We start from the raw sequence: 243,793 nt of genomic DNA on the forward strand, positions 1-243,793 counted from the left end.
TTTGTGGATCAGAGATAGAAATTTCAATGTAACTGTATATATAGCAATTATTAAGGTTGAACAATGGGAAAATAGATGGGGTTTTATCTTTCAGTAGTTAAAACACACGTTACATGTTTTACAAAAAGGATCAATAGATCTGCAGTTAATTTGAAATTATATGGTCAAACTCTTGAAGAAGTGTCAGTGGTAAGATTTCTTGGCACGTGACTGGATAATAAGCTGACATGGAAGCACCATATTGGTAAAATAATTGATAAATGTAAAGCGGTATTAAATATTCTTAGGTGTCTACATGGGTATTCTTGGGGTGCTACACGAAAATCTCCGTAAACATGCATATGTTTAATTAGATCTGTACTTGATTTTGGCTGTGTGGCTTATGGATCAGCTTCATCTCATCTTCAAATTTAAAATGTTTGGATGTGATGCACGCACAGGCTTTAAGACTGTGTTGTGCTGCAGGAAGGTCATTTTGTGTTTCGGTTTTACTGGTTGAAATGGGCCAACTGCCCCTTACAGTTGTGGAGGTTGAGGTTGTTGTTAACAAACTGGATTACTTAGAGGGGGAAGAGTAACGATCACCATGTTAAAAGTCTGTTTTGAACTTCACAAGAAGAGTGTTTTTAGTTTTAGGTGGCTGGGTTCTTATCAAGCTAGGAATATTGTTTTGCTGGATTATGCAATATGTCCCACTGTAACTTTTTCAGTAACCCCATCGTGTTTTTTCCTCAATGACTTTAGTTCATTTTAGGTTACCTGATTTAATGAAGTCCAAGGATCCTGATATGCCTGATAGTCGATGATTCATTAATATGTTAAAAATTATTATGATACGCTAACCATCTTTACTGATGGGTCAAAAGATAATTTAACTGGGAATATAACAAGCAGCAGTAAACCAAGGCAACTGGACTTGCTGTGTTGTTTAGAAGACATTTCACCACTCATCCAAGAGGCTTCTTCAGTTCTGATACCTGGTGGGTAGTTTCCTGGCCTTTAAACTCGGAGTTGTTTAAAGGTACAGCGATCACGCGGAGGGCCGTTAAAAGTCAGAGAGGTAATGAGAGGGTCATTAGTCTTATCTTTGCATGAATAGAGACGGAGGTGCGGACTGTTGTGGGAGTGTCAGGGTAGAGATGTTAGGACTATATTGTAAGTACCACCACCCCACCCCACCCCCACACACAGATCAGTACCTACAGTTCCACTCTCATCACCCATTAGAAGATAAGTCGGGAGTTATCAGAACACTATATCACCGTGCCGAGATTGTGTCCACCAACGTTACAGCTAAAGAAAAGGAGGACAAATATTTGAGAGAAACCTTGAAAGCTTGCGGCTGCCCTGACTGGGCCTTCATTAAGACAGCATCAGAAACCAGCAGGGACATCGGCCCAACAGAGGGAGGTAAGGCACAAAGCAGACGGAAAAACATAGTCTTCCCATACGCAGCTGGAGTTTCAGAGAAACTCGTAATGATTTTCAACAAACACCAAGTCCCTGTGTTTTTCAAACCTACAAGCATACTTGGACAGAAACTCATCCTACATCCAAACATAAACAGAGCAATATTGTATATGCTATCCAATGCAGTGAGAACTGCACAGATGTATATATCGACCAAACAACCACTTCACAAATGGATGGCCTAACATAGGAGGACAGGACTTGATGTATATCTACACCTAAAGAACAAGGGACACCCTTTTGATGACAACAATGTGCATATTTTGGATAGTGAAGACAGGTGGTTTGAAAGAGGGTTTAAAGAAGACATCTTTGTCATCGTAGAAAACTCATTGCTGAACAGAGGGATGTATCAGTATATACTGCAGAATCGGTTGCCATCATTTTGGGCTTACTGTGGATGGAGGAAATTTGTCCTTGCAAGATCGTAATTTGTTCAGATTCTTTTTTTGGTTTTGACTAGTCTCACAACAGGTCAACCTAGCAGTAGGTCAGATTTACTGCTGGAAGATTTTCAAACTTTATTTCATATTCAAAATATTGGTTTACACGTGTTTTTCTTATGCGTCCTACACATAGAGGTGCTGAGGTGAATGAGTAGGTTGATTGATTGGCCAAAAAAGCCATTAAAAGTTTGATTCCGGATATAGACCTTCCACTTAGCAAATCAGAAGCTAATGGATTGGTGGGGTTAAGAATTAGGGGATTTTGGCAAGACTTGAGGAATAATGGGCATAAGTGGGGAATACATAAAACTGTTGAATTGATGGGACAAGGGGATAAAAACAGAAGGGAATTATATTGACTCAACTTAGAATTGGGCATACTATGCTTAATTATCCCTTATATCTTGTTGGGAAACATCACTCTGGCACGTGTAGGTGTTATCATTATGAAACAATTGAACACATTCTTTTACAAAGTGAAGCATCTGTAGATGTGAACTTCACATTATTCAGGACATTTACAAAGACAGGTGTGTAAAAAGGCCCCGAAGGATCAGTGGGGACCCGAGTCACCCCAACAAACAAACTGTTCCGGCAACACACACAAAAGGCCGGTGGAACGTGGCAGGCCAGGCAGCATCTATAGGAAGAAGTACAGTCGATGTCTCGGCCCGAAATGTCGACTGTACCTCTTCCTATAAATGCTGTCTGGCCTGCTGCGTTCCACCAGCATTTTGAGTTTGTTGCCTGAATTTCCAGCATCTGCAGATTTTCTCGTGTTTGCATTTTTAAACAAACTGTTCCAGCTGCTTCCATCCGGGAAACAGTACCACAGTATAAAAGCCAGGACCAACAGGCTCCGGGACAGCTTCTTCCACCAGGCTATCAGACTGATTAACTCACGCTGTAACAATTGTAATTTTATGTTATATTGACTGTCCTGTTGTACATAATATTTATAAATTACGAATTGCACATTTAGACAGAGACATAAAGATTTTTACTCATGTATATGAAGGATGTAAGTAATAAAGTCAAGTCAATACAAGGTTGAAAGAAAGCAAATGAAGGCTATACTACTTGCTTTGGGGTTGATAGTTTTCATTTAAAAACTCTACGAAGTTATGGAAATGACTAATTTAATTCACAGTATTGACTTTCATTGTTTACAATCTATAGGGCTTTTTGGGGTAATTTAGTTTTATTTGATGAAGAGCTAATAGGGGTTTTATTTCCCAACTCTCTACACCACACTCCAGTCCAGTTGGTGGCAGTAATGCACCTTTAAATTGGATTGCCAACCACCATTAAAAGTCAGAGGAAGAGGAATCTGATAGAGTTAGCCACAGGAAAAAGGGAAGGACGAGGGGCATTGGGTTAGACAAGTGAGAAAAGAAGAGATAATGGAGAGCCAAAGTGGGAAATTGAAGAAGAGGGAAGAGTGAGGGGATTAAATTACCAGAAGCTGGAGAAATCAATGTTCATGCCATCAGGTTGGGGACTACCAAGAGAGAATACGAAGTGTTGTTCCTCCAAACTGAGAGTCCCTCATCATGCCAGTAGAAAAGGCCATGGACTGACATGTCGGAATGGGAAACAGGGATTGGAATTGAAATTGTTGGTCCAGGAGAAATCCTGCTTTTTGCAGATGGAGCGAAGTTGCTTGACAAAGAGGTCCCCCAGTCTATATTTGGTCTCACCAATGTAGAGGAGGCCACATTGGGACCACTGGATTCAGTAGACGATCCTGGCAGATTCACAGTTGAAATGTTGCTTCACCTGAAAGGACTCTTTGGGGCCCTGAATGGAGGTGAGTGGGCAGGTGTAGCACTTCTGCTTATAGGGATAAGTGCCAGGAGGGAGATTAGTGGGAAGGGACAAGGGAATCACAGAGGGAGCAATCCCTACAACCGGAAACATCAATAATGTATTCATTTCCATAGATGCTGCCTGACCTGCTATGTTCCTCCAGCATTCGATGTGTGTTTCTCTGGATTTCCAGCATCTGCAGAATCTCTTGTGTTTATGAGCACTGATTAGAGCTAGGTTATAAATGATTTGATGCTGCAGAGCAGGGAAAATACTCCCACTCCTTGTTCTATAACAATCAATATGAATTTTATAATAATATACAAATTCAGAAGTTTAACCATTCTTGCATGCACAAAACTTTCACTAATAATAAATGCACAAGACACTCTGGCATTTGGTTCAATTGAAATAGCTTCACAAGGAGAATTCATCACACAGGTTTCAGTTGTTAGCATTTACAGAGTATAGATTTCTACCCCATTAAAAATAATTAAATGTAAGGGGGTGGAGTTACAGAATCAAACCAATTTGGCTCTTTTGACAACATCCCTCAAAGTACAGGCCAAGTCACTTCTTTCAAACGAGGCAAGGTTAATAACAGAGGAAAAGGATGGTGTCAAGAACAAAAGTACTCCCGGAAAGAATACACCAATCTCTCAATTTTATAAGGATCAATATCGGAAGAAAAACTTCAGAAAAACATGCAGTCTCTAAGAGTTATATGTTTTTAAATTATATACATCAGTAATCTTTGAGGAAAGTTTTCACTTCTCCCTAGTCTGCATCCTTGTTAGTATCAGTTCTGTTAGTATCCTTGTTAGTATCAGTTAGCATATTCACTTATGCCCAATTCCTCATCTGTGAAAGGACTTGATATTTCATATGTATAAATGCTTTTTAAATGCAAGCATGTCCATTCAAATAAACAGAACAATATCCATGTAACACACATTGCTATAATCACATTTAATTATTTTATTCAGTGACAAGAAAACACAATTTTACCAAGTTATTTAAAAGCTGTATCATCAATTTTGGAAAGGGAAATCAAATCTTGCTTCAACTTATTAGAAGCAAATAACCTGTAATCGGAAGATGGTTGAATTACGCAGTGTTCATGCTGAAAAATTTCATGCAATAATCTGTTCCATAAAATGTTAGGCCAATGCTTACAACCAAAAACAATTGAGGATCACCTTTATTTTCTCTACAGTTATGTCAATTCTAGCATTATAAATAATGGTCGAAGCATGATGTGATTTACCCATACTAAGAACACGATCAAATAACGGACTGGAATTTCACTCCCACAATTGTTTTTTGTTCCTAAACATTTGTGTCAGCAGTAATAAACCTGAAGAAAATCTACTTCATTAAAGTGTGACATAATTAACGAGTTGGAAAAAAAACATGCCTTATCGATGGTGTGACTGTTTCCCCCCTAAGACTGAGCAGCAGTCAAACAGTTAATCCTTTATCCAGCTAAAGTTACAGAGACACCAGTTTTCTGGGATATATGAAATTCTTCCATAACCAGTAGGAGATTGCTAAAGGAAGCATCACTTCCATAGATCTTAAAAATACAACTTAAAACTCCCTCTACCACATGCATAAAGCCTTTTTCAAGTGCAGAATACCCCCATATTTTATATCAGTTGACCAGCCACTCAAAAGTTTCAAGCTCAAAGACTCTACGAGCTCTCCCTCTATCAAACTGTTAAAAGCCTATGTTCAAAGGGTGCCTCCCAAAGTTTCTCAACACTACCTTTTCAATAAAAGGTCTAATTAATTATTATCCTATGCAAACTGATTGAAATCCCTCCAAATGGACCAACTCAGTGTTGCAAGAATAAGTGATGCCCAGCCTCAATGCTTGTGAGCACAATTGTTCGGCTTGATACAATTAAAGGCAAATTCCTTTTATGAGAAACATGTGACAAATCATTGCAGGGGCAACACAAACATCTCCATCTGCAATTAAAAGTTCATGTCTGGAGAATTCTAACACCATGGCATTAAAGATGTTGTCTCCGTCTCTAGGTACAGGTCTCTTGGTTCAATATTCAAGTCAAGAATTTCCTACGAAAAGAAAGATTAAATCATTTAAATAGATGAAATATGATGAATGTTTTGAATGAATCAGTTACATCAACACTAAATGATACCAAACTATTTTATTGATAACTAAAATGATAAAAGACAAAGACAGAACAGGAAAGCAATTGGAACCATCAAAACATATGGCCTCTGCTAGGAATATTAATGCAGGAAAGGATTGAGCTTCCACGTCAACCTTTCAGAAATAAGGAGCAATTGCAAAATGAATCACTTGTAGATTATTCACAGATTCACAAGTCTCTGTGGTGAACAGCAGTAAGACAAGGCAGGCAAAGACACAACAGGAAACATGGAAAACATTAGATCCTTAGGACTATAAGCTCTACAGATTTGAACTCATGGTATGCCTATATGTGGTAGATAGGTTCAGTGAACACCACGTGCAAGTTATCACAACAATTTCAAAGAGGTGGCAACAGCAAAAGCCCAGCTCAAACAGGAAAGGGAGCATCCTTAGAGAGGAATAAAGTGCTGGTGTTTCAGTCCAAGACCTTTCATCAGCAATGATGTCCTAATGAAGGGTCTCAGACTGGAACATCAACTGTTAATTCCTCTCTATAGATGCTGCCTGACACACTGAGCTCCCCCAGTATGTGTGCGTGTCGCTTTGGATTTACAGCATCTGCAGAATCTTTTAAGTCAAACAAGAAGATGGGAACAATATACTGGGCTGTGAGGTAAAGGAAAGAGGCAAAAAAAAAGGTGGAAGAGTGACTAGCATCATCATCACAAGATTATGTATTTGATAGTTCTTGATAGAATATTAAATATTATTTATACAAACATACAATACCCCCTCTGCACCTAATGAAGTGTCACGATATTGGCAGATAGGACATACAGTAGCCAATTTCTGTTTCTTACTGTCCTAAATGTTAATGATAAAAGATTCAATATTAAATTTTTAAAAGCTAATTAGATAAGAATTTGAAGGCAAGTACTTGTAGAACAATGAAGATGGGCACATCAGATTATTTTCAAAAAGTTGACACGCACAAAGGGCTGAATTGTTTCCCTCTATCCCATACGACTCCGACTGCTGACAATTATTGACATTTAAAACATACCAGTTCTGCCTTAGTCTAAGATGGCAGCAAAATCTCGATGAAGAGATGGCTGGGTTATACTCTGCAACAACTGGACTGTGGAATGTGGTAGAATCTTTTGTAATTTGGCCTTGCCTTTGAACAGAAACAGGACAATTAGTTTATTAAAATGTAATCAAGAAAAGATTTTATTCTCAGGATTTTTTTAATACACATCATAGTACTGTAAAAGCATAGTGAAAAGACTGCATCCCAGGAAAACAACACAGAAAGCACAACATCTGAGGAAGTTATACTGGATGTAAGAAGTAGGTCAAAGGACTTCATTTTTAACCCTCTTCATCCCAATAACTTAATCCCCATTGTCCAGCTCAAATTTAAGCTCCTCCAGCAGATTGCTTAATGTTCCATTGGCCAGAAAGCTCAATACATTCACATCGCTGCCTGTACCTTCATCACTGTCAACCCAAAACTAAGTCGCTGTACGCCAGTGGTTCCCAAATCTTTTTTGGCCCCCAAACCATATCCCAGGGCCACCCTCTCCCTTTCCAGACATTACATTAAAAACTATAAAGAATTTTGATTTAAGATGCCCAGTGAAAGAAAAATAGGAATTGCAAATTCAAAGCAGTGACCATTAATGGCAAAAATGATTTAAATCTGTAAATAAAATGTCTTTAATAACAGTAAAAATAACTTTCAGCAACAGTTTTAGAGTGCACATGAATAGTCCAGCTATTCATTGCTTTTAGTCCTTTCAATGAGACGGATGGGCTTGGTGCAGTGATATCAGCTGCTCAACGTCAGGTGAATATCACTCTGCAGGAGTCTCAGATACCCATGTTCAGTAATTTGCAGTCTGCTTCTATGATGTGAAAGGAGCTGGGTGATGGCACTGTAACTTCACTCCACTAAATATGATGTTGGAAAGGCAACAAAGAACACTTCGACCCTTTTCCACAGTGCAGGATTGCATATGGCATTTCTTTCTGCAAGCAAAAGTCTTGATAGGACTTTTTTTTGGAACCTCAGCTTCAGCTCAAGGTCATTTTGTAGCTAGATCAGTTCTTCTTCCATCCTTCCTGTAATTCCTCATTAGAAGTATTCTGGAATTGATTTATTACCCATTCTGGAATTTAGATTGAGAGAAAATCCTGAAATCTATCTAACATGTCTTTATGCAGCTCACCTAGGTGGGCTCAGTATACTTTAAGATTACCACCTGGTATTCCTTCTTCCTCTTCCAACTCAGAGAGGTTTGGAAATTGGAAAAGGTCGTGATGGCCAATGTTGCACTTAAATAGGGTTAACTTGATCAGATTCACATTTCCTTGCAATTTTCAATTGATTTCATTAAACTTTGCAAATCATTCTGACAAATAAACTATGTCATGCCTGATATTCTTGAGCTGATTACTGAATGAAACATTTGAGTCTTCAAAGAATTTTATCATGGTTTCAAAAAAGTGCATTGAAGTGTGTCAGGCTGTTTCCTTTTGAAAGCCATCTGACTTCTGTGTGCAACAGCAAGCGTTCAAACTGTTCATCACTCTCAGTGCAAAGTTCTCAAAATAGTTAAGAATTGGAAGTATGGCACTTGATTTTATTTACCACTGTAATAACAGTACTTAATGATTGGTGCAGCCAATCACTTACATTCTTTTTTGTGACAAGATGTCTGTGAATTATATAGTAAATGCTAAGTATGTTAGGTATGGCTTTTTTTAAAAAAGTAATAACTTCATAGTGGTGTCCTAGCATTAATGGTGCCCTGTCTGTTACACAAGCAGGAATGTTGGTGAGCAGAATATCCTTCTCTTTCAAAAACTGCTCAACAACCCAAAATATCGGGGGGAAAGCTTGGAAAAATAGAGGGCTATGCACTAGGGAAATCCTAGGCAGTTTCTAGAGTAGGTTACATGGTCAGCACAACATTGTGGGCCAAAGGGTCTGTAATGTGCTGTAGATTTCTATGATTCTATTGACCTCCCTTCCCATCAATCTCTAGTCCCCTTACAAATAACAACTCTTGAACCATGGTTTCATCTTTTATGAAGTGAACATAACCAAGGAGCAAAGATTCATTGCCTGGCAAAGTTGACTCATCCAACTGCAGGGCAAATTCTGTTATCCAAAGAATGGTGCACAATGTGTGTTCCACATTCTCAGACATTTCATCTGTTTGTCTCTGAACAGAGATATCGCTGAGTGGAATTGCTTGAATTATTTGCTTTGGGAACATATACAAAACCATACTCAGAACCTCCCTTACACCTGGCAGAATCAGTTCTTCTTCAATTGTATGGGGCTTTCCAGATTTAGCAATTAGTATGAAGCACGGAAACCATTACTGTTTTGTCGTGAAGTGCCGACAAACATGTTTTTAAGTATTTTCCATTTCTGAAAGTTTTCATGAAGTGACTGAAAATAAGACAAGTTCTTAATTGCTTCATCAGAGTGTATTTTCTTTTAGTGTTCAAGGAGCCTGGACCACTTCATTGCCTCATTTGAAAAAATGTTTTCCACACAACAGACACATTGGTTGCTTGGTACATCCATATTTCAGATACTCCACACTATACTGTCTACACTTGTTCTTTTTGTTTGATCTGTTTCTGCCCTTTTCATTATGCATTAACAACCATGGTTAAACACCTGTTGTCTAAGTCCACTCTCAAGCACTGTGATCGATAAAGGGGAAGCCAGTTATGACATCATCATAGCTCTGCCTGAAGGTACATGAAGTGGGCTACAGAAATGTGGTCAAGACCATTCTAAAGGGCAGATTCTGAACTTTACCCCATTGAACACCACACAGGAATTGTGTCAGTGTGATTAGAGTATGGGAATTGTACTACAATAGTGAATGGCAATAATGCGTGGGCCAGGCATGGGTTTCTTCAGTCCGGATTTTTCATGATATGCCAAATATAGAAGTATCACATTACTTTTCAACAACTTATAACATGCTCTGAGCAAAGTCCAAGAGAACGATGGTTTAGCAAGAGATGACGTGATTATGTGATCACTGTAATGAATTGAGGCACTGAGGATCAAATGCTTATAATAATCAATTCTTTTCTTAAATTAAGCCTATAATCCCTCAGCTGCTCTCCTTTGCTACCAACTGCCCCCTCATCGCCGCCTTTATCTTCATCATCACCTTAGAAACTCCCACTGTTCCCGGAGAGGTAATATCGGCAACGCTGGGAACCACTGCTATTAACCATAAACACAAGAAATTCTGCAGGTGCTGGAAATCTTGAGCACAACATACACGAAGTGCTGGAGGAACTCAACAGACCAGGCAGCACCTACAGAATAATCAGTCAATACTTCAGGCTGAGACCCTTCATCAGAACTGAAAAGGAAGGGAGAAGGTGCTAGAAACCTGGCGTCTTCTCCCTTCCTTTCTAATCCTGATGAAGGATGTTAACCTGAAACACCGACTGTTCATTTCCCTCTCTGTATGCCAGTCAGTATTATGCCACATAAATCTGCCTTCAAAGACATGTCCAGTTTCAATGCTACCAGTTACCACCTGACTCTAGCTTTCAGGGGCAAATGTTCTCCATCTCCAATTAATAACTAACCAATACACTCTTCACCTTCTGTAAATTTATCCATGAATCCACTCCTTACAGTTTTCAGAAGGCTTCTAATGAAGGAAGCAACAAAACATCATAGATATTAGTTAACATGTCATGATCTATCATCCCAGGAATCAACCTGCCTGCTCTTTATCTATTTGTACATTTTCTCCAGTCAGGATGAGTAAAGCAGCCTAATATGATGGTCCCAATTATTGTCTAATTGCCCCATTATTCTGGAGAGTATAATTAGTTTTTTGATGATTACACTCATCCTAAATGCAACATATCTTAATTATTAAAAAGTTATAGCAATAATTTATTACATTATTTAGAGCGCCTTTAACTGAACATTCACAAATTAACAAAACGGACCAAACTGAGATTGCCTGTTCAATGTTAAAACTTCATTCAAATCAAAATACCTCTCAGGAACACAATTTTAAAAATAGCTGAATTATTTTCATGGCAAGAAAGTATGGAGGAGATTAGAATTTCTCTATTTGTTACAACTAATGAGTGGGTGTCCCACGTACTAATTGGCTGTGGTATTGAGAAACTAAGTCCAGGGAATGCGGCTGCAATTTTAACTTCAGTCACCAATCAGCTGTTTCTTTGCTTATGGACTTATCAATGCATGATTCACTTGTGATTGATTCAGATTGATTATTTTAACACCACATAGTAAATACATCTGATGTTTATTTTGTTTTAAGAGATATGGTACAGTAACAGACCATTCTGGCCCTTAAGCCCACACAACCCAATTATATGGAAGTGACCAATTATCCTGCTGACCCATATGTCCTTGGACTGTGGGAGGACAGCAGAGCAGCTGAGGGAACCCCACACAGTCATGGAGAGAACAGACAAACTCCATGCAGCCAGCGGCGGGAATTAAACCCAGGCTGCTGGCTCTGTAATAGCATTATGGTATGCTAACTGCTGTGCTACTGTGCCACCCCAAATTTGGGGGGGAGGGGAGGAATTCACAAAATTTGGAAATGCTGGAAACCAAAGATAAAAATCAGAAAATGCTGGAAATATTCAGCATGTCAGGCTGTGCATATTGGCAGAGTTAAGACAATTTTCTATGAAATTGAGCAACACCATTCAGCAAGGAGTCTGTGGACCCCAGGTTGAGAATTTCTGAGTTACAATGTAATGTCTAAGACTGCCTTATCAGAGAAATTTTGCTTTTTTCCATTGCCTGTACTTTTACAATAGTGGAACACACTCCACTTGGTGCACAGAACAAATGTCAAAATGTCGAGAGCTAATTGACAAATTTCATTTCCCTTTACATTTATAAAAGTTAAAATACCCTTTGAAGGCTTCCATTGTGATACAGAGTGGATTCCAGTTAGTTGGGACACAGCGGGACCCAGTACATTTTGGCCCAATTAAACAGTTGTCCCAATTAACTGGAGTTTCATGGAAATTGTTAAAAAGGCATAAAACAACAAACTATTGTTTAACTGAATAACAAATTATGTATTTAAATGAAATACAGAACAAATCTGAACACTATCCATACTACAACAGTAGTACAAAATTATATAACAGCTCCTAATAATTATCAACGGAGGAACTCAGTGTATCAGGACATGTTCCTTTGATTAACTCTAAATTAACAAAATTAGCACAACTCGTGCAGACAATGGACTTCTTTCATACAACATTTTCAATGATTGCATCCTGCAAATCATCATTTTCAGTCTAACATTCAAGATGATTGTCCACACCTTCAAATTCTTCATGGTCCCTCACTTGTTAACAGTTTCATTTTCACTCCCAGCTGTTTCTGACATCCAAGCCTGAATGCTTGAAATCACAGTGAGTAGAACAGTTCGGAATTGTCCAAATAAACAAAAAATTATTTTCTCGATTAGTTTTTGTTCTTTAAAAGTTGTCCCAAATAACCAGCTCCCCTGATTAACCGATGGACAAATTAACCAGAATCCACTGTACTTTTACAAAAAATTATGTTGGAATTAGTTTAGCTCATGGGTACGTGCACTACTCAAACCCACATTCTGAATGAGCAGACTCAACTTACTGTGGCTGGTACTGAGCAGTGTCGTTCATTGACTTAAAAAGACTGGCCAGTCTGTTCTTTAATGCTGAGAGGCCCAGATACAGTGGACAGGCAATGAGAGTTAGGAGTATCTCTCTGAAAAGCACATGTCAGCTATAAGAACGTTAGGTGAATTCACCTGTCACTTTTCTTCCAGGTTATGTGAACTCTTTCTTCATCTCAAAGGATTGGAATACAGAATAAACATGCTGATGCCGCTCAAAGCAAGGGTAACACTGCATCTGATCTGGACCAGAACACAAAAAGGCTCAAATTCATCATAAACGTACAGAGGTTAAATCACATGGTAGGACGCAGAGATGAGAATGTCATCCCGAGAGTTGCTCAAACTAATTTTGACTGCTTCATCATTGATGCAAGGATTTGGTGCAAGCTAGCTTCTGCCGAGATATTACAGAATAGTTAGAATACTCAAAATTTGGCCACTGAGATATCCCAGAGTGTGTGTCTCTCTCTCTCCTCCACTTCCAATGTGAAGAAATGTAAGCAATGGCCTGGACTTAATGTGGTCCATGACAAAGGGAGAAAGTACAATAGTAGAAGTCTAGTTAAAGGCACAAAAGTGGACTGTGGAATGTGGATTAGTAATGGTGGGAAGAAGAAAATTACACAAAATAATGTCCTCAACTTTGTGGTTCATTATCTTGTCTTGTTTGTACTGTCAAGCAACACCACAAACCTAATTTCAATTATAATAAAAGCACAGAATGCGAAAAACACTCAACTCAGGCAGCGTGTGGAAACGACACAGTTAAGATGCTTTGTCAAAACCAGTTATTCTAATGTATCCATGTCAGACAGAAAGGTTTAGCAATTCAGATATTTCATAGATGGTTCAATGGGAGTGAAATGCAATATTTTTCCCCGCACAGGAGGGGTCATGAATTTGATTACATGAATACATTAAAGAATACATTAAAGGTGTTACAAAGCCTTTAACACACACAAAATGCTGGATGAACTCAGCAGGCCAAGTAGCATCTATGGAAAAGAGAACAGTCGACATTTCGGGCCAAGACCCTTCAGCAGGACAGGAGGGAAAAAAAGATGAGGACTCAGAGTTAGAAGGTGGAGGGAGGGGAGGAAGAAACACAAGGTGATAGGTAAAACTGGGAGGGGGAAGGGTGAAGTAACGAGCTGGGAAGTAGATTGGTGAAAGAGATACAGGGCTGGAGAAGGACGAATGTAATAGGACAGGACATAAGGCCATGGAAAAAAAAAGAGGGAGGAGCACCAGAGGGAGGTGATGGGCAGGCAAGGAGATAAGGTGAGAGAGGGAAAAGGAGATGGGGAATGGTGAAGGAGAAGGGGTGGGGCCATTACCAGAAATTCCACTCTACACTCATGACTGCGTGGTTAAGCATAGCACAAACCCCATCTATAAATTTGCCAATGACACCATTATTGTTGGTAAAATCTCAGATGGTGAAGAGGTGGCGTACAGGAGTGAGATAGATTGGATGATTGAGTGGTGTTGAAACAACCTTGCACACATCATCAGCAAGACTAAGGAAGTGAATGTAGACTTCAGGAAGGGTGACGCAGGAGAATATGCAACAAATCTAAATGAAGGTTTACAGGGGAGACATTGAGCAGCTTGAAGATCCTGGGCATCAGCATCTCAGAGGATCTATTCTGGACCCAACACTTTGATGCAATTATGAAGACACACCAGCAGCTCAAATTTACTAAGACTTTGCACTATTTATCTTTGTAATGCATAGTAATTTTGGTCTTTGCAGATAAAAAGCAAAGAAAAAGCATTTCAGGATGTACATTGTATACATTTTTCTGACATTACATTGGACCTATGAACATCCGTTGCCTTGCCTTCATCAACATTCCTGACAGCTTTCCTCAGAATACTCTCAGGCTGGTTAGACATGACCTGCCATGCACAAAGCCATGCTTACTAATCAGCTCCTGTCTATCCAAATGCTCATATCCAGTCCCTTACAATACCTCGCAATAACTTTCCCACTACTGATGTCAGGCTCACGGGCCTATAATCTCCTGGTTTATTATTGGAGCCTTTCTAAACAGTGGAATAGCACTGGCTATCCTTCAATCTTTCACCTGTAACCAAGGATGATTTAAATATCTCTGGTAGGGTCCCGGCAATTTCTGTAATTGCCTCCCACAGGCTCCGAGAGAACATCTTGTCAGGCCTGTGGATTTATGCACCCTAATTTGCCTCAAGGAATCAAACACCTCCTCTGTAATCTGCATAGGGCCCATGATCTCACTGCTGCTTTGCCTCACTTCTATAGACTGTGTGTTCATCTCCCGAGTAAATACAGATGCAAAATATCATTTAAGATCTTTCCCCATCTCTTTTGGCTCCATGCAATGCTTACAACTCTGATCTTCCAGAGGACCAATTTTGTCCCTTGCAATCCTTTTGCTCTGAACACATCTGTAGAATTCCTTAGGATTCTCCTTTGCCTTGTGTGCTAGGGCAGCCTCATGCCTTCCTTTAGCCCTTCTGATATCTTTCTTAAGTGTTCTCTTGCATTTCTTATACTCCATAAGTACCTCATTTGTTCCTACCTGCCTATATTTGTTATACAACTTTTTTCCCCCCCTTAAACCAGGGCCTCAATGTCTCTTGAAAACCAAGATTCTCTACACTGGTTATCTTTACCTTTTATTCTGACAGGCACATACAAGCTTTATACCCTCAAAATTTCACTTTTGAAGGCCTCTCACTTACCAAGTACACCTTTGCCAGAAAACAGCCTGTCCCAGTCCACACTTGCCAGATCATTTCTGATATCATCAAAATTGGCCTTTCTCCAATTTAGAATCTCAACCTATGGACCAGATCTATACTTTTTACATTAACTTTGAAACTAATGGATGCAAAGTGCTCCCCTACACAAACTTCTGTCACCTGCCCTGTCTCACTCCTTGATAGGAGATCCAGTATCACACACACTCTCTCATTGGGACTTCTAGACAGAGTAAGGAAACTTTCCTGAACACATTTGACAAACTCCAACTCATCTACTCCTTTTACTGTATGGGAGTCCCAGTCAACAAGTTAAAATCACCTGCTATAACAATTTATGTTTCTTGCAACAGTCTGCAATCTCTCCACAAATTTGTTCCTCTAAATCTATAATATTGACATGGTTATACTTTCTGACCTACATCTGTTTCTAACACTCGACTTAAAATTTGTCTCAGTTTACACCAACTTTCAGCAACTCTGCCATCATTCCTACTCTGAAATGTTTCTCCATTAAATCAGTTCTTACTCCAATGTCTGAAAACTGTAGAATTGCTGATATTTAGCCATTCATTTGCTCTTAAGTTAGCAACATAAATTTTTCCCGTGTTTAATTCTTCACCCTCTGACTTAGCTTTCACTCTTGGCTGGGTTCTCAGCTTTATCCAACTGTTTCTTTAGCAGGGAGGTAGACTGGGGGAATATTTGGATAGCACCAAGGAGAAGGGTTGTAATGTGCGAGAGCCCCTAACCCAGCTTCAACTCGAATGATTCTGCATATTACCACAGCCACCTGCTCTCTGAGTGGATCAGCCAGGTGTCAGCATTTCTTTAAGCTGGTCTTGAAGTGGAGCTGCATGGTGGCTGTAGTCGACGTACACAGATTACACAATAATCACTGACAATTGTCCTGCTCTGTTGTAGGAGATGATGGTACATACTTGGCCACAGTAAGAGATGAAAAGCAGTGGATGTGCATTCACCAACCCCGAAAGGCACGAGCATAACTATTATCTGCATGTTGTGACTAGCTGTAGAAACAACTGGGGAACTGATCTCATTGCATCCTCTTCAGCACACACCCTCTTCCACAGCTGGGCGAAGTCTGGTGCAGTACGGTTCTGAAAAGAACTTTTGACAGGGAAAAACCTGCGTTTGCACAAATGAACTCCTTTGCGTATTGGTAAGTCTCGCCACCAAGTTGACAGTGAATGAAGTCAATCAGTTCTGAGAAGTCCGCCAGAGAAAGCAGGATCTCCCAGTGGCCGGAACACCTATGCTCTGTCCGCCAGAGAAAGCAGGATCTCCCAGTGGCCACACATTTTAATTCCACATCCCATTCCCATTCTGACATGTCTATCCACGGCCTCCTCTACTGTAAAGATGAAGCCACACTCAGGTTGGAGGAACAACACCTTATATTCCGTCTGGGTAGCCTCCAACCTGATGGCATGAACATCGACTTCTCTAACTTCCGCTAATGCCCCATCTCCCCATCGTACCCCATCTGTTATTTATTTTTATACACACATTATTTCTCTCTCACTCTCCTTTTTCTCCCTCTGTCCCTCTGAATATACCCCTTGCCCATCCTCTGGGTCCCCCCCCCACCTTGTCTTTCTCCCTCGGCCTCCTGTCCCATGATCCTCTCGTATCCCTTTTGCCAATCACCTGTCCAGCTCTTGGCTCCATCCCTTCCCCTCCTGTCTTCTCCTATCATTTTGGATCTCCCCCTCCCCATCCCACTTTCAAATCTCTTACTCACTCTTCCTTCAGTTAGTTCTGACGAAGGGTCTTGCCCTGAAACATCGACTGTACCTCTTCCTAGAGATGCTGCCTGGCCTGCTGCGTTCACCAACAACTTTGATGTGTGTTGCTTGAATTTCCAACATCTGCAGAATTCCTGTTGTTTGTGTCATCTGCTCCTTTCCCCAGAAGCACCCTGACCGTTAACCACCTCGCCGACATCCCCGTCTGCCACCATTTCCAAATGCAATGCTGACATCGTGCAATCCACAGTGAGCCCTTGCAACGAACCGCAAGTTCGAGCATTTCCATCTCTGGTCCCACAATAAGAGCAGATCGGAAAAATGTATTACCGCATCAACCAACAGCCACTAGCAATGTCATCCTGGCCTTGCTCACAAGTTTTAATAGTGTGTCAAAGAGCTAGACCTCAGTGATAATGTCCACACAACGGCAGTCTCATGATAATTTGTTATAATTGCTCCATGAACTTTGTAACCAAATGTGGTTCCAGCACTCCTCTTCCCTCTACTTTCCATTCAATAGCTTATTTTAGCCACCTTGCTGCAATCTTTGAGAAAATCTCCTAACGTGCTGATGTCTGCCCGCACATCTCCCCCCAGACGCCGAAGGTCAGGACAAGGTCTTTCAAAACTTGCTCCACTCTGCGGAGCTTTATAGCTGGAAACAACTGAAAAAACACCAAAAACTTGAAAAGTCAGCTAAACAGCCAAGAGAAGTCATTCACCAACCATTGCCAATCCTGAACCCAGTCATCAACTAATAATCCACCCATAAATAAACAATCTAAGACAAATTGCAAGTTCATGGACCAAAACAAGGCATGAACGAATGAATCAACAAATCCATTCATACTTTGTAATGCTTACCTCTTTTTGCTTTTTATACTGTTATATCTTTGGTGCTTATTTACCTTATTCCATGACCTTTCTCAATTACTCTTTATCTGTTCCATCAGTTTTAAACAGGGGTGTCTAGAGTACATAAAATGGATTTCCAATGTTTGGGAGGCAATTTGTAAATAATACTGTACACACATACTCAGCTTTTACCCAGATTGTTTAATGTAATATGTAACGAGAGCATTTAGCCTTCATCCATCATATTTTCCAAATGAAATCAGAGACAGCAATACAAGATTAAATCACTGTTCAAGTGTTGGTGCAAAATTGCCATCAATATTTACTTACAGGTTTTCAGAGGTCCCAGGAGACACTTGTAAACAGCCTTGTGACTGGAGAGCTTGACAATGAAAGCACAGCAGCACAGCCACTGGGACGCTTCAAAAGGTAAAGGACCAGAAGCATCTTTGGAGCCTAAAGAAATCCCTGGAAAGAAGTTTGGTTTCTTTTTAAAACTAGAAATACTTAATGGAAATCAGACAATAAATCAGTTCTATTAATGTATGATCTCCACAACAATATTAATAATGACTGCGCCTGCATGTATTTTATTTCTTTTCAAATATTTATAGTGATTTGATGAAGTTTTTAAAATCATCCTGTGACCATTATGTAAAGTTCCAAAACTCACGCAAGGCTAACATCAAATAATAGCTTTTAAAAATTGATATATTAGCTTTTCTTTACTCTGGATAACATTTCCTATGTCTGGCGGGAACTGAGCATTATGAGCAGTCACAAAACAGTGTATCTGGGTGCCTTCCCCATCATTGCAGGGAATCTCAACCAGACCAGCTTGAAGTCGTTTCTGAACAATTACTTTCAACTCACCACCAGTGAAACCAGGGAAGACCACACATCTGATCAGTTATACCACCATCAGGAACTCTTACCGTGCCATCCCACGCCCACACTTTGGAAAGTCCAATCACCTGGCTGGACTCATATCCCAGCACGTAGGCAGAGGCTAAAGACCGCAGCGTCAGTGGTGAGGACCAGGATGGTCAAGGGAGGCACAGGAGCACTTACGGGACTGTGTTGAGTTGGTGGACTGGAAAATATTTAGGAATTCATCTTTGGATCTGAATGAATATGCCACAGTGGTCACCAATTTCATCAATGCGTGGATGAGTGTGTGCCTTGAAGAACATTCCGGACAAAAACAAACCAAAAGCAGAAAATAAACCAGGAGAATCATAGTCTGCTGAGGGCTACCTAGGAGGTATTGATCTGCTGAGGGCTAGATCGGAAGATCAGGAATACAGAACTATACAATGAGCCAAGGTACAACCCACAGAAGGTTATTTTAAGAGAGAAAAAAAATCAATTCCGATTGAAGTTAGGGACCGATTCGGTTGCACATCAGCTCTGGCAGGGTTTGCAGGCCATTACTTCCTACAAGGCAGAACCTATCGTCACAAATGACTGTGATGCTTTACAACCAGTTGAGCTCAATGTCTCCTAGGCATAAAACTACACTTTTGCAAATCCCTGCGTCATCTGTTGACACTGTGATCTGTCTTGGAGGCGATGTCAGAACATCTTTTAAGAGGGTAAACCCTAGCAATTGTGTACCTGGTAGGGCATTGAAAACCTGTGGCAACCAACTGGTGGGAGTGTTCAAGGACATCTTCAATCTCTCACTGCTACAGCTGGAGGATTCCACCTGCTTCAAAGGAGCGACAATCATACCAGTGCCCAAGTAAGCTGCCTCAATGATTACTGCCCAGATGCACCCACATTTACTGTAATGAAGTGCTCTGAGAGACTAATCATGGCCCGAATTAATTCCTGCCTAAACAAGGATCTGGGCCCACTGCAATTTGCAATTTGCCTATTGCCATAATAGGACTACAGTGGATGCAATCTCACTGGCTCTCCACTCGGTCTTCAATCACCTACACAATATAATACCTATATCAGGCTGCTGTTTATAGACTATAACTTTGTGTTCAACACAATCATACCCCTCAGTTCTAATCAACAAGCTCCAAAACCTGGGTCTCTGTACTTCCCTCTGCAACTGGATCCTTGACTTCCTTATCGTGAGATTTCAGACAGTGCGGATCAGAAATAATATCTTCTCATTGACAATCAGGATTGGTGCACCCCAAGGATGGTTGCTCAGCCCACTGCTCTGCTCTCTCTATACCGACTATGTGGCTCGGCAAAGCTCAAACACCATCCATAGATTTGCCCATGACACAACTACCGTTGGCAGAATTTCAGATGGTGACTCTGTTTCTCGTTTTAGACATTGTTAACCATTTCCATGAAACTTCAGCTAATTGGATCTTACATTTTATTGTGTTTAGGATCCTATGGTCGGTTCTGATTAATTGGGAGACATTCGGACCATGATATTTTGACCCAATTAAGTGCCTGCCCCAACTAGCTGAAGTTTCATGGAAATAATTTTAAAAGTATTAAAAAAAAAAGACCTCAACGTATCCGCCTCCGCCACTGTTGACGGCAGCCCATTCCCCACACACTCTCTGTGTAAAAACACTTATCCCTGACATCTCCTCTGTACCCAACTTATTGAAATAGTGAAATCATTTCCTTTTACTCCTGCTTCTGGCATCTCCAAGCCTGAATGCATTGAAAGTAGAGTAAGCAAAACAGTCCTCAATTGTCTCACTGCTTACTTCCTGCCAGTTGTCAGTGACAAAAATCACTTCCCTCTTTGAACACAAACAAGTGCAACAGATGCTAGTTAGAAACTTCGTCAACAATCTTCTGTCCTAACTAAATGGCACAGTGTGCCAAATAAATGAAGAGAATCCTGGCTATTTTCTCAATTAGTTTTTGTTCTTTGAGAGTTGACCCAAATAACTCCCTGCCTCAATTAACCGATGGACCAATGAACTGGAATCCCTATTTCGTACTGCAACTTATATTTTTTCATTACCTATTGCAATGTGACCCAACGGCAAACCACTGCTGTAACTTGCCTCGTACGCAGTTCCCCACTACGTCAGAGAGGCGTGGAGGGAAATCGTCCGCTAACCAGAGAAACTCCCGATGCAACATACCTTTCCTTTATTGCAACGTACTGCTGCCACAAAACAACAAATTTGACAACATATAACCTAACTCTGATTCTGAACACTGAACAAATTCAGTGAGACATCTATTCCCGGTTAATATCACGCTCATGAACTAAAAGTTGATGGGGTGCACTGACATCACTCACCTTGTTCCATGTGCCAAAATCCTTTATATTTTAAGAAAATTGTGGTTTCAGTAAAATTAAGTGGCATAAGCCATGTTCCACTCTTAATTGTTCCGTGACACTGGCCATTCTGGGGTGGTAGAATCACATCCTATTTCATGTAAGATGCCCAGCGATATAAATGTTGCAGAACTAAGCAGGGTAACATATCAATACTGCATTCAAACATTCTGTGGTACCTCAGTCTGTCCACTACCTCCCACAGCCCTGCATTATGGAAATTTAAAAATCTCACCTCGGTTTTTAGCTTTAAGAATGGTGTAACAACAAGTAACAATGTCAAAGATGACATCGAGGAAGAAAGAAGGATTGTCCTTTATTCTTTGTCCAAAAGGGAGCCGCAAAACACAAGCGTGGAATCTGATGGGGGGGAGGGGGAGAGAAGAAAAGTCAGATCAGTGGTACATCAAATTTATCCACTCAGTTCACAGCCACAGGAGGTGGGTCAATTACATTAAGAAAAAAAATAAACTGCATCCCATCTCTCTTCAAAAGTGGATGAAAATATCCTGCAGCATTAATTCAAAGAGCAGAATTCTAGCACACGACAGCAAAAATTACTACTTAACCATTTATCTCAGCATCATTTCAGTTATAGAGTCACAGAAAAGTACAGCACAGAAACAGGCCCTTGGGCCTATCTAGTCTGTGCTGAACCATTTAAACTGCCTACTCCCATCAATCTGCAATCTGCTCTTCACACCCCAACCAACCCTGCACAATTTGTACAGTGGTAAAACTAAATTCACATGCCAGCTACCTCTTCTATTATTATTAGACAATGGCATTTATGGTATTTGCCCAATATAGTCAACTGTGGCTAACTGTGATTGTTGCAAGTACAGGAGTACAAAAATCCATTTCTTTCTTTCTAGAAGTTTAAAAACAATGGGAAGAAGTCTTAAGAACCAGAGAACACAGTGTGTTACAATTAATTCTTACATAGCTTGGCTTTGAAAAGTTACCCATTAGAGGCATCACAGTGAAGATTTTGCCATTCTTGACTCAGTTGATTGAATGTCGAAGTATGAGCTGAATTGCAGTAGTGTCTTTATGCACCCCTCAAAATAAATGAGCAATACAAATTTCAACAACAAAGTACCCCCAGAAATGGATTTGGTATTTTAGTAGGATGTTAAGTTAAGCCCTTGGACTTCCAGTTCAGCTGCTTGCTTCAGTTTTGCGCTGGCTATCACAGGTCATTAGGGATTCTTGTAAAATCCTCCCTCAACCAACCCCACCAAAACCACTCTCAGACTTTTACTCCTGTTTGTAGAACCTTGTACGTAACTCGGAAACAGAGAACTTCAGCAGGTCAGGCAACACTAATGGAAAGAAAAGAGTTTCAAATCAAAGACGCTAGTCAGAGCTCAGAAAGAGAGAATAAAATTACAGGGTAGATGGTCAGAGGGGTGAATAGAGCAAAGATAAAATGTGCTTTTATTTCATATTTTCAGTATCTGTAGTGCTTTTGATTTTCCCATGTGCAAACTAGCTTCTGTTTTGGTCTCAATAAGTCACCTGTTCCAAAACATCATAGAATACTCTAAAATCCTGATAGGCGGACACATTAACCTTAATTTGTTTTATTGTAGCAATGAGGGATCTGCAGATTTATTTACTCAGCCCAAGCACTGACAATTAAAGTGGTTTCAAAGACAGCTACAGGATAGTTTACAAGTCTGTACACTATAGAGAAAGCAGAGTTCCTCCCACAGTTTGTGTGTACTTTTATAGGGAAAGCTTGGTGTTTTATGGCACCTATCAGTGCCTCAAGTGATGCTTTACAGCTCAATTCACTACCTTTGACACACAGTCACAGTTGTAAACACAGCAGCTAGAAACAGCAATAAGGAAAGTCAGATTATCTGTGTGGTATGAGGAACCTGCATTACGTGGACGTGGCAAGGACCAACATGTACCTGGGGGTGCACCTGGATGCCAGCACCAACACAGAGGCTGTGTACAAGAAAGGCCAGAGTCACCTCTACTTCATGAGGAGACTGAGGTCCTTTGGAGTACGCAGGCTTCTTCTTCACGTTCTACCAGTCTGTTGTCACCAGTACGATCGTCTAGGCGATGGTGTGCTGGGGCAATGGCATCAACACCAGTGATGCCAACAGGCTCAATAAACGGACTAGAAAGGCTGGCTCTGTTATAGGAGTCAAACTGGGCACAGTGGAGACTGTGGCAGAACAAAGGACCCTATGGAAAATCCTGGAAATTCTGGACAATATTTCTCACCCTTTGCATGCCACCTTGGATGAACAGAGGAGCATTTTTAGTAATAGACTAATAGGCATTGTTCCAAAGAGCGCTATATGAGGTCATTCTTACCCTCAGCCATTAGGGCTCTATAATGATTCAGCCTATAGTCGGGGAAGTGATGACTCCTTCCTGTTAGACTGAAATAACTTTTTTAAAAATTCTTTCTTACTTCCCTTCTAATATTTGTATATCTGTGCACTTGTAATGCTTCTGCGACACTGTAATTTCCTTTGGGATCAATAAAATATCTATTTATCTACTCAGGTAATGAAGCAATCCCTCTGCTCTTCTTCAAACAGTGGCTACGGGATCTGCCTGAGAGAACAAATGGGGTCTCCCACAGGGCAAGTTTAGCTCTCTCTCCCCCCGCATCAGCACACTACATTAACATCAGTATCTTAGAGGGATACAACTTTCGGTTTTCATACGGAACATTACATTGAGTCCATGTCTAAAAAGGGAATGGAAAATAACAAGAGCATACCCAACAGACTCCAGTTTTGAGGTTTTTGAGCATCAGCTGTGAAGTGTATTCCTCTGGCTGGTAAATTCCCAACCCAAGACCGTTAGGCTGGGAGGGGGCTGAGGCAGCCCACAGGCTCGAGCCCAAGTGAAAGCAGGATGAGTGTACAACCCCCACACACAGGCAAGCCAAGATCAACAATGGAATCAGGCTTGCCCTGACATAACAGGCCTTTGAATTTAACCATCTGAGTAACTTGTAAATACTTCTGCCCATCCACACAGATGCTTCTGACAAAATGAAAACTTTACAGCCCACACCTTCTAGGACTAAGGTATGGTTGGGTACAGTTTTGATTCTTCAGCTCGACTGAAATGAATCACCACCTCTGGATTTCCCCACGTGGGCAGAGTGTAAAGGGTAACAGCCAATTTCAGACAGAGAAACAGAGGGGGAAAGTGAGTATTCATATCTTTGCATCAGGAACCACAGTAGAGTAGAAGGAAATGGGAACATGGGTAATATTCGCTAAAACAATGTTTTTAGTTTTTTTTAATATAAATGCTTAAAAAAGACATAACCTACATTTAAACGGTCCGTGATAGATTTCCACCACTTCTGCAAATGATCAATTTCTATTCCCTTCAATGGACAGGTCTTCAGTTGTGGAGGGAAGATTACATTACATTAACAAGGTTGTTAACTCAAAATCTTCATATCGAATCCACCAATAATTAAAAGTGATTGTTTTTTCCACCTGCATCAATAAAACCGATCCACAGCTACAGGGGCTACGACTTTTTGACTGGCTCATAAAAGGACACTTAGTCACTTTGACTTACTTAAATATGAGAGAACTGATAAAAAAAAGGAACTGATAGAGTCATAGAGAAGTACAGCACAGAAACAGGCACGTAGGCTTATCTAATTCATGCCGAAACCTTTTAAACTGCCTAATCTCATGGCCCTCCATACCCCTACCATCCATGTACGTATCCAAACTTCTTTTAAACACTGAAATCAAGCTCACATACACCGCTTGTGCTGGCAGGCTCCTTTCACACTCTTGCGACCCTCTGGGTGAAGAAGTTTCCCCTCATGTTTCCCTTAAATGTCTCACCTTTCACCCTTAAGCCATGACCTCTGGTTATAGTCCCACCCAACCACAGTGGAAAAAGCCTGCTTGCATTTACCCCTCATAATTTTGTACACCACTATCAAATATCCTCTCAATCTTCGATGTTTTAAAGAATACAGTCCATAAGATATAGGAGCAGAATTAAGCCATTTGGCCCATAGAGGCTGCTCCGTGTGACAAAGGCTCATCACTGACTACAGACAGCACATGGCGCACTCGGTAAAACACTCATCCCCAGCAGTAATAGTGACTGGGTCTGAACCAGAGCTGCTGTATGGAGCTGTCTCGTATAGAGGCAGCAGCAACCTGCACAGGTGTGCTGATGGTGGAGGATACCATCTTTAATTGGATAATTGAGTTAATTAGCTTTTGGTTGGTCTAGGGGGAAGGGCTTAGCAGTTATAAGCCTCAGGTTAGCAAGGCTTTGGGGTTTGTTTTCTTTTGTGTTTAGTCTGAGGGTGGCTATATATATTGTTTTTTTCCCCAGTTTTTGTCTTGTTTTGAGGTAAATAAAAGCACCTCAATTTAGTTTTGCGACTCAAGCCATCTTGTTATTTTTCCTAAACAATTGATCCACAGTTTTTTGTGACATTCCATCATGGCTGATCCAATTTTCCTCTCAGCCCCAGATCTCCTGCCTTCTCCCCCATACCCCCTCATGCCCTGACCAATCTATCATCCTCTGCCTTAAATATACATAAAGACTTAGCCTCTCACAGCTACCTGTGGCAAAAAATTCCACAAATTCACCATTCTCTAGCTAAAGAAATTCCTCCTCATCTCTGTTATAAAAGGATGCCTTTCTATTCTGAGATTGTGTCCTCTGATCTTAAACTCTCCCACTATAGGAGACATCCTCTCCACATCCACTCTATCGAGGCCTTTCATCATTCAATAGGTTTCATGAGATCACCCCCATTCTTCTAAATTCTAGTGAATACAGGCCCAAAACTATCAAATGCTCTTCATATAACGGGCCATTCAATCCTGGAATCATTTACATCAACCTCCTTTGAACATTCTCCAATCCTAACCTATTTAATTTTTCCTTATAACTCAGGTCCTCCAGACCCAGCAACATCCATGTAAATTTTCTCTGCATTCTTTCAACCTTGTTTACATCTCTTCTGTAGGTAGGTGACCAAAACTGCACACCGTACTCCAAATTAGGCTTCACCAATGCCTTATACAACTTCAACATAACATCCTATCTTCTATACTCAATACATTAATTTGGATCATTAGTGAGTGAGTGATGGGTTGCACATGTTAAGTACCAGTGGCACAAAGTAACACATGAAAAGACAACCATAAAAATGTAGTTCATGAAGCCTGGGTGTCTAATGCTTGTGGTATTATACAACAAAATGGACAGGGTCAAGGAAAGACAAGTTGATAATGGTGTAGGAAGGGGATTTAAAATGACATGTAAATTTAACAAGGCCAAGTAACCTTACTTTCTCAAAGACAGCTGACAGGAAGATAAAACATGCAAAAAGATAGCAGACCACAAGTGAACAAATAGACCACAAATGGAGAATTATGAGGTGTGTGCGATGTCATGAACTTCAATAGGTAGAATTAGAACATTTTTCACATTTAGTGAATGCTAGTGTCCAGAGAGATCTGGGCTTCTAAGTACATGAAGTACAGAGGGCTTGCGTGCAGATAGGAAAAATTAATTAGGAACGACCAATGGAACCTTTAGGTGACTTCACACATGGATATTGGCACACACTTTTTGCATCCCACCCCTTGCCACCCCCAACTAGGAAATTTAATGTTTAGATACGTAACCACAAACAGGCTCTAGTACAGTTCCTAAACTGGCACATTTAAAAGGATGTCCTTGGGTGTGCTATCACACAGAATATCTGAAATATTCAACTACAAATGGGACACGCTGTTGGAAGAGGAATGCACAAACATAACTGAATGCGAAGTCAAATTAACGCAATGATTAGATAGCAAACTTCAACATTAAAACAACCTTAAGGGCTTTTTATTTATTTTAATTTCAATGTCCTGAACTATGTATGTATCTTTCTGCATACTTCAATTTTAAGCAGAGAAATTAAACAAATCACACTTTCAAGAGTACCTGTAAGCCTGGAGAAGAAAAATCTTATAGACATTGATGGCAACTGTTCTCAGTGTATTAACCTGCAGAAAAAATTAAAGTATATTACAACTGGCCCATACATCCGTACATTTATTGGTAGGACAATGCAAAGAACATTCATTTACATCACTGTCTGGTATGGGGTGGGAGGGAGGCTGTTGCACAGGATGGAAAGAAGCTGCAGAGAGTTGTAAAGTTAGTCAGCTCCGTCATGGGCACTGGCCTCTGTAGTAGCCAGGGCATCTTCAAGGAGCGAAGCCTCAAAAAGGCAGCGACCATCATTAAGGACCCCCATCAGCCAGGTCATGCCTTATTCTCACTGCTACTGTCAGGGAGGAGGTACAGAAGCCTGAAGGCACGCACTCAATGATTCAGGACCAGCTTCTCTGCCGTCCGATTTCTGAATGGACAACAAACCCATGAACACTACCTCACTACTTTTTTTATTTCTATTTTTGCACTATTTAATATTTACTGTAATTCAGTTTTTTCTATTACTAAGTATTGCTTTGTACTGCTGACGCAAAGACAACAAGTTTCACAACACATGCTGGTACTATTATACCTGATTCTGGTGTTCAGGCGGTCAGAGTTCAGTCCCAGTGCTGTTGTGTACGGAGTCTCTGTACGTTCCCCCCCCAGATCCTCCACTTTCCTCCCACAGTCCAAAGACCTACAGGGTAGGTTGACTGGTCATTGTAAATTGTCCCGTGATTAGGTTAGGGTTAATCGGGTTTGTCAGGGGTTGCTGGGCTGGCATTGCAGAAGGGGCCTAAATAGATAAAATAAAGCTATTTGAGGGCAAGTCAAATCCCACCTCAAGATCCAAGAATATATGGTGACATTTCAGCTTCAGAACAGCCAGTAGTTTCCTCTTCATATTTTGTCCAGCGTTAGAACTACAGCTGAAAGTAAGACTTGATCTAATGGAGATATTTGCATAGCTAAATTAAAGAAAATAATCAAGTTATTGTATCATGGTAATGAAGTCTCCAAACTCAAATGTTTTGAAACAGTGATTGTTTTTAAAATCAGGTAGCAAATTCAGCTGTGTTTATCAATCTGGCCTTCTATAACCATCACAGAAAGGATGAAATATTTTCCTCATGCAGTTAAATTTTAACAACCAGAACTTATAGGAACACCATGTTCATCAGAGCAGTTAGTAAAGATAGCTTGCCTTTTCCACGAAATTAAGGAATATTATATTCACCTAACAGGATCAGCAGTTTAATAATTTAGTACATCTTAAATGGCAATCAAGTAAGGCTGATGAATCTAGAGTAACTTAATATTTTATGCTGATAAACTTCAAAGGATTCTACTCAAGTAAAAAAATGATACCCTCTTGTCACGAAGCAGACGCATTACCGGACAGATTGTTTTATCATCTTATCATCAACTTGAATCTATAAATGAACTTTTAACATTGTAAAATGCCTCAATATGCTTCCAAGGCAAGTTACTAAGCCAAATGCAACACCAATCTATTTAAGGAGGTACAAGGGCAGTGAAGATAAATTTTGGTCAACGTGTTCGGTTTTAGCACCTCTCACAGAAGGACCAGGGGTAGAGGTGAAGTGAAGTGGAGGTGGTTTCAGTATTTAGATCCTTTGTAGCAATTGCCAAGGGATAAAAATGAGTGGTTGAGGCACAATTAAACACAGCCATGTGGGGTCAAAGCTTACGGAGAGAGAAAATGGTGAAACCTGGAGGAGCACTGAGGCAAATCTTACATCTTAAGGCACGCTCATCCTGCTAACCCAGTCAGTTATATGTACTAGGAAACAGAGTAATCAGCAGCCTGAGAACACTGTCCTCCTCAGTCACGACACTGTTAGTGGGGATGGATGCAGGTTCAGACCGCAGGACATCACAGCAAAATCAGGCCATTCTGCCCATCTAGTCTGTTCTGCCATTTGATCATGGCTGATTGATTATCCCTCTCAACCCCATTCTCTGCCTTCTCACTGAAACCTTTGACAAATTTATGAATTAAGAAAAACTATATTGGTAACAAAGAACATAGACAGAGGAATAAAACACTGGCTGAACATCCTTATAAAATTAATTAACCCCCCCCCCCCATGAATCCTGCCCACTTGGGTGACTAAATCCAGTGATTTTTCATTTTATTCTTCAGAGATCAGTTACCTCCTGTCCACCCTCACCTCCCCATTCTGACTCGGAATCACCAAGCCCAGGATGATAAAACTGGATGGACTGCCCCACTATCCTATTCTAGGCTGCGAGTTAAAACTAATCCCTTTATCACATCGAGAAATGTACTTTCATTAATACACCACATCATTTTGACTTTCCGTACCTCAAGAATGCGAGCTTAGTCCACCACTCTGCCCTCCCTACACTCATGACTGTGTGACTAGGCACAATGCACAGGTCATCTATAAATTCACCGATGACACAACCCACAACTGTTGTTGGCAGAACCTTAGAAACTATACTCTCACCTTATAAAGTACAACAGAGCACTCAGAAGACCATGGTGCACATCCTTTAACGGAAATGAAGTTAACATATAACTATCTAATATATTTTTCAAGAAAGAGAAGTCAATTTATTGCCACATCCAGAAAAGGTGGAAGTTATAAAGCAAATTTCATAAACAGTAGAAGATTAAATAAAGTTCTGGGAAGAGAGGGGCTTGGTGCCAATTTAAATGACACAGCTGCCCATTCCATGTAATTTGGTAACACAGATCAGCTGATGCACTGAGAGCAAGTCCATCCTCTCTAAAGTCAAGTTAAAAAATTCCAGTGGAACTTCCAAAGAGAAACAGAGCTCCCTCTAGTGTCAAGGTCAATACTTACACCTCAATTTCTAATCTAGAAAAATAAATCAGAGATCGGGTCTGTATTCCCTGCACTGTAACTACATTTTAAAAAGCCTCAATAGACTGAGAAGTGATTGGAGCATCCAAGATTGCTCAATGTAAACACAACCCCCCACCCCACCTGTCTTTACTGACTAGGTAGGAATTCCCAACCTTTTTTTTAATGGCATGGACCAATACCACTAAACAAGGGATCCGTGGATCCCGGTTGGGAATACCTGGTCTAGGGCATCTCCTGTGATGGCAACAATGAGCAAGATGTTAAGTGTCATACAGCCATTAAGTTTGCATCTCAGTCATTCAGTAGCCACAGCCAACTTCATGTGAATATTAATCCCAGAATGCGATATACAAAATGGAACATACTAACTCACTCTCAGCCTGTTATGACATTTTAACCCATAAGACCATAAGACAAAGGAGCAGAAGTAGGCCATTCGGCCCATCGAGTCTGCTCCATTTTATCATGAGCTGATCCATTTTATCCCATTTAGTCCCACTGCCCCGCCTTCTCACCATAACCTTTGATGCCCTGGCTACTCAGATACCTACCAATCTCTGCCTTAAATACACCCAATGACTTGGCCTCCACCGCTGCCCGTGGCAACAAATTCCATAGATTCACCACTCTCTGACTAAAAAATTTTTTTCGCATTTCTGTTCTGAAAGGGCTCCCTTCAATCCTGAAGTCATGCCCTCTCGTACTAGACTCCCCCATCATGGGAAACAACTTTGCCACATCCACTCTGTCCATGCCTTTTAACATTCGAAATGTTTCTATGAGGTCTCCCCTCATTCTTCTAAACTCCAAGGAATACAGTCCAAGAGTGGACAAACGTTCCTCATATGTTAACCCGCTCATTCCCGGAATCATTCTAGTGAATCTTCTCTGTACCCTCTCCAACGTCAGCACATCCTTTCTTAAATAAGGAGACCAAAACTGCCCACAGTACTCCAAGTGAGGTCTCACCAGCGCATTATAGAGCCTCAACATCACATCCCTGCTCCTATACTCTATTCCTCTAGAAATGAATGCCAACATTGCATTCACCTTCTTCACTACCGACTCAACCTGGAGGTTAACTTTAAGGGAATCCTGTACGAGGACTCCCAAGTCCCGTTGCATCTCAGAACTTCGAATTCTTTCCCTATTTAAATAATAGTCTGCCCGTTTATTTTTTCTGCCAAAGTGCATAACCATACACTTTCCAACATTGTACTTCATTTGCCACTTCTCTGCCCATTCTTCCAATCTATCCAAGTCTCTCTGCAGACTCTCCGTTTCCTCAGCACTACCGGCCCTTCCACCTATCTTCGTATCGTCAGCAAACTTAGCCACAAAGCCATCTATTCCATAATCCAAATCGTTGATGTACAATGTAAAAAGAAGCGGCCCCAACACTGATCCCTGTGGAACACCACTGGTAACCGGCAGCCAACCAGAATAGGATCGCTTTATTCCCACTCTCTGTTTCCTGCCAATCAGCCAACGCTCTATCCACGTATGTAACTTTCCTGTAATTCCATGGGCTCTTAGCTTGTTAAGCAGCCTCATGTGTGGCACCTTGTCAAAGGCCTTCTGAAAATCCAAATATACAACATCCACTGCATCTCCCTTGTCTAGCCTACTGGTAATTTCCTCAAAAAATTGTAATAGGTTTGTCAGGCAGGATTTTCCTTTAAGGAATCCATGCTGAGTTCTGCCTATCTTGTCATATGCCTCCAGGTACTCTGTAACCTCATCCTTGACAATCGACTCCAACAACTTCCCAACCACTGACGTCAAGCTAACAGATGTATAATTTCCTTTTTGCTTCCTTGCCCCCTTCCTAAATAGCGGAGTGACATTTGCAATCTTCCAGTCTTCCGGAACCATGCCAGGATCTATCGACTTTTGAAAGATCATCGCTAATGCCTCCGCAATCTCCACAGCTACTTCCTTCAGAACACGAGGGTGCATTCCATCTGGTCCAGATTTATCGACCTTTAGCCTATTCAGCTTCCTGAGTACTTTCTCTGTCGTAACTGTGACTGCGCACACTTCTCTTCCCTGCCACCCTTGAGTGTCCGGTATCCTGCTGTCTTCCTCAGTGAAGACTGATGCAAAATACTTGTTCAGTTCCTCTGCCATCTCCTCATTTCCCATTACAATTTCTCCAGTATCATTTTCTATCGGTCCTATTACCTACTCTCACCTGTCTTTTACTCTTTATATACTTGAAAAAGCTTTTAGTATCCTCTTTGATATTATTTGCTAGTTTCCTTTCATAGTTAATCTTTTCTCTCTTAATGACCTTCTTGGTTTCCTTTTGTAAGGTTTTAAAAGACTTCCCAATCCTCTGTCTTCCCACTAATTTTTGCTTCCTTGTATGCCCTCTCCTTAGCTTTAACTTTGGCTTTGACTTCTCTTGTCAACCACGGTTGCATCCTTTTTCCACTCGAAAATTTCTTCCTTTTTTGGAATATACCTGTCTTACACATCCCTCATTTCTTGCATAAACTCCAGCCACTGCTGCTCTGCCATCTTTCCCGCCAGTGTCTCTTTCCAGTCAACTTTGGCCAGTTCCTCTCTCATGCCACTGTAGTTTCCTTTACTCCACTGAAACACCGACATATCAGATTTCGGCTTCTCTTTTTCTAATTCCACAGTGAACTCAATCATGTTATGATCACTGCCTCCTAAGGGTTCCTTCACCTCAATCTCTCCAATCACCTCCGGTTCATTACACAATACCCAATCCAGTACAGCCGATCCCCTAGTGGGCTCAACAACAAGCTGTTCTAAAAAGCCATCTCGCAGACATTCTACAAATTCTCTCTCTTGAGATCCAGTGCCGACCTGATTTTTCCAATCTACTCGCATGTTAAAATCCCCCACAATTATCATAACACTGCCCTTCTGACAAGCCTTTTCTATTTCCAGTTGTAATTTGTAGTCCACATCCCTGCAGCTGTTTGGAGGCCTATAAATAACTGCCATCAGGGTCCTTTTACCCCTGCTATTCCTTAGCTCAACCCATAAAGATTCTGCACCTTCCGATCCTATATCACCTCTTTCTAATGATTTAATATCATTTCTTACCAATAAAGCCATGCCTCCCCCTCTGCCTACTTTCCTATCCTTCCAATACACCGTGTATCCTTGGACGTTCAGCTCCCAGAGACATGCATCCTTTAGCCAGGTCTCAGTGATGGCCACAATATCATACCTGCCAATCTGTAGCTGTACGACAAGATCATCCACCTTATATCTTATGCTGCGTGCATTTAAGTACAACACCTTAAGACCAGTATTTGATACTTTTTGCTTTGATTTCACTGCAACTTTATTGCACTGTAACTCATCCCAATGGCTACACATTTGCCCCATCACCTGCCTGTCTTTCCTGACATCTTTACTGCTCACTATCATCACCCAACTTTGTGCACATCATCTTCTTATGTCAATCTTTATGTAGTAGATTTCTTAATTTCCCCCAGAGTAATTTAGCACTCAGATTTAAACGTTTAAATGGATTAAATGTAACAGTTATTTTTACTGGGATCTAAAAGACCGAAGAGTAGAATAACAATGCAATGTGACAGAATGTTTAAAAAAAGTCAATTAAAACATTACAAAGACTCAACCACTTCAGCAATCAGCTCAGTGTACAAATACACTCAATACACTAACAGTGTATCTTTCCTCTTAGTTATGAGATCCAGCAAGGTAGAATTTTTTTTAAATTCATCTGTTATGATTTAAATTAGATTAACAAAAAACTAATGCAAGTTCTAAAATGAAAAACCATGATTGATACTGACATACTTCAATTCTACAATTTAAAATTCACTGTTTTATCATGGGTTTTGAAATTAAATGCTGCTGTCTTTTTGTCTTCACTATGTGACAAGTGAAAATGTCAATCCCTGCTTTACAATTTCAAAGACAATGCTGCATGTCTGGAAATACAGTAAAGACCCAAGGATTGTTGAAGCTACATTGAAAGACAAAATGAAGTTGATCACAAGGCTCTGAATGGTCAGAAAATTAATCTATCGCAGTGCATCCTACAAAATTTTACTCTTTTTAAAATGTAACCTCAACTCCCCTTTTCATTTAAGAGGGGATTCAAGAAACACCATCAATTTTTCTGATAACTTCAAGATATCCCATTTAATAACCAACACTGGTGTGTATCAGCAGTCTTCGTTTAAAAGGATTCCTCCCAAATACTCTTTTTTCCCTCCAATTGCAAATCCCATATTGTCAAACTGCTTCAAGATCTGAACCTTGGTGAAGAACCCTGCTACGACAAACCTCCTACCTGGAATAGTCACAGTAGATCTCCAGTGTCTGTGTATCGAACAGCAGACCACACCATGGAAAAAGACTGTGCCCTGGCAATGTTCTGGCCATTTTGCAGCCCGGAATATCCTCATCGGCAGGAAAGTTGACGACAGTTTTATGCGGACTTATGAAGCAGCCATATTCTGGAATCCCTGCAGCCAGAGTTCTTGATCATTCAGGAAAATAAACAAATAATGATTCAGTAAGATGTTTTATCTGAACTAGAAGTATCAGTTCATTTTGATAAAAAAAAACTGTCACCAAGAATTATTCTTCACAATGAATTCTGGAATAGGTAATAATAACATAGCTGCCCATCAGTTTTTTTTGTATTGATTAACATCACAGACATTGCAAAACAATTTAAATTGAAACGCCACACACTGGATAGTTATTGTGTTATAATAAACATTCCAACAGAAACAGTATTTGGCTGGCATTAACTATAGAGTGAGTATTGTTCTGTATTCATCAAGAGCATTGTTTTTCACTCTCCGTTGTGCAAGATCAACCACTGTCTACCTTAGTGAGCCATAGTGTTGCGGCTCCGTGGAAACAAACATCCTTTGGGCCTGCTGTCAAAGGCTTGAATGTACCTTTCATAATGAGAGACATGTAAAAGCAGTATGTGTATGTACATATAGAGTGGGTTCCAGTGAATTGGGATCAGTACATTTTGGCCCAATGAAGCAGATGCCCCAATTAGCCAAGTTTCCTGGAAATAGTTAAAAAGGTATTTTAAAAAAAAGATAAACTATCATTTAACTGAATAACAAATTATGTATTTAACTAAAATACAGAACAAATTAGAACATTGCCTATAGTACTACAGCACTGTAACACTGTGCAATGGTCTCTACTAGTTATCGGAGGAATTCATCCAGTGTACACTTTTGATTGACTGTAAGTGAAGACAATCAGTACGGACACTTAGCACAGGTAATGGACTGCCTTCATTTAATGCTGTCAACAATTACATCCTCAAAATCTTCATTTCCATTGCAACATTCAAAATGATTGTTACCACCTTCAAATTTTTCATAACAGATGAATTTAAAAGTAGAGAAATCCCTTCATTTTCATTCCCGGCCATTTCTGGCACCTCCAATGCTTGAAATTGCAGTGAGGGAAGCAGTCCTGAATGGTCTTGCTGCTTATTTCTAGTTATCATGAGAAATATCACTGCTTTTTTAATTTAAAAAAACACAAGCACACACAATTGACACTATTTAAAAACTGTTCATTCTAAGCACAGTGCAGTATCTAACTGCTACACAAGTACAGGTGTCTGACACTAGCTAGAAACTGTTGAGCAGCAGTGTCCTGCCCAAATTAAGCAGCAGAGTGTCCCAAATACAGGAGGGGAATCCCAGCTATTTTCCTAATTAGTGTTTGTTATTTAAGAGTTGTAAGTGGCTGCCATGATTAATTGAAGGCCCAAATAACTGGAATGGTGTGTGTGTATATATATAAATAGATGAGCAACATTCAGTGGCTTTGAAACTGACACGGGAAATGTTCCCAGCTTTCTGCACTACATAATGAACAGAGTGTAAGGGTGTTCTGTCAACTCCAACATATTGATACACCACTGAAGACAATGTTAAGGTAATATGGAATTGAAATTCCAATCCACTCTTCTATTGCACATGCACAACAGATCTTTCAGCTCTCAGTTGCCTGCTCTATCTGACTTACCTTAGAAACCTTTTAGCATGTGACAAGTGCGGTGTAACTAGCAAAAAGTCATCAATCAGTCGCATCATCAACCTATGATAAATAAATATTTTAGCAATCATTGGAAAAGCGAAATTAATGCCAATATTCAAAACCAGAAGTGATTTCTCTCAGTAATAGATTAATTGGCAACTTGGTTTGTTATTGTCAAATGTCCCAAGGCACAGTGAAAAACTTGACTTGCACACTGTTCACATAAGTCAATTAATTACAACAGTGCATTGATCTAGTACTAAACAATAACAGAATGCAGAAGCAAGAGAAAAAAATCTGCAGATACTGGAAATCAAAGCAACACACACAAAATGCTGGAGGAACTCAGCAGGCCAGGCAGCATCTATGGAAAAAAAAGTACAGTCAACATTTCGGGCCGAGACTCTTCGACAGAATGCAGAATAAAGTCTTACAGAGAAAGTAATGTGCAGGTAGACATTAGGTTGCAAGCTCATAACAAGGTAGGCTGTGAGGTCACGTGTCCATCTTATCACACCTAGATAATGTTTAATTGTCTTATAACAACAAGATAGAAAGTGGTGGTATGGGATTTTAGGCTTTGTTATCTTCTGCCTGATGAAAGGGGGTATAACAGAGAATGTGGGGTAGGTGAGGTCTTTGATTTTGTTGGCTGCTTTAACGAGGCAGCGAAAAGCAAACAGAGAGTGAATGAAAGGGAAGCTGGTTTCTGTGATGTGCTAAGCTATGTCCACAACACTCTGTAGTTTCTTGTGGTCACATGTAGGGCTGTTGGCATACTACACCGTGATCAATTTCTATGATGCATTGATAAAAAATTGGTGAGGTATCAAACGGGGCATGCCAAGTTTCTTTAGTCTCTTGAAAACGCAGAGGTATTGGTGTGCTTTCTTGGCTGTGGTGAAGTTTGGACCAGGACAGGCCTTTGGTGATGCTCACTCCTGGAAATTTACAGCTCTCAACTTTGACTTCAGCACTATTGATGAAAACAGGAGCATCTGAAACCCTCCTCGCCTTCCTGAAGGGAATGACCAGCTCTTTTGATTTGGTGACATTGAGGGAAAGCTTGTTGTCATGATGCCACGTCACTAGGCTCTCCATCTCCTGCCTGCACTTCTACCAATTCATTATCTGACGTACGGCTCACTATGGTGATATCATCTGCACAGACATCCCACCCTGCAAAAACTCATTTCAGGGAGGTCTCAACCTTATTTCGGGGAGGTCTCAACCTCATAGCAGTCTGTGTCAATGAATTTGTTAATTTTGCAAGACATCAGATTCACAGAGACAGCTGACCTCTGAATTCTGTCTTAATGTGCCGTGTTCACAATAGCTGTTGTCTTGGTTGATGAGCAGGCTTAGTTTTTTGCTATTTCTGAATCAGGAAACATATTCCTGAATCGCTTGCCTGTGTGCTTACACACCTGGAATGGCAGGTTATGCCTAACAATGAAAGATGTAAAGTACACCTCAGTTCTAGTGACCTTCTCTGTCAGACTTTGGTTTTCTGCTGAAAAGAACTGTGAAATACTTGAGCAGCCTTCCCTGCGCTTAGCCTCCCTAATATGTTGTTGTCCCTAAAAGAAATAAAAACATAAGGTGTATCCTTATTACAGGTGTGCGCCGCTTAACGTCCATTCGGACAACGTCCGATCGCATATACGTCCGTAGTCACACACACATATTGCCTGCAATAGTCGGGATCAGAACTTACTTTTTTACATGGAAATGGGGGATTTTAAATGAGTGATTTAGAAGTTCTGTATCTTCAAGTTCAAGTTGATTGTCATCTGGCTGATTGTTCACAAACAAAACCACCTCTGCCCGGACCACGGTGTAGCCACAATACATGTATCACGCACACCACATAAAACAATATATTGCCACATTATTTAATAAAGTGTAATTCAAAATGCATATAAAATGCGCAGCACAGGTAAATAGTTCACTGTCCTAATGACGAGACCTCGGTGGTGGCTGGGTATTTATTAAAATGGGTTTTTCTGCTGAAAACGGCTGCGCTGAAACCCAGCCCATCGCAGGCTTTGATGTACCTGTAAGTGGAAGTGTTTCAGGGAAAAAAAACCCCGAAGAATTTGCTTGCAGCGAGCGCGTTTTTAAAGATGTCTTTGCGGATAATTTTGGAATTTCGCTCCAATTTAAATCCCGCTCTAAACCCCTTTAAATCGACTGTAAAGCCCGCCTACAAAGAAAACTGATAGGTCTACTTAGCACAAAGACAGACCAATCAGGATGCTCTCTCTGTCACTCGCTCTCTCTGTGTCTCTGTCACTTGCGGTCTCTCTCCCTCCCTCCCCCTTTCAAAAAAAAAATTGACTTCCGGGAGATTGTATATAATTTGCGGATGTCAGGGAGCCACTGTCGATATGCGGGAGACTCTCGGAACTTCCGGGAGAGGTGGGATGTCTGTCTGCAAGCTTGCAGGTGGAATTAGAGCAGAATCTGATCATTCTGGCAAAGATGTCAGAAATATTCAGGTCCAGTTTTAAGCAAATCCAAAGCTAGAGAAAAGGAGCAGAGAACTTACCCATCCTCCTGAATTCCACTTAAGAGTTTGTTCTCCATGTCCCCATAACATAAGCTACAAAGCAAGGCTGAGACCAGAGAACCCTGTGGTATTCCACAGCACTGCACATAATACCTGATACAACAAAAAGAAGCTACTGAGACCAAACGGCACTCTATTTCAAATAGATTTATACAAAGTTTACTTATAATACAAAAACAAATTATTTTCATACATTTTAGATTTTAGTGCAAGTACTTTTGAGTTTCAAATTCGAGAAATGATTTAGCAGTTTTTGAAGAGTATTTATGGAGACATTTAATAAAACAAACAATAAATCAGCAACTCAAAGAAACCTCTGAACATTCCATCTAGTCTCAGATACAGGCAACATCAACCATGCACCACCCTTGATAAAAGATATCTGTAGATATATATATATATATACACACTTCATTGACTTTTGCAAGAGAAATTTTAATTGAGTGTCAAAACTAAGCTTTTAACTTCATAGCAAAACACTTTTTATTGCTTGAGGTAAGCTAGCATAATGCCAATTTAATCACTGAACTAGAAAAGACCATTGGTTTTATCTGGCTCTGCAGAAAATAACCATTTAGTACTGAAAATTGAGAATGTTTGTTTTTTGCAGCAGCAGGTTATCCAATAGACGTACCAGTTAGTAGGTTAATTGGTCATTATAAATTGTCCCATGATTAGGATAGCATTAAATCAGGGGATTGCGGGGTGATGCGGCTCTAAAGGCCGGAAGGGCCTATTTCCTGAAGCATCACAAATAAACAAACAAACCAGAAAATTCACTTATCCACTTCAAAACAAAGGCTGAGTTTTATTTAAACTTGATCCGGCCTCTTTCACAGATGAATTAATCAATTAACCAATTAATTTGTTTGTCTGGCTGTCTGTCAGGAGACAATTGACAATGACCAATTAACTTACCAACTGGTGCGCCTTTGGACTGTGGGAGGAATCCAGAGCACCCGGAGGAAACCCATGCGGTCACAGGGAGAATGTACAAATTCCTTACAGGTAGTGATGAGAATTGAACCTGTGTCGCTGGTACTGTACATCAGCGGTCCCCAACCACCGGGCTGCAAAGCATGTGCTACCGGGCCGTGAGGAAACAATATGAGTCAGCTGCACCTTTCCTCATTCCCTGTCACACACTGTTGAGCTTGAACATAGGGTTGCCCACTGTCCCATATTTGCCGGGACATCCCCTATATTGGGCTAAATTGGTTTGTCCCATATGGGACCACCCTTGTTCCATATTTCCCCCACTAAGGTAGAGCGTTCCTATGAAACCTTTCGTGCCGAAATGGCATAAAGCAAAGAAGCAATTACCATTAATTTATATGGGAAAAATTTTTGAGCGTTCCCAGACCAAAAAAAACCTACCAAATCATACCAAATAACACATAAAACCTAAAATAACTCTAACATATAGTAAAAGTAGGAATGATAAATACACAGCCTATATAAAGTAGAAATAATGTACGTACAGTGTAATCTGGAAGATTAAGCCAAAACCGATATGTGGGAAAAAAAATCGGCACATATGCGCATGCGCACGTCACACATGCGCATACAGGTGCCCGTGCAAGGCTTCATGGTCATGGTAGTCTTTCTCGGAGTAAACACAAGAGTCCCGTCAACACACAAAAAAAGTGCTGGCGGGACGCAGCAGGCCAGGCAGCACCTATAGGAAGAGGTACAGTCGACATTTCAGGCGGGACCCTTCGTCAGGATTTGACTGCTACTTTTGTCCCTTATTTGGGAGTGAGAAAGTTGGCAACACTAACTGTAAAAGACATGTTGAGGTGAGTTTAACCCTACTTGAACCCCGGGTCAGCCGGACCGCAAGAATATTGTCAATATTAAACCAGTCCGCAGTGCAAAAAAGGTTGGGGACCCCTGCCGTACATCATTGTGTTAATTACTACACTGCCGTTAGGCAGAATTAGTATTCCAGCATCTGCAGAATCTCATGTTTAGAATTAATATCACCTGCCTCATTCTTCTGCACAATCTGGATGTATTCCTCATTGAATGCTCCTTAAGGTCCTTGCTCCAAGCTAATTAAAAATGCAGTTTCTATTGGCTATACTTGCTCCCACACTTGTGGGAATCTCTTGGAAATAATGGGAACTTGCTTCTGAGCAAGGAAATGAGGGGGACATTTCCCGTTCTAAGTGATGGGAATGCCTTATGGTGCTGTGGAGTTGTAACATCAGAATAAATTCATCGAGCTGGTTTAGCGCATTTACAAGTGTAAATTGTAGTTTTGAGTACAAGGTGAATGCAGTAATTTTTCTACAAAGGGAATAACCTCGATTGAAGGTTATGCCTTTGTAGAAAACCCACTGCATTCACCTTGGTGGCAGTCTGTATTTCTGGTATTCAATACTGCAGTCTCAATTAACAGAATGTAACAGAATCAGAATCAGGTTTATTATCTTTGTGAACTTAATTTGTGAATTTAGGAGCAGTAGTTCAATGCAATACATGATAATACAGAAGAAAAAAATAAAAATAATAAGTAAATCATTATCTTGACCATCATTTGTTAAGCTAAGGATACCACCTGTCAGCAAACTTAAGTGTATTCAATGCAGATTGATCTCTCTGCAAAGCTACACCTCATGAAATGGTGAATCTGGCCGCCAGTCAAATACTTTGAGAGCATTTTACTTACTTGCCCCCAATACTGATAACGTTGCTTTCGATCATTTGCTTGAAGTAGGTGGACACGTCTTCAGAGTTCTGATTTAGTGTTAAACCCTGCATAAGAGAACATCTCTGAGATAAAGGCCGAGTTCACCAGTCATGCATCTGCACACTTCAAATTGCACAAGGCAGGTAACAACAGGATGGTTTAAGTTGATAAATTGCAAGAAAAGCCAAGTTGTTATTCAGTGTTTTTACATACACTGTGCACTCGTGAAGAACAAAAGGTTACAATGCCTAAGAATGCTTCTGAACAAATAAGAGTTGTTTGTATATTGAAAAGGTGGACATAAGCAAAGCTTCCTTACCTGGTTTACCAGTATAGTGTTTTGCAGACAGTCTTTCTGTTGTAGATGTGACACAAATTCCTTCATGGTTGGCATTAGATCCATCAAAGTGGAAACCTGAATATATTAATACAAGTCAGAAGGGCAAAAGTTACATTATTATTTGAAAATGTAAAGAGATACAACAGTGTGAGGTAACTGTAATGAACTAATATCCTTACATAATGGATAGCCAGAAACTAGTAAGCAAAAAGACAAGGAAATCAGTAAATAACGATGAAGTGACATTAAAATTGGATTATATATTTCTAATCGTTCAAGTAAGCACATAATTTTTAAAAAGTCACCAATATCTAGTTGAACATTTTTATGATTGAAAATGTTAAATTATTCTGCGGTTTTCAGTTGGAAAACTGAAAAAAAGAGGAAATGTTGGTCAGGCAGCATTGGCACAGGGAGAAACATAGTTCTCCTTTCAGGTCAATGCCTTTTCATCAGAACCAGTCAAAGTTGGAAGAAAGTTATTAATTATGATTGATTTTTCTCAGGTGAGATGAAAATCAATGACCTCTATTTCTCTCTCTACAAGTAACGCTTAATATGCTGAGTATTTCCGGTGTTTTGCTGTTTTTAAAAAAAATCATCAGGAAGAAGCAACTTTCTTTGCGAAAGTAACAGCAGGAATGCAATAGAGTTCACATCAGAAAAAACAACCAAATCAGGAACAGTCTGAAAAAAGTTTAAATACTGTGTTCATCACCTCAAACAACTTCTCCCCAAAGTGCAGTGTGGTTTCTATCTATCTGGCGACAATGAACATGATCTTCACAGGACAAAAACTACAAGGGAAATGCAGAGAGCAGCATCAACCACTAAACATGGCATTTATTTGAAAAGCAGCAAAATTTATATAAAATGGTTCCTGATTATATGATTTCCTGACTGAAGGCTAAGTTGGTTCACTTTGAACAAGTCCCAAGTGAAATATCAAGAAGCAGGGTTTGCAGGAAAATCTTCCAGCCACTACTTTTGGAAGTTACAGCAAGGAGGGCAGTGCAATTTGCAAAGGATGGTGCGTGACTGTGTGGCCTAATGGACAGAGCTCAGAGTGTTGTGCTATGTTCATTCCACACTATTATACGGAAGCGACTGTTGGACAATATCAAAGCAAGATCAGGGAGGCCTCAAAGCTGCAGAAATGTGTTTTCTTGAGAAGTAGTATTGCAAAAAGCCGGAATAAGAAGAGAGCTGATATCAGCTATCAGGAAACGGCAGCTGGAATTTCTGGGACATATACCGAGGAAGGAGAAGCCTGAACATCTTGCAGTGATGGGAAAAATTGATGGAAGAAAAAGTCGCAGTCAACAGCGCATAACATTCATAAGTTACATCAAGGTATGGACAGACAAAGGTTTTGAAGCGCTCATTATACCTTCTCAGATTAAAGACAGATGGAAGACCATGATCATCCACATCATTCGACGTGGTACATGACGATGATTGTAAAAGTGCAAGGACACAAACAGCATGAGTAGAGCTACACAATTTTTACAGGAAAGAATATGGAGATTCAAACACAAGTAGATTCATAGGCAGCCTAGGGCCTATCACTGCGTATGCAAATCATTCACATCTAACAAGCAGACTAATGTATTTTTTTGTGACCAGTAATATCCTTGTGCTGGAAGACATTGGAGAAAGTGCTTGGGCACTGCATGGGGCAGTGAGGGAATAAGAAAACAGTATTATTTCTGGAAACTGTCTCTGAGGTGTATCATACAGTCAGTATCATAGGGGCTCCACAGAAAGCTACAATTACCTCATTGCATGAGGGAATTCTGGCTCCAAGAATGTGCCAGCCCACATGGTTTGAAGAAAACAGAGTGATGAATTTAGTTCATCAACCATGCATCATGACACTAAGATATTGCAACTTGGGAAAGCTTTCAGATCATGTACTTTGCCACAATATTTTTCTCTGGCTTGAGAAGACAGACAGCAATTGAAACTGTTAGATATGAAATCTTTACATTTGATTTTATATGCAGTGTCGTGACTTCCTCAGAGATGACAGAGGAGAGTAAAAGTAAGTTCTGTCAAGTGCCAGTGAAAGATGTACATTAGGTCAAAGATCAACAAACAAAAGTCAAATTCAGAAACAAGGGCAACATGACTGTAAGCAGCCTGGGACACTGTTACAGATGTATCAGCTGTCATTCCACATGCAACCTATATCCTCAAAGAGTCAAAGCATTACTCATGTCAGAATAATAGACATACAACAAGAGTTTGTAAAAGACAAATGATGGGAGTCTAGTCTCCAATGCAACATCAGCACACAGAGATCTCCACAATCACCATCAGCACAGATGCACCACAAGGCTGTTTACTTAACCCTCAGCTCTACTCACTTTATGCCTATGAGTGCGTAGCAAAGTACAGCTTCAATGCCATAGTTGAGTTTGCTGACAACTGTTGAAGGTTGATTCAAAGTGGTGACAAATACGTGGCATATAGGAGGGAGGTTACTGACTACCAGACGAAGTCGCCCAAGGTCCATGAGCCGGTCCTCATTCGAGGGTGATGAATCTCAAGGTAGCGTACAGTGACTTAGTTTTATTTTGATAATAAATTTAATTTTATCTTTGAGAGAAATTTCTCATAAGAATTCACAAATGAGAATCTAGAGTATTACAATGCTGTAGATAACAGTATTTATTTTATATGGTATCTACACTGCAGTGAAGTAGATCTGATTAATGGTAAGTCATGAGAAATGTAGACTGACACTGCAACAGACAGTTTCATTATGAAGAAGAACACATTTGACAAGCAGTTCAATTATCTACCTTCAGAACTTATTCAGGATGAATTTTTAAATTCTTGGCATTGATTCAATGGAAGGCATGGTTCAGTGGTTAAAGTACTGAGATAACCGTGGTTGGAGTGGAATTCACTGGAATGAATTAGCAAATAATGCTAAAGAAATGCAACTAAGTCTAGAAATTGAGTAGACAGGTGTACACTGCTTGGGCTGACGGAGCATCCAGATTACCACATGAACGTCTGATATTGGTAGTGAAAGTTCATTTTCACTTTTTAAACCAAGGACAAAGACTTTTCAGTGACAAGCACTGATGTTGTTAAGGCGGAACATTTTGGGCAAGGGTCCTTCAGAAGTTTTATGATCATCCTCCAATCATGGGATTTGGATTAACAACATGTCCCTAATGGGGATATCATGCAGTCATTTCAAATCTTATCAAGGAAAAAGTTATATCTGAGCAACAAATGCACTGGAATCATCAGAGCTGTGGAGGCAGAGTTTGTGTTTTGGGCAACTATAGATTTGGAGCAAGTAGTGCCCACATGTACAGGTTGTGAGTAATGCAAAAGAATACCACTTATGACACTATTACAATGACAGAATTATTCCAGTGAGTCCACACTGCTTTTCATCTAAAGGACAGATTATTCTATTGCATTCTTCAAAATTGATTTAGGATAGTAATGTAGATACTCTACATATATGACAATAAAAGATCTATTTCAAGAAATGAGTTGCACCTTTTCTGTGTATGGAACAAAAAAAATATCAATGGATTTATATTGATTTCACTGTTTCATTCAGCGTACCGTGGGCAGGTGAATGATCCATACATGTACACAAAGGAGGCTTATAACAACAAATTTTTTCAAATTGAAGGCAAGTCAGCTATTGATCAACTTCTTGTTAAAATACTGTATGACATCATACCCTTCTACTGGTCTTACTCCAGCAAAGCCATTAATTTATCTGCCTTTCCAGAAGACTGGGTATAATACAGGCCATCTTAAGAGTGCCAGGGTGGAGATACATCTCTACCAAAGGAGGTAGAAAGCACTCTTTCCCTCCACTAGCCTGCAGGTCCCTGGTGTAGCACCTGCTTAGCTCCCTGATCAGGCTCACATGAAGCTATAGGAGCAGGCAGTAGGTGGTCACATGAGTAGCTAGTGCATGTCAGAAGCCCTGATTATTTAACCACTGACACCAGGCAGACGATATCTGAAGAGTACTGATAATGGGGTCACCTGTCTTGTAAAGACACTGCCCAGAGGGCGACAATGGCAAACTACTTCTGTAGAAAAATTTGCCAAGAACAATTATAGTTATAAAGATGATTCCCCACGTCATACAGCACTGCACAGAATGATGATAATGTTTGAAGCAATTAGATCACTGGTCCTCAGTTAACACCCATACACACAACATTGAGTCTTTACCTGTCTTTTAAACGTCTTTCTAACTTGTCCAGCAGCATCCACCCAGATTTTTGCATAGCGCCGTATACAATAGTTCTCTGGTACTTTGAGATCCAGTATGCCTGAAATGACTTCCATCAACTTGGCATGTGGAATAGCATCATAGGCACCAGTAACATCTGCCTGCAAGAAGAACGGCTTGAAACTTAACTCTCCAGCACAATATAGCCTCCTCATACAATTTACAACAGAATTGGTTAAATGACTATTTGCAATTTGTGTGCAACTCAGCTAATGGTAACCAGCTTCATAATAATGTAGCACAAATTTCCTCAATAATTATGAAAAAAAAAAAATCACCATTGAGCAGTGAAGCTAATACTGATGGTCTGGTTTGGCCCTGGGACAACACAACAGACGGAATATGACAGTAACATCAAGGAAGGTACATAGATACAATGCTCTTTGTATTCTCCAGATTGCGCTAGTATCTGATACTGACAAGCAGATACTTTTGCTTTATTAGAATGGTACAATACCGCTGACATATGACAGGTTAGAGATGCCCAACTCTTCAGCACAATATACTCTGCAGCTTTCAAACTAGCCATTTCGGTTTGGTTCACTGTAAAAACCTTGTCTCAAGAGTTAGAACATCAATACAAGTACATAATATTTAAAGCTGCATTACTAAGTGGTAATTATCATATTCTCAAATGTATTATACCTTTCAGAAGGTATAGGCCTGCCAACAAAACCCAGGCCAATAATTCAGAAACTAATGCCTTGGATTTTGTTGGCAGACCTATGAGGAATCTCTCAGCACAAGTACTGATAGGATTCAAGAATATCATGTGAATGCAGAAGGTCCACAAATTTCTGGTTACTTTTATTGTTCGTTAAGTTGAAGCTTTAATTACTTGGGCTTGGTTTAATGCTTTTAATTATAGAAAAATATTTAAAATATATTGCTAGAGGATACTATGTTTTTAATAAATACTATATTTGCTTATTTTATTTTTAATAATCTTTGTTTACAAATGTGAGCGATATTCAGAAATACTGATGAACCTTGGCAGTTTTCATAGATGTCAAAACAAAACTGCAGATGTTAAGAATCTGAAGTCATAACAGAAAATGCTGGATACAGACAGCAGGTCAGGCAGCGTCTGTGGAAAGAGAAACAGTTAATATTTCAGGTCCAAGACCCTTCCTCAGAGCCAAAATTCTCTTATTTCTGTTCCTCTTTCCAATGACGCTGAGCTAGCTGAGCATTTTTTGCTAATATATGGTAGTTCTGGGAGACGAGGAACTTTGCCATCAGCTAAAGGCTTCCGGAAAACATCATTGGGACAGCTTACTTTGGCCCATCTCGGAGGCTCTGTTGTTTTTGAGGGCAATTAATGGGCAATGCTGCTTAGCTCAAACGTCATCTGGTAAGTTGGTTTGAAACTGTCACGTGTACCAAGGTACAGTAATATAAGACAACTTGTCTTGCATGCCATCCAACAGACCCAATTCATTACCACGGTGTACTGAGGTAGTCCAAGTTTAAATAACAGAGGCGAGAACAGAAAGTGTAGTGCAGGTAGACAGCAACATGCAAGGTGACAACCAGATCAGTATTCTGAATCTAGAGAAAGGAAATTCTATGCAAAAGTAAGTGATGAGCCCACTCAGGATAATCTGAGCTAATGCTTCCCCAGTACGTTAACGATGCAGAAGGACATTATCCATTAAATCACCAGATCACTATTGCAACAAAGTAAACATCATTTAGTCCAATGTAATGGGAGGTCTTTGAACTCACTTTGACAAAATAATAAGGATGCCCCCTGCCCACTTTTTCAGCTTTCAAATTCTGTAACACAAACTCCCTCCATGCTTTATAAATGTCATCAAGTCCATACACAGAGCAGCTCTTTAGGGACGGTTTCTGTTGACATTCGTAATTCAGGACGTCAAAAAGGACTTTCAGCTGAGTCTGTTGGCACAAAAAAAAACAACAATTTTAAGAACACTTAATGCTTACAAATACAAGTAACAGCTATACATTCTGAAACAACTGGCTGCCATTAGCTAGAATATAATGTAATACATAATATAAAAATAGGAAACAAATATAAATGATGAGAAGTTTGCAATATCGCCCTAAAAGAATCCAGTGATTTCATAGAGAAAGATTAAAATTTGAAAGGAAAAAAAATCAAAATAAAAATTGTTGTGGCATGTATCTTGTCTGTTCAGTAAGTAATAGGTTGTACAGTTAAATACAGGTTGAGTACCACTTATCCAAAAGTCCAAAATCCAAAAACCTCCAAAACTTTTTTGTGCGCTGACATGACATCACAAATGGAGAAATCGACAAGGAGCTGGGAAGGTTCCCTGACAAAACACAGGTCTTTGCTCACTACAGACAGTTCTGAGAAGTGACCTAACATATGTAAATGACAGAAGTCATTGAAAAATAGAAAATCACTGATAAAGCGAGAAATAAAGATCTCGACTGTGTATTGAAAGAGTGGATTTGTCAGCATCAGAGTGAAGATATGCTGCTTAACGGTATGCTGGTCATGAAACATGCAAAGATCTATCACGATGAATTGAAAATTGAAAGTATTTGTGAACATTCAGCAGGATGGTTGCAGAAATTCTAAAAAAAGGCACAGCATTAATTTTTTTTTTTTTTTTTTTTTTTTTTTTTTAAGTGTCTGCTGCATTACTAAGGCCTAGTGAGTGAGACAGCTCATGCCTAGGGACACTAGACTAATCCCCAATGATCAACACCTCTGCACAAGCAGCGATACTGTATTCAATAATTCTTACACAAGTCTAATTTTCATACAAATCCCACTGGCCTGCTAACGTTAGGGGGGAATTTTAGCCACCCCTCAACAGTCTGACGTTTCAATCCCACAATGCCCTAGCAATACATTCACATAAAAACAATTTCTTTAAAAGATAGCAAACTTATTGACCAGATCACTTAAAGATTATTACAAAAGTACTGCTGTGTGGTGTGTGATGATGTACCAAAATGTGGAAGCCTGAGAAACGCAGATAAAGCTGGAGAAACTAAGCAAGTCAGGCAGCATCCACGGAGGGGAAAAAACAATCGATGTTTTGGGTTGAGAACCTTCAACTAGACTGAAAGATAGAGGGGAGATACCCAATATAAAGAGTATGAGGTGGGGGGGGGGGGGTCAAGAGCTAGCAAGGAATAATTAGCTCCAGGTTAGAAGTCATAGGCAGATGGGAGAAGGCAGAGTGGAAATAGCAACTAAAGTTGGCAATGGTGCAAGGTTGTGCGAGGTAAACAGCTCCAATGCACAGTCGCCATTTATTTAAGGAGTAACATGTTATTTATAAAGGGCAAGGATATACTGGCAGCTGTACATGTCAATGCTATAACTGTTGTACATAAACATTCTATAGACAAAAATCATAACTAATCCATGTCTAGGCTTGGGCCTTGTAAATAAAATGTTTCTACTTGTTCCTGGCACCATCACACTGAGAAAAAAATATGTACAGTCCTGACCGTGGACACCCCGCAACATTTTACAGCTAATCAAGCAACTCAAAAGTGTGTCGCAGTTGAAATGCAAAAAGTTTTGCAAGAATTTTCTGTACAGTGAGACCCTACAACCTCAATGACACAGCAACAAAGTACTCTGTGTTAGTAGTGTTGGTTAACGGATAACACTGGCCGCTACAATGCACTCCTTCAGTTAGTATCATAGGAGCTTTAGACTCTATCTAGAAGGTGGAATAAGCTTCAGGTTTAATATCCCAGGCTGAACAGACACATCCGGAAACGTCATTCTAAACACAGAGACATAATGTTATATGTTCAATGGGTAATGATGAACTAAGTTTGGCAGCAGACTTAAAAGATTATTTGGCAGCTATGCGATATTTCATACTAATGTTCAGCAGAGCCAACACAAGGACAAGAGATGGTGCTTACCCAGTTGAGATTTCGGCCTTTCCCAGAAGACTTTGATCCTGCTATATTTCGCATTTTCACAATTGGCCGCAAGCCATTTTTCTTCGGAATAAACCGTAAACTGGAAGGGGGTGCTGTGCTCTTCTGCTGGAGTTTCTGTTCCACATCCTTGTATGAAATTGGCTGTAGTTGTACTTTTGCTAGATGATTTCTGCAGGTGCATGCAAAAGCAAACAATCACTTTTCTAATACATTATCATCAGTACATTATATGCATGTAAAATTAATGCTTTAGTGTGACAGGATAAGTGACTTAGAAATGAGACTTTGTATACATTGCTGTATCACACTACAATCACCAGTCTCAATTCTGGATTGCAGCCTTAATACACTGCCATTTGAAAACTTAATCTTATTCTTTGGGACAAACCATCATCCATGTATAAAGGCACTGGTCATTTAAATATATAGAGTGTGAATACTTATGGAAGGCTTCACTATGAGCCAGTCAGCCAATTTCTGCTAGTGTGTTTTAATACCACCCTGGGATTAGCAATTCAACCGCCAACAAAGTTTCGATATAAAGTAAAAGGGACTGACATTGGCATTCACCCTCAGCATGATAACAGGAAGATTAATCAGATCAGAATCCATCTCAACCAATCAGCAGTATAAATGCATCCCCAAATACTCCCCAAACCTTTAGTGACGAGATTGAATTTTAGTAAATAATTCTGGAATACTTAGCTCATTGTCATCTGCCTCTCCATATTGGAAAAGCCTTCTCAAATGGATACAATCTCTCCACAGATAAAATTTTACCTAGTTCCAATTACAGGCCAATCCATAGAGTAACCTGGAGTAACAAAGCTTTCTCATGAGATGAAAGCTGTTATTAGAATGTTGTGCGGCTTAGTAACTTTAATCCTGGGTTTTCTGGGAGGCGTCAGTACTTGCAGAAGGCATCTGGAAATGTATAATGTTTACAAGGAACAGCCAAGTATGTAGCAATATTTGTAAGGGGGCCACCATTGTGAAATTCCACTCAACCACATAAATCTGCTCATGTGAAACAACTGCAGGGCCTTGGTTAACTTCTAGCAAGATGACAGGAAGACTGGAATCCTTCTCAATAGATCTAACTAGGTGCGGTAAACCAGGCAAGCGAACAAATCAGAACATAAAGTGAAGCACCGAGCATCAAAGGGAAAGGCAAAGAGGAAAGCAGGGGATCTTGCCAGCTGCTCCCCCCCCTCCACCCCATCATAGATTAGGACTCATTCATCATACCTCTACAGTCGCTAAACTGAATGTCTCCTGGCTAGAAAACATGAGATTAGAAATCACATGAGAACAACATCTCTTCCAAATTGTGGAAATGGATCAAAAACTTCTGAAGTTTGGATCAAGCAACAAATTTTAAGTTGCTAATCTGCTGTTGGAATCCACACAATCAAGGACCATCAGCCTTCCTGTGCAAAAGTTACATCAGCATTTCAGCATGGAATATAGTGCAGGAAAAAAGGCCCTTCAGCTCTCAGTATCTGTGCCAACCACGATGCCAATTTAAACTAATCCCATCTGCCTACATGCATACGTCTCCTTTAAACTTATTCCACCGCACCACTTGAAAGTTCTGCCCTCTAGTGTTTGCCATTTCCACCCTGGAAAGGATGAACATGATTGAAAAGCAGTTAAATGACAAGATGCACTGTCTCTGAAACAGATGTGAATTCATGGCCTTCCTGCAAATGGAGGTCTGCATTCAAAGTAGAAGCTCACATATTTTGGGTTGCGGAGGGAAATCAGCAAAAACAAACTGCGACTGATGTATGCAAGTGTTCAACCTGATATTGTTCTATTCTGCAGTCCTTAGCCAAGACGTCCTACTACTAATACTTCTATTTCTTTTTGACTCGGTTCTTTGAGGCCAATAAAAAAAGTTCCAGAGGTAATTGCAAATCAGGAAAGAGGACAAAACAAAAATCTAAAATCAAATGTGATTTTGGATCGATTTGTCAAGTTTAAAGCAGTTACCGTATGTGTGATTTTAGTAGAAATTTTATTTTTCTCTTGGAGGCATTAGCGGGGGCTTTGCAGCTCAATGAAGGCACCTGGTGGCAGAAGATGGAACTACATCACCATGGAGGTTTGAAGTACAGGTATTGGAAGTTAATCTGACACTAATCTACCTTGACCCTGCTTCTTCCTGTGTCACATATAATTCCTCCAGTGCTCTCAATTGTGCAAACAATTCCATGCACAACAAATTTCAAGACCCAAGGAGAAGATTATTGACCTCAGAGATCCACGAGCCAGTTCTCATCAGGGGATCAGAGGCAGAGAGGGTCAGCAACTTAAAATTCCTCGGCGTTATAATTTCAGAAGACCTGGGTCCAGCATGCAAGTGCAACTATGAAGAAAGCACAACATTGCCTCTAATTCCTTAGGAACTTGCAAAGATTCGGTTTGACATCCAAAACTCTGACAAACTTCTACAGATGTGTGGTGGAGAGTGCATCACAGCCTGGTATGGGAACACCAAGGTCCTTGAACGGAAAATCCTACAAAAAGTAGTAGAGAGAGCTCAGTCTATCATGGGTAAAGCCCTCCCCACCGTTGAGCACATTAACAGGGGGCGTTGTTGTAGGAAAGCTATCTCCATCACCAGGGGTCCCCTACCACCCAGCTCATGCTGTCTTCTCACTGCTGTCATCAGGGAGAAGGTACAAGAGCCTCAGGACTCACACACCAGGTTCAGGAACAGTTATTTCCCACCCCAACCACCAGGCTCTTGAAACAGAGGGGAAATCTTCACTCAGTTTCATTTGTCCCATCACTAATCTGTTCCCACAACCTATGGATTCACTTTCAAGGACTCATCTCATCTTTCAATATTTATTGCTTATTTATTATTATATTTCTTTAGTTTTGTATTTGGACAGTTTATTTTCTTTTGCACACTGGTTATTTATTCACCCTGTTGCTGCAGTCTTTCCTTGATTCTATCATGGTTATTGGATTTATTGAGCATTTCAGTAAGAAAAAGAATCTTTGGGCTGTACATGGAGACATACAGGTCCTTTGATCATAAATTTCAAATTTCAAAGTAAAATTTATTATCACGGTACATTTATATCACTATGTACAACCCTGAGATTCATTTTCCTGCAGGCATACTCAGGAAATCTATAGAATAGTAACTATAAGAGGATTACACTCAACTCTCCCTCCCACGTTTGGATGTCACTGTGGATCTTTGTACCGAGGGGTGGAGTGACTTTGAGTTTCACAGTCTTATAGCTCAGTAGCAAGGGTGGTGCCCAACAATTAAGACTAATGGAGAAGATTAGTGGGTGCATGTTTGGAATACTTAACAGAACAACAAGGCACTAAAGTCTCCCACTTATTTATATAGACAACTATGGCTCCATGTAATATGACTGGAAAGAGTATAGGGTCTAATTTTTGCAAAACATTAATAAGTATGACTACTTTTCCTTACCGCATACCAATCCTCTGCACTTCCTTCCAAACACGTTTCCTATAGTAGAAAAGTGTGTTTTTCATGAACGTTGTCTCCGTAATGTAGAAGAACGACTTGAGTAGATGTACCACGTAAACGTCCATTAGCCAAAACAGGAACCGGCACAGGATATCTTCACGTAACCGGTGTTCTGACGCAGGGACAAAGTGCTGGGCTGGCAAATAACACATTCCTTTATTCTTCAGTTAGGGAAAGAGATTTAAAAGGTTTTAGCATTACTGAAGGGGCTTAAATAACATGACAGGGGAAAAACCACTATTTACCCGGATATCAATGAAATCAGCAGATTAAATCAACAATCACTAATACAGCATGGAGGGAAGATTAGGAGAAACTTTGTGATAGATACCAACATGCTTATGGAAGAGTTGCATCTTGCCAGCATTTAGAGCATCTTCTGCAATCTCCTGAATGCTTGGTTTTCCTCAACCATATGTAACAATGAAAGTGTTTTACGCACTTACTTTAAGATGAAGTTTCCAAATTTGAGCTTATTCAAGGATATTTTGTTCAAACAGAAACATTAATGTGCAATTAACTAATTATTTGAAACACGCTATAGTGAAAAATCAGTAGATTGCAGATATCTTTTTTTAATTTAGTGACAGTACAGTAGAAGGCTCTACCAACCAATAACATGCACTTGAGCAATTAACCCAGCGGTCCCCAACCAGCGGGCCACACAGCATGTGCTACCGGGCCACGAGGAAACCATACGAGTCAGCTGCACCTTTCCTCATTCCCTGTCACGCACTGTTGAACTTGAACATAGGGTTGCCAACTGACCTGTATTTGCCGGGACATCCCGTATATTGGACTAAATTGGTTTGTCCCATACGGGATCACCCTTGTCCCGTATTACCCCCGCTAAGGTAGAGCGTTCCTATGAAACCTTCCGTGCCGAGATGGCGTGAAGCAAAAAAGCAATTACTATTAATTTATACGGGAAAAATTTTTGAGCGTTCCCAGACCCAAAAAATAACCTACCAAATAACACATAAAACCTAAAATAACATTAACATATAGTAAAAGCGGGAATGATATGATAAATACACAGCCTATATAAAGTAGAAATAATGTATGTACAGCGTAGTTGGGAAGATGAAGGCAAAACCGATTTGTGGAAAAAAATCCACACGTACGCACGTGCACACATCACATATGCGCATGTCATGCATGCGCACACAGGTGCCCGCGCAAGGCTTCATGGTCATGGTAGTCTTTCCTGGGGTAAAGACAAGTGTCCTGGGATTTAACTGCTACTTTTGTCCCTTATTTGGGAGTGAGAAAGTTGGCAACCCTAACTGTAAAAAGACATGTTGGGGTGAGTTTAACCCCCCCCCCCCGGGGTCGGCCGGTCCGCAAGAATATTGTCAATATTAAACCGGTCTGCAGTGCAGAAATGGTTGGGGACCCCTGAATTAACCTACTAACCCGTACATCATCGGGACTTGGAAGGAAATCCAAGCGCCCGAGGAAACCCTTGAGGTCATGGGCAGAACATACAAAGTTGTACAAACTCATTACAGTCAGGGACAGGAAATGAACCCAGGTTACTGGCACAGTAAAGCCTAGCGCTAACCACCACACTATCATGCCACCTCAATTTGTTTATATTTTCCTGAACACTTATGAAATTAATAATAACATCCAGCATTAGGGTTTAATTACAGCAAAAATAATCTTTCAAGAAGAGCAAGACTTCTCATGACCTCTTCAGTTTTAAAATATCAATCTAAATGAACACAGCATCATAAAGACAAGTGACCCACCTTTGTTCAGTTGAAGCCATACACAGTCATTCACTCTCATTTTCCACATCAGTTCGCTGCAAGAGAATTTATCAAATTTCCCCAAAGAAATAAACTTCTTCACATTCTTCAGGAAACGGCATTTGTTGTGATTTGATCCCCAAAGCTCATCCGATATAACCCTGATCAAACACTCCCTCACAAACCGGTAGACCTGAAGTGGACTGCTGTACTGCTTAAGCAAAAGTAGCATATCCTTGTCCGAGCCACACGATCCCTCATTACGCTCAACGTCTGCAGATGCTCTGATCTCTTCGTGTGTTTTCAGTTCCGCTGCTGGATCTTCAGGAGGACGACTCTGCTCAGGACACTCCGAAGATCTCCAAGAATGTACGCACTCTTCCAAGCGTCTTCTCGGTGTTAAGTTGTGGCCAGGAAGATCATTGCTCACTGAAACATGACCTGCTAAACTTTCGTTCAATATCTGTTGTTGTTTTTCAATTTGGTGGCCACTTGAAGAAATAGGAGTATTAGGTTTAAAGCCTGCAGCTCTGCTGATGGGAGGCCCTAAAGCCTTCTCTGTAACAGAAGACGAGTTTGGCTCATTATTTGACTCAGCATGTGAAGCCTTATTGACCTTTCCTCCTTTCTGAATGCTAACTTGGCAATTTCTGGATAATATTTGCAGATACGGACAACGTTTATGATTTCTTAACAATCGATGGAAAATATTTCTCATTTGCCAGTAGCGCTTTGGAAACCTTTTCCTTCTCCAGTGATCGCTACACTGCACTTGGGTCACCTTCGCCCCTGACACATTTCTGCTCAAGAATATGGCTTCGACAAGTCTCTGGCCGCCTGTGCTGAATTCTTGCAACTGATTTAATATAAATGTCTTTGGCAAACATTCAGAATTAGTATTGCAGTACATTATACTTCCTCTTTCAATATAAATTTCATTCCAGGATTTTTTCTTTATTGAAGGAGCATCTTTAGATGGATGCAGTGACATCCCAGAGTATTTAGGCTTTACTATTGCACCAAACTCTGTGTGACAATGTCCATTTTTACCGGCAGCATCCCAGTAAGTGTTCTCTCCACTGGTGGACATGCTGCTGAGCGCAGTGCTTGGATTTCCACTCATTTCCCTGCCACCTTGTTTGTACTTTTTCACTCTTGCACATTCCATTTCCGTACATTCACTCTGTTCACCAGATTCTGCAGCAGAGAAGTTATCAAAACCCTTTCCACGTTCGTAGTGCATCACCGTGCCTTTAGCCTTAAGTCTTGTGAACAGTGTACCCTGCTCTTCAGCTACAGGGGACAGGACACCTTTGTCAGAAGAAACAATGTCTATACCATACATGACACACCCACTTGTTTTTCCTCCAGCAGGCTCCTGTGCCCTGGCATCAGTCCGTGTACCCTGCCTTTTAGAGACAACACTGATACTTTTGTCCACTCTGCTCCTCAGTGAAGTGAATTTGGGATATTTCGATTTACATTCAGTGATATTACTAGCTTCAGTCCATTCCACAGTTCCTTTATCCGACAGATCACTTATACTGCCAGACTGCTCAGCAGACTCAGGGGATTCACGCGACTCATTTTCCACAAGCAACCTTTCACATTCCGTCACTTTATTTTCCACCAGTACTGACAGCTCACTTCCCCTTGACCTCTTTGCAGGAGCCTCCATTCTGTCCTCGCCCAGAGATCGTTTTAGTGACCTTCCAGCTTTGGCGGCCATGTCCTCTGATGCCCATCTTCCAATATCGGCTTTGAGTCTTGCCCGGTTCACAGATTTGGCCCGAGCAGCACGTGGTGGTCCTCCGAATTTCTGCTTGTGGGGGTCTGTACTGAGAGGTCCTTTTGCCAATAGATTTCCACCTCCTGATATTCCTTCCTTCCATTTCCTCCTCCTTGAAAGGAACTCTTTATAGAAGTTAACTTTCTTCCGAGCATGACTCAGCGCAAGGCTGGACTGATATTGCACTGGCCTCTGCCTAAGCCAGGCAGACTGGAGTTGCGTACCACTTGAAAGGAGACTATAGATGGGAACTCCACATAACTGAAAGCAACAGCTTGGTGGGACTAGCCTAAAGAGAGAGCAATGCTCCAGCAAATACATCATAACATCATCGCCAATCCTGCTCACCAGCGTTTTCCACAGCACACTGGTCTTGATAACAGCCGTGGTGGTATTTATTTGGTAACTTTGTACGTTGGGGGTAGATCTAACAGGGATGAAACTGGTTTCCTTCGCATTGCTGTAACCAAACGTTAGCACGTTTCTCTTCCTTTTTTCACAAATCCTTTGAATGACTCGCATAACCACTTCGCTCTGTGTAGATAGCTGAAAAGAAACAAGACAAATCTCTTTGTTCTGTAGTAGTAAACCACGACCAGCGTTTAAACTATGAGCAGCTTCCAGTATTTCTGGGTTGACAGTCATTCCAAGTTCTGGCTAGTTAGTGGGAGATCGAGGAAGGTATTGAAAGACCCCCGTTTCGCCAAAGAATAATGTGACCTGAATATTGCTGGAATGGAGCATCTGACCACCCCACCTCCCCTCCACCCCCCAAGTTCTGTGAGCCAGGTGCCTCTGCACTGCCCAATCCTCCACCAGCAAATGCAGGCCGCAATTTGGCGGGGAATTCATTTGAGTACACACTCACAAGTACTGTATTGGATGCAGCAATACAAATCCAGAGTGACTGAGATTGTGTCACTTTCACTAATAGTCATTTAGGAATATCCAGATTACCACTTTAGCTACGTTGAACGCCTGTCTATTTTAAAAACATAATCAGCGGTATAAATGCTGTCATCCTCACCTCTAAACATAGTAAAGAGATAACTTTCATGTTATTAATTGTTAAGTTTACAACTGTAGGATATCGCTTTGCCGATATGACATGAAAGGTTAATATAATTTCCACTTATTTAACAAACATTGAATGATATTAAAAATAGATAGAAATTTCTCCAAATCCTAATCACAATACCAATTCTTAGTCCTTTGGCAATCATAGGGCTTTGCAGAGAATGTGGAATGAGCTGCAGAGGAAGTGATTATGGCAGATACAAATTACAATACTTGAAAGACATGGACAGGTACAATGGTTGGGAAAGGCTTAGTGGCATGCAAGCAAATAGGACCAGCCTGGATAGGCAACTTGTTCAGTATGGATCAGATGGGCTGAAGGCCCCATTTCCATTCACTGTTTCCTGCAACGACTGAATTGTTCAATCATTGGAAGTCACAGGAAAACACTAAGATGGTTAATCTTTTAAGGACCAAAGACGATCTTAACATTTCATGGGTTTCTCCAAAATTTTAAAAAGGTTAATATAATCATTAAATTTCCAATAACAAGGTTATTATTAACAGAACACTTTAAATTTAAATTCATTAGGAAAAGGACCCTGGGTGTCATGAGCTTTTTTCCCTCCTAAAGTAATACTGCTGCGATGTGGAATGTGCTTTGGGGAAATGGTATACAGCAGTGAACAGGGAAAGATTTAGAAGGCTCTGGGGAGAGTGCTGGGAAGGTCTAATTGGACCCCTCAAGCAGTTAATACACACGTCAAGCAGCGAATAACTTCTTCCTGTGCTCCATCTTGTCGGTTAAGGAAGCAGAATGCCATTCCAGACGTGAGGAATGTCCCTCAGGTCTTGTCGGTCTAACTGCAGATACTCCCAGCAAATTGCAGGGAAAACAAAACTCTGCAGGGCACAGAACGGTAAACTCGTGCCGCATAACAAGCTATTTTGCTGCAGTAATTTCCAGAACAAGAATTCCATAAAACCAAAGGTGGGTCGCGTTCTGGGCTGTTCAGGAAGGTGTTGCAGCGTGACCTAAATTTAAACTAAACACGGTTATAATGTCCAGGAACGTCATGGTACAATTTTATAGGAAACTCCGGAGACAATAATTATGACCGAGATTGAGTTTTACTGTCAACAATGCAAAGTAATATTTTACAATTCCTAACATTTTCTGCTTCACAGATCGGGAAGTTAATCAACCGATAAGATTTTTTATTCCTACTAACTTTTTAGATAGTAAGTATTTCGGGACTTCTGCAGTCGAAGTTACACTTCGTTGACTGTAGAAGGCACCAACGTTCATTTCTTGCACATTGCATTGCATGCTCCAAGAACATGACTTTAGTAAAATACAATGCATTTTGTTGCGAGTTCGACAGCCTTCCTACCTGCTGGAATGTGACCGGCCGCCACAGAGGTTTTGCCTCCCTGGGGACGCAGACGATGAGTTGAGAGATAAAGCGCTTGTAGTTATCGGTGTCAAATTCCTCCACCAAAACCGGCGGTGCAGCATTATCGATCTCTGAAATGAAGGTCTGTATCGAGGTTACGCGAGGATAGACAGCCGCCAGCAACTCGTGCAAGCCGCTATCAATCAGAGCCCGGTTCTCTGGCGATAGCGTCGCACTCGCGGTCCGTTCTGTTTGCATCCCGCCGTCATTCATAGCTGACCGCGGCGCGCTTTGCGGAGAAGGACGTCTCTCTCAGCCTGACATCCGCCGCTTCCCTCCTGTCAATCAAACTCCGGCTCTCCGCCCTCCGAACTCACAGGAATTCACAGCGCTGAAACGTAACGTTATGCTCTGCCAATACCACTGCCCAATCCTATCGATGTAAGGATCAATTTCTTTCATCCTCGCATTCATAGCCAATAGTCATTAAATACAACTCTTCCTCAACTTGTTCAGATTAACACTTTATTTTAAGTCACACCTGTGGTTACTCCAAACGTACTCTATACCTTACTAAATCACATGCAGTTACGTGACATCAAAACGGAAGGGCTGGAAATACTTAGCAGGCAGGGTCTGGTGAGAGTCATTGACTTAAAGTGTTAAAGCGTTTTCCCTCTCCAAAGCTGACTATTTCAAATTTCCAGCGCCTGCAGTTTCATCTTAATTTTCAATTGAAGTCACGTGATGATGAACTCCAATTTTTGCTCCCTGGCTGAAATAGCTTCTCCCCGTTATGATGGTAATTTTAATGTTAATACAGCTTTTCCAAAATAATACAAAGTACCGTGTAAAATTTTAGTTGCAGAGAGAAATCTAGACTTCTTATATTACAGAATGGCTCTAAAGATGAAGATTTTAATGCTTAGCTTTATTTGTAATGTACTTTGAAACATATAGTGAAGTGTATTGCTTGAATCAAATCAAATCAAATCACCAACAATTTGCTGGGGACAGCAGATATCCCACCCTGCAAAAACTCATTTCAGGGAGATAGCACCACCATCTCCCCCCACCCCACCCTGGTCGACCTCCAAGGTTGTATGTATACAGGACATTTGATTATAAAAGAACACAACAATTTATTTGATCACAAATTGAAACTATTTACACACACACATGTATTCCTCGTTGAGTATTTTGTTGGCAGTCTCAATGCTAATAGCTACATGCTAATGCAAATTCCATTCTAAAGCTTTTCTATTTCTTTTGCAAACTTTCCTTGTACTGTGATGTGGCTTGCTTGGCAGATTTGAGCATTTTGCCGGAAGTCTCAACCTCATAGCAGTCTGTGTCAATGAATTTGTTAATTTTGCAAGACATCAGATTCACAAGTGTTTTGTGAGACAACTGACTTCTGAATTCTGCCTTAATGTGATGCACCATGCTGAATGCCCTTTCTACATCACAATTAGAATTTGGCAGCACCAAAAGCAGCTTCATCAACTGGCAGAGCGCTTTGAATCTCAACTGCTCTGTGCTCATAAATTTTACTTTGGACAGCTTCCCCCGGAACTCATCAACTAGGTCTACTTAGCACAAAGAGAGACCAGTCAGGATGCTCTCTCTGTCACTCTCTCACTACATCTGTCTCTCACTCTCTCCCTCTCGCTCGCTCTTAAAAAAAATCGATTTCCGGGATATTGTGTGTAATTTGCGGGCATCAGGGAGCCGTTATCAATATGTGGGAGACTCCCTGAACTTCCGGGAGAGGTGGGATGTCTGGGACATCGCACAAGTGTTGCCATACTTCCTGCACCAGAATAGCATGCCCACAACTTACTAACCTGTACATCTTTTAAAACCTGGGAGGAAAACAGAACACACAGAAGAACGTACGAGTTGCCTGCAGACAGCAGGGGTAATTGAACCGATGATCTGTGATTGCTGGCTCTGTAAAGCAATAGCGCTAACCACTTGCTATGTACTGATGAGTAATTCCATCCTCCTTCTCTTCCACCAACCAACATCGCTATCATATCATCCTAAACCAAAAACAAAAGCTAATTTGAGGGAAAGGTAAGAATGATCATGAAGCAGGCTTATATTGGTCGGTACAACACCATGGGCCACGGAGCCATAGTGTGTTGTACTCTTCTGCTTTTAATCATTGCTGAGCCTCCTCCCTATACAGAGTTAGCTGGAGTTAAATAAGGTTCTCAGGACAGATGATAGAAACAAAGTTTTAAAATGTCCCTAGTTTTTATTTTTTAAAAAATCAATGTTGAAACATTCGATTTGGAGTAGCTGGCAGGTCACTTTCAAGGACTCTACAATTTACATTCTCTGTATTATTTATTTAGGTTTTTTTGTGCTTGCACAGTTTGTCTCCTTTTGCATGTTGGTTGTTTGTCAGTCTTTGTGTGTAGTTTTTCATTGACTCTATAGTAAGTAACTTTTTGTTCTACCATGAATGCCTGCAAAAAATTCATCTCAGGGTAGAAGTACTTTGATAATGAATTTGCTTTCAACTTTGTTATCTACATAGCAGTGACGCAAGGAGGATCGTGGGATACAAGTCCTTATCTTGCTGAAATTGGCAACACAATGGATAGGGAAGTATAGAAGCAACGTTCCCTCTAAGGTGTGCACGTGCATGCATCTTTTGCTCCTAGCGCACAAACGAAGTTAAACTGAGGACAAGAGGTTGTCACCCTCTACCTTGTTGGCATGTTAAGTATATTCCACGATTGTGCACAATCACATTTCCTTTTCCGGTTTCTGGTGCAGACGGTGTTGACAACGTGGAGATTGTGATGATTTGTCTGTAGATTTTAGAAATGGCTTATTTAAACTGTTTTTATTGAAGAAATTATTCAGTACGCACATGTTGTTCCCGCGGGATCAATAAAGTATGACTATTATTGTCACTGGACAAAAAAATTGCACAGCACAAGACTTTTGCACACATTGGTCACTACAAATTAGAGGGAACATTGTAAAGAAGGCATTTGGTGTGCTAGCTTTCATAGGTAGACATTGAATAGAAAATTTGGTGCATCATGTTGCAGCTGTGGTTAGTCCGCACTTGGAGTATTGCATACAGTTCCCATTGCCACACTGCAGAAAAGGTAAGGTAACAATAGAGATTTTGTGAAGGAGATTCACAAGTCATCTAGCTGAATGGTGCTGCAAAAGCAACCTCTCCCTCAATGTAAGCAAAATTAAAGAACCAATTGTTGACTTCAGGAAGGGAAAGGAGAGGAGAGTGAACAATCACAATCTCCTGTCTGCATTGGGGAATTGGTGGTGGACAAGTCAGCAGCTTTACCTTCCTGGGTGTCAACATATCAGATGTCCTGTCCTGGGCCCCAGGACACGTGTAGTCACAGGGAAAGTGCACCTGAGGAGGTTCGGCTTATCGGCAAACGTACCGTTGAAAGAATCCTGGCAAATTGCATCATGGTCTGGTACAGTGATTTGAATGCAAAGGATCACAGGAATCTGCAGAGTGTGGTGGACTCTGTGCAATACATCATAGGTACATCTCTCTCCACCACTGGGTCATATCTACAGAAGGTGCTGCCTGAGGAAGCCAACATCTATCATCACGGAGCCCCTCCATCTGGGCTGTGCCATCATTGTTGCAGCTGCCATCAGGCAGACAGAAGCCTAAATCCCATACCACCAAGTTTAAGAACAGCTCCTTCCCTTCAACTCTTCAGTTTGAGAACTGGGAAAACCCTAATCATTAAAGTTTAAAGCACCATGACCACTTTGCACTAAAATGGACTTTGATTTTTCACTGGTGCAATGGGGTTCTCTTGTAAGAGTGTGCATAATTTTTGTTTGTTTTTGTTTTGAACACTTTACGTGATGCTCTATGCATGTGTTGTTGCTGCAAGTACCAATGCACACATGTACTTGTGCCTATGACAAGAAATAACTTTTTGTTGTTGCCAGGAATAGAAGGCTGCAGTTTTAAAGAAAGATAAGATAGGCTTGGGTTATTCTCATTTGAACGAAGGATTAAATTATACAGGCAAAGGTGTTGTAGTTTGGATAGTAATTAGTGTGCAGTCATTTGGATAGTCATTTGGGGTGTATGGGGTGTCAGGGAGGGGTAGCACCTCTGGTGGGGGAACATGTCGCGTCCTTTTCAAGGTGGTTAGTCCACCTTTGGTCCCCACCTGGCACTCAGCTCTCACCTGTGGCTCCCCGTAGCTGTTTGCATGCGACAGCAGCCACACCCCGGGCAACGGCTTCAACAAACCGGCTAAACCAGGTGAGGGTAACTGACGGGTCTCAAACCCTTGGTGAGATAGAGAGTTGTCAATCCCAGCGTGTGAAGACGGACTCTGGTGGATTGAGCGGACGAGACCAATGGAAGGTCCAACGGTCAAGAAGGCGGTCTCTGCGAGTGTCGTGGAACGCGTAGAGCAGGACAAGACACAAAAGACTTCCTAGTCATCCACTGCGCCTAGTCCCATCTCCAGCCATCTCGACTGTTGTCTTGCCACTGAATCCAGATGGGAATTGGGAAGTGAGAGTGAGGCTGATACTGCACAACTCTCCCTCACTTAAATCCAAATCAAGCACTAGTCTCGACACCATCAAATGGTGTCGAGGTCTTCATCGACAATGACGATGGACGAACAACAAGAGTGCAGATAACATACTATCTACCTGGACCCATAACACCTCCTCACTAGTCAAGAAGGTGCAGCAGCATCCACACTTTCTGAGGAGATTGAGGTGTGCCGCCCCTGCCCCCATTCTAACAACATTTTACAGGAGTACCATCGAGTGTGTCCTGTCTGACTGCAACATTGTGTGGTACTATGGACTGCACGACCCGGTAACAGATAATAAAAACCACCAAGAGATCACCAGACACGAGGAATTCTGCAGATGCTGGAAATTCAAGCAACACACATCAAAGTTGCTGGTGAACACAGCAGGCCAGGCAGCATCTCTAGGAAGAGGGACAGTTGACGTTTCGGGCCGAGACCCTTCATCAGGACGAACTGAAAGAAGAGCTCGTAAGAGATTTGAAAGTGGGAGGGGGAGGGGGAGATCCAAAATGATAGGAGAAGACAGGAGGGGGAGGGATGGAGCCAGGAGCTGGACAGGTGATTGGCAAAAGGGATCTGAGAGGATCATGGGACAGGAGGCCCAGGGAGGAAATGGGGGGGGGCAGGAACCCAGAGGATGGGCAAGGGGTATAGTCAGAGGGACAGAGGGAGAATGTGTGTATATAAATAAATAACAGATGGGGTACGAGGGGGAGGTGGGGCATTAGCAGAAGTTAGAGAAGTCAATGTTCATGCCATCAGGTTGGAGGCTACCCAGACAGAATATAAGGTGTTGTTCCTCCAACCTGAGTGTGGCTTCATCTTTACAGTAGAGGAGGCCGTGGATAGACATATCAGAATGGGAATGGGATGTGGAATTAAAATGTATGGCCACTGGGAGATCCTGCTTTCTCTGGCGGATAGAGCATAGGTGTTCAGCAAAACGATCTCCCAGTCTGCGTTGGGTCTCGCCAATATATAGAAGGCCACATCGGGAGCACTGGGCGCAGTATATCACCCCAGCCGACTCACAGGTGAAGTGTCGCCTCACCTGGAAGGACTGTCTGGGGCCCTGAATGGTGGTAGGGGAGGAAGTGTAAGGGCATGTGTAGCACTTGTTCTGCTTACAAGGATAAGCGCCAGGAGGGAGATCAGTGGGGAGGGATGGGAAGGGACGAATGGAAAAGGGAGTCGCGTAGGGAGCGATCCCTGCGGAAAGCCGGCGGGGGGGGGGGGGGGGGGAGGGAAAGATGTGCTTAGTGGTGGAAGTTACGGAGAATAATATGTTGGACCCGGAGGCTGGTGGGGTGGTAGGTGAAGACAAGGGGAACCCTATTCCTAGTCGGGTGGCGGGAGGATGGAGTGAGAGCAGATGTGCGTGAAATGGGGGAGATACGGTTGAGAGCAGAGTTGATGGTGGAGGAAGGGAAGCCCCTTTCTTTTAAAAAAAGGACATCTCCCTTGTCCTGGAATGAAAAGCCTCATCCTGAGAGCAGATGCGGTGGAGACAGAGAAATTGCAAGAAGGGGATGGCCGCATCTGCCCATCCCCTGGGGTTCCCCCCCACCTTTCCTCCCTGGGCCTCCTGTCCCCTGATTCCTTTTGCCTTCTTTATAGCTGCATCAATATTTAGCTCCAGGTTAGGTCCTCAGAGATATCAACATCCAGGAACTTGAAATTGCTCACTCTCTCCACTTCTGATCCCTCTGAGGATTGGTTTGTGTTTCCCTCATCTTAGCCTTCCTGAAGTCCACAATCATATCTTTGGGCTTGCTGATATTGAATGCAAGGTTGTTGCTGCATCAACACTCAACTAACTGGTATATCTCGCTCCTGTACGCCTCTTCGTCACCACCTGAAATTCTGCCAACAATGGTTGTATCATCTGCAAATTTATACTGTTTGAGCTATGCCTAACCACATAGTCATGGGTATAGAGAGAGTAGAGCAGTGGGCTAAACACACATCCCGGTGGAGTGCCAGTGTTAATTGTCAGCAAGGTGTTAATTGCAGAGGGAGGTACAGAGACCCAGGTTCTGTAGCTTTTTGATCAGGACTGTAAGAATGATGCAGCCCTAATTCTTCATGAAATAATTTTGCGTTTTCCTTCACCATCTTGCCTAAGAGTTCTACATGTTCGCTGACAGGGAGTTTAAACCACTTTATGAGAACTGTTTCAAGTTGTGAACATCTTCCATCTTTCATTGTTTTCCTTATGAACATGTTTTATTTTTGATTCATTGTCAGCAAAGAAATGGAGCTTTTTTCTTGTTGTTTCTTTATATAATGAACTGTGGAAGAGGCAATATAATACAAGTCACATATGCTTTTCACAGACACAGCACTGTTGGGTTTTATCAAAACTTCCACCTTACCTCGTATAATGTATAGTGTTTGTGCTTTACACCATGAGAAGCACTTCCTTCATTCAGTGAAGATATGACTGGGACTAGACAGGTTATAAAATTAAACATACAATACCACAGGGGAACGACTTGCTCCTTTAAAGACCATGGCAACAGCTGACTCTGCTAATGGCACCACCAAAATAGTGGTGAGAGTTTGATGTGGCGATGTGGTAAATTTTAAATTAGACTGGGGGAACCAGCGCTGGAACTGGATCGCTGGATTCACGGTGGTTGACCTGTATTCTCAGCATCTGCATTTTTGTTTTAATTTTCTCTAATGCCCAAGAACTGTCTTGAAATGCAATATTTTACAAATGCAAAATCTGCTAGGTACATGCTGATGTTATGCCTTTATGACTTAGCATTGTCACCATAGATCCTTAGCACTATAACCAAAATATTGTGGCCACTCTTAAGTACTATCACTTCTGTTTATCATGAGGAATATAATGAATTAGCTGAAGACTCCACCATGGTAAAAAGGGAACTGATAAAAAGATCCTGAGGCCCCATGAATAACATTCATTGCAAATGTTTATTTTAATCTTTTACAAGTGTGCTGGGTTGTACCATGTTTGTGCATGGATTGCCTCTGGCTGTTCCCAGTTTCCCCCCCACATCACAAGGATGTGCCGGTTAATAGGTCCTTTTGAAGTGGCCCCAGTGCATAGGTGAGTGGTGAAATCTAAAAGGTGTTGAAGAGAATAAAAAAAAGGATAAATGCAGGATACTCTAAATGTCTTGATGGTCAGTGCAGACCCAAAAGGCCTGTTTTTGCCTGTATCCCTAATTTTCCAATTCTATACAAACAAAAAATGCAAGAGGTACATATGATGGGAGTGGAAAATAATTTTATAACTATTCATAGAAAAAGGAATGCAACCACAGTTGTGAGATCATTACATCTGTTCAGTAAAACAAATTTTACTTCAGGAAAAAAACGTTCTACTTTGAGCTGAGCCAATCAGACAAAAAAAATGCAAATTTTTAAGAATCAAGATTCAGCGTCACTATGAACTGAGAAGCAACCCAAATTCACAATCCTTCAGCTATGTTAGTACCCTTGAGGAATTTAAATTATTTTGACACTCACAGCACGCTTGGGGAACTCAGCAGGTCCGGCAGCATCCGTAGAAATGACCAGTCAACGTTTCGGGCCGGAACCCTTCGTCAGGACTGAAGAGGGAAGGGGCAGAGGCCCTATAAAGAAGGTGAGGGGAGGGCGAGAAGGAGAAGGCTGGTAGGTTCCAGGTGAAAAACCAGTAAGGGGAAAGATGAAGGGGTAGGGGAGAGGAAGCAGGGAGGTGATAGGCAGGAAAGGTGAAGAAAGAATAGGGGAAAACACAATGGGTAGTAGGAGGTGGAACCATGAGGGAGGTGGATAGGCAGCTGGGGGAGGGGCAGAGTGAAATAGAGATACGGGAAGGGAGGGGGAGGGAATTACTGGAAGTTGGAGAATTCTATGTTCATACCAAGGGGCTGGAGACTACCTAGACGGTATATGAGGTATTGCTCCTCCAACCTGAGTTTAGCCTCATCAGAGCAGTAGAGGAGGCCATGTATGGACATAACCGAATGGGAATGGGAAGCAGAGTTGAAGTGGGTGGCTACCAGGAGATTGCCGCCACAACAAACAGGATCTCCCGGTAGCCACCCACTTCAACTCTGCTTCCCATTCCCATTTGGATATGTCCATACATGGCCTCCTCTACTGTCATGATGAGACTAAACTCAGGTTGGAGGAACAACACCTCATATACCATCTAGGTAGTCTCCAGCCCCTTGGTATAAACATAGAATTCTCCAACTTCCGGTAATTCTCTCCCCCTCCCTTCCCGTATCTCTATTTCACTTTGCCCCCTCCCCCAGCTGCCTATCACCTCCCTCATGGTTCCACCTCCTTCTACTACCCATCGTGTTTTCCCCTATTCTTTCTTCACCTTTCCTGCCTATCACCTCCCTGCTTCCCCTCCCCCACCCCTTCATCTTTCCCCTTACTGGTTTTTCACCTGGAACCTACCAGCCTTCTCCTTCCCACCCTCCCCCCACCTTCTTTATAGGGCCTCTGCCCCTTCCCTCTTCAATCCTGACGAAGGGTTCCGGCCTGAAACGTTGACTGATCGTTTCCATGGATGCTGCCTGACCAGCTGAGTTCCTCCAGCGTGTTGTGAGTGTTGCTTTGACCCCAGCATCTGCAGATTATTTTGTATTTAAATTATTCTGTTGGAATTTACCATATTTGGCTGTGAAATTTTCTTCCTGTTATATAAATTTTTATGTTATTTGGCTTAAAATATTCTTTAAAAGAAACTTTGAATTTCAATGATATGAGAGAAAATCAGTTTGCTTCCAGTCAAACTGATTCATGCAAATTGTATCCCCTTTTAAACAATCTGAAAAAAAATTTCTTGGCTTCCACAAATTAATGATGTATGTTTAATATCTGATTTGAAAATGAATTTTTTTTGAAGAATACTTGAAACTTATCAGAATTAACATGGAGTGTGGAACTAATGTTCCTGTAATAACCACTGTTGCACAAAACCAAAGACACTGACTAAAGCTGCTAGATAAGCCATTCACATTTTAGATTTTGTACTCAAAAATAATTGTAGACAAGTAAACCGAAACCAAGCTGGGAAAAGTACAGCGAGTGGATGCCTGAATACTTCAGTCCTGGATGAAGTTGATCAACAGTGGCTGGCATTCTAATAGACTAACATCCCAGAACCTCCCTCTCAGTTTGATTAACCCTTGGAACAAACAGCAAATTACAAATCTGAATTCTGCTGTTAAACAGCAATGTTATAGTTTATATTTTCTACCTTCTTCGTAAGAGTAATACTGTTACAACTCCCGGAATTATACATCCAAAATGGTTGGCACTACTGGAGAATACTGCAGTCACAGGCAGAAAATATCAATGATGTAACTGTGCTGCAGACAGCAGTGCAATAAAGGTTGCTTGCAAATGAACAGAGGCTAGTTACAAAGGAAGTTCATTCTGAAATCAGTTTTTATGCAGCTTTCCTTTAGTCTCTTTTTCAACATATGATTCACCAAACTCATTTATCCTGGATTTATCCACCGGGTAAAGCCTGCAAGAAAAATCATATGGAATTTCAGAATCAAATTATAGTTCTGTTTTTGTTATATAACAATGAAAAGACAAATGTATTTGCAAAAGGAGGATTGGGATCCTACTGCTTTTAAACATTATTGAATAACTTTTCTGTGCATCGTGGTGAACAAAGCTTTTTCTCATCTTTTGTTTTCATTGTCAGTTTTCCTATTTTATATATGACTAACTCCCCATTCATCTGGGGGAAAAAAACTGGAGAGTGTAGCATTTCCGGCATTTATTTATTTAGAAATACAGTGAGGAACAGACCCTTCTGTCCCAATCAGCCGCGCCACCCAGCAACCCACCTATTTAACACTAGTCTAATCAAGGGACAATTCACAATGATCAATTATCCTACTAAATGGTACGTCTTTGGTTTGTGGAAAAAAACCGGAGCACTCGGAGGAAACCCGCATCGTCACAGGGAGAACATACAAACTCTTTAGAGATAGTGTTGGAATTGAACTCTGAACCCTGATCTGAAATGTATTCTAACCGCTACACTTGTACCGTTCGATTTTGTGCCTGAAGCAAATGGCCAACTTAAAGACAAATATATGTTTTGCAGAACGAATAAAACATACTTTTTTTTTTATTAAGCTGAGACATTCCTTGCCAATGAAATAAATTATTTTGGACTTTCTCCCAATTTAGGAAAAAAAGTGTTTTACCTTTTCATAGAAATTTTGCTTGATATAAATAAAAGTTTTAATCTTATTCAACTATATATATTGAAAACCCTTACCATCTCTGGTACAGGTAAACAAGGAATACTACATCGTCTCTGAAGCAAGCGAGTCTATGTGACGTTGGCATGGTGATGATGAAGGCAAAAACATCATCTATAAAGGTGTTGAATGCCTACAATCGAAAATAGATTGATAGTAAAAGAAACATTTTCCAATATTCTGATAAAATAATGAAATATTAAATATAGATCATATATAATATCAACAGAATAGATATGTTAATGATACAATGAAATCAATGTTTATAATTTTCCATATTTAGGCTGTAACAAGGGAATTAATGCGTTATCAAGTTTGTGTCGTAATTCACAAGTAGGAGAGGAGCAGTTGGAAAAGGGATGTGAACTTTTGCTTTAGATATCCACTGATTTTAAAGAAATGATTTTATTACATTCCTGCTGTACTGATGCAGCTTTTTCTTTACAATATTTCCAACAATAGCATTTTAACCTTTAACCATTTATACATATAACATTCCCCAAGGAATTTCCATGCTATTCAATGGAAATACAAATTAAATTTAATTTTAGATTGGGAACTTGTCTTTTGGCAGCACTTTAATTAACACTTAAGTTAATGAGCAATGTAGAACTAATCACTGAGAAGGGAAAACAAAAAAATTAATTCAGGAAGTAATAGTAACACTGCAGATATTTTTGTCAGCTCCACTGTGTGATTGTTTTTTAATACAAGAATTCTAGAGAGAAAAAGCCAAAACTGGATTGAAGTACTGGACTGGCCTTTTAAAGTAAATAGATGTTTTAAATCCTTCAGTTAGTCCTGACGAAGGGTCTCGGCCTGAAACGTCGACTGTACCTCTTCCTAGAGATGCTGCCTGGCCTGCTGCGTTCACCAGCAACTTTGATGTGTGTTGCTTGAATTTCCAGCATCTGCAGAATTCCTGTTGTAGATGTTTTAAAGTTGCTTTTATAAATGCAGTACTTCAAAGGTGGCCAACAAGCTAAATCTTGATGCTAACGAGAGAAAATATGCAGATGCTGGAAATCTAATCAACATGCACAAAATGCTGGTGGAACTCAGTAGGCCAGACAACATCTCTGGAAAAGAATACAGTCGAAGTTTTGGGCTGAGACCCTTCATCATCCATGTGAAAAATTAACTCGTGACGAAGCGTCTCGGCCCGAAAAGCCACCTGTACTCTTTTCCATAGACGCTGAGCTCCTCCAGCATTTTGTGTGTGGTTGCTTAAAGCTTGATGCTGTCTCCTTAAAGGTTGTATCTAATGTGTAGTTAGTGAACATCTTTCAACCACTACGTTAACAAACCAATAACTCATTTGTACATGTCTTTTCTCCCCCCAGTAATTCCACTGATGTCTTGCAGGACAGCACAAAACTTTCCAATCCCCGTTTTGATCTCCCAAATCTGTTTATTTGTGTTTGTAAATAAATAAAAACAACACACAATGACAAATGCTGAAGTTTATGCAAGTCATTACATTGACAAGTTGTAGGACACCAAATTCATACCCGTCACTAACATTCCCCCCCCACCCCCCGCCATTCATGACAACAATCAATTCCCCATCAAGTTTGCATTTTAAGATAGCTGAGTAGCATCCAGAATCCTATTGCAAAACGGGAAGAGGCCAGATGGCACACTGAGTCACTGTTGGCCCTTTTAAACAGCAATCCACACAGTTCAACAATCCACAATTTCCCAACTATTCATGAATCTGTAACCTCTACTTTTCAAACCTGCACTTACCAAATTGAGACCATTGTGTAAAAAAAATTACAATATCATGATAGGCTCTTTTGCTTATCAGCTTACATAGCCCAAGTCAAGACCCTCTATTCATTGGCCCCAGGCAAAAGTGTTTCTCTTTATAAACAAACCTATTTTTAGCCAATTCTTCTAAATCCTTCTTACATTTCCATACTGTATCTATTATGTAGTACTTCACAAATTCTTTTTTCAACATCCATGCATTCACACCATTACTACTTTCGTTAACCCCCTTTGCTACCTCAAACGACTCAAACTGTTTAATGTATCACAATTGGCCTATTAACAACTACATGCTTGCTATCCATTTTTAATTCTTGTATCTCAAAGTGAAAATTAATTTTGTCTATGATAAGAGAGTCCAGTAATTGTGTTACACTGACAGGTGCAAGTTAACACATTTATCCCTTTCCAACTTTCTCAAGCAAGGTTGTAACACTTTCATTTCTTCTCTGGGAAGACTCCAATAAGTCAGAACCATTGCAAAATTGTGCTCAGAGCCTCTGCTATTTTCAATCTTGCTTCTCTCACCAAGAAAGAGGCAAACCTGGTCACCAGGATGGCACCAGCAAAGGTCCAGGAGACCAGATGCTCAAATAGGAAATTGAATATAACCACACATACATATTCTTTTTAAAAGGTGCTTTGTAATTAACTTATCCAAGTTAATTCAGTAAAATCTCACTACTTACATTATGTGCCCTTGCTTTGAGGATACAAAAAAATTCTGAACTTAGATTGGATCATACAGTACATATATATCATGAGGATGCCCAAGACTTTTGCACAGTACTGTAGTAATTTTATGTATTGCACTATACTGGTGCCACTAAAAAAAAAATAATTTGATGACATATGAGAGTGACGATAAACCTGATTTTCATATGGGTGGACTGTGAGTAGGCAGGGGTGAGAGAGAGCGGAATCATGGCTAGGAAAAGGGGAAGGGAGAGGGAAGGAGTGGGAAGCACTAGAGAAACATTCTGTAATGATCAATAAAGTATTTGTATGGAATCAAATGACACTGCCTGGTGTCTCAAGGCTGGGTGTGTATGCCGTGTCAATCCCACCCTAGGACTCAGGCTCTGTCACCTGTCCCACACCCCTCCCGTGGTGCTCCACCCTTGCCATTCCCAACATCCTTTGCTCCCACCAAATTTACAAACTCATTCTCCAGTACTGTGCAAAAATCATAGACACCCTAGATACATATATGCCTGAGACTTTTGCACAGTACTGTAACCTTCGAGAGAAGTATATTTCTTTATGTAAGCTATCGGTTGTCACACCAATTGCAATCACTTGTGCTCAATTTATATAAAAGTGGCTGAAATGTTTTACAATATGGTGAATAGCAAATAAACATGCAAATATAATTAAAAATAGCTTACTTTATACATAAAAGCCTTCCATGGTAAATGTGCCACAGACTTTAACTGCAAACAAATGAAATTAAGTCCAAATATGCTCATTATTAAAATCACAATTTTCAAACTTTCACACATAACATCGAGTGTGCAACAAGGTGGCTGTCAGTAATTGCAGAACTTAAAACTCATTAAATGGAAGCTGGAGTATTTGTCACCTGGTTTACTAATTAACAAGAGTAGAACTAAGGACATTCCGCCCATTGAGTCTGCTCCACCGTTCCATTACGGCAAATTTATTATCTCTCTCAAATCCACAGAATTCTAAAATAATATATTCTGCAGAAAAGTCATTATGCAAATTTGTACAAATAACAAATACTGCGATGCCATTGTACTTAACATACTTGTTTAATGTGTCAAAAGAAAGCTTTATTGAGACTGGAAATGCTATCAAGCTGAATAGCATGTTATGGATGAACCTACCAAATTATTCACTCAAATTCAATTTTCATCTAACATTGCCAATATAATTCATATAATTGTTCATATAATTCTATTTAAAAAATTAAGAAACAACATTTTCTTATGATAAAAGCAGTTGTTATATCCAGAACCTGAGTACTCATTTTATCAAGTGTGTTGCTTATGGCTGTGGAATAACACATCGGAAAAGCGCAAAGCTTAAAGATCTTATGAAACTTTGAAATTTATATCTTTTAGCATCTCTTATTTATATGTACACTGATATTTCTTCAAACTAATATCTTACAAAATATATAATTTTTTTGTTCAATATGATCCCATTATTTTGTTAGCAGCAAATTACATCTTGGAATATGCTCAATATTCATATATTTTTCTAACATGAATTAATTATTGGGATCAATGGACTCTATTTACAGTTCTATATGCTGCAATATGGAAACCAAAAATTGGGGTGATTAAAGAAATAAAGGGGCTCAAGGTTACAGTTCACACTTCTAGCTACCAGCTTGTCAGCTCATGAAAGAAACAGCACAAATTTGAATCCATCACAACAAATATATACAAACCCCATTTCCAGAAAAGTTGGGATATTTTCCAAAATGCAATAAAAACAAAAATCTGTGATATGTTAATTCACATGACCCTTTATTTAACTGACAAAAGTACAAAGAAAAGATTTTCAATAGTTTTACTGACCAACAATCGTATTTTGTAAATATACACAACTTTAGAATTTGATGGCTGCAACACACTCAACAAAAGTTGGGACAGGGTTAAAATAAGATTGAGAAGTGCACAGAACATTCAAGTAACACTGGTTTGGAAGACTCCACATTAAGCAGGCTAATTGGTAGCAGGTGAGGTATCATGACTGGGTATAAAAGTAGCGTCCATCAAAGGCTCAGTCTTTGCAAGCAAGGATGGGTCGTGGCTCACCCCTTTGTGCCAAAATTTGTGAGAGAATTGTCAGTCAGTTCAAAAGGAACATTTCTCAACGCAAGATTGCAGAGAATTTAGGTCTTTCAACATCTACAGTACATAATACTGTGAACAGATTCAGAGAATTCAGAGACATCTCAGTGCGTAAAGGGCAAGGTCGGAAACCACTGTTGAATGTGCGTGATCTTCGAGCCCTCAGGTGGCACTGCCTAAGAAACCGTCATGCTACTGTGACAATTATAGCCACCTGGGCTCAGGAGTACTTCAGAAAACCATTGTCACTCAACACAGTCCGTCGCTGCATCCAGAAATGCAAGCTGAAACTGTATTACGCAAAGAGGAAGCCATACATCAACTCTATGCAGAAATGCCGGTGAGTTCTCTGGGCCCGAGCTCATCTCAGATGGACCGAAAAACTGTGGAACCGTGTGCTGTGGTCAGATGAGTCCACATTTCAGCTAGTTTTCGGAAAAAACAGGCGTCGAGTTCTCCGTGTCAAAGATGAAAACGACCATCCAGATTGTTATCAGCAAAAGGTGCAAAAGCCAGCATCTGTGATGGTATGGGGGTGCATTAGTGCCCACGGCATGGGTGAGTTGCATGTATGTGAAGGTACCATTGACTCTGAGGTGTATATTAGGATTTTAGAGAGACGTATGTTGCCATCAAGGCGACGTCTCTTCCCGGGACGTCCGTGCTTATTTCAGCAGGACAATGCCAGGCCACATTCTGCACGGGCTACAACAGCGTGGCTTTGTAGACACAGAGTGCGTGTGCTTGACTGGCCTGTTGCCAGTCCAGATCTATCTCCTATTGAAAATGTATGGCGCATCATGAAGAGGAGAATCAGACAACGGAGACCACAACTGTTGAGCAGCTGAAGTCTTATATCAAGCAAGAATGGACAAAATTTCCAATTGCAAATCTACTACAATTAGTATCCTCAGTTCCAAAACTATTAAAAAGTGTTATTAAAAGGAAAGGTGATGTAACACAATGGTAAACATGCCTCTGTCCCAACTTTTGTTGAGTGGGTTGCAGCCATCAAAGTCGAAATTTGTGTATGTTTACAAAATACAATTAAGTTGGTCAGTAAAACTATTGAAAATCTTTTCTTTGTACTTTTGTCAGTTAAATAAAGGTTCACGTGAATTAACATATCACAGATCTTTGTTTTTATTGCATTTTGGAAAATATCCCAACTTTTCTGGAAATGGGGTTTGTAATAATCAACACAGATGACCTGGTAAAACTGGGGTTACTAGAGAATAACCCACAAAATGGCATCTGGATAATTACGTTTTCAATTAAGACTTGTCAATTTCTCCTAAAATAGCTACAGCACAAGCTGAATAATTACCTATTCACTAACCTTATAATTAACAAACAGTTGAGGCAGCATAAATAGGAATCCAAAAGCATAGACACCTGCAACAACCACATAGGTATTTTAATGACTTTGCAACACAAAAAAAACCTAAGTTATTAATCACTGGATTTAAAACATTATGTTAGTACTTACCATTAACTAAACTGTTGATCAACCATGAGTACCAGCTGAAAATACATATATTGTGAATCTAATGCATTAGAAATAAATCTCTCATGATACAAAAGTAAATTAAATTCAATTCATGAAAAAATAATAATTACCTTTTGTACTTCATATTTAATAACGAATATACAGCTCCACCAAAACAAAGAGGATAAAGTATATAAGACAAATATTTCATTGCCTAGAGAAGACAAAATGTGTTTGATGAACAGGTAAGTTTAACAGAGATAATCATACCTGTAAAATATATATGGAAATGAACACACATTTGTTAAAAATGGCATATACCTATTAAAAAAATCAGTTTTTGTTTTGCTTCAATTCTTTTCAATGAATTGAAATCTCATGCTAGTATTGCATCTTAAATGTGACCAAATAGCCCGTGGGGCCCAAGTTCAATGGTTAATACAGGTTAAGTAACCCTTATCTGAAATTCCAAGATCCGAAATTTTTTGAGCACTAACATGACGTCACAAAATGGAAAACTCCACAAGGTGCTGGGAAGATTCCCAAGCAACGTGCAAGTCTGTGCTCACCACAGACAGTTCTGAGAAGTGACCTCACATATATAATGAAGAGAACTTAATAAAAAAATAGAAAAACACTACATAAAGCGAGAAATGAAGATCTTGTGTATTGAAAGAATGGATTTGTCAGCCGCGTGAACATATGCCGCTTTAACGGTTGCTGATCGTGAAATATGCAAAGATCTAACATGACAAACTGAAAATTGAAGGTAGCTGTGAATATTCAGCAGGCTGGTTGAGAAAGTTAAGAAAATGCAAGGCATTAAATTTTTAAAGATTTAAAAACTTTTAAAGATAAAGTGTCTGTTGATCATGAAGCAGCAGAGAAATTCTTTGCTGAGTTTATTACTGATGAAATTCTAACACCAGAACAAGTTTACGATGCTGATCGTTTTTATACCTTACATAAAATCTGAAAGTAAAATACAAACACAGTGTACTATAACTTTTTTAAACAAAACACAGCATCATAGGTGGAGAGTGAAAGCCTGACGTAGTTTGTTGTTGTTCAACAGCTAATTCAAGTACTCTCCCAGTGCTGCTGTGCTGTTTTTGTTACCTTGCACACATTGTATTTTCATTTTATTAATGGTATGTAATCACTTTTACAGTTAAATACATGTGTGATGAGCAAATGTAAGACAAAGACTGCTACTGGTAGCACATTGATTTACAGTCAGAAATGATGGCGATCCTAAGTTATCTCATTAGATATACCCAAAATTCAAAACACTTCCAGCCCCAAGCATCACAGATAAGGGGTTATGTACATGTTTCTTTCCTTGAACAATCATGTGAAGAATGGGAAAAACAGCACATAAAACAAGTCAAATACCTGAGTATCATATTCTTCCGTCTTTTTTTCAGATTCATCAAATGTTCCAAACTGCAAAAAAAAAAACCATTAAACCACTTTTATCATATAAAATTATATTTATTGAGGCATCTGAAAACACATTAAAGGGAATGAATCCATGAGACCAAATTCATATTGGATGGTGTGCAATGAGAGCTAAACAATGGTGCCCGAGGCTCAAGAGAAAAGACAGTGGAGATTACTAGTATACAGTACAGCTAATTCAGAGTTTTCCATGGAGAATCAGTTAAATTAGATTAGAATTTAAAATTCTTTTGACCAAGTACCACCATTCCCCTTCTTAACTCTCATCCCTACCCTGCTTGGATCATATTTCTCTGGTATGCTTCTACAATACTAATGACTATAATTAAAGAATTTTCCACTGCTTAGTTAAATATACGTTCCAGGTTGTTTTCGTCATACTTCACCTGAAATACTGGCTTTAATCCATGCCACTTCATGGTCATCTTAAAGGCTTTCTTAACTTTCCAGACCTGTGATGAACGTGTGCATGCAAACAGGTTAATTTACATTTACATGCAAACCAAAGACAAAGAGAAAAGTATCAATGAAAAACAAATTTAAATATCTTAAGTCCTTTTAAGGTTGATATGAATCTTGCACGTAATGGTATATTTTTACATTACCTCTATAACTGCACCAATGCCAGCCGGAATGAGTACTAATAAACTGGTCTGTTCATCCAAAAGGAAAAGAAATACCACAATCGTACTAAAGCACCGCCAAAGGACTGTAAAACAGGAAAAAAAAAATTACTAAATCTACAGTACTTACTATTCTACATTTTGGCTTCAAATTGAATTCTTTGCCAGTATCAACAGGTCACTGTTGCACAACTAAATTTAAGATGCAAGAAGGGTAAGGGAAGCAAAAACATGAGAACATCATCACCCCAACCACATACCAAACTGACTTGGAAATATCAATGCTGTTTTAGTAACTCTGGGTCAAAATGCCGGAACTCCCTCACAATACCCACGTGTCATTGACTGCTGTAGTTCGTCAAGGTTCACCACCTTCTGAAGTACAACTAGGGATTGGCAATTAAATGGTGGCTCAGCCTGCACAGCTCACATCTTTTGAACAAATGTTACAAGATATTAAGAAGACCAAGGCAAAGGTTTTGATGGTGAAAATAATTTTTCTGCAATGTTTGTCTTCTGAAGGCATTATATTTATCAGCATGCATGCATAGGTGGCAAGTCCAATACATACAAGCCCATGCTGATAACTACGTACTGGAGCAATTAGACATTTTTTCCCTTTAATCTCAGGCTTGCTAACTTGCTCTGAACCTCTGACCATCTTGGGCTGCATGCAAGATGCATTCTGTTACAACATTATAGACCCTGTGGGTGAGAGGTATAAAAGAAAGTTTGGCTTTAAATAAAACTGGGTACTTTGGAAAAGAGCTGAGAGTCTTTGCTGAGGTTGCAACATTTCAGTGATATCGGTACATTATTTGTGTAACATGTACTATTGTTCAGTGAGGTGCATTTAACACCTACCTGCTTTTGTTGACATGCCAACCATGTTTTTCTTCCGCCTCCAAAAGGTAATGTCATTTTTAAAAGCCAAGAAATCAAAAAGAAGCTGTAAAATAATAATATTTTAATTAATGTAACCATACAATAATTGAGACAGAATTGTACAGCATAGAAATGGGTCTTTTGGCAGACCATGACCATGTCAACCCATTTACCCATCCACACATGCACTAATTTCATGTCATTCTGTGCCATAGCTACAAGTGCCTGTCTAAATATGTGTTCAGCGTAGTGTCTGCATTTGACTCTACTGCCACCTCAGGCAGCCAGTTTCAGATATCAATCACTATCTATATATGAAAAAAAACTTTCCCCTCAAATCCCTTTTAAAATTTCTTCCTCTCACTTTAAACCTATGCCCTCTTGTTCTTGATACACCCACCATGGGAAAAAAGATTTGGGCTATCTACACTTTCAATGCCTCTAATAATCTTACATATTTCTATCAGTTCACCTCTTGTTCTCCTCACTCCATTGAAAACAAACACACCCTATTTAATCTCTCCCCATAAATTAAGTCGTGCAATCCACGCCACATCTTGGTGAATCTCCACTTCACTTTTCCGTGCAATCACTTATTTTCAAATCAAATCAAACCAGATTTGATTAGGGAGCTTAAGGTAAAGGAATCTTTAGGAGGCAGTGATCATAATATGATAGAATTCACCCTGCAGTTTGACAGGAAGAACAAAGTCAGATGTATCAGTAGTACAGTGGAGTAAAGGGAATTACAGAGGCATGAGAAAGGAGCTGGCCAAAACTGATTGGAAGAGAACAGTAGCAGGGATGACAGCAGAACAGCAATGGCTGGAGTTTCTGGAGGCAATTCGGCAGGTGTAGGATGGATACATCCCAAAGATGATGTAGTATTCTAAAGGGAGGATGAGGCAACCATGGCTGACAAGGGAAGTCAAAGACAATATAAAATGAAAAGAGGGGGCATATAATAAGGCAAGAATTATTGGGAAGGTAGAGGATTGGGAAGCTTTTAAAAACCAACAGAAGGCAACTAAAAAGACCAAAGGGAGAGAAAAGATTAAATATGAAGCTAGCCAATGGTATAAAAAAAAAAGGATAAAAGGAGCTTTTTTCAGATATCTAAAGAGTGAAAGAGAGGACAGAGTGGATATCAGACCATTGGAAAATGACAATGGAGAGGTAGTAATAAATAACTTAATAAATATTCTGCATCAGCCTTTACAGTAGGAGACAAGCAGAATGCCTGAAATTTGAGTGTCAAGGGGCAGAAGTGAATGTTGTTGCTATTAATAAGGTGCTTATCCAGCTGAAAGATCTAAAGGTAGATAAGACATCTGGACCAGATGGCCTACACCCCATTCTAAAAGAGGTAGCTGAAGAGATTGTGGAGGTACTAGTAATGATCTTTCAAAAATGACTTGACTCTGGAATAGTCTGGAGAACTGGAAAATTGCAAATGTCATTCCACATCTTAAGAAGGAAGGGAGGCAGAAGAAAGGAAATTATAGGCTAGTTAGTCTGACTTCAGTGATTTGAGAAGATGTTGGAGTCTATTACTAAGGATGAGATTTCGGGGTATTTTGAGGCACACGGTAAAATAGGTCAAAGTCAGCATGGTTTCCTTAAGGGAAAATCTTGCCTGACAAATCTGTTGGAGTTCTTTGAGGAAATAACAGGCAGGATAGACAAAGGAGAGTCAGAGTATATTATTTATTTGTATGTTCAGAAGGGCTTTGACAACATGCCGCACAAGAGGCTGATTAACAAGATAAGAGCCCATAATATTAAAGGAAAGATCCTAGCATGAATGGTAGATTGTCTGACTAGCAGGAGGCAAGGAGTAGGAATAAAGGTGGCCTTTTCTGACTGGCTGCTGGTGACTAGTGGTGTTCTACAGGGTTCAGTGTTGGGACCGCTTCTTTCCACATCATATATAAATGATATGGTTGAAGGAATTGATGACTTTGTGGCCAAGCTTGCAGACAGTATAAAGACAGGTGGAGGGGCAGGTAGTGTTGAGGAAGCAAGAAGTCAGCTGGACTTGGACAGATTGGGAGAATGGACACAGAAGAGGTGGAAGGAATAAAGGCATGGAAAATAAAGGGAGGAAGTTTCAAAAATCAGAAGTTCAAAGGGACATGGGAGTCCTTGTGCAGGGCTCCCTAAAGGTTAACTTGCAGGTTGAATCAGTGGTAAGGAAGGCAAATGTAATGTTAGCATTCATTTTGAGAGGACTAGAATACAAGAGCAAGGATGTAAGGCTGAGGCTCTATGAGGCATTTGTCAGACTGCACTTGGAGTTTTGTGAGCAGTTTTGTGACCCTTACCTAAGAAAGATGTGCTGGCATTGGAGAGGGTCCAGAGGAGGTTCACAAGAATGATTCTGAGAATGAAAGAGTTAATGTAGTGTTTGATGTTTCTGGCCTGTACTCACTAGAGTTTAGATGAATGAGGAGGATCCCTATCGAATATTGAAAGGTCTGAATAGAGTGGATGTGGGGAGGATGTTTCCTATAGAGGATGAATCTAGGACCAGAGGGGACAGCCTCATTAGAGGGACATCCATTTAGAACAGAGGTGAGAAGAAATTTCTTTAGCCAGGGAAAAGTAAATCTGTAGAATTCATTGCCACAGATGGCTGTGGAGGCAGTCATTGAGTATACTTAAAACAGAGGAAGGTAAGTTCTTCATTAGTCAGTGTATCAAAAGTTACAGGGATAAAGCAGGAGAATTGGATTGAGAGGGACAATGAATCAGCCATGACAGAATGGCAGAGCATGGGCCAAATGGCCTTAATTCTGCTTCTAAATGTATGGTCTTATTTTCTACAGCACGGAGACCAGAACGGCACACAATTCTTCAAGTGTGGTGTAATAAGATTTAGCAAAGTCTCACCTTTTATATTCTATGCACTGATCAATAAAGACTAGCAACACACATCAAAGTTGCAGGTGAACGCAGCAGGCCAGGCAGCATCTCTAGGAAGAGGTACAGTCGACGTTTCGGGTCCAGACCCTTCGTCAGGACTGCCATCTCTTCTACACTTGTTGCTACTTTGAGGGATCATTTGGATATGAATGCCAAGGTCCTCCATTAGCACACTACCAATGACTGAATATGTCCTGCCCTAATTGACTTCCCAAAGTGTGCCACCTCGCATTTGTCAGGATTAATCTGCCTGTTCGCCACTCAGTTTTACTTCTGATCTATATTCTGTAATCTTCGGCAACCTTCTTGATACTCATATTACCAGCAAGTACAAACATCTGCAAACATACTAGCCATATCTCTTGTATCCAAGATAGTAAATAAATATCACAAACAACAAGGGCTCCAGTACCAAACCTGTGATCCTGGTGTTGGTCACAGAATTCTAATCAGAGAAGCATATTCAGTACAGTGTTGCAAAATCTTTTACAACTGTTTTTGGATACCATAATTTAAAGAGAAATTCCTGGTCACACACAGTTTCAGCAATGTCTTAAGAAATCCAGGCAAGGTTATGATGAATCCCTTCTGCACCTCTCTGGAAAAATTACATACTTACAAAACTATATACAAAATGGTACCAACAGAATAAAGTTTGTATTTTATTTAAAACTTACGTGGAATGCCGCAACAAAGAATGTTAAAGCCAGAAAGTAGAGATTAGTATCTACAAAGATGCCTTTTACTTCATCAACGTCTTTTTCAGTGAAACCTAAAATGCACAAAAGTAGAAAACATGACAGAATTTGAAATGCTAAACACTTAACTTTGGGTGATATTAATTCCTATAATGACACTTCTGACACTAAGGAGTAAAAACAATACTTGCAACTAATACAAAATTCAAAGTAATTAGCACCCATACAACGCAAATAAAAAAATACAACAGCTGGGTCTCTTTTGCATAGCTGTGCACTGGGATTTATGTATTAGAGAAAGAAGTGCTCCTAGCAGGAAGAAGTAGTAAATAATAATTCTGTTATTTCAGAAAAACAAAACCAGAGGTGAATCTGCCATCTTCAATTCTCTATATTCATATTAAATAATCTAGAAACATCATCTGTTTCTCTTTCCAGCAATGCTGTCTGACTTACTGAATGTTTCCAGCATTTTATTCCATATTTACATTTTGATGTCATTCATATTTGATTAAGTACAGCATTAAACCCCCTTTAGTCAAGAGGAAACCTCTACAAGTAGAGAAATTCGTTCACTTCCCAGCTTCCAATTGGTAGGACTGACAGAATAAAACAGTTTTGCAGTGTGATGTGGAAATGTAAGCCCGATACAGTACAGGATATTCTTCTGAGACTTTTGCAATAATGTACTTTAAGACTACACTTCAAGTTCTACTCTGTGAAATACTCAGGCAAAATTACTGAATATTTACACAACCAACCAAAATGGAAGAGTTTCATTCTGAAGGACCTGCATTCCTCAATGAAATGGCATGAGGGACTATGATGGAAATATGAGGGGATAATTTTCAAGTGCACAAGCATACCAAACTGTTGCAGTGAATAGACGGCCTCTTGCATGTGTGTCCAAAACCGGAGCTTCCCCAGTGATATAGCATCATAACTGATTGTAAGTGGCAGTGTAACAGTCGTGGCATTTATTATCTGCAAGGAAAAAGTTTCTAAATATTAGATTTTAGAAAGAATATTCAACATTATTGCAAAGATGTTGAACTTATCAAGAGACCTGTAATTTTGCATTAAAATTTGCTGCCCGTTCCTTAACCCTAATGACATCGCGATGGAAAGCACTGCCATCAGCCAGAGGAAAAGCCCACACTAACAATGAGCATCCAAGAACGCTCTGACCAGAGGCGCCACCCCACATACTCACAAGCCACTCCAATCCCACACATTCACATTTCTAAGCCTCTGGTGTAATTGAACCCCAAACCCCACCTTGCACACATAAGCATAGGACAATACCTTACACACCCTCTCCTGCTCGTGAGAGAGATGGATTCGAAGAAAGGCAAGTAGTGTGGAACTAGGTGAATGAAAACATGTGCCATTCCAAAGTGGCAGGGTCTAGAGACACTGAATCTCCAGTAATGAGATCAATGAACACAAGAGGGAAAGTTTTCCCACTGCCCACATAATTACATCCTAACCCTATGCATAACCCTAACCTCTACACCCTTCTCACCCCCATCTGCAGACCCTACACCTCACTTCCACATCCCTTTCTCTTCTAGCCCCTCACCCCAACCTTAACCTCCACACCCTTCTCCCCCTCCAGCCCCTCACCTCCATCCCCAGACCCTACCCCTTAACTCCACATCCCCCCTCCTCTCCAGCACCTCACCTTCACTCTTGGACTCTATCCCTAAGCTCCACATCTCTCTCTCCTTTAGCTGTTCACCTCCATCCCTTCACCCCAACAACAACCTTTAGCCCCTCACTTCCATCTCCCTACAAAAATTTAAAATTCAGAAAAAAATAAAAATAAATAAATCACACAATGCAATTGTACAAAATTCAGCAGAATCCAGATGAATCCCATCACCATTTCCCCCTCTTCATTACCAATTATTATTGGTTATAATTTATGGGGTTCTAGACCACGGCACTATTTAGGTGATTATAACTTCCGTACCCTGTGGTTTGTCATGTATACAAAGAGTGACTCATTTACAATTATGCAAACAAAAATGGGTTAACTCTTGGAAATACACTATTTTGAGTAGTATATAGGACAAGTGTTTGCATCACAAATTTGCAAACAGAATTTATGTTTATGATTTAACTTCAAAATTACATAATTTGTATACATCAATGTGAAAGCTAGTGCTTGGTAAAAAGCATGAGGAATTCTCGGGCATATCTCATTCATAGGTCAAATATAATGGCAGAATATAGTACTAATGGCAAGACTCTTGGCAGTGTGGAGGATCAGAAGGATCCCGGGGTCTGAGTCCATAGGACACTCAAAGCAGCTGCGCAGGTTGACTCTGTGGTTGAGAGGGCATATGCTGCATTGGCCTTCATCAACCGTGGGACTGAGTTTAAGAGCCCAGAGGTAATGCTACAACTATATAGGACCCTGATCAGACCCCACTTGGAGTACTGTGCTCAGTTCTGGTCAGCTCACTACAGGAAGGATGCGGAAACTATAGAAAGGGCGCAGAGGAGACTTACCTGGATTGGCAAGCATGCCTTATGAAAATATGTTGAGTGAACTCGACTTTTTCTCCTTGGAGCAGCGGAGGATGAGAGGTGACCTGATAGAGGTGTATAAGATGATGAGAGGCATTGATTTGTGTGGATAGTCAGAGGCGTTTTCCCAGGGCTGAAATGGCTAACACGAGAGGGCACAGTTTTAAGGTGCTTGGAAGTAGGTACAGACGAGATGTCAGGAATAGTTTTTCTAAAATGCAGAGAGTGGTGAGTGGGAATGGGTGGTGGAGGCGGATACGATAGGGTCTTTTAAGAGACTCCTGGGTAGGTACATGGAGCCGAGAAAAATAGAGGGCTATGGGTAACCCTAGGTAAATTTCTAAAATAAGTACATGTTCAGCACAGAAGGGCCTGTATTGTGCTGTAGGTTTTCTATGTTTCTATCTCAGTAGACAGTTAGGGAGCAGTGTACAAACAATTGTCTACTTTCAGCAAACGTTGTGGAGAATGGAAGAACGGGGCACAGGAAGACAAACTGCATGAAGCTTTTAGAATATTGTCAAAACTGTAAATGAGTATGAAGTCAAGTTTAGATATAAAGTGCCATAACTTGAGTCTTCTCGCTGACAATAAAAAAAAAGCAACTCACTTTCAAATCTCTCACTCGGTTACTCAGCTCATCAACAAACAGTATAGGAAGGTACTGCAGAGTCTTTCCATGTTGCATGCTGAAATACCAATCACAAATGAAGCATTTAGAAGTAGCACATTGATGATATAGATCTTAACCAATTTTAAAACTGTACTATTCAGCACGTTGTCGCTCCTAATTCTTCCCTCCATAATGCACCACCTCCAATTTTATGCATTATATTTAATCTGCCTTCAAGTTGTCCAGCACGGTCTAAATTGCAAACTGGCATCTAGGGACAGCCCCAAAACTGAAAGAACTTATGCACAAAACATACCAATACATAAAGAAATCTTACCCTTCTGTTAACATGTAACTTCTGAATCACTGTTATTGGTAGTATACTGTCAAACCAGCAGAACACTCACATGGCAATGACTTATCAATTTAGAGACAAGGAGAAAAGGCCCTGAAGTCCTCAGCATTGAGTACTGTCTACACGATAACTCAGGGCATTAGGTCAGGCAAAGATTTACCACCTGCCAACCTTCCTCAGCTGAGAAGCAGAACCATGTGGTAGAACAACATGGCATGAAATGTGTTCTTAGTGGGAGAAGCTACCAATATTCATAGCCAGGAGCAGCTGGAAAGCTCCATAACAGATGACTTGTTAATTTAAAAAATATTGATAAAGCTGCAGAGCACTGGAAAATCGTGACCTGCAACTCAACAATTTCTATCTTCATTTTCCTTCATAATCCAGAATGAACTCCTGGCAATATCTACCATGCTAAATGCCAGCATCTGCAATACATCTACTTTTGTTTCATCCATCTAGTTACCTTCAAGATAGCGAGAGCTTTGGTAATGTTATTATCCTTGGCGGAAACTACTGCTGATGATTTATTTAGCATCTCAGCCATGCCTTCTACTTCTAATAAGTGATCTTTTTCACTGTGTTCTCCTGATCTGTCACCCACCTGTTACAATCCGACAATTGTTTTACCATTAAAATGCCTGGTTGATTTTATTCCTTTATATCTTTGATTGCATTTTATACTGCATTTTTGTCAAATGATTTTTTTTCATTTCTTGATTGTGCTTTTTTTAATATTCAGCCTCATTCCCCTTTATATTAAAAAGCTGCTATTTTAAAACAAAAACTTGAAAACAAATCAAGTTTACAACATGTAATAACTTCAAGTTCGTCAAATTTTATTTCACTAACTAAATGGGCATGTATAAATGCACTTAGCAAGACTTAGCTTTTGACAGCAAGATGTATATTTTTCAAGTCTACACTTACAGCTTTAAATATCTGTGTACATCAGGAGGAAGAGCTGAGCCATCAAAAGTAAAGTTGTCAGCCATGATATTGATGGTGAGTCTTGATCTCCAGTGTGCAACAGGTCGGTCTGGAACTTTAGCGTCAGCAGGAGTCACTGTTTCCTGATTCAATGAAGAAAAGGTCAGAACTGATTCTACAAAATATTGTTGGTCTTGCTCATTCAACACCTCAGCAGTAACCTACTGCAGACTACAAAAAATTCTATGAAGTTGAAACCCTTAACATTAGTTACAATGAACATTATTATCAGACTCAGTGCACAATATCAATAACTATAATAATTCTGTAACTTATTAGGGGTAACAAGGATGAACTACTACAGAACTATTATACTTTATTATGTGTGCAAAAGAACATAAGACTACTTTTCACTCCCCCTTATTATAGCTCTTTTTTAGGACAACCAAAATATAGCTGGTATTTCTTGTTCACACAAACTGATAACTATAGCAACATCCCAAGAGTTCTTATGCCAGACTTGCAGATTTATATAATTGTGGATTTTTAATGGACACTTAAACACATATCAGGAAATATCATTTCATTATTTCAAAAATAATGTTTAAGCCCAAAATTCAATCACTCCTCACACAAACATTGGAATAGAGACAAATAGTCACCCACTGAACCAAAAGGAGATTGCTGCAGATGCTGAAATGCAAATTTTTTTTTAAAATGCTAAAACTACCAAGGTCAAGCAGCAAGAGTGCGAAGAGAAATAGGATTCTCCACAGAAGTTCATCAACCTGAATACTTCCAGCATTTAAACCAAGATTGCTTATTGTAGCATGTATCTACTGTAACATAACAAAGCTCCCCATCATGACCAAAAGTACAGCAAAATCAAGACGTTTTTAGAAACATATCATGTGGCTTGATAAACCAAGTGTTAGACTGAGTGCACGATACCCATTAATATCAAGACTCAAAAGGCAGACAGAAGTTGAGAATGGAAAAGTGGGCGGGATCTTGTAAGGTACGTGAGAACAGATGGGGGAAGGGCAGTAGAAGATTAAAGCTAACGATCGACGCAGAGAAATTTAATGGCAAGAATAACAATGTTAAACTTAAATTGATATAAAATGTTTGCTAATGTTTAGTAAAACAATGAAGGTAGCAGAAGTGTTCTGGAAACATTATTACTTACTTATAAAGAAAAATTGTGAAACCAAAATTGGAGAACTGGAAAACTAGAGAAGTTTCAACAAAAAAAAGTTTTGAAATTGACAGCTGGTGTAGACTCAGGATGGGATACTTTCAATCCAAGAGGGCAGTACTAGTGATGGACAGAATCTGAGAATTAAAGCTTTAGCTGAGGTTGAATAAGACACATCTATATTGAATTTGAGCAGGCATTCAAAAAAAAACTTAATGGGAGCAAGGAATTAAATTGGCGTTTCTAGTGGAAGCAAAACAGGATAAGTCTTGCTTGGTTTGAAGAAAGCAAAAATTTCTATTTCACCCTCAATCTGCCAGGAAAATGCTCTATCCATCCCTTTTATACTCAGACACAAGAAATTTTGCAGATGCTGAGAATTTTGAGCACATACACAAAATGCTGAAGGGAAAAGGGAGCCCTGATGAAAGGTCCTAACCTGAAACCTGAACAGTTCACTTCCCTCTATAGATGCCGCCTGACCTGCTGAGTTTCTCCAGCATTTTGTAATGTGCTGCCCATTGTACTGAGCAGAAGTAATGAATCTTCTGGGCACTCAGGATAATAACTGCAAAAACTAAAAACAGACTTTTTTTTATATAACAGAAGATACTGCATTGCTTTGATTATTTTTCAGCACTATGAGATGTTAAGACCTTAGAAATTAGAACAATGCAAAACCATTCACATCAGCAGTTAAGAAATATACATTCTAGGGGGAGAACATATTCTTGGAATAATAAGGCTAAGCATGTGATACGGTACAGCCTGTTTTGAAAATTTTATTCCACAGACTACACTTAATGCTACATTGTGCATCTGAGCCTTATCTATTATGCTGCAGAATGATTCGGGCCACTATGAAGTCAGGAATTGCACTTACTGCCAATGACAGGGATGTTACCATCAACAATAATTGGAAACAAGGGATTACAATTACTTGTAATGAATGATCCTGCATCTTTAACTATTTCAGCTTCTCAGCCTATTAATTATAAAACAAAAATCACATTTCTTTCTCAATATGCACCAGTTCCAAATTCATAAACTTCAGTAGCTTTCGGTCAGTTTGCTATTTCAGACCAATCAATAGTTGTCAACTTGAATTTATCTTTATAAAACATAATCATACTAATTCCTTTCTATCATATTTAAAGCAACACATACTTGGCTATTGGTCTCTCCAGTAATTAAGTTGATTTCCTCAGGCTTAGGAATCATATATGTTGTCAGGCGTCCAACGGCATACACATGCTTGCTGTCGTGCCAAGGTGGCATCCCAACGTGGTGCAGAAACAAATGAGTGTACAGTGTCCCATTGCTACGGGTTTTCTTTGGTAGTGAAACATTGACATCCCTTGTAAAAAGATATATAACAGAAGTTAAGTTGAACAATTCAAAGAAACAGCATATAGAACAAAGTACAGTACAGGAACAAGCCCTTTCATCCATATACCAACTTAAACTGCACATCTGCCTGCATGTTGTCTACTTCCCTCAATTTGCCATGTTTTTATAAACCTATCCGAATGCCTCTTACATGTTTCCATATCTACTTCCAAGGTATGCCTATTTTCATGCACATATTCCAAGCATATTTCAAGAACACAAATAAAGTGACTACATCCATAATAAACCAAGGTTGAGTTTCAATAGAGAATTCAAAATAAATCCAGGATATTGCTACAAAATGAAACTAAATCTGAATGAATATTAATTCCCTCTTATTAACTCAAATGATATTGACAGCTATTGTTAAAAGTAAAAAGGTGAGCAACTACCAAGTAATCTTGCATTGTCACACACAGACATAATTCTTTGTGCAAAAACAAATATTGAAAGAGAATACAAGCAGCTGTGTTCTTTGATTGGGTTTCATTTACTTTTCAAAGAGAAAAATGTTTTCTGATTACCACAGTTTCAGTTAGCCCAGAACTTTTAGACATAAATAAAGATGCATGATGGCCCAAGTGAACCTTGGCGACGTTCTGCAGGCTATGTACGATAATTGTAAATATTCCGCTTCTGAATTACTCTCACTGCAGCACGTAATTTGCCCTTAAGCAATGTACTTATAAATCAACTTAATGATCTACAGATTTCACCATGTTCTGAAGAATCTGGGGTACCAAGCAGGTATAGCATCTTAAAGCCAATGAAGGTTTATCACCATGTCGCCATGGCTGGAAGTGAGGCGGGGTGGGGGGGGGGGGCAATTCCAAGCCAGGCTGAAACATAGAGGGATGAGGCCCCCCTCTACCCAGCCCCTTGTTAGCAAATGTGCAGTCGCTGGAGAACAAAATTGAGAACCTCAGGGCAAGATGCTTTATCACAGAGAAATGAGAGATTATTGTGTCCTATGTCTGAGTAAGACATAGCTTTCTTCTAGCACACCAGACACTGCAATCAAGCTGGAAGGCTTCTCGATTTACCGAACTACTGGTTTGGAAAAGGACGTGTGTTTCACGAAAATTCTCGGTGCTCCGATGCTGACATTTTGTCGAGCTCATGTTTTCTGACCTCGAACACCTAATGGTCAAATATTGTCTGTTCTACTTACCTTGGGAGATCTCCAGAGCCCTGACTGCAGTTTACATACCACCAGTGGCTGACTAAAATCAAGAGCTTGAGAAAATGCATGATGCCGTCTCCAAACAAGAAACAATTCATCCTGACACATTTCAAATCTTAGTTGGAGACTTCAGCCAGGCTTGTTTGAAGAATCCCCTGCCCAATTTCCATCAGCATATAAGTTGTAGCACCAGAGATCCCAAAACACTAGACCACTGTTATACCAAGATAAGGAATGCCTACTGTTCCATGCCCAGACCACATTTTGTTCAATCAGATCACTTGGCTGTCTTTCTCCTACCTGCATACAGGCAGAGGCTAAAGAGCAAAGCTCCAGAGAGCAAGACAACAAAGAGGGAGGCAGAGGAGCAGCAACAGGATTGCATCAAGTCAGTGGACTGGGCCACGTTCAAGGACTCATCTGTAGACCTGAATGAATACACCACCGTGGTCATGACTTTATTAAAACAATTGGAAACAGATCTCACAGGCAAAGTGGCAATTCTGGACTAAACTCTCACATCCCCTGATGTATCTATGATTTATGTCTCTGAAGCCGAGGTACAAGCAGCGTTCAAGGGGGTGAATCCACAAAAAGCACTAAACACCTGTGCTGTTCGGCTGTTTGGAGTGTTCCTGAGATCTTTAACTCTCACTTTGGCAGTCTGAGGTAGCCACCTGCTTCAAAGCGGTGCATAAGAAGAACGTGTAACCTGCCTCAACGGCTATCGTCCAGTAGTACTTGCAGTACATCCACAGTGATGAAGTGTTTTGAAAGGCCGGTAATGAAACATGTCAACTCCTGTGTGAGTGGCAACTTGGATCTGTTCCAATTTGTCCACCAGAGCAATCGATCCACAGCAAAGGTGCGTATATTAGGATGCTCTTTATAGACTACAGCTCAGCATTCAATACCATCACCCCCTCAAAAGTAATCAATAAGCTCTAAGACCTTGGCCTTAATGCCCCCTTATGCAATTGGATCCTTGATTTCCTTACTTGCAGACCCCAGTCAGTTTGGATTGACAACAATATCTCCTCCATGATCTCCATCAGCACAGGTGTACCACAAGGCAGTGTGCTTAGTCCCATGCTCTACTCGCTCGACACTTATGACTGGGCGGCTAAACACAGCTCCAATACCATATTTAAGTTTGCTGACAACACCATTGTCATAGGCCAAATCAAGGGCGGTGATGAATCAGTGTACAAGAGGGAGATTGAAAACCTGGCTGACTGGTGCCAGAACAACTCAATATCAGCAAGACCAAGCAGCTGATTATTGACTTCAGGAGAAGGAAACCAGAGATCCACGAGCCAGTCCTCACTGGTGGTTCAGAGGGGGAGGAATCCAGCAAACTTAAATTCCTCAATGTTGTTATTTCAGAGGATCTGTCCTGGGCCCAGTAAACAAGTGTAATTACAAAGAAAGCATGGCAGTGCTTCTGCTCCAGGTCCCCAACCTGTTCTGCACTGCAGACCGGTTTACTATTGACAATATTCTTGCGGACCAGCCAACCCCGGGGGGGGGGGGGGGTAGGGTTGCCAAGAGTAGCAGTCAAATATGTTGTTTACCCCGAGAAAGACTACAATGAACATGAAGCCTTGCGCGGGCACCAGTGTGCACATGCGTATACGTGCCAATTTTTTCCTACAAATCGTTTTTGGCTATTCTGTTCGGGGGGGGGCGGGGTGTTAATCATGACCAGAATATAGGTGATAAGTGGCTAATACACTCAATTTCATTTCTAAAAGGGTTTATTTAACGAATTTAATATTAAACACACAGCGCATATTTTCCTCGCATGAATATAGTGATAAGTCAATTATTGGGGAGGACAGGGGAGCTTGAAGTAAGTGTTGAACGAACTTCCAGTAGAAGTGGTAGAGGCAGGTTCGATATTATCATTTAAAGAAAAATTGGATAGGTATATGGACAGGAAAGGAATGGAGGGTTATGGGGTGAGTGCAGGTCAGTGGGACTTGGTAAGAGTAGCGTTCAGCACGGACTAGAAGGGCAGAGATGGCCTGTTTCCGTGCTGTAATTGTTATATGGTTATACAAGTCACTTATAAGTCAATAGCATCATAACATTTTAAGTAACGTTTGGATATTAAACAAATGGCACATATTTTCCCCGTATGAACATATAAAATCACTGCAACATACCAATATCGCTGAATCAGTGGGAGCCCTGGGCTTGTTTCCCTGCAACAAGACGGTCCTATCGAGAGGTGATGGGGGACAGCGATACTCGAAGGGGGTTCCTTATGTCTAGCCTATTCCTCAATTTAGTTTTCGTTGCATTCATTGCAGAGATATGTTGGAAATGGAAGCAACGTTTTCAGTGCTTTTGTGGCTATCTCAGGATACTTAGCCTTGACTTTGATCTGGAATGCCGGCAGAGATGTTATGTCAAACATACTTTTCAGCCCACCGTCATTTGCAAGGTCGAGGAGTTGATATCCTTCCTGCGCTGACATGGATGACGTGCGGGTAATGACCTCACATGCATAATGGCTCAACAGTGGGCATGACAGGGAACGAGGAAAGGTTTCCTCGCGGCCCGGTGGTTGGGGACCACTGTTCTACTCCCTTAGGAGTATGCGAAGATTCGGCATAACATCTACAACTTTGACAAACTTCTATAGATGTGTAGTGGAGAGTCATTGCAGCCTGGTATGGAAATAGCAATGCCCTTGCAAGGAAAATCCTACAAAAAGTAGCGGATGTGGCCCAGTCCATCACGGCTAAAGTTCTCCCCACCATTGAGCACACCTACATGAAATGCTGTCACAAGAAAGCAGCCTCCATCACCAGGGACCACCCTCACCCGGGACATGATCTCTTCTCACTGTTGCCATCAGAGAAAAAAAGGTAGGGGGGCCTCAGGACTCACACCACCAGGTTCAGAAACAGTTAGTACCCCTCAACCACCAGGCTATTGAACCAGTGGGGGTAAGTTCACTCATCTTTACTTGCCCCATTACTGGAATGTTCTCACAACCTACGGACTCTTCACCTCATGTTCTCGATATCTATTGCTTATTTAAGAACTATTACTTCTGTCTTTTTTGTATTTGCACAGGGTGTTGTCTTTTGACCACTGGTTGAACACCCAAGTTGGTGCAGTCCTTCATTGATTCCGTTACAGTTATTATTTTATTACGGATGTATTAAGTATGGCTGCATGAAAATGAATCTCAGGTTTGTCTATGGTGACATATATGTACTTTCATAATAAATTTACTTTGAACTTTGAAAAAACTAAGTCCCCAACTCCATCAAATGCTACACAGCTTCAATCACCCTCATTTTCCAATCTACTGGACTTTTGCTACTTAATTTAAACAACTGTCAAGCTACCATTGAAGAGGGATGAAGGGAAAGTCAAAGAACAGAAATAATTAGATTTCCTTGACAAAATGCACCAATTCTGTTGGGCACAAAGGATTAGGATCTCCAAAAAAAAACAAGTTTTGTTAGTTGAGTCAAAAAATACACTGAGAAATGCAAAGGAGATTCAAAAGAAGCCATGCCTGAACATAGTGTGTAATTAATGACTGATCAGAGTTAACATCTGGACATAAGCTGTAACTAGCTGTTAACAACAAAGAAACACTCGGTACTGATTACATAGGCTCTGCTCCTCATAACCTAGCAGCACATCAGTAGATATGCAGCAGAGTTCTGTGAAATAACTAGAAAAAAAATACTGAATTTCATTTTCTGATTTGCAGCAACTTACAGGAAAGACCAAGGGAGTGAGTTGGAGCACTACCTTCTACATGTTTTGCCAGCCAACGCCACGTCTGAAGTACTCACAGCAATTAAGGTGCACTTTACAGGTTTCAAATATATACTGAAAATCCTAAAACGCATAACAGAACTAAGCAAGGAGTTACCTCTCAAATTTAGAGTTGACATCAAAGTGTTCGATATTCAACATAAGGTTTAGATTGGCTCCATCGGTAACACTGCTTTTTGTTGAAGTATAAATGCTCAGCTAAAATACAATTTCAAGACCATTAGCAAACCTTACAAAAACAAGTATACAGTACTATTATTCCTTAAAGACTTCAAAGTTGTGTATGCTCCTGAAAAAAACTTTAATTTTAACAGAATTTCAATTAGTTTTAGAAGCAATGCAACATTTTATACACAGTGCAAACACAGAACGACATAACTCCCAGTGACAGAAAAATTAAAACAGTTTTAATCCCTGCCATCACCTCAGATAACAAAACCATACAATTTTAATTCTACCCCAAATTATTAAATATTGGATACTGTCAGTTATAAATGTACTGCCTATCAAGTTTTGGATTAAAGTTTGGCCTAGCTATCCAGCAGCCTGTCAATCTCGAGATATGAACTTAAAGGCAGCAGGGGAAATTAAATTGTGAATGAAGAAAAACTGAAACATCTGATCTCCTAGCATTCTTTAAGGACGATCTCTCTGTCTACAATGAATGAGCAAAGTATATAACTGGATTTTTAAAAGAAATTTGGCAAGGTAACATACAAAAACCAAGTGATCACAAGAACCAGTTAAAGAGAAGAAGGGGGATAAATCAAGTTTTTTTAAGTGACAGGCTATTATTACTGGGTGGAACAAAGATCAGCTCTATGTGCTCTGCCACTTATAATATCTACTAATGCATCGGACGTTTTAAAAAAAAACTGTGATCAAGTTTGCTGGCAGTAACAAACAAGAAAAAATCTGCAGATGCTGGAAATCCAAGTAACACACACAAAATGCTGGAGGAACTCAGCAGGCCAGGCAGGATCAACTGCTGAGTTCCTCCAGCACTTTGTGTGTGTTACTTGCTGACAGTAAGAAAGCTAGGTGGGAAAAATGAATGCTTACAATAAAGGAATTTGGACATATTACGTGAGAGGGCAAGGCAGCAGCAGATATAGTAAAACATCGGGCATGTGTGAGATCATTCACTATTAAGGAAAAATAAATACTAAAAGAACATTTTCTTGGCATTAAGAACTAAATCATCCTGTGGGGAAAACATGGCCTCACAAAATAAGATTGATCCAAAGACACAGCATGGAATTCAGCAGAGGAATAGTATGATAGTCTTTACTGCAGAGACACTGGATTAAAAAATAAAATCTTTCTACAAACACAGGGCTTTAGTGAGACCATTCAAGAATGCTGTGTGCAATTTTTGCTTTCTAGCTAAAGAAAGATATGTCTGGAGGCAGTACAACATAAATTCAGTAGAGTGATCCCGACGATGAGGGTATGTCCTGTGAGAAGACTGAGTAATAAAGGCTTTTGCTCAATTGGAATTCAGATGTAATATACAAGGTAGATAGTTTGCCTTTTAGGGGTTGAGGTGAGAGAGGATAATGTTGCTTTGACATTGAAATAAAAAGGAATATGGGGATGAGACAGAAAGACCATCATTGAAAGAAAAGTTAGCTCAACCAACTACAGTGCTTCCATTATTGTGTCATGTTCCTATGGCCCAATCAAATTTCTCCTACTTAAAAAACATTTCTTGTTTGTAATTGTTACATCTTGCAGTTCTGATGTTTTTTTTAAATATTTGATTTGAAATGCTCGATTCTTCGAAAAAAGAAACTTGCTGTTTGGAAAGTTTGTTTGAAGTCTCCTGTTTTGACAAAACTGGCCAAGATTCCCATCATAAAGCTGCAGCTGTTATGATCTTTAAATACTGTACCATGAGTTCACACTAGTTGTAGAATCTTTCATAGTAGACGCTCTGGTTCTTTTCACCAAGTGGCACCTGCAGCTCCAACTGAGACAAGTGCAAGAAACAGACTTTAGTCAAAGCCTCTTCCTCAAACATCGAATCACTGCTCCAGACTTTCTTCAATATTTGAAGTCACCCAGCAGCAGGAAAATAGTCAAAAATTTAACTAGTTGGTTGAAAAGGTATTTTACTAGATTGGAAAAGTGATCCTACCTGATTTTCTTCCTCACAAATGACGGATTAGTAAACTTAGCAACAAGTGACCGCGAATATAAGTACAGTATAGCAGTCAGCACAAGCTCCTCGGGGCAAAACAGTTGACACCAAACGGGAGTTGATACCGTCCCTCGCTATTTCAGTCAACTTGATGGCTAATTTTCCAACCATATGCTGCAAACAAAACTACTTGTTTTTTTTAACCACAATCCATTTGCACCCTAACTGAAGGAACACGTACAATTCATAATAAAGGCTTCTGGTCGATTGGTGAATGTGGCAAGAAGATCGATGTGGATGGGAAAGGAGAGACACTGACCTGTATTCTAGGGTTCCCAGCTAGATATGGCTTAATGCAGTTCTGTGCCTTGGGACTGGAGCAGGGTTTAGTGTAAACTATGCCATACATCACCCAGCATGTGTGCAACACGTAGGCGACGAAAGCCACCACGATTAAGGTGGTGAAGGAGCTCGCCTTGAACCCAAACATACCGCCGCAGCTCAGGCCGACAGCGACTGCTACAACATATTACAGCGGCACGGACGCGGGTACAGACACACAGAGCGGGTCGGGGCTCCGAGCCGCACCGACGATGATCAGCGACCGGTCCCCATCGCTGCCTCGGGGAACCTTTCCGCCTGGATGTGACATCAGCAGCCGCCGGAAATACCGCGTGGCGAGAGGGATCGTTACATTCAAATCCCAGCACGTGGGCCGCTCCTCCGTTGTGCATTCTGGGTATTGTAGTTCCCTCATCCCCCGATATACTCTCCTATTCCATTGTCCCTCACTATTCTCTTTCTCAATCGCTATGTGGAATAAACAAGCTCTGTAGTGTTGTGGGGCCATTATATAATTGTATTCTTCTTAAGCCGTTGCTGGTGCCCATGGATGATTTGTTTCCGCTCCAGTTTGGTGGCTTCTGAGATGATTGGAAAATCTGATCTGGGACCTACTGTCATTGGCACATATATGGCAAGATGAAATGTTTGACGTGGTGGTAGTTTGGGAATGGCATGCTCTTTCTATCGTTTTCAATGTCTGCTGCATGATCTTAATGAATAGATTGATGGTTCTCAAGGCAACCCCAGTGGGCATCTAAACATTAGTCATGGGTTAGGCATTCCCAGACAGATGTTACACTTCTTCAAGGAGGTTTGAGAACATCCAGCTGGTAACCTCTCACTGTGGCCAAACTCAAGAGTTGTTTGACTGTTTCTTTTCTGATATTGGGCATTGTCCATGATTTGGCATGCTTTGCAGAGACAAATGAGTCTTGTTGGGGCCTTAATGATGGGGGAGTTGACTTGGGAGACAACATAGACGTTGATTTGATTTTCCTGACAGTGGATTGAGGATTTTACAGTTAGTATTAGCCACACTTCTCCACTGTTCCAAAGTGTCTGCCATATGTCAGAAACAAGCAGGAGAAGTGGGATCATGGCTGTCCCAGAACCAGGAGCTACATGTCAGGTTTTGATAATCATTTTTTCCCTCACACAACCAAAGGCTTTGCCAACTGAAGGCCATGGTGAACTTCTTCAATGCCTGCCTTTGTTGAGAGGTGGCTTCCAAGATACGGGAAGCAGTAAGTAGTCCAAGCTTTCTGGCCCTTCACTGTGGGAAGGTGGTAATCTCCAGGGACAGATTGTCAGACTACCTTTGTTCCTCAGACTCTGAGACCCGTTTTCTTCTATAATTTAGTGAACAGGCCAACAATGACTTAGAGCTCACACATATTGAAAGCATCATTACTGAACATTGAGTGCTTAGCCTGAAAATAAAACCCAGATGTGAGAGTTCAGAGTGTAAGAGACAAAACTCCAGCTATGGTGAAAAGTCCTACTTTCTCCTCTTCTTCCCTGCTCCATCCCTTATACTGTCCTCTTCCTCCAGTCTATCTTTGCACTCTGAGACTCATCTGCTATCCAGATTCCAACTCTGTCCCATTCAACATCCCTTCCCCTCAACTGCCAACAATATCCTCTCTCCTTTCAACTCCCCCCCCCCGTTTTTATTTAACTTCCGGCTCCCTATCTCTTATCTACTCCCCACTTCCTATCGCCTATCCTTCCATATTGCTATCTTCCATCCAGTTCCTTCGATCTCTCCCGGTCGCCCCGCCCTCAGATCATCAACAATCATAGCCACAGAGCACCGAGACAGGCTCACTGGCCCAGCAACGCAAAACGCTGGAAGAACTCCGCAGGTCAGGCAGCATCTACGGAAAAGAGTAAACAGTTGACGTCTCGGGCCGAGACCCGTCTTCAGGCGACACGGCAGCGCAGTGGTTAGCGCAACGCTTGACCGTACCAGTGAAGTAGGTTAAGTTCCCGCCGCTGCCTGTAATGAGTTTGTACATTCTCCCCGTGAACGCGCGGATTTCCTCTGGTTTCCTCGTACCGTCCAAAGGCGTGCCAGTTGGTAGGTGAATGAGTCATTGTAAATTGCCCTGTGATTAGGCCAGGATTAGATTGGGGCATTGCTGGATGCTGTAGCTCGAAGAACCAGAAAGCCCACTCCGTGCAATGTGACAGTAAGCAGATACATTTCCACTATCCGCAGATTTCCCCGTCATTGGCCCACCATGTCTTGCCGCCTTTCTATCCACCTACACCAACTCCATGCAGCCACGTCGTTTTCTCCTTCACCCTGACAACGCCTCTTCACAATGTCCGGTCCACTGAAGATCACCCCACTCCCCTCGCTTCACCTCCAGCCGGATTCTGTCGCGCATTTCTTGGTTGGTTCCTGGTTCACCCTACCCGGCCCATCACCCTTTTAATTCGGTTTGCGCTGCACACCTGTACGTGCTCTATCTCCCATCCTGTCAGGCTAGGTGAAAGCTCCGTTTCATCCTGCTCGTTTTGCGCTTCTCCCTTGTCAGACTCTTCCTGCTTCCTCTTATCCGGTGAGCTGGCGTGTCACTCTGCGCTCTTTACTGTACATTCCTCGCATCACCAGTCGCCCCTTTCTCACTGCTGCTTCCTGCGACCGATTACTGTTTTAAGTTTATTGGGTCGTTGCTCTTTAACTAAAGCGTTTCTGCTCCTGGTCCATCCTACGGGGATGTCTTCTTCCTTTCAGATTCGCTTGAGCTGTGCTGTTCATTTCAGGTCCACGTTTTACCTTCAGATCCACATGCAGTCCGCCTGATCCACTGCTGCTACCTGTGTGCGCTACACACGGCTCGCCCGCCCGTCTCGACCTGGTAAGTCATCTTGGACATCCGCACATTGCCCGGTTTATTTCCAGTCACTCTGCGCTCCATGCTTGTTCTCTGCAGCCGATGACGCTTGCCGTATCGCTCCGGCCATCCCTGCTGCTAGTTCATTCCACACGACCCGCTAGGACATCACTCAGGTCAGTTTTCAGCTCCTGTGAGGTCGGCTTGTGTTCCTCCCTGCCTTCTCACCTTTCACTTCTGCAGCAGCTCTACCTCCCTGTCAGTTTTGCCCGAGCTCCAGACTGCTGGGTCTGCATCCATCCCGCCACCTCTGCACTTCTCCCGGTCGCCCGCTATCCCGTGCCGTACACGGATCGCCTCCTGTTACCCTGCGGCTCATTGCTTTTGCACGTTTGTTAATTATTGTCTCGCTTTCAGATCTGTATGTTCTCCTCTCCAGTTCCATGTCTTTCCACTAGGCGGCACCATTGTATTTTCTATTCCCAGCGCAAATCTTGGTTCACTGGGCAAACCCAATAGAACATTAAAATACACAAAGATCAGCCGCTGTAATTTAGTACTGTTTTTCGGCTCATTCGTATCACAGTGATGAGTTCTTGCAAATAGTCATAGAGTCATGTTTAATGTTCAATGGCTTTGTTGGTTACACACCTTTGGATCTGAATCACAGTAAAGGAGGAATTCCATTGTTATCAGTCTAGGACTAAGGTGCAGTATCTAAAAGCGACGCAGTTCAGGTTCACGGGCCTAAATTTGCAGTGCCAATAATAAAGGAATGCAATGCTCTGACAGAAATGACAAATTTGTCATTTTAAATTACATAACCTAGAACATAGACTAGTACAGCACAGTACAGGCCCTTCGGCCCACAATGTTGTGCCGACCCTTAAACCCTGCCTCCCAGATACCCCCCCCACCTTAAATTCCTCCATATACCTGTCTAGTAATCTCTTAAATTTCACTAGTGTATCTGCCTCCACCACTGACTCAGGCAGTGCATTCCACATACCAACCACTCTGAATAAAAAACCTTCCTCTAATATCCCCCTTGAACTTCCTACCCCTTACCTTAAAGCCATGTCCTCTTGTACTGAACAGTGGTGCCCTCGGGAAGAGGTGCTGGCTGTCCACTCTATCTATTCCTCTTAGTGTCTTGTATACCTCTATTGAAAGGCCTATATAGAGTGGGCATAGAGGAATGTTTCCTATAGTGGGCGACGGTAGAACCAGAGGGCACGGTCTCAGAATACAAGGACACCCCTTTAGAATGGAAATGAGGAGGAATTTCTTTAGTCATAGGGTGGTGAATCACAGATAGCTGTGGAGGCCAAATAATTGGGAATATTTAACATGGAGGTTGAGGGGTTCTTGATTAGTAAGTGTGCCAAATGTTACCTGAAGTAAGAACGGAGTTGAGATGGATGATAAATCGGCCATAATCAAATGGCAGAGCAGACTCAATGGGATGAATGGCCCAATTCTACTCCTGTGCCTAATGGTCATGGTATTCAGAACAAGATTTCCTGTTTCTGCCAATATTCATTCCTGGACAATGTATTTCTGGGGACATTTTAATCTAGTTCTTCCATAGTTTTCAGAAAGGGAGAAAGGCAGGATAGAGCACAAGTGGACTTGATAAGAGGACAGCAGAGTGGAACTCAAACACAAAGATCCTCACCATCCAGGCCAAGCACTTTTCTCGCTGCTGGCATCAGGTAGAAGGTACAAATGCCTCAGCACTGGCACGACCAGATTCAAGCACAGTTACTACCCCTCAACCAACAGTCTCTTGTACAAAATGGGACTACCACCCTCGTTCTACCTCTGTTGTTCCCACAACTGATGATCCCACTTTAAGGACTCTCTGTCTTGTTATTTCATGCTCTTGTTCTTTATTGCTAATTATTTATATTTGCATTTGCACAGCTTGTTGTTCATTGATCCTGTTTACAGTTACTGTTCTATAGATTTGCTGAATATACTGGCAAAAAGAGAATCTCAGAGTTGTATGTGGGGACATACATGTACTCTGATATTAAATTTCACTTTGAACTTTAAACAAGAGATTATGCAGATAATGCACAATCTCTTGTTATATCAGAGATGTCCTCTTTGTTCAAAGAACAGGGTTTCCCTTCCTCCACTATTGATGCTCCCCTCACCCACATATCCTTGAACATCCATGCTCACCCCATCTTCTTGCCACCTTAACAGCGATAGAGTTCCTCTTGTCGTAACCTACCACCCCATGAGCCTCCCCAATCAACACATCATTCTCTGCAACTACCACCTATCACCAAACACATCCTTACCTCCTCCTGACTCTCTGCATTCTACAGGGATCACTCCCTCCATTATTCCCTTGACCATTCACCCTTCCCACTAATCCCCCTCCCGGCACTTATCCCTGCAACCGGAAAGTGCTACACCTCCTCCCTCACCTCTATTCAGAGCCCCAGACAGCTCTTCGAGTGAGGCAACGCTTCACCTGCGGACCTACTGGGGTCGTCTATCGTATCCGGTGCTCCCAATGTGGCCTCTCCTACATTGGTGAGACCATTGTAAAATGGGGGAAATGCTTCGTCAAGCACCTTTCTTCATTCGCCAAAAGCAGAGCTTCCCAGTGGCTAAATATTTTTAATTCCAATTCCCATTCCCATTCTGACATGTGCTTATCAATGGCTTCCTCTTGTGCCACAATGAGGCCATCATCACGAGCAACACTTTATATTCCACCTGGGTAGCCTCCAACTTAATGGAATGAATATCAATTCCTTCTTCAGTTAAAAAAGTCCTTTCCCTCCCCTCTTCTTCTATTCCCACTCTGGTCTCTTACCTCTTCTCACCTGCCTATCACCTCCCTCCGGTGCCCCTCGTCCTTCCTTTTCTCTCACCGTTCACTCTCCTGTCCTTTCGGATTCCTTCCTCTCCAGCCCTTTTCCTTTCCCACCCACCTGGCTTCACCTATCACCTTCCAGCAATCCTCATTCCCTCCCCCCCCACCTTTTTATTTTGGTCTCTTGCCCCTTCCTTTCCAGTCCTGAAGAAGGGTCTCAGCCTAAGATGTCGACTGTTTATTCATTTCTATGGATGCTGCCTGACCTGACGAGTTCCTCCAGCATTTTGCGTGTGTTGCTTTGAATTTCAGCGTCTGCAGAACCTAAACACGAGAAATTCTGCATTTTGTGCATGTTATTGAGGGTGTAACTCAAGCTGACCTAAAAGAGAGAGAGTTTCGCGGACCATGTGGAACCAGGACTGGACAGAGCGAAAGGACCGATACAACAGAGACAGCAGAGACCCATACAATTTGGCACCAGCAGCCTCGCAGGAGCTGCCAGTCAGTATTAACTCCGCGAGGGACCTTAGGGACTCCAGCTTCGGATTTTTCCTTTTCCAGAAGTCTCCCCCAAGAGTGGATATAAAGACAAGGTAGCAGAGGTTGAGATTAGAGTTTTCCTTCTCCCAGATGAGCTGGCAATCATGGCTGACTAGCACCATTTCCCCGAAGCGACTAATTTTAAGGTGCCAGTAACTCACCTTTGCCCCTTCTCCTGTCAGTAGAAATAGATCAGCCAGGCTTAGTAGCTAATCCACACCTAAGGGCAGGAGTTGGTCTTGGTTGCCAAAGGATATCCGAGGCACACGCGGTTGGGAGCATTTACTAGGTAATGGGAGTTTATCTCCACTTTCACCTGGGCCATAACAACCTTAGGAACCATAGTGTACATACATTGATAATAAATGTACTTTGAACTTTGAAGCGGCTGACAAGGCAGAGCGAGGGGCACATGGTCAGTTAGTGACCACGGGAAGCACCGATGCATCAAGATGAAACCAAGCTGATTGGATACGGGCCTGGGCCGGCAGTATAGAGGTCAGGCGAGTCTGTAAGACCCGGCAGTATAGAGATCAGGCCAGTCTGTAAGACCCGGCAGTATAGAGATCAGGCGAGTCTGTAAGACCCGGCCGGCAGTACAGAGATCAGGCGAGTCTGTAAGACCCGGCAGTATAGAGATCAGGCGAGTCTGTAAGACCCGGCAGTATAGAGATCAGACGAGTCTGTAAGACCCGGCCGGCAGTACAGAGATCAGGCGAGTCTGTAAGACCCGGCAGTATAGAGATCAGGCGAGTCTGTAAGACCCGGCCAGCAGTACAGAGATCAGGCGAGTCTGTAAGACCCGGCAGTATAGAGATCAGGCGAGTCTGTAAGACCCGGCCGGCAGTACAGAGATCAGGCGAGTCTGTAAGACCCGGCAGTATAGAGATCAGGCGAGTCTGTAAGACCCAGCCGACAGTACAGAGATAAGGCGAGTCAGTAAGGGAGCTTGAGCAGACTTTAAAGGGTGAAGGCCCAGCAGACGTGGAGGGTGATCCAGGGGCAGCGATGGGCAGAGTGAAAGGGCAAATAACCCAAAAGTGTACATGTGCAATCGGTCGCCGGGCACCGCATGAAGAGGTGGGCGATTGGAAATGAACTGGGCAATGGCAGAGTGTGAAGGGTTACGAACCAGCGGTACATGTCGGGAGAAACGTAAAGAGGCGAGAAGGCAGAGCGAACCCTGTGTCGGGCACAGAGGCAGCGAGCTAGCGAAAGAAGTACAGCGGCAGCCGGATGAAAAGTAACGGATCGGGCTGACCTGATGTGAACCCGGCAGCGTAGAGCTCAGGCAGACCTGAACGGAAGACAGCACGGCGGTGTGCAAGCCGACCAAAGAGGGTAGTTAGTCTAGCGGACAGAGAAGGGTGAACCTGGCTCAGGGAGAGACAGGGCAAAAGGGGCAATTAACCAATAAAAGTGCGAGAGTAATCGGCCGAAGAGTGCAGCAGGGAGAGCAGGCGTTTGGAAACACGGGGTTAATGGGCAGCCAGGAAAAGTGCAGAAGGCGCTGGATAAAATGGTGTGGGTCTAGCCGGTAGTCCCCTCCATTGGCGGAGGGAACGGCCCACCCCCCGCTCTGCCTCATCGGGTGTTGGCGCAGCGCTGGTGTGTGGAGCCGTTCAGCCGGAGCTGCTCGTCGGTCACGGGCCCTCCCGGAATTTTATCTGAGTGCCGGTTCCGCACAATCTGAGCCACCTCGCGTCGCCCCATTCAGAGATGCAGGTAGGTTGTGCGTGTACGGTGCTTCCGCTCCACGCCCTCCACTTCCTAGCCCTCACTTGTGAGTGAGAGGGGTCGCAAGTGGGAAGTCCCTTTATGAGGGAGCCCATCCAATGTACGTCGGGGGAGCTGGAGTGAAGGCTGCCACATGAAGCTGTGCATTGTAACAAATGCATTAGTTTGAACGGGGATCGCCCAGCCGTGCGGACTGGACGGGACCGTATTCCATATGTACATGGAATGTGCGAGGCTGCAAGAGGAAATGCGAGTGTACCCGTCAGGAAGTCGGGAGGGTGGATACCTGTCACCTGGGACTAACCTTAGACCTTATTATGTCCTGGAAAACCATGTAGGGCGAACCTGAAACATGGATAGACAGAGAGTTGCCGGCAACTCACCTACATAAGAGTAGTCGGCTGCTGGATGCAACATGGAGAACAAAGTTATCAGGGCAGTCATCCTTCAAGGGGAAGTCGGAATGGGGAGAGGATGAATCCCGGTTCTTTATTTTGTGGGCAGACATCACACGCTAAGGCATATTCCTGGACATCTTTAGTCATGCCCGGCCACCAGTAACGTCTCTTGACGAACTCTCAAGTGTGAGCTCATCACCCCGCCCCGGATGTCCAGCCAGATTCGAAGCGAGTCCCCAGGTGAGATATTCCGAACGAACAGGTTCGGGAATAAAGATACATCCGAGAGGACCATTACCCGGGTCTGTCCCATGTTGCTCTGGGGCTCGGCGCACTATCAAGTCTACTTCCAGCGGATAGGCGCCATCGCTTCAGAACTGGTAATTATAGTTGAAGAGTTGTCTGTAATGGGACGGGTTGATCCGTCCCAAAAGACCCAAAGAATCCAGCGTCAACAACACAAACAACAGGAATTCAGCAGATGCTGGAAATTCAAGCAACACACATCAAAGTTGCTGGTGAACGCAGCAGGCCAGGCAGCATCTGTAGGAAGAGGTACAGTCGACGTTTCAGGCCGAGACCCTTCGTCAGGACTAACTGAAGGAAGAGTTAGTAAGAGATTTGAAAATTGGAGGGGGAGAGGGAGATCCAAAATGATAGGAGAAGACAGGAGGGGGAAGGATGGAGGCAACAACACATTCTCTTCCCCTGTAGGTGCTTTGAATTGTCGAGAGAGGGCGCTGCGCAGCAAGAAATAAGGAATTTGAATCTATTAAAATAGGAACTAACCTGCCTGCCTTCGATTCAGCCTTTTTTGTGGTCGGTCCATACCACAAACAGATGTTTGGACCCCCTCAGCCAGTGCCCCCGCCCCTCCAGTGCCAGTCAATTCCTGATTCCCAATGTCATAGTTTGCCAGGGATGCAGATTGAGGTCCGAGGCAGGTCATTGGGACAAAATGGCCCCACGTCCAACGCGGCGACCTCCGCCACTAAAGATAAGTACGGATTTCGTGGGACTAGGGGAGGTGCAGATGTGAACCTTTGTTCTAACTCCTGAAAAGCCGCCTCGGCCGCTGGGTCCATTTCTTGGTCAGTTGGTGAGCTGCATCACCACTGAATTGAAATTGCGGACGAACAGCCTGAAAAAGTTGGCAAAACCTAATAAAAGACTAACAACACACATCAAAGTTGCTGGTGAACGCAGCAACTTCGTCAGGGTCTCGGCCCGAAATGTCGACTGTACCTCTTCCTATAGATGCTGCCTGGCCTGCTGCGTTCACCAGCAACTTTGATGTGTGTTGCTTGAATTTCCAGCATCTGCAGAATCCCTCGTGTTTGCACTAAAAAAAAGACTACAGGATTTGTTTCACACAGGTTGGTTGCGGCCGAATCCGGATTGCCTGGGTCTAATCGGGGTCTATTTGAAGGCTGCCTTTAGATGTAACAAACCCATGGAAGTAAACTGTGGGCACATGGAATCTGCTCTTCTTGAGCTGAAGGAAAAGTTGATTATCGAGACGCTGTTGTCGAACCTGCTGGACAGCCTGGATGTGTTCCTGAGTGGACCAGGAGAAAATGAGTAGACAAAGCATTTTACAGAGCGTGTCATTTATGAAGGCTTGAAATGCCGCTGGAAAGGCATGACCCGGTAGTCATCGTGGCCCCTAGGTGTGTTGAATGCCGTTTTCCATTCGTCTCCTTCACAAATGCGGTTATAGGCGTTAATGAGGTTCACTTTTAGTAAATAATGTAGCTCCTTGGCCGTGTTCACGAGAGGGAGAGGTCAGCGGTTTTTAGCAGTGATCGCATTTAGCCCCTCACTTTGAACAGGCGGTTTGGTATGTTTTTGCACAGACTTTCGCAAGGTCAAATCTATAACCAAACCTGACTCCTATCCTCTTCCTCGGGTGCAAGGGTCAGCGATGTCTCGGAGAGGCTGCAGGGCATTCTGAAAGGGAAGGGTGAGCAGCCAGCTGTCATGGTGCATGTAGTTACTAACGATATAGGAAGAAAGCGGGATGAGGTCCGACAAGCTGAATTTAGGGAGCTAGGAGATAAATTAAAGAGTAGGACCTCAAAGGTAATCATCTCAGGATTATTACCAGTGCCGCGCGCTAGCCAGAGCTGGAATAGCAGGATGGCTAGAATGAATACGTGGCATGAGCAGTGGTGCAGGAGGGAGGGTTGGAACCGCTTCTGGGGGAGGTGAGACCAGTACTGTCCCGATGGTCTACATCTGGGCAGGGCCGGGATCAATGTCCTAGGGAGATTGTTTGCTAGTGCTGTTGGGGAGGTTTTAAACTAATATGGCAGGGAGATGGGAACCGACGCAGAAAAGAAGAGAGAAGTGGTGCAGAGACCAAAGCTAGAGTTAGTGAAGAAAAAAGTAAGAATAGAGTACATAAAAGTAAAAAGCAAAAATCGCATAGGTCACTAGATTCTAAAAGGACAATGAGTATAAGGGCACTTTATCTAAACGCTCGTAGTATTAGAAACAAAGTTAGAAAACTTGCAGCACAGATCAGTACCAAGGCATACGATTTAGTGGCCATTACAGAAACCTGGCTGCAAGGTGGAGATGACTGGGAATTAAATATCCAAGGGTATCAGGTAATACGGAAAGATAGGCTGGAAGGCAGAGGAGGTGGGGATTAGGGATGAGATCAGGGCGATTATGGGAGACTATATAAGATCTGCAGAGCAGAACGTTGAGTCCATCTGGGTAGAGATTAAGAATAGTAAAGGGAAAGAAAATCGCTGGTGGGAGTTGTCTATAGGCCGCCTAATAAAAATATTGTAGTGGCAGAGGCGATTACCCAAGAATTAACTGAGGCTTGTAAGAATGGAACAGCAGTTGTCATGGGGGATTTTAACTTCCACATAGATTGGGTGAATCAGGTTGGTCAAGGAAGTCTTGAGGAGGACTTCATCCATGATGGCTTTCTTGAGCAGCATGTTAGTGAACCTACAAGGAAAAATAGTATCTTAGATCTAGTCCTGTGCAATGAGGTGGGTAAGATTAACGATCTTGGAATCCTCTTGGAACGAGCGATTATAGTATGATTGAATTTCGCATTCAAATGGAGGATGAAATAGATCTAAAACTGGTGTTTTATGCTTGAACAAGGGAGACTACAATGGGATGAGGGAGGAGTTGACTAATGTGGATTGGGAGCACAGGCTATTTGGTAGGACAGTTGAGGAACAGTGGAATGCTTTCAAAGAGATTTTTCACAGTGCTCAACAAACGTATATTCCAGTCAAAAGTAAGGACAGTAAGTGTGGGGAGAGTCAGCCTTGGATAACTAAAGAAATAAAAGACAGTATCAAATTAAAAGCTCATGTGTACAAAGTCGCAAAGAGTAGTGGGAGACTGGAGGATTGGGAAAACTAAAAAGAAACAGAGGACAATTAAACAAGAAATAAGGAAAGGGAAGATAGAGTATGAAAGTAAATTAGCTCAAAATATGAAAACAGATAGCAAAAGTTTTTATGAATATATAGAGCAGAAAAGGGTGGCTAAAGTCAACATAGGTCCCTTGGAAGACGAGAAGGGGAAATTGATATTGGGTGATAAGGAAATGGCTGAGGCATTGAACGACTATTTTATGTCGGTCTTCACGGTGAAGGATACGTCTAATATGCCAAAGAAGGATGTTAAGAACAAAATGGGAGGTGAGGACCTCGATAAAATCACTGTCACTAAAGAGATAGTGATGAGCAAACTAGAGGGCCTGAAGGTAGAGAAGTCCCCTGGTCCAGATGGGATGCATCCCAGGGTGCTGAAGGAACTGGTGGAGGTTATAGTGGATGTGTTGGTAAGCATTTATAAAAATTCTCTGGACTCTGGGCAGGTCCCAGTGGATTGGAAGACAGCAAATGTCACGCCACTTTTTAAAAAAGGATGTGGGCAAAAGATGGGCAACTATAGACCAATTAGCTTAACATCTGTAGTCAGGAAAATGCTTGAAGCTGTCATTGAGAAAGAAATAGCGAAACATTTAGAAAGGAGGGGTTCCATTAGACAGACACAGCATAGATTCAGAAAGGGCAGGTCCTGTTTGACAGACTTACTGGAGCTCTTTGAGGACATAATGAGTGCAGTGGATAGAGGGGAACAGGTGAATGTTGTATACTTGGATTTCCAGAAGGTGTTCGATAAGGTGCCGCACAAGAGACTTATAAATAAGATAGGGATGCATGGAGTTGGAGGAAGTGTATTGGCATGGATAGTGGATTGGTTAACTAATAGAAGGCAGAGAGTTGGTATAAATGGGTGTTTCTCCGGTTGGCAGTCAGTGGTGAGTGGGGTGCCGCAGGGGTCAGTGCTGGGCCCACAGCTGTTTACCATTTACATTGATGATTTGGAAGAGGGGACTGAGTGTAGCGTCGCAAACTTTGCTGATGACACTAAACTGAGTGGAAAAGCAAATTGTACAGAGGATGTGGAGAGTCTGCAGAGGGATATAGATAGGTTAAGCAAGTGGGCCAAGGTCTGGCAGATGGAATACAACGTTGGTAAATGTGAGATCATCCACTTTGGAAGGAATAATAGAAGAGTGGATTATTATTTAAATGTTGAAAGATTGCAGCATGCTGTTGTGCAGGGGGACTTGGGGTGCTTGTTCATGAATCGCAAAAGGTTGGCTTGCAGGTACAACAGGTTATTAAGAAGGCAAACGGAATGTTGGCCTTCATTGCTAGAGGGATTGAATTCAAGAGCAGGGAGGTCATGCTGCAACTATACAGGGTACTGGTGAGGCCTCACGTGGAGTACTGTGTGCAGTTCTGGTCTCCATACTTGAGGAAGGGTATACTGACTTTGGAGGCAGTGCAGAGGAGGTTCACCAGGTTGATTCCAGGGATGAAGGGGTATCGCCTGGGACTATACTCTCTGGAATTCAGGAGAATGAGAGGGGATCTTATAGAAACATTCAAAATTTTGATAGATAAAATAGAAGTAGGAAAGTTGATTCCATTGGTAGATGAGACTAGAACTGGGGGACATTGCCTGAAGATTCAGGGGAGAAGATTTAGGACAGAGATGAGGAGAAACTGATTTTCCCAGAGAGTGGTGAATCTGTGGAATTCTCTGCCTAGGGAAGCAGTTGAGGCTTCTTCACTAAATATAGTTAAGAAACAGTTAGATAGGTTTTTACATAGTAAGGGAATTAAGGGTTATGGGGAAAAGGCAGGTAAATGCATCTGAGTTTACGGACAGATCAGCCATGATCTTATTCAATGGCGGGGCAGGCTCGATGGGCCGGATGGCCTACTCCTGCTCCTATTTCTTATGTTCTTATGTAGACGACCGTATTGACCAGGTTGGCTCCACGTCCTTTGTCACTAAATGAGATCACTTAAAGGACTATTGGCAAGTGCCATTAACCCAGCAAGCCCGTGAGATTTCTGCTTTTGTGACTCCTAATGCTTTTTGCCAGTACCACTCCTGCTCCTATTTCTTATGTTCTTATGTAGACGACCGTATTGACCAGGTTGGCTCCACGTCCTTTGTCACTAAATGAGATCACTTAAAGGACTATTGGCAAGTGCCATTAACCCAGCAAGCCCGTGAGATTTCTGCTTTTGTGACTCCTAATGCTTTTTGCCAGTACCAGGTCATGGCTTTTGGAATGAGGAATACAGCAGCAACTTTTCAGGGTCTGGTCAATAAGGTGCTGGAGGGAGTTGCAGGTTGTGATGCTTACCTTGATGATTTGGTAAATTACAGCTCTATCTGGTCTCAACATCAAGCCCAGGTAGAACAGGAGTTCAAGTGGCTTGTGGTTGCAAATTTGACCCTGAACCTCTCCAGGTATGAATTTGGGCAAACTATACTTACTGACCTGGGTAAAGTTGTAGGCTAGGGTCAAGTCTGCCCTACTGGGGCTAAAATAGAGCCTATTGTGAACTTTGCTGTGTCAGCATCCCAGAGAGATCTGAAACGGTTCCTCCGGATGGCAGGTTACTGTTGGAAATTTTTGCAGAACTTTTCCACTGTTCCTGCACCCTTAACTTTCCTGCTTAGTCCCAAGGTTCCTTATTTTTGGACGGAATTATGTCAGTGTGCCTTTGAGAATTTGAAGGCATTGCTGAGTAGTTCTCCTGTCTGAGCAGCTCCTGAGCTCAGTAGGGCCTTTAAGCTAGCTGTTGATGCTAATGATGTTGGTGTCAGAGCTGTGTTTCTCCAAGATAATTTGCAGGGTGTGAGCATCTGTGAAATCTGAGGTCTATCAGAAGCTCTACTCACAATAGAGGAGGAGGCCTTAGTCATTATTCTTGCCCTGAATCATTCTGATTTTTTTCCCCAATTTTCCACTCATTGTGTAATACAGACCATAGCCGTCTGGACTTTCTCCACAGCATGAGGAATTCTAACCAGTGTTTAATGTGCTGGAGTTTATTCCTGCGGGGTATGACCTGAAGCTTTGCCACATCTGTGGAAGGGACAATGTGCTAGCAGATGCCCTTTTGAAGTTGTAAGTGTATCTGACATCTGCTTGCATCCTATATCCTTTATTGAACAGACTGTATGCATTATTGGGTTAGCTATAGTTTGCCCCAGAGCAACCTCTTTAAGAGTGGTGATGTTATGTCCTGTACATTTCCTGGCCCGTGTTTCCTCTTTAACCTGTGTTGCAGTTCCTGGGGTGCCTGCAATTACCCTTCCATTACCGGAACCTGCTGGGGACTGCAGAAAAACAAGGCCATTCCCACTCCTACTCTCCCTATCTCCCATTCTGCAGCCAGCACTACCACAGCACACATCACTCTTTTTTCCTTTACCTTAACTTTAATTTAATAAATACCTTTTGTTTGTAATGCCTGTTATGTCTTGACTCCTTTGTGTTACCTCGCGAGCTGAAGTTGTAACATGCACTATAGCTCAATAAGTAAATAAAATTCAATTTCTAGACCTGTTGCTACCCCAGTGCAGAGGTACTATATTATTTTTCAATTCAGTTCATTGCATTTAATACATAAATATTCCTCTAAAATGTTACTTATGTTGCATAATCCTAGAAGGATTAGTCCACGAGGACCCAACTATTACGCTTGATGTTGGATGGCCTACTGTTATTTTTTTTCCATGTTCCTTGATGGTTCAAATCTTCACCTGATTCTCCCTATTAGATAAAGCAAGCTCCTGAGCCAGCTCTGGATCATATTAGAAACGTTTTCTGCAATTGGGAGAAAATATTGAAATATGATTTTTAGTAATTAACATGAAAATAAAAGAGAACATAAAAATGACAGGAAAATTCACGCACAGATGCAAGCCTGTTTATGTTGGGCCAAGTGTGGCAGGTTACCTAATCAGGATGTGGAACATCAGCTAGAACCTTCTTTCAAGGTTTGTGGACCAGCTGTGGGTTCATTCGATGTTCCCATAAGGAACTGAACAAATGTGGAACCAATACTTCCTGGTCTACAGTCAGAATTAGAGCCTCTCCCTTTCCTTTCCTTTCAAGATTTCTCAGTTTGCTTTATAGTCATTTGTACTTATGAAATATAGAATATAGAAATCTACAGTACATTTCAGGGCCCCCTTCGGCCCAAATATTGTGCTGACCAATTAACCTACTCTAGAAACCGCCTAGAATTACCCTACCGCATAGCCCTCTATTTTTCTAAGCTCCATGTACCTATCTAAGAGTCCCTTAAAAGACCCGATCATATCCACCTCCACCACCGTTGCTGGCAGTGGATTCCGTGCACCTACCACTCTGTATGTGAAAAACTTACCCCTGACATACCCCTTGTACCTACTTCCAAGCACCTTAAAATGATGCCCCCTTGTGTTAGCCATTTCAGCCCTGGGAAAAAGCCTCTGGCAGTTCACATGATCAAAGCATGTCATCATCTTGTATACCTCTATCAGGTCAGCTCTTATCCTCTGTTACTCCAAAGAAAAAAGACCAAGTTCACTCAACCTATTCACATAAGGCAAGCTCTGCAATCCAGGCAATATCCTTGTAAATCTCCTCTGTACACTCTCTATATTATCCACATCCTTCCTGTAGTGAGGTGACCAGAACTGAACACAGTCCTCCAAGTGGGATCTGACCAAGGTCTGATATAGCTGTAACATTACCTCACGGCTCTTGAACTCAATCCCACGGTTGATGAAGGCCAACACATCATACGCCTTCTTAACAATACTGTCAACCTGCACAGCAGCTTTGAGTGTCCTATGGACACGGACCCCAACATCTCGCTGATCCTCCACACTGTCAAGAGTCTTAACATTAATATTTTATTTTGTCTTCAAATTTGATCTACCAAAATGAACCACTTCACACTTAACTGGGTTGAACTCCATTCATCCAATCGATGTCCTGCTGTAACTTCTGACAACCCACCAGACTATCCACAGCACCTCCAACTTTTGTGTCATCAGCAAACTTACTAACCCACCCTTCTGCTTCTTCATCCAGGTCATTTATAAAAATTACAAAGAGGAGGGGCCCCAGAACAGATCCCTGCAGAACACCACTGGTCACCAACCTCCATACAGAATACAAACCATCTACGACCACCCTTTGCCTTCTGTGGACAAGCCAACTCTGGATCTACAAAGCAATGTCTTCTTGGATCCCATGCCTCATTACTTTCTGAATGAGCCTTGCATGGGGAACCTTATCAAATGCCTTACTGAAATCCATAGGCACTATATCCATGGCTCCACCTTCACCAATGTGTTTTGTTACATCCTCAAAGAATTCAATTAGGTTCATAAGGCTTGACCTGCCCTTGACAAAGCCATGCTGACTATCTCTAATCAGATTATGTCTCTCCAAATGCTCGTAGATCCTGCCTCTCAGGATCTTCTCCAACAACTTGCCCACCACTGCGGTAAGACTCACTGGTCTATAATTTCCTGGGTTATCTCTACTCCCTTTCTTGAACAAGGGGACCACATTTACAAACTTTCATTCCTCTGGTACTTCACCCATCCATATTGATGATACAAAGGTCATCGCTAGAGGCTGAGCAATCTCCTCCCTTGCTTTCCACAGCCTGGGGTATATCTCATCCTGTCCTGTTGGCTTATCTAACTTAATACCTTTCAACAGCTCCAGCGTATCCTCTTTCTTAAAGTCTATACATTACAGTCTGCTGTAAGTCATCCCACAATTGCCAAGGTCCTTTTCACTGGTGAATACTAAAGCAAAGTATTCATTAAGTACCTCCGCTACCTCCTTGGCTCCATGCACTTGTTTCCACTATTGCACCTGATTGGTCCTATTCTCACACGGCTCAACCTCTTGCTCTTCACATCCTTGGAGAATGCCTTGGGGTTTTCCTTAATCCTGCTCACTAAGGCCTTCTCGAGCCTTCTAGCTCTCCTAATTTCATGACAAGACCTTGGTGAGTAGGGTAAAGGAAAACCCCAAGGCATTCTTCAATTAAGTGAAGAACAAAAGGATGACAGGAGTGAAGGTAGGACGGATTAGAGATAAACGTGGGAAGATGTGCCTGGAGGCTGTGGAAGTGAGCGAGGTCCTCAATGAATACTTCTCTTTGGTATTCACCAGTGAGAGGGAACTTGATGACTGTGAGGACAATATGAGTGAGGTTTGTGTTCTGGAGCATGTTGATATTAAGGGAGAGGAGGTGTTGGAGTTGTTAAAATACATTAGGATGGATAAGTCCCCGGGGCCTGACAGAATATTCCCCAGGCTGCTCCACGAGGCAAGAGAAGAGATTGCTGAGCCTCTGGCTAGGATCTTTATGTCTTCGTTGTCCACGGAAATGGTACCAGAGGATCGGAGGGAGGCGAATGTTGTCCCCTTGTTCAAAAAAGGTAGTAGGGATAGTCCGGGTGATTATAGACCAGTGAGCCTTACGTCTGTGGTGGGAAAGCTGTTGAAAAAGATTCTTAGAGATAGGATCTATGGGCATTTAGAGAATCATGGTCTGATCAGGGCAGTCAGCATAGCTTTGTGAAGGGCAGATCATATTTAACAAGCCTGATAGTGTTCTTTGAGGAGATGACCAGGCATATAGATGAGGGTAGTGCAGTGGATGTGATCTACATGGATTTTAGTAAGGCATTTGACAAGGTTCCACATGGTAGGCTTATTCAGAAAGTCAGAAGGCATGGGATCCAGGGAAGTTTGGCCAGGTGGATTCAGAATTGGCTTGCCTGCGGAAGGCAGAGGTGGTGGTGGAGGGAGTACATTCAGATTGGAGGATTGTGACTAGTGGTGTCCCACAAGGATCTCTTCTGGGACCTCTACTTTTCGTGATTTTTATTAACGACCTGGATGTGGGGTAGAAGGGTGGGTTGGCAAGTTTGCAGATGACACAAAGGTTGGTGATGTTGTGGATAGTGTAAAGGATTGTCAAAGATTGCAGAGAGACATTGATGGGATGCAGAAGTGGACTGAGAAGTGGCGGATGGAGTTCAACCCGGAGAAGTGTGAGGTGGTACACTTTGGAAGGACAAACTCCAAGGCAGACTACAAGGTAAATGGCAGGATACTTGGTAATGTGGAGGAGCAGAGGGATCTGGGGGTGCATGTCCAAAGATCCCTGAAAGTTGCCTCACAGGTGGATAGGGTAGTTAAGAAAGCTATGGGGTGTTAGTTTTCATAAGTCAAAAGATAGAGTTTAAGAGTCGCGAGGTAATGATGCAGCTGTATAGAACTCTAGTTAGGCCACACTTGGAGTACTGTGTCCAGTTCTTGTCGCCTCCCTATAGGAAGGATGTGGAAGCATTGGAAAGGGTACAGAGGAGATTTACCAGGATGCTGCCTGGTTTAGAGAGTATGCATTATGATCAGAGATTAAGGGAGCTAGGGCTTTACTCTTTGGAGAGAAGGAGGATGAGAGAGACATGATAGAGGTATACAAGATATTAAGAGGAACAGACAGAGTGGATAGCCAGCGCCTCTTCTCCAGGGCACCACTGCTCAATACAAGAGGACATGGTTTTAAGGTAAGGGGTGGGAAGTTCAAGGGGGATATTAGAGGAAGGTTTTTTACTCAGAGAGTGGTTGGTGTGTGGAATGCACTGCCTGAGTCAGTGGTGGAGGCAGATACACTTGTGAAATTTAAGAGACTACTAGACAGGTATATGGAGCAATTTAAGGTGGAGGCTTATATGGAAGGCAGGCAGGGCCGGATTAAGCTAGTGCAGGGCCTGTAGCATATGTTATAAAGGGGCCCTAAATTTAAAAAATGCACATAAGTATTAAAACATAAATTATTTACTTGCATAGTGAAGTAATTAAATTTTTTCATTTGCTATACAGCCAGATAATATGACAAATTTCTGACACTTCAGTAATAGTATTACTTACCTGTAGGTATCAATTTCAAATATCAAAAATAACAAAACTACTATTTAAAAGTTACATTTTCTAGATGTAGCATGAGCAAATTTGTTGGTGATACAGGTGCACATTCCTTTATCCGAAATTCTGAAATCCAAAAATGCTCCGAAAACCAAAGTTTTTTTCTCCAACAGCTGACAACAGTCAGGTGTGACATGGCAGCACGAGCAGAGGCTGCCAGATGTCAGCTGTGGCTCAGCGCTCATACTGGTTACAGGTGCATTTACTGTTCGCTGGTATTTTGTGTTCACTGTTAACTTTGTGTTTAATTTCACAGTGAAAATGTCAAAAAGAGCTGCAGATACCCCAATGGGTAACAATGAGAAAAAGAGAAGGAATCTTCTCTGTCAATAACGCAGAAAGTGGAGTTATTGCAGAAGCTTGATCGTGGTGTGTCTGTGTGGCGTCTTACTGAAGAAAGTAGTGTTGGAACTACCACTGTATATGATTTAAATAAACAGAAAGACAAGTTACTGAAGTTTTATAGTGACAGTGACGTTCTACATTTATTCCAATAAGTCATTTACCATGTGTTTGATTCGGTTTGTTTGAAGCTGTATATTTTTATGTTTTATCGAATGTTTTTGTTGGAAATAAAATTTCTTCTTGTCATCATTCCCTAAACAATACAGTATAACAATTATTTACATAGCATTTACATTGTATTAGGTATTATAAGTAATCTAGAGATGATTTAAAGTATATGGGAGGATGTGCATAGGTTTGGTGCCCCACTGGGTCCTAAAGTCCACTGAACTGAACCAGGTTAAATAAGGTATCGGGGCGGTGGGGGGTCTGAAATCCGAAAAATTCTGAATTCCAAAATGCAACTGGCCCCAAGGATTTTGGATAAGGGATTGTGGACCTGTATTGGAAATGTCTATTTCACACAGAAGTTCATGTTCAATGCTCATTAGAGTGAGATTGTTTAATCTGTTTTGACCCTTCATGCTCCTTATTTCATTTTTAATCCTTTTCAGTTTTGAAAATGAGCATTCTCCACCGCAGTTATTAACCGTGAGTGACAAATAGATGTGCTAGGTATTTTCTACATTTGGAAAACATGACTCCAAAGAATTGTCAGTTATCAAACAGTACAACTGTAACTCTACAAGGTCTTTTTTGCCACCAATATGAGAAGCAAGATCAGTTTTCAACAGTTCAGTAAACTGCACAAATTCTTCATCAAGACTTTCTTCTAGATCTTCCGGATATGATTTAATAAGATCTGATGACCTCTTTACGATCTCTTCTGGTGTAAATGACTGTAACTGATGAAGGAATCCAAAAACACCATTCACCTTTAGATAAGCTTTCTGCCTTTTTGACAGGGCAGAAAGCAAGCTGTCAATAATGGCAAGAAATGTTCGGTTTTTAAACTTCTGAGAAGGGGTTTGAGATTCAACAAGTGGATCAAGAGTGCTGGAACCACTGAAATCATCATACGCGCGATTTTGCTTGTGTTTTCTTCGAGTTTGCTGTTGATAATCTTCACACTTAGCCAGATCCTTGGCTTTTTGCTCACTGTCTGAAAAAGTAGACCGCATAGCTTGAATATATCCATGCAAGGATTCATAGAGTGCACAAGCTGTGTTCAAGTCTTGGCCAGAAGATTGCAAAGAAGCACTGGTCATACTTCATCATGGTTGAAAGTAGTCCACGAGCCTGTTGTCGACACTCTGCCTTCTTATCATTGTTATTTGAAATGTCATCCAAGACTTGTTTTATTGCAGAAAAGCTGTGTAAAAGTGCTTTTGTTGCATCTGTACGAGCTGACCTCCTGGTATCAGACATTCTTTTCACAATGGGCAAATGAGCACCACCATCAGATAATGCAGCAGAAAGGAGATTCCACCGATAAGTAGAAGCAGAAAAAAAATGTGTACAGGCTTTCTACAAATTGAAAGAAAATTAATGCTTCTTGACAACATTCAGCAGCACATTTTCCAACCAAATTTAGTGAATGTGCAAAACATGGAATGTAATCCGCAAACTCATTTAGCTCTTTAATTCGTGCTTGTAAGCCACTCTACTTGCCACTCATGTTGCTGGCATTGTCATAACTTTGACCACGGCAGTCTTTTATATCAATGTCATTTTCCTTTAAAAAGTCAAGTAAACTTTGAGTGAGCTGCTCAGCACTATGACCTTCCATATCCGAAAACTTCACAATCTCTCAACTGGTCTAGATGGCAAAACATAGTGCACAGTCAAAGTTAGTGGCGTAACAGTGCACGCTGCAGCGGCTTGGGAGCGTGGGAGACGGCACAAAAGTCACCACGACACAGCAAGGAGCCAACACACGCCTGCACACACATACCATGCAGCATGCAGCTCCCCCGACATGAAAACAACAGCGTTGCCAGATCGTCATGAGAATACGGTGAGATGCCGATTTCACCAGACTGCAGCTTGCAAGCATTTAGTGTGGGGCCCGTAGCTTATGCTACTTTTGCTACTAGGTTAATCCGGCACTGGAGGCAGGGTTTGAGGGTTGGCACAACATTGTGGGCCGAAGGGCCTGTACTGTGCTGTACTATTCTATATTCTATTCTTGAGCTCCTTCTTGGCACCCTTGTAATTTTCTAGACCTCTATAAGTACCTAGTCTCTTGAATCTTTCATAAGCTTTTCTTCTTAACTAGATTTTCGACATCCTTTGTACACCTGAACATTGGCCACATTTCTGCCATGCATTTCCCTGAGTTGATCTGCTCCCAATTTATGTTCCCAAGTTCCTGCCTAATAGCATCATGTAGCCCCCTACCCCAATCAAGCTTTCCCAAATTGTCTACTCCTATCCCTCTCCAGCACCATGGTAAAGGAGATAAGAGTTGTGATCAGTACTTCCAAAATGCTCTCCCACCGAGAGACCAGGTTCATTTCTCAATACCAGATCAAGTACAGCCTCTCCTCTAGTTGGCTTATCTACATATTGTGTCAGGAAACCTTCCTGAACACACGTAACAAACGCCAGCCCAGCTAAACTCCTTGCTCTAAGGAGATGCCAGTCAAAATTAGGAAAGTTAAAATCACCCATCACAACAACCCTATTACTATTGCATTGTTCCAGAGTCTGACTCCCTATCTGCTCCTTAATGTCTCCTTTACTATTTGGGGGCGGGGGGGGGGGAGTCTATAAAAAACACCCAGTAGAGTTATTGCCCAATTCCTATTTTTGACTTTCACCCTCAGTGACTCAGTAGATAATCTCTCTATGACTTCCTCCTTTTCTGCAGCTGTGAGAATATCCCTGATTAGCAATGCCACACCCCCAACTCTTTTGTCTTCCTCCCTGTCCTTTTTGAAACATCTAAAGCCTGGCACATTCAGCAGCCATTCCTGCCCCTCCCAGGTCTCTACAGAGACACAACATCATAGTTCCATATATTGATCCACACTCTAAGTTCATCTGCCTTGTTTATGATACTCCTTGTATTAAAATAGACACATCTCAAACCATCAGGCTGAGTGCATCTTTGCTCTAATATCTGCCTATCCTTCCTCACAAACTCCCTACAAGCTATCTCTACTTGTGCACTAACCACCCCATCCTCTGCCTCTTCACTTCGGTTCCTATCCCCTGCAAATCTTGTTTAAACCCTGCCCAACAGCATTAGCAGACCTCCCTCCCAGGAGATTAGTTCCCCTCCAGTTCAGATGTAACCTGTCCCACTTGTACAGGTCAGCCCTTCTCTAGAAAAGGTTCCAATGATCCAAGAACTTGAAACCTGGCCCCCTGCAGCATCTCCTCAGCCACTCATTCATCTGCACTATCTTCCTGTTCTGACCTTCACTAGCTCGTTGCACCAGGAGCAATCTGGAGATTACCACCAGAGGTCCTGCTCTTCAGCCTCCGTCCCAACTCCCTAAACTTACTCCTCTACCCCTCTCCTGCCTATTTCATTGGCACCAACATGTCCCACGACCTCCGGCTGCTCACCCTCCCCTTCAAGAATATTCAGCAACCGCTCAGAGACATCCTGAACCCTCACTCCCAGGAGGTAACACACTACCCTAGCGTCTTTTTTGCTGCCGCAGACTCTTCTATCTGTGCCCCTTACTATTGAGTCTCCTATGACAATTGCTCCGCCTGACTTCACTCTACACTTCAGAAGCTCAGAGTCGATCACAGTGCTATTGGTCTGGCTGTTGCTGCCTTGCCCAGATAGGTCATCCCCCTGAGCAATATCCAAAGGGGTATACCTGTTGCTGAGGGGAATGGCCACAAGGGGACCCTGCATTGACTTCCTTCTCCCTTTATTCTCTTGGTGTTCACCCATCTACTCCTGGAGTTCTGCACTCTAGGTGTAAAGGTTTGTCCATCGTCATTGATGAAGACCTCAACACCATTGGTGTTGAGACTAGCGCTTGATTTGGATTTAAGTGAGGGAGCGTTGTGCAGCATCAGCCTCACCCTCTCTTCCCAATTACTCTAGGCGTTACCACCTGCTCAAAAGTCGCGTCTATCAAATGCTCTGCCTCCTAGTTGTTTCCTAAATTCATTCAGCTCCAGCTCCTTAATGCGGTCTTTCACTTGGCTGCACTTCCCGCAGGTGTAGACATCAGGGATACTATCAGGATTCCATGAATTCCCACATCCTGCAGGAGGAGCATTCCACTGCCATATCTGCCATCCTGCCTGCACTGTACAATGGGCAACCAAGACCAAATCCTCTATCCTGTTACTTTGGCTTCAGCCTCTTCTCACCAAAGCTTCGTGAGTCAAAGCCTGACACTCCCATTCTCACCACTGGCCCACTCCCAATAATGGCCGCCCCACTTGCCCCTTCTGTACTTTTATTTCCTTCGCAGTGCTCTGTTCCCGCCGCTGACTGGGCCTCGGGAATGCCCGAACGCCCGCAAAGCTCTCCTTTTATTCAGGTTTCGCTGACCTGCGAGTAACCTCTCTGAAGCACTCTGCTCTTGGTGCTGACTGGGCCTCCAGAATCCTGCTATGAACTGTTGAAACGGAGGAAGTTAGTGTCACTCATATAAATAGCCACGTGATTACGGGCAATAATAATTTCAATCACTTTTTGTAAAATTAATAGAAATAGCTGATCTACTCAACTACTAAAAACATGCTTAAAAGTCCATATTTTAGAAAATATGTTTATTTAAAATACATTTGCAAGAAAGAATAAAGAAATGCTTTGTTTCTATTCATCAACTCAAGACCAAATACAAAAAAAATTATTGAATTCTTATTAGATGCAAAGATATTTACAAATCATACAGATTATTTTTGTCACCAAACATCACTGACTTTATCTCAAACACACACAGCAGAAAGTGCACTGCTTTCAGCATATTTATGACTGCAGTGCTAAATTAACTTGATTTTATGGTAAAAGTAAAGCTGTTGTAAAACGTCATTATTCAGCCAGCTTGGCTATCATAGAGTGTACTAAGATAGAAACACAGTGAAAATAAAAAAGCATTTTGACCAAAAAGAGTGGAACTGCAGCAATTTAAATGTTGACTCTAAGCCAGAAGGTTTTATTATATCTATGTCTTGTAGAGAATGAAAGATAGACATTATTTAAAAAATTTCAGTTCCATCACACAATGATTGATGGCTAGCATTCATAACCATTCAGTCAGTAAGTGATATTCAAATTCACTGATATATTGAGAAGAACATTGTAACTTCCACAGCATATGAATGTTGCCAATATATAAAATATACTGCAGCAGAAGTTAGTATTTGCTCACTAACACTAAAAAGTTGCTAAATTATTAGTAGCCTATTGTATGCTGTTCCTAGCTTCAAAGGAATTAAATATTTGGATGGGGAACAATGACTGGCCAATAACTAAATCAACTCTTTAGCATCAGCAACAAAAATTTTCTGCCCAGAATCTACAAATTCATTTTCTTAATCGAAATATTGATTAATCATGTTGCTAGATATCTCCTAAACTCTTAAAGGTAAACTCTAAAAGGAGACAGGTTAAATATATATCAAGATCGTACACATTCAGCACAATGGGGATATAAAATAAAGGCTTTTCAGTATTTCTGGTATTACACCAGTTTTCCAGAATCTGCAGCATTTTGCTTTCAGGAATCAAGATATATTTAATGTGGGGCAGCTACCTTACACAAGGGTTGACAGGTTGTGATTAGGTTTAGCCTCCTGGTGACCTGCATGGTTTTTATATTCATCTTCATCCAAGTAATTTTGAACTGAATTGTTCATGTGCATATTTCTCAAGATTTTCTTCAAAGATCTCAATGTCAGGAAACTCAGAACTGCACTTCCACAGTACAAGCAAGCAGAAATCAAGCCAAATAATGCAACTGCAGCATCTCCTCCCTGAACGTCACAATTCATAAAAGTGTAACCCCGGCCTGCATACAGACGGTGTCTTAATCTACAAACCTCAGTGCTGTTTACTGTAATTATGAGATGGAGGTAAAGTCCAACACCCACTACATACCCTATGCATGCAATGATGTTGAACGCAAATTCAGCCATGAGAACTTTTGGGGAAATGCGGTGAAGAGGTTTAGCCCCACCGACCAGAAAAAGAATTGTCAGACAACCAAAGACAATGCTGACCGTCACCCCTCCGTATACACCAGGGGTTCTCATTTGACTAAACTGCATATCAAGTTCCCGGATTTGCTTCAGTTCTGTTCCTTGGAAAGGGCTGTATGCTGAATCAATACTAAAAGAGCCTATCCCGAGACCGCCCATTGATGTGTATCCAGATATCGCTGCTTGGGATGCTGCCACACAGATCAGGACCATGAGATTGGTTGTGATTTCAGAAAACTGCAAGACACCTGTCAACAAAACATAACCACACAATTATTACACAACTTCACATTGTAAATGTCAAATATTTTCCTTGAACTTTCCCGGCCAATGGCTACTTTTCAAAAAAAATTGCAACACAAAATGACTTCTTTGTGATAATAGTCATGGAGATAGCTCGCTTTAAGAATAATGCAGGATGGGCGGGCCGAGAACAAAAGGAGCATGGGTCACATGGATCAGGGAATGATAAAGCAGCTGCAGTGGTGAAAAAGGCCATATGGTCCAGTGAATCCACAATGTCCTTCTGCAAGAAAAGTTCATCCAGCCCATTCAAATGTTCTCTCACAGCCCTTCTTGTTAACTTTTACTCTCTAATAACTATCAATTTGCTTTGGAAAATAGTAATCAAATCTTCCCCTGCCCTTTCAGCAATCAATTCCAGATAATGATTAATTCCCAAATGAAAAGTACACTCAGTCCTAACATTATTGGGTACCTCCTTTATCTAATGAAGTGGTCACTGAGTGTACGTTCATGGCCATCTGCTGCTGTAGCCATCCGCTTCAACAGTTGACTGTTGGACATTCAGACATGCTCCTCTGCACACCACTGTTGTAACACGTCATTATTTGAGTTACTGTGGCCTTCCTGTCAGCTTGAGCCAGTCTGATCATTCTTCTCTGACCTCTCATTAAGAAGCTGTTTTTGTGCACAGAACTGCTACTCACTGGGTGGGTTTTTTTCTGCTTTTCGCTCCATTCTCTATAAACTCTAGAAACTGTTGTGACTGAAAATTCTAGGAGATTGGAGTTCAAAGTACATTTATAATCAAAGTATGTATACTATACAGTGCCTATAAAAAGTATTCATTCCCCCCCCCCCCGGAAGTTTTCATGTTTTATTGTTTTACAACATTGAATCACAGTGGATTTAATTTGGCTTTTTTTGACACTGACCAACAGAAAAAGTCTATTTTGTGTCAAAGTGAAAACAGATCTCTACAAAGTGATCTAAATTAATTAGATATAAAAACAAAAAATAATTGATTTGCATAAGTATTCACCCCCTTTTATATGACACACTAAACCATCACTGGTGCAGCCAATTGGTTTTAGAAATCACATAATTACTTAAATGGAGATCACCTGTGTGCAGTCAAGGTATTTTTTTTTTAGATTATGAGAACACTCAGTCCTCTTCTATTGTCATTTAGAAATGCATTAAGAAATGATACAATGTTTCTCCGGAGTGATATCACAGAAAACAGGACAAACCAAAGCCTAACACTGCCAGAACCACATAATTATGACATATAGTTACAGCAGTGCAAAGCAATACCATAATTTGATGAAGAACAAACCATGGGCACAGTAAATAAAATCTCAGAAGTCCCCGAGTCGATCGACTCCCGAGTCCCCGATAGCGGCGGCAAAAGGGAGAAACTCCCTGCCATAAACCTTCAGGCACCGTCATCTTGCCGATGCCTTGGAAGCAGCCGACCACAACCGACACTGAGTCCATCCGTCCAAAAACTTCGAGCTTCCGACAAACCTCTCCACTACAGCCTCCCGAGCGGCACCCTCTGCCGAGCGCCTTCGACCTCGCCCCGGCCGCTGAAACACGCAAAGCCAAGGATTTCGGGGCCTTCTGCGCCGGAGATTCCGGTTACCACACAGTAGCAGTGGCAGCGAAACGGGCATTTCAGAAGTTTTCCAGATGTTCCCGTACTCTCACGTCCGTCTCCATCAAATCAGAATTGTGCACGGTCCCCCACTTGACAGATAACAGACATCACCACTGAAGTGGCCGTGTGCGCTGCCATCTTCTCCTCCAACTTGCTACAGTCATTTACTTCAATTGGTTGTAGTAAACATACACTGCATCTGGAAGCTTCAGCTGCTGGTGAGTCAGTATCCTGGCAAAAACTACACTATAAAGACAGGAGTACTCTCCAAGCAACTCTGTGAAAAGGTTATTGAAAGGCACAAGACAGAAGATGGATACAGGAAAATTTCCAAGTTGCTGAATATTCCTTGGAGCACAGTGAAGTCAATCATCAAGAAATAGAAAGAACATGGCACAGCTGTAAATCTGTCTAGAGCAGGCTGTCCTCAAAAACAGACTAACTGTGCAAGAAGGGGACTAGTGAGGGAGGCCACAACAAGAGACTCACGACAACTCTGGAGGGTTACAAGCTTCAGTGGCTGAGATGTGAGAGATTGTGTGCATACAACAACTGTTGCCTGGGTGCTTCACTGGTTGCATCCTTATGGGAGAGTGGCAAACAGAAAGGCACACTTGAGGGGAGAACTCACATAAAATCTCAGCTAGAGTTTGCCAGACAGCATGTGCGAGACTCTGAAGTCAGCTGGAAAGTTCTATAGTCTGATTTTGGCCATCAGGCTAAACATTATGTTTCGTATAAGCCAAACACCAAACATCAGCAAAAACACACCATCCCTACCGTGAAGCATAGTGAGGGCTGCACCATGTCGTTGGGATGCTTCACTGCAACAGGCTCTGGAAAGCTGATGAAAGTAGAGGGTAAAATGAATGCAGCAAAATGCAGGGAAATCCTGAAGGAAAAACCTGTCTCAGTCTGCATGACAGCTGCATCTTGGAAGATTTGTTTTTCAGCAAGACAATAACCCCAAGCATATTACCGATTAGAGGACGGATTAGAGATAAAGGTGGGAAGATGTGCCTGGAGGCTGTGGAAGTGAGCGAGGTCCTCAATGAAAATACTTCTCTTCGGTATTCACCAATGAGAGGGAACTTGATGATGGTGAGGACAATATGAGTGAGGTTGATTTTCTGGAGCATGTTGATATTAAGGGAGAGGAGGTGTTGGAGTTGTTAAAATACATTAGGACAGATAAGTCCCCGGGGCCTGACGGAATATTCCCCAGGCTGCTCCACGAGGTGAGAGAAGAGATTTCTGAGCCTCTGGCTAGGATCTTTATGTCCTCGTTGTCCACGGGAATGGTACCGGAGGATTGGAGGGTGGCGAATGTTGTTCCCTTGTTCAAAAAAGGTAGTAGGGATAGTCCGGGTAATTATAGACCAGTGAGCATTACGTCTGTGGTGGGAAAGCTGTTGGAAAAGATTCTTAGAGATAGGATCTATAGGCATTTAGAAAATCATGGTCTGATCAGGGACAGTCAGCATGGCTTTGTGAAGGGCAGATTGTGTCTAACAAGCCTGATACAGTTATTTGAGGAGGTCACCAGGCATACAGATGAGGGTAGTGCGGTGGATATGATCTATATGGATTTTAGTAAGGCATTTGACAAGGTTCCACATGGTAGGCTTATTCAGAAAGTTAGAAGGCATGGGATCCAGGGAAGTTTGGCCAGGTGGATTCAGAATTGGCTTGCCTGCAGAAGGCAGAGGGTGGTGGTGGAGGGAGTACATTCAGATTGGAGGATTGTGACTAGTGGTGTCCCACAAGGATCTGTTCTGGGACCTCTACTTTTCGTGATTTTTATTAACGACCTGGATGTGGGGGTAGAAGGGTGGGTTGGCAAGTTTGCAGACGACACAAAGGTTGGTGGTGTTGTAGATAGTGTAGAGGATTGTCAAAGATTGCAGAGAGACATTGATGGGATGCAGAAGTGGCCTGAGAAGTGGCAGATGGAGTTCAACCCGGAGAAGTGTGAGGTGGTACACTTTGGAAGGGCAAACTCCAAGACAGAGTACAAAGTAAATGGCAGGATACTTGGTAGTGTGGAGGAGCAGAGGGATCTGGGGGTACATGTCCACAGATCCCTGAAAGTTGCCTCACAGGTGGGTAGGGTAGTTAAGAAAGCTTATGGGGTGTTAGCTTTCATAAGTCGAGGGATAGAGTTTAAGAGTCGCGATGTAATGATGCAGCTCTATAAAACCCTGGTTAGGCCACACTTGGAGTATTGTGTCCAGTTCTGGTCACCTCACTATAGGAAGGATGTGGAAGCATTGGAAAGGGTACAGAGGAGATTTACCAGGATGCTGCCTTGTTTAGAAAGTATGCATTATGATCAGAGATTAAGGGAGCTAGGGCTTTACTCTTTGGAGAGAAGGAGGATGAGAGGAGACATGATAGAGGTGTACAAGATAATAAGAGGAATAGATAGAGTGGATAGCCAGCGCCTCTTCCCCAGGGCACCACTGCTCAATACAAGAGGACATGGCTTTAAGGTAAGGGGTGGGAAGTTCAAGGGGGATATTAGAGGAAGGTTTTTAATCAGAGAGTGGTTGGTGCGTGGAATGCACTGCCTGAATCAGTGGTGGAGGCAGATACACTAGTGAAGTTTAAGAGACTACTGGACAGGTATATGGAGGAATCTAAGGTGGGGACTTATATGGGAGGCAGGGTTTGAGGGTCGGCACAACATTGTGGGCCGAAGGGTCTGTACTGTACTGTGCTGTACTATTCTATGTTCTATAATGCCAAAGCTACACAGAAATGGCTTAAAAACAATAAAGTTAATGTCCTGGAGTGGCCAAGTCAGAGTCCAGACCTCAATCCAATTGAGAATTTGTGGTTGGACTTGAAAAGGGCTCTTCACTCTATCTCCATGCAATCTGATAGAATTTGAGTAGTTTTTGTGAAGAAGAATGGGGAAAAATTGCAGTGTCCAGACGTGCAAAGCTGATAAGAGACCTATCCACACAGACTCAAGGCTGTAATTGCTGCCAAAGGTGCATCTACTAAATACTGACTTGAAGGGGGTGAGTAAGTTATGCAATCAATTATTGTTTAATAATTGTAATACATTCTGACCAATTTGTAGAAATTTATTTTTACTTTGACTAGAATGTGTCTTTTCTGTTGATCAGTGTCTAAAAAGCCAAATTAAATCCACTGTGATTCAATGTTGTAAAACAATAAATCTTTAAAACACCCATTAAAAGATTACTGCATTTGAGCACAAACACATGCAACTGACGCTCTTTAAAAACTGTTCACTCTAAGCACAATGTAGTGTCTAATGGCCGCGCAAGTGCACGCAACTGATGCTAATTAGAAACTGTTTGGCAACAATCTCCTGTCCAAATTAAGCAGCATAGTTTTCCAACTAAACAAAGGGAATCCTGGCTATTTTTTTGATTAGTTTTTGTTCTCTGAAAGTCCCAAAAAGCAGCTGCCCTGATTAACCAATGGCCCAGTTGTATTTCCAGATTAATTCTCCAAAAATGGCAATTATAATCAGGAAATGAAATAATTAGTCATCAGCATCAAGGCACATATTGTTAGCTTCCTGACTTACTTTGATAAATCCATTCATTGACCACTGCTACAGTTTCAAAGTTTATTCTCTTTGTGTAGAGAAACTAGTTTAACAACTGAAAGTTTGGTGAATAAAGTTAATAATCTCATTGGAATCCAGCACTAGTGTTGTTACTTTCTTTCGTGGCTTCTAATTTAAAACTCTGATATCTCTTTCCAAGAAAAGGTGTAATCTTATACTCAGTCCGAGTGGAGATAATTCAGTCACTCTTGCAGAGCACATCACTATAAGTAAACAGCTGCAGTTATGTTCATTATTTACTTTTCTCAGATCACAGTACACCTCTGGAGAACTTGTCTATCATTCAGTAGCAGCCTCTGCAAATCTGCCTCCTCTACTATTTAAAGAGTCTGCTTCTGATTAATTTGATTTTTTTTTTTTTTGCTTTATCATACAATATTCTTTCTTGCACTAGCCAGATGACTATTTTACTTGCAACTCCATGTCAAAACTGTGCTGGGAATTTAGATAAAGTATAATCCCACTTCCAGTGTTACATTTACGGCCAGACTTGCGGGCACTCTGTACATATGAATGAGTGTCTCGGAGACCAGCTGCATGGATAGGGATGGATTTACCAGCTGTTTTGAGGTGGGAATGGGGCATTTCTTTCTTACTTTATTTAAGCCCATCACCCCTACTAAGGCGTACCGACAGCAGCTTTCCAGAGTGCCCTGTTCTGGGCCATTCCTTCAAGCTGTCCCCAGATGTAGCCCATCGACGATTCCCTCCTCTCCCAGGAATGAGGTCTGTGGGGCACTGGGTTTTTACGGAATGGAGTTGCTAGTCCCATGCCAAGCACTCCTCCTATCACAGCCAGGCTTAAGACCATCCATGGCAGAGTTAATGGAGCATTCCTGAGTGGTTTCATTTCCCACCTCACAAAATTGCAGCAACAGAGGCAGGGTAGAGCCGAGCCGAGCCGGCAGCCAGTCTTCCTCTCCTGTCACAACTGTTTCTCTGATCCTCTCGCGCACACTGTTTGTTTTTGTTCAGTTCTAACTAACAAGTAGCTTGGGGTACAAACCTACAAGAGGACCATAACTTTGACCTGGAGAACTATGTTGGCTGGAGTCGGGGCTTTGTGCTTTGGCCTTTGGTAAGTAAGGTTACCCATGCCAAACAGGTCAAAGGTTGGAGGATAGACCAAGAGTGCTCTAGCGGTCCTCCAGGTTTGGGGGGGGGGGTCAGCTCAAAGGCTAACAGCCCTGACTGAAAAAAACAAAATTGTTACCGAAACGGCAATGAAGAATCCTTCTACATCTGAGTGCGATGGTATTCTTGAATCTCCACCCAGGACTTGCATGACTGATAGTGGTGAAAACTGAGAGGAAGATATTGCCATGATGAAGGAAGCCCTGAACACCACCAGAGATGGAGGACCTTCATTGCTGCTCTAAATGCCAGCAGCATAACATGCAGATGTTGTTGGGTAACAAACATTCCTCAAGAATAGAATCCTGTCATCATAACTTGGGCCACACACAAAATGCTGGAGGAACTCAGCAGGTCAGGCAGTGTCTACAGAAATGAATAGATAGTTGTCATTTTGGTCCAAGACCTTTCTCTTTAATTTTTACATTATACCAAAGTACATATATAACCCAAAAGTATCACAAATTATGCTAATATCAACTTGTAAGCATTGAGTTCTCCATTCACACCCAAAACATTACATTAAAGAAAAACATTTTTCAAATACATTATTTTATCACATTTCATGGTTACAAAACACATTGGACGTCTTTTTCCCCCATATGATTGTTCGTTATGAAAATAAAAATCAAACATTTCCTAAACCCTAGATGCCACACTTTTATACAGAAAAATAACTGTTAAAAATAAGCTTCATAAACTTAACAATATTCTATAGTTATACATAGATAGGCATATAATTTGCAGTTTTGAAGGATGTAAATGTTGTATAAAATATAATGTAACTTAATCCATGAATTACAATTTATGAAGATACAATACGTAATATTTTAACTTCATGAAGAACCTTCATTGTTTTGAGTAATCTGGAGTTTCACAGTTCTGGCCAGCACATCGACACAATTTCCTCATTCAGGAGGTATTTATGGACCCCTATGGTGTGGACCTGCCCTTTATCTTTGATAAAATTTATTTACTGACTTTATAACCATTCAGCAGCTTCTCTCATGCCTCTCTCTGTATCTGTCATATTTCTCTGTACTGCTAGACACTCCAATGTCAGAATGTCACCCAAATGACTCGTGTAGATCAATATACAAGTTACTGGAGCTTTGCCAATCTTTAGTAAAGCCAGTGGAAAACCAATTATCAATAACAAACTTGCAGCATGAACTGCTTTCCCTTGGATGCTGCAGAACTATAATACTAATTTATGATAACAGAACCATAGCCAGATGGAAACGTGTAGATTTAAGTGAACTCTGATATGGAAAGATTCTTTCAAGTACCACATCTGTTAATGGGTTCTAAATAAAAACAAGTGGTCCAAGAATGACACACAAGAAAGATCATAAGGTCAAAAGGCATAGGAGCAGAATTGGGCTCTACTCCGCCATTCCATCATGACTGATTTGTTACCTTCTCAACCCCATTCTCCTGCCTTCTCCTCATAACCTTTGATGCCCTGAGTAACCAATCAACCTCTGCTTTGAATAAGCTCAATTTCTTGACCTCCACAGCCATACATGGCAATGAATTCCACAGATTCACCACCCTTTGATTAAATAAATTCCTTGTCAACTCTGTTCTAAATGGATGTCTCTCTATTCTGAGGCTGTGCTTTCTGGTCCTGGACTTACCCACTATAGGGAACTACCCCTCCACATCCACTCTCTTGAGACCTTTCAATATTCAATAGGTTTCAAGAAGCTCCTCCCTCATTATTTTAAACCACAGAGTACAGGCCCAGAGCCATCAAACGCTCCTCATACATTAACCCTTTCATTGATGGAATCATTTTTGTGAACTTCCACTGGACCTTCTCCAATGCCAGCACATCTTTTCCTCTTCATTTTTAGAATGTATCTATCCTGCACCTTCCAAATTCCCCGCCAAAACTCTACCCATTGTTGTTCTGCCATCATCCCTGCTAGTGTCCCCTTCCAATCAACTTTGGCCAGCTCTTCTCTCATGCCTCTGTAATTCTCTTTAATCCACTGTAATACTAATACATTTGACTTCTCCCTCTCAAACTGCAGGGTGAATTCAATCATACTATGATCACTGTCTCCCACAGGTTCCTTTACATTAAGCTCCTTAATCAAATCAGATTCATCACACAATCCCCAATCCAGAATTGCCTTTCCCCTAGTGGGCTCAACTACAAGCTACTCTAAAAAGCCATCTCATAAGAATTCTATGAATTCTCTAACTTGGTATCCAGCACCAACCTGACTATCGTAACATTGCTGTTATTACATGCCTTTTCTATTTCCCACTGATATGTATATCCCACATTCTGGCTACTGCTCGGGGGCCTGCATATAGCTTCCATTAGGATCTCAGTGTCCTCTGCAGCATAAAAGAGCATCTAGAGATTGTTCCCATTAGTTCAAAACTGATTCTTTTGCTCAAGCAAAATGTCTCCTGACTTGAACAACAGATCTTAAATGGTCAGCACTGAAGTTGTTTTCCCATCAATGAATAATTTAAGTTATTCTTGTCCCTTTGCTGTGCCCTCCACTTTCATCTTGGATAAATAAAATCACAAGCAGGGTAATGTAACAATGTATTCAGCTGAAAAGCATTTCCACCATGAACCACTCCACCCATTATGATCTTCTTGAATGGAAAAGCAAAACATTATGGAAAGGTAGAACTTTAAAAAAAAATCAACATCAAGTATAATATCATATTTTAAATGATAAGTTTGTAACATTTGAATTCTGCTGCTCTACTTTCAATAACATAGCAGCATCAATCTCAAAGATGTGTTCGGTATCACCTTATTCTCTAAATCATTCATTTTTCCTCTTTTAGCTTTATAACACGTTTCTTAAAGTATCCAAGGCCTTGAACATCCATCAATGATCCATTTAAAAAAAGTAATAATCCAAAGGAACAATCTAGGACTGTAATATAAAGTTTTGCCATCAGGACAAAGCAGTCCATACACTGGCATGCCATCCTGTCTTGGAAATAAAATGCTACTCCTTCATTGTTTATAAAAGATTAAAGTCTGTCACGAGCCTTGTGGCCCATCAGGCCAGTGCTTATGCTGGTTTCCGTAGCGTGAAGCGACTGAGAGTACTAGACCCCCCAGATAGGACGCCAGTCTATCGCGAGGTCAACCCTCAACATTTTTGCCGTAACCCATTCTCAGTTGGGTAGACTGGAGCATTGTGTGGTTGAGTGCCTTGCTCAAGGACACACACGCTGCCTTGGCCGGGGCTTGAACCCACAACCTTCAGATCGCTAGTCCGACACCCTAACCACTTGGCCACGCGCCACACACTCCTTCATTGTCACCAGGTCTAAATGCTGGAGCTCCCTCCACAACTACACTGTGAGAAGATCTACCGAAAGGGTTAAGGTGGGTCACCATCTCTCACGGATGGTTATTGATTGGCAGTACTTTCCAATATTTAATCATATTTAATTTTAAAAAAACCTTCCAGGCTTCCCCTAAACTTGAAACTTCGTTGTTTCCAGAATTAGGGAAGCAAATCAAAATCCTATCGACACCCTCCATCTCTCACAATGTCCCTTTTGCCTCCCAACGTGAATCCATTGTACATTTCCACGATGCAAGGAGTTTCTAATTTTATTTATTTCCTAATTTTTATTTAGAATTCACGCCTGAAACCTATACCTTTCAAGTAATGGCCCAGAATCTCTAGATTGGCACCAAGCAGCATCTTTGTTACATTCTTCCCACACAAATTGGAGATACATTTATGAATAAGACAAAGTATATATGGCTCATGTAACTAAACTTTAAACAAATAGGTTAAATGTTTCCACTGGAAAAGGAATCAATTTCCAAAATATTTCCTTTACCAAACTATACCATGAAACCTTCATAAGAGAGAAATGAACCCAAAGTATTTCAGTATAATTGTCATAATTTGTTTTCAAGAAAATTACGGATTGTAAACAAAACATTAAGCATCAACTTTGAGTTAATAATCCATCACAGAAGTCTGGTAAACTAATCCCATTTTATTCTTGTGCCAACCTAAACAGAAATACACACCTGAGTTGCCTCCCCGCAATTCCTACTAAATCTACATTTATTATGAAATTTTTTTTTCCATGATGTGAAAGTAGCCTTTGTATCTATCAGTCTTATCATCATCTATCGGATGAAGTGACATTGTTAAGCTGACTACCTGTCCTTGTGCTTCTAAAATCCGCAACATTTTTGTATCATGTGAAGCAGCAGAGGATTCTCCAAACATTAAGTACCCTTTGGGAGCTCTGGTACATTCAAGATGTGCTAGATGCCACATAAAGACCTAAGCTTTATAAAGGGAGACTTTCAATTTCAAATAACCTAACTTGTTAATTTTCAATTGATACAGGAGCTTTAATTCCATTATATATGTTTTATTTTAAAAATAAATCTACAACACCAGTTTTAAACTTTCCTGTTTAAAGTTCAAAGGTATCAGAGCAAATGCTCAGGGCATGAAAAGAAATATCAGATTTTTGAAAGGAATAAAAGGAATATTAGTTATAAAGTGTACCAATATGTAATTAAATTTGAAATTATACTTTTTACCTTGTGGGAAACTGAACTTCAAAAATGTATATATAATCACAGTTAAAAAGGGGTGGGGATCCAATGTTGGATGACAAAAAATAAATCGATCTTATTAGTACAGTATTAGCATGTAGGTCTATTATATCCTAATTCATATTTAGCTTGGCTTCATTTATGCAGCATCTAGCATATCTTGTGGCATCTAGCACATCTTGAATGTACCAGAGCTTTCAAAGGATACTTAATGTTTGGAGAATCCTCTGCTGCTTCACATGATACAAAAATGTTGCGGAGATCATGTAAATCTCAATTTGCATTTTAGAGCACAAGGACAGGCAGTCAGCTTAATGATGTCACTTCATCTGATAGATGATGATAAGGCTACTTTCACAAGCCTACCCTTCAACGTTTATTGTAAATGCTGACTAACTATACAACTATTGCATCAATATGTCACATCTAATTTAGTAACTTAGCTCCTTAAAAATTCCTAACCTCCTTAGCTTAAATAAAGCAGCAGCTTTGAAAAGTACATAACATTTGAATATAGTTTCATACTTAAATTGTAAATTTTGTAAATTATGAATCAAACAATTATTTGAACCGCAAATTTAAGAGTCATCCACCCTGTACAATCTATGCAGCTTAAAAGCAGGAAGGGCAAAACCTAAATGTACTAAATTCTCAACATTAACTACCATTACACTTGGCTGGATGGACAGAACACCCGAGTTCTGTCTGCCTGGGAAGTGAAGCAATGCATCGAAACTTGCCACTTCCTGCTGTTGCCAATTTAACTGAACTTCAGACTTTCAGTGGAGCACACCGGATAAATGGGCAGGTAATTTCAAAAGATTTGAGAGTGAAGAAATAGAATCTTCATGTGAACTTATTCCAACATCATCTCTGCCACCTCATAGTACTGTTTAAAGACACTGGTGCACATGTTAAACATTTCAATACATGCACCTAGGACGAACGAATACATCTGTGGAAATTTATCAGACTTACAATGTCATCAATGATTTGGACCTGGATGTCAAATAAACACCCCACCCTGCACTGAAAAATGCCTCCAGCCACTGCTTCTGACAGAGGAAGAAACCACCCACCATATTCATGGTCTACATATCTCACTCCCATCAGGGAGGAGGCTACATAGCATCTACACCAGGACCACCAGACTCAAAAACAATTACCTTCCCCAAGCAGTAAGGCTGATCAACACCCCCACCCACTAACCTATCCTCCACACCCTTCGCGATCACTACTTTATCACTTCCTATCAGTCACTTTACAAACAGACACTCCTGCTGCATATGGTGTCATTTTATGGACATACAATCAATGTACATTACATAAGCTATCTTGTGTATATTTATTGTGCCTTTTAATTAGTGTTCTTTATCTTATTTTTTCTTTGTACTGTATCAGATCCAGAATAACAATTATTTTGTTCTCCTTTACACTTATCTACTGGAGATGACATTAAACAATCTAGAGAGTGTTCCAGGGGGCTAAGGGAACGGAGGGGGGGGCACTTAAACTTGGTTTGATTAGGGACAATAGAAGGAAAATAATATTGGAGTTTATGTGGTGGAGAAGAGAGAAATCAGCGCCAAGTTAGTACTGCAGTACAGAAAAAGAAAATATTGGAGAAGAGAATCATAATATGCCTAAGTATTTCTGTCAGAGCCAAGGACCAGAAGCAACGTAGAGATTGGTGGCAACACTCGACAGGAACAGCCTCTCATGGCGACTGAAAATAAGAAGTCCTCTCTGATTATATTTCCAATGGTTGTTAATATTAAGGCTCGGAATTAGGGTGGGAAGAGTGAGGAATGAGAAACAGAGTGTCAAAGAGGAACATATCTGTACATGGTGAGCTGGAGGCTTTATTTCTACATAACAAGAAAATTGTTGCAGATGAGCCAAGTACAGTTTGGCAGTGCAGGCAGTAATATTGGACATTCCTGCAACACAACACGTCCCACAAATAGGAAAGTGCTGATTAAAACTGCATTCATTGGAAAGATACAAGGACTTCGTGGCCATGTCACAAGGCAGATAAAAATCAACCATTCTGCAATAAAATTTGAAAGGTAGACATGGGGTAGAAGGAGCAAGGGTGGTAAATTTACCCTCCTAAAGGTACTAGTGGATCACTCTAGTTTTATTTCAGTAAAGGTAAGTTCCTAGTCACCATTAATAATAACAGCATTTTATAACACTGTTTATTTAATAAATTTAAAAAGCGTCCGGTTTGCTAGTCCACCAACAAATCTTCTCCTCTCACTTCTTTAGTGCCCTTTTTGAAGACCATCATACATGATCAGTGAGTTGTCCATCTAACTCCAATAAAGGCAACTCTAGAACCTGGACTCATTGACTAAGGGTGGGAAAGCCAGCTGGTGGACTGGAACTGCTGGACTGCAGCTCCTTTGCCATCTCTGTGACCACTCAGTAGACTGAGCTTGCACACTATGTGCGTTACCATGGTTTTCATGCTTTATGCAATCCCCATACATTTGTAATGCACACATTGCTGACCTCTGTACATGGAACTTGAATCAATTCTCATTTTAGTTGGTTACCAGTGACGCCTGAAGAGAAGGATTTTTATGTGAATTTTGCAGGTCCATATGCAGGACCTCATATTTGGAATATGTTCCCAGAGACTCCAGCCAAATGCCAAGAAAGTAATCTAGGTCGACCACAGAAATTCGGGTTTAACACTAATTAAGACAAAATAACCTCATGCAAAAATAATAAACACAATAGATTCTGCAAATGCTGGAAATCCAGACTGATCACCAATTCTGATGAAGGGCCTTGGCCTGAACCATCAATGATTAATTCTCCTCCCTAGGTACTGCCTGAGTCCCTCCACCATTTTGCTCATGGAAAAATAACAATTGATGACAGAACATCTTTAAAATTGCCTGTAGCCAGTATTTATGAGTGTAAGGGAGAAAAAACTAATTTTAATTACTGTATGTATTCCTCGCTTTTCCTTATGATTCTCATTTTCCCATCTCAGCATTGCCCTTCTGCCATTTAATATACCAAACCAGTTCAGGTGTAATATCTTCTTTTAAACAAAATCAAAATGGTAGGTGATATCCAAGAATCTAAGCAAAGACATTGTTTAAAACCTAAGTGTCAATTGCCATTTCCCAGAAACCAAATTTAACCAATTGCCATTTCCCAGAGACCAAATTTAACCAATCCCTGACTGCTCAGGGATTATACTTCTCCATATTTAAGGACAGAGTTTATTTTACACAAAAATACCAGTTTACAGAGTTCTCTTATCACATGGTGATGGCAGTCTGAGTTTTAAACTAGTGTTAAAGATCCAAAATCCTGAAGCCTCTAATTCAGCTTTAAATCTGGTTTTGTTGCATTATGAAAATGTCACATTAATTTGGAACTCATGTATACAGAACGTCAGATTTCATAGGCTGTATCTCTGACGGGGTACCAAGTCTCCACGCAACAGAGGTCTCTGGAGGTTTTGTAGCTCGTGTAGCTTGTATTGCCCGATGAGCCAAAGCTGCGAATACCACACTGGAAATGTAAGCAATTATTAACATCACAGCAAAGATGGAAACAGCAACTTCCGTGCCGAGTATGGCGCATTTCACCGAGCTGTATCCGTGTCGATTGTAGAGCGATTCTCTCTGTTTGCACATATCAGTGGCATTAATTTTAAAAATGAAGTGAAGATACAAAGCCACGCCTATGAGGTAAGCCACTGCTGCAAGAGCCTTTACCACACATTCCATGATCAGGAAGGAAGAGTATTTGCTGTGCAGCGCAGAGGACCTGTTGTATTGCAATATACATTCGACGACAAGAAAAGCCACCGAGAAAGCAAACAGCAGAATACTAAGTCCTACTGCACAGTACACAGTGGTTGACTTCTTGGTGTTGTACTCTACATCTAGTTGACCGATCTGCTGTATTTCATGATTTAGAAATCCACTGTTGGCATAACCCATGTTGTAATAATAGGCACTCCCGAAGCCTCCAATACTAGCGAAGCCTGCAGAAGCACTTTGGGTTGCTGCAGCACAGATCAGTACCACCAGGTTGAGAATGATTTCAAGCATCTGCAACAATCCTGCAACAACCAGATGAAGGAAGCTGTTAATGGGAAAAATGCAACACATGCAGCTAACACCTCTCCAGAAACAGTAGAGGACATCATAAAGGACCAGTGAGGCTTTTATAGATTTAATTCATTTACTAACCTAAATTGGAGCTATGAAAGTTCTTGGATGTAAATATTAGCAGACTTTCAATTGAAAATTGAAAGAAAAATGTAAATGCCATAATTCTGAAATAAAAACAGAAAATGCTGGAAAAAAATTAGCAAGTCAGACATAATCTGTAGAAAGAGATTCTCTCTTTCCATAGATGCCACCTATCCTGATGGGTTTTTCAATATATTGTTTTAATTTCAAATTTTCAATATGATTTTAGTAGGTAAGTTTATATTTCAATAGTACTTTATACTTTATTGTCGCCAGACAATTGGTACTAGAACGTACAATCATCACTGCGATATTTGATTCTGTGCTTCACACTCCCTGGATTACAAATATTAAAAATATTAAAAATAGTTAATACTAGTAAATATTAAAAATTTAAATTGTAAATCTTAAATAGAAAATAGAAAAATGGGAAGTATGGTATCGCGAAAAAACCGAGAGGCAGGTCCGGATATTTGGAGGGTATGGCCCAAATCCGGGTCAGGATCCACTTAGTACCTGAATTGTATGTTTTCATGCATAATTAGTACTTCTAATACTTCAATAAATCTGTTACTTAGATCACCTAATTAGTGCAAATAGTTGCATTTATGCTTAATTACAATTAGAAAGAAATAGTTTACAGAATTTACTAGTTTATTTAACTGTCTTTAATTTTGATGAGACATTGAATGCAGGACTGTGAATTAGCACAACTAAATTGCAGATGCTTGAAACCCAAAAATGCTGCAAGTCGTGATTAAGTTAAGATTGAGCTAGTAGTCTCAGGAACAGTGATATATCTCTTTCTCTCACTCAAAGCAAGGAAATGAAAGAGCAACAAGTTTAGATTATTCACTTTAAACACTACCTTTCCCCTGAGCAAACACGTTTTGTTACTGGTGAATTAACATGTACCACTTCTTATATAAGACAGTAAACCTCACAGATTGCTGCGCAGGAGTCAGGCCTTTTCCACACAAACCTCTCCTTGTATCCACCCCTCATCAAGGGCTGGTTCTAACAGAGAGACTGGGTGACTCAAAGGGCCAGAGTTAAGCAAAGGGCTTGAAATACAGGGGTCCCAATCCAATCCTGGGAGTAATCAAAGGTGATCACTCCAGGGACCACATGATCTAATTTTGTTCTTTCATACTACAGTAGGACTGCTACCTGAGAGGATATCAAATCATGCTAAGGTCACATGAGATATAGGTGAGTGTTCTTCTAAGTGATCAGTCAAATTTACAAGCAAAGTGAACTGAATCGGAGAAGACCATCATCATATGTTAGTCCTGACGAAGGGTCTCGGTCTGAAACGTCGACTGTACCTCTTCCTAGAGATGCTGCCTGGCCTGCTGCGTTCACCAGCAACTTTGATGTGTGTTGCTTGAATTTCCAGCATCTGCAGAATTCCTGTTGATCATATGTTATTTATTTATTTTTGTTTCGAGAGAGAACACAGAACAGGACCTTCTGGCCCAATGAGCTGCAGCAGCCAGTAACTCACCCACTTAATACCAGCCTAATCACAAGGCAATTTACTATGACCTATTAACTGGTACTTTTGGAATGTGGACGGAAACCAGAGCACCCGGAGGAAACTTGCGTGCTCACGGACAGAACGTACAAACTCCTTACAGACACTGCCAGAACTGTCCTCCGAACTCCAACCTCCAGGACGCCCCAAGCTGTAATAGGGTCACTCTATCTGCTGTGCTACCATGGTGTCCCTGAAAACTTCTTACAGACAACGGTGGGAATCGCAACCTGATTGGTGCAATTGTAAAGCGACTGCGCTAACCACTGTGAGAACGTGCTGCCCCCAGACCATGTTAATAGGTTAGGTGACATCTTAATCAGATAGTATTACAAAGTTACACAATCAAATTTCTAAGCCCTTAGTGAATTCCATTTTCCTCCATTATCAGCAAAATGTTTCAGGTTGCTGCAGGGGATTAAGTAGCAATTTTAAATAAAGCAGAAGCTGTAAAAGTCATAGCAGAAATTCAAAAGCTCTACCACACAACACACTATGGCACAGTTACTCTAGTTATACATCCAGAGATTGGAAGAAGCTACATGAATGAAGTTTTAACTTCATTTATGTTGCATTAATTTAGATTAGAACAAGCTACAACCTAAATGAATGTAGCAAATACAAAGTGGAAAGTTCAGAATGCTACATTCCACTTTGATCAGGAAATTCATCTAAAGTATGATAAACCACAAAATCATCTTTACTTGGCTGAAGGGATTTAAAAAGGGAATAATACTACAAATTGAAAGGCCTCCAAATTGCTTTTTCTTACTTTTAGACAATCTGGGAAGGATTTAGAAGGGGAGGGGCACTAGAATGAATGATAATATGAAGGAAAATAATTTACGATTCAGTATCACACAAGAGATAGACAACCTATTCTAGATAATCTGTTTCTCTTCTGCAATTTAAAAGCTAGAGCAATAAAATTGATTATTTTTCTTCTGGCACTTTGCAAGTACAATAGACATCTTGTGAGTGTGAAACATAAGACTGATATTTTGGAAAGCTTCATTGTGGAGGCAGATCCCATGATGTTGAGCAATGAAAACACATTCCATTAAGAGTCTGGAATGCAAACCGCACCACAACACTAATACTCAAAAATGTCATCCTATGCATTCCACTCCATCATAAACCCTTTAGTTGCAGCAGCGATGGTATACAACATAGAATAGTAGAGCACAGTACATGCCTTTCGGCCCACATTGTTGTGCTGACCCTTAAACCCTGCCTCCCTTATAACCCCCCACCTTAAATTCCTCCATATACTTGTCTAGTGGTCTGATTATTTTTAAATGGCTATTGGAATCTCAGAACAGAGTAAAGCTTTTGTTAATAAAGGCTCAGGAAGCAAGTTATCTAGTAGCATAATTTATTACCCAGAAAAGGAAAAGTCACACAGTTGGTGAGAACCTAATAATGCCAGCATGTAAAATTATAGTGGGTAAAATGCTCGGTTAAGACAGTACGAGAAGTTGGAAAGGTTTCTCTCTCAAACAGTATAGTAAGTAGACATATTGATGACATGTCACATGATGCTGAAGAGGTTTTGTGTGATACAATGAAAAACAACAGCTTGATGAACAGATTTCACCAATAAATGTCATGTTGTAGCATCTGTAAGATTTGTAAATGATGGTGAAATTCAAGAAAACTTTTTTCCTTTGCAAGGAGCTGCCCAAAACAAGAAAAGGCCAAGATATATCTAATGTTTGTCTTCATTTCTGGAAGCAAAGTGTCTTTCTTGGATGAACTGTGTTAGCATCTTTACTGATGGTGCCTTATCAATGGTTTTGTTTCTCTTGTGAAAAAGAAAATCCTGACATTGTCACAACACACTGCTTTCTTCACAGAGAGGTGCTGATGTCAAAACTCTTGAAGGTGAAATGGAAAAATCTCTGGATGATATTACAAAAATGGTTAACTTTATTAAACAAAGACCAGTTCATTTGAGTCTGTTTAAAAAAACTGTGTGAAAACCTAGAAAAAGAGCACAGCAATCTCCTGTTATATACAGAAATCTGATAGCTTAGCAGAGGAAGAGTTCCTAACAGGGTGCTTGAGCTGAAAGATGAATTGCAGGAGTACTTACAAGAAAATAGTAGGCCAGATTTTGCTGAGAGCTTTGAAGATGAAGAATGGCTGTAGAAATTAGTCTACTGAGCAGACACTTTTCAATCATATGAACCAGTTGAACAAGTCTCTGCAGGGCCCTGGAGAAAATGCTTTGACTTCAAGTGACAAGAATCTTGGAATTAAAATGAAACTGAATCTTTGGAAAAATCACGTTATGAAAGGAAATCTTGAAATGTTTTCACTGCTGCTTGGGCTTGAGAATGAGGAAGGATATCAGAAAGTCTCGAGTCTTATTGAAAACCACCTGGAAGAATTGCAGAACAAAATTGAACAGTATTTTTCCTCCCTTTCAACACGTGTCTGACTGGGAGAGGAACCCTTTCTCTGAGACTTCTGCTCAGCCTGAGAACTTGACTTTGAGGGAAGAGGAAGAACTTTGTGAGTCGCAGTCTGATCGTGCACTCAAGATGAAATTTACTGACCTGCCCCTGGACAAGTTCTGGATTTCTGTGAAAGACGAGTATCCTGCCATTCGTAGGAAAGCAATGAACATTTTGCTGCAGTTTTCAACTTCTTGCATGTGTGAGTAAGCTTTTTCTTGTTTATCAAACATCAACAGCAAGGATAGAAATCATCTCAGTTCAGATGAAGGTGAAATCCATGTATGCTTATCTCAAGTTTGACCCAGCATTGAGTATTTGTGCAGCAAAAACAAGCACAGGTTTCACATGCTAGGCCTATACTGTAGTCTGATTATGTCACTTCGTTAGAAAATGTTTTTTCAAAGTCTTGTATAAAATTGTGTCTTGGGCTATATTTTCATTCATATTGCTTTGGCTTATGGTTTTTATTAAATTTTGTCAACAAATTTTCATGTTGTAAGTAGCATTAATTAAAATCAATTTACAAACTTTATTTAAATTAAATCTACTGAGCCTACCTTGGGAAAAATTAAATCCCATTTTGGCTTTAGCCAGTTATTTAACAGAAATTTGTTATGTTTGCCTTATGAGTTTTTACGCAGGTGTTCCCCAAGACTTGATAATTATTTCAAGGCTCCTCCAGGGCAAAAAGGTTGAGAAAGGCTGCTCTAGATTGGTGCGAAAAGAAAACTGCAGTAAGTGGTAGTTCTGTGGGCAAAAATGCCGTGTTAATGAAAGCGGTCAGAGAAGAATGGCAAGACTGGTTCAAGCTGACATGAAGCCAACAGTAACTCAAATAATCACATGTTACAACAGTGCTCTACAGAAGAGCATCTCTGAGCCTTGAACTGGATGGCCAACAGCAGCAGAAGACCACAACCATACACTCCTTGGCCACTTAATTAGGTACAGGTGGTACTAATAAAGTGGCTACCGAGTGTAAATTCAGAAATATGTGCATTTGTCTAGTGCTCAAATGTCATGCCAACAAACCTCTAAGAATCTATCTAACACTAACCCAACATGAACCACGACATTTGGCTATTCCCCATTCATGTCCCTTAGTTTTTTCAACTGGTTGCTTAGGAGGCTCATTAACCAAAGTCAGAGTTTTAAGATAAGCAGCATGGTCAATGGATTGGATGATTTTTTTAAAGGAGCAGGAATATGCTGCATGGAAGAATGATTGAAGTTGAATCAAAAGTAACTGCGATAAGGAATATTTTATAAATCTGGGGGAAAAGTACAGGAGATGAGACAAGTTGGAAGAGTATTTCTAGCAACTTTTGTTGATGCAATAGGCCAATTAGTGTCCTTCTGCACATCAGAATACAGTGACTATAGGCCCGGAAACCAGGGAGTTAAATGTGACTTCATTCTATTCCTTTAATATTAACAATAACAAAAAACACCCCCATTCACTAACTGACTCCACCACCACTACCCACTACTTTATAATTTCCTGTCACAGTCACCTTATGTGCAGACATTCCTGTGCCTAAAGTCACTTTATGGACATTAATCAATCTATATAGTATAAGCTATCATATTATTTATAATTATTGTATTTTTTATTACTATGCTCTATATCTTAGTGTGTGTGTGTGTGTGTGTGTTTTTAAATGCCTTGGATCAGGAGTAACAATTATTTTGTTCTCCTTTACACTTGTGTACTGAAAATGACATTTGACATTCTTGATTCTTGCTGAAAAGTATCATTGTAAGATTTGTCAACACCCTACCTCCAATCTTGACCTCATCATGGGTACTAAGCCATGATGAGGTCAAGGCCAGTTCATTCATGTGTCTGCTCCTCTTTAGTTTTTTTTGATGTCCATCCCTTCCTCTTCCTCACTCATTGCTCCCAATCACCCAACCACTAGCAACAGTTCAGAACATTCTTCTGCTTCTAATGTCTTTCTGGTGAGATGCCTTCCAGTAACTTCTGATCTATAAGCCCTATGACCTTGAAAATAGTACATATATTGTTATCTTTTTAGATCTCCTCATGCTGTGGTTCAGTATTTCTCTATTCAAGCAACAGAATTCTAAAATTTAGTCATGAATTCCATTTGTCGATCTAGTAAAATCTATAACGTTTGCCACTAATAAATTTTGCAAGCATATCCACCATTTCTCTAAAACTAATTTATAATTTGTTTCTGAAAGCTGTTTTTTTCTTGGTGACTGCTAGAAGACAGAGCGGGAAAGGCAGTGTAGGTGTGGGTTTCTCTGCAAAGAGGATGGGTAAAGTACTTGGGTAGACCTTTCGCACACAGTGACAGCCCATACAAATTTCTGGCCAACGTTGATCAAAATAGTTCATGAGCTTCTCATCTAAATAGATCAGCATCATCCACTGAGTCAGAGGTCTATTAAATCATGGTTACTTCTTTCAAGTTAGCTCTCAATGAAGAGATACGTAGAATGTTGCAACAACTAATAAACTACCAGATTCTTCAGATAAAAGATTCTACACTCTTTCATTAATGTATCAAAGTGTTCAATGTTACATCATCATCCACCATTGTCAGAGACAGCAGGTTTATTAACAAATTGAAGAAGGAAAAGGAGTCTAAAAGCTGCTTCCATTATCAATTAAGAAACAGGCATTGCTGACAGTAGTGCCCAAGAAACAAATGGGCACTACTGTACTTCCTCTGTACCAAAATATGGCATTTTCTTCAAAGTATGGTTACAAGTATTACAAAGCAAAATATTATAAAACTAATAACAAAGCATTGACATAATATATTCGGACTTGGATGTAGGTTTGTGGTCTTCCACAAGCTAATCTGGTCATAAATCTATACTTCCTATTTCTCAAACTACCATTTCCTACATGAATGCAAAAAAATGACATAGTAAAAGATATATTAATGCAAGGTCAGTGACATTATACATACCTCTTCTGGAGCATAAATATGAGCACTTTGTCCCAAAGGACTCTTTGGGTGGAGTGTTAACTTCTGAAACAGCACTATAAAAGGGAGGTGCTGAAGAAGGTGGTCTACTGTTTGGTTGAGATGGTGTTCCTCTTGTATTGGGTGGTCTGGAGTACGATTCTTCCACTGAATTTCGTGAATGTCTGAAGAAACAGAAATTATTTCAAATTCATCAAACGTTGATCCACTCCAAAGAAAATATTAAAACAAGCACCTCTCAAGTAAACATTGACCTCCTATGATTTCACATTGTTCTCTTTAATTTTTTATATTCTGCTTATTCTTTCATTCCAAAATATATAAATTAAAACTAGATATCAAAGGGAAAATAGAAAGGTATCTATAATTCTACCTAGTTTGTACAATAAACACACACAAAATGCTGGTGGAACGCAGCAGGCCAGGCAGCATCTATAGGAAGAAGTATGGTCGACGTTTCAGGTCAAGACCCTTCGTCAGGACTAACGGAAAAAAGAAATAGTAAGAGATTTGAAAGTGGAAGGGGGAGGGGGAGACCCGAAATGATAGGAGAAGACATGAGGGGAGGGATGAAGCCAAGAGCTGGGAATTTGATTGGCAAAAAGGACACAAGGCTGGAGAAGGGGGAGTATCATGGGACGGAAGGCCTTAGAAGAAAGAAAGGGGAGGGGACTGTACTTCTTCCTATAGATGCTGCCTGGCCTGCTGCATTCCATCAGCATTTTGTGTGTGTTGCTTGAATTTCCAGCATCTCGTGTTTGCGTTGTTTATATAATAACACATTTGCATGGAATTTGAAACAAACAGAATTCTCACACACTAAAAATATAAATTAAAATTAATTGCTTATCACAATTTTAAAAAAACAACAAAAAAAGAACCTTTCACTGGGAGGATATGGCTCCCTTGAAGGTTTGCTTTGGCGATTGTCTCTTGGGTCTTCCCTGCTACGTCTACCAGGATGGCTATTTTCAGGATGCGGCCTGTCCCTGGGTCTTCTCTCTCGATGTGGATTATTAGAAGACTGGCTTCCATCAGAATTTCTTGGAACTTTACTGGGATAGGACATTTTGCAGCTTCATTTGCCTTCAGCTCTACTCATGAGATCTACAGTTGAAAGTATAAATGTCAAAAACTATGCAGTAGGGAGAAGCTTACTTCATTATAAAATCATTAAGTGTTTTAGCATTTTTATACAACAATTACAACAACATATTTCTGATCAAATTGTTTCCCAAAAAAGGTTAGTTATTCCCTATTCTGAAGAACAATAGGAATACTTCTATTACCGGAAGTGTGACAAATTTTTTCTTATTTCAAAATATACTTTATTCAAAAATAAATATATACAATAAACCATTCAATAACTTTTCATCCCTTACATACGTTTCCATTATAGTCAGTACATATCCGTATTTATAGCCACCCACGTGGCGCTCCAGTAGTTCAGCTTAGCATATCATTGTTGAGGGGTATACTCCCCGCCCCCCGACCCCTCCCACTCCCATCGGTGGAGAAACCTATACTGTGGTCCTTTCCCACCGGGCCCTTGTGGTGGCTGCACCGAGTTTCAGTGCGTCCCTCAGCACGTACTCCTGCAGCCGAGAATGTGCCAGTCGGCAGCATTTTCCCACGGACATCTCCATGTGCTGGTAGATTATCAAGTTTCGGGCCGACCAAAGAGCGTCTTTCACAGAGTTGATGATCTGCCAGCAGCACCGGATGTTGGTCTCCGTGTGCATCCTCAGGAACAGCCCGTAGATCAGAGTCCTCTGTTACGCAGCTGCTGGGGATAAAACGTGACACTAGCCCGTCCATCCTCCTCCACACCCTCTTTGCGAACTGGCCGTGTGCGAAGAGGTGGGTCACAGACTCCTCCTCACTGCAGTCCTCCCGTGGGCAGTGACAAAATAAACCTCAATTGTTTACTAATGCCAAAGCTAGTCATCCATTTGCAAATATTTTGTCACAAGGAGACATCATCAGTGCACTGTTCATTTGTGGTGTGTCCTCCAAATGCTTGGCCTTTATATACTTAATCAGCTGATTGATCGTCAATATGGAAACTCAATTGTGATGTAGGGATGGGGTCTCATCAATGATTGGTTTGTGGTGGACACTTTGCATTGTGGTCTAGAAATTTGCCCACATTGGCTTATGTAGACCTTGACCCTATTTATGTCTTTTTGTAGAATTGTTTGCGAAGAAACATGCTTCTAGGAATTCTCCTACATGCCATGTGTTTGCTTGCAGCATGACTTTCACTGATACCCTTTTGAATTTGTGCCCCTCTTGATCTTCATGGGTAGAGACTAGGGAGAGTTGGTCATGCTGCTTCACAATCAGCTGAAGTTCCTGGATCCTTTGGATAGTTTTGTCCCAGTTTGGCCCACGTAATATCAGCTGCAGTCCCCGTATTGGGTTTTATAGACCACATTGGTCTTGTCCAATAGCTTGGTTTGACCTTTTGGTCTGCAGAGTAATCTCCTCAATGTTCCTGTTGGTTTATATGTGACTGAAATTCTACGTTCTTGGAGCAGTCAGGCCGTCATTTCTGAGATATTTCAAATGTATGGAAGGACAACCTCTTTGGTCGCTTCTTGATTGGTGCATTGTCGACCTCATAGACATCTTCATATGAAGTTATGTGGGTATCTGTTTCATCCAAGTACTTTGAAGGAATATTTCTTCCCTTTATCCTTCTGTTCCGTCGTGCTGCAGTGTGTCTTTGCTCTTCGGAACAAAGTTTTGATACAACTTTTCTTGTGTGTATTTGGGTGATTACTGTGATAATTTAGGATCTGACCTGTGCGTGTTTGTTATGATAAATGGATGTTTCCAAGGTGTCATGTGTGTTTCTACTGACGAGCATGTCCAAGAATGCAAGTTCCCCCTGTTTCTGTTTCCTCACTGTGAACTTAATATCATTGAACATATTGCAAACAGCCATGTAAACCTCAATGCTATTTATCAATGTGGCCAAAATTCTAGACCACAACACACAGAGTTCTCCATGCAACCAATCAGTAACGAGGCCCCCTCCCTACGTCACAATTGAGTTTCCGTATTGATGACCAATCAGCTGATTGATAAGTCTAAAAAGGCCAAGCATTCAGAGGACACACCATAAACGAACAACACACTGATAAAGTCTCCTCGTATGCAAATTTGCAAATGAATTGCCAAGATCGGAGAACAACTCAACCCAACCATCAAGCACCTGAGTTGTACGCCCTTCAAGTTATTTCCACCATACAATATGTCAAAGCAACTGAGCCATGTCAGCAATTATGTAGCACCATATATAAGAAGGATTTTATTTGCAAAATAATTGATAAAAATAAAATATTTTTTCCAACAAGTTATGTCTGGAATGATGACAAAGTTAATGCGTGCAAGTCAGTTGCAAAATAATTACCTCCACACTCACAGGCAGGCAATAACAAAAATCAATGTCAAAGTTACCCTCTGGAGTGCCTTAAAAATCCCATAGCACTATTTCAAAGAACAATGAAGTTATGGCAGGCTAATAATCATCACACAATCAAACATCTAGTACAAAATAAAATGCCATAATTCCTCAGCCAGTCAAACAGCATCTCTATTCCTAAAATGTTACAGCAGTACTTCTTGTTTCAGTTCATTGTTTGCTGTAAGTGTGAACAATGCAAACACTGTAAGGTCCAGACAGAAATTGATAAGATTGAAAGGCCCTTTGATAAGGGTTGAGAGGTGATTAGATGAAAGTGTATAAAATCATGACTGCTTTAGAGTGCATAACTAGAGGAAAGAATATTCAAGAATCGCATGCACAGATTTAAGGCTTTGGCTAAAGATTTTTTTAAAAAAGCATAGCTTTTGCATCTCATAAAGGGAGGAAATAGTTCTGATTTAAAGAAGTGGAGGAGATAGGTGCTGATGGAAAAATACTTCCCAGGAACATAGTGGGGGAGGAAGGCACAGAAAGAACACACGATTGTTCTTCCAGAAGTTGGCATGTTGTCTATGGGTTAATTGGTTGACTGCCAATCTTTATACACATCTTGATTTAGTTTTCCATTTCAATTTGCAAATTGAAGCCCTTTTGCAAAACAAGTTGAAGCATGATAAAACTCAACACAAAAAAAATGAAATTATTTTGCAAAGATTTTTTTTACTATGACTTCGAAGTTATACTTGACAGAGATAAGAGTGCACTGCTGAAGCTAATTTCCGTGGGTCACTAGACGAGGTAGAAAAAAAGGCTATGTATTTTAAAAACGCAAACATGTATTGTTGATAGTTATTTAAGACACAATATGACGGCACTGAAGATACACTGTAAACCCTGACAACGATATTCCTTCTTGCTAGCAGATATCCTAATGACGTTTTTTTTGTGTCAACACCTCAACGTAAGGGGCCAGATTCAGATTAGTTTGTCATACATACAAGGTACAATGAAGCTCACAAAGTAGATAGTATATACTGTAACAATACAACGAACTCCGCAAGACAGCAGAATTGTGCGAAGGTTGTAATGCAGTATGAAGTAGCGCAACATAAATGTTAACGTGGATATTTGCGGACAAAAGTAGCTCAGTCGAAAGGAAAATATGGCAATTAAAAGTGGGCAGGTTAAAAATGAAGGAATATTTGTGTTAGAGCGGTAGGTGGAGATTCAGAGCGTGCTACCGGCCCGCAGGTGAGAAGCTGCGGAGAGACCCACAGGTGAACGAGACAAGGTGGATCCGACGTACAGACGAGGCCGGGGCTCCGGCTCTGGCGGAGAGTCACAAGGAAAGGGACTCCTAGGACGTGCAGCGGTTTCCTACACGGTCGCCCCACCAACCTCCGTCGAAATTGTGAACTAACTAGGCACAAGGACAAAAAAAGATACATTTACCCAAACTCGGCTCAGCGGCGTTGACTTTAGACAGAAGACCGAAACCACAAGAGTGGAAGGTGAAAGGGCGGGCGGGGCAACCGGTTCATCAGGTTCCTGGACCTTGGAGCTGAGCCTAGTTTCACGAACTATAATAAAAACACCAAATAGTGTCGTGGTTTCTCGTTTCTTACAAACAACAAGGAGACGCAGAAAATCCTTCAAGACGTTTTAAACTTTAATTTGCAAATCAAAGCTGAGACAATCAGAAAGCTAGTAGCTGACTGCCCATCGAGGCTTGTACACAGCATTTTTTATAGCAATCTTCTATCTTAGCTACATTATCATATCCAGACGGCCTGTGATCACATATCATCAATACATCCGCTCTCGACCTTCCACTATTGTTTTACTCCCCAATTTAATTATGTCCTAGTTTATTTTTTAGACCAAGTGTCCCCTCATCCCTAACCACAGTTATTTCTTAATTGGTCTTGCTTTGACATACTGCCACATATTTCATTACCTTACTCACCACTGTTATCTTCCTACTTGGTTTCATTCTAGTTCTCTTCATGAATTAATAGTGATTAGGTCAAAAGTCATGGCTACATAGTGAATACCTTCCACTGAGCTAGTAGCAGTTACATAGTAAATATAGAAAATATAATGTGTGCATTTGAGTGAATACTGAAATACTGTTGAGTAAATATTGTAATACATAGAAAATACAATGTATGCGTTTACATTTTCCAATAATAGCTCTTCGCAACACACACAAAAATGCTGGTAGAACTCAACATCTATGGAAAAAAGTTTTGGGCGGAAATCCTTCCTCTAGACTGAAACCAACATATTTTGTTTTGAAGAAGGAATGCACCCCCATATAACCTCCCCCACCCTAGGTTTAATGATGCAGCCAGCGAACAATAAAAACATTCTTTCTCTCCTTAACGTTGTCGGCTTTCATCAGCCTGAAAACTATTGGGATGTAAGTGGGAACGTATGGGCTGGAAAAGGGTTAGGAGGTCTTGCAAAGCTGATGTCATGGGATGGGGAATATTTGTTGACTGCAAAGGCTTGATATTTGTTTTCCAAAAAGAAAGCCTTTGAAAATAAATCTCAAAGTGGATCTAGTTTGTAATTGATACCTGTACGATTTATCTTAAGCACTGTAGGTTATTTAATTTTAAAAAGGAGTGAACAGATTTATTTTGCATATTACATATCCAAAATGACATTTATAGGCCTTCTAAAGTTCATTAATATTCACAATAGTTTTATCTCACTTTATGAAATTTGTGGGTTCTACTTTGATGATGGCAGATTTTAAATAACTTGTATTTAGTTCACAACCACAGTTTGTAATAGTTTCCGAGACTCCAGATTGAGTTCAACAACTTCAAATAACAAACCTTTCCAGTTTCTGTCTAAATTGTCCCGTTCTGATTAAATGTCTTGTGCTGATAATATTAGCTCAGTGTTTCTCTTCACACCGGCTGAGAACTTTGAGCATTTCATGTTTCCAGCAAGTACAGCCTTTCCTGTCTTACGGTGCCAGATTGTGTTCTCCTCTTCCACTAATTTTCCCTTCCCTCCCATCCCCACCTCCCTCTTGTCCCTTCTCTGTCCCTCTCCCCTCTATGCCCCTCTCTTCCCCTTCCCCCTCTCCTCCCTCTCTCCTCCCTCTCACCCCATCTCACCCTGTCCCTCACCCCCTCACTTCCCCACTATCTCTCTCCATTTCTTCCCCTCTCTTTCCCTCTTCCCCTCTCTTTCCCTCTTCCCCCTCCCTCCCCTCTTCCCCTCTTCCCTCTCCCTCCCCTCTTCCCCTCTTCCCCCTCCCTCCCCTCTTCCCCTCTTCCCCCTCCCTCCCCTCTTCCCCCTTCTCCCCCCTCTTTATTCTCTCTTCCCATCCTCCTTAGAATACATTCCAATAACTTACCCAGTGATGTCAGGCTCACCGGCCCATAATTTCTTGGTTTATTCAAGGAGTCTTTCTTAAACAAATAACAACATTAGTTATCTTCAAATTCTTCTGCAGCTCACCTGTGACTAAGGATGTCTTAAATAACTCTGCCGAGGCCCCTTGAATTTCTGCACTGGTCTCCCACAAGATCCGAGTGAACACCTTGTCAACCCCAAGGGTTTTGCATAAAGACAGCAAGCGCATCCTCCTCTCTAATCCTTATATGGTCCACGCTGGTGTTTTGCATCACCTCTTCAGAGGATGTGTCCATCTTCCAAGTAAATACAGATGTAAAAAAAAGTCCATTTGAGGTCACCTCCATCTATTTCAGCTCCATGCATATATCAATGCTCTGATCTTCAAGAGGACAATTTTGTCCCTTGCTGTCCTTTTGTTCTAGATATATATATATAGACACCCCTGGTATTCTCTTTCACCTTGTCTGATAGAATAACCTAATGTCTTCTTTTAGCGCTCCTCATTTTCTTTGTAAATATTCTCTTGCATTTCTTGTACTCCTCAAGTATACCACCCACATCTCCAATCTGCTAATTAAATTTGCCAATGACACCATATTGATTGGCTTTATCTCAAACAATAACGAGGTGGCCTACAGGGAAGAAGTAATCTCTCTGACATAGTGGTGTCAAGAAAACGATCTCTCCCTCAAAGTTGCAAAAACAAAGGAGCTGGTTGTGAATTACAAGAGGAATGGAGACAGGCTAACCCCTGTTGACATCAATGGATCTGGAGCTGAGAGGGTGAACAGCTTCAAGTTCCTTGGCATCCACATCACGTGGTCTGTACGCACCAGCTGTGTGGTGAAAAAGACACAACAGCGCCTCTTTCACCTCAGACAGTTGAGGAAGATTGGTATGGGCCCCCAAATCCTAAGAACTTTCTACAGGGCACAACTGAGAGCATCCTGACCAGCTGCATCACTGCCTGGTATGGGAACTGTACCTCCCTTAATCACAGGACTCTGCAGAGAGTGGTGCGGACAGCCCAGCGCATCTGTCGTTGTGAGCTTCCCATGATTCAACACATTTACAGGACAGCTGTGTAAAAAGGGCCCATAGGATCGTTGGGGACCCAAACCATCCCAACCACAATCTATTCCAGCTGCTACCACCCGGGAAGCGGTACTGCAGCATAAAACCCAGGACCAACAGGCTCCGGGACAGCTTCTTCCACCAGGCCATCAGACTGATGAACTCAAACTGATTTGAGTGTACTCTATATTTCATTAACTGTTCTATTTACTATAAATTATTATATTACTAAGATTGCATGTTTAGATTGAGATGTAACATAAAGATTTTTACTCCTCATGTATGTGAAGGATGTAAGAAATAAAGTCAATTCAATTCAATTCATTTGTTCCTTGCTGCCTATACCTGCTATACAGCTTCTTCTTCTTAATCAGGACCTCAATATCTCTTGGAAACAAAGGTTCTCTAAACTTGTCAACCTTGCCCTTTATTCTGACAGGAACATAGAAACTCTGCACTCTCAACCAGACCCATCTTTCTCCATGATTTTCTTGAAACTAACAACTGAATGATCACTAGATCCAAAGTGTCCCCTAGACATCTTTCTGTCAGCTGCCTTGCCTCGTTCTCTGACAGGGAAGATGGTGCCATGGTGGTGTAGCAGCTAGTATGATCCTATTACAGCCTGGGATGTTCCAAAGTTCAGAGTTCATCTCTGGCGTCGTCCGTAAGGAGTCTTGTGCATCCTTCCTGTGGAATGCATGGGTTTTCCCAGGTGCGCCAGTTTTCTCCCGGGTTAATTGGGCATTGTGATTAGGTTAGGGTTAATCAGGTCTGGAAGGGCCTACTCTGTATTGTATCACTAAATAAAGTAACTAAATACAAGGAGATCCAGTATTGCACCCTCTCTAGTTCGGACCTCTATATTGATTAAGGAAACTTCTGAACTCCTTTGGCCAACTCTAACCTATCAACCCTTTTACTATATGGGAGTTCCAGTCAATATGTGGAAAGTTAAAATCACTTACTGTCACAGCCTTGTTTTTCTTGCAGTTGTCTGCTTTCACTCCATTCTCTGCACACCCATGTACCCATCTAAGAGCTTCTTAGATACCTCCATATGCATCTATCATACTTACACCATTAACACCCATGTCAGTGCATTCCCACTCTGTGTGTTTGTATGTGTGTGTGTGGGGGGGGGGTCTTCCCTCACACATTTCCTTTGACCTCTCACCTTAAATGCATGCCCTCTAGTAGAATTTTCACCCTGGGAAAAAGATGCTGGCTGCCCATCTATGCCTTTCATAATCCCTTAAATTTCTAACAAGTTTCCCTCAGCCCCCACCGCTCTAGAGAAATCATAGAACATGCCCTCTTATCCAGGTAGCATCTTGGTTATTCTCATCAGCACCCTCTCCAAAGCCTTCACATCTTTCTTATAATAATTCAGCTACAGCAGAACTAACGTCTTATAAAGCTTCATCATAACGTCCTGACTCTTGAACTTAATGCCTCAAATAATAAAGGCAATAATGCCATGTCTACCCTATTTATCCGTGCAACCACTTTCTGGGAGCTATGATCCTGAACACCAAGATTACCCTTGTACATAAACACTGTTGTTTTGTCCCTTTGCAAATATCACTCCACACTTTAAAAAGAAGAGGGACAAAAGACATGAAACTATAGGCCTGTCAGTCTGACTTAGTGGTTGTGAAGATGTTGTAGTCCATTATTAAGGATGAGGTTTCAGGGCACTTGCAGGTACGTTATAAAATTAGGCCTAAGTCAGTATGGTTTCCTTAAGGAGAAATCTTGCCTGACAAATCTGTTGGAATTAATTGAGGAAACAATAGGCAGATAGACAAGGACAGTATGTGGATGTTGTTTACTTGGATTTTCAGAAGGCCTTTAACAAGGTGCCACACATAAGGCTGCTAAACAAGAGGCCATGGTATTACAGGAAAGATGCCAGCATGGACAGAAGATTGGCTGACTGCTAGAAGGCAAAGCTGGTCCCCAGCCCCGTCTTCTAGTCCATGCCAGCCTGGCTTTCTGCCTAGTCCAATCTAAACGTACCTATATGAGAGCCCCGATGGCCCTCCCATTCATGTACTTATCTAGACTTCTCTTAAATGCTACAATTAGACCCGCTTCTACCACTTCTGCTGATAGCTTGTTCTGTGACGGATATTTGCTTCATGGGCTAGTGAGCGTCATGTTTTCCCAAGCTTGCTTTCTCAGTACAGCAGCTGCAATTTGTAAGATCAAATAATTGTTTACCTTCTGGTCATAAACAGAAGCCAGTCTTTAGTTCTTAAAATGTAAATGGCAAGCAGTATTCAGCTTGAAGTAAAAAAAAACTGCTTTGTTGTATGTAGACGCTTTTTTTTTGTTCGTCCATCGTCGTCATTGATGAAGACCTCGACACTGTTGATGGTGTCGAGACCTGCGCGTGATTTGGATTTAAGTGAGGGAGAGTTGTGCAGCGTCAGCCTCACTCTCTCTTCCCAATTCCCATCTGGATCCAGTGGCAAGACAGAGTCGAGACGACTGGAGATGGGACTAGGCGCAGTGGATGACCAGGACGTCTTCTGTGCCTTGTCCTGCTCTACATGTTCCACGATGCTTGCAGAGACCACCATCTTAAGCGTTGGACCTTCCATTGGTCTCGTCCGTCAATCCATCAGAGTCTGTCTTCACATGCTGGGATAGACAACTCCCTATCTCACAGAGGGTTTGAGACTCGTCGGCTACCCTCACCTGGTTTAGCCGGCTTGTCAAAGCCGTTGCCTGGGGTGTGGCTGCTGTCGCATGCAAACAGCTACGGGGAGCCACAGGTGAGAGCTGAGTGCCAGGTGGGGACCAAAGGTGGACTAACCGCCTTGAAAAGGATGCGACATGTTACCCCACCAGAGGTGCTACCCCTCCCTGACACCCCGTACACCCCACGTAGATGCTTAATCTGTAGACATAGGATGTAGTTCAACAAAGGACAACAAAGAGGTGGTTGCAGGAGACAGAGGAGTGGCTATGGGATGACTTGGAGTTGGTGGACTAGGCCGTGCTCAAGGACTCATCTGTGATTCTGAATGAATACACTATGGTTGTCACAGACTATATTAAAACAGTTGTAGACAAGAAAGCATGGCAGCTCCTCTACTTCCTTAGGAGTTTGCAAAAACCAGAATCAGGTTTATTATCACCGGCATGTGACATGAAGTTTGTTAACTTAGCAGCAGCAGTTCAATGCAATACATAATATAGAAGAAGAAAAATATTAAAATAATAATTAATAAATAAGTAAATCTATATAGTATACATATATTGAATAGATCAAAAATCATGCAATAAAAAACAGAAATACTGTATATTAAAAAAAAGTGAGGTTGTGTCCAAGGGTTCAATGTCCATTTAAAAATTGGATGGCAGAGGGGAAGAAGCTGTTCCTGAATCACTGAGTGTGTGCCTGCAGGCTTCTGTATCTTGTACTTGATGATAACAGTGAGAAAAGGGCATGCCCTGGGTGCTGGAGGTCCTTAATATGGATGCTGCCTTTCTGAGACTCCGCTCCTTGAAGATGTCCTGGGTACTTTGTAGGCTAGTACCCAAGATGGAACTGACTAAATTTACAACCCTCTGCAGCTTCTTTCGGTCCTGTGGAGTAGCCCCTCCCCCCCATACCAGACAGTGATGCAGCCTGTCAGAATGCTCTCCACGGTACAACTATAGAAGTTTTTGAGTGTATTTGTTGACATACCAAATCTCTTCAAACTCCTAATAAAGTATAGGTGCTGTCTTGCCTTCTTTATAACTGCATCAATATGTTGGGACCAGGTTAGATCCTCAGAGATCTTGACGCCCAGGAACTTGAAAATGCTCACTCTCTCCACTTCTGATCCCTCTATGAGGATTGGTACGTGTTCCTTTATGTTACCCTTCCGGAAGTCCACAATCAGCTGTTTGGCATGACATCTAAAACTTTAACAAGCTTCTTATAGAATATTCATGGAGAGTATATTGTCTGGCTGTGTCACAGCCTGGTATGGAAACACCAATGCCCTTGAAGGAAGTCCATGATGGGCAAAGGTTTCCCCACTATTGAGCACATCTACATGAAATGTTTCACAGGAAAGCAGTATCCATCATCAGGGACTCTCACCACCCAGGACATGTTCTCTTCTTGTTGCTGCCATCAGGAAAATGGTACAGGATCCTTAGAACTCACACCACCAGGTTCAGTACAGTTATTACCCCTCAACAATCAGGTTGTTGAACTAAAGGGGAAAACTTCACTCATCTTCACTTGCCCCATCATGGAATACTCCCACAACCTATGGACTCTCTTTTAAGGATTCTTCATCACATGATCTTGATATCTATTTATTATTATTATTATTATTTATTGTTGTTGTTACTTCTTTCTTTTTGTATTTTCACAGTTTATTGTCTTTTGCATAATAGCTGAATGCCCAAGTTGGTGCAGTCTTTCATTAGTTCTGTTATTTTTCTGTTTATAGATTTATTGAGTTTGCCCAGAAGACAATGAATCTCAGGGTTGTATAAGGTGACTTATATGTAATTTGATAATAAATTTACTTTGAACTTCCTTGGGGTGTTTGTCAGTGCATATGATGCTGTCATAAAAGGACACTTTAAAGTCTGGGTTTTGTCCTCTTTTAAGGTATCAATCTGATCTACTTGTCTCAACAAAGATGCATTGATGGTCATGTTACTTATAATGCTATGGAGTAATTTGTTCACACCCGAAGTATTTAAACTTTTGTAATGGTGTTTGACCATCTGTATGTATAAGTTATCAAAACTTGATGTACTTTGAGTTCAGGGTATTTTACTGCCCAGTCTCCTTTGTGTGTGTTTGTGCTGACGAAAGACTCAGGTTTCCATGTGATTCAATACAGAGTCTGGCAGCAGAGCAGAGTAACAGATGCATTAATACTTCTATGGGGATAGGTGAACATCAGCAGCTTCCTTCGAAAGGATTGACTCAACGTACTCCATGAATCACTGCAGACTGTGAGTAGCCCACGTTAGGTGTCAATGTGTTCTGTGTCCATTAGCAAACACGTACTGAGTCCATGCAATGTTGATCAGCTGTGCTGTTACTCCAAGGTGCGAAAAGATATCCTGTTACAACAATGGAGCATTTTTCAGAAACTCCAACGTTGTAATCCTCTCAAAACAATGTGGAGGCATAAAACCAAACAAAAACAAATTACTCATAGAGAAATAGATTTGGGTGCTCAAATCAATGGTTTTTGATTTACAGTTTTTTCTCCTTTTTTTGTCTCTCTGTGCAGTTAGAAACATTATGGCAATTGAGATTTTACTGAGGGCAATTGGACACAAGCCAAATCAATGTGAGAAGAATGGAAGTGGCAATCAGTCTACAGCTTTTCTCAATGGGAGCAGAATAATTCCCTATATTTAAAATTGGCTCAGAAATAGGAACCAAGAGAGGGTGGGGTTGAAGGTTGTTTATCGCACTGGAGGTTGGTGATTGCTATGCCTTGTGGTTGGTTTTGGTACCTTTGTTATTAGCACGTATGATTTGGATGTAAATGAACAGGTTTGTTAAGGAACTGGGCTGAGAAGTCTCAATGCAGATAAGTGTGAGGTGATACCCTTTGGAAAATGAAACCAGTGTAGGACTCACACTATGAATGGTAGGGTCCTAAGGAGGGTCATGCAACAGAGGGACCGAGGAATAGAAACTCATAGTTTGTTGAAAGTGGTGTCACAGGTGCTAGGGTGGTGAAAAAGGCATTTTGCAGGTTGGCCTTCATCAGCCAGGGCATTGCGCATATGGTTGGGACATTATGCTGCAGTTGTTTAGGTTGTTGGTGAGGCTGCACTTGGGAGCGCTGTGTATAGATTAGATCATCCTGTTATAGGAAGTATGTTGTTAACCGGAAAAAGAGCAGGGGCGATTTACAAGGACGTTGCCGGGACAAGAGGCCCTGAGTTATAGGGAGAACTGTGGCCGGGCTTTGTTTTCACTCCTTGACGAATGAGGAGTAACCTTACAGAAATGTTTAAAATGAATAGAGGCATAAAATATGGTGGATAACTATGATCTTTTTCCCAGGATAACGAGAGACCATAGCTGAATGGAATGAATTTAGGGTGAAAAGAGAAAGAGTTAAAAGAGATTAGTGACAACGTGTTCACTCGTTGCCAGAAGAAGCCCAGGAGGCAGGTAAAACACTATCATTTAAGAGGCAACACACATCAAAGTTGCTGGTGAACGGAGCAGGCCAGGCAGCATCGTCAGGGTCTCGGCCTGAAACGTTGACTGTACCTCTTCCTAGAGATGCTGCCTGGCCTGCTGTGTTCACCAGCAACTTTGATGTGTGTTGCTTGAATTTCCAGCATCTGCAGAATTCCTGTTGTTTATCATTCGGATAGGTTCATGGAAGGGGAGGGGGGGGAGGCATAGAGGGATATGGCCCAAACTCAGGTAATTGGGACTAGCTGGGGTGTTGCCATTGACTCATTAGGTGGAGGGGCCTTTATCTGTACTGTATTGCTGTATGACTGTACCGCGTGCTTTGCAATGCAATGTAAACACAATTTAATTTTATATCTATCCTCCCACGTACACCACATGGTCATATTGGCGTAGTAACGCGAAACACGACCTCCGGAAGTGGCCAGAAACTTACTGTAGCCACACCCTGTCCGGTTATTGAGCCCAATCAGGGCGAGAAGGCCGGTTACACGCTGCCCGGTTATTGCTGTCAATCACTTTTATAGGGAGTATGCCTGTGGCTTGCCTGAGGTTCTGCTGTTATTTCACTACCTGCTTATTCACGCTGACTGCAGCAGCGTATTGCGAGCGCTGGGAATCTGAGGGTTGCGAAGAGCAGCGGGAGCGCAACTATTCGGGTGGGTGTAAAGCTACTCGGTGCACTTGCGTAGTGTGTTACTGCGGAGCAGCTGGTTGACCTTTTCTCATCTTTCATCGCGATAGTTGCTTCAGTTTGCTTTCAGGGTAAAGTGAAATTGTTCGGTGTTTTTCTTAAAATCACGGAAATAATATCAGTAGGCACCGTTTTTATACATGATTCGGTTAAAATCAAACTTTTGGGAATTCTCTGGATCATAGTGCCTTCAAAGTTAATGCAATTAAAGTACTTTAAACTAAGAGTTTGTTAGCCATTAGTTATTGAGTTTGCCTCGTTCATCAAACTTTGAAAGATTGGGTGTTTTGTTCTCCGTCTCATTTCAATACTACCTGGTTTTTTTTTCTTTAGTGTTGTGTAAGAGTGTCTTCTAAATTAAGTTTTTGGAAGAAAATAAATTTCCCCCATTCAAAGAGTTTTATCTCACGAGTGCTAACTGCTTTGATCATGGAGCTGGCTTTGGTTTTTCAAAGAACGTTGTTTTTTTAAAGTTTCGTGTGATGTGATCACATTTTTAGTGGAAAGAGTGAGCATTTCATGGGTGTTAAAATCTCTGCGGACCTAACCTGGACCCAACTTGTCGATGCAGCTGTAAAGAAGGCACGGCAACTTCATTAGGAGTTTGAAGAGATTTGGTATCTCACCAAAGACTCTCGCAAATAGATGTGCCATACACTTTAATTGATGTTTTCTCTATTATTACGTATTGCATCGTGCTGCTGCCGCAAAGTTAACTTTCACGACATGTGTCTGATTCTGATACATTGATTTCCCTGACCGCCCCACCCCGACACCTACTTTACCACAATTGTACAGTCTGTGAGAGATTTAGTGGTCTTTTGCGCTAAGTAACCCCCGCATCCTTTCATTATAATTGTATATTTTAAGAGATTAAATTTATGTACTTGTTTTTGCCATGTCCCAGTCAGGCCCAGAAAAAAAATGTTAATAGACTGGCCAGAAACCCAATGGACACAGAGTTTTAAACCTGATTAATTTAGAGCACAATCCAGAAATGCAAACAGAATGGGAAATGCAGGTGAGGCACCAGATAAGTAGTCATGTGGGATAGAAATTGTACACACAATGCAAGAGTAATCTTATTATTTACTATTTCTATTCAGCGGTAATTGGAAAGCTGTTTGTAGTATTTTAGCATTAGTTAGTGTATTCCAATAATAATGTTGGAGATGAAGTTCTGTAATTCTGCTGCTGCCACTGGAAAAATGGACTTTTCCGCAGTGGGGATAGTGGCAAATTGGGGCATTCCTTTCGTTAATAGGGCTTTGTTCAGTTTTTTAATACTTTGGAAATGTTAATTCCAGTTAATCCTATAATTGATTTCTATATCTTTCCATGAAAGCTAGTTGTTTTAAAAAAAAAGTAGACGCAAACATATTTTTGGATGAGTCATTATTGTAATTCTGCTGTGGACTATGATTTTACTGGAAGCAGTGCAGTAGCCCATATCAGTTGTGATTCACTGGTCGAGATCTTAGACTCTTAAGAGTCTGAATCATACGTACAGATTTGATTTTGAAGATGTGAGCACAAAAACCTTGGCTGCTGCTGTAAGTGGAGTTCTGTGGGGCGGTTAAAATGAAATCCTCAGCAGAGCTGTTGTGTGTTGGGCTTTGGATAAACAAGACCTACATCTGTTCTCTGGATGCAGAATACTCCAGTTGGATTTATCCAGCTACTTAACACAACAGAAACCAGATGGACTTCTAAATTCCAGTGTCTCAATGTAAATACGTGTCAACCTTGGTATTCAAAAAAGACTCAGGAAATGTTTATAATGAGGTAGAGAGCAAATGAGAAAAGACTAGCGAGCAACAAATGGGACTTTGCTCACCATCGTTATCATCATGTGCTGTGTTGTAAAATGTGGGTGATTGTGATTTTTGACTACGATTGTCCCTGGCAAACTTTTCTACAGAAGTGGTTTGCCATTGCCTTCATCTGGGCTGTGTCTTAACAGGATGGGTGACCCCAGCTATGATCAATACTTTTCAGAGAAGTTGTCTATTACTTGTGGTTGCATTACCAGGACTTGTGATGTGCACTTTGAATAGTATTCATTAAAAGCAATATAAATAGCAAGAGTTAAATTAAACTTTTTCCCCCCCCACACTTTCCTCTTTCAGAGACGTTAACAATGGATCATCTGACTGCTGCAAATGTCAAATTTGCGGTTGATCTCTACAAGCATTTGGATAAAGATGGCAAACTTGGCAACATCTTTGTGTCCCCGTTTAGTATATCAAATGCCCTGGCTATGGTGTATCTTGGTGCCAGTGGAAATACAGCAACACAGATGGCCAAGGTAGATATGGCTTGAATATTAGAATGTACAGCTCATTTTTATATGTCAAGCAGTTTGGAATTTGTTTATTATTGTCTCTTATACTGACATGCAATGAAAATCTTGTCTTGTATACAGTTCATACTGACCAGATTATTACACAGTGCATTGTGGTAGAATAAGACAAAACTGTAATAATGCAGCATAAAGTGTAACAGCAACCAAAAGTGCAGTGCAGGTAAACAATAAGGGCAAGATCAAAATGAAATAGGTTGTGAGGTCAGGAGTCCAATTTATTGTACTAGGGCCCACACAAGGAAATCTGCAGATGCTGGAAATTCAAGCAACACACATAAAATGCTGGTAGAACGCAGCCGGCCAGACAGCATCTGTAGGAAGAAGCACAGTCGACGTTTCGGGCCGAGGCCCTTCGTCAGGACTAACTGAAAGAAGAGATAGTAAGAGATTTGAAAGTGGGAGGGGGAGATCTGAAATGATAGGAGAGACAGGAGGGGCAGGGATAAAGCTAAGAGCTGGAAAGTTGATTGGCAAAAGGGATACAAGGCTGGAGAAGGGAGAGGATCATGGGACGGGAGGCTTAGGGAGAAAGAAAGGGGGAGGGGAGCACCAGAGGAAGATGGGGAGCAAGCAAGGAGTTATTGTGAGAGGGATAGAGAGAGAGGAAAAAATGATAGATAAATAAGGGATGGGGAGGAGGGGCATTAACGGAAATTAGAGAAGTCAATGTTCATGCCATCCGGTTGGAGGCCACCCAGATGGAATATAAAGTGTTGTTCTCCAACCTGAGTATGGCTTCATCTTGACAGTAGAGGAGGCTGTGGATAGACATATCAGAATGGGAATGGGACGTGGAATTAAAATGTGTGGCCACTGGGAGATCCTGCTATCTCTGGTGGACAGAGCGTAGGTGTTCAGCGAAACGGTCTTCCAGTCTGCGTCGGGTTTCACCAATATATAGAAGACTGCACCGGGAGCACTGGACGCAGTATATCACCCCAGCCGACTCACAGGTGAAGTGTTGCCTCACCTGGAAGGACTGTCTGGGGCCCTGAATGGTGGTGAGGGAGGAAGTGTAAGAGCATGTGTAGCACTTGTTCCGCTTACACGGATAAGTGCCGCGAGGGAGATCGGTGGGAAGGGATTTGCGGGGGGGGGGGGGAGAATGGACAAGGGAGTCGCATAGGGAGTGATCCCTGCGGAAAGCAGAAGAGGGGGAGGGAAATTTCCCCTCTACCACCACTCTCCTTTGTCTAGCAGAATTAGTCCTTACCCTTAATAATTTCTCCTTTGGCTCCTCCCACTGCCTCCAAACTAAAGGTGTAGCCATGGGCTCCTGCATGGGTCCCAGCTATGCCTGCCTTTTTGTTGGCTTTGTGGAACAGTCCATGTTCCAAGCCTATACTGGTATCCGTCCCCCACATTTTCCTTCGCTACATCGACGACTGCATTGGCGCTGCTTCCTGCATGCATGCTGAGCTCATTGGCTTCATTAACTTTGCCTCCAACTTTCACCCTGTCCTGAAATTTACCTGGTCCATTTCCAACACCTGCCTCTCCTTTCTTGATCTTTCTGTCTCTATCTCTGGAGGCAGCTTATCTACTGATGTGTACTATAAGCCTACGGACTCTCACAGCTACCTGGACTATTCCTCTTCTCACCCTGTCTCCTGCAAAATTGCCATCCCCTTCTCACAATTCCTCCGTCTCTTTGGATGAGGCCTTTCATTCCAGGATGAAGGAGATGTCTTCCTTTTTTTTTAAAAGAAAGGCCATCACCATCAACTCTGCTCTCAAATGCATCTCTCTCATTTCACGCACATCTGCTCTCACCCCATCCTCCCACCACCCCACTAGGGATAGGGTTCCCCTTGTCCTCACCTACCACCCCACCAGCCTCCAGGTCCAACATATAATTCTCCATAACTTCTGCCACCTCCAATGGGATCCCACCACTAAGCACATCTTTCACTCCCCCCCCCCCCCTTCTGCTTTCCGCAGGGATCACTCCCTACGCGACTCCCTTGTCCATTCGTTCCCCCCATCCCTCCCCACCAACCTCCCTCCTGGCAATTATCCTTGTAAGTGGAACAAGTGCTACACATGCCTTTACACTTCCTCCCTCACCAACATTCAGGGCCCCTGACAGTCCTTCCAGGTGAGGCGTCACTTCACCTGTGAGTCGGCTGGTGCGATATACTGTGTCTGGTGCTCCCGATGTGGCCTATATATCGGTGAGAACTGACACAGACTGGGGGACCGTTTCACTGAATGCCTACGCTCTGTCTGCCAGAGAAAGCAGGATCTCCCAGTGGCCACATGTTTTAATTCCACGTCCCATTCCCATTCTGATACGTCTATTCACGGCCTCCTCTACTGTCAAGATGCAGCCACACTCAGGTTGGAGGAACAACACCTTGTATTCCGTCAGGGTAGCCTCCAACCGGATGGCATGAACATTGACTTCTCTAATTTCCATCAATGCCCCTCCTCCCCTACTTGCCCCATCCCTTATTTATTATTTTTCCTTTTATTTTCTCTCTGTCCCTCTCACAATAACTCCCTGCCTGCTCTCCACCTTCCTCTGGTGCTTCCCCCCCCCCCCCCTTCTTTCTTCCTCGGCCTTCTGTCCCATGATCCTCTCCCTTCTCCAGCTTTGTATCACTTTTGTCAATCAACCTTCCAGCTCTTAGCTCCATCCCTCCCCCTTCTGTCTTCTCCTATCATTTTGGATCTCCCCCTCCCCCTCCCACTTTCAAATCTCTTACTATCTTTTCTTTCAGTTAGATTTGACGAAGGGTCTCGGACTGAAATGTGGACTGTGCTTCTTCCTATGGATGCTGTCTGGCCTGCTGCGTCCCCCCAGCATTTTGTGTATGCTTATTGTACTAGGGAACTATTTAATAGTCTTATAACTGCAGGTTAGAGGCTCTCTTAAGCTGCACAGCATTTTAAGAGTGAGGGTGAGCAGTCAGATACATAGAAAAGTACAGCACTGAACCAGGCCCTTTGGCCCATCTAGTCTATGCCAAACCGTTTAAACTGCCTTCTCCCATCAACCTGCACTGGGACCATAGCCCTCCATACCCATACAATCTCTGTACCTATCCAGACTTTGAGTTCGCATGCACTACTTGTGCTGGCAGCTCATTTCATGTTCTCGCAACCCTCTGAAGAAGCTTCCCCTCATGTTCCCCTTGAGCTTTTAACCTTTCACGCTTAACTCTTTAACCTTTCACCCTTAACCCATGCCTTCTAGTAGTCCCACCCAACCTCAGTGGAATAAGCCTACTTGCATTTACCCTATCTCTGCCTCTGAATATTGTGTACTTCTATCAAATCTCTTCTCAATCTTCTACATTCTAAGGAATAAAGTTCTAACCTACTCAATCTTTACTGATAATTCAGGTCCTCCAGACCTGGCAACATCCTTATAAATTTTCTCTGTACTCCTTCAAGCTTATTTACAATTCAAGTCATGATCCAAGTTGGTACCAATGACATGGGTTAGTGGGTGAAGAGGTCCAACAAAGTGAGTTCAGGGAGTTGGATGCTTAATTAAAGGACAGGATCTCCTGGGTTGTAATCTCAGGATTACATGCTGCCCATGCCACGTGTTAATGAGGCCAGAAATATGAAGATCAGACAGTTTAACAGCTGGCTGAGGAGGTAGTTCAGGAGGGAGGGCTTCAGATTTTTGGATCTCTTGGGCTGTTTTCCAGGGAAGATGGAACCATTACAGATGGAGTGGTTTTCACCTGAACTGGAGGGGGACTGGTATCCTTGCGGGATGATTTGCTAACGCTGCATGAGGGGAGGGGGGATGGTGGTTTAAGCTGGAGTTGCAGGGGGATGGGGACCAGGGTGCCAGAACAGATAGCGGAGCAGTTGTGGGGAAAGATGTTAAGACTACATACAAAGTCAGGACTCGAAAGCTTGGACATGGTGGTGGGCGTTCGAAGTTCTGTACACTTCAGTGCAAAGGCTATTGCGGGAAAGTCAGATGAGCTTCGGGCATGTGTCACACCTGGAGTATTGTGTGCCTTTCTGGTGATACCATAGTGAAGTATGTGATTGTACCAGAGAACTTACCTGGATTGGAACATTTCAGGTATAAGAAGAGAATGAATAAGTTGAATTTACTTTCCCCAGAACAGAGAAGCTGAGATTCTGGACTGGTCCTGTTTCTGTGGTGTGGTCTATGTGACCTCAGTGATGTAGACATAATTACAAGGAACAGGTAGGATAGATAGTTTAAAAAAAACAACAATCTCATGTTGGGTATGTCTAAGACAAGAGGGCATAGGTTTAAGATGGGAGTTATTTTGGAGGCTGGTTGGTATCTGGAATGTGTTACATGAAGAATGAAGGAGGCAGATACATTCATGACTTTTGAAAAGCATGTAGATCTGCACCTGAATCAGCAAGGCAGAGAAGGCTACAGACTGAATGTGGGTCATTGGGATTCGTGTGGAGGTAGTAGAACAGCCAGCATCATGTATGGAGAGGTGCCTCTGCTCTTGTTCTGGACATTGCTGTGGATACCAAGCTGAGCATTAAAACTTGAGTACACGGACCACCAATCTCAAGGAAAGCTTCTATCCTGCTGTTGTAAGACTCTGGAATGGATCCCTAGTGGATAAAAGATGAACTCTCGTTCTCTCAATCCACATTGCTAGGACTTTGCACTTTATTTGTCTTCCTGCACTTCACTTTCTCTGGAACTGTGACACTGTATTCTACGTTCTCTTCTTTTTCCTTTTGTAGCAGCTCATTGTGCTTGTTTATGGAGTGATCTGTCTGGATGGTATGCATCCCGGTCACAATCAAATTGCCACATTGTCAGCAGCGTTTGTTGTTTCTGACTCATTGATGTGCCAGTGAGTGATCTGATGTTCACCCACAGAACAACGGACCTCTGACATTCAGGCTGACAGCATTTGGAGAATTTCCACAAACTGCTGTTACTTTGCTGCGACTTAACAAAATGCCCAGGCTCAAATCATTTTGAGGAATGCTGCCCTGAAAAATACGAATAAGTTAAGAATAACCTTGTTCTGAACATGGAATTACACGAGTCAGACCATGTCAAAATAACACATTTGTATAAGTACTTAAGACATAGGAGCAGAATTACGCTCATTGAATCTGCATCACCATTCCATCATGGCTGATTTATTATCCTTCTCAACCCCACTCTCCTGCCTTCTCCATGTAACCTTAGATGGCCTTACTAATTAAGAACCTGTCAATCTCTGCTTTAGTATACCCAATGAGTTGGTCTCCACAGCCATCTGTGGCAATAAATTCCACAGATTCACCACCCTCTGGCTAAAAAAAGTTAATTCTCATTTCTGTTCTGAGGCTTGTCCTTCTATTCTGAGGCTGTGCCCTCTGGTTCTAGACTCCTCCACTACGAGAAGCGACCTCTCCACAACCACTCAGTCTAGGCCTTAGGTTTCAATGAGATCCCCTCTCATTCCTCTAAATTCTAGTGAGTACAAACCCGGAACCCGGGTCCTCTGTCACCTCTTTCTAAGGATTTGATTTCATTTTTTTGGGCAACAGAGCTACCCCAGCCCTCTGCCTACCTGCCTGTCCTTTCGATACAATATGTATCCAATGTTAAGCTTCTAACTATGACCTTTCAGTCATGAGTGAATGATGCCAACAACATAACACTTGCCAATCTCTAACTGCGTTACAGATGATTTACCTTATTCCATATACTATCTGCATTCAATATGGCATCTTCAGTGCTGTATTCACCCCTTTCAGCAACATAATATCCGGCTGCTTCTTTCATATCCGTAGAGTCTCCTGTCTGCTACTTTCACTATGGAATGCCCTGCCAGTATGGCACAACCCTCTCCTCCCCACCCCTTCCGTTCTGAGCCACAGAGCCAAACTCACTGCCGGTGACCTGTCTGGGCTTTGCTCTGGTAGGTTGACCCCTCCCCCACCAAAAAAAACAGTATCCAAAGTGGTATTCTTATTATTGAGGGGAGTAGCCATACAGGAATTCTTAGCACTGTTGGCCTATCCCCTTTCCTTCTCCTGACCGTTATTCAGTTACCTGCCTCCTGCAACTTGGGAGTGACTACCTCCCTGTAGCCACTATCTATCACCTCTTCACTCTCCCATATGAGCCGGAGAATATCCAGCTGCAGCTGTACTTCCCTAAGATATCTGAAAGGAGCTGCAGCTGGATGCACCCATGCAGATGTAGTTATCAGGGAAACTGGATCTTTCCCGGAGTCCCCAGACCCCGCATAAAGAACGTACTACTGACACTGGACCCATTCTTAATGTACTAATAGACAGAGAGATGGAAACTGACCAGAATCTTATCTAAAACATTTGCTACTTTCCTTAGCCTCTTGAGCCAAAGGCTACCCACTCTAACATTGGCCCTCTCTCACAATGACTCCACTTCAATTCACATCTTTTTCCGATATGGAATCTCAATATGCCTAGCAAAGAGTCTGAAAGTGAAGAGTTGTTGCTTCAACAGTAAGTGCTGGGTGTTAGTCTGATGAAGATTGTCTAAATATTATGGCAATTTAACTGGAATTAGAAAGCAGATGCTCTGTGGAATTAGTGGCAAAATTCTCTTAATTCCTGATTCCATCGTTCAGCCTATTATCTTTAACAGACTTAACTCTCTTATCTTCTGCCCTTGAGGTGAGTTTGACAATATTTTCCTGTAACAAAAATACTGTCATCACCTTTATGCTCCAATCTCCCTTAAGCCATCAGCTGATTAATAACATTCAGGAGTTTCAGGCCTTATAACGTGGCTGCTGATGTTCTGCAGTAGATTAAATAGGAAAGCAACAATGGGAATTTGGTTTATAGTTCTATTAAACTCCGATACGGTTTACTTCAGGTTGAACTGGGTTACAAAATGCACTTGGATTCTAATAATGAATGTTAACCTCATCTCTTAGGTGCTTGCTTTTGACGAAGTCAAGGATGTCCACGCTGAGTTTCAGAGACTCCAACTTGAATTGAACAACCCTCAAGCAAAGTACGTGCTGAAAACGGCCAATCGCCTTTTTGGAGAGAAGAGCTACAACTTCCTTGCAGTAAGGTTTTCTCTGTTTTGAGTGTTAGAGACTAAACTGTCAAATTTGTTTGTTGATAAACTGATCAAACGCAAATGAGATGAGCGAGAAAGGTATTTTTGTGTTTTCGATGGCAAAGTCGGTTATTTCCCTAACGAGAATGGGCTTGGATTTTAATTTTGACTTCAGTTGTGTTCTTCTGAAGAACACCAAATAAGAAATGTATTACAGACAGAAAAGAAGCTCAATATCCTGGAAAGGAAAAACTATTATCTGTTGAGGTGTAAACTAAAGGAAAATCGATTCAGGAATATTTACTGAACTGGGCATAGGAAGTCAAATTTAAGCTTATTGTCAAATGCCCAGGTGTGATTTTAAAAAAAAAAAAAAAAAAAAAAAGTTTGCTTCCAGCAGCATCACAGCCAGAGAGCATCATATACAGTAAACAGCAACTGGTAAGATAAAACAAAAATTTAAACAAATTCTACACATTTTACAAGAAAGAACTAAAAACAAAGTCCGTTTTAATGCAGTTATCAAAGTGGTCTTAGTGTTGCTAAATTATAATGATCAGGGTTCTGTTGGTTGAAAGGAAGTAGCTGTTCTTGAATCTGGTTTTGTCAGACTTCAGACTTCAGCTGCTTATGCCCAATGGCATAGCCTGGATGGTGGGAATCTTCAATGGATGGTGCCTCCTTGAGGCAGGGCCTCATGTAGATATTACTGAAGATGCAGAGGGATATGCCTGTGATGCATTTGGACAAGTCTGTTGCCTCTTGCATTCCAATTGCTGTACCAGATCATGTTGCAACTTCTCACGATCGCACCATTTAGCCTTTTGAGGTCGGGGTTGTGGTGTGCATTTAGTAATGTGATTTTTTTTTGTATGTAAACTTGAAAATGGACCATGTGTACCATTTGCACTTTGCATGAATATATTGGTCATAGTCTTGAATCCATTTTGAAAACAATTATATATTGTTTAATTGAATGCATGCCCTTGAGTGGTTTTAAATATTATATACTGCACTATAAATGCATATCTTTTTGCTTTATAAGTATTCTGCAAACAGTTTGTGAATTGATGTGTTCACTTCCTTTCTGCGGATGTTAATGGGCTGAATTCTGTATTTAAATTCCATCATTTTCTGGCCCATAAAGCTTTGGAACCATAAGGTCTCAATGCCTTGGCTTCGGTTAGCATTCAGTTATTAGTGTTGTAGACTATAACTAGTCTATACAAGTATCATAATATCAACATTTGTAATACTTTGGTTTTGTACACCACTCCACTAAGATTTGGGTATCAAATTGTCACAATTTTATTCTTTGACCCTCAAGTTCAATATTGTTGTGCCATTTTGATAAGAAATAAATAATCAATTGGTACAATTCATAAAAGTGAGGTTTATTTTGACCTGTTGTGACCCTCCAGGCGTACCTTGCTGATACACTGAAATACTACCAGGCAGAGCTGGCTCCAGTTGATTTTCTTACCGCAGCAGAAGAAGTCAGACAGGAGATCAACACCTGGGCAGAAAAACAAACTGAAGGTAAGTGATACTGGACAATAGTTGTGGCCAGGCACAGACGTGGTCTTCTGCTGCCTTCGATCTTCATAGTGAGCAATATTTCCCAAGATTGTTCAACAGAACTATTTTCTCCTTCATGTAATACTAGAGCATAAATGGTAAGACCAGGATTTATCATCCCTGTAAAAGTGACGATGAGATGTTTTGAAACCACTGTAGTTCTTGGTGAAGATACTTTTCCATGGAGCTGTCAGATCAGCCTGAATTCTGTGGTGCAGAGTCAATGAAACAACAGAAATAGAATTGGTGCGTTACTTGGAATCTGCAAGTGGGCATGTCTCCATGTGCTATGTTTCTTTGTCCTGTCTGATGTTGGAAGTCAGGAGCTTGGGAGAATCAACAATATGTGTAATGTTACGGACCAACAACAATAGATGTAGAATGGAGTTGGGGAATTAATGCAAATCAACTAAAGTTATTAACATTTATGCAGAAATATAGAAAATTAAACAAACGACTAACTTAAACAAAAGTTAACGTCGTTGTGCGTCTATAGCTCCCAAATAGTCAAACTTAGAAACGGTTCTTAACAAAGTCTTACTCAAGCACAGTCTTAGAGTGGAAGTTTAGGAAATCCAGGTGATTCATGAAATAGGTGAGAGGAGAGACTTGTTTATTCACGATACAACGAAGAGACGATCTTGGTGATTCACAATATAGCAGAGAGGCGATCTTGAAGAAACAGTTACCAGAGTTTGCAGCCGTGGAGTACATTTTTTGAAGAGTCCAAGAAGAGGGAGATTTCACAATCCACAAATTGAATCAATTAAACCTTGGAATCTGGAAGCGTGCGTGTCTGCGAGTGCCATGTTTCTTTGTCCTGTCTAGTGTTAGAAGTCAGGGGCTTGAGAAAATCAACAATATGTGCAGACCATGAATCTTTACATCCTGCAAACATGTGCTAAATATTGTCTTTCACACTTGCGGTGTACATCATGCTGTTTTTTTTCTTGACCTAATTGACAGAGTTGTCTTTTCCTCCCTCCCTCTCACTGACCCCACTCCTTAGGCAAGATCACAAACCTACTGGCTGAAGGATCTGTTGACAGCTTGACAAAGCTTGTTCTTGTAAATGCCATTTATTTTAAGGGAAACTGGCACAGAAAATTTAATAAAGAATTGACAGATGATGGAGAATTCAGAATAAAGCAGGTAATGTGTGAATGGGAGAAATCAAGGTATTAACAAATATTGATCTCTATGTTACAGTTAATCAATAAAGGTGTGGTGTACCCGGCAAACAAAATCCTGATGTTTGTAATAATAATTTGGGAATCTGTTGTCCTTGGCAGAATATTTCTCTTGAAAGGGTGATGTCAGGGTGGCGTTGGAGGGGAACTGACAGGTTGGTGGCCCAGTCGATCATGTGGGGTGAACCAGGATGTACAGAGTAAGGGGGAGGGGGACAAATCCAGAATTGTACAACTGTAATTGGACACGGTGTGAAGCAGAGAGAGTGGGGTGAAATGTGAATAGTCTATGAAATGTGGATAGACAGTAGAGGAGCAGAGCCAGCAAGATGAAGCAGAGCGAAGGGAGAGACCGGAACAGCTGAGGAAACCCACGCAGTCACGGGGAGGATGTGCAAGCTCCTTAGGATGAGGGAGGATTTGAATGCTGATCGCTGGCTCCATAAGGCGTTATGCTAACCAGTAAACTAGCATGCTGCCCTAAACCTCACCCCAGGGTTTTCTATCCCTTACCCCACTGGCCTCCCTTTATACCACACCTCTAGATATTTGTTAGGTTAATGGGGAACTACTTCACACGGGGTGGAGAGAGCGTGGAATGAGTTACTAGTGGAAGTGATGGATGCAGGTTCTATATATATTTTAAGAGACGTTTGGATAAGCACATGGATTGGAAAGGTATGTAGGGGGTATGGTTCAGGGGCAGGTTGAATGGAATAGGCTCAGACTAGATGGACCAGTGGGCCTGTTTCTGTACTGTGGTGCTCTGACTCTCATATATTGGTCACCATATCTACTTATCCTGTGCTTGTTTACTTGAATGAGATAGAAGGTTACAGATTTGACCTCTCCATTCTAATAGATTTTACACATGAGAGCATAACATCAAAGATGACAGCAACAGACATATTTTGTTTTACTTTGGAAGGAGCAAACTTTGCAGCTTGGTTTTAGGGATAGGTCTGGTGCAGTTTGGGATTGTTTGAGGTTCATTGACTGCTGTTGGAAATAATTTTTTTCTTAGTATTTGCAAAAATTTGTAACCTCTTATGTTAGATATACATATAATATCTTCATTCAAAATTAGCACCCCTGAAAACATAACCAAGAGATGTTTGATGTTTATGCAAAATGGGGTTTAAGATGCTGTCTACACTGTAGGCATAAGATATTCCATGAAGGAGACCTAGACCTTAGTAGCGACTATTAAAGAACTTAACAGTAAATGAAATCGGGGTCTATATCTCACTGCAGTACTCCTATCCCTTATCCTGTTACGCAGGGTTACAGTGTAATCCTTTGTATCACACCTTGAATACATGTAAATTTAGTTACACATTTGGTGAAGCATGGTTTGTGCCCAGTTCTGTATCTTATCTGCCATCTCAACAAAAAAAAATTAAGACCTTCAGCTACAAGAGCAGAAATAGGTCATTTGGTCCATCAAGTCTGTTCAGATATTTCATCATGGCTGATCCTTTCCCTCTCAGCCCCAGTCCCCTACCTTCTCCCCGTAGCCGTTCATGCCCTGTCTGTTAAGAATACATTAAATTCAGCCTTAAGTGTACTCAGTGACTTCACCTCTGCAGCTACCTGTGGCAGTTCCACAGATTCAAATCTCTCTGACTCAAGAAATTCCTCCTCATCCCCATTCTAACTGGATGTCCCTCTATTCTGAGCCTGTGACCTCTGGTCTTGCACTCCCCCACCACTGGAAACATCCTCTGCACATCCACTGTATCGAGGCCTCTTAATATCTGATAGGTTTCAATGAGATCCCCCTTATTCTTCCTGAATCCCAGTGAATACAGGCCCAGAGCCACAAACACTCAAGATATGATGAGCCTTTCTATCCCAGTATCAATGTTGTGAACGCAAACACGAGGAAATCTGCAGATGCTGGAAATTCAAGCAACGCACATAAAATTTGCTGGTGAACGCAGCAGGTCAGGCAGCATCTACAGGAAGAGGTACAGTTGACGTTTCGGGCCGAGATCCTTTGTCAGGACCAACTGAAAGAAGAGATGATAAGAGATTTGAGAGGGGGAGGGGTGGAGCTAAGAGCTGGAAGGTTGATTGGCAAAAGGGATATGAGAGGATCATGGGACAGGAGGCCCAGGGAAAAAGAAAGGGGGGGGGGAAGCCCAGAGGATGGGCAAGGAGTATAGTGAGAGGGACAGGTGGAGAAGAAGGAGAGGAGAAAAAATATAATAAATAACGGATGGGGTACGAGGGGGAGGTGGGGCATTAACGGAAGTTAGAGAAGTCAATGTTCATGCCATCAGGTTGGAGGCCACCCAGATGGAATATAAGGTGTTGTTTCTCCAACCTGAGTGTGGCTTCATCTTGATAGTAGAGGAGGCCATGGATAGACAGATCAGAATGGGAATGGGGCATGGAATTAAAATGTGTGGCCACTGGGAGATCCTGCTTTCTCTGGTGGTCAGAGCGTAGGTGTTCAGCAAAGTGGTCTCCCAGCCTGCGTCGGGTCTTGCCAATATATAGAAGGCCGCACCAGGAGCACCGGACGCAGTATATCACCCCAGCCGACTCACAGGTGAAGTGTTGCCTCACCTGGAAGGACTGTCTGCCGCCCTGAATGGTGGTGAGAGAGGAAGTGTAAGGGCATTTTCCGCTTACAAGGATAATTGCCAGGAGGGAGATTGGTGGGGAGGGATGGGGGGGACAAATAGACAAGGGAGTCGCGTAGGGAGCAATCCCTGCGGAAAGCCGGGGGCGGGAGGGAGGGAAAGATGTGCTTGGTGGCGGGATCCTGTTGGAGGTGGCGGAAGTTACGGAGAATACTGCGTCCGGTGCGGCCTTCTATATATTGGTGAGACCCGACACAGGCTGGGAGACTGTCTCGCTGAACATCTACACCCTGTCTGCCAGAGAAAGCAGGATCTCCCAGTGGCCACACATTTTAATTCCACATCCCATTCCCATTCTGATATGTCTATCCACGGCCTCCTCTACTGTAAAGATGAAGCCACATTCAGGGCGGAGGAACAACACCTTATATTCTGTCTGGGTAGCCTCCAACCTGATGGCATGAACACTGACTTCTCTAACTTCCGTTAATGCCCCACTCCCCCTCGTACCCCATCTGTTATTTATTTATTATTATATATTTTTTCTCTCTCCTTTTTCTCCCTCTGTCCCTCTCACTATACTCCTTGCCCATCCTCTGGGCTTCCCCCCCTTCCCCTTTCTTTTTTCCTGGGCCTCCCATCCCATGATCCTCTCATATCCCTTTTGCCAATCACCTGTCTAGCTCTTAGCTCCATCCCTCCCCCTCCAGTCTTCTCCTATCATTTCGGATCTCCCCCTCCCCCTTCTCACTTTCAAATCTTACTATCTCTTCTTTCAGTTAGTCCTGACGAAGGGTTTCGGCCTGAAACGTCGACTGTACCTCTTCCTATAGATGCTGCCTGGCCTGCTGCGTTCACCAGCAAATTTTATGTGTGTTGCTTGATCAGTGTTGTGAACCTTCTTTGTACTCTGCAATGTCAGCACATCCTTTCTTGGATAAGAGGCCCAGAACTGCTCACAATACTCCAAGTGAGGCCTCACCAGCTTCTACTTTACATCCTTGCTTTTATATTCTAAATCACTCGAAATGAATGCTAACATTGCATTTGCCTTCCTAGCCACCAACTTAATCTGCAAATTAACCTTTAGGGAATCCTGCATGAGGACACCCATGTCCTTTTGCACATCAGACCATTCAATTAAAAAATAGACTACTGTTTTATTTCTTCTACCAAAATGCATTAACATACATTTCTCAGTTTTCTGACTGACACTTCTTCACCCATTCTTCTAAACTGTCTAAGTGCTACTGTAACCTCTCTGCTTCCTCATACTACCAGCCCTCCCCCTGGTTTCATATCATCTGCAAACTTGGTCACAAAGCCATCAATTACCCCAGTCAAGTCATTCACATATAACCTAAAAGGAAATGGTCTCAATACAGACACCACTAGTCACTGGCAGCCAACCAGGAAAAGCTCCCCTTATCCCAGTCTTTTATCCTGCCTCTCAGCCAATGCTCTAGCCATGCCAGTATCTTTCCTGTAGTAATAGTTAAGCTCACACAAAAAATGTCAGTCATTGTGGGATGAAGAAAACTTCACTTTGTAATTTTCATTAATTTCTATTTTTTTCAGGCTAAATATGTCGTCTAAATTTGCTAATTGCCTTTTTCTTTTGCATGCAGCATGAAACAAAACCTGTGCAAATGATGAGGCTAAAAAGCAGGTTTGCCTTCACTTATATTCCAGAAGTTTCAACCAAGATACTTGAGCTGCCCTATGATGATAATGAGCTTAGTATGGTCATCCTGTTGCCAGATATAAATGATGACTTCACTGGGATGGAAAAAGTAAGTCTGCAGCTTTAGTATAACCAATTAATTGGAATTGTTTTTCAGGGGGAAAACAGGAAATTGGATTCTATCTTCAGTCTAAGAAAATGATTTTTTAAAAAATTCCCTCTTAATTTCCTCACTTGTGATGTAAAATATCAATCGCAGCATATCGACTGGTGCTGAAAATGGAGAAACCAGTCAAGAGGATGGCCTAACAACAGGAATTCTGCAGATGCTGGAAATTCGAACAACACACATCAAAGTTGCTGGTGAACGCAGCAGGCCAGGCAGCATCTCTAGGAAGAGGTACAGTCGACGTTTCAGGCCGAGACCATCTCTCAGAGCAGCCAAGAGAAAACCCATTTTGGGCATCAAGAAGGCTAAACCCAGGTGTACTCAAAAAATTCAGGATCCCCTGTCCGATACTGATCCCTGGGCATCAGGAGCAAACTGTCTACACAAGGAAAAGCAGCGTGGACTGTACCAGAGGCTCACCTCTCCCTGACGTTGTAAACGATTTTAATGCATGTTTTGGGGCATGAAACACAATGCTGGCCATGAAAGCAAATTCCTTCTCCTTGGTCTAAATACACCAATGTGGAGTTGGGTGTTGGACTTCCTCACCAACAGACCTCAGATAGTTCGGATGCACCAATCTCTCCTCCCTCTTCAGCATCCTCAACACAGGTTCTCCCCAGGGCTGTGTGCTGAGCCCATTGCTGTGCTGTCCGCTCACACGTGACTGCATGGTCAAACACCCGATTAATCCCATTGTCAAGTTCACCAGTGACACGCAGTGGTGGGCATCATCACCAACAACGATGAGATGGCCTACAGAGAGGAGGTGGAAGAGCTCAAGGCCAGGTGTTAGGCAAATAACCACTTCATCACTGTCAATAAGACAAAGGACCTGGTTGTCGATTTCCGGTGAATTCGCACCACTTGCACCCCTCTTTACAGCAGTGGACACTGCGAGCAGCTTCAATCTACTGGAAGTGTACATCTCGCACAAACTTTCACTGTCCCAGAACAGATTCTACGCAACCAGGGAAGCTCATCAACACCTCTGCTTTAGCCATCTCAGAAAGAGAACTGGAGTAAGTACATCTATGCTCCTGTCATTCTGCACATGCACAGCAGAGGGCACCCTACTGCTGCATGGAATGGAAACTACACTGCATTGAACAGGAAGGCTCTACAACGGGTAGTCAAAGCTGCCCGTGGCGTCACCAGCATCTGCCTAACCACCATGAAGGACATGTGTACAGAAAGGTATCAGAAAAGGACTGGTAACATCATGAAGGATTCCACACAATCTGCCCATGGTCTGTTTGTTCCACTCCCGTCAGAGAGGTGGCTACTTAGCATCAACACCAAGACCACCAGACTGAAAACAGTTACTTTACCCAAGTAGTAAGGCTGATCAACACCTTCACATACTCACCCACCCCTCCACAACTGCAGCCATCTTTATTTTATCATTTCCTGTCACTCACCTTAAATACAGACAGTCTGGCATGTTCTCTCACCTATAACTACCGATGAGACCTGAAGCCAGAAGATAGAATAAAGCTGGAATCGAAATAAAACTTTATTCATTAAAACCGCGCAATGACAATAATCTCAAAATTCATTGGTACAGTACTTCCCAAAGTCTTGACTGTTTAAAGGGTTTGCCCAAGATCATTTGAGACTTTGTTAAGAATAACGCCCGATATACGAAAGTCAGCATTTGTTGTCAGGTGACCAACTTTTGTCCACGGTTCCTTTCTGCTGCGGTCATTGATCTGCTTGCATGTATAACAGCTTTTTCGGAATCAGCAGAAAAGATTTGGGATATGACAGCTTCCATCCTGTAGTTGGGCATATCTGTTGCAGCTTGGGTTGAAATGAGTCAAGAGAAGTTTAGATGACAGCACATTCTTCGCCTGATCGAAAACCTCTCTCTATTGTTCAGACTATTTCCACGTGGTACCCTTGTTGAGCCTGGCATTGTGGCTCCTTCTGGTGCATTCCTGGGAGAAATACAGAATTGTGACTGATTATGCTCCAAAATGATCGTAAATTGCTAACATCTGATGTTGGGGACTTTTTGAAGATAGCAGCAATGTTTTCAGGATCTGAGTGACAGCCATACTCATCTGTGATGAATTCCAGATACTTGAATGAAGACATCAGGAGACTGCATTTTTCTCCCTGAAGTCACAATCCAGTGTCTTATAGTTTGTTCAAAACATGGTCCGGGCATTGGTATAGTTCTCAAACAAAACAGCCTGCAGAATTTGAAGTCCAAAGCAACACACACACAATGCTGGAGGAACTTAGCAGGTCAGACATCATCCATGGAAAAGAGTAAACATTTGGGCTGAGACCCTTCTCTCAGTATCATTCTGTCTGATCTTTGCCTGTCACAGTGATGTTGTCGAGGTGAGCAGTAACACTGTCAATGCCACTCAGCATGGTGTCCACAAGCTGCCAGAAAATTGATAGAGCAGCCATTACCCTGAAAGGCAGACAGAGAAAGGAAAACAACTCCTTATGTGTTGTAATAGCATCACTTTTTGGATGTACAATCAATGTATAGGATATCTTGTGTATTTATATTTATTGCCTTATATTAATATTGTGCTTTTTTTCTGCTGCATCTGATCAGCATTAACAATTATTTTGTTTTCCTTTATTCCGGTGTACTGTGAATGACACCATATTAAGATATCTTGAATATGAGACTGTCACACTGACTAATAGGAATGACCTCTGATAAAGCTGAAATGTGTTGTTTCAAATGATTTTAATTTTTGACATTGTTATAATGCGGTGGGTAGATGTGCATATTAGAAAGGGGAGGTGGCCACCAAACGCCTTAATTTAGCTCTGCCATTTAAAAAATGTTGTGGGTTTAAATGTAGAAACAGCTGAACTTTTGGTACATTGGTTTCCTGGGAGCTGGCGTGAAGCTACTCTCACTAAACCCTCTATCTCTCTTGTAAGCCCATCAAAACTCCTTTGACTTTATTGTGAAATTAACCCTTAGCCTAGTTAATGATCCATGAGTTAATGGGTAACTGGAAAAAAAAGAAAATATGAATAAAACATTTGATTTGGTTTTGGTTGGAAATAATATAGTGGTTTACATTTTTTGTATTCAAGTTATTGTCTGGATGGATTAACAGTAAGTGTTTTTTGTTTGTTTTAAGCTTCAGAATCATCTCACGGTTGATCATCTGATGACTTGGACCAACCCTGATAAAATGAACGAGATAGAGATTAATGTGGTTCTGCCCAAATTCAAACTGGAAGAAAAATATGATCTTGAGTCTATCCTCATAGAAATGGGGATGGTGGATGCTTTCAGCACCACGCAAGCTAACTACTCTGCAATGACTAGTAGAAATGATCTTGTTTTGACCAAAGTAGTGCATAAATCCTTTGTGGAAGTTAATGAAGAAGGCACAGAAGCCGCTGCTTCAACAGCAGCGATCATGATGTTGCGATGTGCTCCGATGACATTCGAATTTGTGGCTGACCATCCGTTCCTGTTTTTCATTCGGCACAACAAAACACGCAACATTTTATTCTTTGGAAGACTCTCATCTCCTTAGACATGGTGCCATTAGGTTGCAGCAGTTTTCAATCCATCGCTTTTTTTTCCTCTAACATTTATGTGTTGGGTAGGTTTTCATGAAGTTAAGGGGTGGAATAAGGTATAATATTAATTTTCTGTACTCTAACCTATTGAGTTTTGGTATGCTATAAATGAGTAAACATTCCTTAGAAAAGTAACTGCTTATACTTTGCTTCTAATTATCATGAGATGGAGAGCCTGTGATTGGAATGGATAGTTCTGGAATGCCGAACTTTCAAAAATAAACATGTGCTTTCCTCTTGCTCATATTTTTGTTAAACGAGACATCTTTCATGCAATTGATAAATTATTTGTCACAGTGGCAATACTTTCCACTCTATTCCCTCTTGTCAAAACAAGATTATTTCTAAGATGATTCCATGTTTGCTTCACTTGTATCTAAAACTTACATCAGTTTTTCACAGTTGCAGTTACTTCCTAATTTTTGCTTAAATTACTCAATTAACCTGTTTGCTCCCATTGCTAATTGGTCTGTTTGCAGTTACATTTTGAATATAAGACCATAAGACATAGGAGCAGAATTAGACCATCTGTCCCATCGAGTCTGTGCCATCATTCAATCACGGCTGATCTTTTTTTTTAAATCTCCTCCTCAATTCTAGTTCCCAGCCTTCTCCATGTAACCTTTCATGCCATGTCCAATCAAGAACCGATCAATCTCTGCCTTAAATACACCTAATGCCAGGCTTCCACAGCTGCATGTGGCAACAAATTCTACATATTCACCACCCTTTGGCTAAAGAGGTTTATCCATGTCTGTTCTTTTGAAAAGGTGCCCCTCTATCCTGAGGCTGTGTCCTCTTGTCTTGGACTCTCCCACTATGGGAAACATCCTTTCCACAGACTGACAAGACCTTTCAACATTCAAAAGGTTTCAATGCCAGTACATCTTTTCTAAGATGAGGGGCCCAAAACTTCACAAAACTCAAGGTGAGGCCTCACCAGTGCCTTATAAAGCCTCTGCATCACCTCCTTGCTCTCTTATTCTAGACATCTTGAAATGAATGCTAACATGGCATTTGTCTTCCTCACCACCAACTCAACCTGCAAGTTGAGGGTGTTTTGCACAAGGACTCCCATGTCCTTCTGCATCTCAGATGCCTGGATTTTTTCCCCATTTAGAAAATAGTCTGCACATTTATTTCTACTATCAAAGTGCATGACCATGCATTTTCCAGCATTGTATTTCATTTGCCACTTTCTTGCCCATTCTCCTAATCTGTCTAAGGCCTGCTGCATCCTACCTGTTTCCTCAAAACTACCTGCCTCCACCAATCTTCATATCATCTCCAAACCTGGCAACAAAGTCATCTATTCCATCATCTAAATCATTTATATATGACAGAAAGAGATGTGGTCCCAACACCCACCCCTGCGTAACAGCACTTGTCACTGGCAGCCAACCAGAAAAGTATCCTTTTATTCCCACTCGTGGCCTGCTAACGATCAGTCAATGCTGTAACCATGTTAATAACTTCTTTGTAATACCATGGGCTCTTAACTTGGTAAGTGGCCTCATGAATGGCATCTTGTCAAAAGCTTTCTGAAAGTCCAAATATATAATGTCAACTGCTATCTATCCCACTTGTAGTCTCCTCAGAATACCAACAGATTCACCAGGTAGGATTTTTCCCTGAAGGAAACCATGCTGACTTAGTCCTATCTTGTCCTGTGTCACCAAGTACTCCGTCACCTCATCCTTAGCAATTGACTATCATCTTCCCAACCACTGAGGTCAGGCTAACTGGTCTATAATTTCCTTTCTGTTGCCTTCTTCCTTTCTTAGAGTGGAGTAGTATTTGCAATTTTCCAGTCCTCTAGCACCATGCCAGAGTCCAATGGTTTTTGAAAGATCATTTCTAATGCCAGCACAATCTAACACTACCTCCTTCAGAGCCCTAGGATGCAATTCCTCGGGTCTGGGTGACTTATGTACCTTTAGGTCTTTCAGCTTTTTGAACATCTCTCCTGTAGCAGTAACTCCACCCACTTCTCTTCCTTCACACACTACCACATCAGGCACACTGCTAGTGTCTTCCACAGTGAAGACTGACGCAAAATACTCATTTAGTTCATAGCCATTTCTTTGTTCCCTGTTACTATTTCTCCTGCCCTATTTTCTAGTGATCCCATATCCACTCTCATTTCTCATTTATTTAACATACTTGAAAAAACTTTTACTATCCACTTTGATATTATTTGCTAGCTTGCTTTCATATTTCATCTTTTCCCTTCTAATGATTTTTTAGTTGTTCTTTGTAGGTTTTTAAAAACTTCCCAATCCTCTATCTTCCCACTAATTTTTGCTTTGTTGAATGCCCTTCTGCTTTGACTTCCCTTGTCAGCCACAGATGTACTATTTTACCATTTGAGTATTTCTTCTTTTTTGGAATACACATGTCCTGCACCTTCCTCATTTTCCCCAGAAACTCACACCTTTGCTGCTCTGCTGACATTCCTGCCTTCCAATTTACTCTGGCCAACTCCTCTCTCATACCGCTGTAATTTCCCTTACTCCACTGAAATACTGCTACATCAGACTTTACTTTCTCCCTATCAGATTTCAAGTTGAATATAATCATATTGTGATCACAGGTTCCTAGAGTTTCTTTTACCTTAAGCTCCTTAATTGCCTCTGGTTTATTACATAACACCCAATCCAGTATAGCTGATCCTCTTGTAGGCTCAACAATAAATTGCTCTAAAAAGCTATCTCTTAATCATTCAACAAACTCACTCTCTTGAGATCCATTACCAACCTGATTTTCCTAATCGATCTGCATGTTAAAATATCCATGATTTCCATAAAATTCAGGGAGTTCGTAGGAAGCTGAAAAGCAGGACCTGTGGGGTAGTAATCTCAGGATTGCTGCCTGTACCACACACTAGCGAGTGCAAGAATAGCATAATCAGGTGTATTAATGTGTGGCTGAGAAACTGGTGTGGGGGCAGCGTTTCAGATTCCTGGAACACTGAGGCCTCTTCTGGAGGAGGTACGACCTGTACAAAAAGGATGGGTTACACCTGAACCTAAAGAGGTCCAATATCCTAGCAGGCACATTTAATAGAGCTGTTGTGGAGGATTTAAACTAATTTGGCAAGGGGATCGGAACCAGAATAACGGGTGAGCAAGGGGAAGAAAGCATGCAACAGAGATTATAGAAAGAACAAGCAGGAGATGAGGCTTAATCTCAGTCAGTGGTGTGAGTTACAGAGCAATAGAGGCGTGGTGCAGTTAAAACAGAAAGCCACAAATACTGGAGTGAAAGTGTTATATTTGAATGTCTGCAGCATAAGGAATAAAATGGGTGATCTTGAAATTCAGCTACAGATTGGCAAATATGACGTTGTGGCCATCTCTGAAACTTGGCTAAAGAATGGCTGCCATTGGGAGCTGAACATCCAAGGACATATGGTGTATTGGAAAGATAGGTTAGTAGGCAGAGGGGGTGGTGTGGCTTTGTGTATAAGAAATAACATTAAATTAGAAAGAGATGACATAGGATTGGAAGGTGTAGAGTCTCTGGATTGAGGTAAGAAATGGCAAGGGTAAAAGGACCCTAATGGCAATTGTATACAAGCCTCCAAACAGCAGCTGGCATGTGGATTACAAATTACAGCAGAAGATAGAAAAGGCTTATCAGAAAGTCAAATTCATGATAATCATTGGGGATTTTAACATGAAAGTGGATTAGGAAAACCAGGTTAGTAATGGACCTTAAGAGAGAGAATTTGTAGAATGTCTAAGGGATTTTTTTTTTACAAACAGCTTGTTGTTGAGCCCACTAGGGGATTGACTGTGCTGGACTGGGTGTTGTGCAATGATCCGGAGGTGATAACAGAGCTTAAGGTTAAGGAACCCTTAGGGAACAGTGATCACAATATGATTGAGCTCACATTGAAATTTGAGGGAAAAAATAAATTCCAATGCGTCGGTATTTCAGTGGGATAAAGGAAATTACAATGGCATGAGAGGGGAACTGGCCAAAGTTGACTGGAAAGGGACGTTTGCAGGAAGGACAGCAGAGCAGCAATGGCTGGAGTTTCTGAAAAATGATGGAAATGCAAGACAGATATATTCCAAAGAAGAAATTTTCAAAGGGAAGAAGGACACTACCGTGGCTGACAAGTCAGAGCCAAAGTAAAAGCAAAAGAGAGGGCATATAAGGAAGCCAGAGCTAGTGGGAAGATAGAGGATTGGGAAACTTTTAAAAACTTGCAGAAGGAAACTAAGAAGGTCATTAGGAAGGAGAAGATGAATTATGAGAGGAAGCTGGTGACTAATAGCAAAGAAGATGCTAAAAGTTCTTTAAGTACATGAAGGGTAAAAGGGAGTCGAGGATAGATATTGGACCATTACAAAATGATGCTGGAGATATTGTAATGAGATGCAGAGATGGCAGAGGAACTGAATGTGTATTTTGCATCAGTCTTCACAGTGGAAGACGTCTGTAGTATACCGGCCATTGAAGAGCATCAGGGAAGTGAAGTTTGTGCAGTGAAAATTATGACTGAGAAGGTGCTCAGGAAGCTTAATGATATGAGGGTGGATAAATCTGGACCTCAGGGAATACACCCTTGGGTACTGAAGGAAGTTGCTGGAGGGATTGTGGAAGCATTAACAATGATCTTTCAATAATCTATAGATTCTGGGATTGTACCAGATGACTGGAAAATAGCAAATGTCACTCTGCTATTGAAGAAGGGTGGGAGGCAGCAGAAAGGAATCTATAGACCTGTTAGCCTGACATCAGTGGTTGGGAAGTTGTTGAAATCTATTGGTAGGGATGAGATTACGGAGTACCTGCAGGCACATGACAAGATAGGCCAAAGCCAGCATGGTTTCCTGAAAGGAAAATCCTCCCTGACAAACCTCCTGCAATTCTTTGAGGAAATTACAAGCAGGGTAGGCAAAGGAGATGCAGTAGACATCATATGCTTGGATTTTCAGAAGGCCTTAGACAAGATGCCAGACATGAGGCTGCTTAGCAAGATAAGAGCGCATGGAATTGCAGGGGAGTTACTAGCATGGGTGGAGCTTGGCTGATGGGCAGAAAACAGAGAGTGGGAATAAAGGGATCCTATTCTGGCTGGCTGCCGGTTACCAGTGGAGTTCCACAGGGGTCGGTGTTGGGACCGTTGCTTTTTACGATGTATGCTGATGATTTGGACTACGGTATTAATGGATTTGTGGCTAAATTTGCCAATGATACAAAGATAGGTGGAGGAGCGGGTAGTGTTGAGGAAACAGAGACTCTGCAGAGAGACTTCGATAGTTTAGGAGAATGGGCAAAGAAGTGGCAAGTGAAATCCAATGTTGGAAAGTGTATGGTCATGCACTTTGCTGAAAGAAATAAATGGGAAGACAATTATTTAGATGGGGAGAGAATTCAAAATGCAGAGATGCAAAGGGACTTGGGAGTCCTTGTGCAGGATACCCCTAAGGTTAACCTCCAGGTTGAGTCAGTTGTGAAGAAGGCAAATACAATGTTAGCATTCATTTCTAGAGTTATAGGATGCAAGAGCAGGGATGTGATGTTGAGGCTCTATAAGGCACTTGTGAGACCACTCTTAGAGTATTGTGTGCAGTTTTGGGCTCCTTATTTTAGAAAGGATATACTGATATTGGAGAGGGTTCAGAAAAGATTCACAAGAATGACTCCAAGAATGAAAGTGTTACCATATGAGAAATGTCTGGCAGCACTTGGGCTGTATTCCCTGGAGTTCAGAAGAATGGGGGGGGGGCAGGGGAGGCGGGGGTGTCTCATAGAAACATTCCAAATGTTAAAAGGCCTGAACAGATTAGATATGGCAAAGTTATTTCCCATGGTAGGGGATTCTAGGACAAGAGGGCACGACTTCAGGATTGAAGGACGTCCTTTTAGAACTGAGACGTGGAGAAATTACTTTATTCAGAGTGTGGTAAATCTGTGGAAGTTGTTGCCACAAGCCACTGTGGAGGCTAAATCATTGGGTATATTTAAGGCAGAGATAGATAGGTTCTTGATTACCCAGGGCATCAGAGGATATGGGGTGAAGGCAGATGAGTGGGGATGACTGGATGAACTGGATAAGTCTGTGATTGAATGGTGGAGCAGACTTGATGGGCTGAGTGACCTACTTCTGCTCCTATATCTTATAGTCTTATGGTCTTAACATTGCCCTTCTGACTTGCCTTTTCTATTTCCTGTTGTAAACTGTGGTCCACCTCCTGGCCATTGTTGGGAGGCCTATATATAACTGCCATCAACGTCCTTTTATCCTTGCAGTTTCTTAACTCAATCCACAAGTATTCAACATCTTCCAATCCTAAATTACATCTTTCTACTGATTTGATGCCATTCTTTACCAATAGAGCCACACCACCCCTTCTGCCTACCTTCCTATCCCTCCAATATAACAAATAACCTTGGACATTCAACTCCCAACTAAAACCATCCTTCAGCCACAATTCAGTGATGGCCATAACATCATACCTGGCAATCTGTAATATTGCAACGAGATCATCCACCTTATTTCTGACACTAGCACATTTACATACAACACCTTGAGTACTGTATTTGCTATCCTTTCTGATTCTACATCCCTAATGATTTGATACTCAGCCTGTTGGCTGCAACTAAGTCCCATCAACTCCCTGCCCTTCCTGACAATCTGACTGCATGCTAACTTTGCTTTTTTACCATCTGTCCTATCCTGAGTCCATTCACTCCTGTTCCCACCCCCTGCCAAGTTAGTTTAAACCCCCCTCTGTCTCCGCGGTTCGATATGGCCCTAGTGCAGAGTGAGAGACACTGAAGTGGGTCGATAGTTCACAAAACTTTAATGAGACCAGTGTTCAAGGGAAAGTAAAACAATATACGCTAGGCCAAACAGGGCCGTTGACTAACACTCTCAAATGGGAAATGAAGCCTACACTGTGGCTGAAAAGAACATCTAATTTTTAAACAAGTCTTCAGAGTCAGTTGACTCCACAGTCCAATTTCTCAAGCAAGGCTGATGCAAAACAAAAGCGAAGCATTGCTGTGTTCTGTCCAACTCTCAACAAGAACTGCAATGATGAGTATGGAGTTAAATACTATCACGTTTAAATAATTAGCTGACACGTGGAAATTCACAAATGCAATTGCCGTATCTACTGTGCTGCCAAATCTGTGGTTGTGACTGTCCTAGCAGCTCTAACAAACCTGTCCACGAGAATATTGGTCCCACTTGGGCTCAGGTGCAGCCCATCACTTTTGAACAGGTCATACCTTCCCCAGAAGAGATCCCAATTATCCAAGAACCTGAAACCCTGTCCCCTGCACCAGCTTCTCAGCCATGCATTTATCTGCCAAATCATCCTGTTTCTACCCTCACTGGCGCGTGGCATAGGTAGCAAACCAGAAATTCCTACTTAAGAGGTCCTGCTTTTCAGCTTTCTACCTAGCTCTCTATAAGTTCTCTTTTCAGGTTGCTTTTCCTTCCTATGTCATTGGTACCAATATGTACCAAGACACAGGTCTCCCCCGCCATCTGAAGGTAGAGCGTTCCTATGAAATGGTTCGTAAGCCGAAATGTCGTAAAGCGAAGAAGCAATTACCATTTATTTATATGGGAAAATTTTGTGAGCATTGGCAGACCCAAAAATAACCTACCAAATCATGCCAAATAATGCATAAGACCTAAAATAACAATAACATATAGTAGAAGCAGGAATGATGTAAATACACAGCCTATGTAAAGTAGAAATACTTTTCCACAATCATTGCCGGCACAGATCTCTGTAGCGAAAATCTCACACAAGCGCCGTCGGCAGAAAATCTCACACAAGCGCTGTTGGCAAAAACACAGCGCAAGTGCTCTCCAGTAACCTTTAAACTATGAAGCTGCCAAATCATACCAAATAACACGTAAAAATATACAGCCGATATAAAGTAGAAATAATGTATGTACAGTGTAGCATCACTTACCGGAATTGGGACAGTGCAGAGCACACTGATGATGATGTGTTAGACTGAGTCGTTGCAGGCTGGGTGGTGCAGTGGCTCCCACCACCCGGGCCACCAACCGATACATTGCCGCGAAGCACGCAGGGGTCCAGCGGTAGCCGGGACGCACCCAGCACATCTTTAAGACAAAAGCCGAAATAAACATGCTAATTAATTACCTGATCTGGGCCGACAATTACGTGCTAGGCGGCATCTAATTAATTAGCATGTTTATTTCGGCTTTTACTTAAAGATGTGCTGTGCGCCTCCTGGCTACTGCTGCATTCTCTGCTAATTGGTACAGTATCTGTCCGCGGCCTGGGTGTTGGGGTGGTGGGACACTGGGGTGCCATCCTGTCGTTTGTTTCCATTACAGCAGGTGGCTCAACTCCTATGACTGCCTGCCTCGATGTCGAAGGTCGAGGTTTGTCACCTGCTGTGGCTGATGTGGAAAGCTTGCTTGACTGCTGAGCCTCGCGCATTTTTCTATCGTACAGTTCTTTGTAAGGACTCAAAGAATCTTGCAAATATCCCTTAAACCTACATACCCTTTCAAAATTAAAGTCATACTTTATCATTACTCATTCGGTTTCGATTGTTATCCTTTCCTCTTCCAATTGCATCAGCTCTTCATCTATCAGTTCTTGGTCACGGGATGCCAAAACCTCTTCAACATCATCTTCATCAGCTTTCACAAGCCAAACTCACTTTGTCCTTGCTTCGTTCACCACGATCGAAACGCTTAATTATGTCTAGTTTTACGCTAAGCGTAACATCCTTATGAGCATAATAGCTGCTGCTTTTCTGTATTGCTGTTTCATGTAGATGTGCTCAATGGTTGGGAGGGTTTTACCTGTGATATACTGGGCCAAATTCATTACCTTTTGCAGGATTTTCTGTTGCAAGGCATTGGAGTACCCATACCAGGCTGTAATGCAGCCAGTCAGAACATTCTCCACCACACACCTATAGGCGTTTGCCAAGCTTTTTGATGACATGCCGAATCCCAGCAGACTCGAGGATGTAGATGCGCTTTCTTTGCAATTATATTTATATGATAGGTCCAGGACGGGTCCTCTGAGAGAGTGACACCCAGGAATTTAAAGTTACTGACCCTTTCCACCTCTGATCCTCCAATGAGTGCTGGCTCATGGACTCCTGGTTTCCCACTCCTTAAGTCTACAATCAGTTCCTTGGTCTTATTGACAATGAGTGAGAGGTTGTTATTATAACACCACTCAGCCAAATTTTCAGGCTCCCTCCTGTATGCTGATTCATCACCATCTTTGATATGGCTCTCAACAGTGGTGTCATCAGCAAACTTGGATATGGTATCCGAGCAGTACTTAGCCACACAGTCATAGGTGTAAAGCGAGTAGAGCAGAGGTCTAAGCACACAGCCCTGCGGTGCTCCTCTGCTGATGGAGATTGTGGAGATGTTTTTGTCAATCCAAACTAACTGGGGTGTGCAAGTAAGGAAATTTAGGATCCAATTGCACAAGGAGTATTGAGGCCCAGGTCTTGGAGTTTACTGATCAGTTTTGAGGGGATGGTTGTATTAATTGCTGAGCTTTAATCGATAAAGAACATACTGATGCACAGTAGCATGCAAAAGTTTGGCAACCCCTGGTCAAAATTTCTGTTACTGTTAATAGCCAAGCGAGTAAAAGATGAGCCAATTTCCAAAAGGCACAAAGTTAAAGATGATACATTTCTTTAATATTTTAAGCAAGAAAACTTCTTTATTTCCATCTTTTACAGTTTCAAAATAACAAAAAAGGAAAAGGGCCCTAAGCAAAAGTTTGGGTACTTAGTAACACCCCCCTAGGCAAGTAACACAGCTTGTAAACACATTTTGTAGCCAGCTAAGAGTCTTTTAATTCTTGTTTGGGGGATTTTCGCCCATTCTTTCTTGCAAAAGGCTTCTAGTTCTGTGAGATTCTTGGGCCGTCTTGCATGCACTGCTCTTTTGAGGTCTATCCACAGATTCTCGATGATGTTTAGGTAAGGGGACTGTGAGGGCCATGGCAAAACCTTAAGCTTGCGCCTCTTGAGGTAGTCCATTGTGGATTTTGAACTGTGTTTAGGATCATTATCCTGTTGTAGAACCCACCTTCTTTTTCATCTTCGGCTTTTTTACGGATGGTGTGATGTTGCTTCCAGAATTTGCTGGTGTTTAATTGAATTCATTCTTCCCTCTACCAGTTAAAGTTCCCTGTGCCACTGGCTGCAAGACAAGCCCAAAGCATGATCGATCCACCCCCATGCTTAACAGTTGGAGAGGGGTTCTTTTCACGAAATTCTGCACCCTTTTTTCTCCAAACATACCTTTGCTCATTGCGGCCAGAAAGTTCTACTTTAACTTCATCTGTCCGCAGGACTTGTTTCCAAAATGCATCAGGCTTGTTTAGATGTTCCTTTGAACCTTTTGAATAGATCTTTTTGGCCGCTTATAACGTTAAGAGATGAAGTGGAATAATGTATAAGATAAATTTTCCTTATTGTAACCAATTGAGTTTTAGAAAGCTGTGAATGAGTAAACATGTATTGGAAAAGTTTCTCCTTATAATTTGTTTGTAGTTGTCATGAGATGAAGAGTCCATGGTTAAAGTGGACAATTCTCAAATGCTGACTTTTCAAAAATAAGTTCGTGCCTTCCTATTGCTCACATTTTTGTTAAAGGAGATACCTTGTATCTGCTTGAAACATTCTTTGTGACAGTGACAATTCATCCCCTTCGAATTCCTCTTATCAACACTTGATCATTTGTAGGATGCTTAAGACTTCTGTTTTCTCTGGTATCAAAAACCCACATCAAATTTTAAGTTACAGTAATTTCCTGAGTTCGACTTAATTTCTTCTTTTTGCCTGGTTGTCGTTACATTCTGAATTTATTTTACTGTTCTGGGTCAATAGATTAGTTGCTTTATTTCTGCACAAATTTCCCAAGGTCGCCATGTGTTGCAATTAAATACTTTGAAGTTCAGTGGCATGGAGTCAGTGAGGTTTCATTGCAAAAAAAAATCCGCTATTCATCGGACAAACTTAAAGTCAATACCCACAATAAGATGCAATCAAACTGTGAGGTGTACTGTGGTTATTGTTTTTTATGTTAATGGTCTATTACTGAAATAAAAATGCTTTCATTGACCTTCGTGAATGATCGTCAATGTCTAAGTGGAATTCTTGGGCCTTTCTGAGACACTTTGCATTGTTGAAACCAACACCAGCAGCATTTAATGCATATCCTATATAAGAGCATTATTTATCCTTTAAAGTTCAAGAACATATGATAATCTATCATACCGTGGGTGTGAATTTAGTTTACAGGTTTTTGCTAGCTGTACTTTCTAAATAAGATTTTTTTTTTACTGTGAAGCATATCAAAGCTGAAATTCCATATTAATTACAATAAAGATGCAATTTCTCAATATTTGTAATATTTCTCTGGAGTTTTTGTTCCTCCCTGCAGACAGACCTTGTGTTCTGTAAAGTGGTTTTCCTCTTGGCTTTTTCCGTACGGAGAAGAGCTCATTCTGGATAGCCCACAGACCAACCAGGTATGGGATGGAGATGTAAAGGGATTGTACATCCATGAAAAAGATAAACCAGTTATGACCAAGATCCAGAAGTATTCATAGAAAGAGAGGGCATCTGAGGCGTCATAGATATTAGTAGGAATAAAAATAGCTCAAATTTAAGTTTAAATTTGTTATGATTCAACCATACATGTGTAAACTGCCAAATGAAACGAAATTGCTCTGGCAAAGGTGCACAACATAATGCATATAACTTTCAAATTTCAAATTTAAGTTCAAGTTTAATTATCATTCAACCATACATGAATACAGCCAAATGTAGCAGCATTCCTCTGGGGGGTGAAGGAGGAAAACACATTTCAAACAACACACAGCATATTCTACAGTATGCATAGCACAGAAGCCACCTGTGGTTACAATTTCAGAAAAGCATACAGTCACAAAGAGAAACAAATATTTATATAATATTGCCAAAGTCGCCGAGTTGAACAAGTCCAGCTTGTTCTTTCACTGACCAAACACCAGGGGCGGCACTGGGCACTCACACACAACACATAAGTAATAGGGGTTGAGTACTCCACATTCAAAATGCAGGGCACAGGAAGAGTTTTGGATTTTATTTTGGAATATATAATGAGATAGCCTGGATCACCATAATTACCGACACTGAATTTATGTGCTACCAGTAAGCTGTCTTTGCTCATCACATATATGTACTTGACAGTAAAAATTTGTATATACCACCAATATATTGAAAGTATAATGTGTGCAGCGTAGCAACAGCAGCATAACAGCATTGGGAGAATACCTGAATTAGCTGTTGAGCAACAGCAGACAACGGCAGAGTCAGTCTTCACCTACAATGATGTGTTTTGATTAAAAGGCCACGGTATACTGTATTTATATTTTACTTTTATGCTAAGGTATTAAAAACAATCAGCATCGTAGATTTGTTCTGGTGTTAGATTTTCATCAATAATGATCTTAGTAAACTCATGAATGAATTTCTCTGTTGCTTTGTGATCAGCAGATGCTTTAGAAATTTAATGCCATTCCTCGCTAAAACTTCTGCATCCTGGCTGCAGAATATTCACAATTACCTTAAATTTTCAGTTTGTGATGATAGATCTTTGCTTGTTTCATGATCAGCATACCATTTAGTGGCATATTATACATTCCGATGCTGACGAATCCTCTTTCTCAATACACATTCAAGATCTTCATTTTTAAAATATTTATGCGGTGTTTTTCTATTTTTCATTAACGTCTGTTCATCACATATATGATGTCACTTCTTAGAACAGTTTATGGTGCGTAGAAACCTGCCCATTGCCTGGAAAAATCCCGGCACACTGTGGAATTTTCCATTCAGATGTCATGTCAATGCTCAAAAAAAAATTCGAGTGTTGGTAGTTTTTGCATTTTGGATTTTCGTATAAGGGGTACTCAACCTGTGTTAGCACAAAAATATCAGAATCAGAATCAGGTTTCAGATCACCTACTTATGTCACAAAATTGGTTACTTTGCAACATCAATACATTGTGCAACATGGTAGTTACAACTATAAACTAAAATTAGAAGTAGATATAAAATCAAATTAAAGAATTAGTGCAAAAAGCGAGGAAAAAATAGGAAGTGACCATGGCTTCATTGTAGTTGTGATTTAGTGAAGATGTCCTTGTACACACCTGCCAGTTGGTTGGCAGAGGTTTGCAGAGCCCTATCATGTACACTATCAGAGCCTGACACATTGCGGGGGTTCATCCTCTTGAAAGATGTTCTGACGTCTGCTCCCAAGACAGAGATTACAGGGTTACCAGGTGCTGCAGGATTCACGTAGATGTAATTTTATACTCCCTTTCAAAGCGTGCATCACGGACTAACTGCAGATGTCCAAGGAAATGCACACAAAGTACTGGAGCAACTCAGCAGGTCTGGCAGCATCTATGGAAATGAATAAGCAGTCAAGGTTTCAAGACCCTTCATCAGGACTAAAAAGGAAGGGGGTAGGAGAAGGAGGCCAGCTGGAAGGTCTTAGGTGAAGCCAGGTGGGTGGGAAAGGCAAAGGGCTGGAGAGGAAGGAATCTGATAGGAGAGGAGAGCAGACCATCTGAGAAAGGGAAGGAGGAGGGGACCCAGGGGTAAGTGATACACAGGTGAGAAGAGGTAAAAGGCTAGAATGGGGAATAGAAGAATAGGGGAGAGGGGAGGGAGATTTATTTTTACCTAAGGAGACATTGATATTCATGCCGTGATATTGGAGGCTACCAGATGGGATAAGAAGAGTTGCTCCTCCACCCTGAGGGTGGGCTCATCTTGGCACAAGAGAAGGCCATGGACCAACATGCTGGAATTGGAATTGAAATCGGAATTAAAATGTTTGGCCACTGGGATGTTCTGCTTCTGATGGATGTAGTGGAAGTGCTCAATGAAGCAGTTCCCCCAATTTAAAACGGGTCTCATCAATATAGAGGAGACCATGTCAGGAGCACCAGACTCAATAGAAAACCCCAGCAGAATCATAGGTGGGGTTGCCTTATTTGGAAGGACCGCTTGGGGCTCTGAATGGGTGTAGCATTTCGGCCGCTTGCAGGGATAACTGCAGCGAGGGAGATTAGTGGGGAGGGACGAATGGACAAGGGGATCATGGAAGGACTGATCCCTGTGGAAAACAGAAAGGAAAAGGATGTAAAGATTATGTTTAGTGTTCAGATCACTTTGTAGATGGCGGAAGTTGTGGAGAATGCGGAGGCTCACTCTATCACCGTTAAGGCCGTGGGGAGATGGTGAGAGCGCAGACGTATCAGAAACGGAGGAGATGCAGGCGAGGGCAGCATCGATGGTAGAGTAATGGAAACCTCATTCTTTGAAGAAGGAGGACATCTCTGATGTCCTGGAAAGGAACGCTGCATCACGGGAACAGAAGCCGCTATAAATGGAGAAGACACAGACTTCAAACAATATACCTCCTCCATCATCGGCTACATCAGTACGTGTGTCGTCAGCAACAGGACCTCAATAACGGTCATCTCATAGCCCAACCAGAAGCTCTGGCTGCCTACTAAACGCCCATGATGCTGCCTTCAAGTCTGTTGACAGAACAGCCAAGAGAAACCTCATCTTAGGCATCAAGACGGCAAAGACTGCCTACGCTCAAAGAATTCAAGAAACCCTTTCCAATAACGATCCCTGGATTACGGGGCTGGGCATCAAGGGGAAATTGACAAGGCAAGGAAAAGCAGTGTGAACTGTACCAGTGATGCCTCCTTTCCTGATGCTGTAAACAACTTTTATGCATGTTTCGAGGTGTGAAACACAATGCTGGCCGCAAAAGTCCAGTCCTCCCAGGTAAGCAGCCACTGTATGTGAAAACAGCAGTCATGAGATGGACTCCACAGAGAGTCAACCCCCAGTAAGGTGGCTGGGACAGACATCCCATGCAGAGTAGTCAAGGAGTATGGACTCCAGCTCAGTGATGTCTTCACGGACATCTTTAACACTTCGTCAGTCTAGGCTGCTGTCCCTTCATGCTTCAACTCAACCACCATCATCCCTATACCAGAGAACTCTACACCTTCAGAATTAAATGATTACCCACATGGTGACACTGATGCTAATCAGTATGAAGTGCTTTGAACGGCTGGTAATGGCACATATTAAACCCTTACAGGAGAAGATAATGGTTCAGCTCTGTGTTTGATGATTCGCTGATGAACCTGAGCTGACCAAACCATGTGGTCGCAACTGGTTGATGTGGCAACGCCAGCGATGTCTGTCTATGATTACTTTGTAGAGCACTTTCCCTGTTCATATGACAATCTGACCTGGTACCCCAGAGTCTTGTCCATTTTGGTACTGACTGGCCCACACTACAGCTTTGGGCTTGAATGACTTCACCCATTGACCAAGGTCTGTGTGGCTGCCTTGTTCAACTGATCATCTGCTGTCTCGGATGTTGGACGCATGGGGAGCATTGCATTTGAAACTGTGCCATTTTTTTTACCAGAGAACCTTTAGCTGAAGTCTTCCCCTTGAGGCCTTGATGTGGTGTAATTAAATATGTCAGCAGAAAGCTGTTAATAGACTTAGCTGATGCTCCTTCCCCTCTTGCTTTCAGAATTGACAGATTGAAGGTATCCACAAACCTCTCTGCTTGTAGGACTGTGTATGATATGGGGCGGGGGGAGTGGGGTTGTGGGGGTGAGTGGATGTGGATAACTTGATTGTTCTGGCAGAATGCAGCAAACTGCTGTGAACTGTATTGAGTGCTGCTGTCAGAAACAAGCATTTCTGGCGCCTCAAAGCAACTAACATCTTAAACAACTTCAACAAAACATCCCATCTCCTGTACTCAATACTTTATGAAGGCCAATGTGACAAACACTTTCTTTATGACCCTATCTACCTGTGCTGCCACTTTCAATGAATTATGGATCTACTGATCGGCCCTACTGAACTGCAATACCTCGCACTTGCCTGCATTAAATTCCACCTGCCATTTTTCAGCCCACTTTTCCAACTGGTCCAGAACCTGCCACAAGCTCTGATAGTTCTTCCTTGCTGTCCTCTACACCCCCTATGTAATTTCATCCACAAATTTTCTGATCCTGTTAACGACTTTATCATCCAGATCATTGATATAGATGACAAATAACAACACACACAGCACCAATCCCTGCAGCACTCCACTAATCAAGGCTTCCAGTCAGAGAGACAACCATCTACTATCACTCTCTGGCTTCTCCCACAAAGCCAACGTCTAATCCGATTTACCACTTTATCTTGGATGGCAAGTGACTGAACCTTCTTGACCAGCCTCCCATGTGGGTCCTTGGAGATTTATCCACACTTGTCAACTGCCTTGCTAAAGTCCATGTACACAACACTCACTACCTGTTTGCATCAACTTTCCTTCTAAGTTCATATATCATTTGCTCATATGTCTGGTCCTTTAGAATACCTTCCAATAACGTCCCTATTGCTGATGTCGCACTCACCAGCCTAAAATTTCCTGATTCATTAGTAGGGACTTTCTTACATGGCGGATCAACATTAGCTATCCTCCAATCATCTGATGCTTCACCTGTCACTAAGGACAATATCAATATCTCAGATAAGGACCCTGCAATTTCTGCACTTGCCTCCCACAGGCACTGAGGGAACAGTGTCTCAATCCTTGAAGATTTATCCACACTAATTTACCTCAATACAGCAAGCACCTCCCTCTTTGTAATCTCTATAGGGTCCATCACCTCGCTGCTGCTTTGCCCCACTTCTATAGACTCCGGTTGCATCTCCAAAGAATGTGATCTTGAGTTTGTCCTCACCAAAATAGGAATGGTGGATGCATACTTCTCTGGGGTGACTAGCAGATATAATCCTGTTTTGACCAAAGTAGTGCTGAAATCATTGCTGGAAACTAATGACGAAGGCACAGAAGCAGCTGCTTCAACAGCAGTAATTATGGTGTTGCAATGCAGGCTGAAAACATGCAACCTTATGACTGAGCATCCATTCCTGTTCTTCATCTGGCACAGCAAAACACAGCGCATTTTATTCTTTGGAGGTTCTCCTCTCCTTAAACATGGTGCCATTTGGCTGCAGCTTTTTCAATCATTCACTTTCTTTCCTACCATTGCTTTTGCCCCACCTGACCCCACGGTGCCACACGGATAGGATGCCCAAAGTCTACTCCATTGAGATTCAAAAAGAAGCAACATAGCATTTCAACAAGTTGAGGGATTGCATCAGGATCAGAATTGGGGTTAATATCTCAGGTATATCTAAAGGAGGAGGGAGGAGAAAATGGCGCGATGCAGCGCGCGCGGCCGTTCTGAATGATATCGTATGTGTAACTAGGGGTCGTGCACAATCCGGATTTGATGGAGACAGCTGTGAGAAGTGCAGAGGAACATCTGGAGTAACTTCTGAAGTGCCTGCTTCGCTGCCACTGCTACTGAGAGAATCTCCGGAGACGAAGGCCCCAAATCCTTAGCTTTGCATATCGCCTGTTGCCGGGGCCGGGGTTGAAGCGCTTGGCAGAGATGGTGCTCGGTGCTCGGTGTCAAATAAGTGGTCGGAGGCTCGGAGTTTTTTGATGGACTCGGAGTCGGACCGTGGTCGGATGCTTCCGGGCTGCTGCACCGGCAAGTTGGCAGCGCTGGAGGTTTACCGTCTGCGTGAGATGATGGGACTTTTGAGGGACTTTGAGACTTTTACTGTGCCATAGTCTGTTCTTATCAAATTACGGTATAGCTTTGCACTGTTGTAACTATATGTTATAGTTATGTGGTTTTTGTTAGTTTTTAAGTCGGTTTGTCATGTGTTTTTCGTGATATCATTCTGGAAAAACATTTTATCATCTCTTAATACATGCATTACTAAATGACAATAAAAGGGGACTGTGTGTCCTCATAATCATATTCATAATCATCATCATATTATGTGAAATTATTTTTGTCACAGCAGTACATTGCAATATGGAATAATAAAAAACTATAGATTACAGTGAGAAATATATATAAATTATGTAAGTCTGAAATCTGATGGCGGAGTGGAAGATGTTGTTCCTGGAATGTTGAGTCTGTGTGTGTTCAGGCACACCTATACCTCATCCTTGATTGTAGTAATGAGAAGAGGGCATGTCCTGGGTGATGGGGTTCATTAATGATGGATGCAGCCTTCTTGAGAAATCACATTTTGAAGGTGTCCTCAGTGTTGGCGAGATGTGAGCCCATGATGGAGCTGGCTAAGTTGGTAACTTTCTGCAACTTTTTCTGATTCTGTGCAGTGCAGTGGCCATTCTGTACCCGATTTTCGTGATCTTAGGAGATGAAATGGAATGAAGTATAATATAACTTTTCCTTATTGTAACCAATTGAGTTTTAGAAAGCTGGAAATGAGTAAATATGTGTTTGAAAAGTACAGGTTTCCCCCACCATCCGAAGGTAGAGCGTTCCTATGAAACGGTTCGTAAGCCGAAATGTCGTAAAGCGAAGAAGCAGTTACCATTTATTTATATGGGAAAATTTTGTGAGCGTTCGCAGACCCAAAAATAACCTACCAAATCATGCCAAATAACACATAAAACCTAAAATAAGAGTAACGTATAGTGAAAGCAGGAATGATATGATAAATACACAGCTTGTATAAAGTAGAAATACTTCTCTACAACGATTGCCTGCACAGATCTCCGTAGCGAAAATCTCACGCAAGCGCTGTTGGCATAAACGCGCTCTCCAGTAAACTTTAAACTATGAAGCTGCCAAAGCTACCAAATAACACATAAAAATACACAGTCTATAGAAAGTAGAAATAATATATGTACAGTGTAGTATCACTTACCCGAATTGGGACAGCGTCGAGCACACTGATGATGGTGTGTTAGACTGAGTCGTTGCAGGCTGGGTGGTGCAGTGGCCCCCACCCTCCAGGCCGCCGACCTGATACATTGCCGAGAAGAACGCAGCGGTAGCCGGGAGGCATACAGTACATTGTTAAGAAAAAAGCCGAAATAACCATGCTAATTAATTAGGTGCTGCCTGGCACGTAAATGTCGCCGCAGATCAGAGGCGATTGCCGATTGCATCGCCCCTGATCTGGGCTGACAATTACGTGCTAGGCGGCACCTAATTAATTAACATGTTTATTTCGGCTTTTTTCTTAAAGATATGCTGTGTGCCTCCCGGTTACCGCCGCATTCTTCACGAATCGGTACAGTATCTGTCCGGGGCCCGGGGGTTGGGGTGGTGGGACACGGGGGTGTCATCTCATCGTCAACCAGGGCAGGCAGCTCATCTTCTCCTATGACTGCCCGCCTCGATGTCGAAGGTCGAGGTTCGTCGTCTGCTGTGGCTGATGTGGAAGGCTTGCTTGGCTGCTGAGCCTCGCGCATTTTTCTATCATACAGTTGTTTGTAAGCACTCAAACCATCCTGCAAATATCCCCTAAGCCTACGTACCCTTTCAAAATTAAAGTTGCACTTTATCATTGCAGCGAAAATCTCATGCAGTTGCTTCACTTTCTGCATTCGGTTGCATTCAGTTTGGATTGTTACCCTTTCCTCTTCCAATTGCATCAGCTCTTCATCTATCAGTTCTTGGTCATGGGATGCCAAAACCTCTTCAACATCATCTTCGTCAACTTCCACAAGCCATACTCACTTTGTCCTTGCTTCGTTCACCACGATCGAAATGCTTAATTATGTCTAGTTTTACGCTAAGTGTAACATCCTTACTCTTTCAGGCTTTTCTGACACTTTAGAACTCACCTTGCTAACGGCTGCTCAATGCAACGTGTTAAAGCAATGCCGTTCCGAATCCGGGGCAGAACGACTGCTCGGGGCGCACGCTGCCTTTTATCGCGCGCTGCTTTTCTTCGTAACAGTGAAAACACCTTCTGAAAGCAAAAACAGGGTACTAATGTAGGTCTTTTGTAACAGTGAGGCTTCGTAAAGCGAACGTTCGAAAAGCGGGGGACACCTGTATCTCCTTATAATTCTTTTCTAATCGTCATGACATGGAGAATCTATGGATTTTTTAAATGTTGAACTTTCAAAAATAAATAATTATCCTCTTATCGCTCATGTTTTTGTTAAATGAAATATCTTTTATCTGTTTGAAACATTCTTTGTAACAGTGACAGTACTTCCCCTTCCACTCCCTCGTATCAGCACAAGATCATCTGTAGGAAGATTAAGTGTTCCATTTTCACTGGTATCGAAAACTCACATCAAATTTTGACAGTTACAGTAATTTTCTAATTTTGATTTAATTTCTTCTTTTTGCCTGGTTGTTGTTACATTCCGAATTTATATTATTGTTCCGGGTTAACATACCATCCTTAGATTAGCCACTTTATTTCCAGACAAATTTTCCAAGGTCGCCATGTGTTGCAATGAAATACTTTGAAGTTCAGTGGCATAGAGTCAGTGAGGTTTAATTGCAAAAAATATCCACTATTCAGTGGGAAGGCTTAAAATCAATAGCCAAAGTAAGTTGCAATCAAGACTGTGCGGTGCACTGTGGTTAATGCCTTTCATATTTATTACCTGTTACTGAAATAAAAATGCTTTCATTGACCGTCATGAATGATTATGAATGTCTGAGTGGAATTCTTGGGGCTTTCTGTGACAATTTGCATTGTTGAAACTAACACCGACCACATTTAGCGCAGATCCCTAAATGATTATAGACATGATGAATATTAATTTTCCCATAAAATTCAGCACTTTTAAAATTAGAAAATATATATTTTTTACTGTGGAACATAACAGAACTGAAATCCCATACTAATTACAAACAACATGCAAGTTCTGGGATTTTTGTAATATTTGACTGGGGTATTTGATCGTTCCTGCAGACTGAACCTGTGTTCTGTAAAGTGGTTTCCGCCAATAAGTACTTGGCTGCTCAGTACAGAAAAGAGCTCATTGTGGAAGGCCCACAGATCAGACTAGTATGGGATGGAGATGTAAAGAGATTGTACATCCATGAGAAAAATAAACCTGTTAGGACCAATGAATAAGAAATATGCAAAGAGAGAGGGAGGGCATCTGAGGTGTCACAGGTATTAGCAGGAAGAAAAAAGTTGAAGTTTAACTTTATTATCATTCAACTGTACACATGTATACTACCAAACGAAACAACATTCCTCCTGACCAAGGTACATGACACAATGCATATAACTTTGAAATTTCAAGTTTAAGTTTAAACGTTAATTATCATTCAACTATACATGAATATAGTTGAACGACACAGTGTTCCTGCGGGTCCATGGTGCCAAACACACAGCACACTGCACATAGCACAGAGCACAAACGCACATATGGTTATTGTTTCAGAAAACATAGTCACAAAGAAAACAAAAAATACATTATGTAGTGTACCCTAAGTCCCTGAGTTCTCCCGGTCAGGCTTGTTCTTCCACTGAACGAACACCAGAGGTCAGCACTGAGAACTCACACACAATGCGGGGACAAACTGTATGAGTAATACAGGTTGAGTACCCCTTATCTGAAAAGCTTGGTGCTAAAAATGATTTGAATTTAATGAGATAGCTTGGGATTACCATAATTTCTGACACGAAATCAGGTTTAATATCACTGGCATATATCGCGAAATTTGTTATTTCGTGACAATAGCACAATGATACAGGGGAATCCAGTGCCCATGAAGCCACTTACTGAGTTTACATCTTTCTGCAGCTTATTCAATCCTGTGCAGTGGCCCCACCTCACTGCACAGGATGGTGATGCAGCCAAGTAGAATGACCTCCACCATATATCTGTAGAAAGATGCAAATGACTTTGGTGACATACCTAATCTCATCAAACTCCTAATGAAGTAAAGCCATTGTCATGCCTTCTATGTAATTGCATCAATATGTCCATATGTTGGGCCTAGGATAGATCCTCAGAGATGTTGACACCCAGGATCTTGAAACTTCTCATCCATTCGACTTCTGATCCCTCGATGAGGACTGGCATGTGTTCCCTTGTCTTAATTTTCCTGAAGTCTGCAATCAATTGTTTGATCTTATTGACACTGGGTGCAAGGTTGTGCCTGTGATGCCAGTCAACAAACTGATCTAGCTCGCTCCTGTACGTCTCCTTATAACCATCTGGAAGTCCGCGAACAATAGTTGTCTCATCAGCATATTTATATATGGCCTTTGAACTGTGCCTAGTCACACAATCGTAGGTGTGGAGACACTAGAGCTGTTGGCTCAACACACATTCTCGAGGTGTTGATTGTCAGCAAGGAGGAGATGTTATTTCTGATCCACACGGACTGTGATCTCCCTGTGATGAAGTCGAGGATCCATCTACAGAAGGAGGTGTGGAGGCCCAGGTTTTGGAGATTTCTGATTAGAACTGAGGGTATGATTGTATTGAATGCTGGCCTGTAGTCAATAAACAGCACTCTGACGTAAGTATTACCGTTGTCCAGATGACCAAGGCTGAGTGGAGAGCCACTGAGATTGCATTCGCTGTGGACCTATTGTGGCGATAGGCAAATTGCAGTGGGTTCAGGTCTTTGCTTAGGCAAGAGTTGATTCTGGTCAAGACCAACCTCTCAATGCACTTCATCACAGTAAATGTAAGTGCCACTGGGCAATAGTCATTGAGGCAGCTGACTGTGCTCTTTTTGGGCACTGGTATGATTGTTGTTCTTTTAAAATAGGTGGGAATCTCGAAATGCAGCAGTAAGAGATTGAAGTTGCCCTTGAACGCTCCAGCCAGTCGGTTAGAACAGGTTTTCAGAGACCTACCGTGTACACCATCGGAGCCTGATGCTTTGCAGGGTTCAATCTCTTGAAAGGTGTTCTGAAGTCGGTTTCTGAGACTGAGGTCACAGGGCTTTGCATAGATGTAGTTTTATTCTCCCTTTCAAAGCGTGCGTAAAAGGCACTGAGCTCATCTGGGGGGTGAAGCATCACAGCCACTCATGATGTTTGGCTTCATTTTGTAGTTGCGGAGCAGGCATGCATCAGATTCCATCTCTAACCTCAATCAGAATTGTTTTCTCGCCCTTGATATAGTCTCGCGTAGGTTGTAACTGGACTTCTTGTACAGTTCTGGATCGCTGGTCTTGAATGCAACAGATCTAACCTCAGCAGGCTATGAATCTCCTGGGTCATCCACAGCTTTTGACTTGGGTACGTCTGGCATGTTCTCAAAGACATACACTAACATACAGACGTTTTGCCGAAATCAGTGACAATTGTGGCGTATTCATTCCGACTGGAAGATGAATCTGTGAATATTGTCCAGTCCACTGACTCAAAGCAGTCCTCTAAGTGCTCCTCTGCCTCCCTTAACCATACTATCCTGATCCTCACCACTGGTGCTGCAGTCTTTCGTGTTTGCCTATACGTTGAGATCAGACTTTCAAAGTGTGTGCATGGGATGGCATAGTAAGTGGTCAAATGTGTTGGCTCCTCTAGTTCCACAGGTGATATGTTGGTGGTAGCTGTTCAGAGACTTCTTCAAGATGGCCTCGTTGAAATATCTTGTAATGATAGCGAAGACATCAGGGTGCACAATTTCTGCCAGATGATTATGTTGTTCATCCTCTCCAGAGCCTGCCTGATGTTAGCCTGAGGTGGAATGCACATCACTACCAGGATGATGGCAGAAAACACAGATAAAATGGACAATATTTGACTGCTACATGTTCCATACTGGGTGGGCAAGACTGTGAGAGAACTGCCATGTTACTGCACCATGATGAGTTAATCATAAAGCATTCTCTACATTCTCTGCCTTTAAAAGACTTAACTGTCCTGTCTTTGCAGAGAAATAGAGCTGCAGTGCTGCATCTGAAATGGCAGGTGTGAGCCATGATTCTGTGAAGCAAAGTATACAGCAGTCCCTGATGTCCCTCTGGTACAGCAATCTTGCTCTTCATGTTTATATTCCAGAGACTATTCACTCACCAGCAGGATAGGCTGGGTTGGAAATCTAAAGCCCCTGCATTTGAATTGAACTTGTAGAATGGTGCACCATCCCTGCCTCTGCTTTCTAAAAGGTTAACTGCACCTGCGACCCACGTCTGCCAACCAAAGATTTTTGATTTTGGATATCAAAATATTTTTTAAACGCCTTAAATCGATACCACTTACCAAAGTACCCTTGGCTCTAACTGTGGATTTCATCTGTCGTAGTCTCAAACAGGAATATTTGATGATCCCCATGGGGTCTGCAAACATACAGTCACCACTTAAATGTGCCATCTTGATGTGACACAATTTGGAACAGGAACCCAGTGTAGGGCTTATACAGTGAATGGTGGGGCACCAGGGAGCCTCGTGTACAGAGCGACCAAGGAATAGAAACGCATAGTTTGTTGAAAGTGGTGTCACAGGTGCCAGGGTGGTGAAAAAGGCGTTTAGCACGTTGGCCTTCATCAGCCAGGGCATTGAGTATAGTAGTTGGGATATTATGCTGCAGTTGTTTAGGTCATTGGTGGGGCTGCACTTGGTAACATTGTATATAGATTGACTCATCCTGTTATAGGAAAGATGTTGTTAAACTGGAGAGAGTGCAGAAACGATTTACAAGGCTGTTGCCACAACAAGAGGGCCTGAGTTATAGTGAGACTTCGGCCAGACTTTGTTTTTATTCCTTGAAACGTAGAGGAATGAGGGATGAACTTATAGAAATGGTTAATATAAATAGAGACATAAATAAGGTTGATAATAACTACCTTTTCCTCAGGATAAGGGGAGACCAAAACTGAGGGGCATGGATATAGCCTGAGAAGAGAAAGATTTAAAAGGGATTTGAGAGACAATATGTTCACAGAGGAAGAAGCTAAGGCAGGTGAAACACTGTCATTTAAGAGGCTTTTGGATGGGTACATGGAGGGATGGGGCTTTGAAGGATATGGCTTGAATGCAGGAAATTGGGACTAGGTGGGTGGGCAGGGTGTTAGGTGGAAAGGCCAGTATCTGTACTGTATTGCTCTATGACTGTAAACACAAATTAAATTTAGATCTATCCACCAAGGTAAACCACTCCCTAACATGGGGCGTATCGATGTTGCAATGCGAAGCACTTCCTCTAGACTATTCAATCAGATGGCCAGAAACTTCCTGCAGCCACATCCTGTCAGACTATTGGGCCCAATAAAGGTGAGCGCCCGGCTACAGGCTTCCCGGTTATTGCTGTCGATCACTCTCACAGTGAGTATGCCTGTGGCTCGCCTGAGGCTCAGCTGTTACTTCGTTTGCCTGCTTACTCATGCTAACTACAGTAATGTACTGCGAGTGCAGGGAGTCTGGGGGCTGTGGGGAGCAGAGGATGTGCAGCTATTTGGGTGGCTGTAAAACTAATGGATGCACTTGCATAGTGTGTTATTGCATGTTATTAAATTTAATACAATTTTATCTGAGAGTTTATTGTTAGCCACTAGATATTGGTGGAGTTTCCCTATTTCAAAAAACTTAAAAAAGACCCTGTGTTTTGTTCTCCATCTCATTTTCAATATTACCCCATATATTTTTCTCTAGTATTTTTGGGAGTAAAAGCCTTGACCACTGTCTTCTAAATTAAGTTTCTGGAAGAAAATGAATTCCCCCATTCAAAGAGTTCTATCCTTTGAGCGCTGACTGCTTTGATCCTGGAACTAGCTTAAGTGTTTAAAAGAACTGTGTCTTTTTTAAAAGAAGTTTCCTGTGATGTGATCACAGTTTTATTGCATTGATTCCTCCCCTTTACGATAAGTGCATAGTCTGTGAAGGATTCAGTGGTTTCTCGTATTGTCCGTAAGTAACCATTAAATTCATGTACTTGTTTTTGTCATGTCACTATTAGGCCCAGAAACAAAAAACTAATAGACTGGCTAGAAACCCAATGGATACAAAATTTTAAACCTGATTAATTTAGGTCCCTATTGAGAAATGCAAGCACAGTGGGAAATGTAGGTGAGTGTTCAGATAAATTGTCATGGGTGGGGTAGAAATTGTACACACGCTGCAAGAGTTATCCTATTATTTGCTATTTTTACTCAAAGAGGGAATTGAAGAGTTATTTGTTGCATTTTAGCATCAGATGGCATATTCCAACAATGTTGATGTTGTAGTTGGAGTTTTGCAATTATGCTGCCACCAGAAAGTGGATTTGACTTTCCCACGGTGAGAATGGTGGCACGTTGGAGCATTCCTTCCTTTAATTGGGCTGTGTTCAATTTTCTTATACTTTAGAAATGTTAATTCTGGTTAATCTGATACTTGATTGTTATATTTTCCTATGAAAGCTAGTTGTTTAAAAAGAGTAGACAAACGTATTTTTGGATGAGTGATAATTGTAATTCTGCTGTGGACAAAGATTTTACTGGCAGCAGTGCAGAAGCCCCTGTCAGTTGAGGTTCATTGGTCAAGATCTTAGAGTCTGAAATATAAATACAGATTTGATTTTGAAAACGCAGGCACAAAAATCTTGGTTGATGCTGTAAGTGGAGTTCTGTGGGACGATTTGGGTGAAGTCCTTAGTAGAGCTGTTGTATATCAGGCTTTAAATGAACAAGACCTACTGATGCAAAATACTCTGTAGTTGGATTTATCCAGGTATTATAACACAACAGAAACAAAAAGTACTGTTAAATACCAGTGTCTGAATGTAAATACTATAGTCAATCCTAGTATTCAAAAAAGGGAAAAGATTAGCTGGCAACAAATGGGACTTTGAAACTGTTAAAGACAATAAAAATATTAAGTGTTCAGTTAAACATTTTCCCCACTTTCCTCTTTCAGAAACATTAACAATGGATTATCTGGCTGCCGCAAATGTCAAGTTTCTCGTTGATCTCTTCAAGCATTTGGATAAAAATGACAAAATTGCCAACATCTTTGTATCTCCATTTAGTATATCAAGTGCTCTGGCTATGGTGTATCATGGTGCCAGTGGAAATACAGCAACACAGATGGCAAAGGTAGATATGGCTTGAAAATTACAACATGAGGTTTCTTTTTATATGTCAAGCAGTTTGGAATTGGTTCAATGTGACACAGTGAAAAGCTTGTCTTGCATACTGTTCATTCAGATCAGATTATTACACAGTGTATTGAGGTAGAACAAGTTAAGACAATAATAATGCAAAATAAAGTGTAATAGCAACCGAAAGTGCAGTGCAGGTAAACAATAAGGGCAAGATCAAAATGAAATAGGTTGTGAGATCAGGAGTGCAATTTATTGCACTAGAGAACTATTTGCAGTACAGTAGCAGCAGGCATCCGTTAGTCTTGCGAGACCATGGATCTGCACCTGGAAAGTCTTCACTCTCCAGGGCACAGGCCTGGGCAAGGTTGTATGGAAGACCAGCCGTTGCCCATGCTGCAAGTCTCCCCTCTCCATGACACCAATGTTGTCCAAGGGATGGGCATTAGGACCCATAGAGCTTGGCACCAGTTCCGTCGCAGAGCAAAGTGTGATTAAGTGCCTTGCTCAAGGACACAACACCTTGCCTCGGCTGGGGCTTGAACTCACGACCTTCAGGTCGCTAGTCCAATGCTTTAACCACTTGGCCACGTGCCACTGCAGCACAGTAGAATGTGCCTTAACCTGCACAGCACTCTGAAGTGGGAGGGTGAGCAGTCAGAGATCATGGTCCATATCAATTCCAATGACATGGTTAGGATGGTTGGTGAAGTCCTTCAAAGTGAGTTCAGGGAGTTAGGTGCTAAGTTAAATTATCGGACATTCAGCATTCTGATCTCAAAATTGCTATCTATGCCATGTGCTAGTGAGGCCAGAAAGAGTTTAGCATGTAACTAAGGAGAAAGTGCAGGAGGGAGGGATTCACATTTTTCGATCATTGGGCTCTCTTTCAGGGAAGGTGGGACCTGTAATGTTGGGACAGATTGATATTTTAAGAAATATTGGACCACACCTGGAGTATTGTTTGCCATTCCAGTCACACAATATTGGAAGTATGCGTAGAAAACTTACCTGGATTGGAACATTTCAGGTATAAGAAGAGAATGAAAAAGTTGAATTTACTTTCCCCAGAACAGAGAAGCTGAGATTCTGGACTGGTCCTGTTTCTGTGGTGTGGTCTATGTGACCTGAGTGATGTAGACATAATTACAAGGAATGGGTAGGATAGATAGTTTAAAGAACAACAATCTCATATTGGGTATGTCTAAGACAAGAGGGCATAGGTTTAAGATGGGAGTTATTTTGGAGGCTGGTTGGTATCTGGAATGTGTTACATGAAGAATGAAGGAGGCAGATACATTCATGACTTTTGAAAAGCATGTAGATCTGCACCTGAATCAGCAAGGCAGAGAAGGCTACAGACCGAATGTGGGTCAATGGGATACGTGGGGAGGTAGTAGAACAGCCAGCATCATGTATGGAGAGGTGCCTCCGCTCTTGTTCTGGACATTGCTGTGGATACCAAGCTGAGGATTTAAACGTGAGTACACGTACCACCAATCTCAAGGAAAGCTTCTGTTGTAAGACTCTGGAATGGATCCCTAGTGGATAAAAGATGAACTCTTGTTCTCTCAATCCACATTGCTAGGACTTTGCACTTTATTTGTCTTCCTGCACTTCACTTTCTCTGGAACTGTGACAGTGTATTCTACGTTCTCTTCTTTTTCCTTCCGTAGCAGCTCATTGTGCTTGTTTATGGAGTGATCTGTCTGGATGGTATGCATCCCGGTCACAATCAAAATGCCACATTGTCAGCAGCGTTTGTTGTTTCTGACTCATTGATGTGCCAGTGAGTGATCTGATGTTCACCCACAGAACAACGGACCTCTGACATTCAGGCTGACAGCATTTGGAGAATTTCCACAAACTGCTGTTACTTTGCTGCGACTTAACAAAATGCCCAGGTTCAAATCATTTTGAGAAATGCTGCCATGAAAAATACAAATAAGTTAAGAATAACCTTGTTCTGAACATGGAATTACACGAGTCAGACCATGTCAAAATGATATATTTCTATAAGTACTTACGACATCAGAGCAGAATTACGCTCATTGAATCTGCATCACCATTCCATCATGGCTGATTTATTATCCTTCTCAACCCTATTTCTCCTGCCTTCTCCATGTAACCTTAGATGGCCTTACTAATTAAGAACCGATCAATCTCTGCTTTAATATACCCAATGAGTTGGTCTCCACAGCTATCTGTGGCAATAAATTTCACAGATTCACCACCCTCTGGCTAAAAAAAGTTAATTCTCATTTCTCTTCTGAGGCTTGTCCTTCTATTCTGAGGCTGTGCCCTCTGGTTCTAGACTCCTCCACTACGAGAAGCGACCTCTCCACAACCACTCAGTCTAGGCCTTTCAATATTTGATAGGTTTCAATGAGATCCCTTCTCTTTCCTCTAAACTCTAGTGAGTACAAACCTGGAACCATGAAATGCTCCTTGCACGTTAACCCTTACATTCCCAGGATTTCGCTCATGAACCTGCTTTGGACCTTCTCCAATGCCAGCACATTTGTCCTTGGATAAGGGCCAAAAAACTGCTCTCAATAACTCCAAGTGCAGTTTGACCAATGCCTCCTTGCTTTTGTATTCTAATCCTCTCATAATGAATGCTAACATTGCATTTACCAGCCTGCAAATTAACTTTTAGTGAATCCTGCACGAGGACTCCCATGTCTGTTTGCACCTGTGAATTATGAATATTCTCCTCGTTTAGAAAATTGTCTATGCCTTTATCCCTTCTACCAATCTGCACGACCATACACTTGCCTATGCTATGTTCCAGCTGCCAATTCTGTGCCCATTCTCCGAATCTTAAGTATTTCTGAAGAGCCCTTGCTTCCTCAACATTACCTGCCCTTCCACCTATCTTTGTATCGTATGGCTTTGTGGCCAAGTTTCCATCAAATCTGCGATCAAAATCATTGATTTATAATGTGAAAAGAAGCTGTCCCAACTCTGACCCCAGTGTAACAGCACTAGTCATCAGCAGTCAACTGGAAACGTCCTATTTTTTTTCCCCATCTGCTCCTGCTGGTCAGCCAACCTTCTATCCATGCTAGTATCTTTCCTTTAATAACATGGTTTCTTACCTTCTTTAGCAGTCTTGTGTGTGGCATTTTGTCAAAGGCCTTCTGAAAATCCAAATAAACAATGTCCACTGACTCTCCTTTTTCTATAGTGCCCATTATTTCCTCAATGATTTCCAACAGATTTATCAGGCAAGATTTCCACTTAAGGAAACCATGCTGACTTTGATGAATTTTATCTTATGCCTCAAAGTACCCTGAAACCTCATCCTTAATAATGGACTCCAGCACCTTCCTAACTACTGAAGTCAAGGTACTGGCCTATAGTTTCCTGTCATTCCTTTTTCGCTTCTTAAAGAGTGGAGTGACATTTGCGATTTTCTTTTTCAATATTTTTATTGCTATTATATAAATTGCATGAATACAAATACAAAATTCATAAGGATACAAGTAAATAATACTAATTACATTTAAATCATAGTAATATGATCACAGTATCCCATATCCCAAATCAATTGTGTAGAAAAAAAGATTGAATTATGAAATGAAATAAAACAAAATAATTGTATTTTATTTAAAATACTACCAAAATTAGCTGGTTGGTTAAAAAAAAGAAGAAAAAAGTAAAATACCTTACCATATGATATTATAATGATAACGTCTCAGATCCATACTTTATAACAGTTCAAAGATTATGAAAATAATTCAGTAAGGGTCCCCATTACATTAGAAAATCATGTTCAGAATCAGAAATTGAACAACAAGTCTTCTCTCGATCAAGGCACAACATAACGTCAGATAGCCATGAGTGGGTGGGGCAGCCTCCTTCCACTTGAGAAAGATTGCCCTCCTGGCCATAAGAGTCATAAAGGACAATACCCGCAAATTAGATTACTTCAATTTTGTAGCACTATCCTCAACAATACCAAACATGGCAGTCAAAGGATTGGGCTTAAAGCTGACATTGAAAAGTGCAGAAAAAGTTTGAAATACATCTTTCCAGAATATTTCAAGGCTTGGACATGTCCAAAACATATGAATTAGTGTGGCCACTCCATTAATACATCTATCACAGTAAGGGGAAATATCTGCGTAGAAACGGGAGAGCTTGTATTTAGCCATATGAACTCTATGTACAACTTTGAATTGTAATAAAGAATGACGAGCACATAATGATAAGGAATTAATCAATTTTAAAATAATCTTCCAGCTTTCCTCAGATATGAAAATCTGTAAATCCTTTTCCCAATCTCCTTTAATTTTATCTAGAGAGGCCTTTTTCAGTCCCAACAGTAGGCCATAAATGGGTTTCAAAGGGTTTCAGATTAAAAATTGCATCTACAAACGTGTGTATATATTCTTATGTGTACTTGTAGGAAAAGTATCTGGACTTATAGGAAAAGCATGTAATTGAGATCTTAAAAAATCTCTAATCTGTAAGTATTGAAAAAAGTGAGCATTGGAAAGGTTAAATTTCGTTGAAAGTTGCACAAAAGAAGAGAGATTCCTTCCATCAAACAAATCCTGAAATCGTTTAATACACAATCTATCCCATTCTTTAAAAGATAAGTCAATTAAAGTTGTTTAAAAAAACAATTAGAAAATATGGGACTTGAGAGGGAGAATCTCAATGAACCAAAATGTTTTCTAAACTGTAACCAAATCCTCAGTGTATGTTTAACCACCACATTGTCAGTTAGTTTATTTAAAGATAAAGGAAGTGAGGATCCAAGTAAAGAAATAATGGAAAATTTTATAACAGAGTTGACTTCCAAAGAAACCCATCTAGGGCAATATCATGGTTCATTTAATATATCCAGAACGTAACATTTTGCATATTAACTGCCCAATAATATAACCTAAAATTGGGTAAGGCAAATCCTCGGTTCTGTTTGGTTTTCTGAAGGCGGGCTTTATTTATATGAGGTTTTTTATTCTTCCATATATAGGAAGGAAGAAATGAATCCAAAGAGTCAAAAAAAGATTTAGGAATAAAAACAGGCACAGCTTGAAAGAGGCATATAAATTTAGGTAAAATATTCATTTTAATAGAATTAATTTGGCTAATCAGTGTTAAAGAGAGAGGCAACCAATTAGAAAGTGTTTGTTTAACATAATTCAATAAACTTAAAAAATTTTTCTTAAATAAATCTTTATAATTCTTAGTAATTGTTACTCCTAAATACGTAAATTGTTTAAAAGGAAGGTTAATATCAGTTGGTATTAAACTGTTTAAAGGACACAGTTCACTCTTCTGTAAATTTAATTTATATCCTGAGAACTGACTAAAATTAGTCAGTAAATGGAACACAAATGGTAAGGAGGTTGTAACATTAGATATAAAAAGCAATAAGTCATCAGCATAGAGCGACACTTTATGAATAGTACCTCTCCTTAAAATACCAGTAATCTCTTTAGACTCTCGAAAAGCAATTGCCAAGGGTTCTAATACCAAATCAAAAAGCAGAGGGCTCAAAGGGCAACCTTGTCTAGTTCCATGTTGGAGCGGAGGGAGATAGATAAAGTAATTTAATCCAATGAATAAAATTAGGTCCAAAATTACATTTTTCTAAGGATGTAAATAGATAGTTCCATTCAACTCTGTCAAAAACCTTCTCCGCATCCAAAGATATCACACATTCTGATATTTCCATAGATGGAGAGTACATAACATTTAACAAACGCTTATATTAAAATGGGAATATCCATTTTTAACAAATGCTGTCTAATCATCTGAAACTATAGAAGATATAATATTTTCAAGTCTGTGAGCCAACACTTTAGATAAAATTTTAGTATCAAAATTGAGTAAACAGATAGGTCTATACAAAGAACATTCAGTAGGATTCCTATCTGCGGTAATCTTCCTACCTTAAAGGAATCTGTAAGGGTAGAACATATGTGTGGTATAAGCAAGGAGGTGAAAGCCTTATAAAACTCTCCAGAGAATCCATCAGGTGCTGGGGATTTCCTAGAATGCAATTCTCAAATAGCCTGAGCAATTTCCTCCTGGGAAATGGGTTGATCCAATTGCCTACGATCATCCAACAAAAGATTAGGAATACGTAATTGATCTAAAAAATTATTCATTGCAATATTATCATTAACAGAGTCAGAACTATACAATTTAGAATAAAATTCCCTAAAAGTGTCATTAATTTCAAGGTGGTCAGTTGTCATGTCCCCATTAGTTTTACACATTTCTTTAATTTGCCGCTTGGATATAAATGGCTTCAATTGATTAGCCAGTAGCTTACCAGCTTTATCTCTGTGAATATAAAATTGACTTCAATCTTTTAAAAGTTGGCTTTCAATTGGATACGTTAAAAGAAACTCATATTTAGTTTTAGTTTCAGTACGTCTCTTATATGTTTTAGGATCGGGTACCAAAGCATATTTATGGTCCGGTTGTTTTAACTGATTGGCTAGTTCATTTCTCTCTTTGTTAGCTTTTTTAATGATGTTTGCAGTATAAGAAATAATTTGACCCCAGATGTACGCTTTAAAAGTATCCCATATAATAAGACTAGATGTCTCTTTCAACATATTTTCTTCAAAAAAAAGAGTAATTTGATTCTCTATAAATTTTAAAAAGTCTTTGTTGGATAACAGAGTTAAATTAAATCGCCAAAATTTACTTATAGGGATAGGACCAGGAAGATTTAAAGATAGAAGTACAGGAGAGTGATCAGAGATAGCAATCTCTTTATATTCCATCGATCGAACTAATGGAATCATTTGACTATCAATAAAAAAAATAATCAATCCTAGTATATGAATGATGAACATGAGAAAAAAAAATACTCCCTGTCTGTCAGATAGAGAATACACCAAGCATCAACTATACCACATTTAGTTAGAAAGGAATGGATAAACAAAGCTGATTTATTAAGTGTGGCTGGTTTGATAGATGAGCGATCTAATACTGGATCTAACCAGCAGTTAAAATCTCCTCCCATCACAAGAGAGTAAGTACACAAATCTGGCAAAAATGAAAATAGACGTTCAAAAAATCCTTGATTGTCTACGTTGGGGACATATACATTAGAAAAAACAATCAGTTTACTGTCTAAGTTCCCTGATACAATAACAAATTGACTATTAGCATCCGAAATAACTTTATGCTGAACAAAGGAAACTGAATTATCTACAAAATGGAAACTCCACGTGATTTAGCATTAAACAAAGAGTGGACTTGCATATCCTTCCACTGACTAAAAAAACATAAGCTATTACAGCTGCATATATGCGTTTCTTGTAAGAAAACAATGGGTGCTTTTAATTTTTTAATATAAGCAAGCACTTTGTTCCTTTTGATGGGGTGATTCAGCCCTTTCACATTCAAAATAAATAATTTAATATTTTGAACCATTTTAACCACCAATCAACACGTAATTAAAAGATTTAGCCATAAGTTATTAAAACTAGAAAGCAAACCGTAAGGTAAGGTATTCAAACAAGCAATCATGTAATCAACCCAACACAGCTCCCAGAGAAAAACAGGCCCTACCCACTCCCCCACCCAAAGCGAGAAAGCTGACCAACAGGCAGTCAGTGAGCTAAGAAGTAAGTTCCCTCCCCAAAAAATCCTGTTGACAAAAACTCCGGTCCTACAAGGTCATTATGTCCCTACCAAGACACAACATAAAAAGAAAAATAACTCGGTATTTGAAAATATAAAAGGATCAGTTTAAACAAATTCAAAGAAAGCTGTATTAAAATAAAGCCTCAAAACGTGATCTAATAAAAAAGTATCAAAAAAAACAAAAGACAATATATGAACAGCCAAAATGTAAGTTTAATGAAACCTTATTTCAAATTCAAATTAACAGTAGAAATAATTGATCATTTAAGAAATATAACAGTTTTAGACTTCATCCTTCAGAAACTCTTTTGCTTCTTCAACGGACTTTATTCTTTTTCGCAATCTATTCTTCAAACCAATACTCAGATGGGCGGGAAACCGAAGGAATGGTTTATATCCTGTATTGTAAAATTCTGACATAACTTCTTTATACTTCATGTGATTAGCCATAACTTCAGGCGAACAGTCTTCCACACATCTAACCTTGTAACTTTGGAAATCCATCATTCCTTGTCGACGGGTATGGCGAATTAAAAGGTCCTTAATACGAAACTCATGAAAGCTTAGAATAACCAATCTGGGTCTCGCCGCCGATGACAATGGCTTCAAAGTCAGAGAAAGATAAGCTCGATCGAGCTTCAGCTTGGAAGTGAATAAAGCAGGGAATAGCTGTTTCAGAAAGTTTGCAAACATCTTCGTAGGGTCAGTGCCTTCAATTGATCCTTCAAGAGCCAAAATTCACAAGTTATTTCTCCTATTTCTATTTTCGAGACTGATTATCCTTTTCCTCATTTTATCATTGGATAAAGATAACTCTTTGCAGAGTTTAATTGTATCGTTAACGTCCTCTTCAAGTGTCACCAGCTTTGCAGTATTTTCCTGAATTCGGTCCTCATGCTCAGATAAAGTTTGTTGAATTGCATCCAATTTGCTGTTACGTCGTTGAAACACCTCAGAAAATTCCGATTTTTGCCATTTAAGGAAGTCATTGATTGAATCCAAAGTGACTGGGGATTCATCTTCTGTTTCTCTTTTTTTTTGCAAAAGATTTGGTTCTCTTCCCAGCCATAGTAAAGCAGTATTAAAGTATTATAATAAGATTTCAAAAAAAAAGACTGGTAAGAGACAATTAAGTAAACAAGGTAGGAGGAACCTGAAACGATGTTACTCCATCAGCTGCCAACAGGGCTCTCTGCAATTTTCCAGTACTCCGGTCCATTCCATAATTTTAGTGGTTCTTGAAAGATCACTGCATCTCCTGTGCTCCTTGATGTAGGCTTCCACTGTGCGTGCCTTCTGGCTGATGTTTGCTGGGCACTTGCACCAAGAAGCACAGGCTGAGTATCCATTTGGCTTACCTGGAGAAATTGGTGCATTCGCAATGGCCATAGGATTGTCTTCGATGGCACAAAACTACTGTGCCGTGCCAATAGCTTTTGGGATCATCTTGTGAGTGAAGCCATTCAAATGAAACTAGAGGGAAAAAATTTTAACAAAGATGAAGGTCTTGTTCTCTGTAAGAACTGAAATTTGTTTGTGAACAAGGTGGGACAGTAGAAACCTGATTGTTTCATCCTCATCCAATCAGGGGGGATAGAAAATCAGGGTATACATACCAACAGACTAGATATGTCCAAGCATCATCCCTGATGAAGATGGCAGAGTTTGTCATCGAAACATCGATTAAAAATTGATACTCCTAGCTGGAAGCCTGAGAAGAGTTTATTTGTCATGTATGCTGGGAAAGCACTAAATCCCTTTTTACCCTGTTCTCTTAAATTATTGGCTAGCTTACCTTCTTTTCTTCATTATTGCTTTTTTAAGTTGCCTTCTGTTGGTTTTGAAGAAGCTTCTCAATCCTCTAGCTTCCCACTAATTTTTGCCATATCTTATGCCCTCTCTTTTGCCTTTTTGCTGTCTTTGACTTCCCTTGTCAGCCACAGTTGCCTCATTCTCCCTTTGGGGTACTACTTCTTCTTTAGGGTTTATCTTTCCTGCGCCGTCTGAATGGCCCCCAGAAACTTCAGCAATTGCTGTTCTGCTGTCATCTCAAATAGCGTTCCCTTCCAATCAACTTTGGCTGGGTCCCCTCTCATGCCTCTGTAGTTCGCTTTACTTCACTATAATACTGATATTTTAGTTTCTCTTGCTCAAGTTGCAAGGTGAGTTTATCATATTATGATCACTCTACCTTATTCCATATACTGTCTGCATTCAATATGGCATCTTCAGTGCTGTATTCACCCTTTTCGGCATCATAATATCCGGCTGCTTCTTTCATATCCATAGAGTCTCCTGTCTGCTACTTTCACTATGGAATGCCCTGCCACTACGGCACAACCTTCTCCTCCCCACCCACTTCCATTCTGAGCCACAGAGCCAAACTCACTGCCGGTGACCTGTCTGGGCTTTGCTCTGGTAGGTTGACCCCTCCCCCACCAAAAAAAAAAACAGTATCCAAAGTGGTATTCTTATTATTGAGGGGAGTAACCATACAGGAATTCTTAGCACTGTTGGCCTATCCCCTTTCCTTCTCCTGACCGTTATTCAGTTACCTGCCTCCTGCAACTTGGGAGTGACTACCTCCCTGTAGCCACTATCTATCACCTCTTCACTCTCCCATATGAGCCGGAGAATATCCAGCTGCAGCTCCAGTTTCCTAAGATATCTGAAAGGAACTGCAGCTGGATGCACCCATGCAGATGTAGTTATCAGGGAGACTGGAACTTTCCCAGAGTCCCCGGACCCCGCATGAAGAACGTACTACTGACACTGGACCCATTCTTAATGTACTAATAGACAGAGAGATGGAAACTGACCAGAATCTTATCTAAAACATTTGCTACTTTCCTTAGCCTCTTGAGCCAAAGGCTATCCACTCTAACATTGGCCCTCTCTCACAATGACTCCACTTCAATTCACATCTTTTTCCGATATGGAATCTCAATATGCCTAGCAAAGAGTCTGAAAGTGAAGAGTTGTTGCATCAACAGTAAGTACTGGGTGATAGTCTGATGAAGATTGTCTAAATATTGTGGCAATTTAACTGGAATAAGAAAGCAGATGCTCTGTGGAATTAGTGGCAAAATTCTCTAATTCCTGATTCCATCTTTCAGCCTATTATCTTTAACAGACTTAACTCTCTTATCTTCTGCCCTTGAGGTGAGTTTGACAATATTTTCCTGTAACAAAAATACTGTCATCATCTTTATGCTCCAATCTCCCTTAAGCCATCAGCTGATTAATAACATTCAGGAGTTTCTGGCCTTTTAACACGGCTGCTGATGTTCTTCAGTAGATTAAATAGGAAAGCAACAATGGGAATTTGGTTTCTGGTTCTATTAAACACCAATACGGTTTACTTCAGGTTGAACTGGGTTACAAAATGCACTTGGATTCTAATAATGAATGTTAACCTCATCTCTTAGGTGCTTGCTTTTGACGACGTCAAGGATGTCCACGCTGAGTTTCAGAGACTCCAACTTGAATTGAACAACCCTCAAGCAAAGTACGTGCTGAAAACGGCCAATCGCCTTTTTGGAGAGAAGAGCTACAACTTCCTTGCAGTAAGGTTTTCTCTGTTTTGAGTGTTAGAGACTAAACTGCCAAATTTGTTTGTTGATAAACTGATCAAACACAAATGAGATGAGCAAGAAAGATATTTTTGTGTTTTCGATGGCAAAGTGGGTTATTTCCCTAACGAGAATGGGCTTGGATTTTAATTTGGACTTCATTTGTGTTCTTTTGAAACCAAATAAGAAATGTATTACAGACAGAAAGGAATCTCAATATCCTTGAAGGAAAAACTATCATCTGTTGAGGTGTAAACTAAGGGATAGTTGTAAGGAAAATCAATGCAGGAATATTTACTGAACTGGGCAGAGGAAGTCAAAATTAAGCTTATTGTCAAATGCCTAGGTGTGATTTAAAAAAAAAGTTTGCTTCCAGCAGCATCACAGCCAGAGAGCATCATTTACAGTAAACAGCAACCGGTAAGGTAAAACAAAAATTTAAACAAATTCTACACATTTTACAAGAAAGAACGAAAAACAAAGTCCATTTTAGTACAGATATCAAAGTGGTCTTAGTGTTGCTAAATTATAACGTTTAGGGTTTTGTTGGTTGGTCGAAAGGAAGTAGCTGTTCTTGAATCTGATTTTGTCAGACTTCAGCTGCTTATGCCCAATGGCATGGCCTGGATGGTGGGAATCTTTAATGGATGGTGCCTCCTTGAGGCAGGGCCTCATGTAGGTATTACTGAAGATGCAGAGGGATATGCCTGTAATGTATTTGATGTGTCTGCTGCCTCTTGCATTCCTGTGCATTTCAATTGCTGTACCAGATCATGTAGCAACTACTCACAAATACATCATTTAGCTTTTCGAGGTCAGAATTGTGTGCATTTAGTAATGTGATTTTTTGTTTTGTTAGTAGACTTGAACATGGACCATGTGTACTATTTGTACTTTGGATGAATATATCAGTTGTAGGCTTGAATCCATTTCAAAAACAAAATTACTATATTGTTTGATTGAATGCATGCCCTTCAGTAGTTTTAAATATTATGTATTTAAATGCATATCTTTAAAAGGCTTTTTCGTTTGATAGAATGATTCCAACTATGTACATTCCAACTTATTTCATTAATCCGGTTAAATACCATACTATAATTTTGTTCTACTTTACACACGTGCAGAGCATATACCAATATGGAAAGATCAAAAATGGCGGCAATGAAGAATACAACCACATAGAAAACATGCATTCTCCGGAACCACCCAGTGGGAAAAAGCCCCTAATTCTAACTGATTCCAAACTGATATAATTTTTACCCAAGAGACGCATATCAGGGCGGGAGATCAAAATAGATTTTTTGGATGGTGGAGGGATTTTCAGTTTCACTCCACTTCTCAGAGTAAAACTAAGAGCGTGTCCATCTTTATTAAATCCAATATATTTACTCAAGAGGATATTGAGTCAGATTTTAATAGTAGATTTTTAATTGTTAAAGGAGTAATTTGTAACAGAAAAGTTGTTTTGGTCAATTTGTATGGCCCTAACTTAGATGATCCTTTTTTTAAAAAAGATATTTGCTTTACTGCCTGATTTAAATGAATATATGTTGATAATGGGCGGGGATTTTAACTATTGTTTAAATCCTTTGATTAACAAGAGATCAACCAATCAGTGACTTCCAAATTGCTCCGCGTCACTTATTAACTCCTTTTTAACTGATTTTGGATTGATTGAATTATGGAGGTATCTACACCCTGATAACAGAGAATATTCTTTCTTTTCACATGTTAATAAAAAATATTCGAGATCAATATTATAATTTGTTATTCTTTTTCAAATGTTCAGAGATTATTTAACATTATATATTTGTCCTCTCTTAAAACTCCATAACGCGTCGACTCTTTCAATTCTGAAAAAGAGTTTGAGTTGAATGGAAATATTCATTTAATGTTTTAGAGAAATTTGGCTTTGGTGTTAATTTTAATAATTGGATTAGAATGATATACAAAACTCCTATTGCTACTGTTATTACTAATAACTGTAGGTCTCCTTTTTTTCAGCTTTCATGGGGAAAAAGACAATGTTGTCCATTAAGTCCTAAGTTATTTAATTTAATATTAGAACCCCTTGCTGTTGCTCTTCGTGAAGGTAAAGATATTTATGGGATTTTCGTAAATGAGACCATGAGATTTCTCTTTACGCTGACTATTTATTGGTTTATATATCCAATCCCGAGGGATCTATTCCTGCCTTGTTAAAATTATTTAATGAATTTGGAGATTTTTCAGGATATAAAATAAATTTTAGTACAAGTGAACTGTTTCCTTTAAAAATCTGTTTCTGTATATGATAATACTCCTTTCAAAGTCACAGATTCTTTTTTAGATATTTAGGAGTTATAATCACTAAAAAATATAAGGATCTTTATAAAGTTAATTTTGTTCCCTTGTCGATTCTATGAAGTATTTATTTAGCAGATGGAGTCCACTTACATTTTCACTTGTTGGTCGCATCCATATAGTCAAAATAACAGGAATTCTGCAGATGCTAGAAACTCAAGCAACACACACCAAAGTCGCCGGTGAACACAGCAGGCCAGGCAGCATCTGTAGGAAGAGGTACAGTCGACGTTTCAGGCCGAGACCCTTCGCCAGGACTAACTGAAGGAAGTCTTCCTTCAGTTAGTCCTGGCGAAGGGTCTCGGCCTGAAACGTCGACTGTACCTCTTCCTACAGATGCTGCCTGGCCTGCTGCATTCACCGGCGACTTTGGTGTGTGTTGCATATAGTCAAAATGATGATTTTACCAAAATTTTTATGTTTATTTCAGAACATCCCTTTTTTTGACTAAGAAGTTTTTTGATTGGATTGATTCTATTATTTTATCTTTTATTTGGAAAAATAAAAGACCAAGAATTAGTAAATGTCACTTACAAAAGTTGAAAAAGGATGGAGGTCTCGCTTTGCCTAATTTAAGAATGTATTACTGGGCTGTTAATGTGCGATACATGTCCTTTTGGTTAGCATTGAGTTGGTAAGAATGATTAGCCAATTTGGGTAGACTTGGAATTGAAAGCTGTGAAAGAGTTTTATTAACCTCGTTATTGGGATCTGCTTTATCTATACAATCAGCTAAAGTAGCTAATTTAAATTTATACCCTGTGATTCCTTACAAACTTGGCTCCAGTTCTGCAAATTTTTGATCTTAAAAAATTTAAACTTTGTAGTTTCATTTATTGAATTACTTTTTTAAGCCTTCTTTGAGTGATCCATTTTTTTTTACTTTGGAAAAATAAAGGTATTAATTTTTTGCATTTATTTAAAGAAGATAGACTGATGTCTTTTGAACAATTAGTTGATAAATATTCTCTTTCATACTCACACTTTTTACAATACCTTCAAGTTAGATATTTCTTCCAAAAATATTTAAGTAATCTTCCTTACATACTGGATGCTGACCTGTTAGATACTATTATGAGTGTGAACCCTTCGATGAAGGGTTCCATTGGAAGAATTTATAATTTACTATTACAATGGGATACGCGTCCTTTATTTAAGATTAAACAAGACTGGGAAAAGGAGCTTAACTTGCCTTTTATGACGGAGGATTGGATGCGGATTCTGAAGCTGGTTAACTCTTCTTCGATCCGTGCTGGTGATTCATTGATTCAATTTAAAATTGTACATCGTTACCATTTGATGAAGGAGAGATTGTCTAAAATATTCCCTAACATTGATAGTTATTGTGATAGATGTAAAAGTGAGACAGCTACATTGACACACGTTTTGGTTTTGTTCTATACTGGAACAGTTCTGGATGTCAGTTCTTTCAAAAATTTCTAAAGCACTTAAAATTAATTTACAACCTAACAAATTAACTGTGCTTTTTGGAATAATTCCTCAAAATATCCATGGTATCTCTTTGTCTGACCAACATGTTATTGCATTTGTTACATTGAAAGCTAGGAGGGCCATTTTGTTGAAGTGGAAGGATACATCGGCTCCCACTTTGTCACAATGGTTCTCTCAAGTGATACTATGTCTTAATTTGGAGAAAATTAGAAGTCCAACCTTTGAACCTATGTTTGATTCTTGAGAAAAGATGGGGTTCATTTGCTCGTTATTATCATTTGAGTTAATTGATAGATTTCCTCCACGATCTAACTGTAAATTTTTGGTACATTTATTTTCTTGCTGGTGGTTTGATGTTTATTTTTAGAAGCTTTTTGTATGACGCATGGCTCCGGGGTTGAACACCGAATGGGTTTTTTTCTCTCTTTTTGAGACATTATAAGTGTTGCTTTCTTCGATGAACTCTTGTAAATCTTGGTTAATAATAAGATTTGAAAAGATAAATAAATATCTTTGTGTTTTATAAGTATTCTGCAAACAGTTCATGAATTGATGTGCTCACTTCCTTTCTGCGGATGTTAATGGGCTGAATTCTGTATTTAAAATCCATCATTTTCTGGCCCATAAAACTTTGGAACCATAAGGTCTCAACGCCTTGGCTTTGGGTGGCATTCAGATATTAGTGTTGTAGACTATAACTGGTCTATACAAGTATCATAATATCAACATTTGTAATACTTTGGTTTTGTACACCACTCCACTAAGATTTGGGAATCAAATTGTCACAATTTTATTCCTTGACCCTCAAGTTCAATATTGTTGTGCCATTTTGATAAGAAGTAAATAATCAATTGGTACAAATCATAAAAGTGAGGTTTATTTTGATCTGTTGTGACCCTCCAGGCGTACCTTGCTGATACACTGAAATACTACCAGGCAGAGCTGGCTCCAGTTGATTTTCTTACCGCAGCAGAAGAAGTCAGACAGGAGATCAACACCTGGGCAGAAAAACAAACTGAAGGTAAGTGATACTGGACAATAGTTGTGGCCAGGCACAGACGTGGTCTTCTGCTGCCTTCGATCTTCATAGTGAGCAATATTTCCCAAGATTGTTCAACAGAACTATTTTCTCCTTCATGTAATACTAGAGCATAAATGGTAAGACCAGGATTTATCATCCCTGTAAAAGTGATGATGAGATGTTTTGAAACCGCTGTAGTTTTTGGTGAAGATGCTGTTCCATAGAGCGGTCAGATCAGCTGTCCTGAATTTTGTGGTGCAGAGTCAATGAAACAACACAAATAGAGTTAATGCAAAACAACTAAAGTTACTAACGTTTATACACAAATATAGAAAATTAAACAAACTACTAACTTAAACAGAAGTTAACGGCATTATGCGTTTATAGCTCCCAAACAGTCAAACTTAGAAACGGTTCTTAACAAAGTCTTACTCAAGCACAGTCTTAGAGTGGAAGTTTAGGAAGTCCAGGTGATTCATAAAATAAGTGAGAGGAGAGACTTGTTTATTCACGATACAACGAAGAGATGATCTTGGTGATTCACAATACAGTGGAGAGGTGATATTGAAGAAACAGTTATCAGAATTTGCAGCTGTGGAGTACATTTTTTGAAGAGTCCAAGAAAAGAGAGATTTCACAGAGTAACTGACAGGAATGTCCCTTTCGCTGAAATGGTCACCACACAACACTCGAGACCATGCAGGGGTTAACTAAAAGTGTGTGCCATAATCAACGTATGGATAATATGAAATGTCAGTCACATTCGAAATGCACAGAGTGCTGCCAGCTAACCCAATCCTTTGGGTTTGTTCGAAGCCTGCAATCTTCACTCTCACTCTCTTCCCGTCAATTTCTTAACGACTCCTTATTGAGCGACTCACTAATGAGTGAATGCCCACTAAATGACTGCAACTCTTTTTATACTGTTGGGGAAGTGTCATCATGTGACTCTCACAGAAACAAGGTCATGGATTCCCAGTAAACCACGTGGCGCCCCTAGGAATCAAAACTACAAGCTTCCAGCAAAACAAGACTATAGATACATCACACTTAGTAAATGAAACTAATATCACGTGACATCCACAGGAATTGAAACTGTGGACCCATAACACCTACCCCCAAGAAGAGAAAATTTTGATTTATTAAGAGCAAAATCTTAAGTACAATTTACAAAATATACAAATGTCCACAATCTACAAAATGTACAATACATATACAGTTATCATATAGCACACTACAAACTAATATAACACATTACAGGAGTGTATACAAACATCAAATTCAAGTCCATTAATAAAAAAATTACACTGTAAGTTCAACATCTGGACAGACAGTCGGCAATTACATTGTCTTTGCCTTTAACATGAGTTATTAAGAGATCATATTCCTGTAAAATTACACTCCAGTTCAGCAACCTTCTGTTTTTGTTTTTTCAGTTTACTCAAAAATACCAATGGGTTATGATCGGTGTAAACTATGAGTGGTTTCTGAGTTGCGCCAACATACACATCAAAATGCTGTAAAGTCAAAATAAGGGATAATAATTCCTTTTCTATGGTTGAATAATTTCTCTGGTGTCCATTGAATTTCTTGGAAAAGTAAGCCACAGGATGGTCAACATCATCATAATTATCCCTTTTGAGTAACACTGCTCCTGCAGCCTTGTCACTGGCATCCACAGCTAGGGAAAATGGCTTTGCAAAGTCAGGTGACCTGAGCACAGGTTGGTGACATAGGATAGCTTTCAATTTATCAAAAGCCCCCTGATAAGGCTCTTTCCAAACAAATTTTTCACCTTTCCTCAGGAGGTTAGTTAATGGGAGGGCAATCTCAGCAAGGCTCTTACAGAACTTGCAATAGTACCCTATCATTCCCAAGGATCTTCTGAGAGCCTTTTTACCTGTTGGAGTGGGAACCTCTGAAATTGCCTGAACTTTTGCTTGAACAGGAGCCAACCTGCCTTGACCTACAACGTACCCAAGATAGGTCACAGTGGCATGGCCAAATTCACTTTTAGCTAAGTTAACGGTAAGGTTAGTGTCATGGTCTGGTTCAGGGTCTCTTTAAATTTACTTTGTTTATGTTACGATCTGGACCGTTGACTCCCTGTTTCCCTTTGGTTCCCTGTTTTCCCGTGTCCCTCGGCCTTGGTGATTAGAGGCAATTTACTCTCAGCTGAACCAGTAGTTTATAGTCTCCGGCTTTCAGCTGTTCGGCGCGAGAGCGTTTGCAAAGTCACCAAAGGTACAGCGTGCCAATGTCATCTGGCCGGAGCAAGCTTAGTCTCCGCTCGAAGCAAGTGCCAGTAATTCGCCTTTCCTCACCGGAGCAACCCTGTCAAGTTACCTCGCCAAAGCGAGCCTGCAAAGTTTCCTCACCGAGGTGGGTCCGTCAGTTAACCCACCGGAGGGAATCAAGAACCACTGTCTACTGTTCCCGGGCCGAGTCGAGAGCTCGCCACTACCTGGAGGCTCCAAGTCAAGTCCTGGCTCTGAGGGCATCCAAGTACCCAGTCAAGTTCTGGCTCTGGTGGCATCCAAGTTCTGAGTCAAGTCCTGTCCCTGGCAGTCGGTGATTCCTGTCTTGTCTTGTCTTGTCCTCACCTCCATGGGGCAAGTCAGGACATCTTGCTGTTGCCCCGCAGGGGGTCATGAGTCCCAGCCCTATGTCCTGTACCCAAGGAGGAGTCCCGGCTCTCTGTTCTGTGTGTGAGTCCCGGCCCTATGTCCTGTACCCAAGGAGGGGTCCCAACTCTGTGTATGTGTCCATGGTTCCATGTACCTGTTCTCCCGAGACCGAGGCTCTGTTTTTCCTTGTTCCTGCCCAAGTCATGTCCATGCCTGGTTCTGGGGTCCGAGCCCAAGGCAAGACCCAGGTACTGGGTCCTTGCCCAGTCTCTGGCTCGGAGTCCATACCGTAGCCTCTTCATGTCGCCTCTAGTTCTGGGATCCGATTCTGAGTCCAAGGTCAGACCCTTAGTCCCAGCCTATTTGTAGTCCTGAGTCCTTGTCCAGTTCGCTATTCCTACTTCTGCTTTGTTCTCCTGGTATCAAACAATAAACTCAATTTAATTAACCTCACAAGATGTGTCTTGCATTTGGGTCCACCCTTGCTCCCTATGGCCCCCTCATTGGTTCAGTTGGCTTCTGAGAGCCTTTCAAACAGCTTTTCCACTGCAGAGATATGTGCTTCCTAAGTGTCATTCCCTGTGACTAAATCATCAATATAGGCATCTGTGTGTTTTAACCCTTGGATTACAGAATTAATCATTCTCTGGAAGGTTCCTGGAGCATTTTTCATTCCAAATGGCAGAACATTATATTCATACAACCCAGATGGGGTTACAGAGGCAGAAATTTCTCTACCTTTATCCGTCAGTGGAACACATCAATACCCTTTTAACAGATCGATCTTTGTAAGAAACTTAGCTTTTCCAACCTTGTCCACACAATCATCCACTCTAGAGATTGGATACGCATCTGTTTTTGTTACAGCATTCACTCCTCTATAATCAGTACAAAATCAAATACTGCCATCTGGTTTAGGTACCATGACACAAGATGAACTCCAATCTGAAGTAGAGGGTCTAATAATATCATTTTCTAACATATATTCTATTTCTTGTTCAGCGATTCTACATTTTTCCACGTCCATTCAATATGGATGTTGTTTTATGGATTTGGCATTTCCAACATCTACATCATGTGAGACTACTGTGGTTCTTTGTGGAATGTTTGGAAATAAATCATTAGATTTCATAATTATTGCTTCATTTACTGCCACTGCTGTGGCTGCAAATGAGCCAATTTCTCATCAATTTTTTCTAAATTTGTCAAATTTGTGAGTCTGGCAGAAATAATGTTCGGTTTAAAATAGGTCTCAGCTGGATCATCTACTAATTTCCCGGGGAGGTCAGACTCAATTGTTACTGACAACAATAGTCACAATGGCGGATTGTTTTTCATAATATGGTTTTAGCATGTTTGTATGACAAAGCTGCATTGGCCTTTGTTGATCTGGTGTTTTTACCACATAGTCCACATTATTAACTTTAGATATAATCTCGTAAGGTCCATGAAATTTGGCTTGCAAAGGGTTCGTTCGCACAAGAAAAAGAACAAACACCTTATCTCCTGGCTTGAATGACCTCATTCTAGCTTCCTGATCATACCAAGTTTTCATTCTTTCCTGGGCAGATTTCATATTTTCCCTTGCTAAGCTACAAGCTGTTTGCAATCTTTCCTTAAATTTTAAGACGTAATCCAACAAGTTAATATGTAGTTCTTTGTTAACCCACTGTACTTTTAACAATGCCAAAGGTCCCCAGACCCGTTGCCCAAGCACAAGTTCAAAGGGCCTAAAGCTTAGGGACTCCTGCACTGACTCCCTTACTGCAAACAAAAGCCAATGAACTCCTTATTCCCAATTCTTCTCATTTTCAACACAGAATGTCCTAATTATGGTTTTGAGGGTATAATGGAACCTTTCTAAGGCCCCTTGTGATTCTGGACGGTATGCAGATGATGTAATCTGTTTGGCTCTCAGTCTGTAAACTACCTGCTGGAATAAACCTGACATAAAATTACTCCCTTGATCAGACTGAATTTCTTTAGGCAAACTAGATAAAGTAAAAACACTTTATGAGAGCCTTCAACACAGCTTTAGCTTTTATATTCCTGAGAGGTATTGCTTCTGGAAACCTAGATGCAGTACACATGATGGTCAGCAAATATTGATAGCAAGCTTTACTCTTTGGCAGTCCACAATAACTTTAGAGAAGGGCTCACCAAATGCAGGAATAGGTTGCAGTGGGGCCACTGGAGTGACTTGATTAGGTTTACCCACAACTTGACAAGTGTGACAAGTCTGGCAAAATGTCGCCACATCTTTCCTCAACTCAGACCAGAAGAAGTGTTTAGAAATGTTGTTCATAATTTTATTCACACCAAGATGGCCACCCAAGGGCACACTATGAGGCAATGTTAAAATCTCATTCCTATAGACTTTGGAAACTACTACCTGGTGAACAACTGCCCATTTCTCACTTGCCGGGATCTCAGGTGGGCTCCATTTCCTCATTAACATTCCACTCTTGAAATAAAACTCTACTGGTACTTTATCAATCTCCTCACAAGAGAAAGCTTTTTCTCTTAAAGCTTCAATCTCAGGGTCTCTGCTCTATTCTGCTATAAATTCCTTCCTAGATAGAGATAAATCTTTATTGTCGGATTTAATACCTGGATTCTGGTGAAACAACAAAGGCAGAAAGGTCCCTGACAAGTCATCAAAATCTGATTCCCTATTTGGGCTATCATATGTAGCCAGATCATGCTGCACTGAACCATCTGCATTGGCAGACTTTTTGGCCATAACGTGAGGGGTAAATGTTAGAATCCATCTTTGGATCATCAGTGATTGTCTTACTTGTCAGCTGCACTGCAGGAACAACTTTTCCACCTGCTAGGTCATTCCCTAACAACAAGGAAACACCATCCACTGGTAAACTGGATCAGAGTCCTATTTTAACAGGACCTGAGACTAACCGTGACTTCAAGATTACCTTGCGCAGAGGTACAGAAACAACGTTACTCCCAATACCCTGAACACGATTTACCTCACTAATGGCAGTCTCATCACTAAGCTTTAGAACACTGTCTAATATAAGTGACTGAGAATCCCCAATATCCCGAAGAATCGTTACTGGTACCCGGGTAGACCCTTCATTTACTGAAACAACTCTTTCCGACATAAAAGGATTGAAGCCTTTCCTAACACAGTCAGACCTCTCAGACCCTGACAGAGTTTCATCAGACTGTTCAGAACCCTGTGGGTTTATGGGTGTTTCAAAGTGTTGGACACAGGCATCTGGGACTGCCTCTTTTTCCTTCTTCTTCAAACGGAAACAGTTAGCCATAACATGACCAGATTTCCTACAATAGTGACAAATAGGACCAAAATGTTTTTCCTTCACTTGCTTCCCTTCATCCTTATCCTTATCACTAGCTTCCGATTTAATTTCTGGTTTACCCGAACTATCCTTGCTACTCTTTTGGAAAGTTTTACTCGGGGTAAATTTAACTCTATGGGTAGAGCAAACTCATCTGCTAATTTAGAAGATTCTTGCAACATGGCAGCGTCCTTCTCATCCAAATAAGGGATTTAGGGACACACCTTTTGCATTCCTCAATTAAAACCAACTCTTTCAAGTTGTCATGACCTCCATTCACGCTTTTAGATGTGCACCATCACTCAAAACACACAGATTTGTCACAGGCAAATTCCACATAAGTCTGGTTCACAGATCTCTTCAAATTTCTAAATCTTTGTCTATAAGCTTCCAGAACCAACTCATAAACTTTAAGTATAACCTGCTTCACAGTATCATAATCAGCTGCCTGTTCAATAGATAAGGTCGTATAAACTTGTTGTGCTTTAACCTTAATTACACTTTGTAAAAGGATAGGCCAGCCTTTTTTCGGCCACTGTGAACTCTGAGCAACTTTCTCAAAATGCTGGAAGTATTTATCAGCTTCAGCCTCATTAAATGGAGGGACCAATTTTACTTCCTGACTTCTTGACTGGCAAAAATCTTAACATGAGACCTCTTTACATACAGGAAACTTCTCTATCACCCTCTCATCAAATTCTCCTTTAGTTATATAATACTTAGCTATTTTCCTCAGAATCTCAGGCTTTGTCACAGCCGGCTTTATCTCAGTAAGCTCCTGCTCTTTAATAATTTCCAGCACCTCACCATTTTTTGCTGTTGCTAATGCCTCAGGAGTTGGTGATGTCAGAAATTCCCCAACATCCATTGCTGCTGATTTCCACACACAAATCAATTAAAAAGGAATTGGGTATTTAGCTTTTTCTAATTAGATTGATAATTAATCAATAAGCTCTAAGTTGTTCTGATCACGGACATGCCCCCAATTTTTATGTTAGAGACCAACAAAAAAAGATGTAGAATGGAGTCGGGGAATTAATGCAAAACAACTAAAGTTATTAACATTTATGCAGAAATGTAGAAAATTAAACAAACGACTGACTTAAACAGAAGTTAACGGCATTATGCATGTATGGCTCCCAAACAGTCAAACTTAGAAACGGTTCTTAACAAAGTCTTACTCAAGCACAGTCTTAGAGTGGAAGTTTAGGAAATCCAGGTGATTCATGAAATAGGTGAGGGGAGAGACTTGTATATTCACGCTACAACGAAGAGACGATCTTGGTGATTCACAATACAGCGGAGAGGCGATCTTGCAGAAACAGTTACCAGAGTTTGCAGCCACAGAGTACCTTTTTTGAAGAGTCCAAGAAGAGGGAGATTTCACAATCCACAAATCGCATCAATTAAATATTGGAATCTGCAAGTGGGCATGTCTCCTAGTGCCATGTTTCTTTGTCCTGTCTAGTGTTAGAAGTCAGGGGCTTGAGAAAATCAACAATATGTGCAAGCCATGAATCATTACATCCTGCAAACATGTGCTAAATATTATCTTTCACACTTGCAGTGTACGCCATGCTGTTTGTTTTCTTGACCTAATTGACAGAGTTGTCTTTTCCTCCCTCCCTCTCACTGATCCCGCTCCTCAGGCAAGATCACAAACCTACTGGCTGAAGGATCTGTTGACGACAAGACAAGGCTTGTTCTTGTAAATGCCATTTATTTTAAGGGAAACTGGCACAGAAAATTTAATACAGAATTGACACATGATGGAGAATTCAGAATAAAGCAGGTAATATGTGAATGGGAGAAATCAAGGTATTAACAAATATTGATCTCTATGTTACAGTTAATCAATAAAGGTGTGGTGTACCCGGCAAACAAAATCCTGATGTTTGTAATAATAATTTGGGAATCTGTTGTCCTTGGCAGAATATTTCTCTTGAAAGGGTGATGTCAGGGTGGCGTTGGAGGGGAACTGACAGGTTAGTGGCCCAGTCGATCATGTGGGGTGAACCAGGATGTACAGAGTAAGGGGGAGGGGGACAAATCCAGGATTGTACAACTGTAATTGGACACGGTGTGAAGCAGAGAGAGTGGGGTGAAATGTGAATAGTCTATGAAATGTGGATAGACAGTAGAGGAGCAGAGCCAGCAAGATGAAGCAGAGCGAAGGGAGGGACCGGAACAGCTGAGGAAACCCACGCAGTCACGGGGAGAATGCGCAAGCTCCTTAGGATGAGGGAGGATTTGAATGCTGATCGCTGGCTCCATAAGGCGTTATGCTAACCAGTAAACTAGCATGCTGCCCTAAACCTCACCCCAGGGTTTTCTATCCCTTACCCCACTGGCCTCCCTTTATACCACACCTCTAGATATTTGTTAGGTTAATGGGGAACTACTTCACACGGGGTGGAGAGAGCGTGGAATGAGTTACTAGTGGAAGTGATGGATGCAGGTTCTATTTGTATATTTTAAGAGACATTTGGATAAGCACATGGATTGGAATGGTATGCAGGGGGTATGGTCCAGGGGCAGGTTGATTGGAATAGGCTCAGACTAGATGGACCAGTGGGCCTGTTTCTGTACTGTGGTGCTCTCATATATTGGTCACCATATCTACTTATCATGTGCTTGTTTACTCGAATGAGATAGAAGGTTACAGATTTGACATCTCCATTCCAATAGATTTTACACATGAGAGCACAACATCAAAGATGACAGCAACAAAGCCATCAATTACCCCAGTCAAGTCATTGACATATAACCTAAAAGGAAATGGTCTCAATACAGACACCACTAGTCACTGGCAGCGAACCAGGAAAAGTTCCCCTTATCCCAGTCTTTTATCCTGCCTCTCAGCCAATGCTCTAGCCATGCCAGTATCTTTCCTGTAGTATTAGTTAAGCTCACACAAAAAATGTCAGTCATTGTGGGATGAAGAAAACTTCACTTTGTAATTTTCATTAATTTCTATTTTTTCAGGCTAAATATGTCGTCTAAATTTACTAATTGCCTTTTTCTTTTGCATGCAGCATGAAACAAAACCTGTGCAAATGATGAAGCTAAAAAGCAAGTTTGCCTTCACTTATATTCCAGAAGTTTCAACCAAGATACTTGAGCTGCTCTATGATGATAATGAGCTTAGTATGGTCATCCTGTTGCCAGATATAAATGATGACTTCACTGGGATGGAAAAAGTAAGTGTGCAGCTTTAGTATAACCAATTAATTGGAATTGTTTTTCAGGGGGAAAACAGGAAATTGGATTCTACCTTCAGTCTAAGAAAATGATTTTTTCTTAAAAATTCCCTCTTAATTTCCTCATTTGTGACGTAAAATATCAATCACAGCATATTGACTGGTGCTGAAAATGGAGAAACCAGTCAAGAGGATGGCCTAACAACAGGAATTCTGCAGATGCTGGAAATTCGAACAACACACATCAAAGTTGTTAGTGAAAGCAGCAGGCCAGGCAGCATCTCTAGGAAGACGTACAGTCGACGTTTCAGGCCAAGACCCTAGTCCTGACGAAGGGTTTCGGCCTGAAACGTCAACTGTACCTCTTCCTAGAGATGCTGCCTGACCTGTTGCGTTCACCAGCAACATTGATGTGGGTTGCTTAAGAGGATGGCCTAATGAGGCAATCTATATGCTTCAGCAGTCTATTCAGCTGCCAGATGGTCAAGGAGACCACAACAAATGGAGAAGACACAGACTGAATGATGAGGTGCGCTCTGCTACTCAAACCCAAGGGCGCTGCCTTCAATTCTGGTGACAGAACATCTCTCAGAGCAACCAAGGGAAAACTTATTTTGGGCATCAAGAAGGCTAAATCCAGGTGTACTCAAAAAATTCAGGATCCCCTGTCCGATACTGATCCCTGGGCATCAGGAGCAAACTGTCTACACAAGGAAAAGCAGCGTGGACTGTACCAGAGGCTCACCTCTCCCTGATATTGTAAACGATTTTAATGCATGTTTTGGGGCATGAAACACAATGCTGGCCATGAAAGCAAATTCCTTCTCCTTGGTCTAAATACACCAATGTGGAGTTGGGTGTTGGACTTCCTCACCAACAGACCTCAGAAAGTTCGGATGCACCAACCTCTCCTCCCTCTTCAGCATCCTCAACACAGGTTCTCCCCAGGGCTGTGTGCTGAGCCCATTGCTGTGCTGTCCGCTCACACGTGACTGCATGGTCAAACACCCGATTAATCCCATTGTCAAGTTCACCAGTGACACAACAGTGGTGGGCATCATCACCAACAACGATGAGATGGCCTACAGAGAGGAGGTGGAAGAGCTCAAGGCCAGGTGTTAGGCAAATAACCACTTCATCACTGTCAATAAGACAAAGGACCTGGTTGTCGATTTCCGGTGAATTCGCACCACTTGCACCCCTCTTTACAGCAGTGGACACTGCGCGCAGCTTCAATCTACTGGAAGTGTACATCTCGCACAAACTCTCACTGTCCCAGAACAGATTCTACGCAACCAGGAAAGCTCATCAACACCTCTGCTTTAGCCATCTCAGAAAGAACTGGAGTAAGTACATCTGTACTCCTGTCATTCTGCACATGCACAGCAGAGGGCACCCTACTGCTGCATGGAATGGAAACTACACTGCATTGAACAGGAAGGCTCTACAACGGGTAGTCAAAGCTGCCCGTGGCGTCACCAGCACCTGCCTAACCACCATGAAGGACATGTATACAGAAAGGTGTCAGAAAAGGACTGGTAACATCATGAAGGATTCCACACAATCTGCCCATGGTCTGTTTGTTCCACTCCCGTCAGGGAGGTGGCTACTTAGCATCAACACCAAGACCACCAGACTGAAAACAGTTACTTTACCCAAGTAGTAAGGCTGATCAACACCTTCACATACTCACCCACCCCTCCGCAACTGCAGCCATCTTTATTTTATCATTTCCTGTCACTCACCTTAAATACAGACAGTCTGGCATGTTCTCTCACCTATAACTACCGATGAGACCTGAAGCCAGAAGATAGAATAAAGCTGGAATCAAAATAAAACTTTATTCATTAAAACCGCGCAATGACAATAATCTCAAAATTCATTGGTACAGTACTTCCCAAAGTCTTGACTGTTTAAAGGGTTTGCCCAAGATCATTTGAGACTTTGTTAGGAATAACGCCCGATATACGAAAGTCAGCATTTGTTGTCAGGTGACCAACTTTTGTCCACGGTTCCTTTCTGCTGCGGTCATTGATCTGCTTGCATGCATAACAGCTTTTTCGGAATCAGCAGAAAAGATTTGGGATATGACAGCTTCCATCCTGTAGTTGGGCATATCTGTTGCAGCTTGGGTTGAAATGAGTCATGAGAAGTTTAGATGACAGCACATTCTTCGCCTGATCGAAAACCTCTCTCTATTGTTCAGACTATTTCCATGTGGTACCCTTGTTGAGCTTGGCATTGTGGCTCCTTCTGGTGCATTCCTGGGAGAAATACAGAATTGTGACTGATTATGCTCCAAAATGATTGTAAATTGCTAACATCTGATGTTGGGGACTCTTTGAAGATAGCAGCAATGTTTTCAGGATCTGAGTGACAGCCATACTCATCTGTGATGAATTCCAGATACTTGAATGAAGACATCAGGAGACTGCATTTTTCTCCCTGAAGTCACAATCCAGTGTCTTATAGTTTGTTCAAAACATGGTCCGGGCACTGGTATAGTTCTCAAACAAAACAGCCTGCAGATTTTGGAAGTCCAAAGCAACACACACACAATGCTGGAGGAACTTAGCAGGTCAGACATCATCCATGGAAAAGAGTAAACATTTGGGCTGAGACCCTTCTCTCGGTATCATTCTGTCTGATCTTTGCCTGTCACAGTGATGTTGTCGAGGTGAGCAGTAACACTGTCAATGCCACTCAGCATGGTGTCCACAAGCTGCCAGGAAATTGATAGAGCAGCCATTACCCTGAAAGGCAGACAGAGAAAGGAAAACAACTCCTTATGTGTTGTAATAGCATCACTTTTTGGATGTACAATCAATGTATAGGATATCTTGTGCATTTATATTTATTGTGTTTTATATTAATATTGTGTTCTTTTTTTGTTTTTTTCTGCTGCATCTGATCTGGAGTAACAATTATCTTGTTTTCCTATATTCTGGTGTACTGTAAATAACAAAATATCTTGAATATGAGACCGTCACACTGGATAAACAGAAATGACCTCTGATAAAGTTGAAATGTGTTGGTTTAAATGCTTCTGTTAATTTTTGACATTGTTATAATGTGGTGGGTAGATGTAAATATTAGAAATAGGAGGCGGCCACCAAATGCCTTAATTTAGCCTTGCCATGTAATACTGTTGTGGGTTTAAATGTAAAAACAGCTGTCCTTTCGGTACATTAGTTTTCTGGGAGCTGGTGTGAAGCTGATCTCATGAAACCCTCTATCCCTCTTGTTCCCCTTTATCTCTGCAAATAATTCTCTCTTGTAAGTCCATCAACACTCCTTTGACTTTATTGCGAAATTAACCCTTAGTCTAGTTAATGATCCATGAGTTCATGGGTAACTGGAAAAAAAGGGAAATATGAATAAAACATCTGATTTGGTTTTGGTTGGAAATAACATAGTGGTTTACATTTCTTGTATTCAAGTTATTATCTGGATGGATTAAGAGTAAATTCTTTTTGTTTGTTTTAAGCTTCAGAATCATCTCACATTTGATCATCTGATGACTTGGACCAACCCAGATAAGATGAACAAGATAGATGTTAATGTGGTTCTGCCCAAATTCAAACTGGAAGAAAAATATGATCTTAAGTCTATCCTCATAGAAATGGGAATGGTGGATGCTTTCAGCACCACGCAAGCTAACTACTCTGCAATGACTAGTAGAAATGATCTTGTTTTGACCAAAGTAGTGCATAAATCCTTTGTGGAAGTTAATGAAGAAGGCACAGAAGCGGCTGCTTCAACAGCAGCGATCATAATGATGCGAAGTGCTCTGATAGCATACGACTTTGTGGCTGACCATCCGTTCCTGTTCTTCATCCGGCACAACAAAACACGCAACATTTTATTCTTTGGAAGATTCTCATCTCCTTAGACATGGTGCCATTAGGTTGCAGCAGTTTTCAATCCATCGCTTCCCCCCCCCCTAACATTTCTGTGTTGTGTAGATTTTCATGAAGTTAAGGGGTGGAATAAAGTATAATATTAATTTTCTTTACTCTAACCTATTGAGTTTTGGTATGCTATAAATGAGTAAACATTCCTGAGAAAAGTAACTGCTTATACTTTGCTTCTAATTATCATGAGATGAAGAGCCTGTGATTGGAATGGATAGTTCTAAAATGCTGAACTTTCAAAAATAAACACATGCTTTCCCCTTGCTCATATTTTTGTTAAACGATACATCTTTTATAGAATTGATGAATTATTTGTTACAGTGGCAATACTTCCCACTCTATTCCCGCTTGTCAAAACAGGATTATTTCTAAGATGATTCCATGTTTGCTGTTCACTGGTATCTAAAACTCACACACACGAGGAAATCTGCAGATGCTGGAAATTCAAGCAACACACATAAAAGTTGCTGGTGAACGCAGCAGGCCAGGCAGCATCTATAGGAAGAGGTACAGTCGATGTTTCGGGCTGAGACCCTGCGTCAAAACTCACATCAGTTTTTCACAGTTGCAGTAACTTTCTAACTTTTCCTTAAATTAATCGATCAACCTGTTTGCTCCCATCGCTAATTTGGTCTGTTTGCAGTTACATTCTGAATACTAGACCACAAGACATAGGAGCAGAATTAGGCCGTCTGTCCCATCGAGTCTGTGCCGTCATTCAATTATGTCTGATCTTTTTTTAAAATCTCCTCCTCATTCCCAGTTCCCTGCCTTTTACCTGTAACCTTTAATGCCATTTCCAATCAAGAATGTATCAATCTCTGCCTTAAATACACCCAACGACCTGGCCTCCATAGATGTGTATGGCAACAAATTCACCACCCTTTGGCTAAAGAAGTTTCTCTGTGTCTGTTTTGAAAAGGTGCCCCTCTATCCTGAGGCTGTGTCCTCTTGTCTTAGACTCTCCCATCATGGGAAACATCCTTTCCACATCTACTCTGACTAGACCTTTCAACATTCGAAAGGTTTCAATGCCAACACATCCTTTCTAAGACGAGGGGCCCAAAACTGTTCACAAAACTCAAGGTGAGGCCTCACCAGTGCCTTATAAAGCCTTAGCATCACATCCTTGCTCTTGTATTCTTGACCTTTTGAAATGAATACTAGCATGACATTTGCCTTCCTCACCACCGACTCAACCTGCAAATTAACCTTCAGGGCGTTCTGCACAAGGACTCCCAAGTCGCTCTGCATCTCAGATGCCTAGATTTTCTCCCCATTTTAGAAAACAGTCTGCACATTTATTTCTACTATCAAAGTGCATGACCACGCATTTTAACATTGTATTTCATTTGCCACTTTCTTGCCCATTCTCCTAATCTGTCTAAGTCCTTCTGCATCCTACCTGTTTCCTCAACACTACCTGCCCCTCCACCAATCTTCATATCATCTGCAAACTTGGCAACAAAGGCATCTATTCCATCATCTAAATCATTTATATACAGCCGCAAAAGAACTGGTCCCAACATCGATCCCTGCAGAACACCACTAGTCACTGGCAGCCAACCAGAAAAGGATCCTTGTATTTCCACTCTCGCTGCCTCCTACCAATCAGCTAATGCTCTAACCATGTTAGTAACTTTCCTGTAACACCATGGGCTCTTAACTTGGTAAGCAGCCTCATGTGTGGCACCTTGTCAAAGGCCTTCTGAAAGTCCAAACGTACAGAATCCACTGCGTCCCCTTTATCTATCCTACTTGTAATCTCCTCAGAATTCCAACAGGTTCATCAGGCAGGATTTTCCCTGAAGGAAACCATGCTGACTTAGTCCTGTTTTGTCCCGTGTCACCAAGTACTCTATCACCTCATCCTTAACAATTGACTATCATCTTCCCAACCATTGAGGTCAGGCTAACTAGTCTATAATTTCCTTCCTGCTGCCTTCTTCCTTTCTTAGTGTGGAGTAACATTTCCAATTTTCCAGTTCTCTGACACCATTCCAGAGTCCAATGGTTTTTGAAAGATCATTTCTAATGCCACCACAGTCTAACACAAACTCTTTCAGAACCCTAGGATGCAGTTCTTCTGGTCTGGGTGACTTTCGGTCTTTCAGCTTTTTGAACACCTTCTCTCTTGTAACGGTAACTGCACCCACTTCTCTTCCTTCACACACTACAACATCAGGCAGACTGCTAGTGTCTTCCACAGTGAAGAATGATGCAAAATACTCATTTATGTAGCCTGGGGAAAAGTACACACTCAGGACAACAAAGACTTTTTCGGGTTTTAATTCCTTTATCAGTTTCGACGTTTAAGTGCCAGAAGAGGGTCGCGAAACAAAACAAACTAATTTACAACCAGTTCTTGCCATTACAATCTTAGTTTAACTTCCGATCCACACCCTTGTGTGTGGACAGAATTGCGTAAGCAGTATAAAAGTAACAGAACTAATACAGTACTAATACAGTAGTGGCAATCCTGAAGGAACATAATACAAACAACATTAGAATCCCACCCACCCTGCATTTTATACATAACAGTGTAAAATGTAAGCGAATACATCTCATCTAAGACGTACACATGTGCTGAACTTCCGAACAGAGACTAAACATTCACGTTACGTGGTTACAGGCACAATCAGTCCCGATACAATAATGTTAGACAAAAGGTACACTTTGGCACAAATTTTTCAAGGTATTGCCTGGAAGCAACCTACTTACAGGAAGCCTGACCTACTTGGATGGCGAGGAACTTTGCATAAGCCGCGCGATCCAGCGTTGAGTCATTCACTTGAGAAAATCTAAAGCATCCACATGCAAAACATGTCAAATTACTGATATTCTCGATCCGCCAACAAGCATAAACAAATTCACATGGATTTTTTCAATTAATGCTCACCTTTCCTCCCCATGCCCAGCCTCGGGAGGAGTCCAAATTCCAACACCTTACCACGTCTTCAGCAGAAAGCAAAATGGTCTCCCCACTATCCCGCGCGTGCGTAATGACATCACCGTCTCCCTTAAAGGCACAAGCAACTATTCTAGCATTACCCGGATGGATGGCTAAGCACACTTTTAACCATACTGAATAAGATCTGATGGTCACCTGGTTCATCACCCACCTTTGTCCCCTGTTATTATTTCTCCTGCCTCATTTTCTAGCGATCCTATATCCATTCTCATTTCTCTTTTATTTTTACAAACTTGAAAAAACTTTTACTATCCACTTTGATATTATTTGCTAGCTTGCTTTCATATTTCATCTTTTCCCTTCTAATGATTTTTTTAGTTGCTCTCTGTAGGTTTTTAAAAAACAACAATCCTATCTTCCCACTATCTTTTGCTTTGTTGTATGCCCTTTAGCTTTTACAATAGCTTTGACTTCCCTTGTCAGCCACAGTTGTACTATTTTACCATTTGAGTATTTCTTCTTTTTGGAATACACATGACCTACACCTTCCTCATTTTCCCCAGAAACGCACACCTTTGCTGCTCTGCTGACATTCCTACCTTCCAATTTACTCTGGCCAACTCCTCTCTCATACAGCTGTAATTTCCCTTACTCCACTGAAATACTGCTACATCAGACTTTACTTTCTCCCTATCAAATTTCAAGTTGAACACAATCATATTGTGATCACTGGTTCCTAGGGTTTCTTTTACCTTAAGCTCCCTAATCGCATCTGGTTTATTACATAACACCCAATCCAGTACAGCTGATCCCCCAGTAGGCTCAACAGCAAACTGCTCTAAAAAGCTATCTCTGGGGCAATCAACAAACTCACTCTCTTGAGATCCATTACAAACCTGATATTCCCAATCGACCTGCATGTTAAAATATCCGTGACTTCTGTAAAATTCAGGGAGTTGAGTAGGAAGCTGAAAAGCAGGACCTTTAGGGTAGTAATCTCAGAATTGCTGCCTGTACCACACACCAGCGAGCGCAAGAACAGCATAATCAGGCGTATTGATGTGTGGCTGAGAGACTGGTGTAGGGGGCAGGACTTTGGATTCCTGGATCACTGGGGCCTCTTCTGGGGGAGGTATGACCTGTACAAAAAGGACGGGTTACACCTGAATCTAAAGGGGTCCAATATCCTAGTAGGCACATTTAATAGAGCTGTTGGGGAGGGTTAAACTAATTTGGCAAGGGGATCGGAACCAGAGTGATAGGGTTGAGGAAGGGGAAAACAGAAATAAGTCAAAGATAGCATGCAGCAGAGATTATAGAAAGAACAGTCAGGAGATGAGGCTTAATCACAGCCAGTGGCATGAGTTACAGGGCAATAGAGGCGTGGTGCAGTTAAAACGGAAAGCGACAAATACTGGACTGAAAGTGTTACATTTGAATGTCTGCAGCATAAGGAATAAAATGGATGATCTTGAAACTCAGCTACAGATTGGCAAATATGACGTTGTGGCCATCTCTGAAACTTGGCTAAAGGATGGCTGCCATTGGGAGCTGAACATCCAAGGACATATGGTGTATTGGAAAGATAGGTTAGTAGGCAGAGAGGGTGGTGTGGCTCTGTGTGTAAGAAATAAAATTAAATTAGAAAGAGATGACATAGGATTGGAAGGTGTAGAGTCTCTATGGGTTGAGTTAAGAATTGGCAAGGGTAAAAGGACCCTAATGGCAATTGTATACAGGCCTCCAAACAGCAGCTGGCATGTGGATTACAAATCACAGCAGGAGATAGAAAAGGTGTGTCAAAAAGTCAAATTCATGATAATCCCTGGGGATTTTAACATGAAAATGGATTAGGAAAACCAGGTCAGTGATGGACATCAAGAGAGAGAATTTGTAGAATGTCTAAGGGATGGGTTTTTTAGAACAGCTTGTTGTTGAGCCCACTAGGGGATCGACTGTGCTGGATTGGGTGTTGTGCAATGATCCGGAGGTGAGAAGAGAGCTTGGTTAAGGAATCCTTAGGGAACAGTGATCATAATATGATCGAGTTCACATTAAAATTTGAGAGGGAAAAAATAAAATCCAATGTGTCGGTATTTCAGTGGGATAAAGGAAATTACAATGGCATGAGGGGGGAACTGGCCAAAGTTGACTGGAAAGGGACATTTGCAGGAAGGACAGCAGAGCAACAATGGCTGGAGCTTCTGTGAAAAATGATGGAAGTGCAAGACAAATATATTCCAAATAAGAAGAAATTTTCAAAGGGAAGAAGGACACTACCGTGGCTGACAAGTCAGAGCCAAAGTAAATGCAAAAGAGAGGGCATACAAGGAAGCCAGAGCTAGTGGGAAGATAGAGGATTGAGAAGCTTTTAAAAACTTGCAAAAGGAAACTAAGAAGGTCATTAGGAAGGTAAAGATGAATTATGAGAGGAAGCTGGTGACTAATAGCAAAGAAGATACTAAATGTTTTTTAAGTATATAAAAGGTAAAAGAGAGTCAGGGATAGATATAGGACCAATACAAAATGATGCTGGAGATATTGTAATGAGAGATGCAGAGATGGCAGAGGAACTGAATGTGTATTTTGCATCAGTCTTCACAGTGGAAGACATCTGTAGTATACCGGCCTTTGAAGACCCTCAGGGAAGTGAAGTTTGTGCAGTGAAAATTATGGCTGAGAAGGTGCTCAGGAAGCTTAATGATGTGAGGGTGGATAAACCTCCTGGACCTGATGGAATGCATCCTCGGGTACTGAAGGAAGTTGCTGGAGGGATTGTGGAGGCATTGACAATGGCCTTTCAAGAATCTATAGACACTGGCATTGTACTGGAAGACTGGAAAATTGCAAATGTCACTCTGCTATTTAAGAAGGGTGGGAGGCAGCAGAAAGGAAACTATAGACCTGTTAGCCTGACATCAGTGGTTGGGAAGTTGTTGAAATCTATTGGTAGGGATGAGATTACGGAGTACCTGGAGGCACATGACAAAATAGGCCAAAGCCGGCATGGTTTCCTGAAAGGAAAATCCCCCCTGACAAACCTCCTGCAATTCTTTGAGGAAATTACAAACAGGGTTGACAAACGAGATGCAGTAGACATCATATGCTTGGATTTTCAGAAGGCCTTTGACAAGATGCCACACATGAGGCTGCTTAGCAAGATAAGAGCGCATGGAATTACAGGGGAGTTACTAGCATGGGTGGAGCTTGGCTGATGGGCAGAAAACAGAGAGTGGGAATAAAGGGATCCTATTCTGGCTGGCTTCCGGTTACCAGTGGAGTTCCACAGGGGTCGGTGTTGGGACCGTTGCTTTTTACGATGTATGCCAATGATTTGGACTACGGTATTAATGGATTTGTGGCTAAATTTGCCAATGATACAAAGATAGGTGGAGGAGTGGGTAGTGTTGAGGAAGCAGAGAGCCTGCAGACAGATAAAATAGTTCAGGAGAATGGGCAAAAAAATGGCAAATGAAACTGTCCAAGACTGGAAAAAGCTGCAGAAGATCTTGAACACGGCACAGCACATCACACAAACCAATCTTCCGTCCTTGGACTCACTTTACACCGCACGCTGTCGGATAATCAAGGACACGACCCACCCAGCCAATGCACTCCGGGAGAAAGCTCAGGAGCTTGAAGACTTGTACGGCCAGATTTGGGAACAGCTTCTTTCCAACTGTGATAAGACTTCTGAACGGATCCTGACCTGGATCTGGGCCGTACCCTCCAAATATCCGGATCTGCCTCTCGGTTTTTTTTGAACTACCTTACTTCCCATTTTTCTATTTTCTATTTATCATTTATAATTTAAATTTTTAATATTTACTACCAATTTGTAATCCAGGGAGTGGGAAGCGCAGAATCAAA

The 243,793-nt window shown here is 41.3% G+C and overlaps 5 protein-coding genes and 2 long non-coding RNA genes across 13 annotated transcripts; 3 read left to right on the plus strand and 4 right to left on the minus strand.

Annotated features, from left to right (window-relative positions):
- Nucleotides 1–4,688: 4,688 nt before the first annotated feature.
- On the minus strand, nt 4,689–59,690 carry tert (telomerase reverse transcriptase). Of its 4 annotated transcripts, none has more exons than XM_072283378.1 (17): nt 59,376–59,690; nt 55,176–57,510; nt 53,362–53,557; nt 49,878–50,067; nt 47,718–47,891; nt 45,929–46,090; nt 41,687–41,782; nt 41,347–41,432; nt 38,652–38,765; nt 36,089–36,160; nt 34,368–34,556; nt 28,024–28,150; nt 27,186–27,247; nt 21,451–21,575; nt 18,269–18,406; nt 6,914–7,027; nt 4,689–5,807 (listed from the first exon to the last, which is right to left on the minus strand). In XM_072283378.1, the coding sequence occupies exons 1-16, from the start codon at nt 59,649–59,651 to the stop codon at nt 6,924–6,926; spliced, it is 4,446 nt and encodes a 1,481-aa protein (XP_072139479.1). In that variant the 5' UTR covers nt 59,652–59,690; the 3' UTR covers nt 4,689–5,807; nt 6,914–6,923. The 4 variants fall into 4 exon arrangements, 3 of the variants coding, with proteins under 3 accessions (XP_072139479.1, XP_072139481.1, XP_072139480.1); XM_072283380.1 differs by lacking the exon at nt 59,376–59,690 and adding an exon at nt 58,744–58,788; XM_072283379.1 differs by lacking the exon at nt 4,689–5,807 and adding an exon at nt 12,699–12,806 and having other exon boundaries at nt 6,951–7,027.
- Nucleotides 59,691–69,358: 9,668 nt separating this feature from the next.
- clptm1l (CLPTM1 like) lies at nt 69,359–100,480 on the minus strand. 2 transcript variants are annotated; one of them, XM_072283383.1, is made up of 17 exons: nt 100,461–100,480; nt 94,999–95,099; nt 89,690–89,879; nt 87,325–87,467; nt 86,037–86,115; nt 83,758–83,875; nt 82,871–82,965; nt 79,248–79,332; nt 78,366–78,469; nt 78,147–78,212; nt 77,695–77,745; nt 76,431–76,513; nt 76,300–76,334; nt 76,150–76,205; nt 73,374–73,418; nt 70,230–70,345; nt 69,359–69,458 (listed from the first exon to the last, which is right to left on the minus strand). In XM_072283383.1, exons 2-17 carry the CDS (start codon nt 95,040–95,042, stop codon nt 69,371–69,373), a joined length of 1,398 nt encoding a protein of 465 aa, XP_072139484.1. In that variant the 5' UTR covers nt 95,043–95,099; nt 100,461–100,480; the 3' UTR covers nt 69,359–69,370. The 2 variants fall into 2 exon arrangements, with proteins under 2 accessions (XP_072139484.1, XP_072139483.1); XM_072283382.1 differs by lacking the exon at nt 100,461–100,480 and adding an exon at nt 97,364–97,672.
- On the plus strand, nt 99,256–117,661 carry LOC140212504 (uncharacterized). The gene is made up of 3 exons (XR_011889733.1): nt 99,256–99,365; nt 100,133–100,256; nt 117,368–117,661. It is a non-coding gene; the product is annotated as an uncharacterized lncRNA (long non-coding RNA).
- Nucleotides 117,662–122,190: 4,529 nt separating this feature from the next.
- LOC140212339 (MARVEL domain-containing protein 3) lies at nt 122,191–151,145 on the minus strand. Of its 2 annotated transcripts, none has more exons than XM_072283041.1 (4): nt 150,936–151,137; nt 146,932–147,157; nt 146,033–146,214; nt 122,191–123,884 (listed from the first exon to the last, which is right to left on the minus strand). In XM_072283041.1, the coding sequence occupies exons 2-4, from the start codon at nt 147,117–147,119 to the stop codon at nt 123,193–123,195; spliced, it is 1,062 nt and encodes a 353-aa protein (XP_072139142.1). In that variant the 5' UTR covers nt 147,120–147,157; nt 150,936–151,137; the 3' UTR covers nt 122,191–123,192. The 2 variants fall into 2 exon arrangements, with proteins under 2 accessions (XP_072139142.1, XP_072139143.1); XM_072283042.1 differs by lacking the exon at nt 122,191–123,884 and adding an exon at nt 137,382–138,955 and having other exon boundaries at nt 150,936–151,145.
- Nucleotides 151,146–160,585: 9,440 nt separating this feature from the next.
- Nucleotides 160,586–181,237, plus strand: LOC140212505 (leukocyte elastase inhibitor-like). 2 transcript variants are annotated; one of them, XM_072283384.1, is made up of 7 exons: nt 160,586–160,787; nt 162,952–163,130; nt 170,078–170,215; nt 171,630–171,747; nt 172,796–172,938; nt 177,196–177,360; nt 180,543–181,237. In XM_072283384.1, exons 1-7 carry the CDS (start codon nt 160,661–160,663, stop codon nt 180,945–180,947), a joined length of 1,275 nt encoding a protein of 424 aa, XP_072139485.1. In that variant the 5' UTR covers nt 160,586–160,660; the 3' UTR covers nt 180,948–181,237. The 2 variants fall into 2 exon arrangements, with proteins under 2 accessions (XP_072139485.1, XP_072139486.1); XM_072283385.1 differs by lacking the exon at nt 160,586–160,787 and adding an exon at nt 160,810–160,893.
- Nucleotides 181,238–206,117: 24,880 nt separating this feature from the next.
- LOC140212506 (leukocyte elastase inhibitor-like) lies at nt 206,118–237,272 on the plus strand. The gene is made up of 7 exons (XM_072283386.1): nt 206,118–206,187; nt 207,757–207,935; nt 218,992–219,129; nt 223,834–223,951; nt 231,548–231,690; nt 232,934–233,098; nt 236,586–237,272. Exons 2-7 carry the CDS (start codon nt 207,768–207,770, stop codon nt 236,988–236,990), a joined length of 1,137 nt encoding a protein of 378 aa, XP_072139487.1. The 5' UTR covers nt 206,118–206,187; nt 207,757–207,767; the 3' UTR covers nt 236,991–237,272.
- Nucleotides 234,921–239,995, minus strand: LOC140212507 (uncharacterized). The gene is made up of 3 exons (XR_011889734.1): nt 239,912–239,995; nt 239,734–239,813; nt 234,921–235,851 (listed from the first exon to the last, which is right to left on the minus strand). It is a non-coding gene; the product is annotated as an uncharacterized lncRNA (long non-coding RNA).
- Between the last annotated feature and the right edge of the window lie 3,798 nt (nt 239,996–243,793).

The sequence above is a fragment of the Mobula birostris genome, chromosome 19 (genome assembly GCF_030028105.1).
Source record: "Mobula birostris isolate sMobBir1 chromosome 19, sMobBir1.hap1, whole genome shotgun sequence".
Taxonomy (NCBI): domain Eukaryota; kingdom Metazoa; phylum Chordata; class Chondrichthyes; order Myliobatiformes; family Myliobatidae; genus Mobula; species Mobula birostris.

Coding starts and splice junctions, on each gene's coding strand:
- tert (XM_072283378.1), bottom strand. CDS start 59,651: ATGAATGACGGCGGGATGCAAACAGAACGGACCGCGAGTGCGACGCTA. Junction 50,068..53,361: donor GTGCAGAGGATTGGTATGCG/GTAAGGAAAAGT, acceptor ATGCACCTGCAG/AAATCATCTAGCAAAAGTAC. Junction 41,783..45,928: donor GAAAGACGTTTAAAAGACAG/GTAAAGACTCAA, acceptor TAATATATTCAG/GTTTCCACTTTGATGGATCT.
- clptm1l (XM_072283382.1), bottom strand. CDS start 97,534: ATGTTTGGGTTCAAGGCGAGCTCCTTCACCACCTTAATCGTGGTGGCT. Junction 79,333..82,870: donor TCTTTGTTGCGGCATTCCAC/GTAAGTTTTAAA, acceptor ATTATTTTACAG/CTTCTTTTTGATTTCTTGGC. Junction 69,459..70,229: donor GTTTACCTGTACCAGAGATG/GTAAGGGTTTTC, acceptor TTTTTCTTGCAG/GCTTTACCCGGTGGATAAAT.
- LOC140212339 (XM_072283041.1), bottom strand. CDS start 147,119: ATGTCCTATCCCAGTAAAGTTCCAAGAAATTCTGATGGAAGCCAGTCT. Junction 146,215..146,931: donor CCATATCCTCCCAGTGAAAG/GTTCTTTTTTTG, acceptor CTGTTTCTTCAG/ACATTCACGAAATTCAGTGG. Junction 123,885..146,032: donor ATATTTATGCTCCAGAAGAG/GTATGTATAATG, acceptor TTTTGTTGACAG/GTGTCTTGCAGTTTTCTGAA.
- LOC140212505 (XM_072283384.1), top strand. CDS start 160,661: ATGCCTGTGGCTTGCCTGAGGTTCTGCTGTTATTTCACTACCTGCTTA. Junction 163,131..170,077: donor CAGCAACACAGATGGCCAAG/GTAGATATGGCT, acceptor CTCATCTCTTAG/GTGCTTGCTTTTGACGAAGT. Junction 170,216..171,629: donor AGAGCTACAACTTCCTTGCA/GTAAGGTTTTCT, acceptor GTGACCCTCCAG/GCGTACCTTGCTGATACACT.
- LOC140212506 (XM_072283386.1), top strand. CDS start 207,768: ATGGATTATCTGGCTGCCGCAAATGTCAAGTTTCTCGTTGATCTCTTC. Junction 219,130..223,833: donor AGAGCTACAACTTCCTTGCA/GTAAGGTTTTCT, acceptor GTGACCCTCCAG/GCGTACCTTGCTGATACACT. Junction 223,952..231,547: donor GGCAGAAAAACAAACTGAAG/GTAAGTGATACT, acceptor CCCGCTCCTCAG/GCAAGATCACAAACCTACTG.